The 288,358-nt window shown below is 48.5% G+C and overlaps 2 protein-coding genes and 1 pseudogene across 4 annotated transcripts; 1 reads left to right on the forward strand and 2 right to left on the reverse strand.

Moving 5' to 3' along the window:
* The first annotated feature begins 10,457 nt into the window (after positions 1–10,457).
* Prdm11 (PR/SET domain 11) lies at positions 10,458–87,076 on the forward strand. 3 transcript variants are annotated; one of them, XM_021156411.3, is made up of 8 exons: positions 10,458–10,944; positions 41,965–42,089; positions 42,448–42,551; positions 42,977–43,239; positions 61,640–61,707; positions 74,333–74,520; positions 79,415–80,026; positions 81,078–87,076. In XM_021156411.3, exons 1-8 carry the CDS (start codon positions 10,756–10,758, stop codon positions 83,240–83,242), a joined length of 3,714 nt encoding a protein of 1,237 aa, XP_021012070.2. In that variant the 5' UTR covers positions 10,458–10,755; the 3' UTR covers positions 83,243–87,076. The 3 variants fall into 3 exon arrangements, with proteins under 3 accessions (XP_021012070.2, XP_029330222.1, XP_085690762.1); XM_029474362.2 differs by lacking the exon at positions 79,415–80,026; XM_085834636.1 differs by lacking the exons at positions 74,333–74,520; positions 79,415–80,026; positions 81,078–87,076 and adding exons at positions 65,403–65,824; positions 68,266–69,181.
* Positions 87,077–98,574: 11,498 nt separating this feature from the next.
* Positions 98,575–139,953, reverse strand: Syt13 (synaptotagmin 13). The gene is made up of 6 exons (XM_021156263.3): positions 139,689–139,953; positions 113,320–113,545; positions 111,127–111,261; positions 108,119–108,420; positions 103,200–103,329; positions 98,575–101,267 (listed from the first exon to the last, which is right to left on the reverse strand). The coding sequence occupies exons 1-6, from the start codon at positions 139,869–139,871 to the stop codon at positions 100,963–100,965; spliced, it is 1,281 nt and encodes a 426-aa protein (XP_021011922.1). The 5' UTR covers positions 139,872–139,953; the 3' UTR covers positions 98,575–100,962.
* Positions 139,954–206,759: 66,806 nt separating this feature from the next.
* Positions 206,760–207,624, reverse strand: LOC110289889 (protein SET-like; annotated as a pseudogene).
* Positions 207,625–288,358: the final 80,734 nt, after the last annotated feature.

Consider the following 288,358-nt stretch of genomic DNA (forward strand, 5'->3'; position numbering starts at 1 on the left):
TCAGACTTCCTGCATCTACCTCCTGTATACTGTGACTACAAGTGAGTACCACCATGGCAGGACCTTTGGTGTGTGTGTGTGTTTATATGTGTCTCTGTGTGTGTATGTATGTATGTATATATGTATATATGTGTCTATGTATGTATGTATGTATGTATGTATGTATGTATTGTTTGTGTGTATATATGTATATGTGTGTATGTATGTATGTGTGTGCGTGTGTCCTTGTTTGTATGTAAAGGTACATGTTTATGTTGAGACCAGAGGCCAAGTGCCTTGCTACACTTTTTTTTTTTTTTTTAAGAAAGACAGGGTTTCCTCACAGAACCTGGTGCTTACCAGTTTGGCTGAACTCCAGGGATCCATCTATCTCTGTCCCCACCCCTGTCACAGAAGTGCTGGGATGTGAACAGATGCAAACTTCAGCACCTGGCTTGTGTGTGTGTGTGCTTGCGCGTGTGCGCTCGCCCGTGTGTGCACTCATGCTGGGAATCTGACCAGGTCCTTCCTCATTCACACTGTGGCAAACACTTTACCTAACATGCTATCTTCCCAGTCCCTTAAGTGGTCTTATTTCAAGATTCTTTCCTGAGACCAAGGTCTTGCTTGAAGCCAAATCTGTCTTCAAATCAGTGATGTTCTTGTCTCGGCCTCACAAGTGCTGGGATCACAGACAACCTTCCATCTCACACAGTGACTTATAACATGTTCAGATTATTATGGGATTACTCATACATAACCCTGCTGGAAGTTCAGATGTTCCTGCACAGGGCACCACACTCCAATGAAGGAATTGGGGCTCCTCAGTCTATCACTGAGGGAGGAAGTATAAAAGATAAAACCAGAGGGCTTGTAGTTAAAAGAAAACTAGAAACCTCACGAGGTGAAGAATTAGTCAAAGGAGACTAGGAACCAACTGATAGAAATATAAATGTTAAAGCTGGAACAGTTTAGCAATAAAATCAACAGGGTGCTATTGGATTAAAATGAAAGTATAAAACAGAGATCCCCAATCCACACTGATCAATTAGTTTGTGATGAGTTAGGAACTGGAGCGAAGGATGGGGAGGGTCTCACAGAACAATCCCAGCTCACTGATTAGTTGGAGAACTATGCCCCACTTGTTGGTGTGGAGTGTGCACAGGGTGGAGGATGATGGTGTTACCATAAGGAACCTGGTAGATCCTTCCCATCAGGTGTCTAGGTCTGCCTTAAGCTATATTGACAAGATAGATTCCTGGTGCAATGTGATGGAAATGGAACTTGGTCTCCTCCTCCTTCCATTCCACAGTCCATGACCGCGATCAGATCGGTGAATGTGGAATATTGAATTTATTGCTGTGTAGCCAAGGCTATCCTCAAATGCCTAAGCCTTGCAAGTGCTGGGGTTAGGAGGTATTTGCTATCTCAATTTATGATAGGACAGGATTAACCAGTGGCATCTGTCCATTGTCATACTGAATAACTCAGAAGGGCTATCAGAAGGGCTTGTTGTTCCATGACACAGATATAAAACAGGCTAGATTGGCAGCTAGCATAGACCGTATTAGCACACTAGCTAAAGAACGTTTCAAAGGACTGGAATTCTGTGGACTATGCTCCCTCACAGCAGTGGAATGAAATGGGGAAGTTTATGGAAAAGGCACACCAAGATCTCCAATGCTTGCAAATTAACCAGCATATTGCTATATAGCTCATGGGTTCAAGAAGAAACCATGCCAAAGACACTGGGAAATACTTGGAATGAGAAGATAGGGAGAATCATGAGATGTGTATAAGGGTAAAATAAAATCGGAACGTTGGAGTCATTAGAAGAACAAGCCATCAGCTATGCGTATTGTCTAATATTGTGAGATCCCTGCCACTGACATCAGCCAGTCATACTCCAGGGCTCTGCTAGGGCCTTTCTGCATGCCGTCTAGTTTAATCTGCAACAGTTTAAGTTAAATGAACACATCCATTGAAAATTTAACTTGCCAGCCGGGCAGTGGTGGTGCATGCCTTTAATCCCAGCACTTGGGAGGCAGAGGCAGGCAGATTTCTAAGTTCGAGGCCAGCCTGGTCTACAGAGTGAATTCCAGGACAGACAGGGCTACACAGAGAAACCCTGTTTCAAAAAAAAAAAAGAAAAGAAAAAAGAAAGAAAAAGAAAAAGAACGAAAGAAGGAAAGAGAGAAAGAAAGAAAGAAAGAAAGAAAGAAAGAAAGAAAGAAAGAAAGAAAGGAAGGAAGGAAGAAAGGAAGTAATGGAAGGAAGGAAGGAAAAAAGAAAGGAGGAAAAAAGAAAATTTGACTTGCCACATGAAAGGAAGTTAAAGTGAGACAGTGTGGAGGGATGGCTCAGTGGTTAAGAGCACTGGCTGCCCTTCCAGAGGTCCTGAGTTCTATTCCCAGCAATCACATGGTGGCTCACAACCATCTTTAATAGGATCTAATGCCCTCTTCTGGCATGTGAATGTATATGCTAAATAAATAAATAAATAAATAAATAAATAAATAAATAAATAAAGTGACAGTGTGGTAGAGATGCAAAATGCAATCTGTATTTTAAATTAAAACAGTCCTGCACAGAGATGACAGAGTTAACCAGTTTTATCCAGTTGGCATACATTCTGAAGAATTACAGAAGGGCTATCTGCTTGTCTTTCCATAGTACGTATATAAAACAGACTAGATTGTTTCAGGGTCAGATAGCTGTGCTGGGAATTTTCAGTGCTAATCTTGCATAAATTCTTTCAGAAAATAGAGAAAGAGGAAATAACTCCAAAGTCGTTCTGCAAGGCCAGCTACTCCTTGTGACAAAATATGACATTTCATTATTATATTTTTATAGGAAAGGAAAATTATAGACACATCTGTCTCATAAATATAAATAGAAAAGTTGTATGTAAAATATTTACAAATCAAACTAAAAAAAGGTTAACATGCCTAAATGTCATTGATGTTAAAATGTGTATGTGTGTGCAAGTGTGTGTGTGTGTGTGTGTGTGTGAGAGAGAGAGAGAGAGAGAGAGAGAGAGAGAGAGAGAGAGAGAGCTTATCTGCATGTACACTATGTACTTGCAGGTGTGTCCAAGGCCATGGGAGGGCATCAGTTACAAGTGACAGAGCTGCCCCATGTGTGTGCTGGGAACCTGACCCAGGTCCTTGGCAAGCACCACTAACCTCTGAGCATCTGTTCAGCCCCATCAATTTTTCCCTAAGGATTGTTTTTAACAATCTTTCAATGTAACTTACCACATTAACCTAATAGGGGAGAAAAAAACAAAAAACAAAATCAACTCGAGACACAGAAACATCGTGAGACAAAAATTCAGCACTTTTTCATAGCATACAGGAACAGAAAGGAGCATCCCCATCTAGTCTCAAGTATCTAGACAAACCCTTAGAGAACTTTGTATTTTAATGTTCCAATAGCAAATGTGCTCCCCCTCCCCTGTCTCTGGAGTTAAGAAATGCAAAGCTACTGTCAGTGTTTCTGTTGCAGCACTGTGCTGAAGACTATAGTCAGTGCACTAGAGAAGAAAAGGCATATGATTTGAGAGAAAAGCATAAATGCACTATCATTTCACACATGGTGAATGATGATGAAGGCCGGAAATCCTAAGGGATTCAACGACAAACTGTTAGAATTAAAAAAGGCAAACCTTTAGGTGTTGTTTTAAAAGGGTGATAATGTGTTGTTTAAACATGGTGACTTCCAAGTCAATTGTGTTTCTATAAACAAGTAAAATAAATTGGAAGGCCTTTCATCTGCAGTTGAACTGTTAAAATCGAATGCTGAATGCTTACGAATAAGTGGTATACATCCTGGATACTACGAGTAGCAGCTGGGTAGAAGTAAAAGTAAAGATTACATGTGTCTCAACTGGAGGACTTGATACTTTGTGACCAAACCAAAGATCTAATTCTATATGCACAGAAATTCAGAGAAGCCAGGCTGCCAAGCCTCACCAGATAGTAACCCTAAATTTAAAGCTACAGTGAGGAGGTAGCTTTCCTGCAGCTTTGGCTAGGAGAATGGGGTCTTAGTGTTACTTTTGCTGGGATAAAACATGAGGACCAAAAGCAACTTGGGGAGGAAGGAGTTTATTTAATCTTACATGTTCCAGGTCATCAACCCAGGGAAGTCAGGGCAGGAACCTGGAGGCAGGAACTGATACAGAGACTGTGGAGGAACCACGTGAAGGAACTTACTAGCTTATTCTACTATTGGTTTGCTCAGCCTATTTCCTTTTATCATTCAGAATCACCAGGTCGGGGGTAGCACCACCCACAGAGAGCTGATTCTTCTATATCAGCTATCAATTAAGAAAATGTACTACAGGCTTGCCTACAGGCCAACCACAAGGAGGCATTTCCTCAATGGAAAGTCCCTCTTCCCAAATGACTCTAGCTTGTGTCAGGTTGACATAAAACTAGCCAGCACAAACAGAGTAGGATAGACTCCAAATAGACTCACACGTGTAGAGCTGGTTGATATGTATGTGTGGGGTACATATATGAAGTGGGCTGATAATCTGGGAGGGGAATGGCAGGCATGTGTATGGAGGACAATGTTCAGGAGTTGGTTCTCCATTCCTACCTTGTTTTAAGATGAGCGTATTATGGTGTGGCCCTGGCTGGGTTGGACACAGCGATCCTCTGTTTGGATTGAAGGTGTGCACTACCAACACATCTAGTTTCAGCCTTCTTCCTGATGATGCAGGATCTCTGCTTTCTCTGTTGCTGTGTTGCTGCAGGCTGGCTGGCCTGCGAGCTTCAGGCTGATTCTCCTGCCTCTGATTTCCCTCTAGTCATGGGAGTGCTAGGGTTCCATGGGCTCCACGAATCAATAGGCATTTTCACACGCTGAGCCATCTCCCTTGATTGATTTTTGGCAAAATAAAATTAGTGAGGAGAGGATAGCCTTTAAATGCATGTTACCAAACTCATTTTTTTATGGGATCAACAAATATCAAATATTCTAGAAAGTTGTTTACAACTTTCAAAAATGAAATTAACCATATATCCACCCATCACTAAGTAACCCGAATCCTGAGCTACAATAGGAGAAAGCTAATATACACACATCCATCAAAACCCTTGTGCCCAGTGCTTATGGTGTCTGTTTAAAGGAGCCAGGAGTTAGGTACAACCCAAGAGTCTACAAGCAGGAAAAGGAATCACCATATATTCATACAATGGTGTGTTCATACAAATATTATACAGCAACAAGAGGAACATGCCTGCTATTCTCAGTATGGTGGCTGAATTCCACACATATGCAATGAGCAGAAGAAGCAAACCTGGAAGTTTATGGACTGTATGATTTCCCTATATGAAGTTCAAGATTGGCTGTAGCAAAGGCTGCCTCTGGGGTATCAGCTGTATAAAATGCAAGTCTTGAGCCTGCAACTGCTTTGTCGCACAATTCAGTGTTGACTGCATAGTGATGTTCAGGATTTGAGAGTGAGACTTTACAGTTGCAGTTACTAAAGCCCAAATTCCTGATAAGCATGAACAGAAGGAGGATACCTGTTGGTTCGCAGTTTGAGGGGATCCAGTTACTGTGGATGGGAGGGTTGGAAGCAGAGGGCTCAGGTCCTGGTTGTGGCTGCGGGAATGTGAAACTGCTCATTCACATCTCAGTAGATCAGGAAGCGAAAGGAGCATCCTGCCTAGTTGCCACCTCCCTTGTCCTATTTTTATTCAATCCAGGATCCCACAGGGTTTTTGGGTCCCATTCATTAATCCTCTCTGGAAACCCAAAGGTGTGCTCCCTGGATGACCCTAAGTATTTCTTGACCCGATCAAGGTCACAAAGTTTACCATTCCATTGGTACAAATGGTGTGCTCACTAAGCAAGTTGGTGGCAGTAACAGGAGTATGTGTGTGCTCAGACAGCATTACAGATCAATGGAAAGTTCTGGAGAGAAACTTAAGGAAAATCTTAAAAAGGTGGTATGGTTTGAATATGCTTGGCCTAGGAAGTGGCACTATTTGGAGGTGTGGCCCTGTTGGAGTAGGTGTGCCACTGTGGGCATGAGCTTTAAGACCTTCATCCTAGCTTCCTAGAAATCAGTTTTCCACTAGCATCCTTCAGATGAAGATGTAGAACTCTCAGCTCTGCCTGCACCATGCCTGCCTGGACACTGGCATGCTCCCACCTTGATGATAATGGACTGAACCTCTGAACCGATAAGCCAGCCCCAATTAAATGTTGTCCTTTACGAGACTTGCCTTGGTCATGGCGTCTGTTCACAGCAGTAAAACCCTAACTAAGACACAAGGCATTGATGATTTCCCTAGTAATTTCATTCCTAGAAAATTTTCCCTCAGAGCAAATGAGGATATTACCATGCCATTATTTGTAACGGCAGAAATTGGCAACACCCAAACACATCACAATAGGCTGTGCACAGTGCAGCCATTTAAAATCATCTTAGAGCTAAAAAAGTGCTTGTAAAAAAAAAAAAAGAGTTGTAAAAAGGGCTTGAAAAGATGTTCATGGTGTGTTGTGAGACAAAAGGGTGTGTTGAAAATGATCCATACATACTACACTGTTTGTCTGCAACCTTTAGAACATTTTTACAGCAAGTCCCAGGAGGCAGAAGGAAGTGACTCTCCAATTACGGGGTCGGAAGAGGGATCAGATGCTGCCCAGTTATCCAGCCTGCTTCAGTAGCTTTACCGGGAGCATAGCACAGTTCTTTTGAGCTATCACCAGGCCGGGCTGAGGGGCAGAACGAGAACTGTGAGCAGAATAAATCCTTTCTCTATTAAGGTACTTTTGCCAGAGTAATTCAGTACAGCAACAGGAAAAGATACAGGACAGAAATTGGTACCGGGAACTGGGGCCGTTGCTGGATAAGCCTGCTCATGCGTTTCTTAGACCACTGGAACTGTTCTGTGGCTGAAACTTACAGAAGAATCGGAACTTTGGAACCTTGGGCTAGAAAAGCTCTTGAATACTGGACACAGAGATTAATGGGCAATTCTGTTGGGAGCTGGGAAGACAAGAAATGTGGACTGTGGGGGCCAGCTCAAAGGGTTTCTGACAAGACCTCTGTCAGGAACCAGTAAGAGGACATTTGTGTGATGTTTTGTCCACATAATCTGGCTTCATTCTGACCCAGCCCTCCAGCTCCCAGAACCTGAATGAAGTTGAATTTAAAGGTACCAGACTAACTTGTTTAGCAGAACTTCAAGCCAGGAGAGGGGTTCAGCGGCTTCTGCTCTTCACACAGATCTCACTGGGGAGGCTGGGCTTGGACCCCACTGCCACCTTCCTCATCTTTGCCACTTGCTCCCATACTGTGTCCTCCTCCCTGCCACAGTGTCTTCACAGGGGATGTGTGCCCTGCAGAGACTCTGCCGTTCTTCTCTTGGCAAGACTGATGTATCCACCTAGCACATCCCCCATGCCCCAAAGTGTCACTTCCTCAGAGAGCTTGTCCCCGGTCTAAAGATAGTCGGCAGTGCTTGGGCCCCCCCACCCCCATCTCCCACCTGAACCCTGTTGCCTCTCCTTGCTTGTCACACAATAGAAATCCATTGACCATGGCTCCTCCAGAGGGAAGGGGCTGTCTTTTGCATTGCTCAGTGGAATGGATTCTTAAGGGACACTTGGGGTGTTGAGTTGGGGATGTGGTTTGTGCTCCTGGGGACCTAGCAGGAGTCAGGCGAGTTGCCTGTCAGTAGCTTACAGAAGAGCAAGAGGACCTGACCCCTTTGATCTTAGCCTTTGCCGGCAGCTGTGTGAGCAATCCCTTGGTCTTAAGCCAGTCCCTCTTTCCTTCCAAGAGAGATCCCTCAGCTGTTGGGCAAGTGGGCAAGAGTGGAACCGTGCTGGCCAGGAAGACGGCCCATGGGATCCGGGTCACTTCAGCAACTCTTCCAAAAGCAGAGTCATCGGAAAGATTTATGTCTTGCCATTAACAAAGGGAGACATTTTTTTAATGAAAGGCAGAGAAGACAAGGCTTGGCCAGTAGGATTAGATGTGGGGAAACAGAAATGAGAAGGAAGCAACTGCCAATGCTGTTGGGAATGAATTTGGAATTTGGCTCTGAGCTTCCTGGCAGCCCGAGTAAAAAGGGAAGCCTGATCGGTTACAGAGTTCCTCTCATTAGCAAGGAAGACGCCTGCTGGTTCCTCAGGGGAGATGTAATTTGTTCCAGTTTTAGATTTTCCAGGCAATAAATCCTGAGTCAAATTTCTCCCTTGAGGATGTGAGAGATATCATCAATTGATGGGATAAATAATATGCTTGTCTTATAGTAAGTATCAAAAAGACTCTCCAGGGACCTGGGGGCACCCATCATACAGCTCACTGGGTGACAGTTTTGTTTGGGTATCCTTATTTTTAAAATTTACTAGTATTTATTCATTTATTTATTTATTTATTTATTTATTTATTTATTTATTTATTTATCTATTTATAAGACAGGGTCTCTCTCTGTAGCACTGGCTTTCCTGGATGGATATCTAACTATTCATGGATCTCACATGGAGTTTTCCTCCTGAAGATCTCACATGGAGTTTTCCTCCTGAAGAGCTAAGACTATTCATAAGTCACAACTCGATGACTTCGTGGGGACAGTTTTGCAAGGAGAGGCAAGAGAGGAACCTGGCTTCCTTTCACAACACACTGGTAAACTCTGTGTGTGCAGTATTTGTAGAAGAAAGCAGCGGAAATCCTTAGTTGCTTTGTGGGAAAGGGCAGCTAACTGGAAGTGGCAGAGAAGACATTGTCTGATGGAGGGAGGCAGGCCGGCTTGGGTCTCCCCATGCCCCTAACTAGCTGTGTGACTTCTGGCATGTTGAACATCTCTGAGCATGTTGCCTCTTGGTAAAAAAAAAGCGATACTTGCTTTGGAAGACTGGAAGGGAAACAGGTTAGTGGCAAAGCACAGGATGTGTGTGCGTGGATGCCATGCACCTACTGACTTTAGCTCCCATCCTGAGGTCCTCAGGGAATTCCAGGGAGCACCCTCCCACCCACATTTCTGGGGTTCCGGCCCAACTTAGCCAGAGGCAAGCTTGAGACACACACTGACCTTGCCTTGGCCACATGTCTCTAGGGGGGTCCCACGAGCCCTGCCAAATGGTTCAGACCGGAGAAAACTAGTCTCCAAGGCCTGCTCATCCTTCGGGCCATGGCCATACCCTTCTTTTCCTGTGCCTCTTTGTGGTCTGTCTCAGGTTCTTCGTCCCATCCACTCTCTGCAGCAGGCACTAGTCACTGCAGGCCCTGTGCCAACCCCTGGGCACTTGGGTCTTCACTGCTTGCCTTCCTAGCATGTGGTCCTGTGGATTCCTGGCCCACCTCTGATATTGTTTCATGTATGGTCTCTTCCCCTCATAGGGGACAAGTGGCCAATTCCTCAGCCTCTCTTCGTGAGCCTGCCCTCTCCCAGGTGTTAGTTAGAACCTGAGGTAGTCCTACAGACTTCTGACTAGGCTGGAGCCACAATGGGATACACAGATCCAGGTCTTCGTCCATATCCCACACACGACCCGGTGCTTCAGAAAGCTACAGTTGTGGACACACAGCAAGCACCTAGCCGTTTCCATAGCATTACTGCTGCTTCTGGGCTCTTTACATACACCCTCGGGGCTCACCCTAGAGCTGGCAGCTGGACCTTTACAGCTTTGCAAGAAGAGGAAACAGGGTCATAGCTACAGACACTCAAGGTCATACTGCAAGTGACAGACAAGGGAGCCGAAGAAGCGTTTATGTTACCAAGGTCAAGAGAAATAAGAGAAGTTGCCTCCTGTCCCAGCCCCCATCGGGTCTCCTAAGCAAAGCATCCTCAGGAGTACTTGACCTTGGAAAGCCCTCTGGGATCGCCCTGGTGGAAGCTCCTTTCCCTGGGTAATCGGCTCCCCTGAGGTGACACCTTCTTGGGACTATCTGGACCTTCCTGGACTACCTGGCACTGGGCAGGCCTTCCAAGATCTCTTACTCAGGTAGAATCCTTTTTGGCAACTTCCAGCCTAAGGTGAGGCCCTCCTTCGTCCAGGGAACCCACCCTGCAGCAGCATCCCCTTGGGGTCATTACAAAGAAGGGCTTGCTTGGGGTAGGGTTGTTCTGGTTCCCGCTGACCACTCACACTTCCTTTAAACACCCCAGCCTCACTACATCCCTTCAATATCTTTCTTGCTGGGTGCCATTTTGCAGATGGATACAATGAGGCACCAGGCAAGTTAAGTTAGGACACAGTCCATCCCAGCTTTGTATTCTGATTTGGTACTGTACTTTGATCTGAACAGCAAGACTCACCCTTTAAGCCCCGCGTAAATAGTTAATTTTTCTCACAGGCCCCAGGACCCTTTTCCCTTGGTGTTCTATGGGACGCATGTTACCCAACTTCAGTTGATACTTCCAAACTGCTGAGCACCCAAAGGGTTAAAGGGGCCCGGAAGAGGACCCTGTAAGGGTTAAAATTATAAACGCATTTATTGCCCTCTGACTATTTATTGGGTTGTAGACCGACAGCGTCGAAGCTGGGCAGAGCCAGGAGGCACCCTCGGATGGGCTTGCGCAAACGCTACAACTTTCCAGCACGACCCCCCGAAAGTATCCCAGGCGCAAAGTTGGCGCAGCCCGCTCCTCCTCCGCAGCGTCGCCCTCCCCGTGGGGCGCGCGGCGGGGACGCGCGAGCTCCCGCGCGGGGCCGGCTCGGGGGACGCGGGGCTCAGCGAGGCCCGGCTCCGGCCCCCTGAATTGGGGGGTCCGCGTCTGCCCCAAACGCCGCTTTCTTCCGTTTTCCATGTCATTTCCTGTACTAATAAGATGGTGGTCAAAGCAGGGGAGGAGAGCAGCAGCGAGTCGCCGCCGCGCTGCCGCTGGCGCTGAAACTTTGCCCGGCCGGGGACCCCGCGCGCGGCCGCCCCGTCCCGCCGCGTCCCGCCGCCCCGGCCCCGGCCCGGCTCGCCGCCCCGCGTGGGAGCCCGCGAAGGTGAGTGGGCCCGGTGGCCACCGTGGCCATGAACGTGAACATGGCTTCGGAAGACGCTGGGCGGCTCGCCAACCGGCGCGGGGGCCGCGGCGAAGAGCGCGCGGGGACACTGGGGAGCGGGGGCGCAGGCGGGCGACGGGGCACGGGCCGGAGCACCGGAAGCGGGGCGGGTCTCAAGGTGGCCCGGGCCCGCAGGTCGTCGCCACCGCCCGACGCGGGCCTCGGGCGGCCCAGCCTCCGCCTCCTTCCTCCGCGCACTCGCCCGCCTTGTTCCACTGTAGCCTTTTCCTCGGCTCCGCCGCGCGCTGACGGACGCGGCCGCCGGCCAATGGGAGCGGCTGCTCGGGCCCGGCGTTCGCAAAGAGAACGCGTAGACAGGGGGCAGGGCGGGGCGAGGGCGGGATGCAGCCGCTGGCCTAGTTGCAGGGACCGGGTCGTCGGTGATTCGGGGCCGGGCTGGGGGGCTTAGGGACCGCATGCCTCTCTGTGACCTGCCGCGGGCCTGGGGCGGCAGAGGGAGGGCGTGCCTTTTATCTATTTTAAGTCTTGGTTGTGGCACGGACTCTTCGGGAATTCGCCCCTGAGTGTCGTCTCCACCCCCCACCTCCTCATTCCCGGTCCCCAAGGTACTATGTAATGCAGAAACTGCAGAAACTTGGTGGCCAATGACCTTCCTCTGTCAAGGCCAGCGTGCCCTAGGCAAGTCGCTGCAGGGACTACCGAGCAGCCTTGGGCTAATACGGCAAAAAGTTGCTGGTGTCTTGAGCCCATCTGAGTAGGAGCTCAGACCCTTAGAATCAGTTGGTGACCTAGAGGAGGAAAGTCTGTCTTTTGTTGTTGTTGTTGTTGTTTTTTGTTTTTTGTTTTGTTTTTTTTTTTTTTTGACCATGGCTTCCTGTGGAGGACAGCCGTGGTCTGTGATTAAGAGTGATCAGAAAGAAGCACGCCCAGTCCTTTGTGCGTGGGGACTGCGAGCAGTGAAGGGAACCTTCTTTTCATCTTGGGAACCCTAGAAACTTTGGGAGTTTTGTCTATCTGAAGCAGAATAGTTTTCCATGAAGTGTGATTCCCGTGGCGCCCCTGTCTCCCGAAGAGGAAGGCAGGGACTTTCCTAGGTCTTGGTTGATGGTGTAGGGTGTATGGGTCAGAAGTTCCATATCCCCCTCATCCCTGGGGAGCAGAGTATGGTCTCTGCTGGGAACCTTCTGGGCACATGGCCCAGACCCCCTGGTTTATTTAGTTTCTTTGAAAGGACATCTTCAGGATCCTTCCCACGGGGCTTTGGATTTTGCAGGGCTGTAGTTGATCTCTTCAAGGGGGTTCTCCTTCCCTGCAGTGTGTTCAGTACAACCTGTGTGGGAGTCAGCTGGGAGAGCATTGAGATAGGATCAATTAAGTACCTGGCTCAGGGTCAGGCTCCTGGTTTCAGAATCTAGAGCTTTGATCCTGGGCGATGCTCTGTGATCCATCTTGGGTATCATAATTGCCAGACCCCAGCCTGCCCCACCCAGCCCCTAACTGACAGTGCCCCTAAGGAGCAGGTGCTCTCAGGGTATGGTACCTTCTGAGTATCCGTCTCAAGAATGAGGAGCACTTGTCCCAGGAGCCCTTAATCTTTCATCACGGCCATCACCCCCAGCCTGGAGCTTTCTGGTCCAAATGTTTCTTAGGTTGGTTCTCCGAGGTGTCTGATGAGAGTCCTTCATCTGGCTTACTCTTCACCTAGATTCAATGTGGGGTTATCAGAAAGCCTGAAAGAGACAAAGACTATTGGAGGAGGAGTTGGGGGGTTGGAGTTATGCTGCCTTTGTGGTCTCTCACTTGGCCTTCCTCCATAAGCTTCCTCCAGGGTTGATCTCAGTGTGTCTCTGCCTGCCTCATCTAGTCAGTCCACCCATCTCCAAGCCCAGGGAGCTCTCTTTAGTGAATCCAACCCATCCTGGCTTCCTAATTTCTCCCCACTAGCACATTGGGGAACAGTACTGCCTGTTTCCAGGACAACTGCTAGGGTCTGAGATAAGGCACCTGCTCTTGCCCTGGTCCCCGTGGTACAATTGGGGTCACCTCAGTCTCCCTAGTTCCTGCTCCCGCTCCCGCTCCAGTCTGCCTGGTGCACTTCTGATAAAGGATCAAATTGTTGCTAACTGTAAAGCCTATAACATGACTCTCCCTTTTCTTCAGCCTCATCTCCTGCCCTTCCCACCTCTCTGTTGCCCAGCCCAGCCCAGCCTGCCCTGGCCAGCCTCTCTTGGATCCTGACCTAGGATTTATGAATGAATGAAAGACAGTGAGGAGCAGAGTGGTGTGGAAATGTCTGCTGGCCTTTATTTTTTTGTTTTTGTTTTTGTTTTTAGATTTATTATGTGAGCACACAATCACTCAACACTGGAAGAGGGCATGGGATCCCATGACAGATGGTTGTGAGCCACCATGTGGTTGCTAGAAATTGAACTCAGGACCTCTGGAAGAGCAGTCAGTGCTCTTAACCATTGAGCCATCTCTGCAGCCCCCATGTCTGGTGGTCTTTATTGCCCTCCTAAAAATATTTCCAGCAACTCCAGGTACACCACAGGGTTGCCTTCAGTCCCCTTATTCTAGGTCAAGGCCATGTGACTAGCTAGTGAGTCTGGGACCCACAGACATGTGTTGCTTGTGGCTCAGAGCAGTTAGCTGTCAATGCAAGACTCTCCTAAGATCTCCTTCTTGGTGGTGTGGCATCTGATAGCAGGATTGGAACTGCTTCTGTATCATTCCATGAGCAGTGTACCTTGGTGGTCCACCATAAACGTGCAGTACAACTGAGAGATAGACCTTTGTTGTTTGAAACCACTGAGACCCAGGTTGGCTTATTCTTACAGGGTAGCTTATGTCACCTCCTCCAGGAAGCCTTTCTGGGTTAGGCTAAACTTGGGTTACAGGTGTTTCTGGTCTCATCCTTGTCTCCTTGGATTCCTGTTGTTACTTGGTGATGATCTTTCATCGTCACCAGACCATGGGTCCTGTTTCAGGTAAGAGGCTTGTGTCTGAGAGCTGCTGGGTGAATGGCCTCTGTGAGTACTTGGCCCTGAATGAGGACAGGCAGTGTGCCCCGAGCCTCCCTGAGCTGCAGTCCCAGCAGGAAGGTTTCAGGTGCAGCAGTAAGTCACTGGTCGAGGGCAGATGCTAAGCTCTTGGTCCTTGCAGGTGTCTGGACCCAGCGGTGCTGAGCTCCAGAGAACTATGATAGGCAATTCCAGGAGAGATAGAGGATGAGATGGGAGGCCCCGAGATCTCTGTTGACATAAGGGGTGATTCAGTGCAAGGGTGAGAAAGGATGATGGTGATATCAGCTAGTGTCCCCGAGGGCTTACACCTGTTGGGCACTAAGCAGCTCTGTCCTGTATAAGTCAGTTTCTCAAGACTGTGTAACACCTGAGGCCATTTACTGTCTGAGGCAAGGGCATTCATTTAGTAACAGTTTTGGAATCTGAAGGTCCAAACAGCATGGCTCCAGCTCCAGGGAGATGCCTTGGAGTGTTTCATTGTGCTGGATAGCACCGTGGAGGGAGATGTGACAGGGGAGATCACATGGTAAGACAGTCTGGAAGAAGTCTCATTAAAGATACACACACACACACACACACACACACACACACACACACGGAGACAGGGGAAGGGGGAGGCATCATTGTGGAGAAGGGACCTGTGGCCAGCCTTGGAGAGGCAGTGGCTGGTGAGTGTGTGGGGGTGTGAGAGGGTGGAAAGGGTATATCACAGAGCAAGCTCTATGAAAGTGTTGTGTGGGGTGAGTGACCCTTCTGGACACCCCTCTAATATAGACTTTTGAGCAGAGGAGTGCCTGGCCCAGGAGTACCTGGGAGTGGGGCTTGAGGGAATGAAGCTGGCTGGTAACCTCCACCTCTGGCTGGAGCCTGCAAGTCCTTGGAGGCCCCAGAGCCTCATGTTCTCAGAGTGGGGCCAGGGAGGGAGGGGCTTCTCGGCAGCTGGCCCAGAGGCCATGGCGAAAAACAAGCCTTGAAGAAAGAAAAAAAAAAAGCCAGAAGAAAGAAAAAAAATGTGTGTTGTTATTTTTAAAAAGCCTATTTCCTATTGCAGATTTGTAACTGCTGATACCAAGGGGGCTGATGTTCACATACACAGTGTACCTACACTAGTGATATCCCTCAGCCCAGCACCCCAAAAAAGGATTGCAGAAGGGGAAGTCTGGGCCTGGGTGTCATCCTGCCCTTTGTTCCTACCTGAAGCTTATGTATTCTTGCCGTGCCAGGCTTGGGGCCACCCAGCTCTTGTCTTACACAGCTCACAGACCCACGCTCAGCTAGGTACCAGGAAAGGTGGTCGTAGGGTTACAGTTGATGGGGAAGGGGAGAGCTGTCGATTCCACTCAAGGAGCAGTCTCCTCAGTGGAGGACACCTTCAGGATGGGCTTTGAAGGATGGGCTGGATGCAGAGGAAGAGAGAGAAAGAAGAGAGGCATCTGAGTGGGTCAGGGCTGGCGGGCAGCCTTGGAAAGATGGTCTGTGGTTGGTGAGGGTTGGTGCAGGAGGGTGGGATGGATATCAGAGCACAGTGTCCTGGTCCTGCCCTCGGGCATGGGCTCCCTAGAGTACTGCTCCCAGTTGGCTCTGGACTGGCTCCGTCTTCAGCAGCAGGGCTGCCAAAACTACTGCCTTCTGGAACACTTTCCTGTTTAGAATCGCAGCCTGCACGACTCCCTGTCTCAGCTTCCTGCTTTCTCTCTTTATGACAGATCTTACGCCTTCCTTACATGTTTTGTTTTTCTCTCCCTCGCTGTTCTTAGCCCTGTATCTGGCACTTGGTTCACCCCTGTGAACAGTGTAGGGTTTTACGTGATTGTGGCCTGGAAGCTGTATGAAGTTGTGAACGAATGGGGAGCGTTCACCATTCACAGCCTGCTTTCTCTGCACGGTCCCCTTGTCTGTGTTTCCCTGGCCTAGGGTTTGAGGCTCAGCAAGGGGGAGGGGCTTCACTGTTGGTAAACTGTGCAGCTGGGACTTGAAGCTGGGTCACCTGGCTCCTGCCTTACCCTGATCCCCAGTTGCCAGCTAGGCTGGAATAGTTGTGCTGGCCAAGAAGGAGTTTGCGCACTGGTGGGCTACAGGGAGCCCCCGAGAGATTTTATGAGACACAGTGACCAGATCCTTGGTCAAGAGTGCACAGGCTGCACAGAAGTGGTTGCAGAAGTAATAGGGAACGAGGGGGAAGCCAGCAGAAGAGATGATTGCAGGTTGGAGTGGACAGGTAAAGGCTCAGCTCCGGTGGGCAGAGAATCCTAGTGTTCGTTGTTTGGTTTGGGAGGACTTGGGTCTGGGGCCCGGCAGGGAGTGGGAAGTTGGGAAGAGACCAGGTTGGTGGGGTTGGCACTGTGCCCTGCAGAGGACCTGTGCCACCTTCCTCTGTGCACCAGGGAAGCGTGTCCTGGGCATGGACACAATCTTGCATTCCTTACCAAGGACAACGTACCGGAAAAGAGATGGGCAGAGGCCACCCCTCGGGCACTCATTCCACACACTGGATGCTGCTTGAGGCCTGTCTGGCTCCAGTGTCCTTCTCTGGCCACAGAGATAAGGGTGTCAGTCCCGCCTCATATTCTGTGAAAAAAAAAAGTCCCTCTATATTGTTGGTACCAAATTGAAGACACTGCTCCCCAGGAGGGGTCGGCTGCTGGAAGGAACATGTTAAGTACCATGGTCCTTGACACATCCATTTATGGAACCTGGGCTCAGAGAGGTTGATTGACCAGCTGTAGGGCACACAGCTTAGACTCTTCCCAGTCATCCCGTGAAAGCTACATCACAAAGGAGAGCTACTTTATGTCTTATCTAATAATTCCCAGCAGGCGTCTTTGGTGCTTTAAAACGGATTTGATAGGTACGGTCTTGGCACAGATGTTGTCAGGACCTTTTTCCACCTTGGGAACCTCAGAGTCAGAACATGGAGTCACATTTGGCTAGACCCAGAGTCTCAGATGAAGTGATGATGGAGGAGGGGAGCAGACATGGGCAGCTGGCATTCTGCATCCTGGCATCAGCTTCAGAGTAGAGTGGCAGTGGAGGGCTGGGTTCTGTCTCTCACTGAGACACCTGAACCTCTGGAGCTCTCTGTGGCCTGTGGAACTTTCTCTCCCCTCTGACACAGAAGGAAACCCAGCATTCTCTTCCAGGTTCTGCCTTTTCCCAAAACATTTATCCAAAGTCCCAAGGCAGGCTGGCTACCCCACACAACACCCCATTGTGCCATTGAAGAAACTAATGTCTTAGTCAGGGGTTCTATTCCTGCACAAAACATCATGACCAGGAAGCAAGTTGGGGAGGAAAGGGTTTATTCAGCTGACACTTCCACATTGCTGTTCATCACCAAGGAAGTCAGGACTGGAACTCAAGCAGGTCAGGAAGCAGGAGCTGATGCAGAGTCCATGGAGGGATGTTACTTACTGGCTTGCTTCCTCTGGCTTGCTCAGCTTGTTTTCTTATAGAACCCAAGACTGCCAGCCCAGGAATGGCACCACCCACAAGGGGCCCTCCCCCCTTGATCACTAATTGAGAAAATGCCTTACAGCTGGATCTCATGGAAGCATTTTCTCAAGGGAGGCTCCTTTCTCTGTGATAACTCCAGCCTGTGTGTCAAGTTGACACACAAAACCACCCAGTACACTGAGGCTCAGAGAGCAGAACAGACCTTATAGGAATCATTTGCTTTCAAGAGGCCAGACTCCAAATCCAGCCTTCCTCTGTGCCCAAGGTCCTCTCTCCTGGATGTATTTGTAGTAACCAGTGTCCATACTCAGGAAAGGGTTGTCAGCACAGGAGAGCAGGCCACGGGTGGTATGTGGTGTGACTTAACCTTGAGCTGAGCTGGTGTGGTCATATCTGAGAAGGTAGATGTGGAGCCACCCACCCTCACCCCACACACAATCCCAGAGCTCCCAGACTGTTATCTCCCGCTTTCTAGAACATTCCTAGAGGGAAAGGATGAGGGCTAAGAAAGGGTCCCACTGCCAGCTTCCCTCGGTGATGGAGTGGCTGGCTTGGGGTACAAAAGAGGCTGAGTAGACCCTCAGTTCCACAGGGAGGAGGCCTGTTATGAGAGAGTTTGTCATACGGCAGCGCATGGGACCCAGCATTGTCATGGTCTGCGGTAGGGTGTGACCTGGAGGGTGGGGAGCTATTGATGTGACCTGGCTCAGACCTCACAACCCCAGCAGAGTCAGGGTGACTGGTCTTGTATGTGTCCCTGTGTATCTTTGTGCCTGTAAAGCCCCTGTGCAGACTAGCAGGGTTCCAGGAAGCAAGTCAGAGAAGCCAGGGAGGTTGGTGTTTGCCAAGGATTCAGTGTCCCAGCCAGAAGGTGTGATGAAGAGCGAGAAGCCCCTTACTCAGGAAAGGGAAGAGACTTGTGACTTAGTGCATGAGAGAACAGGACTAATCCCTCCCAAGAAATACTGAGCCCCAGTACCAGCCATGCCTGCAGGAGGCGCATGCGTGTGCACAGCCCTGCCAGCCTCAGATGCCCCACTGTGCCGATGTTATTGGATCTGGTTTGTAAAGGTGAAATGGAAGCCCAAAGAAGAAGTGACCCAGAGTCACACAGATAGGAAAGGCTAAGCCGAGATCACCCACTCTGGGTCACTGCTAGTGGTGGCTGGGTTGAGGATCTTTGTACGGGGTGACTGGTGGCTTTCCCGTTTCACCCCTGAGTGCAGGGTAGTGAAGCGAAAACATAGACCATGAAGAACCGTAGCCCAGGCCAGTCTGGGGCATGGAGGACTCTTGGCACAGTGCAGCTGCGTTGTGGGGTGGTTGGACCTATCTACCTAACACTTTGCCATTACATAGTTGACCAGTATTTCCCTGGGGTCTGGGAATTCAAGCACACTGCTGGATGGCTCTCCTTGGAAGGCAAGGGTGACAGCAGCCTGGCCCATGCCACGCAGGGAATGCTGGGTGGACCTCTACCCTAGGTGAGCAGCTGTGAGTTACTGTTCTGCTACAGATCCATCAAGGGAGTGAATGTCACAGGATTTGGAGAACAAACTCAAGAAACTCTTACTGCACCGGGAGGTCCCCCTGCCATTTTCACTGTAGTTTGCAAACGCATCCAAGGGCCACTGTTTGGAAGCTGAAACAAGGTGGTTGAGGTTTTGTTGTTGTTTTGGGGTTTTTTTGTTTGTTTTTTTTTTGTTTTGTTTTGTTTTTGTTTTTAATCACAGGTAGTTTGAGCCTTTCTGGCTCCCATCCTGACTATAAGTGAAGGCAGGGAGTGTGAAGATTGGCGTTGGCAATGGGGAAGAGAGTGCAGGTTCACTTCCTAGAGGTAGGGGAGCAGCTGAGCAACCCTCAGGAAAAGCAGAAGTGTGTCTGTAGAGGGGAGGGAAGGGCATTTGGGCACTGAGAACAGGTATGTGTAGGTAAGCATTGGGAAGGCCCGAGAGCCATTGAATGACAAGAGGTCTTGGCATTTGAGAGAGGGGAGGAGATGACCCTAGAGACTGGAAGAACTTGCGTGGAGCTACTGAGGAGGTCTTGGATCATTCCTTAGTAGGGGTGAGATGCAGTGAGCTTTTATTTTAGGTTGAGAACTTCTGTCCCTGCAGCAGGAGGCTTGGAAAGGTTAGAGGAGGGACAAGACCACCCTGGGGTGCAGTCCTTGTTTTTCTCTTGTCTGGGAGGCTGTCCTTGCACTCAGTGGAGTGAGTAGCCAGGGAGGAGCTATCTGCCCACTCTATGGGGCAGTCCTGGGGTAGTGAGCCAGCAAGGCCCCTAGGGTGGGGCCACAGCCCTTCTAGGCTGATCTGGTCCTGAGCTTGTGGTTGCTGGCTGTGGGTGAAGCTTCATCCCCCCACCTCTAACACTATAGCTGCAGGGCCTGACCTGGAGAGCAGCCAGTAGAGTGGCCAGGTTCTTTGCGGCCTGGTGGGGCTCATGCACGGAGGAGGGATGCTGGGGCTTGTTGTAGAGATTGGGGTTACCCCAGTTTGTGGCCTACCATCTGGAGAGCTGGGGTCAGAAGGGACAGTGGCCTGCAGTTGTTTCCCATGTTGATTTCCTGATGGCCAGGTCTGAGGCCAGCATTTCTGCCACACCTGGAAGCTAGGCCCAGCCTGTGCCACTTCAAGGGAGCATAGCTTTGTGTGACAAGGTTACTCCTTCAGCTTTCTCCCAGGCTCTTTTCTGAGCTTGAGGGACCCACCTTGCCCTTGGTTTCTGGGAAGAACCCAAGGTGTGCCTGGGCCTGCATGTGGCCACAAGCCCAAGGAGGGGGGCTGCCCAGGAGGGAGTCGTGAGAGCACCCCTCCCACTAGCACCAGCCTCTCCCTTCTCCTTGGGGCCCCGTTAAGGGTGCCCCTGGCTCACTCTCTCTGTTAGACTCCCAGACCAGCTGGGTCCTGCAGCAGCCGCAGGCTGGGCAGCTGCTGTTCAGGGGAGTCTGTGCTCCTGCAGAATGGGGTGGGGCAGGGCAGGCCTTCTTCACCTGACCCAGCTTGGGCTTCAGGCCAACCAGCCTGGAGTCACTGAGGTGCCTTGGTTTCGACGTGGCTCTGGTCGCACTGGAAGAGTGGCGCTCTGTGTGTGTGTGTGTGTGTGAGGGGGTGGGGGAGCAGATCCTAGGTCGGTGGTCTCAGGTTTCCCCCTGCTGCCTGCCCACCCTGAAGCTGGCAGCTTCCCTGGTTAATGTCATGCAGGACTGTCTCATGTCCTGTTTCTCAAAGGACATCCAAAGCCTGCTTGGCAGGGTCCCCCAATGTAATCCTCTTAGGTTGCACCCAGGAGTCAGGGCTCAGTCAGGGGCTTGGTTTGCCTCAGGCACCATTTAGTATCCCCCAATAGCAACTCCCCGCTCCTCTCTTGTCTGTGCTTTGATTGCTTTGACACAGGGTCCAACCATGTAGTCCTGGTTGCTCTGAAACTCTCTAGGGTGGTCATCAGGGTGGTCTCAAGTTTACAAGGATCTGCCTACCTCTGTCTAGAAAGAAAGGTACATGCCACCACACCCAGCAATTCTAACTGTCTTGGAGCCCAGTCGTTGCCCGTTTATTTTCTTGGTGCCTTGGGTCTCCCTATAGTGTGGCCGTGACAGCTTGTGTTACTGGAACCACTGTTTTTCACAGAGGGGTGAGCTGATCTTAACTTATTCATAGCCAGCCTGGGAGTTGCACCACTGACCCAGTTGGCAGATGGACTAACTGAGGCTCCCAAGAGTTCAGTGAAGATGGTAGGGTCTTGTGTGGGTACTTGAGGGCAGAGCTGAGGCTCAGGTCTACTCCTCCTGGCTCTTCTGTCCACACTGGAGTTGGCTTGAAGTAGTGATCTCATCAGTATTTGACTATTACAGGTCCTGACCTGGGGTTTAGCTGGGTTCGGTCTGTTTGGGGTTAGGGTTCACTGGACAGTTAGGACCCTTGCCTGGGTACAGTGTCACCATCAAGTACTTAGCCCATGAACACTTTCTATGTTTGTCTGCTTTCCCCTCTCTCCTTTTGGAACTTCACCTTTGAATCATTCCTCTCAGATGCACCTTCTATCCTGGAGCACCCCGGAAGCTGGGCAGGAGCTAGGCAGCCTCTGGTAAGGAGGCTGAGGTCACTGTGGAAGCCGGGGCGGGGGGTGTAGGGAAGGGTGGGCCGCTCTCAGTAGCCAGGTTGTTCACCTGACTGCCTAAGCCATTTCTTAAGTCACAATGGGACCGCCATTACCCAACCTCCCCCTCCCCAGGGTCTAATCGTGTGCACAGTGCTTTCAAAGGACTCCACATGTGGGTAGATAATGCCTTGGGTCCCTGCTTCCCTAACCAGGCTCGGCAGGGACACCCAATCCACCTGTCCATGGGGCATTAGACTTCTCTCTGATGCTCCCAGCCTTGTTGTAGGTGATTGTATTGCTGTGGGGTGAGGTGGATCACCATTTCCCAAGGCAGATCTTTGTGTCTTTTAAATTTTGTTGTGCTGAGTTTTAACCCTATAAAGGTCGTACAACTATATATTTGCTGTAAAAGTGGAATGTTGACAAATAAGGCGTTCCTTAGCAGACGGGGCATTCCTGACTCTTCCACAAGGCTAGCATCACAGTAGCCGTGGTCCTGCACAGTTCTTTCTGGATTCAGTCTCGGAGTGTGTAGGACACAGACAGCGAGAGTTGCCTATAGTATTGACTATTGGGTACATTAACTTTCAACATTCTACCTAGAAAAATCTGGCTTTTCTGTAGGGTGTGCGTGTGCGTGTGCGCGTGCGCGTGCGCGTGTGCGTGTGCGTGTGCTGGGTGTGTGTATGCATGTGCTGGTGCATTTATAGACCAGAGGTCAGTACTGGATATTTTCCTCGGTCACTTTCCACGTTGTGACACGTGGCTGCCAGGGTCTCTCTCTCTCACACCTAACCTGGAGCTCTCTGATTTGGCTGGGCTGACTGGCTAGCAAGCCCAGGACACTCTCTGTCTCCGCGGATTTCAAGAACTCACTGGTGCACCTTACTTATTTTTACATCCCTAGGGTTTGGACTCTGGTCCTTATGCACAGCGAGCACTTTCCCAACTGGGCCGTCTTCCTGCTCTCCCCCACCAGCCCCCCTCTCTACTATGTAGCCCAGGCTGGCTTCCAGCTCGTTGATCTTCCTGCCTCAGTGTTCTGAATACTGAGATTATGGGCTTGAGCCATCAGAGCCAGTCTGGCTCTGTCTTCACATGGAGACCTACCATCTTTCTAAAGACACTAATACATAGTACTTGGAAGCCATTGTTATTTAGCCATTCCCCTACTGATAGACATGGAGGTTAGCTATAATTTTATTCCAGAGCTTCCTTGGGTCTCTCTGGAGTTGCTCTTGTTGGGTTATGGGAACCTGCTGTGCTTTAAAAATGTATTATCCGATATTTAAAATGTGTCCGTTAAGAGTTGGTGAAGAACCAAACACTTCCCATGGACGCCAGTTATCCCAGGCTCACTTCTTTTGAGCTGGATGGAAAATCTGCATCCTTGACCTCCGTGTCTCCTCTCCTTCAGTCTCCTCTGCTGTCCTTGTTCTAGTGGGAGCCACAGGGAGGCATGGTGGTGGTGGTGGTGGTGGTGGTGGTGGTGGGTGTCCAGAAGATCAGCAGCCTCTGGAATCAGAATGCCCAGGCTGAAATCCTGACCCAGTTCCTCCAAGAGCCACCATTTCTAGAACTGTGGCTTGGCCATATCCACTGTGAACCAGAAATAACAGCACTCGCGTCATTGAACAGCCTTGAGTGCAGAGGGCTGGCCAGGCAAAGGGTAGGCAGCCAGCAGTGTCCCTGTAGTGGGGTCCCGCCTCTGCCTTCGTTCACCATCGCCTCACTGGGCGCAGAGCCCACGTCCCTGGTGAGCAGCCTGGGTTGGCTCTCGCCTTTGTGACGCCTCCATTCCCCGGTCAGTGGGTGTCCCAGAGGACACTGCTGCCTGGGAATGCAACGGGTGATCAGATTTCTACCCTGCTTGGCCCTGAAGGTTCTGGACTGGGGCCTGCAGAGAGGGAAAGTGGCTGTCCTGGTCATTTGCTCTGAGGAGGTGGCCAGGAGCATAGCACCTAATGTAACCCCACACCGTGGACACATTTATTGGTCTTCAATGGGGCCGTTGTGGCTGTGGATTTGATCTCTGTTGGCCTGAGTGGTGGGCAAGAGAAGAAAGCAGCGTGGGGCCAGACTTGCCCCCTGGGAGCTGGGTGTCTTAGCACCATGTTGGCCCAGGCAAGGGTTTGCCTCAGCCTTTGGAGTACAGCATTCTCCTGGTTCCGTGTTGAGAGAATGGCTTCTGACTCTTCCTTACAGCCCTGGCAAGCAGCAGAGTCTGCCCTGCCTGACCAGCTTGCCTTGTGAAACAGGTGCCCCGGTTGTGGCTGTTGCCCAGGAGGAGAGAAACCAAGGTTACAGATTCCTAAATGACAGTCTCAAAGCCACCCACATGGTTGACCACTGGCAGGGCTGGGAGTGGTAGCCAGGCCATCTGGCTGTCTATTCACTCCTTTCTTACAAGGCCACCCAATGTGATCATTTTGGCAGAGGGTGGCCAGCCGGGCGGCCTGCTTAGCCTTGCCTCTCTGGGCAGTGGCGTGTGGTCAGCGAGTGAAGACAGCTGGGATTACATTTTAAAAGCAGAGGAGTGTGTGGCTGGCCCCAGCCCAGCCCTCCCCAGAACCAAGCTATACACCCTCCTGGTGGTTGAAATGGCCAGCTGAAGAGTCGCTGCTCCAAGGTCCTCTGCCCTGTTAGAGGGAGGACACTGGGGACTCCCAGGGAAGCACAGAACAGCAATCACTGGGCCAGTTTTCAACGGGGAAAAGTAAGTCTCTGAAAGACTAGTGGGCTAGAGGGTGCTGGTGGGTAGTAGGGCATCTGCCTGCCCCCTCTGTTCTAGCTGCTGGCTCCTGCTGGTCTGCTGTCACCTCATTCTGAAGGTACTGACCTGGCCCTGCTCAGGGTGAAGGTTGTGAGCATAGTGTCAGAGGGATTTGTACAAGGGTTTCACACATTGCTCGTGTACTGAGTGCTTACCTATGGCTAGATGATGTTCAGTGCCTTGTGATGAGCCAGCTACTCCTCAGAATAACCCATGATGGCCGCTGTTGTTAGTTCCCATGTGTAGCTGGGAAAACCTCACCGTATAGTCCAGACTGGCCGCAGATTCACAGGGCTTCTCTTGCCTCAGCCTCCCAAGTGCTGGAGTTACAGGTGAACTTGGCTAGCCCCATCCCAGTCTTCTAGCACAGGCTGTATGAGCAAGGGAGCCATCAGACTGTGGAATAAGGGCTTTTCTGGGAGGCAGTGGTGACTGGGGGGGTCTTGCGGGAGTTACTTGGACTCTTTGCACGCCAGTTTTGATGGGAAGAGGCCCAGCAGTGCAGTTTGAAAGCGCTGTACCCAGGGCCCCAGCCACAGCAGCTGTGCTCACTCTGGGAGACCTGCAGCAGGGCTGATTGGAGCTACATCCTAGGGAGGAGGGGATGCTTCTCCCACCTGGCCACACCCACACCCACACACCCCCACCCCCCACCCCCACACACAGCTGCCAGCCCCTGGAGTGGAAGTACATTCTCTCTGCAAGGGCGGCTGTGGGTGTTACTGGTGCTCTGGGACCAGAGGGACTGAGGGCAGATAGTGTGCCCACCTTCATACAGGACACTTGTGTTGCCATTGAACTCTTTCAGCCTACAGTGCATGCCCCCCTGACTCCCCCCCCCCCCGCACTCCCCTCCCCGCCCCAAGCCTCCACTGAGCGTATCTCTAACACAGCTCAGGAAGGTCTGGTAACTTACCTGACTCACTCGCCTTCAGATGAACCCCTCCTTCAGTGGCTCCTGTGTTCCTCATGGGTCCCACAAATAGAAACAGCTGCCTAGATGAGAGCTATACCCAGGGTCTCTACTGGGTCTGGTCAGTCCTATGAGTGACACAGCCACATAGGCCCCTCAGCTATGTTAACTCTGCACAAATAGCCCAATAGCAGGATCTCTACAATGGTATTCACACTTGCTCTGTGGCCTTTTGTAAGCCCCACTCCCTGGGTTAGTAAGGGACCTCCCCCCCCCCCCCCCGCCGCCAATGGATAGAACATGGAGGGCTTGCTGTTCAGAGCCTGAGACTGGAAAACACATAGTAGGTATGAGGGCCACCAGTGTCCCCTTGTCACACTCACCTGAGGGCTGGAGATCAAGCATGGGCAAGCATACCACCTCGTGGAAAGCAGGGGGCTGGGTTCAGATCCTGCTTAGTTGCGTCCCTGTAGTTGCCCAAGTATCCTCTCGGAGCTGACTCTCCCTCACCTGTGAACTCTGAGGGCAGCAGGATGCGCAGCTCACTGGAACCCAGGCATGTCTGCTTGCTGGAGGTCTGCTGCCAGAGAGGGGACAAGGAGGGACTTAGGAAAACTCTAGAGCCTGTGCCAACAGCCCAGGAAGCGGAGGCCAGAAATAGAAGAGCCCGGAGACAGGGGCTCCAGATGGCCAGGCTGCCCTCTGCCAACCCCAGAGGCCAACCCAAGCCCATGTACAGTCCTCCCTCCAGGGGCTGGTCACAGCATAAATTACTCCTTGGCAGGGCAGACTAATTTTACCTTCTTGGTTTTCATGGTTCATTTCCCATTCGGGGACCTGTGAGAGAAATGGAAAGGACTCTGCTAGTTGGGTGCTAGCATGCCGTGTCCGTGTGGGGTGCCCCTGGGCTGTCATGATTTGGTATAAATGGTGCAGTGGATCCCAGGACTGGAATCCATCAGGTTTTTTTGTTTCTTTGTTTGTTTGACCATAGCTTATGTTGGCTTCTGTGGTAGAGTAAGGAGGTTGATAGGAAGGTGTTTGTCACTTGCTGGTCCAGTGCTGTGAGTTTTTGGATGCGCCCCCCCCCCAATCCCACCCCTGCATTGTAGTCACAGAAAGCCAGAGCAGGCAGGTAATGAAGCCCAGTTGCCTCATTGTACAGACTGGGAGAGTGGGGCTCAGCGCCTAAGTGGAAGAGGTCCCAGGCTCACAGAAGCCCAGCCCGACTTATCTCATTTTATAAAGGGACAATGGGAGGCTTCTCTAGTTCTGATCACAGCAGGGCATCTCCCTCTGCCCCTTGCCTTCCCCGATTCTACTTGAGCTGCTCCTTGCAGGGACCTGGCTGCCTGTGCTCTCATTTCCGGCCTCCTGTACCTCTGGGAGCGCAAGATGTCATCCACTTGAGCTCAGAGTCTGTGGGGGTTCAGGGTAGGGAGCAGTTCAGAGGAAGTCGAGCTGGCAGCTGGATACATCCCAGGTCATCACCTGGGACATGTCCTCAGTCTGCCACACAGGTCACCAGCTCGGAGGCCACCACAGGAAACACAGAAGCTGGCTGCCTGGCTGCCTGCCTTCGGAGCTGGGGAGGCCGGCTCATCTGAGCAGGGCTCCCACTTGCGTCCAGCACACCGCCACTGTGTGGAGCCACCTGCACAGTGTGACCAGCCTGTCTGACTGTAGAGAGCAGACTGCCCAGGCTTTCCTGAGGGTTCTTCTGTTTCTTTAAAGCTGGCAGAAAGAAAAGTTGAGATAGCAACAACTGCCAGTGTGCCACCTACATATACTTCCTTCCTTCCTGTTGCCTCAGGGTGGAGCAGGTTCGACAGTGATTATCTTGTGGGATCCTCTCAGGAAGGCCTGTCCTGGACAGAATCCCTTCCTCTCTCAGTTGCAGTTCATCACCTGTCCTACAGGCATGCCACCTGGGAATAGTAGCAAGAGGGTAGGCTTTGAGCTGGTAAGATTGCATATGGCTGCTTGTGCAGCTTTGGTCAAGCCACTTAACCTTTCAGAACTTCTGTCCGAAAAGCGAAGGAAAACTGTTTGCAAGGTCGTGGACTTTATGGAATCACCACCTGCCAGACACTCAGCCGTCATGCAAAAATGGAATGCATGTGGCTGAGCTCGAGGTCCAAGAGGATCCTGAGAGCTTCAGGCGGCATTGGCTCCAGGGGCTCGCACAGTGTCTTCAGGACACTCTCCAGCCTTCTCTGCTTTCTTCTGTACTGGCTCTCCTCACAGGCAGCCACTGCGGTGGGGTTGTGGGTGGGGGTGAGGCACAAGCCTGGCAGCAGGCACAGCTGTTCTGCATCCTTTTCTCTTCGCGGTGGTCTCCTGGGACACTCCACCTCTTCATCCATTGGTTGGGTTTCCTACCTGTCCACCCTGAGGCAATAGGAAGGAAGGAAGGTGCACTAATCACTGAGGATTGCTGATCCAGGCTCTGACTGGTTGGTCTTCACAGTCACACACACCTAACTGTCCCCAAGACACCAGACAGTCGGTGCCAGAAAAAATAAGGGTCGTTAAGGCGTGCCCACAGGCATAGCTGCTGACCCATGAGGACAGGAACCCTGTTCTCTGAATTCCCAGCAGGTAGGACAGTGCTGGCATTCAGAACTGCAGGAGGACAGGTCACAAGGGAGGGAATGGGTGCCTTCCACTGGGTTTAGAAGTCACCCCACTCTGCCAGGGCATTGACACATTAGAGCGTCCCCCCTCCCACCTCCTTCCTGGAGGCCTGTGAGGAAGGTCACCTTCCTGGCAGTGTCACTGCTCTGCAGAGCCTCTTCCTTCTGAGCTTGTCAGTTCCACCAGCGCAGTCCCACAACCCCAGTCTGTCCCACAGGTGTGGCAAGCAGACATTACGAGTGGTAGTGCCCATGCCACCATACATGCGAAGGCTTATTAGCCAACGTCATCCCCCTTGGTCTCCTTCATCTGTAAGCTTCAGTACCTCCCCATGCCACTTGTCCTTTTGAAGCAGAGCTCCTGCCCTGTCACCCATAGGAAGGGAACAGTGAGGAGTGAGATCATGTGTACACTAGGTGCTTGCGAAAGGGCAGGGCCCGTCTGCATCACTCCAAGCCAGGATCTCTGCCAACTCATGGGTCTGTACGTGAGCCCTTCCACCTTCGTGGAAAAACTGCTTACTCTGGTGTTTATACATGACTACCTCACACACACACACACACACACACACACACACACACACACACACGAGTCATAGAAGAATACCAGGATCATAGTGTCTGTACTGGAGTACAAAGGATCAGAACAACTTTATTGTCAGCAGCTCAGCGCACAGTAGACTCCCCCTGCATGGCAGATAACTGCATAGGCAGGACAGGTAGATCACCCTGCCCTCAAATCACAGGGGAGAATGTGATGAGCATACAGTGGGTCGCTGCGTAGGGGAAGAGCCCAGGGTTGAGGGCTCAGCACCTTCCATGGCAAACAGAGAAGCCAATGTCTGTCTTCCGGAAGCCATCAGGTACATGCTCAAAGTCCCCTTGACCTACTTTATTACTGTGTGACCCACGGCAGAAATGGTTTGAGGGCCAGAGAACAGGAAGCCCTTACGGCCAGAGATGCTCTGTGGAGATGTTGCAAGGATGCCCAGAACTCAGGCGGGTAGCCCTGCCCCATCTTGAGCTTGCACTTGGACAGTCCCCTAAACCAGGCATGTTAGACAGACTATGGGTCAGGAAGTCAGGGGTGGAGCCTAGGGTTCTGTTTAACCAGCGAGCTCACCTCTCACCTCACCTCACCAGCTGCCCAGAGCCGCTCAGTACATGCGAGTACATCTGAGTACCAGAGCCATTCTGTGTGTGCTACCAATGGCATCTAGTATTTGAAAATGGATTTCTTTGTCTATGTGTGTGTACGCGTGTGTGTGGGTGCACACGTGCCATGGTGTATGTGTGGAGGTCAGAAGATAACTTGAGTCAGTCCACTCCTTCCACTATGTTATGCCTGGGGATTGAGCTCAAGTCATCAGGCTTGGCAAGAAGGACCTGAAGGACTTTTAACTCATTGAGCTCTGAGTACATTTCACACAGCAACCTTACCAAGTAGATGCTGCCCATGTTCACAGGCCCAGAGACTGGCCTCCCCAGTCGCACTACAATGGAGTGCTCTTCTCATCAGCCATTCTGTTTCAGGTCTTGTTGTCACCATGGAGGAGGCCATGCATCCCAGAGCCTGTCATGTGTCCACTTTGCACCAAGCCCTGTTCTGGCTGCAGGGGACACAGCAAGGGACAGAATAGATGAACATCTTCACTTCCTAGAGTCTACATTCTAGTTGGAGAGAGACCGGGGCCGATCTTATAAATAAATACCGTGCACGTTGGTTGGATAATGGCATGGTCGGCAGAAAGTGCAGCAGGCAGGAGAGAAAGAGCAAGGGGTACTAGTTAATGTAGAATGCCCAGAGATTTGACATCAGTTGAAGCCTGGAGGGAGGGGCAAGCCATGCACATCTGCTGGACAGAGGACTCCTTACAGAGGAAATAGCCACCGCAAAGTCATGTGGGAGGGAGGGCAGGCTCCTGGGGCTATGCTAGGGGTAGTGGGAGAAAGAACCATGAGTGACAAGGTCGCAGGAAATGGGGATGGTGTCCTGTATAATCTGCTCTGCATGAGATGGTCACTGTGCAGGGTTTGAAGCAAGGGGCCCCATGGTGATAAATTCGCCTTGACTGTGGGTGCCCAGTAGGGCGCCACTCTGGGGAGGCTACTATGTGCGAGTAGCTGAGATCAGGAAGAGTCACTGGGGAGGAGTAGCTTCCTTCTTTAGTACAGCTGCCTGATGTGTTGATGTTACAGAGCTCCCAAACCCTAGGGAAGCTCGGAGAGAAGGAGAGAAATGGTGGGATTGAAGGCCACATGTAACTTTTACCTGGTTTCATGGTGTGAGATCAGATCACACTATGTAGCAGGAGCTGCCCTTGAGTTCGAGATCTGGGGTAAAGGTGTGAGGTATCACATCCAGGTTCTGTGCATCCTGAAGAGGCCCCGGTACCAGGTCCCTCTCTGTAGAGTGCCCAGTGCAAACTCCCAACCCAGAAAGCATGCATCTGAGTTGGTTTCCAAGGCCCAGATGGAGAGCTGGAGCCATCAGGAACAAGCCTAGCTGGAAGGGGCCCCATACCTGCAGTGGGGCAGGGCAAAGCAAGGGTGGGTGACAGCTGCTCAGAGCGGTGACCCTGTCTGTAGAGGCTTGAATGAGAGAGAGAGAGAGAGAGAGAGAGAGAGAGAGAGAGAGAGAGAGAAGCTTCCAGGCAGTGAAGAGGTGGGCTGGCTTTCCTATCTGCTGACCAGCACTCCAGCTTTGCCCATCGAATTCCCCCCTTCCAGTGTGTCCAGTACCAAACAGTTCTCAGATTCTCCAGCCTCAGCTGCCCACACTGGCTTCCCAGGCTCAGCACAGACTCCAGAGGACTAGGGCTCAGTCTCCTTCAGACTATTTTTTTCAGATCCTAAGTGTCTATGCTTCAGACTGCTGTAGATCAAGGCTCCGAGCCTTCCTCAGTCTCTCTCCATCATCCCCTGGGTTGATTTACAGAATGAAGGAAATGGTGTTTCTCACCATTCCTGGCTTATAGAAAAGGCCCAAGCCAGACATTGCCAGGTGGAAGAGCTGCATAAGGAATGGTGTGTGCATGCATGTGTGTGTGTGCGTGTGTGTGATACGTAACACATGCATCTGTGCTCTGGGATGCACATGTGAAGACTGGGGGTTGATGTCCACCTCCATTTCTGTCCACCTTCTTTTTGAGACAGGGTTTCTTGTTGAACCTGCAGCTCACTGTTTCAGCAGACTGGATAGCCTGCAAGTCCCTAAGCTCTGTCTGTCCCCTCCCCCACAGGACCCCATACTCGGATTGGATGTGGTGCTGGGAACTGAACTCAGTCTCTGTGCTAGCCCAGCACTTTACTCACTGAGCACTTCCCCAATCCCACATTTAAAAAAAAATGTTTAGTTTAGTTTAGTTTTCTGGCTCTGGTCATTGGATCCAGTGCCCTGTGCATACCAGGCAAGCACTCTGCCTCAGAATCATACCCCAGCCATGTGAAGTAGGGCTTAATCTCCAGCCCCTGTTCCCCAGTTTCAGAGCTCAGTGGGTGAGGCTGAAAGCTCTAGCACTGGCCCCACCCTGAAGCTCTCTGGAGTCCACAGAAGTAAACTCAGGTGCTGGCCAAAGGGCTTCTGAGGAATAGCAAGAGATATTCCCTTTAGAGAGTGTGCCAGAAACCAAGGACAAGGTCAAATATGTTTCTTATTGTATCCATGTCCTTCCGCTCTGTTGGCTGGCTTCATGGATGTGCCCTGCAAAGCCTTCTGCAGAGCTTGGCTGCCTTGGCTGCCTTGACTGCCTTGGCTGCAGGCTTTCTCACTGAAGTCACAAAATAAACACCTTTCACTCACTTTGACTGCCCCAAAGTGGGTCAGCTGTCAGCTGCAGAAGAGAGAAATCGTGTGTAATGATATTCCTTAAACACCAGGTTCTTGCTGGTCGTGATGGTGCACGCCTTAAATCCCAGCACTTTGGAAGCAGAGGCTGCCAGATCTCTGTGAGTTCGAGGCCAGCCTGGTATACAGAATGAGTTTTAGGACAGCCAGGACTACACAGAAAAACTCTTCCTTGAAAACCAAAGCCAAACCAGAGAGCTGGCTGGAGAGATGGCTCAGGGATTAAGAGCACTGGCTGCTCTTCCAGAGGACCCAGGTTCAATTCCCAGCACCCACATGACAGCTCACAACTCCAGCTCCAGGGGACCCAGTACCTTCACTCACGAATGCAGGCAAAACACCAATTCACATAAAATAAAAAGTAAAAACAATCATAAAAAAGAAAAGAAAACAAAGAAAAAAAGGCCAGGCTTCATGTCCAGTCGCCGGTGAGACCATTTAGGTGTACCATTGATTGACACGGGTGGCTCCTGCTTCTGGGGCTGAGAGTGGCCCTGCTGGTGCTGAAGGGAGCTGTGACACCTGAGTCTGTCAAACACAGTGGGATGCAAGTCCACAAAAATAGTGCCACTCTGAAACAGGTTCTCCAGGGCTTGTTCTGACCTCTGCCTCTCTGAGTCCTACCAACAGAAGAGAACATGTGGTATATTTCAGAAGCCCTCCCTGTGGGAGTATCTTAGGAGGAGCACAGTTTGACAGGCCCAAACAGCTGGGTTCCACAGCAGGAAGCCCTGAGCTGACTGGAGTTCAGTTCCACAGTTGCCTATGGTGTTTCCTGCCTTTGGGTCCCCTGATTTAGGTCTTGCCTTTGCATGCTAGTTCATACAAGTATACACACACACACACACACACACACACACACACACACACACACACACGCCTTACAGAAGCATGACAAGAGATACTTCCACAAATATACCCATGGAACCAGCACCCAGGCCGAGAAATCAAACCTGATTTTAGCACCCTAGGACTGTTTTCTACCTATTCCATTTGGCTCCAAGAATAACTCTGAACTTGACCCCTACTTCACTTCCTCTCGTAGATGTGACTACATACCTGATAGAAACAATTTGAGGGAAGAAGGCTGTATTTTGGCTCGTGGTCCAGGGGATATAGACCATCGTGGTGAGAAGGGGTGGTGGCTGGAACTCTACCTGTGATAGATGGGGTGAGGCTTATCACCTCTCAGTGACAGGCCGTGCTGCAGAGAGACCTTAGTGGGAACCGGTAAGCCCTGACTTTAGGTTCTCCTCTACCTGCTGGAACCCAGTGCAAAAGGTTCCCACACCTTCCCCAAACAGTGTCAGCAGCGGGGACTAACTTCTCAAATCCTGAGCCTGGGAGGGAACTGGGCTAGGAAACAGTTTCACACTACAGCCTGTCCTGGGTTTGTTTCCTTGCTTTATATCAATCAAACCCCACAGGGGTAACCATGTGGGGGTTCAGCCATGGTGTTCATACAGTTGTGGTTGGAATACTCCCCTTCCCGTGTTGCGTTCTATCCATTGATTGGTTTTATTTTAAAGTATGAAGCTGGATACATTGGTATATGCTTGTCATCTCGGCTCAGGAGGCTGAGGCAGGAGGATCAAGAATTCAAAGCTAGACTCGGCTCTATAGGCAGGCTGTGTCTCCAAAACAATCAAAACCAGGAAGTTTGCTGAGCCACGCGTACTTCAGGCAGAGGCAGGGCAGAGTGAGTGTGCATGGTCCTTTACGGCCTTTGCTTAGGATGCTGACCGCTCGCCAGCCTGTTGATCTGATTGGCTCATTGCCTGAGTGTGGTGTGAAGGGAGGGAATGCATGCAGCAGGCAGGCAAGTCTTTCAGAACAGGACCATAAGACAAGCCCAGGGATGCTCCATGGTGAACATACCAGGCTGCCTTGCTCCATCGCGTATGTGCCCAGTGCCCCCTTTGTACTCAGTTTCTAACCTGGATCTCTCCCTTTGCCACCCTGGGGTTCGATCTAAGAGTCTGTTGACAGATGGGAAGAATTCCTTTAAAGCAGCTGTTTTCAGCCTGTGGATTGCAATCCCTTCGTGGATCAAAGGACCCTTTCACAGGGGCTGCTTAAGATCATCCTACGTGTCAAACATTTACGTTACGACTGCAGTTATGAAGCAACAATGGAAACAGTTTTATGGTTGGGGGTGACCACCACGTGAGTAACTGTATTAAAGTGTGCAGTGTTAGGAAGGCTGAGAAGCACTGCTTTAAGTGCTTAATTCTCTGAGCCCCTCTCTCTTTTCCCCCCTTTCCCCTTCCTCCCCTCCCCATTTTCCCTTCCCTCCTCCCCCTCTTCTTCCTCCCACCTCTCATGCTGAGGTCAAACCTCACATGGTTTACCCAGATCCTCCAATGGGATTACTTTGTGTCTCTTTGTGCCACACCTGGGCTCACTCCACACTGTATAGCAGTTTTAGACTCACCACAAAACAGTTCCATGTCCCCGCTCCTCACCCGCCACAAGAGCATGTGTGTTGTTTCACTTGGTGACCTTACAGCGAGAACATTGTCAAAGTCTACGGGCATGGGAGTCCCTCTTGGTATTGGCGTTCTCTGAATCCAAACAAATGGGTGACTGGGTGCTGATATGTGTCTGCTGTCAGAGTGTCTGTCACTTCCTGAGCAGTCTAGTGCTCTGCTGCTTCCCCCCCCCCCCATTACTGTCCCCACAGGTGTCCTTCCTCAGAATGTCACACAGTGGCAGCTGTGCAATACACACATTTCCTCAGTGACTGTACCCACTCTCTTTTCATGTGTGGAGCACGTGTTGTGTGTTGAGAGTCGCCCAGCAGATTGTGAACTGCCATCCAGCCTTCCAGCCCATGCTCTGTGCCAGCTTCTCTCTGGTTTGGAAGTTTAAAGCCCTTCTGTGTCTTGGTGAGCATAAATCCCAATGTAGGGGACAGCTCTGCAAATCCGGGTTTCCTTGAGCCATCGCCCGTACGATTGCTTCCGATTGCTTCCTTACAGCGGGTTCCTAGGGGGAGATCTCTCATGCTGGCCCTTGGATTGCGGACTCACCCTGTAGAAACACTCTCCCACGAATGTCACACTCCAGCCCCTAACATTTGAGTAAAAACTTCTCGCTCTGGGCGGTCCTCAGAGGCTTGAGGAGTTTAAGGTTTTGTGTGTTTACTAATGGAGACGTACACTGGAAAGGGCTGCCTAGGACTAAGAAAGATCCCGATCTGGGGTCGAGTTCAAGCCGCGAAAGGACGAGAACTCTGATGATGAGTGATGTCTGCCATGCGTGTCACATCGGAGACGACTATAGGTGCTCATCATCTCTGACACCACCACTGCCTGGCTCCAACCTCCCTTTAATGTGTATACTTTTCCTTTCTGTGATCTTACTAAGTTTCCATGACTGGCCTTGCACTTGCGACTCTCCTGTCAACCTCCCAAGCAGCTGGGCTTGGTTTATGATACTTTTAAATGACACTAACATTTAGCTAACATTAGAACTACTCTCAATAAGCCGGGCGGTGGTGGCGCACGCCTTTAATCCCAGCACTTGGGAGGCAGAGGCAGGCGGATTTCTGAGTTTGAGGCTAGCCTGGTCTACAAAGTGAGTACCAGGACAGCCAGGGCTACACAGAGAAACCCTGTCATGAAAAAAAAAATGTAAGATCTACTGTTAATAAAGTAATTACTAGAGACTAAACATTGTGTGTGCAAACCTGACCTGCGGAGCAGAAATGTGCAGATACTCAGTCCCTCTAAACAAATGGGAAACCAAGATGACAAGTGGTCATTTGTCTGGGTGTGGCCATGCTGGTATTGGTGACAGAATGTATACTGGTATAAGACTTCCATAAAATTAACTGGTTTGTAGTGGCTCACACCTTTAATCCCAGTACAGAGGAGGCAGAGGCAGATGTGAGTTCAAGGCCAGCCTGATTTACATAGTGAATTTCAGGACAGTCAGGACTATGTAGAAGGATCTTGTCTCTAAAAGGGCGTGGGGTCCCATGAATTCTGTAACATGTTTTAATAGATTTATCTCACGGTGATGCACTCTAGTAATCTTGGCTCGTGAGGAAGACAGGAGGATTATGAATTAACCAGACTCTTATCTTAGTGAGTCCTGGAACTCACTATGTAGACTAGGCTGGTCTAGAACTCAGTTCTACTTCTGCCTCCCCAGTGCTGGGATTAAAGGTGGGCTCCACCGCACCTGGCTCAGACTCTTTTTTAAAAGTAGGTAAATAGTTTTTTGGGTTTTTTAAAATGCCTTTTGCATGCCCTAGGAGCAGCTACCTGCATTTGCAGGTGTATCTTACAGGTAAATTCAAGGAATATTATTGATCATTCTCCCCATAGATAGTGCTTGCTGGGCACATAAGCTCAGCTATTCAGGAGCTGGAGAGATGGCTCGGGCGTTAAGAGCATTTGCTGCTCTTACAGAGTATCCAAGTGTGGTTCTTAGGACCCACACTGAGTGACCCACAGCTACCTGTAACTCCAGTTCCAGGGGATTTGATGTTCTCTTCTGGCCTCCATGAACACACACATTTGCCACATACCTTGGTATGTGTGTGTGTACACATCTATACATACATGTGCACACATATACAAATAAAATATAATTTTGAATTCAGCTATTCCTTCTAATACTTCCCAAATGTCCCGACTCCCGCTTCCGTGGTCTGTTGATTAACACCATTAATTGATAGGGTACAGATTAGGAGGTTGAATCAGGAGGATTGCCACAAGTTTGAGACTATATAGCAAAACCCTGTCTTAAAAGAAAATGACTTTTCAAGAAGGGGAAACTGAGGCTTAGAACATAGGTAGAAAATGTCTCAATTTATGGCACAAACAAGACCAAGCGCCCAAGATCCCCAGCCCAGGTGTACACCTGACCTTGAGTCCTTTAGATATTCAAGGGGACAGGCAGGGTGGATACCAAACAGAACTGCAAACTCTCAGGGGGCCAAACTTAAGGAAGCCAAGTGGGCACAGCCTCCTGATGCCCCAGTAACCTGGCTGCCAGGCAATCTGGGGTCCTGGCTCTCTGCCAAGGGTGAAAATGAGCTGCAGGCCTCTGGCCACTCTCTGCCCCTCCTCTTGGGTTTGCATCTCATTGCTGGAGGTTCCACCAGGCTTAATCTCTGTGAGTGCAGACTCGGAGGAGCCAGGCTGGAGGGATCAGTGCCAGCAGCTTGGAGAGCTTCATGAGGCTGCCCTCTGCTTGGGCAAGGAGAACAGAAGAAGTGGCTTTTAGAGCCTCACCTGGCCCGTGCCTTCCCCTGATATGGAGTCTGGTGAGGTTCACCAGCCCCAAGCAGTAGTTCACTTAGTCACATCATCTGACGCATGTCCCTGTAAGCCTTCCATTGAGACAGGGTCTATTTCAGAGTAAAGGTGCCTGTGACCCACTTCAGGCTTCAAACGCACAGCACTCAGACAAGTGAGGCTTGGCCATGGCCTCCAGGCAGCTGGGCTTTTCTGAGAATGGAGAGGCCTGAGTAGATGTCAGGGACAGTGAGAGCAGGGGCACCCTTTTTGTTTTGTTTTCTGGGAAGCTCAAAATGGTTGGCTGTCCCATCACTAACCATCTAACAACAGGTTATTATGATCCGTTGGGTGCCACATGGAAGAGCATAGACGACGTAGGGCGGGCTCGTCATCTCTGACACTCTGTTTCTGAAGCGTCCGACTTTGTACAAGTTGATTAACTATTCCTCGTCTGAAAACCCAAATCCAATGTATGTCAAAATCTGACGTGTTCAACAGATAATCAAGTTTTGGAGCTTTGGGATTTGGTAAAGAGTATGCCAGCATCCGAGTGTCAGGACACTGCCAGGTCTGAAACACTTTTGGTGGGACATCTCAGATAAAAGTCATGTTACCTGAGTGTGATTCTGTAAGAAAACATGAAGAACCACATGCAAAATACACATGTGAAAGCCACAGGCCTCTCTACTCAGAGGTGGAGGTGCTGTCTGGTGACTGTTTGTTTTGGATTGTCTATGTGTCTCTTCTAGTCCCTAGCCATGTGTCTCTTTCCCTCCCCATCAGGTGCCCTTGTCTCTGGGCAGCCAATGAAATACAGCCCTTGTAAAGCTCTGGTACTCAGCAATCCAAGTCCTCCCCTCAGTCTGTATCCCAATTCTCCCATAGGATGCTCTGGCAGCTATGATCATTTCTGACTTCCCATGAAGACTCCTTAAGGCTTAGCACACAGCCTTCTGATGTGGCTGCTGATGCTGTCATCTAAAATGTTCATACCCCAGACCTTGAACAAAGCAGTCTGGAGAGATGGCACAGAGGCTCACGCTGCCCTGTCATGGGACTCACATTCACTCCCCAGCATCCACACCAGGTGACTCACAAACACCTACAATTCCAGCTGCAAGGGATCTTACAAACTCTCTCATCTCCATGGGCACCTCCACTGACATGTACAGACAGACAGACCTAAATCAATAAAAAGCTTTAAACACTATTCTAGATTTATTTATTCTTATCTGATGTGTATGAGTGTTTTGCATGCATGTATGTCTGCACACCACATGCACGCCTGGTGCCCACAGAGGCCAGAAGAGGATGTTGGATTCTCTGGATCTGGAGTTACAGATGGTTGTGAGCTGCCTGCCAAGTGCCAGGGATCAAAACTGGGTTGTTTGGGAGAGCAACAAAACTGCTCAGCTATCTCTTCAGCCCCTATTAAAAAACATGTAAAAAGAAAAGAAAAGAAAAATCTCATGATGTCTTAAGTGAGGTTACGGTTTTGTGTTAGCCATCCTTGCCTGCACGTGAGCATGTGAACCAAGGACGTACTGTAAGAATCGGGCTCCCAGCTCTGTGATCTGAGCCTGTCACTGCTCTAGCCTCTCAACGTCAGCCTTGTCGTCCTTCTTGACACCCACCTTGCCCTGCCATATGGGGAAGGAGAGTCAACCCTAACCCACAAGGCTTCTCCTTCTGGAGTCTTCTGTGCAGCTGAGTGTCTGCGGGGCCAGTGGGGCACAGAGGACACAGTGCATTTTGACCTGGCCCATTTGATCATCAATTCAGTGGGCAGATGCAAGTTCTGCCGGGGTGGGATGGGCCTGAGACCAGGGTGAGACACAGCAGATGCTCAGAGTGCAGAACTGAAGGACGTCCACTCCTATGCCTCACAGACTCCCTGGGAATGGAGGTCCCTTCAATTTCATGCTCCAGTCCTTGTATGCTTTCCCAGCCTCCAAGCATTTCCTGGCGTCCGTTACAGGTGCTGGGACACCAGTGGTAAGCCAGAGAGCCTGGGAAAGCCATTTGTCCTGCCTTCTGGGAGTTTACAGTTGCAAGCTAGCTAAAGGCCGTTATACATTGTGGGGGGTGGGGTCCCAGGCATTGTGGCTGGTGGAGTAGACAGGGTCCAGAGAAGGGGAACACTACAAAATGGCCCCAAGCTGTGTGGTCCCAGAAAGCCAGAGTTTGTCAGTGATTGACTAAAAAAGAGAAACCCAGCAACCTAGTGGAGAGCATTCTAAGCTGCACTTGTTGGTGCTACCTGGCTGTGTTCCTGATTAGCTGTCTTTTTTCTTCGTTTCTTAATTTTATTCATTTTACCTTATCTATCTATCTATCTATCTATCTATCTATCTATCTATCTATCTATCTATCTATTTTTGGGTCAGAGTCTCACTATGTAATTCTGGCTGTCCTGCAACTTGCTATGTACACCAGACTGGCTTCAAACTCACAGAGATCTGCCTGCCTCTGCCTCCTGAACTCTGGGGTTAAAGGTGTGCACCACGATAAGCAGCTCCTGATCAGCTTTCTATCCTGGGGCTGTAGCCTCTTCCACATTTATCTCTGTCCCTGCCACCCACCACATCTGATGGAATCTGTCATTGGACACATTTCATTGGAAGGAGAGTGGACTCCTACAAACTGTGCTCTGAGCTCCACACATTCATGACCCCTCTCCACATTAGATAGACTTACTGAGAGAAATGAAAAAGTAGGGAAGTCAGACAACCTTTGTAAGACTCTGGGGAGCCTTAGCTTACTGGGGACCCCCCTGAGTGAACCATGTGGAGCCAGGATCGATGCAAAAAGCAAGAGGAATTTATTGTTCCAGTGCACTGGGGTCATCCCAGACACAAAGGAGGGGCAGCGACTCCTAGCACCAGTTCTGCTGGTTTTTATATGGTTTCCAGGGGCAGAACAGAGCATCACCAACTAGGCACAATATGATTGGCGGAACAGTGCATCCTTTAAACTGATTGGTTTTTAGGGAATAGGTGACAAGGACTTCCCTTGTCTGAAGGTGAGCAATGGTCAGTCCTGCCGAATGTGTCCCCCACCCGCAGTTCCTGCCCTGTGTGGTCTGAGAAATGCTAGTAGCCTCTCCCTTCTGGAAGGGCGGAGTGTTTCCCCTACCTTCCCCAAATTCCTGAGCTGACCTTTTCACCTTCATTATCAAGCTTGCCAACCACGGCCAAGTACCACAGACTGGCCACATGGCTTTACTTCCCAAGTTCTGAAGGTTAAGAGGTCAAAGGCCAAGGTGTACCCAGCCAGATAAGGGCTGTCTACATTGCAGATGGGACTTTTCTACTGTATCCTCACAGGCAGAGAGCCCTGTGTCACCTTTCTTTATGAGGTTACCTGACCCTGAACACCTGTCCAGTCTTTGCCTCCTCTCCAAATAGTGTCATTAGGACTTAGGACTTAAATGTAGGGGAGCGACAAAGGGTTCGGGCTCCTAACACCTGCTCCATGCCTGCTCAGCTTGTCATTGAGACTTGAACTCTCAGAGTGCAGGGTGTTCCTAGACACAGTTGTGGGACTCCTGCCCTTGCAACTGCATCCCAGTCAGCTTGCATGACCTTGGGTCAGTCCCTTCTCAGTCTTCAGCCCTTCACACACCCTTTCTCCGCGGGTGGCTAGGGAGCCATCGCCAAGGCCAGGAGGTGGAGCAAAACGCGGCGCTCGCACCCGGGGCGGTGCAGGTGGCGCAGGGCGCGGGCTGCGGTGGCCGAGGTGGGTGTCGGCGGCGACGCTGCGGAGGCGGCTGCGGGCCGCGCGCGACGGTCCGCGCGTGAACCCAGGGCTGTCCCCTCGGCGCCCACCCCCTCAGCCCCCGCCGCTCGTGTCCTGCGAGCCCCGCGCCCCTCCCGGCCGCCAGCCAACTGCGTGCCCCCGGGGCCGGCAAGAAGCCACATGCCCCCGCAAGGAATGCCGGGCTGCCGGGCGGGCGGGGGGCGGGCCGGGCCGCGGCGCCCCGCCGCGAAGGTGGGTGACGGCCGGGGCGCCGCCCCCTTGCACACTTTCCCCGCGGGCCACACACGCGGTCGAACAGCGGCCGCGGGGCTGGGGGCAGGGCTCCCTGTCCCCTGCGGTCCCCTGTGCGCGCCCCCCGCGTCCCGGCTCGCAGGAGGGGCAGGCCGTGCCGCTCCCCCACCCCTCCCGCCGCCGCGGGCTTTGGGGCCCCCGGTGGGGAGCAGGGGGCTGGTGAGCCGAGGAGCAGGGGTGTGGCCAGCGGGGGCCCCGGGGAGTGAGTCACACACACACTCTGCTTGCCCAGTCCCGGGGCCCAGCACGGTCCCAAGGCCGAGCTACTGCACAGCCCTCTGAAGAAGAGTGTCCCGGGGTCTGGCATGAGGACCGTGGGGAGGGGCTGCAGCCAGGTTCTGTGGTCAGGGCGGTAAGCATGCTCTGGGAACACTCCCCCCTGGAGAGAGAGGTGGGCTTGGAGTCAGGGCAGGGCTAGCCCTGGCTGGCACACAACCAGCTCCCCAGCCCCGCCTGTACCTGCTGTGAGCTGCCCAAGGGGCCTGGCTTCTTCCTCCTGGCAGCCCCTCGCTTGGGGCCTCACAGCCAGCCATGCAGAGCTCATTTCAGCCTTCCACTCCCTCGGGCCCAGTTGGATTTGTGGAGTCCCCTTCCTGCCCACTTTGGCAGTTTGTCAGGTTCTTGGGGGTTCCTTGTGTCCTTTGGACGTAGTGTCCGGGCTGTGCTTCTCAGGCCTGCCTCCTGGCCTGAGCTGCCCCTGGGCCTTGACCCCATGAGGCTGGTGGCTCCAGTCGTCCCCAGGACCAGCCCAGGATAGAAATGGCATTTCCTCTTGGCCAGGCTACAGCTGTTTTTGTTGTCTGAGTTCTCAAGGCTTCCTCTGGGGATGGCAGGGAGGGTAACCAGACTCCTAGGGACCCCTGCTCTCTCTCCCAGCCACTCACCCCTCTTCCCCTGTCTCTTTCATCTTCTTCCTGTGCTGGTCCCGCCTCCCTTGCCTGTCCCCAGGACAGAATGACTGAGAACATGAAGGAGTGCTTGGCCCACACCAAGGCGGCTGTAGGGGACATGGTGACAGTAGTGAAGACAGAGGTCTGCTCACCACTCCGGGACCAGGAGTATGGCCAGCCCTGGTGAGGCCCCTGGGTGGTGACTTGAGGAGGGGAGGTGGGTGGCCATGCTGGGTTGGTTGGGGACCCAGGGGATGTTCTTACTCGATGCCAGCCTTCCTTGTTGGACAGTTCTGGGGTCAGAGGTGAGCAGGCACTAGACGGATGGGGGCAGAGTTTCCCAGAGCCCAACTCTCAGGAATTCCCGCGCTCCACTGCTCCTACAGTGAACAGTCAGCCTGTTGGAGTTCTTTGCCCATCTGCAACTCTCTGCCTCCTGGACAGGTGTCCAGTCTGTCTTCCTCTTGGGTTGTCTCTGATGGCTTCATTGCTTTCTTTCTTTTTTTTTTCTTCTTTTTTTGTGGGCCCTTGCCCGGAGCAGCTCTCGGAGACTGGACCCATCTTCCATGGAAGTTGAACCCAAGAAACTGAAGGGAAAGCGTGACCTCATTGTGACCAAAAGCTTCCAACAAGTGGACTTCTGGTGTAAGTAGAGCTGAGGCTCTCTGGGTGGCTCCTCCCTTCACCCAATATCCCATCTGCCCCTGGGTCATTGTGCCAGAGTCGCAGTGAGAGGCATCCACCTGGGGCACACCAGGGCTCAGCAGCCTGTCTTGCGTCTTAGAATCCACAGATGACCCCAAACCCAATTTTTTTTTCAAACTTGAGACAGAAGCCTTGACATTATAGCATGTCCTTCAGTCCTCCGGGGAGAAAGTATCATGGTTTATTGCTTCTGATGGACCTGGGACTGCAGCTGGCTGGGCAGATCTAGGGTTGGTAGGCTTGAGCCACATGTACGGTAATTTCTACTGATCCTGAGTGGCTCCCTGTTGTTTCCCCAGCCAGTAAGGCGGTGGTTCTTATATTCCACCTCTACTGAACTTTCCCTCTTCTTCACATTCCTCCAGTCTGTGAGTCCTGCCAAGAGTACTTCGTGGATGAATGCCCAAACCACGGTCCCCCCGTGTTTGTGTCTGACACGCCAGTGCCTGTGGGCATCCCAGATCGGGCAGCCCTCACCATTCCGCAGGGCATGGAGGTGGTAAAGGAGGCTGGCGGGGAGAGCGACGTGCGGTGTATAAACGAGGTCATCCCCAAGGGCCACATCTTTGGCCCCTATGAGGGGCAGATCTCCACCCAGGACAAGTCAGCTGGCTTCTTCTCATGGCTGGTGAGTGTCCCCTGTACCATTCATTCCCTGGGAGAGGTCGACATGGGACTCGGAGGGAAACAGGCAGGTGATAATTTATGCGTGCACAAGTGCTTTTCTGTGGCTACCTATGGACATGTGGATGACGGGTCTTGCTACCGTCTTGTCCAGCCATGTGGCTTTTGTCCTTTGGTGTCCAAAAACCATGCTGAAGGGACCCCACCTCAGCAGCAAGCAGGTGAGTCATCACCAGGTAATACTTAAGGCTGATTTTCCCATATGTCCTCCTGTGTGGGTGTGTATGCATGTGCCCGTCTATTCAGTAGTATTTACAAAGACCTCAGCCAACCCGTCTTCTAAAATGGAAGACCTATAGCTCGGGGCTGCAGGGTCATAGATCATGATGTTCTGCTCAGAAAATGGGCAGACAAAGGACTGGAAGGAAGGCCTTCCAAGACAAGCATGGTTCCCATTGTTGAGAGTGAGCAGCGCACAGGCATGTAGATGTGATTGTTGCCACCAGAGGAGGAGCACAACATACTTTGGGACATTGTGTTTGTGGTACCTGGAGCCTGCATTGGGAATGTCAGCCAGCTTTACTGTCTATAGTTTAATGGCCTTGAGTGTATCACTTTCTTCTCTGGGCCTGTTTCGAGATACAGGCTAATAAGAGCTGCGGTGAAGATGACTCCAGGTGACCTGGCACCGTTCTTGGGAATGTGATTTCTCAGTCACTAAAGCATTTATCATTGCTTGATGTTACTGCTGTTGGCTTGGTTGAAAGCTGGGTTCCTTCAGAATAAGAATTGGAGAATGAGGTGCGGCTGGTCTTGGGAGGGGATAGACCCTCATTCCATGTAGACAGGAGAGATGGGGAAGAAGTCGGCCGTGGTAGCAATGGAGATCAGCAGAGGGGATGGCGGGGACTGTGCGTGATTAATTTCCCAAGCCTGAGGACTCAGGGAAGCTGGTGATGTGGCCAAGCAGAAATGTGGCTGAGTCAGGCTGTGGCACAGAAAGTCTTGATCTCGGGGAGGAGGTTGGGGAGAAGGTTCATGTCAGGTGAGCATGGTGATGGCTTGAATTGAAGTCTGGAGGTGGGTGACTCTGAGAGATTCAGGAGGGAGAGCCCTGAGGCTGGTGGGACAGCTAGGGTGCCAAAGTGAGGAGTAGGGGCTTTCGAAAACACAAGGAGGGAGTCCTAAGACTGCTCACGGAGGAGAGGTGGACAGTGGGTGGGGCAGTGGAGTAGTAAAGGAAAGCAGCAGGACCATTTATACCACGTGTATGCCTCTCCCTGAGCATCTCCTTGGTGCCAGGCCGGGGGGTGGGGTGGGGCAGGCCAGATCAGGTGTAAATCCTACCTTCAAGGGCAGGAGATGGAGCTAACCAAAGAATAATGAAAATGCACATAAAACCACGGGCAGGGGTTAATGAGATAGGAAGCTAGGAGGAAGTGAAAAGCCAGGGGAATCCATGCGAACAGAGGACAGAAGAGGCCGCCAGATGCTGAGCTGGGGTTGAAGGAAGAATATGGTCCTCTGTATTAGTTAGGGTTCTCCACAATAACTGAATCCATCCATCCATCTGTCTGTCTGTCTATCTATCTATCTATCTATCTATCTATCTATCTATCTATCTATCTATCTACCTACCTACCTACCTATCTATCTATGATTTATTAGAACGACCTACAGAATGTGGTCCAGCTAATTCAACAGTGGCTGTGTGTGAATGGAAGGAAGGTTCCATGAATCAAGCAGTTGTTCAGTCCGTGAAGCTGGATGCCTCAGCTGGTCTTCAGGATACACCAGAATCTTGAAGTAGCAGGCTCCAACGCCAGTGAAGGAATGAACTTGCTAGCAAGGCGAGGGCAAGCAGGCAAAGAACAAAGATCTCCCTACTCCCATATCCTTCTATAGGCTTCTGGCCCCAGATTAGAGGTGTGACTTCCCACCTCAAAGATCCAGATTAGAAGTGGATCCCCACATCAAATTAAGCAAAAAACCAAAAAAACAAAAACAAAAAACCCTTTGCAGGAGTTCCCCTCAGTTCTTGGGTTTTACTTAATTCCAGATGCAGTCAAGTTGACAATTAAGAATAGCCATCACATCACCAAAGCACACATTGGTGAGGGGGTATCAGATCAGTAGACCTGCTTGAGCAGAGGCCCTGTGGCAGGAAGGGGCATACAGCATATGTGAACAGCAAACGTGGGGCTGGAGAAGGCCTGGAGGTGGGGACCGGGAGGGGTCTTCTGCAGACTTTATTCTGTGAAGGATGCTGGGAAGTTTCCAGGTAATTGTTTCAAGTAATGATGAATGACCAGATAACTTTGGTTTCTTTATTTATTTGTTTGGCTGTGTGTATATGTGTTCAGGGTGGTGATGTGTGTGTGTGTGTGTTTATGTGTGTGCCTAATTATTCTCTCCCTTATGTTTGAGACAGGGTCTCTCTCTAAACCTGGAGTTCACCAATTCAGCTAGACTGGTTGACCAATAAACCTCCAGGGATCCTCGTACCTCCCCAGCACTGGGATAGTATGTGCATGCCACGGCATTGGGTTTTTACCTGTGATGTGGGGATCAGCTCAGTTCTTCACAATTACACAGCAAACACTGTCCACTGAGCCATGTCCCCAGCCCCACATTAATGTTTTGAAAGGACAACATTGGCTGCAGCCTGCAGAGCTGACTGGGGCAGAGATGTGGCACTGGTTAGGAAGCCGGTAGTCAATGTAATTCCAAACCTTCAATGGAGGTGGCGTGGGTGGAGACAGGGACAGAGAGACAGAGACTGAAGGATCGACTTGAGGACGAGATGGGGGATGAAGGCCATTCAGGATGGCATGGCTTTAGTAAGGGACCCAAGTATCAAGGCCAGCTTAGGTCCTCCCTGCCTCCCACCAAGCACTTCTGAAATGAGGATTGCTGGATGGAGAGAAGGTTGAGAGTGACTGGGATTCTGGTGTTGGCCTTGCTGAATGGCGATGTCAGCAGACAGGTGGATGTACCATGCTGGCCCATGCAGCGGGAGTGTAGAGATGTGACTTATGTTCATAGGTGGCCAGTGGAAGTGGATGGGGCCTAGCCTCAATGTCAAGGGACTTCAAAAGTTAACAGTCCAGAAGGAAGCATGGGAGAGAGGTGCACTGGGGGAAAGCAGGCCAGGAGAGTGATCTGCCCACATAGCAAGAAGAGAGGTGTACAAAGGCTGTAGCCTCTCATGCTAATGGAAAGCCAAGGGTGACAGAGCTCAGAAGTGTCTATTGATATTGTGGCCACAAAAGCATTGTGACATTAGAGGAATGGTAGATCCAATCTGGGATCTTGGAGTCAGTATGGTCTTTGGCCATACTGACAGCTCAGGATGGGGGCATGCTACTGGTACCTAAAGACAGAGGCTGGGGGCCAGAGCTTAGTGGTTTGTACTGCCTAGGACTGCAGCCTACAACAAAGGCTTATCAGTAGCCCCTTGCAGGAGAGTACAGGAGCTGGGCACCTGATTAGCATAGAGGTGGCCTGTAGAACAACTTCTCAGAATTTGGCTAGAGCTCAGAAGTGAAAAAGAGAGATAAGAGAGGTGGATGGTGATTAGAGGGTAAGGGGAGCTGGTACTAGCAAGAAAGCATTCTTAGGGCCAGCAGGAAGAGGCTTTGGAAAGAAAGAGGAGGATGAGGTGAGAACACCATCCATACGTGCCTCTGTAGCACCTCTGTCTGGAAGGTTCTGCAGAAGCCACTGAGTATGGAAAGGGGCGGCTCAGCACATTTGCCATCACCTAAGGGACAGCCCAGGGTAGGTGGGTGTGGTAGACTAATTAATTGCTCTTTGAAGATTAATAGTGTTCATTGCCAAGTTGACAAGATCTGGAGTCACCTAGGAAACAAGCTTCCAGGAGATTGTTGAGCCTGTGGGGAGAATTGTCTTGATAGGTTGATGGATGTGGGAAGACCCATGGGTGGTGGCATTCCCTAGACAGGGATACTGGACTGTATACAGTGGAGTGAGGTGAGCATAGGCGCTCATCCCTCTTCCTTCTGGATTGCAGGTGTAATGCAACCAGCTACCTAGTGCTCCTGCCCATGTGGCTTTCCTGTCATGATAGACACTGGGGCTATGAGCCAAATCACCCTTTCTTCTTCTTCTTTTTTTTAAAATTTTTTTAAAGAACATTTTATTTTATTTATACGTGTACACTGTCGCCTGTCTTCAGACACCCCAGAAAAGGGCATCGGATGGAAGTGTTAGGTCTCAAAGCTCTCAGTCTCTACTTGTTTCAGAGTCCTCCTGGCTGGCATACTTCCCATCCCATCCCCCACCCCTAAACTCCCCAGCTCAAGGGCTGAGCTGAGTCTCCTTCCCCAGCTTCTCTTCCCCATAGAACTCGGCCATTTTAGCTAAGTGATCCTTTTGGTCTTTTGGTCTCTGGGCTCAATCCTGGCCTCTTGGCTTCTGGTGCCTCTCTCTTCCTCTCTGGCTCTCTTCCCCATCCTTTCTCATGGTCGGCTTCGGTCTGCACCCTTCCGGATGCCCCTGCCTGTGCTCTCCCTTGTATGTATAATAAAGCCCTCAGCCCCTTAGGAGCACCCTGTCCTCTCTGGTCTTCTCATCCAGGAGGCAGGCATGCTGGCTCCCTAGTGACGTGACAAGACAGCTTCTTGATTGGAAGAGGTCTGACCTGCAGAATTGTAAAAGAATACATTGGCTTTGTTTAGAAAGAGAGAGAGAGAGAGGGAGAGAGAGAGAGAGAGAGAGAGAGAGAGAGAGAGAGAGAGAGTTAGTTCAGCAGTAGGAGACTTAGACTAACAGAGGAGGCTTGTGGGTCAGGGCTATCTGCTACAATGTGGAAGGTGACAGAGGGAGGCAGCTAGGCCACATAGTGGGCCTGTGACCTTCAGAATATCAAGTAGTGAGCAATACTAGAGGCCTGAAGAGAGTGGGTGGTCAGAAAGACTCAAGGTAGCAAGAAGCTTCTCTCTCTCTCTCTCTCTCTCTCTCTCTGTCGTTTCTCTCTCCCCGTCCCTCCCTCCTTCCCTCCCTCCCTCTCTCTTCCCTCCCTCTCCCTCCCTCTTTCTCTTCCTTCTTCCTGCTCTCTCCCTCTCTCTTTCAGTGTGTGTGTATATGTTTGCGTATCTATGTATGTGTGTGTCTGCGTGTGTATATATGTGTGTATGTTTATGTATTTGTATGTATGTGTGTGTCTGTGTTTGTATATCTATATGTATGTGTGTGTTTGTGAGTAAGTATCTGTGTGTGTGTTCCCACATATGTCAGGGATGGCTGTATAGACCTCACTGGCAATCCCAGGGAGCAGCTTGGCCTACTCAGATGACAAATGAGAAAGGAAAGAAAAGACCTGGATCATGATGCTGATTTGGGGCCAGAATCTGGAAACCCTGCATCATAAATAAAGCACACTCATTGGTCAAATCCCATTCCCAAGCTTTCCTGGTTACTATCTTTTCCTCATCCTTTTTTTTTCCTGGTTTCAGAAGCCCTGGCCCCATCCAAGAAGACATGTTTGACGTTACAGAGATGGCTCTGTCACTAAATGCTTGCCGTATAGGCATGAGGACCTGAGTTTTAGACCTAGAACTCATGTCGAAAAGCATCTGTGGTAGCTAGCTAGCTCTTACAGCCCCAGCAGCGGGGAGCTAGAGGCCTTCAAATCCCTGGATCTCCCTGGCCAGCAACTCTAGCCAAATGAGTGAGCTCTGTGCCAGGGAGAAACCCTGTTTCAAAAGAAAACAGTGGCCGGACAGTGGTGGTGCTTGCCTTTAATCCCAGCACTTGGGAGGCAGAGGCAGGTGGATTTCTGAGTTCAAGGCCAGCCTGGTCTACAGAGTGAGTTCTAGGACAGCCAGGGCTACACAGAGAAACTCTGTCTCAAAAACAAAAAAGAAAAAAGAGAAAAGGAAAGGAAAGGAAAGGAAAGGAAAGGAAAGGAAAGGAAAGGAAAGGAAAGGAAAGGAAAGGAAAGGAAAGGAAAGGAAAGGAGTGAAGTCGTCTTAGGGAAAGACACCGTTGTTCACCTCTCTAGCTTTGAAAACCACACATACACACACATACAGCTTTTGTGCACAACAGTTCAATGATATGTGCACATGGCTCTCCAGATGTAATGGGGCCTGATCAGAGTAAACACAACCCTTAGTGTTTATTGAGCCACGTAACACCTGGCCACAGTGTTGCTCCGCAGATTCTACCATGTTCCTCCTGTAACCCTGTGTGCTGCCATTCTGCTGGGAGTGGTGAGGAGGGGAGAAATGGGCCATTGCATAGAAAATTAAGCAGCTAGGTGGAGCTACACTAGGCTTTAGGCCTGTTGCCATCTGGCTGCAGAACTTGCCTCCTCTCACCTCTTGGCCCTCCTCACCTCCCTTCCTTCTGTACCTTTCCTTCCTGCTTCCCTGACTGGATCTTTCCTCCTCCTTTCTCACCAGCATCAATTCTTTATCTGATTCTATTTAAGCTGGAGGAGAGCTGGCCCTACTGTGTGCTGACTGGTAGGGCCTGGGTTCACAGGGACAGAAGGCCTGGCTTCCCCAGCATGAGCTGTGTGCTCAGTTCTGGCTGCTTAGACAAGATACGCCCCTTTCTCTGCTCTCTCAGCCCAATGGAATTTATCATGCTGTAAATCATGGATCAAAGTCTCCCAGCCCCCCTACCCCCCACCTCCCCACCAGATGCTGCGGGCTAGGGCTGCACCGCAGGCACAAGGTGCTTAGAGCCACTGTGTAACCCTGTGGTTAGGAAAAGAGGCAGGAGTAAGGAGCTAGAAAAGGTTTCTATATTAAGTTTTTCATGCAGTCCATGTTTTGTTCCAGAGAAGATTTAGGGCAGCCTAGCAAGGTGTGTAAAACAGACCTCAGTGGGGTATTACAACTGAGAGAGAAGAAAGAAAAGCAAGCCTAGAGTCTCACGATGTTGCCAAGAGTTGGCAGCCTAGGTCTGCTGTCTCAGGGGCTTCAGGAAAGCACAGAACCTCAGGCTTGTCCATTGAGTAAGGACATTAGAGAGATTGGGATGTGTGTATGGGTGTATACAGGTGAACAAGTGCTTTGCATGCGATTGTGTATGTGTGAGTGTCTTGTGTGCACTTTTGTGTGTGCCTGTGGAGGCCAGAGATTGACTTTGGGTGTCTTCCTTGGTCTTTCTCCACCTTATGTTCTGAAACAGTGTTTTCTCTTCTTGAGGCCAGAGGTCACCGATGGGCTGGAATGGCTCATCACTGTGCCCTAGGACCCTCCTTCTGGTTCCATCACCATGCTCAGCTCTTCTGCGGGTTCTGTGGGTCCTGGAGACTCAAACCAAGGTCCGCAGCCTCGTGTGACCATCTGAGTCCCCTTGTCCTGAACAAGTGCTTTTGTGTGTGTGTGTGCTTTTTATTTAATTTCTACTAATTCTTAACTACGAAAGCTTCAAAGAGCCTGGTGTGGTGGTGCATACCTATACTCTGAACACACAGGAGGCTAAGGGAAGAGAGTCGCCAGAGTCCAAAGCCTGAGTTACATATTGCAATCCTGTCTGACAAAAACCCCAACCCAAACCTCCAACCACACCAAAAATCTTGTTCTTAGGATCACCCATTGCTACATCTTATATCATTTATGCTTGTATTTATAGTGGTGTGTGTGTGTGTGTGTGTGTGTGTGTGTGTATGTGTGTGTGTGTACAGCCCAAACCTTTCATGAAGTACTTTATGGGGTTGGAGAGATGATTTGGCATTTAGGAGCATTTGCTGTTCTTCCAGAAGACCCCAATTCAGTTCCCAGCACCCGAGTCTAACAGCAGCTCACAGCTGTCCATCACTCCATCTCCCTGAGTTCCAGGGCCTTCTTCTGGCCTCCTCAGACAACCTCATATGCATGGCCTATACACATGTTAAAATCAGTCTTTATTTTTTACATTAGAAGCCGAGAAGCACTCAGTTTCTAGCCCAGCTCCTGCACGCTGCCCACTGTGGTGCAGCCCCAGATGACCGGGGATCAGTGAGTGCAAAGGGTGTTCCAATAAAATTTTATTTAGGGTCTAAAAATCTGGATTGTATGTGATTTCAAACAAAATTTGAATTTCATATAAATGTAGAAAAACCATAGAAGTAAAGTTATGTGAAGAAAAACATTAAAAAAAAAAACATTTAAAGGTTCAAGAGCCATTCTTAGTTCACAGGGATATGTGAAATGGGGTGGGGGCATGCTGGATGTGCCATCAGTGGTTGGCTGGCCTGGCCTATGCCACTCTGGGTTATTACCCCAGGCATGTCTCTTGTGTTCATTGCTGTCATCAATGTCTCTTGTAGGAGAGTAATGCCCTTACGAAGGTCTCCCCTGGAGACATTCAGGGCTTCTGAGCCTCCTCTTTTTCCTTCCTGATAGTGATGCTTACTAGAGCGTGCAGGCCAATAGAATGTGCACAGGATGCTGCACCATTTCCACTGATCTCATTCCTCACTTCTCCCAGCTCTGATCATGCACTTTCCCAACAGCAGTGCCGAGTCTTTCTCATTATGGGGTATTGGGAGGAGAAGACGGCGGTAAAAATGAATTCACCAATAAAGAGACTAGAGTGAGTCCGCCATGCACAGTTGAGACCAACAAAATCATTTGAACATGACACACGGTAGCTTCACAGGTAGTGTTTCGGGTGAAGTTGTTAGAGTTTCCGGGGGTGCGTGCATGCATGTGTGTGTGTGTAATGTGCATGTGTATTTGAGCACATATGTGTGCATGCCTATGGAGCCCCGAAGCAGACAGTCAGTGTCTTCTTCATTTGCTCCCACTACATTTATCGAGGCAGGCCTTTTGCTGATTCTGTAGCCAGCTTTTGCCTGGATTTCCCTGGCTCGCCTTCCAGAGTACTGCCATGCCTGCCCAGCTTTCACAGAGTCTGGGGACATGAACTCCACCTGTGCAGCAAGCACTTTATCCACCAAGCCCCAGTAATCTCTTTATTTTCCCTGTGTTTGTCCCTGGCTTTGATTACTGTTACGACCACAGGGAGCTTTGCCAGAAGGAAGATTTTATTTACTTAGACAGTGTGTATCTGTCACTGTCTGGTGACAAGTAGTGATAACTGATATTGCATAGTCAACTCTTGTGTGACACTACCAATCGCTATTTTCTGTAATGGGCCAGATGAGAAACTATCCCATTTTGTGGATCACAGTGTCTCTCGCAAGGACAGATGTCCTTGCGATGGTGCTAAACCCAGAATGTACTCAGGTCACCTCCTCTCCCCAGCATCCCAGCTTTGTGCGTGACACAGTGCTCTGTGCAGGATCAGTTGTCCCATGTGACTGCAGAGGTGCCAGGATGTGACTCGGTGCTGTTGGAAACCCTTCTAAAGCACGGTATGGTACTTGGCATCCTCATCCGTTGTTTGCTTTTTCCCCTGGCCATTTCAGCTTGCACTGGGGTCACCTGCAGGGCAGGCAGATCCTTCTAGGTTTGCTCAAGGCTCTTCCTGCTCCAAGCCATCCGTGTCAGTCCCACCTCCGACACTTCCGAAGGTCTACTGTAGGACCTGATGATGCCCTTTGCTTCCCTGGGAGAGCCTACTCCTCACTCTGAGGAAGGGGTAGGTGGTTAGTACTGATACTGGGTCCGTGGGATCAGGTGCCCCGCCCAGGCAGAACCATAGGACCCTCAAGGGGGAGCACTGTCTGACATGGCCACAGGGCTCTGGACAGTTCGGATCCTGGTTCTTCAACTGGCTGGAAGTACGGCTTTGAGTTTGTCATCTGTTCTTTCAGTGGTCTAGCTTTGACGTGTGACACAAGCACACAGCCTCTGGAAGGCACCCAGGGAGCTAGAAGTATTGATGTTCAGTGAGCCTGGTGCCTGTGGTGACGGGCAGGTGACAGGCTGCTTTGATTGTCCTTGGCTTAACTTCATGTGGCTTCAGGAAGAGATAGAGAAGATGAAGTATGTAAGATTGGATACAAGGTCTGGGTTTGTGTGAACAGGCCTCATTTAACACATCTCCAGGGCCACACAGACACACATATGCAATATTTTATATGTGTGTGTGTGTTTATGGCAATGAATACACAGAAGGAAAGAAAATCCACTCCATAGCAGTTCAACAGTTCTAGGAAGAATCAGAAATCACCCAGCGCTAAGAGGCGGAGACAGACAGTCTGGCAGTTGCCGAGGGCCGAGTTACTGGGAAGCAAAGCACCAAATGTCTCTCATGTAAGACTGTAGAGCTCAGGGCCTGGAACAGTGTTGTGTCAGAGCTGCCAAGGGCAGTGTGGATAATTCATGGAGTCACAGGAACAATGACCTAAGGCAGAGGTAGGTTGGGCATGGGTTGGGCTGATGTATCAAGGTGTGTACTTCTTCCCAGACTCATCTAGGGTAGACTGTTACAAGTGAACTCCAGTGGGTGTGACAGACCCCTGGAAGTTGACTTTACAAACAAAAATTTTATCAGCAGAAGTCTTAGAACAGTAAAAGGAAGTCCTCATGGCTTCATTGGAACGATGGTAATAGACTAAACCTCTGAAACTGTAAGCAAGCCCCAATTAAATGGTTTTTTCATAAGATTTGTCTTGGTCATGGTATCTCTTTGCAGCAATAGAACAGAGACTAAGATGGTAGTTGGTACCGAGGCCTAGGGTATCAGTGTGACAGGCACAACCATACGGTTTGCTGGAGGATATAGAAGACTTTGGGCCTTTGGGCTAGGAGAGCGTTTGGATGCTTTACGTGGGGCTTACTGGACCACTGTGAGGGCCTAGATCAAGAAGTTTTATAGGGAAAGCATATTACCAAGTGTCCTAGAAACCTTTCCTGTAAGATGTTGGCAAAGATTGTAGCTGCTGTTATCATTGTCCTAAAAATCCGCCTAAGGTTAAGTTGAAGAGTTTTGGATTAATGGCACTGGCAGAGGAGATTGCAAGTCTTCACTGTGTGTGTGAGTTGTTAGTAATCACTCTGGCAGACCCACAAGGAGAAGGAGCAAACTGGACAACCAGAAATCCAAAATATGCAGTTTGAGCAGAGAGGGAGCAGCAGGAAATGTGATGCTGGAGCCAGGATCTGTGCTGGGGGGAGCAATGTGTAAAACAAAACCCGATGCTAAAAGTAATAAAGGGCTTGGTGACCTGAGGATAGGACCCCATCCAGCCAAGGTCCTAACGGATGAGAAGGAACCAATGGCAAGCGTCAGCAGTGAAGGGAAGCATCCACAACAGAGCTGATACACTGCCATTCTGAGAGGGGCCAAGTGCTTGCCCCAGCAAGCAGCAGAGCTTGGCAAGCTTTGGCCACATAGTTCTGGCTTTAGAGTTCAGGATACAAGAAAGGGGTTGTAGAATCTCCTTTCATGACTACGGAAAGTTGCCAAGGCCAGGCATATGTGAGGGGTATCCCTACATGGAGGCCTAGAGAGACCATTGTGTGTAGCTGTGAAGGTGAAGCCTGGATTTGCCTTGGAGATCCCCAAGGTATTGGTTATGTCAGAGTCCTGGGAGACTTGCAGAGGAGAGCTGCTAACCTCTTAGGTTAGGACCCAGCCTAAGAGAAATGTGCTGCTGTGGACAAAGCTGAAGGGATTTAGAGATCTGAAGACCATTTTGACCTCAGCCAAGGAGATGCAGAATTTGGAGTTCATCCTGCTGAGCTGTGGTCCTGTGTTGGCCCAGCATTCCCCTGAGCTGCTTCCTTGGCTCCCTTTTGCAATGGTAATGTATGTTATATGCCATTGTATGCTGGAAGTAGGTGATCTGCTTTTGATTTTGATTTTACAGGGGGTTATAGTTAAGAGATTGCATGAATCTCAGAAAAGACTTTGTACTTTTAAAGAGTGTTAAGACTGTGATAGACTATGGGAATTTTTGAAGTTGGACTGAGTGCATTTTTGTATTAAGCTATGGCTATAAACCTATGGGGGCCCAGGGAGTGGAATGTGGTGGTGTGAATAAGAATGGCCCCAGGCTCAGACATTTGAATGCATAGTCACCAGGAAGTGGCACCATTTGAAAGGACAGGAGAGATTAGGAAGTGTGGCTTGTTGGAGAAAGGGGGTGGGCTTTGAGGTTTCAAAAGCCCTGCCAAGCCCAGCATGGCTCTCTCTGTCTGCCTATGGATTAGGATGTAGCTCTCAGCTACAGCATCCACACTTGTCAGCATGCCACCATGCCTCCCACCTTGATGATGATGGGTTAAACCTCTGAAGCCATCAGCCCTCAGTTAAATGCTTTCTTTCACAAGAGTTGCCTAGATCATGGTGTCTCTTCAAAGCAGTAGAACAGGGACTAAGATTTCTAAGTCTTCACCATTTTGTCCCTAAAGCTTGTCACTCTAGCTGCTCCTCTGATGGCACGTACTGAACAAGCTTGAATAAAGAAAATCCTGGGGCTGGAGAGATGGCTCAGTGGTTAAGAGCACTGACTGCTCTTCCAGAGGATCAATTCCCAGCAACCACATGGTGGCTCACAACCATCTGTAATGGGATCCGATGCCCTCTTCTGGTGTGTATGAAGACAGCAACAGTGTAGTCATATAAATAAAATAAATCTTTAAAAAGAAAGAAAGAAAATCCTGAATGGCAGTAAAGCTAATCCAGGAACATCCCCCAGGAAACCTTTAGGCCTGAGCCAGCCACCATTAGAGACCACAGAGGCTTTGGGTAGCTTCCATGTCCTTCCCAGCGCAGTTAGATCCCTCTGCTCCACTGAAGCTCTAAGAGACCGAAAGGTAATTAGTGCCACTCTGTGTTGACTCGCATACACGTCTCAACCTAGAATTAACAACAGGAATTTTCCTCAATGGCAGTCATAGTCATGATGCTAATACTCACCATTAGCCTTTTGCTGTGCTCAAGGCTGCAAGGCTGCAAGGTGGTGTTACAGAGACAACTTGCTGGAGGCCACACATGCATGTCCTAAACTGTGGGAGGTATAACATAGGTGTGCAGTGTTGGTATGAGGACGGAACTCCCGGGTATACTAGGGCATCTGTCACCTGGGAACTTGTGGAGGAGGGGGCCTGAGCTGCAACACATATGACCTGAATATCTTAATCATGTGTACTTGTGTGCGCATTTGAATTATTCATTTACTTTATGTATATGAGTATACTGTAGCTGTCTTCATACAGAAGAGGGCAGTGGATCCCTTACAGATTTTGTGATTGCTGGGAATTGAACTCAAGATCTTAGGAAGAATAATCAGAACTCTTAACCACTGAGCCATCTCTCCAGCCCTCTTATCTTTGTTTTGAAACAAGGTTTCTCACTGGCCTGGGTGTGCAGATTGGCTAGACTGGCTGGCCAGCAAGCCCCAGAGATCCTCTGTCCATCTCCACAGCATTAGGATTACAAGGTTATATCACGATGTCCAGCTCTTTTATTTGGGTTCTGAGGATGGAACTTGAATGGGAGAGAAAGAAAAAAAAGAAAGAAGGAAGGAAGGAAGGAAGGAGGAAAGGGTGTGTGCGCCTGGGAATGGTAGAGGAGAAAATGTAGATAAAAGGGAGAGCAGAGGCAGGGACATCCAGGAGAGTCCAGAGTGGATATCGCCAGACTGAGCTGGGCCATGAGGGGAGAAGAAGAGGAGAGCCAGGTACAGCAGCCAGGAGATCCAAAAGAGGGGAGGTAAACTAAAATGGCTGGATTATACAAGGAAGGACAACCCAGCCCACGAGCTGGAGAACTCATGGGAGAGGATGGGGTATGCCAGCCATACCCTGTACCAGGTAGGGACTGAGGGATGCTGGGAGAGCCCGACTGCCAGGTTAGCATGGATATGTTAAGCAGGCACCCCAGCAGCTTGTCCAAGGGTTGGAGACTAGCAGAACTCAGGTCTTCAGGCTTGAACAGCAAACATGATCCCAATGAGGTCATCTTCCCAGCACCCCGTGACTGAGAAGTTTAAAGCACAAATGCAGATCGGGCTCATAAAGATAAGTGAGGAGCTCCCCACTTCTCTCTCCTCCTCTAGCAATAAAGCGGAGCTGAATGTTGGCAGAGTGCAGGCTGGGTCCCCATAGCTCTATGCTGGTAATAGTGGAGCATACATGCTGGATTGTGGAGTGTCAATGCTCTTGACACACCTGGCTCACAGCTCCTTTGCCCGTAGCTGTGACAGAATACGTGAGCCAGTCAAGGTAAGACCTGGGCTCACAGTTCCAGTGGTTTCAATCCCTGACTCTGACTGCTTTGCTTTGGGGCCTGCTTGCTGTGAGGCAGTACATTATGCCAGGGAGAACCAGGAAGCAAGTTGCTACACCATGTGGCCCCTAGAAAGAGGCTGGCCTTCCATAAGCACCTTGAAGGCCATGTCTTTGTGACCCAAGACCTCCCACTAGGCCCTACCTCATAAAGGTTCCATCACTTTCCAATTACACTGAGCTGAGGGCCAAGTTACTAACTCAGGATCTTTGGGGGACAATCCAGGTCTAAGATACACAGATGTAATGCATGCACGCTGCACAGCCATTGCCAGCAGGTGGTCACACACCCGTGCTAATAGGACCGGAGAATCTGCGTGGCACTCCGCAGTGTGGTAAGGCAGTGAGGAGTCCAAAGTTCTGAGGGTTTTGGTTTGGGTTTTGGTTTTATGTTTGCTTGTTTGTTTGGTTTTTGGTTTTGTCTTCTTCTTCTTCTTCTTCTTCTTCTTCTTCTTCTTCTTCTTCTTCTTCTTCTTCTTCTTCTTCTTCTCTCTTCTTCTTCTTCTTCTTCTTCTTCTTCTTCTTCTTCTTCTTCTTCTTCTTCTTCTTCTTCTTCTTCTTCTTCTTCTTCTTCTTCTTCTTCTTCTTCTTCTTTTCAAGACAGGGTTTCTCTGTATAACAGCCGTGGCTGTCCTAGAACTCCCTCTGTAGACCAGGCTAGCTTTGATCTCACAGTTTGCTTCTGCCTCCAGAGCGCCATCATGCCTGGCTCTTGAGTGGTACCTTTTAAAAATGTGAGCTGTGTTGCCTTGTAAGGTATAAGAGGGTTGTGTCCCACAGCTGGTTGAGGGAAGCCTATCAAGTTAATCATTGGCCCCAGTTGGTACAGGCTGGCCTGGTGTATCCACTCATTCCTTCTTTACTAACATGTCAACACTGTCACGTTGTGGGTGGGCTTTTGCCCTTGCTTTTCACTTAGAAGGCTCTTTGTTCCATCACCCTCCAATCAACCAGGATTCTACCATGTATCTACACTAAGAAAGGCAGTGGGGGTGCTACCGGGGATGGCAGAGCCCTATGTCTTGTCTCCACTCCTTAGACCTGGTGAGGGAGCCTCTCGAGACTCAGAGCTAACCGACATACCATCAACAGAAATGTTCTTTATCACTATGGTCTGGAGAGAAATAATGGGGTGTCATGAGAGTAATACTGAGAGAGTCCAGGGCTGTGGCAGCAGAGAACTAGCTCAAACCAGGAGCTGCACAGGTGGCCTAGTCTCAGTCCCACAGATTAGAAGGGAACAGGTCCCCACAGCTCGTCAAGGAAACGTTTATAGCAGGATGCGTGGTCCTTGGAGGCCACTTCAGTGAGCATTCGTTACTACTGCATGTCTGTAACTAAATTCCCAGTAGAAAAGAGGAAAGGAAGAAATGCTGATTTTAGCTCAGGGTTTCAGAGGGATTTCAGAGCATCGTAGCAAGGAAGTGCTGCAGAGTGAATGGTCTTGAAAACTCACATCTAAAGCACAGGGAGGGGCAGGAACCAGAGTCTGCCACCTGGGCCCCTAAAGTCTTCAAATATAGTGGTACCAGCAGGGGACCAACCACACTGTCAAAGCACAAGCCTGCAGGGAACATTTAAGACTAGACTGTAACATTTTCTAGATTTCTGCAGAAAATCTAGTTTTGCATATTGTTCTTAGGAGAGAAAAATGTATGTCTCAAAAATGGGATGGGGGAATCTTCCGGCTCCAGGATGTGCTGAGGATGTCCTGTCAGGGAAAAAGATGGAGGCTGACAGGGTCTTTATTTGGAATTTGTAATGTTTATTTATTTGGAGTGTGTGTGTGTGTTGGTTAGAGGACAGCTTTCAGGAACTGGTTCTTTCCTATCTGCATTTGTGATCTGGGGATTAAACTCAGTTTGTCAGGCCCAAGTCCTAGTGCCTATACCCACTGAGTCATCTTCCTGTCTCAACTAGCAATTTTTTTGGAGTAAAGGGAAAGATCTGAGCTGGAAATGACTGGTGTGCATTTTGTCAGCTCTTGCTGTCAGCTACGTTATCCTCTTATCATTTCTGCGTATTTGAAATGCTTCATGAGTGTGATTCACTTGAGCTTATGGAAAGGAGGTTCTAGGTGTGGTCCCAAGCTGGGCTGACTGCTGCCCCCCAGAGCAGGCAACGGTGATGGAGGAACACAGAGGCTGGATTATACTGACTTTTTTCTTTACTATGACAAATGCCTGACATAAATGCTAAACAAAGGAAAGGATATTTTGGCTAATGGTCTAGAAGGTTCCAGTCCCATTGTCTTTGGTTCCATTAATGCCGGGCCTGTGGTGAGGCAGAACATGGCAGTAGGAGCCTGTGGAGGAGGGTGTTCACCTCACAGTGGACAAGCAGGCAGAGAGCAAGGAAAGGGCTCTTCACAGCACTCTCCAGTAGAATTCAAAACGGAATTTCATGTTGTTCTTGGGAGAGGAAAACGTATGTTTCAAAAGTGGGGTGTTCTAGAATAAACATTGTCATCTGAAAAAGCATGTGCTCAACACAGACACAGGAGCCTGATGTGCACAGTTCCTGTTCAGACCATAACAGGCCAGAGTCAGTCTGACAGGTGGGCAGGGCTCAGGTGTGCAAACCTGACCAGAAATGAATTTCATCAAAAGCTCAATGGACAAAACCTTGAGATCACATGAGTCACATGGTCTGATGACAATTGACAACAGTTTGTTCTGCCGTTGTCCCTTTCTTTCTTTGTGGAGTGCAGGAGCCCTTAAAAGGCATTTCTGATATAGATTTTAAGCTATATCAGAGAATGGTGGAATGCTAGCGCCAGTGTCAAGGGGCTCGTGATTGCTCTGCTCCAACAAGTCCTCAGGGAACCAGCCTCGGATCTAAAAAGTTTCCACAATCAAGAAGTGTGTGTTGTATGCAATTTATACCTCAACTAAGCTGTGGAAACAAAGAGGAAGGATCATGTCACTGTGAAACCCAAAGAGACAAATGAAAAGGAGACAGATCTTCAAAAAGAGTCAGTAACACTGAAAGTGAAAAATATCAACTGAATGAAAGATATTCGTTACAAAGGAAGCAAAGCCTTGGGCACAGTGGTGAGTGCCTGCAGTTATGCACCCAGGAGGATGTGTGGGAGGATTGAAAGTTCAAGGCCAGCCTAGGTACAGAGTGAAGGGCTGCCTCAAAAATTTTACAAACCGAAACAAAAACAAAACATCAGAAAAGCAAGAGAAGTAAGAAAGGGAAAAACCCCGATGGATGGAAGAGACTGGAGCAGGCAGAGAAAGCCCTGGTGACCTGAAAGAGAGCAGAGAAATGTTCCCTGACACGGCTCCAAACGACAGAGGAAACTATGGAGAGGCAGCTAAAAGGCATGGGGGTTGAATGAGCCATTCTGTTTACTTAATAGAAATTCAACCGCAGGAGAGTGGCGTGAAGGAGAGGTTGTGCTGAAAAACACAAAAGCTGGGGATTTCCAGGAAGTAAAATGTGGACGTGTGGAGTGAAGAGAACTTTATAATCTTTGCTTCACAAGCAATGATGTCAAGTACACAAATGGAAAGGCTATACACTAATCACCTACAAAAGATCCATAGTAGACTAACAGTAGGCTGCTTATAACTTGGGTCAGGAAAGAACTAGAGACACCATTAGATAAGCTGACACCCGTGCTCTCTGGTGCGTATTCCTTTCTGAGTGTCTTTCTCTTCCTGCTTTAGACTTCAAGCTTAAAATCTACATCAGAAATAAGGGCTCCTGCACTCCACAAAGAAAGTAAGGGACAACCTAGAATTCCATGGATCTCGATACTCAAAATGATAGTAGAGTATAGACATTTGGACACAACCCCACCCCAAGCCCCAAGGGTCCTGAGCATTTGAGATTTCAGCAGAGGATGAACCCTTTCAGATCACGAGTGCCTGGGCCCCAGCGGCAATCTTCACCTCCTACACATGCAGCAGAGAGAGAGGCTGCCGTCAGCTTTTGTCCCAACAGCCTGGCACCTGTATGGAGTGGCGACCCTGGATTCCGATTCAGTTAGCACGGATGAGAGTGGTGTCCCCTCTCAGGTTGTCTCCAGGGTCTCTAAGACAATGGGAATGGGTGGAGAGGAGACAGCGAAGATTAGACAGCAGCTGAGGTTGTGGTGGGGGCCGTGTAGGAGGACAGAGGGAAGAGGTGAGACGGGAGGATGGAACTGGCTCCTGGGCCTCATGTAAGGAGCCCAGGCATGTGTGAGCCCCTTCTCTAATGGCCACTTCAGACAGTCTCTCTGTTTTCCAGATTGTGGACAAGAACAACCGCTACAAGTCTATAGATGGGTCGGATGAGACCAAAGCCAACTGGATGAGGTGAGTCCCATCCCTTCCAGCTCCAGTGAGCCTCACCAGCCTCTGGGTTGGGCCCAGGGAGTATCTTGGGCCTCCAGGATCTCAGAGCTCTCCAGGCTGCTCCAGAACTGCAGCTGACAGGGTTTGAAAGAAGTGTTCTGTTCCCCAGGCTTCCATCGGAGGCTCTAAAGAGCCTGTGGCCAGACCAGCAGACTGCAGGGATCGGGCTGCATGCCATGACTCCCAGTAGAACTCCTGCAAAGAGGAAAATGTCCCCAACCTAGGTTGGACCACTAACGTTTATCCCAGGACAGATTCTTGTTATCTGGATGACATCATTCCAGGGAAGACCCAGAAGTCATCCTATGGTTTTATGGGAATGAAGGCTTCTGACATCTCCAGTTACCTTCCCTACGGGGCTCACATTAAACTTGACTGCTGACCAGCATGGGTTTACCCTGGCCAAGGCTGTGGCCTAGGACTGTGTGTCAGAAGCATCCTTAAAGTCTAGCCAGAGAGAGCAGAGAATTGAACAAGAGTCACTTCCCAGGTGGCCACAATGAGTTGGCATCCATGCTCAGAGCTGGCCTGTGTGGTATGTATGTGTGGGTCCTACCAGTGGGTGTGTATTAGAAAAAAGTCAGTCTGACTCCAGTACCACTTGGTGGCCTACATCTGGGATCCAGGGGCAACGATGGAACATTTAGATTTGTTTAGAGGAAAGGAAGGCCTTTGAGGACCAGAGAACCAGCTACATCGTGAATCGAGGCCCGATCATGTATAGTTCTGTTCATCTCAGATAGCAGATGGGTGACCTTTGGGAACCAATGGGTAGGTGAGAGATGGGGGCAGCAAGGGATGCCCCAGGAAGTCTGAGCACATGAAGAGGAGCTGGTTGGAAGTGGAAAGTCATGAGGAGGTCCCCTGTGTCCTTCTCTGTGGCCTCACTGACACCTGTATGACCTCAGGGCTGCGGCTGGTTTGCAGGGCAGTTGGGCTCATCCTCTTGTTGAGCGCGGCTGTTTCCACTGCCACAGGCAGGTGCAAAATCAGCTCCCACATGTGGCCTCCTCCTTTACAAGATGGTCTGCCATCCTAAAAGTGGCACCAGAAGTTGTACTTGACGCTCCTAGCTGCCGTCTTCTCTCTCTGCCCTGAGGTCCAGGTCAGCTTGGCAGTGTCTCATCCCTTATGCTGGCCATCTCGTCAACTCAGTTACATTGGAACATTTGAGAGTAGACCAGGTCGGCCCAGCCCTCCTCTGCTCTCTGCACCTCTACAGGCACGCCTGCTACTGCATAAGTGCCAGAGAGGCACAGACATGTGCTGTGTGGGGGTCCAGATGGAATAAGGAGGAGCCTTTGATATGTGCCTTCTGAGGGTCCAGGACTTTGTTGAGGACAGCTGGAGCAAGTGGGCATGAGCCTTGCAGAAAGACTGCTGACGGACAGCACAGCCCTGGGCTGGGCCTTCGCATGTGTCACCACAGTCAGATCCAGGCCAGCTGAAAGAGTGAACCTGATGTATCCTGTGACACTGTTACTTGCAGAGCTCCAGAAGCTATGGCTTAGAGAGCTGGCCTGTCCCATGTGTCCTCCCATTTCTGAGCTTTTGTTTGGTTGGGCAAAGGGTTTTCCCGCTGCCCCCTAGAAGACAGTGCCTCATCTCAACCATCTTGGCCATTGTTTAGCACAGCAGGGCTGCTGGTGTAACTTGGCTGGGTATGGGTCCGGAGCATCACGATTCTGCAAGTTCTTGATGGTGACTTCAATGTGGCCGCTCAGGCTGACAGCCGTTGTGCTGGTGGTCATGCCCCAGTGACAAACTGAGACCCAGAGCAGGGCAAAATCTTGCTCACATTCATGTCACCTGTGGCAAAATGAGGCCTAGGGTCCTATGTCTCTAGCTAGACCTGCAAGGCACAGTTCTTTCTGATAATATACAAGGGACCAAGCAGAGCGTGGCTCCTTATGACTGTGGGTGGGTTCTGTGGGTGGGAGTCTGCTGCTTCCTCCACCTTCATTAATATAACTCTGTCCTGCTACCCCTAGCCTGTCCTGACCCCAGGTGACTCTGGGTGGTCTTGGCTGATATGTCCTGAGTTAAGAAGGTTCCAGGAGCTGGTGATTGTGTTTGTGTGTGGCTTTGCTTTCGGGAGCTCTTGCTAATTTACAGACTCTTAGTTGTGCTGTCACCCCAGGGCTTTGGGGGTAATGTTGTAGATCGACATCTTTATGAAATTACTGGTGGACCCAGTAAAGAGTAGGTACAAAGGTATTCATGTCTTGAGTGTTAACCTGTGCAAGCTCTGTGTTAGGTGCTCTGCATGCAGTAAGTCTCAACCTGGGACACTTGGGACGCATGGGCCTTTGGCAGTGCTTTCCGACATTCTAGGTGAGCACAGCTTCATGCTTGGGTACTCCAGGTTTTGCAGGGGGACAAGGTAAGTGTATTATTGAACACTCCACACTGTACAGTAATCTCTTCTCCTAACCCAGATCTGAATTGCCATGGCATAATTAGGGCCCTATAGGCTTCACCCTAGTTTTACAGAGGCCCTGTGGTCCCCAGGGATAGTCTTAAGTCTGTCTGAGCTCAAGACCTTTGTCCTGAGCTGGGTATCGAAGCCGAGAGCTTTCCTTTGTCTGATTACACTCGCTTGACTGAAAGGACTCAGAAGTAGGGGTGGAGGAACCGAGTGCTGCTGGGGCTTCTGTGATTCTGGAAGCATCCAGAGGTATGGGTTGGGATCCGAGTTAGCCTCAACACCCTGGTTCCTCCTGGGTGGAACTCTTGTTTCAAAACTATAGCAAAAGGCAGGTAGAACCAGAATGCTCTTTGAATTCTAAAGCCAGAGCAAGGTCAGGTTGAAGAACCTCAGCAGAATCAAAGTTATCCTGGTGTCCTTCCTAGGGTAACACGTCTCTTGGTGGATGCTCACGGGTGCCTCGCATCTTAACTAGAATATCACAGCAGCCACGCCATGAGGAAGGAGCCTGTGGTGGTGCCCCTGAGGGAGAAGAGCTTGTTCTTCTCTGAACATACATGTTCAGAAGTAGGGACTTGAGAGACACTGGAAGATGGGAGGCAAGTCACAGGTGACAGAATAAGCTTTCTGTGGTTGCAACATGATGGACACCAGCAACCAGTGCCACAGCCACTGCAGTCCACTGTAGGCTGTGTTTTAAACTCACTTGATGTGTGTGGTGTGTGTGTGTGTGTGTGTGCAGATGCCCAGAGAGGCTAAAGAGGGGCAACAGATCCATTGGAGTTTGCATGAAGGGCATTTGTGAATTACCTGATGTGATTTCTGAGATCCAAATTCTAACCCCAGCAGAGAGTTGTAGTAAATGTCCTTAACCCCTGAGCTGCTTCTCCAGTCCCTTAAGTGGCTAAAGCTCGTGTACATAGATGGAACCCTCGGAAACTGGTCTGGACGGGGAGAACGAGGCAGCAAAGGCTGAGTGAACTTGAACTTCCTGGTGCTCAAGGCTGATGAGAGGTAGGGCAGCCTACCCTGCAGTCACTGGGCTCCTACTACCTCCTTCCTGCCTTCCCTCTGAGGAGGAGGCATCACTGTAGGAGGGTATGGTGGGGCCTTGGTGGCCTCAGATGTCCCCTGGCTTCCCAGATGGGGCCAGTGATTAGGAAGGAGGAGGACCATCCTCACTAACAGTCATTTACCCAATTATGCTTTGTGGGATATTCAACCCAAGGACCGTGCTGCCCCTGGCCGAGCGTAAGAGGAAGCCTAAATTCTCCAAGGAGGAGCTGGACATTCTGGTCACAGAGGTGACCCGTCACGAAGCCGTTCTCTTTGGGAGAGAGACCATGCGGCTGTCCCATGCCGACAGGGACAAGATTTGGGAAGGCATAGCTCGGAAAATCACCTCCGTCAGCCAGGTTCCCCGCTCCATCAAGGACATTAAGCACAGGTGGGATGACATGAAGCGCAGGACCAAGGACAAGCTGGCTTTCATGCGGCAGTCACTGTCGGGCCCAGGGATCGGGGACCACACCCACCCCATCATGCTCGCTGCCCACGAGAGAGCCATCGAGGCAGCACTGCTCACCGCCAGGGCCGGTCACGGCTTCCCCAGGGCAGAGCTGGACGGAACCGACAGCCCGTCTACCAGCTGTGAGTATCGCTGCCCGAGTGTGGGGCTTGCTTCCTCGTGTGCACTTCTTCCCGTGCTAGCTCTCAGCCCCGCCTGTCTCCCTGACTCTCTCCATGGCCCCATCTCGCTCCTGTCTTGCCTCCACCTCTTGCTCATCCACTGTGTGCCAGAAGCCTGCTTGGGAGCAGGAAGGACAGGGCTGCATCTAAAACCTTCCCAGACACTTGTTGGACTAAACAAGCCCCAGGTGGATCCATCCTGTGGCCTAAAGGTTACATGCACATAGCTATGAAGGTGGCCAAACCCAAACCATAACCTTGTTTAAAGCAGTACAAGTGTTTTGTTGGCTTGTTTGGTACCTGGAGCAGAAACTGTGGTTGACCTTGTGTTACAGTGTCAAAAGGTTAGACGTGCCTTCTTGGATTAGATTATCGCACCTTAGAGGAAGGATAAGGGCTCTCCCAGTCCAGGACATCCCAGATTTCCAGCTTTGAACTTATGTGATCTCCAGGCCTCCCACACCGGGTCTGCTGCTCTGCAGTCTGTGCTGGGTCTGTGACACACATGAATGGAGGGCTGCAGCTGTGGAGAAGGCCGGAGGCTGGCTGAGGAAGATGTTTGAAGGGTGAGGAAGAGTTAGCCAGGCCTGGTGCGAGGCGCCGAGGAGGGGAGGGGAAGGCGAGCAGGCTGGGAACAGCATGTACGAGGCCCACATCAGGAAGGCGCTTGGCACGTTCCAGGAACTGCAGAAGCCAGGGAAGCCCCATCCTAGCCAGCCGGCAGGGGGAGGGGCACCACCACAGCAGCCAAGTGGCAGGGCTGGGCCGGGGAGAGACCTTTCTCTGTGACTGTCTGCTTTGTCCTCTTCTCTCCCGTCTTCTGAGCTTGATCCACTTCTCTTTGGCTCCTGCTTCTTGGTGCTCACCTGGGACTGGCTGGTCTCCTCCACCCCAACCCCCAACCCTCCCATCCCCCCCACCCCCACCCCTGCTTTCTTGCTTCCTGGGACTTTTAGCGGTTCTAGCTGTTCTGGCTGTGTTCACCAGGAGGGGGAGCCATCGGAGTCCATCCCTGAAGAACTACCACCCTCCCTCCCACTTCTTCACACACCCATACCCTTCCTCATCTGCTGTCCTCAGTGGAGTCCTGTGAGCAGGGCAGGAGAACCCCCAAGGAGGCTGTGGGGCCGAGCATTCAGCCAGCGGGAGAGTGGCTCACCAAGTCCGACTTCCTCCCTGGCCCTTTGCCGTGGGGCTCTGCTTATTTCCTGTTTGGCTGAGGTCTCTGACAGGTGGCCACTCACAAAGTCAGCCTCGGGAGTAGATTCTAGAGTGGTCACGATGAGGGTCACTTCCTTGTTAACCAGATGAGGCAAACAGTCTTCCAGAAAGTGGAGGTGGCCCTGAGACATCAGAACCAGACTTGGGCCTGGACCTGCCAGGGTTTGCTAAAGGGGCGGGCAGCATCTGGAAAAGCCTATTTCCTGAATCCTGCCCTGTTCAGCCCTCCGTCTCCTAGAGATCAAAGATGATGAGATTAGCAGAGGTAACATGGACTTCGGGAGCTCCCAAATCTACTAACTAATCACAAGCTTAGCCTGGCTGGGACCGCAGTGGCCTCAGGGCTTGGGGAAAGGGTAATGGCCGCACTGAGTGCTCCTTCCTACCCTTTCTGGCATCCCAAGAGGACGGCTGCCACTTATGGAGTATGCTCAGGAAGCAGTAGCCTCCACTGCGCCAGCATCAGGAGACTCACAGATCAGTGTGGTCAGATCAAGCACTCACGGGTGTGCCATGATGTGCCAGACCTCATAGCCCACCTCGGGGGACAACAAGGCTGGTGGCTCGCCCCACATAATCCTGAGTCCTGCATCAGCCCTTCCCTCTCATCTCCAGCCATTTGTCATCTCCCTGGGGTGGTTTGTTAGGATTCCAGCAAGGCCTCAAGGTGGCCCCAAGCAACTTTGAAAATTCCCTCCCTTGTGGAGACCAGTGCTCACAAGAGAGCAGCTTAGAACCTCTCACAGGAATGGGTAGCGCTCTCAGCTCTGCAATACACCATAGGGTCTGGGAGCCCCACTAAGAGCCCAGCCGGGGCCCCGGGGATTCAGCAGAGCAGTCATTATTGTTTCTTTTAAGGTAGTGAAATGTAATGGCACCATTCATGGTCATGAGCCCTTAGACTGGCATGGCTGCCACTGGAGCTGGGGTCTCCTTTGCTGGACTCCTTTCCTGGAATGTAGCTGTCTCTGTGGGAAGAAGGGAACCAGCTCCCGCTCACCCTTCTACCGATGCTGGACCTACACGCCCCAGGGACTTAGAAGCTGGCATTTCTCTGTGTGTGGTGCCAATGTAGGCTGAGGGGTGGCCAACAGGGACTTTTCAAAGCTGTGACCTGTGACCTGGGCTGCCCCCTCCACCCTTTTGTAATCACCTGTCCTTCTCTCCTTGTCTGATCCAAGATGATGGAGACGAGGAAGCTCCCGGGCCCTCACGGCAGCCTCTCCGGATGCCCCTGCCGTGTCCTCCAGAGGAAGAGGCCCCCCTGGCCAGGCCCACGCTGCTCTATTCATCTTCCTCAGACCCATCCAAGATGTTGGACCCTAAGCCAGAGGTCCTGCACCATCCCTCACTCCAGGCCCTCAGGACCCCAGAACCACATCCCAGCTCGCCTACCATGGGCCTGGACTGGCATCTCCTACATGCCCATGCCCATCAGACTGAAATGTTCCAGAAGTTCTGCCAGGAGCTGATGACTGTACACCGAGACATGGCCGGCAGCATGCATGTCATCAGCCAGGCCATGGCTGAGCTGAACAGCCGTGTTGGTCAGATGTGTGAGACGCTTATGGAGATCCGAGATGCAGTTCAGGCATCTCAGCGTGGGCCAGAAAGGGCAGCCCCCATGGACCACACTTTCCAGTCTCAGGCACCCCTGCTGGGCCCTACACCAGCACCCCCAGAACCAGCCCCAACACGGACTACCAGGTCTCAGAAGAGAAAGCACAATTTCTAACCTGGCGGGTTTGCATAAGGAAAAGCAATGCCGGTGGTGTCTGTCCTTGAGCTGGGGGAGTCTCTTGTGTCCAGAAACAAGACTGATGACCCTGGGGCACAGTCGTCTCTTCACCTGGTGCAGTCCAGTCTCCTGTGCTTTCACCGAGCGGGTGTACAGGCACACCACCCCCTTATCTCAGGAAGATACTCAAGACACAAGAAAAGCTTCCTGCTTGAATGCTTGCTTGGCCTAGAAGGCTGCTCTCCTCGTGGCCTGTATCCTGTATCCTATGGAGCAGGCCTCGCTGGGGCAGGGGGCAGCATCCAACAGAATCTTGCTTCCAACTCAGGGCTGCTGCAGAGCTGACCTCCCAGGTCCTGATTCTGCCCTTTCTCAGGTGGTGTGGGGCTGTGGGTGGGTGGGGCTGGCTCAGCTGGGTGGGTGGGGCCTGGCCATGGCCCTGTGCTTGCCCTGCGTTGCTCGGCTGCTGTGCTTGCCTTTGGGAGGGGTTGGGGGGGGGGAGAAGAATGGGACGTGCTGGTGAGAGGAAAGAGATGATCTTGCATTCTTAGCATACTATAAACTTTTCCCCAAGCCTGCACATGGCAGGCCATCTTAGGAAGCCAAGTCAGTCTTTACAATCACTGATTACTGGTCATTCCAGTCATTGTCATGCATCTCAGGGTTCAGAAATGACACAGCCATGATAGTGGGGACCTGGCCTGCTTTCTTCAAGAGGCCAGATCTGGAGTACTAATAATAGATGGGGATCCTGCTCCTCACCCAAGCTCTGCCTCAGCTTCTACAGTTAGAAGAGGGAACAAAACCAGCGTGGAGATGAGTATGCCAGCCTGTGATGGCCTTGAGTCTCACAGCCAATGAAGGGGAGGTTCCGGGCCCTGGCCTCAGAAGCCAGCAGGCAGACTGTCCACTCACTGGCTCCTAATAAGGCCAGAAACCAATGAGACTGTGTCCGGTCCAGCTCCCAGCATGCCTTGCCTCTGCTTGCTTGGGCTGTATACTCACCTAGCCATACATACTTGTAGCTTTGTGTTTTGTTTAGGGGGCCCAGTCAGAGAGCTGGGATCTTTGAGTTAGGGAGGAGAAAAGAAGCCAAAGGCTTCACTCTGACCTAGGTGCAGCTTTGACCTCGATCCCGACCCCAGCAGACCTTTTACACCCTCCCCTTTCTCCCTAAGAAACTGAGTGGACCTGGAAGCCTACTGGACCCAGGCTGTTGCTAGAGCTGTTTATAAACACACACCATGCTTCGTCCTACATGAGATGATGGACGGATGGCACCTGCTGTGCCCCTGGGCCCTGGGCTCCATTGCCTCAATCTGTGGTTCTTTGGTGGTTCCTGCCCCATCCATCAGACTGCATATTGTCTTGTCCAGTAATAGCCTGGTGCCTGGAATTGCCCCGCCCGTCCATGCTGGAACCCAAGATGGCCTTCTCAAATATTTTTGTTAAGATGGCAATAAAATGAATCAGATGTCACACTTTGAACACAGCCAGGCTCCAGGATCTTTTTTTGGTGTGTATTCTCTTTCTTCCTATCCCAGGGAACCCCCACGAGCCTCCAGATCAGGGATTAGATGCCTAATGGAAAGTGTATGGAGAAGAGGTCCCTGTGGACCTTGCATATCCTGGATTCCATAAACTTCCTATGGGCGTGTTCAACCCCATGCTTGGCCCTCCAAACGAAAGGCAGTGACTTGTAGGCCAAAGGCAGCTGAACATCCATGGATGTCAACTTTTAATTTTTCCTGCACATCAAAAGTAAATTTAACCTTATGTTCCCCCAAAGTATTGCAGTTTCCAGGGAAGGAAATAGTTTCTGGCTGGAGACTTGAGAGGCTCCTGGCTGTCCATTAGGGGTTATCCTGGGATACTCCTCAGTAGTGGCTACATCTCCACTGACCTCAGTAGCTGCCTGTGAAAGGCAAGGCCCTGCCTGCCAAGACTCCTTGGAAGAACCAGAGTTCTTCCTCTTGGATTCACTGGAGTGTGCACCACCACAGAGCTGTCTTCTGACCCGTCAGCCTGGCTAACCTCCTGTCATGGAGAGAGCTTCCGTGAGAGGAATCCCCAAATGGTAGCCTATAATGTACTTTCTGAATAGTTCTTAGCTACCTTTGGCTTTGGAATCCAGATCATTCTCTTACTTTCCTGACCAAAATGCATAACCATGGAAATTAAGATTGCAGTTGGCAGGAGATACAGAGATGCAGCTGGCCTGGGTCTCCTCTGATACCCAAGATCTGTGAGACTGGTTGGCCTCTATTTCTGGTGTTGGGGAAGAAGAGGCCACATTAAAGGCTGTATACCAGAATCAAGGTCAGAGTCCAGGGACAGTGGTCAGTTTGAGATGGAAATGTTTTCCATTTTGGTGTCTTGGTGGCAGTGGGGACCAGGAAGCCAGAATATATTCAACATAATCAATAGGAAGAGGAAGTGAATGGGGAGCCTGTCCCAGCTCTTCCCAAAAGGAACCCTTGAAAGGAAGCCCATAGCATATGTGGGCAACTGCCTGGATGTCAGAGACCTAACCCGGTGACATCACAGAGCCCAGCTCTTCTTGTCCAGTCTTCCCATTTCTGTCTTCCTGGGCAACTTCCTTTCTGGTGGAAAGCTGCGTTGGCCAAGACAGGCTTGTGTCAGTCCCATTAAACAAAGTGGACGACTCCCTGAGCCATTTTCTTTCTTGAGTCGGAACCCATAGTCATTTCCTGACCCAGCTAGAAAATATGGTGCACTTGATAAGACCCAGTGGGTGAGGCCTGAGAATTGTCTCCCAGTGCTTATCTCTCCAGTACCCATGGCTAGTGAGGAGACAGGACTCAAAACAATGTGTTATCTTCTGGGAAGATTCAGTCCAGGACCCCTGCCCTTTCCACCACTGTCAGTCACCTTCTAGTTATTTCTAGGATGCCTGACTCTGAACTGCCACACTTGAACTCAGTCTCTACAGGACAGCCTGGACCCGGGCGTTTCCCACTCTGCTCTGTTTTCCCAACAAGGGAGTGTGAGCTAGGAACTCAGACCCCCTGGTCGACAACTGATCTTGACCACAAGGAGAAGACAGTTCCTGGAAACCCAGGGGTCCTTGGCCATGTGACACAGGACAGTATTTTGTAAGAATGAGCACAGCAGAATTCCAAGAGTGTGCCAAGCCACTGAGTGTCGCCGCTGTAAAGGGAGGGGACCTCATTAGAGGTGATGGGTCCTGAGTCTTAGCTGGATGCAGTAAACTTTCTCTTGAAAGTTCTGTCACATAAACATGTTAAGTCCTGGGACTCGGTGGCTGTGATTCACCCACAGTTGCCATCTGTATCTCATTTCAAAAGCCAAGTTTTAAAACAACCAAATGCAAGATGCTCAACACATTTTGGTCTGATGCTGGAAATACTTTGTGATCTGTATCAAGACTAAGTGAGAGTGCTCTCTCCAAATGCTTGCTCTTGTTAGGTAGAACCACATTGCAGGGGGAGGGGGACGAAGGGAAATGCCTGCAAACCGTTTGAAATGGTTAGACCCACTCCAGACATTGCTGTTTTGAATCAACAAACCGTGATAGTGACTTGTTCCCCATGTACCTTTTCCTCTGGTGTTTAGTATTGGATGGCTGGCCAGAAACTGAAAGGGAGAAGGTACTCTTGGGGGTTCTGTGAACCAGTGGTTTCCCCAGAGAACACAAGAATGGGATTTCTGCCTTCCAGATGTGTCTGGAACAGAAAACCTTGGAGCTACATTCATTCTGGGTCCTCCTGACCATTACACTGGATGGTTTGGGACATCAGTCCTAGACTCTTGTTAAATTGGAAACTTGGAGCTGAGGCTGGTCCTGTGGGTGGAGCAATAAGGCTGAGCATGGTTGCTGCGGTCTTGGGGTCTGCCTTTTGTCCTTGCTGACTATATTGTGGCTGGGTGCTTGGAGAGCCTCATGAGATTTTCACAGCTCATGGGGTTAGGGGGCTCTCAGATGCTCATATAAGATACCAGTGGGGATGCAAGCATGCTGAGGCTAAGGCCTTGGGCAAGACGTCTGACCCAGGGCTGTGAGCACCATTGATCTTGTCCAGATTGGAGGAGCTTGGTGTTTGTTCTCCCACTGCTTGGGTCTTCATCCCTCAGCCTATGATATCCTCTGTCGCCAGAATTGATTGTTAACTGGGCTCCAGGGGATGTGTTTCTAAGGTGCCAGCCTCCTCTGGGGTAGTCAAGCTGATTCTGCAGGACCTGTCCAGATAAGAGCAGATGGGATGGGAGGTCTGCAGGCACTGGTCTAGCGGTCTCCAGTGTAAGTTCTTGGAGCTGCCAGCCCCCCATTGTCACCTTGCAAAGAATCTGACATCTGTGTGAATGTTTTCTCTTTGCCTCTTGAGTGAGAGAAGCAGCACAAACATTATTGAGGAAACCTGGAAGGTACGATTCCAGAGACGATCCACCCAAAGTAATGGCCGTCCTGGTTAAAACACGGGTGTGTTGACTTCAAGCTGTTCTGCTGGGAGACACATTGTTAGAGCACAGTACACTTGGCTTTGGCTCCAACCTGTCTCACTCTGCATCACAGCAGCACTGTTTTGGAGTTGGGTAAGGTGATTCCAGGATGTTGGAAGTGTCATTTGAAGGAAACTGCACCGGTGAGGAGGTGTGGATTCATTGGTGTCTTGGGCATTGCTGAGTCCGTGCGTTCCGGGCCCACATGGAAACTGTGAGTTGTAGCTCAGGGAATGATAGGCCACAAATTTGCATCATTAGCTGTGCCTTTGGACAAGTTTCTCAGCCTCTCCATGCCTTTCTGTTGTTGCCGATCTTCTGTTGTCTCTCCTTTATCTATTCCCCCCTTTTCCTTATTGGACCAACTGTAAGGATACTGCTCTAACACTGAGCTATCATCGGTCACTCTTAGAGGATCGGTTATTTCTGCTAAGCCTAGCAAAATATGGAAACAGCCCAAAGCTTCCCCCTGCCCTAACTGCTATCCAAGGCCTGAGGTTAAAGGTCAGTGAAAGTGGAGCTGGAGTTTAAGAGCCTGCTCTTTCATAGGGCCCAGGTTTGAGTCCCAGCACTCACATGGTAGTTCACAACCATCTGTAACTTCACTTTCAGGAGATCTAATGGCCTCTTCTGGCCTCTGGGAGGGCTCTATCATATGGTACACAGACATAAATGCAGGCAAAACACCCCTACACACAAAATATTAAAATAAGTTTTTTTTTTAAGGTCAATAAAGAGGAGAAGGGATAGCCACCTGCTATTGAGTTTGGTGTTGACTGTGACTCTCAAGGTTGGCAGGGCAGATATAATTTCCAATCTCAGATTAAACAGGTCCCTAGGGTCCAGAGAATGTGTTAACATGATACAGAATAGAGATGTGAGTTAGGAGGATCGGCTCTAGAGTTGGCTGTCTCTGGATGAGACAGCAGCTCTTCTTATGTGCCCACATACTTTAAGCTCTTGTGCCCTGCACCTAAGGCACTCAACCAGGTGTGGCCTATGGTTCTCACCTGTCCCCTCCCCACCAGGTACGTGGTCATTTCCCGGGAGGAGAGGGAGCAGAACCTCCTGGCATTCCAGCACAGCGAGCGCATCTACTTCCGGGCATGCCGAGACATCCGGCCAGGAGAGCGGCTGCGGGTCTGGTACAGCGAGGACTACATGAAGCGCCTGCATAGCATGTCTCAGGAAACCATCCACCGCAACCTAGCCCGGGGTAAGTATGTTCATGGGAAGGAGCGAGTGTGCCCTCAGGGCCAGGAACATGCCCATAATGCTAAGTCCACAAGTCTAGGTCAGTACTGATTGTGAAGGGACTCGCCCACAAAACTAGGGTCACGCCTACAGGACCAAGACCACGCCCACGGGGCTAAGGCCATGTCAAGCAGCAAAGGTTACACCCACTGTGAACCACAAAAGCCCAGAAAGCACCTCTGGGAACCTTCCAAGCAAACCAATGAGGAATGCAGTATCAAGCAGTGCAAAGAGCCAGGACAGGCAAGACCTCAGCAAAGTAAGCCAGTGGCCACCCTGAGGGAATTCTCTTCTCTAGTAGGCAGTCCTGAGAGATCAGCAAATCCCAGCCAAATAAATCAGTTGAATAACACCAATCTTGTTACCCCAACACTAACTGATGAAAAGACACTTCTCACTCAGTACCTCAATAGATAACTTCCTGTGTGCTAGCTGGGTTGCCTTCACTTTGCCATGGGATCAAGGTAATGAGAACTAACCTGCCAAGATGTTCTGAGATTCCGTGGAGCAATGTACTTACCACTGTTGATGCAATCTCTACCTCAACTGTCACTAAGTCCTTGGTTGTAAAATTCTAGTCCAGTGATTTTTGTGACTCCAGCTCCACCATTGTACAATTGTCCAAACTGAGCTTCACAGAAATGTAGTGACTTACCCAGAGTCACATGACTAATGAGGACAGAGCTAGCTTTCCAACTTGAGGCATCTGAAGTGAGGATCTAAGTTTTATCCAGACAAAGCCAGCCTTGGTATTGTTGATCTTGTTCCTGGCAGCCAAAATGATACGCAGCATGAAGGAATGGTTTCTACCAGAGGAAAGCTAGTGGACAGGAGAAGGTGGGCTCAGGCTGGGAGAACATAGTGGGTTGGCTGTCCATCCACGTGCCACTGGAATGGCTCATTTAAAAGGAACTTGGCTTACTCCCTGCCTCTGGCTCTCCAGCTGTAGATGCCATCCTCAGCCTGGCCAGGGTACACAGGTCCTTTTTTCCAAGAGAGTCTTTGCACAGAAGCTGTACATTCACACACCCAGAGTCAATTTGGTCCTCGGAGGCAGAGCCACGCCCAACATCTTCTACACAATCATCTTAACTAACCTCTTCACTGGATAGCCTTGTTTAGAAGATGAGTGAAGGAGATGGGAGCAGGTGACTCACTGAGGTGAAGATGATTTGGAAGACAGAGCAGAACAGGTCTTGGGGTGCCCAGAAGCTGTCTGGCTTCGTCAAAAGCATCTGTCAGTTGCCAGAGAGCTGAGAGACCTGTGGATAAGCCTATCTCCTGACTCCTTTGGAGCTGAGCTTGGGCCATGCTGGTTTCATTGGGATGGCATGCTTCTGGGATAAAGGGTGGCTACTGTTTGGCCTCTTCCTGAAATTCCAGAAGGGTTCCTGTGGGCCTCGGAACCTCCAGAAGTGTTTGGTGAACCTCAGTTGCATCAATAAAAGCAGAAGTGAACGAAAGCAGCCAGGGGGTTTCCAGAAGAATCACATTACCCAAAGAAAAGAAAACCAAGAAGGGTCACAGCTGCTGTGGCACCGATTCATCTCTTGCCCACCATCTTGGATTCTTCTGGAATACGTCTTCCTGTCTTCCCCAAAGCACCTCAACCTGAATCGTCCTCAAGAAGACCTGAGACCCAGGGACAGCTCAGAGAGAGGAGAGAGCTTGGGGAAATGAAGGCTCACAGGAAGCTTGAGAAGAGAGAGAGCGAGCCTTGGAAGATACAGGATTAAGGTATCTATCTGCCCGTGACCAGGCTGGATCGTAGGCTTCAGGAAGAAACCAGCAACCACAGTGGACCCAGCAGGAGCTGTGATGAAAGTGGTCCTTGAGAGTGACCGTGGGACTTGGCAGCTGATGCTAGATGTTAGGTACAGAGTTCTAGACCTTTAAATGTGTCTTGGATGACCTATCAGCCCTGCTTAGAAAGGTCCCCATTGCCCAGTCACTTAAGGAATTACAGCTATATTAGCTTTGTGTGTGTATGTGTGTGTCTGTGTGTATAGGTGTGTGTACATGTGTTTGTGTGTGTGCATATGTATGTGTATGTGTTCATATACAGGTGCATGCATGTATGAATCAGCCTCAAGTGTCATTCCTCAGTAATCGCTTTGCTTTTGAGACAACTCTCACTGACCTGGAACTTGCCAAATGTGCTAGGCTGGCTGGTCAGCGCACCTCAGGGATCTACCTGTCCCACTGTACCAGCACTGGGATTGCAAGTGCCTGCCACAACACAGAGCTTTTTTTTTTTTTTTAATGTGAATTCTGGAGATTGAAACTTAAGTCCTCATACTTGCAAAGCAAACGTCTTATCTGCTGAGCTATCTGCCAGTCCTCCCTGCCCCCTTTGTGAGACACAGTCTCATCTATCTCGGGTTGGCCTTGAATTCCATATGAAGCTGAGGCTGGCTTTGAACTCCAGAGCCTCCCGTCTCTACCTCCCAAGCACTGGGGCCATTGATGGGCACCACAGCATCTTGCTTTTAGAGAGCGGAGCATCTTCATGGTCAGAGGCTGCTTAGCCAGATCATACTTATTGTCGTTTTTTATGGAAGAGTGTTGTGTGGCGCCCAGAGCTCCTGGAGAGGATATCCTTTATTCCTTTGTGGTTATCTTTGAAGGATAGGAGTCGACACACTTAGGTGATCTGTGTGATTCGTGTGGGGATTATAAATTTTTTCTTTAATTTCTATCCATGAATGTCGTGGAGGATTTGGAATAGAAGTCATGGTGACCTTTATTAAAGATTGTCTGTGTGTTGTGTCTGGCCAGCAGATCACAGCCTGGGTTCTAGCCTGGAAAGGCATTTTGGAGACCTGGAAGAGAAGAGGGGCTAGGCGGCGAGAGAAGGGAATGAAGCTAAGACAAGATTCTGATCAAAGCTCAATTTTACTATTTCCAGACACTCAGTTATAAAGGAAGGGGGAGGGAACCCGATTTCCTGCCAAACAATCTCGGGGTCCAGTAGCAGGACGAACACGTGTGTGCCTCCAAGCAACAAAGGCAGGGTCCAGCAGTAGGCGTGGCAGGACGAATGAGCAGGAAGCTCCACCCTTGAGCAAGCAGGTTCAAGCAGATGGGGGAAGGGAGACCACATCTGTGGACCAGGGATTTTACATGGAAGCCACGAGTTCAGAAGGCTTTCCTGCTCAGCCTAGAAAACATGGGTGACTTTATCTTCCATTACAGAGACAATGAGAGTCTTATGTGACATAACACCCAGCATCTTCAACGGTCTGATGTCTGGGGAGCCCAAGACGAGGCGATAGGGCACCCTTGATTTTCAGAGATTCAGTTTGGCGAGCACCCCACCTGCCCTGTGACACAAATACCTTACATTACATTTTTAAAATTGAATTTGATTTATGTAGTGTATGTAATGGGTGTTTTGTCTTCATATATGCCTGTGTACTGCATGTATGCCTGCTGCCCTTTGAGGTATCTTCTGGGTACCCTGGGACTAGAGTCTGTCACAGAGGGTCGTGAGCTGTCATGTGGGTGCTGGGAACTGAACGCAGGTCTTTTGGAAGAGCATCCAGTGCTTCCAATCTCTGAGGTGTCTCTCCAGCTCACAAAAGGCATTTTTAAAGGGCTCCATCTCACCCCCGAGCTTTCTGCGGTTCTGCTGGCACAGATACAGGGGCTTCTGGAAGCCGCCCGAGTGCCAGGAGTCCGGAATGAGGTTGTTGCTTAAGCAGCGCCTGTGAGGACAGAATAGGGACTTGAGTGGCTTAAACCCTGCTGTGCTGTTTTCTGTGGGCGCCTAGAGACATGAGGGAAGCAGCTGGGGGAGGCCAAGCATGGAGCCTCCTGACCTTCACCCAGGGCCTATCGAATCCTTCCACAGAAGCCTGGACACTGAACAGAGGCTCAAGGTTGCAGCACCAGGACCCTGACCCTGCCCAATTCAGGAGGCCTTTGAGATTGCCCAACCCCACAGGTTCTGCTGGCAGAACCTTCTGAAGGCTGGGAAACAACCCTCCTCAGCATGTCTCCCTCTGGGCATCCCAGCACGTCTGTAGCAGTCTGTGCTGGCCTCGCTAAAGGATCTAAAATAGCTTACTATTGGTGATCTCACCAACATTTCAAGGTAATTAAAAATGAAGGAAAGAGAGGCATCTTTTGTCAGGTGGGGAAATGGCTGTATCTGAGAATACTTTGGGTCTCACAACTACCTTGCCCTAATCTTGAGGGAGGCTGATACTTTGGTATGTTTAGGAATCTTTCCCAAGGCACGCCCTCGCTTCTTTTTTCAACCTTAGCCATGACTGAGAACCACAAGACTTTGAACCATCTTTCTTTGTGTATTTCTTATCTTTAGACTGCTGGGAGAATGGAGAGGCAGCAGCTGTAGGGTGGCTGTTTCCCTTGGCTCTCCAGGCCCATGAGCATGGAGGAAGGCAGGGCCTGTGCTTCCCCGTGCTTTCTACTGAGGCCCTGCAACCACTGCGTAGTCTCTAGGTCTGAAGGACAGCTTGTCCCATGGCGGGCAGACAGACACTCAGCTCTGAAAGCTGTTATATTAGTCAAATGGAATGAGATGTTGTCTCCTGGGGTTACAGTATGGCAAGCCCTATCCCCATAGGATGATGACTCCTTTTCAGTCTCTGCTTGAGACATATACCAACTCACAAGTGTAGCATTTATCCATGTGAGGCCTTTCTGTAAAGGTCCTGTGACTCGAGCCCACCATCCGTTCTTCTCTCCATTTGGGTCTCACCTGACCCAGATGGTCAGATCCAGGGGGAACGTGTCAGGCAATCCCCTCGCAGAAGGCCCGCTCTGTTCCCTGTCAATTTCTCTGTTTGGGGCTTTTCCCCACATCTTCACACCCTGGTTTTCCTTCCTAGGAGAGAAGAGGTTGCAGAGAGAGAAGGCTGAGCAAGCCCTGGATAACCCAGAAGACCTAAGGGGTTCCACTCAGTTCCCTGTGTTGAAGCAGGGCAGAAGTCCTTACAAGCGCAGCTTTGATGAGGGAGACATACACCCTCAGGCAAAGAAGAAGAAAATAGACCTCATCTTCAAGGATGTGTTAGAGGCCTCACTGGAGTCTGGTAACGTGGAAGCCCGCCAGCTGGCCCTGAGCACCTCCCTGGTCATCCAGAAAGTCCCTAAGTACCAGGACGATGACTATGGTAGAGCTGCCCTGACGCAAGGCATCTGCAGGACCCCGGGGGAAGGGGACTGGAAGGTCCCTCAAAGGGTGGCCAAAGAGCTGGGCCCACTGGAGGATGAAGAGGAGGAGCCTACATCATTCAAGGCTGACAGCCCTGCAGAGGCCTCTCTGGCATCTGACCCCCACGAGCTGCCTACCACCTCCTTTTGTCCTAACTGCATTCGCCTGAAAAAGAAAGTGCGGGAATTGCAGGCGGAGCTAGACATGCTTAAGTCTGGAAAGCTGCCTGAGCCCTCCCTTCTGCCACCGCAGGTGCTTGAGCTCCCAGAGTTCTCAGATCCTGCAGGTAAGTTCCCCAGGATGAGGTTGCTGTTAAAGGGAAGAGTGTGCAGTGCCACGCGTGCGCACTGTGTGGAGGGCGGCCCAGAGCGCTCTGTCGCAGCCACCTGCCAGGAGACCAGAGGAATGCGACTCAGCAGAGGCAGCCCACTCTTGGGGTGGGAGCCCAGTCCCTCAGGTGACAGAGGCAGGCTGGCTTGAAGATCGGGGGAGGGGGGGCATTGCATGTGCCAACCTGTATATCCTCCTTGTCAATAAAATATGTCCCATTCGCAGGAGGGCTGTGTGCTGTGTTCTTGACCTGGTGTTTTCTCTTGGGGGCGGGGCCCACTGTTGTCTCCCCTGACCCAACTTCTCTCTTCCCCCAGTCTCTGCTGGGAGCTTTTACAGCTCCCCAAACTCAGGCCAGGAGCACAGCCTCATCCACTTCTTCCAGACTCTGTCCCACCCACATGGTGCTCGGTTCCCAGCCTGGAGTTCTAGAAGGATGAGTAACCAGAGAACCTGGGGCCGACAGCTGTGTGACTGTCCTTTTTTGCTGGCTGCCTGGATCTCTTCAAGTTGTTGGACCAAGGAAGAACTGGGGTTCCATTCTGTGCAGATCTGCAGCTAAGCCGGGCTGTTTCCCTCAGGTTTCCCTTCTCAGCCGCCCTCAGAATGGGGTGGGGCGGACGTAAAAACCACATTTTGCCTCAATATCCAGGCTGCCCACATGCTCACCCTGACCATAGCGGTGGGCATTCCAGGGCCAGGTCCTCCAGTGTAACCTGAATGTGTGACATCAAACATTCTGCCTCTTCTAAAACATTCCACCCCAGAAGCACCCACAAGTCAAAGCTGAGCTCAGGTGCAGGCAGCGTGGAGCATAATGAGTAGCGTCCAAGAACACCATGGGCAACTCATGGGGAGGGAACCTCACTGTGGAGAGTAGAGTTACCCTTGACTCAACTCCAGGCTGGGCTTCCATCTCTGTGGGGCCCGCTCTCACTCAGAGGCCCTTGCTGAGTCTGTGCTGTCAACAGCCCACGCGAACTTCTCCTTCCCCTCTTATTTTACAGCCTCAGAGAGTATGGTCTCCGGCCCCGCCATCATGGAGGACGATGACCAGGAAGTGGATTCTGCAGATGAATCTGTCTCCAACGACGTGATGACGGCAACTGATGAACCCTCCAAGATGTCCTCTGCCGCTGGACGCCGCATCCGGCGCTTCAAGCAGGAGTGGCTGAAAAAGTTCTGGTTCCTACGGTACTCCCCGACCCTGAATGAGATGTGGTGTCACGTGTGCCGCCAGTACACAGTTCAGTCCTCACGCACTTCCGCTTTCATCATCGGCTCCAAGCAGTTTAAGATCCACACCATCAAGCTGCACAGCCAGAGCAACCTGCACAAGAAATGCCTGCAGCTGTACAAACTGCGCATGCACCCGGAGAAGACCGAGGAGATGTGCCGCAACATGACCCTGCTCTTCAACACCGCCTACCACCTGGCGCTGGAGGGGAGGCCCTACCTCGACTTCCGGCCCCTGGCAGAGCTGCTGCGGAAGTGCGAGCTCAAGGTGGTGGACCAGTATATGAATGAGGGGGATTGCCAGATCCTTATCCATCACATCGCCCGGGCACTGAGAGAAGACCTGGTGGAGCGCATCCGTCAGTCGCCCTGCCTCAGCATCATCCTGGATGGGCAGAGTGACGACCTTCTGGCAGACACAGTGGCCGTCTATGTGCAGTATACCAGCAGTGATGGACCCCCAGCCACAGAATTCCTATCCCTGCAGGAGCTAGGCTTCTCCAGCACAGAAAGCTATCTCCAGGCGCTCGACCGGGCCTTTGCTGCTCTGGGCATCCGCTTACAGGACGAGAAGCCAACTGTGGGCCTGGGAGTGGATGGGGCCAACATCACCGCCAGCTTGCGCGCCAGCATGTTCATGACCATCCGCAAGACGCTTCCGTGGCTGCTGTGCTTGCCCTTCATGGTGCACCGGCCCCACCTGGAGATCCTGGATGCCATCAGTGGGAAGGAGCTGCCCTGCCTAGAGGAGCTGGAGAACAACCTGAAACAGCTCCTCAGTTTCTACCGCTACTCACCACGCCTCATGTGTGAGCTGCGCTCCACGGCCTCCACCCTGTGCGAGGAGACCGAATTCCTGGGGGACATCCGTGCTGTGAGGTGGATCATTGGTGAGCAGAATGTCTTGAATGCCCTTATCAAGGACTACCTGGAAGTGGTGGCTCACCTGAAGGATGTCAGCAGCCAGACACAGCGGGCTGATGCCTCAGCCATAGCCCTGGCCCTGCTGCAGTTCCTCATGGACTACCAATCCATGAAGCTCATCTACTTCCTCCTGGACGTGATCGCAGTGCTGTCACGCCTGGCCTACATCTTCCAGGGCGAGTACCTCCTGGTGTCGCAGGTGGATGACAAGATCGAGGAGGCAATCCAGGAGATCAGCCGGCTTGCGGACTCCCCGGGGGAGTACCTGCAGGAATTCGAGGAGAATTTCCGAGAGAGTTTCAATGGGATCGCCGTGAAGAACCTCAGGGTGGCAGAGGCCAAGTTCCAGTCCATCAGAGAGAAGATCTGCCAGAAGACACAGGTCATTCTGGCTCAGAGGTTCGACTCCCGAAGCCGGGTCTTTGTGAAGGCCTGCCAGGTGTTCGATTTAGCGGCCTGGCCCAGGAACAGCGAGGAGCTCCTGAGCTTTGGCAAGGAGGACATGGTTCAGATCTTCGACCACCTGGAAGCCATTCCTGCCTTCTCCCGGGATGTGTGCCGCGAAGGGACGGACCCCCGGGGGAGCCTGCTGATGGAGTGGAGAGACCTCAAGGCTGATTACTACACCAAAAATGGCTTCAAAGACCTCCTCAGCCACATCTGCAAGTACAAGCAGAGGTTTCCGCTCTTGAACAAGATCATTCAGGTCCTTAAAGTTCTCCCCACCTCCACAGCCTGCTGCGAGAAAGGCCGGAGCGCCCTCCAGCGGGTCCGCAAAAACCACCGCTCCCGCCTGACCCTGGAGCAGCTCAGCGACCTGTTGACAATTGCTGTGAACGGACCGCCCATCGCCAACTTTGATGCCAAGCGAGCCCTGGACAGCTGGTTTGAGGAGAAGTCTGGCAATAGCTACACACTATCAGCAGAGGTCCTCAGTAGGATGTCTGCCTTGGAGCAGAAGCCCATGCTGCACGTTGTGGACCATGGCTCTGAGTTCTACCCCGACATGTAGGGGCCCGAGCTCCAGAGGCCACAAAGCCGGTGAATATTTTTTTAATCTATACTCATAAGCTTTGATATATTATATAAATATATATTATATTATATATATACATATATATATATATATAAACCTACACTGAAATTTTTTTAAAGACTAAGTTAATTATGTCCACCAGAAGCCACTGGCAGCTTTCAGAAAGGAGCAGTGTTGGCAACTGACTCTTGTCTCCGCACTTGGCAGCTGCAGCCTCCACGGCAACTCATCCTCACTTACGCGAGCGTGTTCTGGGGCCACACGTGTTCCCACCAAACAGTCAAAGCGGCATAAGCTAAATGATTCTCTTGTCACTTTTAGGTGGCTTGTTCTGTTTCTGTTCTCATGTATTGGTAGAGGGCTGGTTGTTGGGTGCCTGCCTTCTCCTTCTTTGGTATGGTTTTGTGGCCAGGGCGGGGGGCGGGACTTTGTGGTCTCCTCATTGGCATTCTGGTCCAGATACACTACATCTGGGTTTCCATGGGGGTGAATTGGATTTCTGCACTGGACTATCTGGTCTTTCTCCCCTCACCTGACTTCAGTTTAGGAGATCTTTCTTTGTTCTTTTTCTGATTGATTCCTTTCCTTGTCTCACAGTCAAATGGTCAAATGCATCAACCGCTGGGAGCCGGCTGTGCTCCCCCCGCCCGCCCCACTCCCATGTCGCCGCTCCCCTGTGTCACCTCTGCCAACCCTAGGTTGTCAGTTCCCTTCTTCAGGCCTCTGGAGTTTAAAGATATGAGCTGTTACACTGAACGTAACTTTTTTTTCACATATGAGCTTGAAACTTGGGAGCAGAGGGAGGGGTAAGCCTATGCCTCCCCCTTTCCAGCCGCTGGAGGATAAAGCGTATACTTCCATTCATATCTTGGGCTGTTGGGGAGACAATGAGCCACGAGATCTAAACTCCCAACAGGACCACGATTCTTTTGGCTAAAACAGGTAAAATGAAAAGTGTATATTCAACTTTCACATGGTTTTCGTCTTTATAATTATGGGATGTGTTGCGGGATTTGTGTTTCTTTTCATAACCAAGGAGCAGCTGTTTTGTAGTTCAAGGGCAGAGCAATCAACGCAAGTCATGCCCTGGGCTACCCAGAACTCAGAGAGTGCCTAGAGAGGTTGTTCCTTTTGCAAAAGGCTGATAATGTGTTCCTCAGCCTTGCAGGAAGGTCACAGGACACCAGGCAGTGCTTCTCTGCCTGTGAACTCTTCCTATTTTGAGTAGAGTTGAGATGTCCTACAGAAAAGGAGAAAACAGGAAATGAGGCGGGATTCTCAAGGTACAAGCGTGTATACATACCTACACACACACACACACACACACACACACTTTGCAACTACATATAAGCTTTAGAAATGCCTCTCGCCTCCCCCCATAGCGGGGAAGAGAGTGGTTTAAACTAGAGGAGTCTGACCAATGTTCATTTATCTACCAGTATACCTCGCAAAGAGTTTTCAGAAATGTGCATGAGCTGTTTAAAAACTTCTCTCTAGTTTCCACATCTGATCTGTGCAGTCTGTGCAGATCCCAGAATGTGGATACAGGGTTGTCTTGGGGAAGGGAGGAAGGTCTGAAGGACCTGCCCATGGTCAGTTCTGCAGAGGACTGTCCCTCTCCTTCAGTGGAGTATTGGGGATTCAACCACAAGGAAAGGCCCCCGTACCCTCAACCTCCCTGGCGGGGCCTGCAGCTATGGTAGCTTCCTTCCTTCTGGGTCTGTCTCACCTCTGAGGCCTAACAGAAATGTCATTAACACTGAACACGTTGCTACCCTTTCCTGGTTCTGCAGTCTGTCCGTCCTCCCTCAGAGCCTCCCTTTGCCTCCATGGTCTTGGTGCTAAGATAAATTTAGAATCATTGCTGCTAGCCAATAGCTTTTCATGATATAAATATTATATATATATATTATATATTATTTTTGAAATGTTTTTGTTTTCAACAGTGATGTAGCATGTTAAAACAAGAAACAAAACTGAACAAACGAAAATCTGGGTCTTTCCAACTGTCCCACTGCCAGGTCTCTTAATGCTGCCTTCTTCAACAAGTTGATACACCCCGCCTGGTGACTTTCACCCCTCATCTCACTCTGGTCCCCATCTTAACCCCTCACCCTCTGAGCAGGGAGAGTTAGCAGGAACTAGGTAGGAAAACTCAAAGCCCCTTGCAGAGGCCTGGGAACCCCCCAGCCTCAGCCCCCTTGCCCACACTGAGTTTGTGTCTCTCTTCAACTGCCCCTCCTACCCTGGCCCAAGCCTAGCTGGAGCCACACGGGCTGCTGTTGCGAAGCACAAGGTCTCCACTTGCCTCGCTCCTGCCCCGGGACCTCATCTCCTCACAGACACAGACTTTGGTCTGGGACAATTTTATTGAAAATTGAATAGGCCGAGGTGGGTTCAGAGTAGGGATGGGTGGCAAGGCTGGTCTCTCACGGGCAGCCTGCAGGCATGAACCGTGGCCGGGGCCCTTCCTTCTTGCCAACAGTTGCCTTACATCTGTCCTTCCCAGTGCATGGGGCTCCCTCACCCAGGAAGGGACCTCTCCCAGATGGCCCTAAGCCAGACATGTAAAACCAGGACTGACCGTTCCCTCCCAAGGAGCTATAGCTGAGTGAACTCAGGTCCTCATCCATAGAGACAGGTTCTGCCAGACCAAGCCAGTGTTACCTGAGTCTCCTCAAGATACCCGGGATCAGTGGATCTGTTTTGAGGCCTAGAAAAATGAGCTGTTCTGGCAGTATCATGTGGCTTCAGAGTCACCCATTCCTTGGTCCTCTGTGTCCTCAACCCCACCTCTGTCCTCTGCTGCAATGGCCTCTGCCTCAGAGCCACTGAGAAGCTGAGCTCTACTGGTGTCTTCTGCTTGGTCTCTGAAACTCTGGGTGCTGGTGACTGGATGCAGCCAAGCAGGGCTGTGACAGATGCACTATGGGCCACTTTGCCTTGGGATAATGAATGACTAAGGGACACTGAGGTTGAACCCCTTGTAGTCAGCTTGGATGTTCCCTGGAAGGGTCAGGGCTTCTGCCCAGTGAGTTCCATTTGTGATGCCCTGTGATTTCAGGCCTGTTCTTATACTCCTCTTGGAGAAGGGCTTGGGTCAGCCCACCCTTCGTGTCTGGCCTGAGAACCCCATATCTTGACTGGGTTAACAGACTGTGGGAAAGTAGGACTTAGAGTGTATATGCAGTCATTTCTGATGGAACAGGGACTGTAATTCAGCCTCTGGAGTAGAACTGGTAGTCACGGGCATAAAATGAAATGTATCTGTGGGGCTGAGACTTATTCTCTCTGGGCTGGTAGTGGCTTTCATTGGTTCATGTTGGTGAGAGTAAGAAGTGAGGCAGTGTTGAAGACTGAGGCTTGTGGCCATTGTGCCAAATGGGTACCTTGATGAACTACAGGGTTACAGTGTGCCCCCTCCCCCCCCCCCAGCAAAGGAAAACAATGACCACTGAGACGGGTAGAGCACTCAGCTGCATGGGCAGCTCCTGCCCAGTTAGAATCCCTCCAGAGACATCAGAGTGTGGGCATCAGAGGTGCCAGAGCTATTGTTTCATAATGTCTGCTTGTGGCATCTCCAGCTGCCTCACCCCGTCCTCACTGGGGAAGGAGAGTACACTCAGCTCCGGGACTCTGTGTAGTCAAAGTTCTGCCAGGAGCCCTGAATCTAAGGTCCCAGAGCTTCTGCCCTCTGCTCTGGCTGTGTGTTCCCAGCCTGAGTTGTTTTGCTGAGGTTTCTGTTTGGCTTGTTCAAGCCAGATCTTTGATTTTGAGCAAGGACCTTGGAGTGACTTCAAGCACCTTTTAAATGCCTTTCATTTGTGTGGAGGGGGAGGGGATGGGGGAAGGTGTGGAGAGGGTGGGTGTGGCCGTAGAGAGGAAGAAATGGACTTAAGATGTTACCCAGCCTGAGCTGGTGGTCCGTTGCTGCCCACCTGGAGCCAGGTGATGGGGGCCAGGAGACGCAGGATGGGTTGAAGTCTTCTAGAACACTCCTTTGCTTTTTCATTTCTGCCCCCTTGGAAGGCATCCCAACCTGTTTTTAGTAGATAGTCTGGGTTAAATTCTAACCCGGATTTGTGCTTTTTTTTTTCTTTTTGTGATCCATGCACCCCATTTGGCTGCAGGCCCCAGGTTCACTGGAGCTCATGTGTGCCCTGGATATCCTCTAAGAAGCCCAGCCAGACTGGGCATGCAACGGAAACAGGGAGAGCAGGGCCTCTGGAGTGAGGAAAGGAGGGCAGAGCTGACAGTCAGGGTGGGATCACCCCTTTACACACTGCCCTGGATTCCAGCCTGACGGTTCCTCCCTTCTTAGAGGGGGTGGGGAATGTGTGCCGGGTGTGCATGGTCCTCCTACTCGGAGGAATGCTCTTTTCTACTCCTCTGTTAGTCAGGGTCACTTTAAGAGTCTTTGAGGTAATCTTTGCATGTTAGTGAGAGGGAGGACAGTGCTCTTTGGAGAGAAAAATAGTCTGGCCCTCCTCTCCCATCTAGCACTCTCTCCCCTCCCCCCATCCCTTCAAATGGTTTCACCCTAGAAATACCTATGCAATGCAGTCTCCCCAGGAGGCTGTGCATGGAGGCAGGGGTATGTGCAGTGTATCATACTGATGCTAAGGCATATCAATTGTATATAGGGACATATACAGTACGTATACATGCAGAGTAAGAGAGTAAATCACGTCTATATATCTATAAATAATATCCTATATATTTATACATTTTTATGTTTTAAATAGATATAAAAAAATAGTCTATAGAGCTGGAAGGGTGGCGGGGAAGCCTGGTGCTGGGTTGGGCTTGGGGGGAGGAGACAGGGCTCTGGAGAGGAGGTGGGGATAATGTGCATCAGAATGGGTTGCTAGCCATTGAGATGGGGGCATCTTTCTTGGGGTGTTGGAGAGGAGGGTGGCTGAGCCCGGGCTCTCTCTCCATGCACTTTCTCTCCTTTCCTGCCAGCAAAGGCTGAGGTTGGAAGGAGATAGCCCCGAGCTGCAACTGCAGTACCCTACCTCCCAGCACCACCAGCCTGCACTTAGCTACTCACTGCTGCTTAGCAGTAGGGGGTTGGACTTGGTCCCTGACCTCCAGTGGAGGGACCTCTTGCACAAACTCCCCAATACCCGCCCCTATCAGGAGTGAGCAGCATTGATGGCAACGGGAAAGGGGCACCTGGGACAAACCGTGGTCCAGAACGATGTCAGTCCCATTTCCCAATGCCTCTGCCTACCCCCTGGAGGCCAAGCCTCCCCTGCCTACCCCCTGGAGGCCAAGCCTCTGACACACAGTCCTGGCCTCCTTCACCCATTCAACCACTGTCTCTAGAGCACTGGGAGCTGGGGAGGACAGCGTGCACTTCAGGTAGCCCTTGATGCCTTTCCCCATCCAAAGGCCCCACCTGGTGGAAGAGATATATCTGCACACTGACATTTTCAATGGCAACTCAAGTTCAGGAGCAGGGCCTTGGCCCACCTGACTCTGCACAGCTGCAGCAGCTGCTAGCTGTACTCAGGACAATGTTGTCCCCTCTTCCCAAACCAACCAAGCAGCCCAACCACCTCCGCTGTGTCAGCAGGTTTAGGTTTAGTTCACAAACACTGTTCTCATTCTGTGACCAGATACCCAAACCCACTCTTTCTAGGGAGGGTATCTTCTTCAGCTTGTCCCCAGGCAACACCTCCCCCCTCAAGCTGGGTAGGGATGTCTGTGGTCCCTGGGAATCCAGTCAGCTGTCAGCATGACAGCGGGCTTGTGCAGCCCAGATGGGAGTCAGAAGCCTCTTGCTCCCAGCATCCTCTATTCCCTTCTCTCTCCTGGAAGTAGACAGGGTCTGATGGCAGATGCCCTCCCTGCTCTCGAGGAGCAGCCTGCCTTCGGGCTCCTCAGACACACTCATTTCCCATACAGAGCCTTCGCAGGTCTCTCCCTGCTTCTCCTCACCATCCTACCAACGGACCTCAGTCTCCAGCAGACCAGTCCTGTACCACAGTTGAGACCAGGTCTGCTCTGCCAATGCCCGTCTCCCTGAGCCACAGCTAGCTGCCAACTGGGCTGAACACCTCCTAGTGCCTGGCTCAGTGGAGTTCAGGACAAATAGCCCAAGCCTTCCTCCCACTACAATGGGTCAGAGCTTGGCCAGGGGATAGGTATTCCCAGTAGCAATCCCACAATGCACTGTACCTCAGAGAGAGAGAGAGAGCATGCCACAGGGCATCTAGTGGACCAGTCTCCATGCAGAGGAGGCAGCGGCTCACAATACTGCTCACGAGAAGACAAAGGCCAGGCTGTCCTAGGGCATCCCTCAGTCTACCCTTTGGCCTCTCTGGAAGAACCAGTAATCTCTTTCAGCCCTGGTCTCTCTCCTCCTCTCCACCCCCAAGCTGCTGAACCATTTTTCATGTCAATCACAAAGAAAAAAAAAGTGGGGGTGGGGGGAACTCCTAGGAGCCTATTACCACATACATATTAATATGTTAATACTTTCTTTATTAAAAACAATTCTCAATGTTATTATTTGGCAGACTGTGCTTTCTAGTACCTGTGTGTTGGGGCTAGAACACTGGATACAAATAGAGCTATGCTGGTTTATAATCTGTATGCAGCGTCTTTCCTTTTGTCACATTATCCTTGTAATGTAAGAAGATTATTAATAAAAGCATTTAAATTGCCACCCCAAGCTTGGCTCCTTGCTTCTGTGACAGGCCTCCGTAAGTCATGCATACCCTGTCAAAGGGCTCAGGTGTGGGGTTGGAAGGATCATAGGTCCTCTTTAGCTGGTCTCTGCCTTCTCCCACTATGGCCTCATTTCCCACTGCAGTCCAATTCTGGCAGGAAGCCCCTGAGCATGTCAGGTGGGCCAAAGAAGATATGACTGAAACCATGTTAAACACCTGCCCCCATGACACTGGTCCTGCAAGAATCGCTGTGGGGAAGCATCCAGGGCCTCTGCAGAGCAAATGGCTCCAGCTCTCTTGCTTACCTTATCTCCATGAGCAGGCCTGATCCCCACTTAGAAAAGTCTTAGAACTTTGTTGATAGCATTAGGGACAGAGGGTGACAAGCAAGATTTTTCCACATTTTTTTGAGGAAGGTATTTGACAGGAATATAGGCAGTATTGCCAATGTAGTCAAATCCCTCTAAGTGCAGGTTTATCCTCTTGAGATGCTGAGGCCTCTGCTCTCAGTCCCTATGCCCCTAACTTCCTCATAGTGCTCCTCCCTCTTCCTGTCTCCTTACTTCTGCCTTCTTATCATTAGACATCTTTCGTTCAGCCAAGAAGCATCATCACCTTGACACTGGCCACCAAGCAGCTGTTGTGTGATACTATCTATGGAGAAGTGTGAACAAAAGTCTTCTCAATCCAGATATAGAACCAATAGCAGACCAAAGTAAGGGTACTATCAAAGTCCAACTTGGTGAGTCAATGAGCTTATTGGGGGTTACTTGGAGAAATATGAGTGAGAGCTTTCTTACAACAATATGGATAACTCAAAGGCTGCTACATTACCAAAAGCACATCCCAAGGTGAGTAGTCTCATGAAAACTGGAACCCTGGCCATCTCTTGGTAGCTTGCATCAACTCAACAGGTAGGACAGCCTGCTCTTACTAATAATATAACATTGGAGAGGGAGGAGCTTTAGAACTCTGATTAAGTTTCAGGGACTTCCTGAGACTTATGAGTTGTTTATTTCCAGAGTCTTAAGAAGCCTCTCTTTAGAACCTCTCAAGTCCTAATGAGACTGTATTCAGGATCAGAGGAAATTGCTACACAGTACTCTACCTCTTCCTCCAGCTCTTTCTGCTCTCCTTCCATTGTGTTCTCTGAGCTTTTGAGTGGTGACTTAGCCTTGGGCTAATCTGCCACAACAGCCTCTAGTTCTCAGGCCCTTCATAACCTGGTGGTTATGAATCTTTGCAGCCTACCATCACTTGCAAAGTAAACAACTTTTTATGACCAATTACAGTCAACGGTGCTTTATGGCTGGGCCTGAGCACAAATGCTTAAGAGAGAAGTTTGACAGAGCCATATCACATCCATGTAACAAAAAACAACAGCAGTTGCCCTATAGGGACTTCTGTAGCCACAGGGGTTTGTTTGTTTGTTTGTTTGTTTGTTTTTGAGACAGGGTTTCTCTGTGTAGCCCTGGCTGTCCTGGAACTCTCTCTGTAAACCAAGCTGGCCTCAAACTCAGAGATCTGTCTGCCTCTGCCTCCTGAGTGCTGGGATTAAAGATCTGTACCACTATCACCTGCTCAGTCACAGGTTTTTGCCCTAGATTGCAGAATCAGACATGAATTCCTTCTTGTAGGGTGGGTCTTAAATCCAATCAGAAAGTTGTCAGTTGAACCCTAAACAGTGCATGCCACTATTGTTCCTATAGTCACATCTTTCGTAACATTATGATAGTGTAGCTGCAAAGTCCACAGCCAAGTAAGACTGTTGGTGACAACTGTCCCCTGGCAGACTATAGTGTACCTTCCAACATTATAAGAACAAGCCAGAAAGGAGTGAATATTCAGTTCAGTCCCAGCCTTATTTCTCTATGTCTCATCATCATGCATTGTCTTTATCCGTAGGGTCACATTACCCAGTTCTGGTATGCAGCTAACAACAGTGACAGTGATATCACTGAGGCCCCGCTATGGCCTCCTTGGCCAATGATTTCCCATGCTGAGCTTTCTACTCAATGATCCTTCAACTTCTGTGAGTGCTCCTTCCCACTAGATGACATGTATGTGTCTTTGTTAAAATCAACAATTGCCTCTACAGCTCTTTTATAAATCTATGAGACACTCAAGGTTTGGCATTAGCAACAAAGACTTTTTACAGAGAGTTGCAGGATCTCTAAAAGCCCACCACCATCTATCCTAGAAAAAAAAAATTCTAGTTGGCTTTGGTCAGCTAAACCAAACTAATGGGATGATTGAAAAATAAAAGTTTGCAAAGCCCAATATAGTCTAAGAAGATTTCATGACTTTTTATCAATTCTTTAGTCAGAAAGAATTGGGTACAGTGACATTGCCCCATTTAGCCTTCCATGGTTTATAAATATTCCCGTTGATCCATCTGCTTCCTCATCCTAGCATGATGCTACTGTCATGATGACTCTGCATCCCCCAATCCCTAGGGGGGATAAGGTGGACCCCATTCATTGAGGAGACATCATTCCATAGCAAACAGAGGAAGATGGCTGCCCTTGGATTTCCTTCCAAAACACTCCAGTCATAGATAAATTCAGCCTTGTTGCTATCCTGTTGAACATCTAATTACCATGTATCTACCACTACATTAGGGAGGCATAACATTCCATTCCCCATGGGGGAAGGGTCCCCATATTGAGGACTTCCCTCACAGGCATTCTACCTTCACATTCACTGCCTCAGTTGTATGTCTCAGCATCTACTGCAGGAACCACGAAGTCACCACCATTGCCCCCAGCTCTCCAGCTAATCTTTGGAGCTTGCATCATATAAGTCTACCCTAGCATAGATGGCAACTTCTGAAAACTGGAACTCCATAACTTTCTGCACAACTTGCAGAGTCCAGCCAACTCCCACTGTTTATGTACACTTGAGTGAAAGGGGCCCTGTGAATCTAGTCAGTTTCAGGGACTTCATGAAACTTGTGAATTGTCTAAAAGAGACTCTCCCTAGGGTGGGAAGTTTCAATTAGGAGGATATTATTGCACAATGCCCCCATATCTAACCCAGATTTGCAGAAGTTTCTGAAACATAATTTTGTCATCAGGAAGCAAGGGAGGGAAAGACCCTCCCTACACACACACACACACACACACACACACACACACACACACACACACACCTGCCCTTGCATATAAAGTTGTCCCCACAGAGTGACTCTTAGAGAATGTAGTAAGCTCTCTCCATTCTCTTCTCTCTTCCCCACAACTTTCCAAGGTCCAAAGGACAAGTTGCAGTCAGTCCAGAGGGAAGATTCAGGACCCTGGCTAGTGTCCTGAGTTCTTCAGGGCTTCCATTGTTTCTGTGACAGCTTCAAGAATAGTCTTTTTGGAGCAGATATAACCATGCTGCTCACTTAGCTAGTCACATATGTTTCCCAGTGGAAATAGTCCCCATGTGCTCCAGCCCCTGCCTGTCTCCATAGCTCATCTTGTACTTAGTGGTCACACTGTCCTCCAACCCCTGCTAAGATTTTGTTTGTTTCCCTGTGTTCTTATTTATTTCTATTTTTATCTATCTGATAAACTTAGTTGATACCTTGAGCCCTGTGCCTGAGACAGTTGTTTCCAGTATGGCAGCAGGTTGTGGCAAATGCCAGTTATGGCCACTTTATACAATTCATTCTCTCTCTCTCTCTCTCTCTCTCTCTCTCTCTCTCTCTCTCTCTCTCTCTCTCTCTCTCTCCTCCCCCTCTCTCTGTGGTGTTCCCTTTCCTAAGCAATGCCCATGAGGAAAAGTAGAGGCGGTTCACTCTGTGGTGGGTAGTGCCTGTTACCAAGTAGGCAGGAAATGGCGTATGCTAACAGGATGGAGAGCTGTTAGCAGCTCCTCAGAGGAGCCCAGTGCCAGCTTGAGTTCTGGGGTCCTCCTCATTGCCTATCTGTGTTGGTTTCCTCGTGCAATCAGAATAATCATGAACTTGACTTCTGGTGACATCTGGTCTTGACCCAGTCCCTTCCCTGCAAAGTGAGAAGTCAGAAAGTTTGCCTATGCTCCTTTTTCTTGCCCTTGGACAGAATCCCAGCCAAGCCACCAAGCATCTCTTAGCCACCCTGGGGAAGATCTTCCCAGATCTTTGTAAGTTAGCCTTGTCTGGTCTCTGTAGTTCCAGATAACACTTGGGGACTATAACCTATACTTCTAAGTGGCCTTCAAGTAGGGATGCATGACTACTGGATATATCCTAAGAGCCTTGACTTTATGGAGAGACAATACCATATTAGAATTCTCCAGTCTCTTAGAAGCATGTTTTTAATCCCAGCACTCGGGAAGCAGAGGCAGGTGGATTTCTGAGTTTGAGGCCAGCCTGGTCTACAAAGTGAGTTCCAGGACAGGAAGTGCTACACAGAGAAACCCTGTCTCGAAAAACCAAAAAAAAAAATAATAATAATAATAATAATAAGAAGAAGAACAAGAACAAGAAGAACAAGAAGAACAAGAACAAGAAGAAGAACAAGAACAAGAAGAAGAACAAGAACAAGAAGAAGAACAAGAACAAGAAGAACAAGAACAAGAAGAACAAGAAGAACAAGAAGAAGAACAAGAACAACAAGAAGAAGAACAAGAACAACAAGAAGAACAAGAACGAGAAGAACAAGAATAAGAAGCACACAACCTTGGACAAACGATGAATCCCAGTCTACATCTTCAGTTGCTCAGCACAGAGCTGAGGTCTGTTGGGAATGGTTATCTTTCTATTTCCGTTGTATCCTCTTTGATCAGGATGAAATGGATGCCAGGAAGTATTGGGGTTCTCATCTCCTAGAATTACTGGCAATGCCCGACACTTGGATAGTCTATACCTTATCCTGAGTGGGAACCACCATCTCCTCCTCAGAGAGAGCATTGGTGTGCTGGAGTCAGCTCACCAACAACAAGATGCCCCAACGCCAAGTTCTCAGCGTAAAGGAGGTCTATTTCTCCCAGATGGACAGAGAATAGGGAAAAAGAGACAAAGACAGGAGATAGAGGATGAGGAAGAAGAGGAAGGGAATAGGGGAGAAAGGGAAGAGATATTTGTCCAGAGGGGGTCAAAGGACTGCCTCTGGATAGAAAGGAGATAGACAGGGCTCATAGGGGAGTAGAGTTTATAAAGGTAAAAGGGGAACCCCCATGTTAGGATGAGGTGTTTATTTTATTTTATTTTATTTTATTTTATTTTATTTTATGTATATGAGTACACTGTAGCTATCTTCAGACACACAGGTAGCGGGCATTGGATCCCATTGCAGATGGTTGTGAGCCACCGTGTGGTTGCTAGGAATTGAACTCAGGACCTCTGGAAGAGCAGCCAGTGCTCTTAACTGCTGAGCCATCTCTCCAGCCTGAGGTGTTTAATTTTAATTGGGCATGTTAATTAGGTGAGCCAACAAGGGTTTTTGATTGCTGGACTTCAGTACTTTGATAGTTAGACATTGTAGTTGGCCTCAGGAGGGAGAAATGGCCAAATATTGGAATAGACCTTGGTGGGTAACTTTAGGAATATAATCTAAAGATTTTTAGCAAGGTAGGGGGAATGGGGAGAGGGCAAGGCGGGCCAAGCCATGTTTACCACACCCTGGCTGGCTAGAGTTGCTTCAACTGGGGTTCTTTTCTCAGCTCACATCTGTTTATCTCACCTGAACCACCAAGCAAGAGGGGCTAAAGAGAAATTGGATTTATTACTTTGGGCTGGAAAAGCAGGTTCTCCTTGTTTGTCCCTGGATGGCATCCAAGTTTCTGAAGTAGGACTTTTGCCACCCACATTTGCCAACAAGCTGTCTCAAAATCTCTGGAAAGAGCATCAGGAAATTGGAGACATCTCTGACAAACGACAATGCCCAGCCAAAGACCACACTCCTTGGGAGCTAAGCTCTCATCACAGTGGTCACCACTAGACTAGTTGCCATGATAACATCTGTTTCCAGTAGAGGAATTTTAATCCAGCAACATGGGTGCCCTGGCAAGAGATCGTATCCAAAGACCTTCTAGGTCTATGTGATCTGACTGGAATGCAGACAGGATCTGGATCACAGTGTGATCTGGCTGGAATACAGACACACCGTTAGTATACATCTTTGATCCCTAACAATAAAGGTAAGTTTGTTTTGTAGGAAAGCAGCCATGTTTGAAAATGACATCTAATTGAGAGGCAGACAAAGTGACGAATCAGAGAAAGATCTGACAGAATGAGTCAGGGATAGGATGCACCCAACTCTCATGAGGACAGACAGGAAAGTGAAGCTACCTAAAAGCAGGGCAGTTGAGAATAGAGGGCAGTCCTGTTGAGTTTTGTTCAAGTCTGTTCAGTTCATGGAGTTTAGAGGCAGGTTTCCTAAGCAGAACAATTCAGCGAGAAGCTGAGAGAAGCCAGTTTGAATCAGCCAGCTTGGAGAGGCGTTTTGAGCCAGAACATCTGAGTTGAACCAGCAAACCAGAGCTCAGAAAGAACTAGAAAGGGTGAACTTATTCAACAGTAAGCCTCCTAGATGACAATTACATCTGGTGAATATAAGTTACTTACACAGTTCCCCAGTATCAGGGACCATTTGTGCTGACTCACCTGCAAGGGGAGTTCAGGGGTGGGGGTGGGGAGGAACATTCTTCAGCACGAAGTTAGCATCCAACCTCTCCATCTCTTGATTATATTCCTGGCAGATGTATGCTCTGGAGAGAGATGAATGTGCTCCAAAGGGGATCTCCCAAATGGTGGCATCCAACTAGCTCTAAAATGTAAGAACTCTTGGGTGCAAAAATACAAGTGCCCAGCAGCAGTCAGACACAGATGAGACCCAGTTCTCTCAGAGCCTCAGGTGCCATGCTCAGGGGAGCATCAGTAGCCTTCAGAGGAACTGTAGCAGATGCCAAAGCTTTATCCAGTGCTGGGCAGAGAGAGCACGTTTCCTTTTATTTCTACAGGAGACAGTAAACTAAAGATCTGTGAGAACCAAATTGTTACCAGGCTGTGCTGGCTAGTTTTATGCCAATGTGGCACAGCTAAAAGGCATCTATCTGAGAGGAGGAAACCTCAGTTGAGAACAACGACTCCATGAGATCAGTCTGCAAGGCTGGCCTGTAGGGCATTTTCTCTCTTAGTGATTGATGGGAGATGGCCAGGCCATCGTGAGAGGTGCCACCCCTGACACTAGCCCTTCTTTCTATGAGAAAGCAGGGTGAGCAAGCCATGGGGACCAAGCCAGTAAGTAGTACCCCTCCATGGCCTTCTCATCAGCTCCTGCCTCCAGGTTCCTGCCCTGTTTGAGTTCCTGCCTTAGCTTCCCTCAATGGACTGTGATGTGTGCGATATGTAAGCCAAATATAAACCCTTTCTCCCTAAGTTGCTTTCGGTCATGTTGTTTCATCATAGCCATGGCCCTAACTAAGACACAGAACTACAAAAAGGTTAAAGCTGGAAGGAGCTTGCAGGTCATTTAGTCCAAAATAATTGTATAGATATGGGCACTTAGGTGCAGAGGCAGTTACCTAGCGTGGAGATCTAATAGTGGCCAGGGACAGTTACCACATAGTGTTACATGGTCGTGGCTCTGACTCAGCTCCAGGCTGAGGTGAGCATGATTTGTTGTTGAGGTCACTTCACTGGAAAGCCCTTGATTCAGTAACCCCCACCCTTTCTCTTTTATAGATAGCCATAAGCAAACATTAGTTTGGGGCTCCAGTGAGCTGTCTTCAGTTAGTTACCTGTGAATTATAGTGAATACTATTTGGCTGTGTAGAATAAAGTCCACTTAGCCCATCTTATTACAGAAATACAAATGCCCCCAGTTGCCATTAAGATGTAATAATGGGAATAGGAAGTATAAAAGTGAGGACTCATTGTGAAAATATCATATGACTGATCTCTTTCCTGGTTAAGAACCTTCCAATTTGAGCAGTCATGATGACACATCTCTGTAATCACAGCACTCGGGGAGAAGAAGTGGGCAAATAGCTGTGATTTTAAGGCCGGTCTGGTCTACAAAGAGTTTTCCAGGACAGCCAGGAATAAATATATAGAAAGACCCTGTCTCAGAAATAAGATAAAGTGGACCCTTCAAATAAAAATCAAATATCCTTTTCTTACTCTCAAGACACCTCCTTCAGAGGTCAGAGCTGAGATGGGTCACCTGGGTGGCTTAGGGTGGCAGAATTCCAGGAGGCCATTGCCTCTGTCTGTCCTCTGTTTCCTCGATCCTCCACTGATGGGGTGCTGGGGGGGGTCTTGAAGAGTCTCAAGAACACACTGGATATTCCTTACCAGGAATGAAGTCAAAGCTCCAACACACACACACACACACACTCCCCCACAAACACTCACACACCTACACCCACAAACATATCCCACACACAGACACACACACAGACACACACACACTTCTTTCTATTTGTCCTAGCAGCTCCACTCACTTTTAGACATTTCTCCCAAGAGACGATGCATGTACATGGGAAACAACAGCAGAGAGAGAGAGAGAGAGAGAGAGAGAGAGAGAGAGAGAGAGAGAGAGAGAGAGAGAGAGAGAGATTTAAATGTACATCAATAGAATGGGCTGTGGCAGATCCATACAGTGGAATATTATACAGTTGTGAAAGAGAAGTTAATTAGAGCCACATGTCTGCATGAAGCTTAAATTTTTAATGTTGAACAAAAAGAGTGTGATGCAATTTAAGAATTGAAGTAAAACTTGGAAACACACAAATACTCACTAGTGCTCAGGGACCAAATGATCATTTAGTAAAAATATAAAGGAAGGCTTAGAATAACAAATCAGAATAATGTAAGATCCTGGTCTTCTCAGTATAGGGCACAAGAAGGAAATTCAACTGTGGTCGTCAAGGTTTATTGAAGTTGGCAGAGGTTCATGGGTGCTTGATACACGAGATTTTTTTTTCTGAACTTTATACATCTAAAATATTAATGAAAAGGAACAAAGAGAAACACTGGGCTGCCAACCCCATTGGAAAACAATTTATTTACCACTGTAAGATTTTGTGCTCCAAAGTGTAACCAGACATGTGACCACGATGTCTCATGCGACTTTTTGTGCTTTTATGTGGGATGGCATCACGAACACGCAGCATCTAACAACAGGAAACAGCAAGGGCAGAAGCACTGCACAGGACGAACTTTCTCCTCCAAAGACTCCTCCCACCTCAGTTCAGGCCAGACACTGCCCCTTCCCCGGGGCCCCTTTACATCTGAGAGCTGCCGGCCTGAACAGCAGTCCCGGACTCCTCTTATCTGATGTTTCGCCCCCCAGAGCCTTCTCTAATAAGAATGGGCAGACACATGCACGGTCCTGGTGGACAAACACTCAACAAATAGATGCCTAGCTGTCTTTGGGAGAGGATTCACAGAGGACTGGGGTGAACTCCTAACCTCCCAGCAGTAGCCCAGCCTGGAATGGCCTCTCACTTTATTTCCACCTCTTTCCAGAAATCACTCCCTGGCAAAGACATAGATAGGTTCCTTCCCAAGCTGATGCGGAGGTGACTTACAGGCATGGCTGGAAACAGATTAAGCTGACGTCAAAGGTGACTGAAAGTTTTTGGTTCACCAATCTAACATCTCGGAGCAATTTACAGAGGCGGTTATGGAGAAGAAGCACAGCCAACGGAGGAGCCAGGAAGTGCCACCAAGTGACCAGTAACAATTGATGCCCACTAAGATGCCTCTTGCTTACCTCCTGAAGCTGGACTGGCAAGCTCCCATGACATTGGTGCTGTGCTATAGGTGGCCACACTGAGGCGCTGTGGAGCAAGGAAGTACTGACAACTCGAATTCTGGCTCACAAGTATCTACCCCTGCAGCTAGCTACTTATTTGATTCCTAGTGGGGCATCTATTGGAAATATCAACAGGGGCAATCAAACCTAGCTTTTTGTTATTTCCAAGTTAAAGGGGCATGTCCCCCAAACTGGAGGGAGGCATGTTATCAAGAGACCACGTTTCCTCTTTAAAGTTCATCTACCTCCTCGTTTACATAGCCAGATGGAACAAGCCAAGCTCAGAGCTACTTCGTCCTGAAGTACGGGCATACTGAGAAGGACAGGTCTGTCACACGGAGTCAGCGGGTGTGTGTGTGTGTGTGTGTGTGTGTGTGTGTGTGACATGACAGCTGTCCTCAGAATGCCACAGACACTCCAGAGGAGTGGCAACCTAGGCTTGCCAGGGGACGGGCACTCTACGTGTGATAAAAAAACAAACACTACCCACTCCAACCCCTTAAATAAAACAGTCAAAACACACAATGTAGCTCGAGAGTGGAATACGAACAGCAGAAACATAAAAAAGGAGAAATAAAGTAAGCAGAGAGTTCCTGCCTTCACACTGTCCTGGTGCTGGGCCCCCGGAGATCACGTGGAAAGGCTGCCTGGATAGGGGAGAAGGGATCTTATCAAGCGCAGCCCCTCCTACTCTGCTCCAGAACCCCTGTGCTAGCTAAGGACAGAAGCCTTGTGTATTCCACCCGGAACATCAGTGTGGCATGCCCCCCCCCCCCCAGTGGCCCAGAGACCTGCTGGCCAGCCAGTGATTCTCAACCTTCCTAGTGCTGTGACCCTATAAGAAAGTTTCTTGTGTTTTGGTGATCTCCAACCACAGCATTGTTCTCACTGCTACTTTGTAACTGTAATTTTGCTACTGTTATGAATCATAATGTAAATATTTTTTGGAGATAGAGGGTCGTGATACACAGGTTAAGAACCGCTGCTTCAGATCAATGTGAGCAGGGGCTGCCTACTGAGGGTACCTGGCACACATCTTTTTCCACAACACAGATGAGTATGATGCTGTCTTCTGAGTGCCAATCCCACGCACTGTCCTGGCGCCACCGCTCACTTTTCAGTATTGGGAATACAGTAAGAGAGGGATGAGGTCTTGGCCTCAGCCAACACGTCTGCATCTGTCTTTGGGTATAGGCATGTGGACAGAGCACGAGGGATGACTGACAGCTGAGCCTGGAAGATGACTGTGTCCAAGAAAGATGGTCAGTGGCCGGTGGCAGGCGGCTGACTACAGGTGCAGTTGGTGCCACATGGCGATCTGCCGGCGTGGGTTTTTTAGCATCTCCTCCCAGTGGCTGCGCTCAGAGCCCGAGGCATGCAGGCCTAGGCTGCAGTGGCCCAGCTCGCAGCTCGGCCCCTCCTCGCCCTGGCCCAGCACCTCCAGCTCCACACTGGATGCCCGCAGCAAGTCATCCGGTAGCTCAAACATGATCATCTCGTTCCACACGGGGTTGATCTTGTGCTTGGCCCGTTTTGTCTGTTTCTTCTTCAGCTTCTGAGCCTGGTGTTTCAAGGTCACCTTGACAGACACATCTAGGGAGGGGTACAGAGAAAAGAAAGTTGTAGGGGAGCAAGTGAGCTGCTAGGATCTGGAATACTACTCCTTCTTGGGGTTCCCTACACCTCCACTGGACCGTGCATTCTCTCAACGGTATTAAGTATCTACCAGATGTCAGGAACCGGTCTAGAGATAGGAAAACAGACAAAGGTGCGTGTCTAGAACTTGCATTAGAATGTGGAAGACTGGCCATACAGGATGAATACCTATCTCTGTAAGGTTTAGAACCATAAACATTTCAGATTTGGGGTGTTTTACAGACTAAGGGATATTTGCATATATTATGCAAATTGGAATTGGGTCTCAAGTGTAAGCATAACATTCATTTAATAAATCTTTTGCCTTGAACCTCGGACTTTACACATATTAAGCAAGCATTCTAGCCCTGAGCCAAATCTCCAGCCTTCTTTTCTCTTTTCCTTTGGTGACAGGGTTATACCAAGTCACTACAGTTGGTCACAAACTTCCTCTGCAGCCCAGGTAACCCTGGTCTTGGGGTCTTCCTGCCTTCACAGAAGCTGGGATTCCAGGCCTGTACCCCTATGCTTTCGTGTGCCTCTTACACACCCAGCCTAAAGATACTTTTATACAACATAAAACCAAGTGTTCATGGAGTAGAGTTCTCCGCTAGTGGTCAGGAGATTCCAGAAGTTGGCATTTATTAGATTTTCACGTTAGAGATTACATTAGCCTGTCACAGAACATATGAGGTCAGTGGGTGGCTCAGACCTGAGCATGTCAGATGGCCTCTGGGGAACCACTTTGACCATAGCCCTTTCTAAGTGACTTGACAAACCAAGTCAGGGGCAAGGGCTTAAATGTCCTCTAGTTTGCTATCAAATCAGACCAGACAAAAGCTCTCTCCACCTTTAGCTTCTCCATTGTCCAGTCAAGCCTATGTGTTTACTGTTAAGATGGTCCTGGCTTGGCTGAGTTTTGTTCATACGTCTCTTTCCTAAGTTTTACTTGAGGACCTGGATTTACTATAGAGTGGGTGAAGGCAGGCTCGCTGGCCTCAGGTCCCCAGGAAATTCACAAGTCAGCAGGCAAGCTTCCACAGTTTAGGACCGTTTGTTTTCATTAGTCAAGGTTGCCCAAGCTAATGTGAGAATAATTGTTACTTTGTATTTATTGCTATCGTTATCGCCCCTGGGTGGTTAGTTTGTTATTTCTACAGAGATATTTCAGACACAAAGTGCTCTTCTGTAATGGTCCTGATGGGAGCTATTAAAAAAAAAAGACAGAATTGACTAGAAGGGATGAAGCCAGGCATCAGCCTCTGACCTGTGGCTCAGGACTATAGCAACACCAGCCCTCCTGATTTCATTTACCCAAGACCTGTTAGCAATGCACAGGTGAACCCGTATTTTTTAACTTTAATACATAAAGATGATTTCTGTATTATTGATATCTTGCAATGAGCAGTCCGTTCCCTGTGTAGGTAGGTCCCAGCCTATCCTTGCTGCTTTTCTGCTTTTCTAGGAGATCCTACTCCGTCCTCACAACTAGGGACCTGTGTCCAGGTATCAGAAGGCACCCATAGCCTTTTATGAATAGGTTTATTTGGGCATCTATATCACAGATTTCTTAAACCCCAGCCTTTACCTTCATAGCCACACATCACCTGCTGTGAGCCAAGTTCAGCAGGTATGTATGGGAGGGGGCATTTGGCCAAGGCTTGGAATGGAGAAGAGAGGGGAAGGGTCTGAAATCACTAGCAGAGAGGTGAGAGAACTTAAAGGCATGAGTGCGTCCATCAGAACTAGCAACAGACGCTGAGGGTGAGTTCACTATGGGACTCCTATTACATCCCGGTTCACCCATCTCCATTTTACACCAGGACCACTGCCTTCTGCTTGTATCCCAGAGCTGGGATATCCCGCCTGTCTCCTTGCACCCTCACTTACCCTTTCCCAGAAGCTCCTTGGATTGGTTGGAGTGGAGGTTCTTAGCTTTAATCAGCACCACCAGGAGGCGATTGGCTGCTGGGAGGTAGCTGATTGACAGAAGGACCTCCCCGGCCCCTGCAGATGGCTCCTGAACACAGAAAGGTAGAGATTGCATTTGTGCTTGCCTTCTGATCCATCAATTGAAGCCAAGGCTAGAGTCACACTGCCCTCATACCCCATTGACATCCCAGGGTTCACTCACCAAAGGGTCGTTTATTTACCACTGTACAAGGCAGCAGGGCCCAGAGGAGGAGGCTGACGTGTATGCCAACAGGAGAACGTGGTCTACCATATGTCATCACTCTATGTGTATTTATTTGAAACAGGTTCTCACTATGTAGCCCTAGCTGGCCCAGAACTCATTATGTAGATCAGGCTGGCCTCAAATGTAAAAGATTCACCTGCCTCTGCCTCTTAGGTGCTGAGATTAGGCATGAGCCGCCATGCCCTGGCACACATTCTCTCTCTAAATTCAACTTATAAGCAGAAAATAGTCCCCTCTCATGCTACATTGAGGGCAGAAAGCAGGGGGACTCTCTCCTTTTGCACCCTTTGCCTAGACTCAGGACATACCTTGGTAGATGTCTAGGGTCCTAGGGAACCCAGTTTGAGAGTCATATCATGGACCCACCAGGAGCCTGGGGGGAGTAGGGTTATTGCTTTTCTCCCCTTGCTTTTCTTTATTTTAAATTATCTGTATTTGTGTGCTGGGGTGTGCATGTGTGAATGCAGGTGCCCTCAGAGACCAGGTGACATCAGATCCCTTGAAACTGGGCTTACAGGTATCTGTGAGTCACCAAACATGTATGCTGGCACATGGGTCCTCTTTCGGAGTGGTTGGAGCTCTCTATCACTGAGCCGTTTCTTTAGGCCCAAGTTGTCCATGTCTTTGTTTGAAGAGACAACTCAGGCTTTGCAGGCTAGTATCACCAATGAAGTGGCATGTCCTAATGCTTAAAAGGGACTGGATTTACCAACAGGAACCAGCAACATCAGCACAAGGCTGGGCACCAAGAACAGCTGAGTGGCATGTCATAGTCAGAATAGGCTTGAGACACTCTGTCTCTGTCCACCCCCAGTGACCCCAAGCCCCACCCCCAGTGCCCTCAAGCCCCACCTCCAGCACCCCAAGCCCCAACCCCAGTGCCCCCAAGCTCCACCCCCGTGTACTGATTTACAGTGCCCCCCATTAACTTCCTGCAGGAGTGTGAACTGTTGCCAAGTCTTTTGAATGAAGCCCTCCCTGACCTGTGGCACAGCTTTTAGGCCCCAGATTTTGTCCTTTTTTGCTGCTCAGTGAGAGGACGTAGGGAGCCCATCCCCTACCCAAACACTGAGGTCACTGGTGAGTGGTCACAGAGCCCTTTACTTCCTTCAGTCAAACTGGCAAGAGCCCAGCTGTGGATAGTGGAGCCCTGCTGTGTGCTCTGAGCACACCCTCTGCCTCAGAGCATGCCTGTCATCCAGGACAAATGTCTCTACCATGACCCCAAAGGCTCATTCTTCCCAGGGGATCCTTTGGAAACTATCCTATGCCCTTGAGGGAGAATCCAGGTCTCTACCCTAATTGCTTCTCTTCTGCTCCTCTAATTTTTCTCCTCTTCTGTTTCTAATCTTAAGAATTGAGGAACCTGCAGGCCATTACCTCATGTTGGGAACTGAACCCCCAAAGCAGTAGCAATACCCCTATAGAGAAGTGAGATAACCTCACCCACACCTTTGTGCCCACAATTGTCCTGCCTCTGCCATCTCAGGGCTACTTCAGGACAGGAAGGCAGACAGCTTTCTTAAGCAGTCGGGAAACAAGTTTTCCTGCTCTGCCTCCAATCCTGTCCCTGCTAATTGGACCCTTGAGGCAGCTTGTGGTCTATCCCGGTCTGTTGAGATGCCCAGAGGCAGGCTTTGGCCTTGAGATTTCAGTAGAAGTTTAATTAGATATAGATGGCTAGTCACATGACAAATTGATCTGGGAGTGTTGGGGACTCTTGGTGTGACAAGAGTGCAGACAGCCATGGTCTATTAAACACGAACACTCTGCTCCACCCAATTGTGTTGCCTGTCCCCCCCCCCAGACTGCAGGTTCATTCCACATCCCTGGCACTAGGCATGCACTGGATACAAAATACATGTTTGCCAGAAAATTTTCAGACATCTCTCTTAATCTTGGCCGTGACCTTGGGAAGGGCACTGAAGTTCTCATTCTCCTTGGGAGAACCAGGTGGGAGCTACCTCCCGGGTCAGTAGCTATGACACAGCAAATCTGAAGCTATGACACAGCAAATCTGAGACTCCCGTGGAGTCTGCTCTAAGTCCCAGTCAATGCTCCAGCTTCCTAGGTGAATGTCCTCTTGTTCTCATGTCACAGTGGAGGCAGTGACGTCTGGGGACAGGTGACAAACACATAGCCCGGGAGCAGCAGAGCCGTCAAGGTCACCTATCAGAGTGACACAGCTGTCCTGGGCCGCTGTTACAGATGACCAGGCCTGAGCCCTCTGCCCTCCACCCCTCAGCAGGTCTGCACTCTTGACGAATGTGAGAGTGAAAACCAGGCCCAGCCATGTGGATGTCACCACACAAGAGAACTGCAGCCACACCTGGCTCTAGTCTCAAAGCACCACAAAGGAAAAGCAAGGAGGCTTTCCCCCCCTCCCTCTTCCTGTCTCACACTACCGCCTTTTCTCTTAGATGCTCAGTGAATCACTCCAGGCTGCCCTCAGAGTGGGGTGCTCTGTTGTCCCCAATGACGCACATGACACTTATGGCTAAATGTCTTCCGGCAGGAATTGGGGCACTGCTGCTGCTTCTGTTAACCCATTCAAGCCCAAAAAGGAACAGAACAAAACAAAACAAAAACATCTGGTTTACAGAGACTGCAGACTCTCTTACCAGCTTTAAATCAGCCCTCAGTCTGCATCTGGGTGGGATTCCTGACCTGGCCAGAAGCTGAATGGCTCCTACACACCACTACCCGGAGGGAAAGAGATGCTCCTGGCTAGCTCTGGAGTAGTGACAGCTGCAGCAAGTGATGACAGTAAGATGGATGAGCCTGAGGACAGGGCTCCAGCTGCAGCTGTGGCTTACTGCCTGGGACACAGCAGGGGTTGGGCGAGGTGCTTAGGAATGAGCGATTATTGTCTTCCAGGGGATAGACAGAAACAGGCAAGATACTCAGGATTCTGTCTCAGTGAGGTGGATTTCAGTCCTTCTGAGGTCATTCCAAAAACACCCAAGCCTGGTAGGGGGACCTTCTAAGCTCCAGAGAAAATAAGCTTATTAGTTTAAGAAGCCCACATGTCTTCTCTCCCACCAGGGACCCCGTGTGTGACTCCACATGCCCCATAGTCATCAGAAAGTGAGCTTTGAGACATCAGGTCTCAAAGGGTGGCTGTGGTTTTTCCTCTCAATTTTCCAAGCAGAGAAAAGACAGAGAAACAGGGCCCAGGAGAAACGATGAGCCAAAGAGAAGCAGGTGAGGAGAGGAATCCGCTCTGCCTCCTATAGTCCAGGCTTGAATAGGAAAGACACCTGTCCATCACCTCCTCTGGCAAGTGCAGGGCAGTTTGAAAAAGCACTCAGGATGAGAAAGGACATGCCGTCAAGTGCCCTGCTGGTCTGCTGATGCTGTGTGGATTTCTAATCAGGTCAGCCTCAGTTTCCCTATGTGTGCAGATAGGGTGGTAACAGTGTTGCCCTTACCTGTCTGGTTTGGGAAGTGATGATGATGATGATAATGGTGGTGGTGGTGGTGGTGGTGGTGACAACCATGACTACTACTACTACTGCTGCTGCTATTACTACTATTCAGATAGATGACTTCCTAAGCCCTTAGATGGGGCACACAGAAATAGTGTCCCAATGGGCAGATTGGCAACTTGCTTTATCCAGAAAGGTATCTTTCAAGCTGGTCCAGACTGGTCCAGCCTGTGACCCATGGGTTGTAGGAAGCCTCGTGACATAAGGATCTCTATAAATACCACCCAATGCAAAACCATAAACTCACGTAAAGCATTTTGAGATTGTTTTGTGATATTTATATACATATACACTGTTCTTGATGGTAAATCATGACAGGCGAATGACAACATCATGTCCCAGTGTCAAAAGGTTGGACACATCTTAGTGATGGAGAACAGCAAACTGACAGACGAGCTATCAGAAGTTCCCTGAAGGTTGCTCAGTGGCAGGCTCGTGGATTGATTCTGACTGACACACCATCCCTGACCTGCCTTGACGCCATATTGTCCTGGCTGGTAGGGGACATGGCTTGATTCCCCAAGGAGCCCAAGGTCTCAGCAGCCTCCACAGTGAACACTATCCCAGACCAGCATCTGGGCAGACCACTGAGGGTACTCTGCTCTTCACAGAGCCCAGACAGCTCATTCAGTATTAGTACCCCTGCCTAACAGACTTTCTAGAACATTCCATCAGAGCACATACAGGCTCTTCTTAGATATCCCAGGATCTAAATCCTGTCTCAGATCAGCTGTCAGCAGCTATCTGTATCAGTTTGCCCCCAGGTCTGCATGCTCTGAGATCAGAGGGGCTCTGTGCTTCCTTCCTCTGCTCACCTCTGCAGGGCTAGCTGGAGAGGAACATAAGAATCAAAGCTGTATTTAGATGAGGGAGACTCTGTCATAGCATGGAAGCTGATGCCACCCTCACCATGATGCTGCCCCTGGTGGCGGGTCTGTCCTCAAACAGGTGCCAGGAACCCCAAGTTCTGGGCTATGAATCTGCTACCTGCGGCCTCTGACCGGGAGCCCAAGCTGCCTTTTCTCTGAGCTGAGACTGTCTCTAGAGTCTTATTTCATCATCTCAACCTTCTCCTCTGAAGCTCTACCAGCCAGCTCTAGGCCTCTGGTCTGAAAGCTCCCTACCTTTGCTGTGGTCTTCAGCTCACCCCACTGTGCTGCCCCCAGGGGTACAGATGCTCCATCCAGGCCCAGGCGGAGTTCTCCAATCACACTATGGCGGGAGAAGCGGTCACAGGTGCGCAGGGTGAGTGTCAGGGTAGCTGTGGGGAGCTCTTCCTCAGCCAGGGGCAGGGCCAGGCCCTCCTCCCAGGTTGTGTGCAGCTGTCGCTTCTTCAGAGCTGTCTGTGCCTCCACAGAGCCGGTCTTGACAGCCACGCTGCCTTGGATGTAACAGTCACAGCCTCCTTCATGGTCACTGGTGACAGCTGCAGGCAGGAACAAAATAAGACAGACCTGGGACTTCCTGGGCTTTGGGGGGATAGGTCTCCAGATGGGGCTATAGAACACAGGTGACCTTGGGTGTCTGCAGGGCCACGGGATTGGCACAGCATTCCATCACTATGTAACAGTCTTGTAGGGAAGAAGCATTTCAAAATGGGACATCATGGAACTGGGAGGGAAGGGTTCCTTGGATAATAAGGATAAGAGGAGGCACTTTCCAGGTTTCTTCTGACCTCAAGATTCAGAGACGTCCCCATCGGTGCCAAGGTCTCTGACGAGCTTTGGTTAGGATAGCTACCAACGCTGTGTGTGACTCATGGATTTCTGTATTTTAAATATTTACCACACAGCCACTTGTGATCTGAGTCACCCGGCTGCTGCCTCATGAATGTTGCTTCCGACTCTCGACCTTGATGGTTTGGATGCATCCCACTGTGGATTGTGTTAGTCAGTTTTCTGACACGGTAACAAACACCTTAGAGTACCAGCTTAGAGAGTAAAAAGGTTTACTTGGATTCATAGTTTCAGAAATGCTAGCTAGCCCATGGGACCAGCAGTTACATTGCTTTGTGAGGCAGCATGTCATGGTGGAATCACATGACCCAGCAGAACAATTACATCATAGCCAGGGAACAAATGAGTGTGAGAGAAACAGGTCAGTGGATTGGGGAGCAAGTGTTAGCTGCATGCACTTCTGGGGACAGTTAGGATCTAAGCTATAGCATTTGGCCACTCTGATGGGCTTCAGTCTTTGACCTCTTTAAAGGGACCTGGGTCTCCCACTCAGTGCCCTGCTCTGTGTCACTAATGTGTCATTGTGTCCATCCCTGCTGACCAGTGTGTTTCTAAAGTGGCATGGCGTGGATGTGTCCTGCAGACCCTCCTAAGACTCTGATGATAATCCCTTCACTGTGGGAGCTGATATGAGAGATAGAGGGAGAGAGAGAGGAGAGGAGAGGAGAGGAGAGAGAGAGAGAGAGAGAGGAGAGAGAGATTGAATGAGCCCATTCTCCATCAGTGAGGCCTGAGGACCTGGTGCCCCAACAGACAACAGCTTTCTTTTGAGCTTCAAGTGGTTGTTTGTTCCTGGCTCCATCACTCATTATCAGAGTAACCTGGAGCCCTGGGAGGAGAGGCTAGAACTGTTTCCTAATCTATAAAATTGTAGTTACCTGGGGACCAAAGGTGTACATGGAAGTGCTTAAACATCTTAAGCAATAGTACAAAGGGAAAAATTCTCACTCAGATAAGGAAACTAGGGGCTGTGGGGGGAAGCTCAGGGGTGGGGCACTTACTCAGCAGGCTTGAAGCCCTGGTTTCCATCTCCAAGGTCAAGTTCAATACAAGACTGATGTGGTACAAGTGACAGTTAGCTTTGTCAACTTGACAAGATCTAGAATCATCTAGAGGACCAACCTATGGGCGTGCTCATGAATGAGCTTTTAGATCCCAAAGACCCACCAATGGTGCCTTCTGAGATCCTAAGCTGAAAACGTAGCTGAGCCTCAGAGTTCATCACTCATTGTGGTCAGCTGCCTCAATCCCCGGCAGCCATGGTACACAATGGACGTGCATTCTCCAACTGTGGGCCAGAATGAATCCTTTCCCTTTAAATTGCCTTTGTCAGGATATTTTATCAAAGCAGCTAGATAAGTCACGAATGAGGGTTTGGACCTTCACATGTCCTGCAAAGGCAGTAGTAGGCTGGAGGCTTGGCCCTGGCTGACGGTGCTCTAGGGAGGTGGGACCAGGGGAAGGAAACCAGTCACTGGGCATATTCTTGAAGAGCATCATGGAACTCTGGCCACCCCCTGCTTCCTTGTCACTGTAAGGTGAGTGGCTTTGCTCTTTGCCATGGTGTTCCGCTCATCACAGACCCAAGGTCAACAGGGCCAACTGTAGACTAAGGGAAACTTCTGGACCTGTGGGCCAGAACCAATCTTCCCTCCTCAGGTATTTTGCCACAGTGATGGAAAGTTGGCTAACACAGAAACAGAAGACATTAAGAAGAGAAACAGCACAACTGACACACCACTGTCTCCAGCTCGGGTTTCTTCGTAGTAAGTCTGAACTTTGTTGATGGCGGGGAGTACTGTCAGAGGAGTACTCCCCAGAATATCCTATCAGACAGATTACCCGAATCCAGGATAAGTTCTCAGAAATGTTTCTGACCTTTGAAAGACTGTCTTTGTCTGGCACAGAGCCCTGTTCAATGTCAAAGGCATAGCTGGCAAAGGCCACTAGCTGCTTGTCCATCACTTATCTTCCATCCTGGTAGGCAGCCTGCCAGGTCACCTTTCCTAAAATGCCCTGCAACAAAGTGTGGCCAAGTGAGAAGGCTCCAACCAATGGATATGAGAAGAAGTGACTCACGCTTCATCCATTAAGGCTATTATGGAATGGCTGTGACCTCTTCTAATTCTCATCTTATCAGCTAGAAGCACCTAGCAGGAGGCCTGAGAAGTGTAGAGAACTACAGGTGGAAGGGACTGGTCCTTGAGTTACCATGCGGAAGAAAGATGTCTGTCGGCTAGGAATTCCTGGTGTGCACGGCTATAGGAGGGAGGGGGGAAGAATCTCTGTGTCTGAGCACTGTGCATGAGAGACTGCCAGAGCGCTAACCCTTGCTCTCTCCAGCTGCAGACCCTTCCATCCCACCTGCAGGGCCTGCCAATCACACAAAGCAGTACCTTCCAGGCTTGTCACAAATAACTCAGCCTTCTTCTGGTCATAGTCCAGGCGGAAGTGGAGTTTGGGGGCCTGGTTCCAGCTGGCAGCCTTCTCTGGGTTCCAGGTCTCCATGACACAGACATCCTCAACTACACCTGGGAGACAGACAGGGTGACCATGGCTATCATGCTGAGGTTCTGATCATAATATGCTATCGTTGCCACCCAAGCCCAAAATGGTCCCTAAAGGGGGCTATGGAGTTGCACCTTAAGGGACCGTTATGGTTCAGTGGTCAATATGTAGTTCTGATATTGCCCTTAAGTTGCCACATAGTAGTTGTGTGTTTTTTATAGATGATGCTCTCAGCTCTGGGCTGGTCTATAGTGTGCTTTCCACAAGGAAAGCTGTCACATGGTCACATGGTTCTGGTAGGGGGTAGAATTATGGGCAAATCTCACAGAAAAGAACAGGTGGAGACAACAGCAAAACCGAGCCCAGAGTTGATGCCACTGGCAAGGATGGTGGCTTTGATTTTGATTTTATGTCCATTCAATATTTGCTGAGTGAACAGAGAACCTTATCTTTAATCAAGAAGCTCCTAAAACCACCCATAAAACCACCAATGTTGCTGGTTTCACCCCTCTCTCGAGCTGGAGCCTAATGTGTGAAAGATTCTCGTGAGTCAAGCCTGAAAGGAGAATTAAGAAGCCACAGTGGATACCGCAGATGACACTTAACGCAACCAGAACTGAGCTGCTGATCCTCAGAATGAATCAGAGGGCAGGACTCCAGGGGACCATTAATGTCCCCAAGGACTCGTTATTAGACTCTTGCTACAAAGTGTCCTCTAAGGAGAAGATTGACTGTGGTGAGATCAAGACACGTATATGCTCAGGATGCTCTTGGCTCCCAGAGCCATCCTGAGGATGCTGCAGTGGACTGGGTAACAAGTGGCTTAGTGGTACCTAGAGGTCTTGGAGCTCAAGCAGCCTCAGACTGAGGATGCAATCCCCATCCATCGGGCATCGCCTCCCCCTGGCTGGGCTTCTGCCCAGGAGCAGCATCTGCAAAGCTCCCTCTGCAGCTGTGTTATCCTTGAGTGAGGGGAAGAGTGGAGCTGGGGGTGGGGGTGGGGGAGTCAAAACACTCAGTGCATCATGGGATGCTGGCTGAATTGGCCAATGCTGGTAGCTGTCTATGGGTCAGAACCAGGATGCTGATCTTTGCAATGGGAAGGAACTGAAGACAAGGAGTCTCTGTGTACTGGATTTTCTGGAGCCATGGCGAGTTCCATCCTGGATCCATCCAAGCATTGAGTAATCCAGGGCTCCTGAGAGAGGCTCTGGCAGTGGGGATCGTCCCCATGAGTACTCACACCCATCAATCTTCCCTGAATTAATTCTATGTGAAATGTGGGCAGGGAAGCCTGACTGCTGACAGCCAAGAGGACTGGCCCACTTGCAGCACAGATCTAAGTGGTTTCTGAAAAGCCAGGCCAGGGAGCACTGCTGAACCCTGAATTAGTCCACTTGTCCACTGGCCAACAGGAATACACATGAACCCAGCTCACTGTCAAAGCTGCTGCTTCCTCACTGCCACATGCAGCAAACCTGGACCACAGGACTGGCTACCTTCTTACTCTTAGGATTGTCTCTCTTAAAAGCTTCTGTATTCCTGTGAGTTAAGGCCTGCATCTCAGCTCCCCTGCTATGGCCCTGGCTGCACCATGCTGCCCACCTGTGGGTACTGCCTTCCGAAGCCTGGTGCTCATAGGAAGTATAGGGACCATGACAATAGCCATATGTTTCCATGCTTTGTACTAAGCCCTGGTTCAAGCATTTATTTTAGTCATTATTGATATACATTTAACAGTGACTTTCACAGGTAGGTGATAATATGGTTCCACTCCATCGATGAGGAAGAAGTCCCAGAGAGGCTTAGTAGTATATCTATGCCACACAGCAAGCATATAAAAAGGCAGAGAATTAAACACAACAGAAGTCTGTTTTTAACCTTGATTTTTTTTATCCCTTATGTAATTGCACAGTACGATCTGAAACAGACTCTTCGTTTCTCACAGGAAAGCTGGATGCCAAACATCGGAGCCTACCACACCGGGGCTCTAGACAGTTTCAGGGGGTCACACACTATCCGAAGATACAGGCAAGACCCTCCCTGACCTCGTGCTGCCCACCAGGCGCAGGGAACCCTACCGTTCTGAGGAAGGATGAACAGTTCCTCTGTGACCTGCCTCTTGAGGCGACTATCACTCTGGGCCTGGGGGCTGGCAGGTGCAGCAGACTCCTCTGTGGTCCCCAAGGTGTAGTCTGCGTAGTTGATGACTTCTGGGGCCGTCACGGCTGGCCGGGGACCATAGATGTCCGGGAACTTAAGGAGAGGTCGGGGCTGGACAGGCTCCGTGGACTTTTTAACGTTGAACTACGGACGGGAATAGAACTGGTTAGTGGGTGCGAACAGAAGGAGGTGGTAGGAACCATGTTCACCCCAAGAAGGAGAAGTGGGCCTGACTTCCTGAAGGAGGGAAGGTGGGAGCTCTGCTTCCAGTCTGCCCCAAGAACATAGCCTGGGAAGGGAAAATGTCACTTCTAACCACATTTAAGAGTAAATGTGTAAATGGAGTGGGTCATAATCCACTATTCACCCTCCCCTCAACCATATCTGGGTAAGGTCATATTTCTATGCAACCCCTTTAAGGACTTCCTCTCTGTCTCTCTGTCAGTCTGTCTCTTGTCTATCTGTCTGCCTGTCTGTCTGTCTGTCTCTTATTCTCTGCTCTTTCTGTCCCTTTCCAATGGCTGAGCTGGGCCAGTGGTTCCCCACCACATCTACCACAAAACCCAGACTCCTGTAACAGCCTGCCTTGCCTGACCCACTGGCCTCTGGCACTTCCCAAATCTGTCCACCTCCTTTCTAAGGCCCCAAAGGCCATCTCTGACCCACCCATCACCCATCTGGACTATTCCAACCTCTCCTCACCACAACTGGTCTTTGGCTCACAGTACCGACCTCCCCCAGTAATGTTTTAGCTGTTGGTGGTCTGACCCATGAGCACAGCAGTTAGGTCTAGCCCCACTCCTGACCCTAGCACCAGAACTGGGCCACTTTGGCTGGGTCATTTTGCCTCTCTGGGCTGTTGGCTTAAATGACACCTCTGAGCTGTTGTTTCAGGTTGCAAAGACAGGTGACACTGTCCTTTGGGGAGATGTCCCAAACAGCAGAAGGGAAGAACTAGCCCATCTAACTGTTTAGGAGATAGGGCGTCAGCAAAGGTCAAGGGCAGGACTGCATGTGATCCACAGGCAATTAGAGAGTCTGGAAGTCAGGTTTGACTTTGACCTTGAAGGAGGGAGGTGTACAGAAGGCAGAAGGACCATGTCCCTGACACGTAGTCGTCCAGAGCCATGTCCTGCATCTCACCTAAGTGTGGGTTAAATCTGTTTTACTATTTCACAGTGGGGACAATGAGACTCAGGAACACTTGGGGCCATACTGAGCCCCTAGAGACTCTGATGTGTCTTCATACCACTTATCGGTTGGCATCGGCTGTCATTTGGCCATTGCTAGTGGACCAAATGGCAATTGCAGCACCTGGTTCTGCCTCAGGTGCTCTACCTTGTTCCTCAGCCCCAAGGAGTTCCTAGATACTGCTGGGTCTCAGCCACCCTTGACTCAGAGTCAGCTTGCCTGACACATATTGGGACCAGAAGTGAGGCTGTTTGAGTAGCCTTGGGAGCACGCCCTTGTCTACATTTGATTTTATTCCACCTTAATTGTTTGATAGAAGGACTGGATTTGGCTCTTGGGTTTGAGTCTTGGTTGGCTGAACTTGTGGTTTTGGTGGGGGGGCGGGGACACATCACTGGCTCCTGGAATGAATGGAGTTCTCCATGGGGCCCTCCCCAGAGCCAGGGAGTGCTTTCCTGCCTATCTTGAAGCAGAAAGACCCATCCTGACTCCCTTCCCTCTGCTTCCCCGCACACTGTCACCTGGTTGTCTGGGGCCATCTTCACCCCCCAGGCTGTGATTGCTCACTCTATCCATGGCATTACGTTGGTAGGTTTTCCTGTTCATTCCTAGAGAAGCCAGCCCAGATGCTATGTTTGTTAGGCATGGTCTCCAGACAGAATGTGTCCCCACTAGGCAGAAACCACATGCCCCTGTCTTGTGACTGCAAGATGAGTCAGAGTTAGGACAAAGCCAACACCATGCACTGCGGGTAGAGGGACACAGAGTCTGTCTCTCTGATATTAATATCATTTGGCCACCAGGTCCATCCACCCTTGGACCTTGAATGCTCACAAGTGATGATGTTTTTACTGTTGGAGCTCTGCCTTGTAACCCAAAGCATGCCAAATGGATGCCCAGCACCGCAGACAGGGTTCATCAGCCTCTGTCCACTCAGCCTTGGGCAGGACTTCGTACCCCTGCAATCTTCTGTATGCCCAGTCTATGGCTTCCATCCTTGGTATCGATCCTTATCCTGAGGGCAAACAGCGGTGGCCTTTTGCAAGAATGATTAATGGTCCAAGCTCTGGGAGCAGAGCTGCGGTCAGTAACTCACATCCTCAAGGCACAAAAGCACCAGCCACACATCTTGTTCCTCATTTCAGAACCCTGTTTCGGGGTCATTGAGTTGGTTCACTGCGTAAGGATGTTTCTGCCAAGTCTGACAACCTGAGTTCAATACTCAGAACCTACATGATGGGAAGAAGGAACTGACTCCTGTGGGCAGTCCTCTGACCATACATACACCCTGGACAACATGTGTGCTTCCTACCTACCTACCTACATACCTACATAAATGTGAAAAAATTTCATCTTTTCATTGCATGTCAAATAACTGAAACCTCACTGCTCAAGTCATAGAAAAGAGGCTGAGGGCAGAGAGAGCTTGGGAGAGGGGTTTGGGGGAATAACAATGTCTGGGAGAAAGAGGATGTTAAGGGGCAGGCCCTGCAGGCACACTTGTACCCAAGTGGAGGTGGAGAAGTGACCAGGACTTCTGGTCTCCCTGTCCCTGTAGCCCAGGACAGGGATCTGAGACAGTAGGTACCAATGCATCAGGAAAGGTGTTCAGAGGGACTACAATCAGGAATGTCTGTCTATCGGAGCCAAACAAACAGAAGAGACATGTGTTCAGAACAGAACCCCCAGAGGATCCCCTTGGCATCCCAGCCTCACCTGAATCCTAGACTATTAGCCTCGGATTCCCTGCACCACGACCAACTCTGCAGATACAAGGTTCAGTCTGGGGAGGAGGGGGAGGGGGGCGAGTGTACGACAGTGCCTGAGACATGCCTGGTCACATCCAGCCTGCCTCCTGCTGCAGGACTGAATCAGCCAGTCAAAACCAACCAGGGAGTGCAGAGCACTAAAAGCCCATGGGGGAAAGTCAGAGTTAAAAAATCCAAACTACTCTACCCAAAAGCAGGCAAAGGACTTCTGTGGTCATTCAGGAAACACAATTACCACCTAAGCAAGATACGCTGGGTAGTTTCTCTGTGCTTGGCACAAGCTGGGTCATCTGGGCAGAGGGAACTTCAAATAGAAACTGCCTTCATAAGACTGGTCTGTAGGCAAGTGTAAGGAAATTTTCTTGATTAATGATAGATGTGGGAGTGGCCAGACCACTGTGGGTGGTCCCACCCCTGAGCAGGTGGTTCTGGGCTATATAAGAAAGCAAGATGAGCAAGCCATGGGAGCAAGCCAGTAAGCAGTGTTCCTCCATGGTCTCTGCTTCAGTTCCTGCCTCCAGGTTCCTGCCTGAGGAACAGAGAGACAGAGGAGAAAAAAAGAAAGAAATTGGCAGTACAGGCATTGAAATGCTATTCATCCTTAAAAGAGGAGTCCTGACACGCTACCATGTGCACAAACTTAGAGGACATCACTGCAACTGGAAGATGCTGGCTACAGGACAAACCTGAGAGACTTTGGGTAGTCAGACACCATAGGTAGGATGCACAAGAGTGGTAGCGAGGCATAGTGGGGAGGGAGGGAGGTACTGTTGAAAAGGGACAGAGTTACAGCCTTACAGAATCCACATATTGTGGTAGTGACCCAGCATTGTGAGCTTATTTAACAGCCACACTAAGCAGATTTCATGCCATGTGTATTTAGTACAACAAACCATAGTGAGCCTGATGTGTTGGTCAGGCATGAGGGTTCGCTATGTGCCTGTAATCACAGCAGTTGGGAGGCAGAGCTGGGAAGAGTGGCATGAGTTTGAGGTCAGCTTGGTCTACAATAATGAGTTACAGGCCAAGCAGGCAGGGCTATGTATGAGAAACTCTGTTTCAAAAACCCCAATACATGCACACATGCACACAATATAATACACATGTACATACATATATACATATACATACATACATACACATACATTTATAAACACACATGCATATGCATACATATATATACACACAACACACAGGTGTGTTACATGCATGTATGTATACACATACATGTACATACATATAACACACATATATGCATACATATATAAGCACACATACATAGACATACCTATATACACATATAAAACATACATATTCATATATATACATATACAAACACATATACATATATATACACAAACATATACACATATATAACACATACATACATATATACATACATACACACATAAATTAAAGGTGGCATAGTGATTCACACCTGTAACTCTAGCACTCAGGAGGTAGAGGCAGGAGGATCACAAGTTGAAAGCCAACCAGGCCTATATAGTAAGATCCTTCTGCAAATAACATCTATAAAAAATAATTTATTTTATTTTATTTTATTTTATTTTATTTTATTTTGGAAAAAGCTTGTGAAAAGCCAATAGCTCTGGGGAGAACTTTCTTCTGTGCAGGGAGCCTAACTGAATTTCAGTTTTTCCTTTTCTTTGTTTTCCCCGTTGCGTCTTAAGAACTTGGGGGATGAAGGTGGCTCCTGCAGCCCCAGCAGTCACTTTGGGGCTAAGTGGAGGCTGCTGCTCGCCTTGTGCCCTTCCTCCCAGCCTCACCCCACCTTCCTGGCTCAGGCTTCCTTGGGCTCTGTCTACATCAGCTCTTGCAGGCTGACAGATGGCTTGGGGGCAGGGCGGGAGGACCTGGACTTCATCTAATGAGCAAATATTGATGGAGCCTCACCTCAGGCCATGTCTCACCTGAGCGTGAAGGCTCCAGGAGGGAAGAGACAGATGCCCTCCCAAGGTCTATGTTGGGAAAGCAGAAGTTAATTACAGAGCTAGCGGTCTGTGAAGACTCAGCTGACCTGAGGTTTTCTTTGACCCTGGTTATTAATTTGATGTTTTGTGCTGGGACATCCTTCTTAGAGTAACGGATGTTTCAGGGAGCTGGAGAGATGGCTTAGTCAGGAAAGGGTTAGTACGCAAGCATGAGAACCTGCGTTCAGATTCCCAGTGCCCACATAAATAGCAGGGTATGATGGCACACACTGGTGACCCTGGCATCCAGGGGGTGGAGACACAGATTCTCTGGGCTCAGTAGCTAGACGGTTTATTTACATCAGTGGGCTCCAAACTCAGAGAAGCCTTGACTGAAAAATAAGAAGGGAGGCACCCAAGGTTGATCTCTGGCCTCCACATTCACATGTACACAGTTTTACACACACACACACACACACACATACACACACACACACGCATGCGCGTGCACGCGTGAATACACAAAAGTGCACACATATAATCACCATCTCCCCAGGGGAAGACTACCTTCCACAGGCTAAGTTTGCAGTTCAGATTGGCCTGACTTTCTCTGGAACCTAATTTTGCCATGGAAGACTGTGTGCTCTGTAACAAACAGCTTCCTCTGCACCACGGAGAACAGTGGGGGTTTCCTTTCAATCTAGGCTTAACTCTAGAATTTTATCCTGATGTCCTCTACTGCCCCACACAGCCTTCCGTCCAAAGGTGGGGGATGGGGAGCAGGCATATTGGAGGAGCTAGCTGGCAGACATCATTCACAGAGAGAGCCAGACAACCCAGATTCCAGGCCTGGGCCTCAGGTGGACTCTGCATGTCTAAGAAGCCTCCTGTGGTGCTACTGGTGTGAATAGTACCTGCATCATTCTTGGGCCCATCCCAGGTTGACAGAGGTCCCAGAGACACAGGTATGGTAGATCAGCTTGGCTGCTCAAGGGCGAGTCCACAGGGTCCCAGTAAAAAAAAGGTGTGTATTCCAAACTGCTGAGCTGAGCTTCATTTTAAAGAAACAGCTGGTCTTCCGGTCCTGGCGCCAAGCAGCGTTTCCATGGCAACCCTGCAGCCTGCACCACCTCCTCTCCTGTGTATTCCAAGCCTGTGTCCCAAATCCCCTTCTCGGGACTCACCTCTTCCTACTCTGTTTTCCCTTGGAGGTTATTTTTAAACCCAAAAAGGCTAGTTTTGAGGACTGGGGATGTGGCTCAGTAGGTAGAGTTTTGTCTAACATTTACGAGGCCCTGGGTTCAACCCTCAACACTCCATAAACCAGAGATGGCACACACCTGTGATCCTAACACTTGGGAGGTGGAGATAGGAGGATAAGGAGTTCAAGGCTATCCTTGGCTATATAGTATGTCTAAGGGCAGTCTATACTCTACTGAGACCTTGTCTAGAAAGACTGACAGACATACAGATGATAAATGGCAGATAGACAGACAGTTTGCACCAGATCTAGCCTGCTAGCTAGTACCCAGCACAACAGACTGGAATCTGGGTTGGAGTGGGGTAGGCAGTCCTCTGTCAGTGGTTCTCGGTGTTAGTGGCAAGCGTGTGACACACCTAGAGAAGGCAAACCCTCTCTCTGCACTCAGTCACCATTTGGCCATCCACTCAGCATTGACTTCATCTCTGGGGACCAAGGAGCAGTAGTAACAATATCTCTAAGTCAATGTCCTCATGGGGAGGGCAACCCCAGGAGACACCAATCTAGATACTAGTAGTCCCAAAGACAATTGATTAGAAAGGAGTATAAACCAGGAGGTGGTGGCACATGCCTTTAATCCCAGCAGTTGGGAGGCAGAGGCAGAGGCAGAGGCAGAGGCAGAGGCAGAGGCAGAGGCAGAGGCAGAGGCAGAGGCAGAGGCAGAGGCAGAGGCAGAGGCAGAGGCAGAGGCAGAGGCAGAGGCAGAGGCAGAGGCAGAGGCAGAGGCAGAGGCAGAGGCAGAGGCAGAGGCAGAGGCAGAGGCAGAGGCAGAGGCAGAGGCAGAGGCAGAGGCAGAGGCAGAGGCAGAGGCAGAGGCAGAGGCAGAGGCAGAGGCAGAGGCAGAGGCAGAGGCAGAGGCAGAGGCAGAGGCAGAGGCAGAGGCAGAGGCAGAGGCAGGCGGATTTCTGAGTTCGAGGCTATTAAGATCATGGCAGGTAGTAACCCAGTGAGGAAGAAAGGAAATAATGTCCAAAGTGTCAAGAGATAAATTTAAGCTGGACTCTGATATACATACGTACATACATACATACACATATACACATATACATACACACACACACACACGTGGTGCAGAGGAAGCTGTTTGTTACAGAGCACACAGTCTTCCATGGCAAAATTAGGTTCCAGAGAAAGTCAGGCCAATCTGAACTGCAAACTTAGCCTATGGAAGGTAGTCTTCCCCTGGGGAGATGGTGATTATATGTGTGCACTTTTGTGTATTCACGCGTGCACGTGCATGCACGTGTGTGTGTGTGTGTGTGTGTGTGTGTGTGTGTGTGTGTGTGTGTGTGATAAAATTGTATGGCTCACGCCTTTGATCCCTCAGGAGGCAGAGGCAGGTGGATCTCTATGAATTTGAAGCCAGGGCTACAAAGTGAATTCCAGGACAGCCAGGGCTGTTATACTAAGAAACCCTGTCTCAAAAAGACAATAATTAAAGAAACAAGCAAACATGAATGAATAAACAAACAAACAAACAAACAAATAATTCTGTGTATCAATAGGTGTCATTCATAGGTCTATATATTGCACCAGAAGGATGTGTTTAAAGCTTACTACCTCATGAGGAAAGTGCCTATATTCTGCCTGCTTTTCAGAAGAGGAAACAGGCACAGAGGAGTAAGTCTGAAGTCATGTGATTAATGAGATACCAAGTTAGGGTTTGGACCCAGGCATGTGACTATTGAGTCTGTAGGCTAGCCTGTGCTTCTTTGCTGGCAGTGGACTTCCCAAGGCGGTGGGAAGATGTAAGGAAAGATGTGGGAAGAGGCTTGAGGAGAGAACTTCCATCTCTGTGTTTCTAGGCAGGACCTTCACTCATTCATCTGGTCAGACATCATTCACCATCAAGGGCATGTTCTGTGAACGAAGCCATGGCAGCCTCTGGTCTTTACCCTCACACATGGTCTGCACGCATGCGGAGGGGAGAGAGGTGGGTGGGTCTATTAAGTCAAGCCAGCTAGCTGAAGGAGATCACTGTCCCCAGTGGACGCTGACCTCCTACAGGCTAAATTTGTAGTCAGAATGGCCTTGCTCCTCTTGGAACTTCATTTGGCCAGAGAAGACTATGTGCTTTGTAACAGCATCTTCTGCCCACCCCTGTTCCCCCCATCCCCCACCCTCCACCCCCCAGGTCAGTGGCTAAGCAATTCGAAAGCAGATTTTTTTTTCCAGTCTGAGGAAGATCTCTGCTTCTCTCATTAAACTCAGGCTTGCAGCCTTACCCACCCCATGTCTGTCTGTGTCCTCCCTACACTGCCCATACAAACTCCCGAGCTTTCTAAATCTCTGTAAAGGAAATTATGTGAGATCTATACATAGTTACAGATGTTATAAGGGAAACTGCTATGCTGAGCCCAATAAAAACCCAGCTAGAACGGGTGGCTGGAATCGCACAGATTGTGTGGCTAGAATCACACAGCATCCAGAGAAGGCAGTGTAGAGAGGGGAGCCATGTAAGAAGATGCTCAGAGACCCTGACTTTGGACTGGACACCCCAAAGCATAAGTGGCAGCTTGACAGGCAGAGACATTAGAGAGGAGCATTCTAGGACAAAGCAGTGGCTGAACGTTTTCATCCAGAGAGCAATGAGTCTGTAGGTGATTGACGGTAAGGCACCAGAGGATGAGGTGGGCTAGACCCAGCCATTCAGAGAAGAGATAGAACCGAGCATGGACTTGCCACTCTTCAGAGGATCTGGGCTCACTTCTCAGCACCCACATGGTGGCACCATTAGTAACTCTAGTTCCAGGAGATCCAACACCCTCTTCTGACCTCCACAAACTGCATGAAAGTGGTAGACAGGTGAAACACTCACATATAAAAATTAAATAAAATTTAAAAACCAAGTAAAAATCAAATCAGCATAACTCTTTTCTCTACCAGGAGAAAATCGGGTATCATAATAACTGAAGCTTGTTCAAGGCCTCAAAGTGGGTGGGCAGCTCAGACAGGATGAGAACCCAAAGCCAGTTCTGCTCAGAACATGTGTGGCTCCCAGGTCTGGATATCTACGGAAACAGTTGAGGATGGATGCTCCCAAGGCTTCTTGACTTTCCCTTTGGTGTTGCCTACCTGGACACCGTGTCCTGTGGGCCTCCTTCTCCAGACCAGTTAGGTGTCTGTTGGTTTTGAATGAATGGTCTGGATGTTTGAACATTGCCCACTTTACTATATTCCTGTTCAAATCTGAGTTTGACATTCTTTGTCTGCTTCAGTGACTTTCGACCCCAGAGCTGTCTCTCCATCAGCCTTTGACCTCCAAAGTTTCCGTGTGAGCCCCTCTCTCAGCACTGGTCCCTTCATCTGCAGGAGCCGAAAGTCTCTCTGTTAAATAGACTAAGGGCCAGGAGCTCAGCTCAGCCTGTCAGTGGCTTCTGTAAGACAGCAGTATACGGGCTTCATACAGCCTATGATCCAGTTTAACCCCTTAGACACTTTTACTTCCATTTCTTATCTGTGGTGGCCATGCTTGCTTGGTGTGTGTGTGTGTGTGTGTGTGTGTGTGTGGTCACTCAAATACCCATGTGTGTGCAGGCATGTGGAGGTCAGAGGACATACCTTAGTTGTTTCTTAGGTGACACGTCTACTTAGCTCTTCTGAGACAGAGTCTCTCACTGGCCTAGGACTCTCCAAGTAGCCCGGGCTGGCCAGCAAGCCTGTGTCTGGCTCTTCACCACTCATTGGGTTACAAGTATAACCTTGCCTGGCTTTTATTACATGGGCCCTGCTCACTTTTCTAGACACGGAATCTAGACTCTTTCTCCAGAGCAGCCAGAGAGATTGTTGATTCTATGATCCTTGCATAATTGATGAAGCCATGGGCCAGGACAACAGTTTCACCCCTGTCATGATGCCAACTTATTGAAAATCATAAGCTACTGGAACAGGACTGTGTTTACCCGTGAAATAAGGAGTGCACTCAAGATTACCCTTCTAACAACGCCTGCTGTTCACATCCGCATCCCAGAAGCTTTTCTCCATGTTAGAGGAGGAAGTACATTTGCTGAGCCTGGCAAGCATATAAATCATCCATCAAGGGTGACACAGGGTGGAAAAAGTGCAGAGAGGTGCAGGTCTCCGGGAACAGCTGTGCTCTGTGCTCAGTCATGTGGAAGGCGCAGCAGTCTCTACCTTGGAGATGTGAGTACAGCAGGGGAGGTAGTGTGCTAGGGAACAGGTGTGCATTCTCCTTAGATGTGGGGCTTAAGCCTAGATTCTCCTCGTTGGGTTAGGATCTGATAAGTCACCCCACATCCATTTCCTGTGTACTCACTCTGCAGCAAACATGATGTTCTACTCCCAGAGAGTTTACTGAGGGGTGGGATGAGAGACTCCATACTCAGGAGCAAGGAAGTGCTTATGCCCCAACTCCTGAGACTGAACTCATGGCAGACACAGCTAATCCACCAAACTCCTGAGACTAAACTCATGGCAGACATAGCTAATCCATCAGAGGGTTCGTTCTTGCTCAGCTCAGGCATCCTCGTGCTGTATCAATGGGTAAGGACTGATATACAAGATGAAAGGTATTGGCTACCCTGGGTACATCTGTATAGAAAGGTGAGCAGCAGCCTTTCATTTTGGGCAGTTCTGAGGACGGAACCCACACAGCCTCATGTGTGTGACCAAACCCATTACAACTGAGCTACTCCCCCAGCCTGCTGAATATGGCCTTTTAAAACTAAGGGTTATTTTTATTTACGTGCATATGTCTGTGTGAGTGTGTGCCACTCACAGGTGCCTGGGAAGGCTAGAAGAGAGTGTTGGAGCATCTGGATCTGCAGCCATAGGCAGTTAGTGTGAGCCACCTGATGAAAGCGGTGGGAGCTGAACTCAGGTCGTCTGGAAGGCCAGCAAGTGTTCCTGTCTCTCCAGTTCCCTGAGTGTGGTCTTAAAAGGTCCAGTGTTTGGGGCTGTGCGCTACCGAAGGCCCAAAGAACAGCTCCTCGCCATCGGTGTGATCAGAGGAGGAGGGCTTCAGCCTAGAACTTGAGGCTGATGAATGGTGAAAGAGACAAAGGCATCTCAAGTAAGATGACAGTAATCTGGATCCAGAGGGGCACACACCCTTGGCATGGTGAAGTCACCAAGGTGAGACTGGAAAAGAATGTGAGGCCAGGCCATCAAGGGCCTTGAACAAAAGACTTGGAATTCTATTTTAACAGCAAGAGCTCTGGAGAGTCTGCGAGGGGAGAATGGCCTCAACAAAATGGTTTCAGGTAACTCACAGCAGCAGTGCATGCAAAGACAGTGACAGACAGACAGACGTGAGAGGCGGGAGGAGAAAGAGAGATGGAGTGGTGGGAGATGTCCAGGAGGGAGGAATCAGGGACACCAAGAACCAAGACGAGAAAAGGAGCATCGGATAAGACGTCTCCAAGAACAATGGACTGCTTAGGGCAGAACCCGGTTTGAGGGGGAGGGGTGTGTGTAAGAGAGCTGAACCCAGGAGGAATTTTGTTTTCTTCTTCTACTTCCAGGTTTTGTTTGTAAGCTTTCCAGAGGGAACTATAATGGAAGGTGCTGCATAACTACCTACAGCAGGGCTTGGAGGACAGACTGGTTCCTTCCTTGACCCTCCTATCTAGTCAAGAAGAGGCGTTCCCTTTAAAGGGCAGATACTGGGTAAGCAAGGAGTTGAAGATAGCCAAGGATATTGACATGTTGGCAGCTATATTTCTTCATGGTCTGAATGCCCCTTTGGGGTCACAGTTAGGTTGTTGCCACTAGATCAGAAATTAGAGTGCTCACCCAATTTCCAGATATGTGCTAATGAATGGTGTGTGTGTGTGCTGTTAAAGATTCTGGCTTCATAATATACATCACTTACATTGTGGTTTTGACTTCTGTACCCTTGTGAGTTTTTTTTTTTTTTTTAATAGGATCATGGGAAGAAATGACCTAAAAGAGAGATCTGGTCTACCATGATTTGGGAGTGAAATGGCTTGCTTACCCTAGCCCATGAATGTGTTGCCTACCAGATCCATAGTTATAGAAGTTTCTTTCAAATGCACAACGCAGAACCCACAGGGCAGCTTGTTCCCTTCAAGGCAGCCCTTTGCAGTTTATCTTTGGAGTATCTGCTTTGCTTAGCTTTGCTAAAACAACAATAACAAACACAAGCCAACAAGTAGAGAAAACTCTTCAGTTTACACAGTCTGTCTCTCTTACTTAATCCTCTCCCTTGAGAAAATACAGCGAGATGTCTGCCTCCAACCACAGCAGAGCCAGGTCGAACATCTCCCTTCAAGCTGCCATTTTGACAGAGTTGTTCTTCCTTCTAAACCAGAAACAAAACTCTTGCATCTCTCGCCCCACATCCTGCAACAGGTCTGCCAAACGTACAAGAATATGATTGGACCACAGGAGGTCAGTAATATCAGAACAGCTGGCTTCCGGTTACTATAAACTCGGAGTGTTTCTCCTCAGGTCCTTACAAGCTGCCTGAAATGAGAACCACCCTAAAGTGCCCTGCTCCCAGGTGTTGGTTGGCAACAGGTATTAAAGTCCATGAGATTCACAGATCCTACTGCCTGGATGCTGGATAAAATGGAAAATGAAAGCCAGTGCTATAGGTTGAGACCTTGTGTGACTAGAAGCAGCTTCCCTGTTGGGCCCTAGTCGGTACCTTCTCTTGACTGTCTGCTCCCTTTTCTCCTGGCTAACTCTCAGGGTCTGTGATGGTGGCTAACACTGACTGAGCACCCATTGTTAGATTTGGGCTGGAACACGGGATACATTTGCACTGGATGTCAGGATGCTGGGGGGAGGGGGGGCTGGATGGGGGACCTTTCATTAAACATTTACACTAGTGGAGGGTCAAGGCCTAAGCATGAAACATGAATGGTGGATATCTCAGGCCCAGCAGGATCATTGGGGCTCAGAGTAGGGAAGGTCACAAGCCCCAGGGCAGTTGGATGACTGACATTCCCCTGGAATGTTTTGCTGAACCCTTCAGTCATGGATACAGCAAGCCACCTTCAGCAACCTGGCAGGGAGAAATCAAGGGGAGGTCTCCCTCAGGGTCCTCTTGGGCTATCACACAGTGTTCTAGCAGTTTAGCTGACAGGAAGGAGTCTCTAGGGCCAGAGCATAAAAGGTCAGGAAATCAGGGTCACTCAGGGAAAAGGTGGGGGTAGGTTAAGATTGGAGATGGGCCAGGAGGGCTCAGAGAGAGAGGCCTTGGAGGAACAAGGGGCAGTTTCCATCCCAGCACTTACTGCATTCTGGGCACCATGCTTTGTGTGTTTTGGCTCACAGTTTGAAGGTGCAGTGTGTTCTGGTAGGAAAGGTATGGCTGCAGGCCCTTGAGGAGGTTGGTTCTATGGTTGGTTATATTGTATCCGCAGTCTGAAAGCAGGGAGATAAATTCTTGTGCTTTGCTAGTCTTCTCCATTTTAATTTGTCTGAGACACCCCCCCACCCGAATGGTCTCACCTATGGCCAAGATGGGTCTTGTCACCTCAATTAACCTAATTTTGATCATTCCCACAGGCCGGCCCTGGGGACTTGCTTCCTTAGTGATTCTAGGTTCTGTAAGGTTGACAATTTACCACAGCATGCTACCTAATCTCATGATGATTCAGTAATGAGGAAACAGCAGGTAACCAAGGCAGGTGCGGAAGGCGTAGGTCTCTGGCTGGTGTCAAAGCAGAGAGAAGGTGGATCCACTCAGATGCCTCATGCCTTCACTCACTCAAAGACTATATAGCAAAATCACTCTGAAAAGGGCCTTTGAAGGCAGCTTAATTATTTATACTATTTATTAGCCTAATTACCATTCCGTTTACTGTTGCAATTAGCGCAGCCTCCCAAGGCGGCCTGTCTGAGTCCCCCAGGCAGGGTTTCTCCTGGCTTAGTCAACCTCAGCCACAGCCTCTGTGCTCCTGAGGAGGCTGTGGCCCTATGGCGCCTCCCCCAGGGACAACCTGCAGTGCTGTTTGGATCCCTGGCAGGAGCCTCAGCCCATGATTCCAGACTTCAAGGCCCAGGTATAGGCAGACACAGGGAGTCACTGTGAGACTCTCCCAGAGCATTGGCAGCTACACAGACAAGGATTCTGGAACTTTCCTAAAACGAAGGAAGAGTCAAGAAACCCTACCGGGCAGGACTGGCAGGCATTTGCTTCCTCTGATGTTGGCAGCTCCTTTGTATGGACTGCAAATATCTCAGTTGTGCCCCCACGTCCCCCACTAAGGCCCTACTTGCCTTATAGGGATCTGAAGGATGCTTTTTCCATTCAGAGTCTGGTGAGCATGACCCTCTCAGGGCACCCTGAGACACAGTGACCTCCACCCCCAGCTTCCTCTCATGGCCCCTGCAGGGTGAGCTCTCCTGCCTCTGGTCCACAGAGCCCCTGTCTGGCTTCACAGCCAGGCTTCCCTACTGGGTTCTGTAATCTATTGTTCCAAGAGTGTTTGCTGTGGAAAGCAAAGATCCCCTGGTCCCTATCCTGATGCCAACATGGCAAAACTCTGGCCTTGAGTCAGTCACTCCCCACACTCTCTTGCTCTTCTTGTCGGTAAGTGTTTTGTACAAAGGCCCCATCGTGTGCTGCTTTGAGCATCTGCTATTCCTACAGTAGGAGATGAGGTCTTCAAAGGACACACTTGCACAGCTACCAGAAAGCCTGCAGGTCAGGCTGGGTTTTGTCTTGAAATAACACCACTGGTGAGCCTCTGTCTGTCAGCGCGTCCTTCCTTTCAGACGAAGGAAGGTGTACTGGAAATGGAAGCCAGGCTGCTGAAAGGCTCTGAGGGAAGGGAAGGTATGAAACCAGGAAAGGCAGGGCCACCAAACGTGAAGGGAGGCAGCCTGGCCTGGGCCTGCCTCCATCAGAGCCTCTGCTGTCCCCTCCATCAGAGCCTCTGCTGTCCCCTCCATCAGAGCCTCTGCTGTCCCCTCCAGTGCTCTCCCCACTCTGAATCCTCTCCGGAACATTCCTCTTTAAAAATTTTAGTCATCACTATTTTGGATTCTTTGAGCCTGGGCCTCATGTAGCCCAGGCAAGTCTTGAACTTGCTATGTACTCAGGGATGACCTTGAACTCTTGACTCTCCTGCCTCTACCTCCCTGTGTTACAAGCATGCACCACCATGCCTTACTTTTTATGTTATGTTAGTTGAACTCCATTATAGCATTTTCATGCATATGTCTCACTCTTGTACCTCACCCTTCCAAATAGCTTCTCCCCACTCTCATCCACGTTTCTGTCCCCTCTTCCCTCCAGTACTTCCTCTGCTTTTATAGGTATAGGCGAATCTACTTGGTGTAGGAGAGAAGACAGTTTGTCAGTTGTGTCATCTTCCAGTTGTGTTGTCTTCTTTTTCCTCCTTTTGTGACATGCTGGGGACTGAATCAAGGCTATGCTAGGCAAGTGTTTCATCACTAAGCCACATTCCAGTCTGAAGGTATGTCTTTCTTCCCATCCTGATCCCCTTCTTTGGTTCTCCTGTTCTTTAGAAATCTTCCTCCCACATCATATTCCACCTTCCACTTTCCTGTTATACATATATGCATAGCACACACAAACATAGATGTATGAATACACATATAAACATATGTGCACAAACACACATATATGCATGCAAACACACACTTGCACACACACAAACACATGTGAACACAGTCACACATATGGACATGCATACATATATGCATACATTCACGAAAACACACAACCACACCCACACAGACACATACAAGGACACATGCATGCACAAGTGCTCTCATGTATGAACCTGCATATACACATGTGCACAGGCATGCACACACACACACCCCTCTCTCCTGCTTGCCACTACCCCTCCATGATACCCCAGCAGCATAGCCACCTTAAGCAGTTAGGACCCTTTGTCAGGCACAGTATGAACTTCTCAGGTCCTCACAGGTGAAGACTTAGGTGTGTGTGTAGATACACTTGCACTTGTGTGTATGTACACATGGAGAACAGAGGTAGATACCTGGTCCTATGACTCCCTGGTGCTGGGATCATAAGCACTCACCACTATGCCAGGCTTTTAGACTGGTGCCACTGATTTGAAGAGATCTCCATGCTTGCACAGTCAGCACTTGGCAGATTGAGACAGCTCCCTGTGCCCATGGGTGAAGTTTTTACTTTGTCCTAAGCTAACCAAGTGAACCAAGGCCTAAAGGGAGGGAAAACCAATCGGGAGTGAGATTGCCCACATGCCACGCCTCTCACGGGTCCCGCTGTACCACAAGGCAAGTGCAGAGATTGCTCAAAGCCCGCAGCACCCCTGCAACCCCGTGCCTATGCTGTGAGCATGCTGTGGCTGCAGGCAGCTTGCTTACCCACTCCCCAGCCAGCCCCCGTGCAGCCTCCAATCCATTTACCCTCTCAGCCTTCCTCCAAGCCCTGTGCCAGTTTCTAAGAAAGCTAAGCACACCCTGGCTTTAATGAGCGGAAGTGAGGGCAAAGGAGATCAATGCAATCTATCAACCTGCCCTGGGTCTTTGCCAGGTGGACTCAATCACACAGAATTCCCTCAGGGCCCTTCCCTGCTTTTGTTCATTCATACTCCTGTGTAAATGCCCCTCATGGCACGGTCCCAACTTGTTCCCATAGAGCAAGCTTCAGGAGGCAAGCGACACTCTTGTCATTATAATGGAAAAACTCATAAAGCTTTCTTCGTCACCCTAAAACCTCAACCGACCTCTCGAAATATCTTGTAATCACCCTTCAATGCAGTGCGAACATCGTCTAAGCCTTTCCTTTACTGTAGTGTAAAGGCATGAAAGCCTTTCAGCCAAGGAGTTAGCACTTAGTGAAAGTTCCGATGGGAAGGCTTGGGTACAGGCCACACAGCAGCTCCACTGGGGACATTGTCAGAGCTCCTCCTGGCACTGCTCAGGCCTGTCAGCCTCAAGACCTATGGGCATTATATACAAACTGGAGTTGAGCTGAGAGGACCCTCGAGTGTCTGGGCGAAGCACCAGGGTCCTCAGCTCTCAACCCAAGCTAAAGGTTGGTGGGGTGGGAGCTAAGGACGAGGGCCAAGACAGCTTGCAACTGATTTAAGTACAGAATGGCAGGTACAGACTTCTCAATTGTCACGCCCACTGCTTCTGGGACACAAGTGTCTTTCAGATGCACGCAGACGTACCTGGGTTCACTTCAAAGAACTTCCAGTGTACTTAGAAACGTAAATCAGGATAAATGCACAAGAATCATTTTAAAATGTTTCCAGGAAGGGCTTAGGAGATTCTGAAGTGAGATGCGTGTGTGTTTTAGTTTCATCTCCTGCTGCTGTGACCAAACCTGACAAGAAGGAACTTATAGGAAGGAGAGCCAATTCTGGCTCACAGTTTTAGGGGATACCAGGCCATCATGGTGGGAGAGGCAGGAAGCCAGAGGGTGAGGCAGTTGATCAGATTGCTTCTGCAATCGGGAAACAGATCAGACAGGTTGTGGAGCCAGGCTGTAAAACCCCAAGGCCCAACCCTAGTGGCCCACTTCCCTTGGCAAGACTCCACTTCCTCAGCCTTCCAAAACATCGCCACCTGCTGGAGGCCAGAGGTTAGAACACAGCAAGTCTAGGTGGGGTGGGGGCGGGGCATAGCTTACATCCAAAGCACAACTTCACACAGTTTCAAGGGGGCTATCTCAAAGGAAAGAGGAAGAAGAAGAAGGGAGGGAGGGAGGGAGGGAGGGAGGGAGAGAGGGAGGGAGGGATGGAAAGGAGGAAATCAGAATGTCAAAAGAGTTTCAGAATTTGGCTTCTTGAATATTGTTGGGAGAATAGAAAATGGCAGAGTATCTATGGAAGGCAGTTTGGCTGATCCTCCAGAAGTTACATGCAGAATTTCCATATGATCTGGAATTCAACTCCCACATGTATTATGTCCTGAAGGAACACAAACCAACAGGCTGTGATGTCCAGGGAGGAGGACTAGGGAAAGGAAAGCAGGCGGGGTGTGTGAACAATGGGACAGACCTTAGCAATGCTCTGAGTGGTGGGACTAGAGAGCTGGTGCAGCAGGTACCAACATCTGCTGTTTTGCAGATGACCAAAGCAGGGTTCATACACTGCTTCCCACAGCAGACAGCTCACAGCCATCTGTAACTTCCCATCCAGGCACTCGGACAGCCTCCTGTATCCTCATCCAAGTGTACCTGCACACATATGCTCAGATGCACACACACACACACACACACAAAACTAAAAATAAAACAAAGCTTTGCAAAAAGAGTCATTATGCTAACTGTAAGACACCAGACACAGAAGGTCACTTGCTAAATGGTTCTATTTATATGAAATGTCCACGGAGACAGGCAGCAGGTATGTGTTTACCAGAGCCTGGGGAGGAAGGACAAGAGGCTTTCACTCAGCAGTGCAGGTTTTCTGCCAAGGTTATGAATTATTCTGGAGCTAGGTAGAGTGGTAGTTGGTTAACAACTCGAATGTACTAAATGGCACTGATTCATGATTCATGCACTTTAAAGTGGTCGGGTTTTGTGTGGATTTTACCTTAATACAAAAACCCATGGGAACTAAATAGAAGCCATACTAAGTCCACAGAGGCATTAGAACATATGGAGCATGCGTGAGGATGGCCTGACCAGGGACTGCAATGGGATGCTTGCCTCAGCTTCACTGACCCTCCAGCTTGACCTCATGCTCTTCACTTCACACACGCTGGCCTTTCTGTTGACTCTGGTCCTGCCCACAGCACTGAATGCTTTATGAGGATAGAGAATGGGTCACTGTGTCACGGAGGAGGGAGCAGTCACTACTGTGTACCCATCCCCGAGTACAGAGCCTGGCACACAGTATGTGCTCAATAAATGTCATTACAGGGGTAAGGAAAGGAATAGAGGGCCGGGTGTGGTGACATAAAACTTTAATCCCAGCACTTGAGGGGCAAGGCAGGAGGATCTCCAAGTTCCAGGCTAGCTTGGTCTACATAGCGAGTTTCAGTCTAGCCTGGGCTACATAGTTAGAACAGTGAGACGCTGCTTGAAATGCTCAACTTAAAGAATAAGAGGGAAGGAGGGGAAGGGGGAGGAGGGGAAGGGAGGAAAGGGGAAGGAGGAAGAAGAGGAGGAAAAGTGAGTATAAACACAGTGAAGGGGAGAGAGGGCGGGAGGGAGGAATGCTTCTGTTTTCTTCTCCCCTCTGCTGACATGCTAGTTTCTACAGTTTGGTTATGAGGTATTTTGTGTGCTCAAATGTGTTGGTTCTGATGGCCATACAAAGAAATCCTTAGTTATTAAAATTCAACTCTACTGGGACTGGAGAGCTAGATCCGTGGGTAAGAGCACTTGTTGCTCTTGCAGAGGACTTGGGTTTGGTTTCCACCACCCACATGGTGGCTCACAACTGCTTGTACCAGTTCCAAGTAATCCAAGCAATGCCCTCTTCTGACTTTTGCAGAAACTTCTGTGCATGCATGCACATAGTGCTCATGTACACACACACACACACACACACACACACACACACACACACACACACACACAAGAACACTTGCTTCTGTGAAGCTATTTTCTTCATCTTCAGACCAGGTATCCCCAGAGCTAGCAAGAAATAGTCTGTGTAGGTTGTGAACACAGAGGCACTAAGGTCGGGGTGGGGTTTGAACTGATGCCCTTTAGTAGAGGAATGTGCAGAGATCCTGTACTCAGGGTAGGCAAGAGAGAGCCTCGGCCTCAGTATCCCCATAATGTGGCAGGTACCCAGGAAAGAGCTCGTGTCTGTTTATTCTGATTGTTTCTGGATCTTGACTCAGGTGTCCTCTTGCCCTTTTGAGTTCTCTTGCTGGTCTCTTCTTTCCCTTCTCTCTTTGCCTTAACCACTGCTTGCTGCTTTGGCTCTTTCCCCTACTGAGTCCTTCTCCTGCATTCTTAGTTGCGGATTATATGGTCAGCATCTAAAACCCTGGGCAGGGTGCAACAGTGTTTTCTGTATGGGATCTACTAGGAAATAACTCACAAACCTGACTCTTGGCTAATTTTCCTGTTGCTGTGATAACACGCCTAATAGACAAGGGGAAAGGCTGTCCTTTGGCTCAAGGGAGAGCAGGGAGATCAAGGCAGCAGGAGCTTGGAGTAGCTGTTCACATCACAATGGTAACAGGAAAGCAGAGGGCAGTGAAGGCACACTGCTCTTCAGCTCCCTTTCACCATGGATTTAGTGCTGGATTTCATCCAGGGGATGGTGCCACCCACAGTGGACAGGTCTTCCCACCTTGGTTAACATAATCAAAATAATCCCCAGGTATGCCCAGAAGCCTGTCTCCTGAGTGATTCTAAGTTCTGTTAAGTTAATAATTAACACCAACCATTACACTAACTAATCTATAAGCCATACCAAAAAGAGAAACTGGGGGAGGAACCAGGAATGTGATGGGCCAGGACCTGCCATTGGGAAGGGACTGGTAGGTCCAAGTACAGAGATACCCTATGTGATTGCTTTGAAGGGCTTAGCACTTCCTGCGGCCGTGTGCTCATTTCCCTGAAATAATATATGCTAATCTCGTGATGAAAAATTCATACTGTCTTTGTTGTTGCTAAGCAACCAGCCCAAACATGTTTACTGTGTAAAATCTCTCAGGAGGGCCCTGGGCTGTACCCAGTGCCTGGAGCCGACAGATGTACGACGCAGAGAAAACCCCAAGCATCAGGGGATATTTTGGAAACTTACCTGCAAAGATGCAGACTCCTGTTCACCTGTCTGGGGAAACAGTGCCCTGAGCAAAGCTTTTTCTTATTAAGCTCTAGCTAAGTGATCAAATATTTGGTTCTAGAGCCAGACTTCATGTCCCAGCTCTGCGCATGAATGTTACGCTCTCACATTTCTCACCGGTAAAGTGCAATTGTCTGGTACATAGAAAGAACTTATGTAGATGGCAGTGCCAGACCTGATATTTGCTACTCTGTGGAAATGGGTCTTTTATTGTTGTTTCATACAGACAGATGAGTTACTAGTCAGGGGATTTACTACAGAAAGCTGGCAGTTGAATCCTTTAAAGAGGTGAGAACTGGGCTGGGGTGGTCTTAATAGTAACGTGTACTTAACATGTAGGAAGGGTTGGGTTCAAGCCTCCCCTGCCCCCACCAACAACTATCAACAACAATAACAAATGAGAAAAAGGCTGAGAACCTATGGAGGTCAGCTCTTAGAGCAGCCAGAGTCCAACTAGTTCCAGAAGTGGGGTTAGCAATTCACAGGACCTCCAATAAGAGTCATCAAAAAGGATGTCCAGAGAGTGGCCTCTCAGACTTGGAGAAAGATGTACTTTGGATTGTGGCTGGCATTGTCCCTCCTCAGGATTTCCCATAATTCCCTGAGTGTCACCTCTCATGGAGCACCATTACACGCTCTGTAGCAATTGCTGGCTGCACCTTCTGTCTCCTCAGCAGCAGTATGTCTGCCTTTTACCGTATACTGTGCTTCAGATGCACTCATTAACCTTTAATGGATGACATGATTAATGTGTGGTACCACTGCTGTGCTTGGCCCGTCTCACTCATGGGTGTAATGAAAACAAGCAGCCTAGAGATGCTGCTCTGAGGCCATAGGAAGGAGGACAATTAGGGGTATCCTAGGGCCCCATTGATGGCATTGTAGCCCCAGTCCCTAGAGCAAGACTTTTATGTTGCAGGTGGAGAAACAGTGCAAATGGGTAGCATCAAGAGGCAGCTTGTGAGAGACCATGTACAGGAGGATCTCAGGCCTAAAAGCCCATTCATTAGAGTACTGGCCTAGCCTACATAATGTTCACAAATACTATGTCACGATGAGATGGCTTAATCGGAACCATGTTGGTACATAACTTCTTACAGGAAAACACACAAACAATAAGGCTAGGTACATTTTAAAGAAAATAAACCAAGTACCCAGCACTTACATCAAGAGGCAGAGCAGAGATCAAAGTCCAGAGGCTACCCATGCTCTATGCAGCCTGTCCCTTACTGGCCTTGCAGGGTGTCACCGTGCATGTCTCAAGCCTGGCTTCAGGTTTTCTGTAAATGGGTGCTTGCCTGTATGACCTACTTTGTGGTTTGTTGCCCCAAGTCCATATTGTATATAAAACCTTTCATTCAATATACACATCCAGGCGGATCACATGCCCTGCTTCCTAGCAGACATTGTCAGGGACATGGGAAAAGTGAAGGACATACTTTGGACTTTGGAGGAAAGGACTTGACTATGCATATATTATTTGACACAAATCCAGCATTTATTCATCCCATGAAAACTTGGAACTCAGCTTCTGTTGTCAGCCATCATGTTTCAGCTCTGATGGATGGAAAGAGCTGAGTGAGCTGGGCGCTGGTATGGATGGGTTGGGTGTGGAAGTGGGGAGCAGGGGTGTGGGTGGGAGAGCTGTGTGTGACAGTGGGGAGCAGGGGTGTGGGTGGGAGAGTTGGGTATGGCAGTGGGGAGCAGGGATGTGGGTGGGAGAGTTGGGTGAGTACAGATAAAGGCCAAGCAAGTTCACTAAAGTCTCTGGCTACATGTTGCCTTTGAGAGGACAGACAATATCAGGTCTCCTGGGAACCTAAAAGTTATTTGAAAAGATCCACTTATGGCACTTATGGTCACAGTCAAGCAAATGTCACATAGGGGTATTAGGACCCTAAAATGAAAGCCTCTTGACTTCAGGATGATCAAGGGGGAGAACAGCCTCTCTGCTCACCCAGGAATGCCAAAAGGGACAGTGGGAACCTGAAACCTGGGAAGAGGAAATTCCAGAGAATGAAGACAGGGAGTCTGAAGGCGGCTTTCACATAAATTCTGAGACAGTTGTGAAGGAGAGGACACAGCCCTCAGAGCACCTCCCTGAGGGGCCACCTCACTGACTATTTCTTCTTCAAATCACAGGTCAGCTGTAACCCGGACTTCCTGGTGTTCCCAGTGATTCCAGCAACCCAGGAATGTCCTGTGTAAGAGACTGAATTGTCTGCATCTTCCCCAAAGGCTGGACACAGTGAGGGGGAGCAAGAGCACTGTGACCTGTGACCTGAGACAGCAGGGCATGGTCTGCAGAGACGATGCTGCAGAGAGTTCCCACCCTCTGCTACCTGGCCCTCAGCAGGAGCTCCTGATCACCTGTGCTGTGCCCTGACCTCTTCCCTCCAGGGTGCTTACAAATCTCAAGGTAAAACATATTGGCTGTAAAGGAATAGTCAATAGCATATGTCCAGGAAAAGCTACATGCGTGGTCCTTTATTAATGTAGTAAATCACAGGGCAGAGCAGGGACTTTAATAAAGGCCATAACTTAAAATGGGAGGGGAGGGGGATAAACAACTACGGGAAGCTTCAGCCAGCGCTGCAGCATGGTTCCGATGAGCTACGATTTTCTGCAACAAAGTTGCAGAGATCAGGAACACGCCCCTGCTTTCTTGTTTATAGCCCCACTTGTAGAAAATGCCAAGTTTCAGTTGGAGTTACTGGTGATAAAACCATGATCATTTCTCCCCCACTCAAGACCCTGACCCCCATAAACTCCATCTGCAGACTCCTGGCAGATTTTGAACCCCTGGGAAGACCTCCAGGCTCTTTTTTTCAGTACAAACTTCAATTTTGTTTATCCATTTGGGGCATAAATCAGATTAGCAGCCTGCCCTATGACACCAAAGACATTTCCCAGCAACACAGCCAATGAAATGTGGAAGCACCAGGCAGGGATGCTGCACCCTACAAACACCCCAGACCTGAGGGGGACACAACAGCTGCAAGCTGCTGGAGCCAGAAACTTAGAATCACCTCCCTCCTCCAGTACTGAGTCCTCTCTCTGAGCATCATCTTCAGTGAGCCCTGCTGACTGTCCTCAGTCACCTCCCACCCTGCGCCTGCCTTCTTGGCTTCTTTGAAATCAAGTGTGCTTGCTGTCTTTGTTGTTACTTTATCTGGGTCAGTGGCTGAATCAGAGCACAGTGGCCACCAAGACACCTTGAGCTCTCAGGCCATCGTTTTCACACCTATTGAGCCTCTGTTGCCAAGTTCCCTGGCACCATGGAACGAGGAGAAGAAATGTAGATGGGTGAGCATTACTTATCAACAGATATTCATGGGTGGACATCACTGGGCCTCCGTAGAACTGGCCCTGGGCTGCAGAGCCACAGCCCCTGCACCCATATCCCTTGGAACAGAAGGCTGGGCGCCTTTGTTTGCCAGTGGTTTCTTATTTGCACAAATGCCATTTTCTAGGTAGGAATGAGTGTAATGCAGGTGGATGATATGAATGGCAGCCAACGTTGGGAGCTCTGTAAAGGGCATTTGAAGGGATGATATAGGACAACGGTCATAAGGGTGGTTGTTTCACGGGCTAGTAAGTAAAATCCTCCCTCGTATGGTAACAGGAAGAGATCGAAAGGCTGAGAGGCCATCTGTATGGAAAATGAGTGGGGAGGAAGAAGAAGAGAAGGAGGAGGAGGAGGGAGAGGGAGGGGGAGGGGGAGGGGGAGAGGGAGAGGGAAAAGAAGAAAAAAGTAAATACTGAAGAAAGAGTCACAGGGGTGAGCCTTCCTGGAGAAACAGGCACCTGACAGACAGAGGGGGAGGGGGCTGGCTGAAGGGGCTACTAGTTAGGAATCTTAAATCAGACTAGCTCAGGGACAGTGAGGCTCAAAACCAAACCAAACCAAACCAAACCAAACCAAACCAAACCAAACCAAACCAAACCAAAACAAACCAAACCAAACCAAACCAAACCAAACCAAAACAAAACAAAACAACACAAAACAAAAACCTCTAACTGTGTGGCCTTGGGCAAGTCACTTGCCCTCTCTTGAATTTGTGTTTCCTAATTTGTAAGTTGAACTATTCCCCTCTACCTTTGTTGGTCTGTTACGAGCAAGAATATATGTAAAAGTCTTACCAGTGAGGCCGTGTGGGGGTGACTAAGCCATGGCTGGCTTGCTGCCACTTATTCTAATGAGGTGTTTGGGGGGTTTAAGTTGCAAAGAAATAGCCTGGCTTGCACGTCTTTGGCAGATAATCAACATTGTGTGGGCTACTGGGGGTCAGTAGGACAGTCAGAAAGGAGCTGGAGGCAGTTCACACTAACTGCTCCCCAGTCAGGGGCAAGGCTGAGGGCCACGGCTGAAAGGCAGCAGGATGCCATCTGTCCCTCAGGTATCTCATACACACCAGATGGGAGGGCAGAGAACCACACCCTCACCACGGGAGGGGGGGAGCCCACTCCCCACTCGCAGACTGACCTCCCACCACTCAGCAGCTCCTGTTTACCATTGACAATGTCACTTGCCTGGGATTCTAAGTGCCTCAAGGACAGCAGCCATCTCCCTTTTACTCTCTCTGCTGTGACCAATGACACAGGCTCCACTCTGGGACCCGGGGCGGGGGTGTCTTCTGAATAATTAATTTACCAGGAAAAGAAGAACTGGCTCAGAGCAAAGATGCTCCCAGAAGACCAAAACCAGGGAATCTGTAAGTTCCTGGGACGTCCCTGATGCACACCTGACCTATGGCCAGCCTTCCTCTGTCCAAGGAGCACTGACCTCCACCTAAGAAGCTTTCTGGAGTCACAGATCATGGAGAAGGCCCTTCTCCCAGATCTCCCTGCTTCCATTCCTGCCTGGGATGCACAGTCCATTTCCAGCTCAAGTGGGGCCACAGATGCAGGGGGATAAAAGCCCTCTGAATCTCCGGAGACCCACGGGGAAGCTGAGGCTCAGCTGCTAGGAGTGGGGGGTCTTGCAGGCTCCTCCTCACTGGCTCCCTCTAGAGCCCCCCCCCTCCTCCACCGCGCGCTCCTGCTGTCCAGCTGGGAGGAGGCGTCACCTCCTCCTTTCTGGTTATTTTTCAGAAAATTTGTTTCTCCTACAGTCTCCCTCTTTCCTCTGGAAGACCCCACTACCCTTGTCCCCTATTTCTGCAGACGTCCCCCGAAGGGTATTCTAACCCTGCAGCTCCCCCATCCTTCCAAAGGCTCACCACCTCTCCTCCCTGCACACTGTCCCCCAACCTCATTCCTTTCCCAGCCCTCTGAAGCCTTCATTCCCCCCTCCCTCCCATTCTCCTTCATGTCCTTCCCCCATTCCTCGGGGCCACTGCGACCCCTGCTGCAGGTCTGCAGTCCCTTCCCAGCCTGGCAAAACATAGGGTGGCCCGGCCATCCCACCTAGCCTTCACTCACCTGTTGGGCCGCCTGGAGCACACCGGGCCTCGCCTTCTCTGGGTCTGGCTCACGGTCCCGCGGCAGCAACCCCTTCTTGGGGTGCATGTGTCGGCACAAGCAAGTGACCCCGCACAGCGCAAGGATGCTGGTGGCAGTGCCCAGCGTGGCGCCCAGCGCGATCACAGGTACCGACAGCACCATGGTGCCTGCTTCCCGCGGCTCGCCCACCTCCCGCCGGCCTCCTGCACCTCGCGCTCCTGCCTGGCTCCAGCCGCTCTCTAGACTCCGAGGGCGGGGACGCAGCCAGCTGGGAGGAAGGATGGCTGTAAGGACGTCAGAGGCGGAGGCTGACCCAGAGGCGCGTCAACCGCTACCCCCTCCTCGCCACCATGTGACCCGCCCCCTATTGCCAGGAGGGCAGGAGCAGGTAGGTGATAGCCTCAGGTTTGTGTGTTCTATGTACACAAGCACACACATGTATACACACGCACACACACACACACACACACACACATTGGTAGGTGATAGTCTCAGGGTTGTGTGGGGTCATTCCTAGTGTTCTCTCTCTCTCTCTCTCTTCCTCTCTCTCAGGTGATAATCTTGGGGTTCTTTGGAGCAATTCGTAGATCTCTGTGTACACACATGTATGCACACAGAGACACGCAGATGCACACACGTACATGTATGGAGACACACACACACATTGGCATGTGATAACCTCAGGGTTGATTCCTAGTGCTTTATGTATAGACACACACACATATGCACACATTCACAAAGACACACGCAAGTGGGTAATTTTAGTGTTGTCTGGAGACATTCTTAATGCTCTGTGCACATGTGTGTACACACACAGGCAGCTGGACCTAGGAAGGACTGGAGCTTACTAAGGTCACAGGGTCAATCAACCAGGGCTTCAACCCAGACCCGGAACTCACCTCATCAGGTTAGTAACCCTTTGCTTGCCACGGCACCCTTCCCCCTCCCCCAGAGCTGGTAAAAAGGCTGTAAAGTGGATGCCCTGAGCCTTGCAAACACTCACACAGGACTAGAGCTGTCTCATTTTCTAGGCTCACAGTGACTTCCCACTAAGGACAAAGACAGAGACTGGGAGAAGGAGTGTGGGGGGAACAAGGAGAGAGATGGGGGAGCCTGGGGTATGGCAGGGGCTGGCTGATGCAGTGTGGCTTCTGGCGTGGGGGTCCTATGTTCTGGTGGGTTGTATTTACAGCTCACATTGATTACCTGATCTGATCAGAAGAGACCTTACCTCCTACATAGCTGAGGACACAAGGACACTAAAAACCTTGCCAGCCTCCTGAGGCCACACTCAGTGTTTGCTGATTCCAAGTCCTGTCTTCCAGGGGCCAATGACAGCAGAGGTTGCTGCTAGGGCACGAGGCTCACAACAAGGACAGCGTGTATGCTTGTGAGGAAGGGAAAATGAGAACTTGTCTAGAAAGGTGACTGTCTTAGCTCTAGGAAACTGAGCTGTTTGGTGTTTTTCGTTATGAGGAAGGTTTCCTCCACTGAGGACTAGATGTTGTTTGTGGGCGCTCGGGGTGCTGGGCACTTCTGAGAAGGGGCTCGGCAGGATTTAACCCTAGGCTTCCAGGCAGCTGATGATTCCAGCAGCTCTTGTCTGTCTCCCCTCAGGTGTGATCATTGCCTGGGTCCCCCTTCTCCTCCCACTAATTTATCACTTACCCACCGCACAGAGCCCCACCCAGGACTCCGTGCCTTAGAACGGTTGTTTTTCTACACAGCATGGTTCTGTAGGTTGTCTGGGCTCAGCTAGGTGGTTTCTGCTCAGAAGTCTTCTGGGACTGCAGTTATCCAGGGGTCCAGCTGGTTTGGGCTGTGCAATGGAGCACTCAATGGCAGCAGCTGGTGCTGGGCCACCACAGGAAACACTCTGAAACCTCAGCAGGCACCCTTGGTTCTCCTCTGCATGGCGTCTCTCTGTGGCCCAAGCATCTCCCAGCATGGCAGCCAGCTTCGAAGAAGAAAGCCCCGACTGCCAGTTCTCCTAAGGGATGGGTACAGGAGAAAAATCATTTCTTTGCTCAAAGTAATATGCTTGTTTTTCTAATTCTTTCAACATCTACCAGAATGGATGTTTCTGAAGCCTGCATTGGACCCTGACTGTCACAGACATAAACTCTCAAAGGTTCTCCGTGGATGGACCCCAGGAGAAACTCAGATGCAAACACTGCCACAAGGTTGGTCCTGCTTCTCTTCAGTCATCCCTAGTAGGCTGGAGATTCATTCATTTATTCAAAAATTAGAGGCTGCATGTTACTCATGACTGCACACAGCAGGCACTCAATAATTGTTAAGTAACCCACGTGATCATCTCCCTAGGGGTTCTGGCAGCTTGCAGGGAGTTCCATTTTCAAGATCACCTCCATTTTATTACATTGACTTTCCCACACTTATTACTTGTGTGCTTGCTCTACATTACACCAGGAATAATTTCCTATTAAGCTCCATTTGTTTACAACTATGAACTGTACTTCTTGAACACCCACCTCACCCCCATCTCCTGTGTTCTATTTAGCAGCCTCTCTCATCAGAACCTCCCTGGGAGGTTCTTTTGGCTCCCGAGCTTGGCATTGCTAAACATGCTGGAGAGACGAGAGGCTTAATTAAGGCAGCTGGCTGCAGGTCTCCCAGGCCTGAGCTGCTCCCCTGGGAGACTCTTAATGCCACCAGTCAGAATAGAATCTACTGAAGGTATGGATGGAAAGAGGAGGAAGAGCACTTAATACCAGAAAATGTCTGATGGACATCAGACACCTGCCATGTGGTCCATTGTTGCTATGGTTACTGGGATGCTAGCAGCTGCAGTGGCCCCCAGCCTAGGTTTACTTCTCATGTCTTTAGGTTTACTTCTCATGTCTTTCATATGCAATGAACCTATTAGAGAGCCAAGAGTGGAGCCCAAGACAGATGAACCCCAGGGGTTGTCAGGATGCTGGGATGCCTTTGCTATCTAACCAGACAGGCCTCACACACACCATCAAAGGGATAACTTACACTTCCTGTGACTGATATCTGAGAAATGGTCTTTAATGAAAAGGCATGGCTGGGTTTCTTTGACAAATGAAATCATGTGGTCTGATAAAAGTGGTTGACAGAGTCATCCTGGAAGAATGGATGAGACAGTGAAGAGGCTGGTGGATAATTGGGAATATTCTGACTGCCAGGCTTCCAAGGTCAGACAAGAGCAAGATGGGGGGGGTATCTTAAGCAGAAGAAGGCTCTCTACGGGCTGCTCCCCAACCTCTGGATGAAATGTTATCTTGTTTATTATTGTTATCTTGATTATTGTTATCTTGATTATTATTATGCGTGGATGTTTAAATAGTCACTCTAGTCTAATAGGGAAGAGTCACTCCCAGTCTCTAAGATCCTGGAGAAAAAAAAAATTTCAAATACACCATGGGGTAGCTTCTGAGAATTCTTCAAGCCACAATCTCATCATAGGATGCAATTACAAAGACCAGAACACATAGATCAGCCAACCTCCCTGGTGCCCTGTATGCAGTTAAGGGAAGCCATGACTGGAGGCTACACAGAGGCTGCATCCAGCATCATTGTTTCACAGTAGTAATTTCTAAAATTATTATAAGGAATGCATTAGAAAATGTTTATAATAGTAAGTGCAATAAATACATGAACCAGTGATAGTGGCTCGTTGCTGTGGCCAAGTATTGTCATGAACGCAACTCTATGCCCTGTGATTTTCTATAACCCATGGTATAGTATGTCTGTTCTCTCAAGGCTCTCTAAGGGCTGTCCTTAGACAAGTGTTCTAAGACAGGAGCATGGTCATAGACAAGTGAGGACTGCATCACAGCCATACCAGGTCAGCAACATTCTCATCTTATGGAGCCAAGATCAAATATGCTGCCTCTCATTGACCACACTCTCCCTGTAATAAAACACACGACAGAGTAAAGAGTCAAATATGCGTGACCATGGCCTAGGGACATGGATTCAGGTTGCCCTCAAAATGTGGTAACTATTTCATGATTTAAAAAAAAATGGTAACAGAACAAAATAGTCAAGTCACTTAGACTTTTCCTCAGTGAAACCAGCAGCTTTGTAGGTTTTAGCAAAGCAGGTGTGGTGGTTTGAATGAGAAATGGCTTCCATGGGCTCACCTATTTGAACATTTAGTCCCCAAGGTAGGGTCTTATTGGAAGAAATATTTCACTGAGACTGGCTTTGAGGTTTATAGCCTTGCTCCACGTCCTGTTCTGATCCTTCTGCTTCCGATGTGCGGATGAAATGTGACTGTCCAGCTTCCGGCTCTGCCACACTATGCCTTCCCTGGAGTTACGGACTCTAACCCTCTAAAACCCGTAAGCCAAAATAAAGGCTTACTTAGTTGCTTTTGATCATGGTATTTTATCCCAGCAACAGAAAAGTAACCCAGACCACACTCTTTGGCACGGGCTCCGGACGCCATCTGATGGTGTGCTCAGCTTTCGAGCTGCTAGAAGCTAGTGGATTGTTGGTACATCCCAAAGGATTTATACCAGATAGTCCCAGGATGTCAGGTCAGACCCAGTAGTGGGCCACACACATGACTATTAGGAAAGATAATTGCCTCTGGGCCCGAAACAGCTTAAAAGTCCTAGTTAGTCAATCTGCAGTGCAGACAGCGTAATGCTGGCGCAACAGCTTGGTTTGATTTGGTTTGGTTTGGTTTGAATTTTGTTTTTTGTTTTCTGGGAACTTTGGTCCACAGAGCCCCCAGCTGACCAAGCGTCTCATTTGCATGTAGAGGCCAAATATTGTGTGTGTGTGTGTGTGTGTGTGTGTGTGTGTGTGTGTGTGTGTATTCTGTGGCACTAGAAAGGCTTGTTTCTAGTCTCTGCTAAATCTGAAGCTAGAGTGCCAGCAGGAAGGTGATCCCAGAGACAGGGAGAGGGGGAGGGGAAGAGGGAGAAATAGTGGGAAAAGCCACTAAGGAAGAAATCCCTGGACCACATCAAATTGTAACAGCCATTATGACTCAGATCTGGTCTTTCCTCCTTTCTTCCTTCCCCTCCCATCCTGTCCATCCTCCACTCCTCCCCTCCATCCTCCCCTTCTCCGTAACTGACATAATGCTTACATGTGATGTATACTAGTATTATACCCACAGAAAAAAACAATCAAGAGCACAGTATGGTCTGAAGATATAAAGGGATGAGGGAAACAGGCTTTTTAAACAACCAAAAGCCATATTTTAAACTAGATTAATCACACGTTTCTCTCTGCATCTACAGCTCCTTGTACTAAAAAAAACAAAATAACACAGTTATTTAATGTTTAGAGTACTCAAAATAACTTATTATCTTTTAATTTTAGTTTTTCTAAAGTTTAAAGTTTGATGGTAGAGTTATAACTTTACGAGAAGTGCTAGTTTTAGTTTTAGGAAAGACTAGTCTTCAATACCTAAACCATTGTAATTCCTCTTTGTGACTAACAATTTCATTTATTCTATTATTTTGGTTACATCAGATTCATTTCGGGGAAGTGAATAGAAACTCATGATAGAGAAGAATTCAGATGACAGCATAGTATATTATCACTTTCAATTTCTTTTTAGCAAAATATATTTTCAACCTCTCTCTCTCTCTCTCTCTCTCTCTCTCTCTTTCTCTCTCTGGTGGTTCCTTGAAATTTTCCCTTATAAACTTTAGAAATATTTTCCTAAAATGATTATAGTCCCATAAAAGTCAAGGAAAGCTATATTTAAAAAACAGAAAACATGGACATCAAATATTCAATATCTGACAGTTATAAATACAACATGAAACATGGCACATTTCTGTGTTATCTTAGCACAGATAACCCTTTTACCATTGAAGTCTTGGTATAATGGGCATTTAGAAACCACCTTTGCTCAAAGCAATGACTTCTCATTCAGGTCAGAATGCAACCAAAACACAGGTTTAAAGTTGGATATTTCTGTCTCCACCCAGTTTACCATTTCCTTTACATTTGGGTCATCAGTTTAATAATTTAATGGGTATCTATTTACATTAGTTTATTCCTCTTCAAGGCTGAAGGCTCAGAGATTAATTATTGTTGCAAGTGTGCTGTGGAAGAGGGGATTTAAATAATATTTAAGATGTAATATAAGACACTAGTATCATTTGTAAATATGACATTTTTTTAAAAAAATCTGTAAGCTTGAAGTAGGCAAGTATAGGCTAGCAGTTTAGTTTTATAATGACCTTTAAGATAAATTAGATCTAAATTTTCAGAGTTGTATTTAACTTAGGCTTGAGAAAATAAGGACCTTGAAAACACTGTTTTTCAAAAATGGTTAGAAGTCAAAATTATACTCAAAATGCTTACATTCACATGCATGCATGCACATACACAAACATACATGCATACATGTTCATGCATGCATGTATACTTATGAATGCACACACACACACACACACACACACACACACACACACACACACACACACAATCTTAAATTACACATGCCAAGAACAGTAATTCTAGTGCACAATAAATTAAAAACGTAAGCTGCAGTGTCCACAGATTTTGTTGCTCAGTCATCAGTTTATTTTAAAGGTAGAATCTTGCCTCACAATGTCTTAGACACAAAAGTGACCCATAAAAATGATCATGCAAACAGTGATCATTAACACACATGATATGACATCAGTAAATCAGAGTGTCTTGGGAAGATGGAAAGTTTCAGTGCTTTGAGATGAAACAAAGGCTGAATGAGAGCCACAGGGAGGTTTGTCAAGCTGACTCCTGGGAGTAACTGAAGCTGTCTCTGGCTACTTTGTGGACTCTTCTTTCTCCACTCCTTTCTCCCACCCTTTCAACCCCCTAACCCTAGACAGGAGAGAAGAAAGGATAGAGAGGAAAGGGGGCAACATTATCCTTAAACCACTTCCTGTGGCTTAGAGGAGTTGAGTTCCTTGGGGCAAGTTTGATCTTCACATTCAGGATATCTAATTTCTTCTTGTTTCTTCTCTGTGCGTGACTATTTAACAAACCACAACCAACAGCAAACAAGCCACAAGCAACACCCCACCCCACCTCTAGGAGCCCTGCCATTCATATACCCTCTGAAAAGTTCCCAGAAATCTCCATGTCACACAATCACAGAAACTACCTGCTCCTGGCAAAAATCACACCCCTGCTAGAGTATGAGGCAAATCACAGTCACCTGCTGCGGACAGTCTGAAGCAGCCCCATATTCCACACCTGGGATTAGAATGAAAACATATTCTTATAACATTTCTCTCTCTCTCTCTCTCTCTCTCTCTCTCTCTCTCTCTCTCTCTCTCTGTCTGTGTGTGTGTGTGTGTTTTAAGAAATCAAACTCCCAAAACGTTCACTACAAGTAACCATCCCTATTCCACAGCCGCACAGCAGGGTTGGAGGCAGGAGGTGTTTCACAGCTGCAAAGCTTGTCCTAGAATAGACTGCTAGCTAGCATCTTCTGCTGAAGACAAAGAGGAAGAGGTCTGGTCAGGGAAGGCAAAGTGAGAGGAAGGAATTGAAAATTACATTTCTCAGAATTTAGCTCTGGCACAGCCTCTAGAATTTTCATATTAATTTCCTTTTCATCTTTAACATCTCTTATTAACTTAAATGTAGTTCCCAAGGCACCCTGGGAGCTTTCACGATCCATCTCTGAATCCTACCCCAGTGAAGAAGCCCAGTAGATCTCAAAGGACAATGACAGTTCAAGCGAGCTGCTTATTTCTATGATCCCAACCTGTAGCAGGTCCACTCCTGAAGCAAAGCTGCCCGGGTGGGTGACTGGTCACACACATCAACACATGACTGAGCCAAACAGAGGCTAGAGGAACCTCCCCACTAAGTCCAGCCAAGTGCCACCCGCAGAACTCAGAGTTCCATTAAGTAATAAGCTGTTCAGTTTTGGAGTATATGTTACATACCAAGTGCTAACTGACATAAACAAAGAGATGACTGATACCCTATTATTCTTGGGTTCATGTTAAGACAGGCAACACACACACACACACCCTTTTTTAAAATTTTGTATCTTTTATTTTACTTTTTGTATGTCTGTTTGCCACTTGTGTGCCTGGTCCCTGTAGAGGCCAGAAGAGGGCATCAGAACCCCTGGAATGAGGCAGCTGTGAGAAACTGCTGGGATGCAGGGCACCAAACCTGGGTCCTCTGCAAGAGTAGCCAGTGCTAGTAACCACTGAGCCACCTCTCCAGCCCCCGATACTCTGTATTGTTAAGTAACTCAGAGCAGAGTCTTTAAGTTGCATGATTAATGCCTTTGGTTATTTTTCTTACTGACCAGGGGAAGCCTTACAAACAAATGCACAAGATCTTTTGGATCCCAGCATTGTGGAAGTGGACAGTATCACTTCCCAGAACTGGCCTCCACTGGTCCGGCTTTCTAGCTTAGTCCCAGCTCCACATGGCTATGGCCCCACCCGATGGCTCAGTCTGTTCTATGATGCTCATAGCCCACAGCCCACACTCTAATTGACCTCACCTTTCTCCCCTCACCCCTGTCTCTCACCTACCTAGGGATAGCTGATTTCATATCCAGACCTTTTAATATCTGTTGATATCGTTATCAAAACACATGTTTTACTTGTACAACCACTCTGAAAGTCAATCTGGCAGTTTCTCAGAAAATTGGAAATATTTCTACCTGAAGACCAGATATACCACTCATGGGCATATACCCAAAAGATACCCCACCATACCACAGGGATACATGCTCCACTATGTTCATAGAGGCTTCCTTTGTAATAGCCAAAAACTGTTAACAACCCAGATGTCCTTTAACCAAAGAACAGATACAGACAGTGTGGTACATTTACACAATGAAATACTCAGCTATTAAAAAACAAGGACAGCATGAAATTTTCAGGCAAATGGATGGAACTAGCAAATATCATCCTGAGTGAGGTAACCCAGACCCAAAAAAGGACATGCATGGTTTGCACTCACTGATAAGTGGATACTAGCTTTTAAGTACAGGATACTGAAATAACAAGGAAGGCCAAAGCAAGGATGCCTGAATTTCACCCAGAAGGGAAAATTAAACAGTCATTGGAGGCAGATGGAGGTGGGGAACTGAGCGGGGAGAGGATTATCTCTAGGACCCAGAGACCTGGGATGGGGGAGACTGCCAGGAGTCTGTGGGGGTAGCTCTAGCTGAGACTCCTAGCAGTGGGGGATATGGAAACTGAAGTAGCCACCTCCTATAGCCAGGCAGGACCCCAAGTGTAGGGATGAGGACACCAAACTACCCACAAAACCTTGGACGCAAAATCCTGCTTACAAGACATGCAGGGACAAAGATGGAACAGAGACTGAGGGAATGGCCAACTGACGACTGGCCTAATTTGAGGCCCATCCTATGGGCAAGAAGCAATCCCTGACACTCACTGTTAATGATACTCTGTTATGCTTGCAGAGAGGAGTCTAGAATAACTGTCCTCAGAGAGGTTCCACCCGGCAGCCGACTGAACAAATGCAAAGACCTACAGCCAAACATCAGAAGGAGCTCCGGGAGTCTTGTGGAAGAGTGGGGGAAAGGATGGAGGGACCCAGAGGGGACAGGAACTCCATGGAAAGATCAACAGAGTCAACTCACCTGGACATTTGGGGGCTCCCAGAGACTGAACTACCAACCAAAAAGCATACCTGAGCTGGACCCAGGCTCCCCCTCCCACATATATAGCAGATATACAGCTTGGTCTTCATGTGGGTTCCCCAACAACTAGAGCAGGGGCTGTCCCTAAATCTGTTAGACAACAGGGTCTGTGGATCGAGTTCCCACAACTGGCTGCCTTGTCTGGCCTCAGTGAGAGGATGAGCCTAGTCCTGCCGTGACTCGATGTGCCAGGGTGGGGTGATACCCAAGGGGTCCTCCCCTTCTCACAGGAGAAGGGGAAGGGGGACTGAGTGAGGAGGGACTGGGAGGAGGGGGACCATGATTAGGATGTAAAGAGAATGAATAAAATAGTTAATGAAAAAAAAAACCAACACAACATAACCCCACATGTTTTAATTAATTGAGAAGTCAACCAACGAACGAGAAGTCTGGAGCATTTGTTTTATGGAACCCAAGATGGGTGCTTTGCCCAGATCCATTGGGTCATTGGTGCCTTTAGAGTTGCTAATGAAATAGGGTGAGTTATTCATAAAAGTCGGAGAGATACTCCAACAGGTAAAAGCCCTCACTGATCTTCCGGAGGATCTGAGTTCTGTTTCCCAGCACCCATACCAAGTGGTTTACAATTGCCTGTAACTCCAGATCTGAGAGGATCCAATACCTGAGCTGGACCTAGGCTCCCCCTCACACAGATAGCTGTATATCTGCTATATATGTGGGAGGGGGAGCCTAGCTCCAGCTCAGGTATACCTCTTTGGGCAACTGTACTCATGTGCAAAAATAATAGTAACAACAACAACAACAGGCTGGTGAACATTCCAGCATTCTAGGCCTCTGCCCTCAGACTCCAGGCAAATCTGCTTGTTCTCCCTTTACTGTAGAACAGGGGACAGACCAGGAATCACAAAGGAGGCTCCGTGGGTGTGCTCCGGAGGTGAGGCTGACAGTCATTAAGTGCTTCCTACCTGTCAAGCACACTCCGAGCTATCTGTCGGTACTAATCCATTACGTAAAATCTGAGGCGAATGGCAGCTCTTGCTAGAGGGGGTGGGGGCAAAACAATGCAACTGTGATTCAGATTAAAATAAAAGCTTAGGGTGTGGGTGTCATTGTGACTGATTTTTGAAGTGCGATGCACACAATGCATAGGTCCTAAGCATGTCACAGCAGGATCCTATAGTGTGGGCACCCCTGTTTGCCAGATCAGAGATCAGTATTCTCTCCCCAGGGGTTCTTCAGGTTCTGTGTCAAAGATGCCCCTATTTTAGAAATAGTTTTAGACAGAAGTTGTTTCTTGAATGAGGAAATGCTTCCCCCTAGAGGCCATCATAGGAATTGTTCCCTCTCTGCATCTGCTGCAAGCCTAGTCTCCTCTAAGCAGTCTTCAAGGACCTGATACATCTGAAATCACCATCTCTCTGCTTCATCCTCCCCATCTCTTGCCCCATCACCTCCTGGTCCTCTTTCCTGTATTCTTTTTTCAAGCGTTTGAACTTACACTATTTAATCTTCCACAGCGCACTGCTTATCTGTCTTGTTTATCTTGCTGAGTCTTTTCTGGGAATAAGGCCTTAGGAAGGCAGGGAAAAACGGGTCTGTGCTGTTCATTGGTGTGTTCTCAGCCCCGAACAGAGCCAGGCATACTACATCCTTCTAAAATGACACCAACTGGCACTGACAGCCCCTGTGCCAGCCCTGTCCAGGATGGCTGATTCCCTGACGGACTCTGCACAGACTTTTGTAGGTTTCTCTACTGCTTCCCACTTGTGGAGGGGGCCACGGATCTCCCTGGTTTGTGTCTGTTCAGCAGTCAGGCAGGCTGACGTTAGCGTTGTGCTTTTGTCTAGAAGGAAGTGGCCCCAGTGAACCTGAGTCCCACAGGGAAAGCAGCTGGGAAGCCTTGGATAAAACACCGTCCTGAATGCTAAGCTCAGTGTCTGAAAATTGTGAGGTGACTACGCAGTGGACACGGAGGTTCAGCCTAAAGTGCATCACGTGTTGCGCACTGGTTTTGGAATGATTTCTGTCCTTTAAAACAGCATTGTAGAATGTGAATCAGGTGCTTTCAGGGTGCAGGAGGGAGTCCAGTCACAGTGACGGGTGGAGTAGAAAACAAAGGACAGGCTGATTTGGTGGAGGAGAGTGAGGGCAGACTCGCTCGGGCTAGCCTCGTCACCTCCCACCCACCTCTCCAAAGCACCAATGCCTCGGCTCTCTGAAGTATGTATGAGACCCCTGATGGTAGTTTGTGCCCTCATTTTACAGGGGCGGGGGTAGGGAGGCATTTTACAGATGGGGACATGGGGTATACGGGGTTGGGGGAGGGTTTACTGCAGCAGCCAGCTAGCCTCTCCCAGGGGAAATGCTCTCAGAGCTTTGTCAGCATTCCTGGTCTCCGGACTCCACATTATGCTGATAAAATGTCCTCCTGAGAGGTTCCAATTATGTAGAATCCAATGGCCTCCTGGGAATCTTGTTTCAGCAGCTGGGGGAGGGGCGGGGGGAGCGTGTGTGTGTGTGTGTGTGTGTGTGTGTGTGGGTTCTCCACGCTGGCAGCTGCTGTCCAAGTGCTTTCTGATGGCTTCCTCAGAATCATGTGACTGCCACCAACCATGTGATTCAGCCTATGATCCAGTCCTGAGAACCCTGTGCCACCCTGGCTTGGGACCCCTCCTCTAAGATGTGGTGACAGGAATCAGATTCGTGTACAGGCAGAATTCATACTGACCCATCTTCTCAGACATTTATCCCCTTGCCAATCTACACAGTCATGTTCGCTACACACTCATTTAGCAGGGACTTACGACAGTTTGGGAACAAACCAGACAGTGGAGACGGCTTAAGGAGTAAAGTATTTGCTTCACAAACGTGAGGACCTGAGTTCAAATCCCTAGGACTTATGTAAAAATCGGGCACCAAGGTGCACGTCTGCAACCGCAGGACCACAGGGCAGAGACAGATGAAACCCCGAAGCTCACTGGTCAGCCAGCCTAGCCAATCAACTGTTGTGATTATAAAAAGATAAAGAAGTATTAAGATATGTTCTATGGGGGTGTGGTGTATCTATGTATCTATCTGTAAATATAGCTATATATCTATGAACGTATCATCTATCTACCTGCCTACTTACCTGCCTACCTATCCACTATGTATCAATGTTTATAATAAGTATGTATGTGTGTATGTGCATGTATTATCTATCTATCTATCTATCTATCTATCTATCTATCTATCTATCTATCTATCTATCTATCACCTATCCTGTTGTCCCTGTCTTTTGAGAGCGAGCCCTAAGTGCTACAGTGGTACACATTACTTACTAAGTGGTGAGCTTATCTCATGACCAAGGGCAAGGACAGGCTTTTTCTTAGAAAACTCTTTAGTGCCGGGTTGCAGGGCAAGTCCACCTCAGCAGTTACTGCGGCCCCAACAAACAGAACCTACCAGATTCTGCACTGACCTTCAGATGTGTGCTCTCCCTTGCCAAGGTCCCTGGCTTCTCTTATGAAGGGGGTGATGATTCCTGTCTGCCTAAAGAACTGTCCAAGTGAGTTGGTGAAGGCCATTACTCTTGGGGAACCAACTGCAGCCTTCTGTGATACTTACACAATTAACGTTGTGGTGGTCCATCCTTTTGTTTGACCTATTTAGAAGGTAGCTTTCTTTCCTTTTCCTCTCCCTCCCTCTCCTTCCCCCTCTCTCTGAGAAAAACTATCACTAAGCCTTTGTTTCTTTGGAAAACAAAACTAAGGGAAGTGCCCAGAGCTGCCCAGTGTCCCCTGCTCCCCTGCTGCAGGACAAGGCTTGGCAGAGTTTTGGCTTTTCTGGGACTGTAGAATTGGGCGGCTTTCTTACTCCATGTTTGTTTAGTGCTTTGCACCCATGAAGGGCCATGAGATTTCCAACTGAGCTTAATTGTTATTGATGTTTAGTGGGCCATAAAACCCCAATTTCCTGGCTGCACCCCCTTCCCCAGCTATAAATGACCCATTTGCAGCAGCCTATAAACAGGTGGGTCCCAGTTCTATTCCCAAAGCCTGGAGGGTTTTCAAACGTCAAAGTCAAAGTCTCTCCCCATTCTTTGCCTCATTGGTTCCTCTGGCCGGCCCCATCCCACTGCTTCCTGAACTAGCTTCTCCACTGAACAGGGACCACAGCAGCAGCGCTGTGTCCCAGAAATGGTTGAGAGTCCATGCTGGAAGCCTGTGGCTCAGGGGCCTGATCCCTCCCCCCACAACAGAGTTCCAGGGGCCCCGTATGAGAACAAGGGGACAATAAGAGCCACAGGCAGGAATAAAGTCCCCTCCACTGACCAGGCCTGGCCGAGGCTGCACTGTCACCCACACTTCCTGTCTGTACTCACGCCCCTTACACCCATGGCCTCCATGGTAGTCAGTCCTGTCTCAACCTTTCCCAAAAGGTAGGACACTAGCAGCCACTTTAACAGAGGCTGGTCTAGGGACTCCTTGTGCTTCAACTGTCCCAGCAATCAGCACCCCAAGGGGAGTGAGCATGTCTAATCCTCCCTGTCCCTCCATAAACCCAACTAGGTGCTGATCCAGGTGCTCCATGCCTGACCCTCTCTTCTCTGCTTTCCAGAGTCTCACTATGAAGCCCAGGTGGGTCTCAAACTCTCAATCCTCCTGCCTCAGCCTCCTGAGTGTTGGCACCCACACACCTTGCTGTTTCATGTCTTCCCGAGGAGATAAGATAGAAAGGTCAGGCAAGGAAGAGCCAAGCCAGAGAGAGCCCAGTGGATTGGAGCACAGCCAATGGTGGCTTGAGTCCTCTTCATTTCCTGTACTATATATGCCTCTGGGGACACAATAAAGAGAAAGTCTGACAGGAAGTCAGGAATGACTCTAGTCAAGCCTCATTGTTCTTTCTTTCTCTTACCCCTTTTTATTTTTTTTATTAAGGGTTATTTATTTATTTGTGCTGTGGTGTATGTGTAGAAATCAGAAGACAATTTTTGGGAGCTGGCTCTCTCTTTATACCATATGAGCTCCATGGATTGAACCCGGGTTGTCAGGTTTGGGGACAAGCTCCTGCCCACATTGAGCTATTCACTGGCCCTTAGACAGTCATGGTCAGAGCTACTCACTGGCACTTAGACAGTCATGGTCAGAGGCTCAGTTCCCTTCCCGTTAAGGAAGGTATGGAGTTTCTAGTGTTTTCTGTGTCCAAGATACTAACAAAGAATCCACAGTGACAAGCACTGGGCTTTATTGATTCACATTTTGGGCTGATAATGGTTATAAGGTCATGAGAGCCCTGCTGTCTGGCTGTGGTAGATACCAGATATTTGTCTACAGCTGGCAGATGGAGATCTTGCTCACATTGCTGTCCACACCTTGCAGAGCACCTTCATTCTTTGGGAGTGTTTGAATATGCTTGGCCCAGGGAGTGGCACTATTAGGAGGCATGACCTTGTTGGAGTAGGGGTGGTCTTGTTGGAAGAAGTGTGTCACTGTGGGGGTGGGCAATGAGACCTTCCTCTTAACCACATGAGAGCCAGTCTTTTAGAGATCTTCATTCAGATGAAGATGTAGAACTCTCAGCTCCTCCTGAACCATGCCTTGATGATAATGGATTCAACCTCTGAACCTGTAAGCCAGCCCCAACTAAATGTTGTCCTTATAAGAGTTGCCTTATTCATGGTGTCTCTTCACAGCAATGCAAACCCTAAGATAGAAGTTGGTACCAAGAACTGGGGTATTGCTGTGATAGACCTGACCATGCTTTTGTTTGGAGGAATGTGGATTTGGGGACTTTGGAAAGCAGTGGAATGCTTTGAGTGGAGCTTAATGGACCAACCAAGTAGAAATAGGGAAGACATTGGTGCTGAGGGTGATTTGAATTGTGCAGACCTGGCCCAAGATGTTTCAGTGGAGAAGAATTTTAGTATGTGGCCTAAAGACTGTTCTTGTGATATTTTGGGGAAGAATATGGCTGCTTTTTGTCATTGACCTAAGAATCTGCTCCTGGCTTCCTTTGGCTGATGATACAGAACTCTCAGCTCCTTCTCCAGCTCCATGCCTACTTGGACACTGCCTTCCTGCTATGATGATAACGGACTACATCTGTAAGCCAGCCCCAATAAAATGCTGTCCCTTGTAAGAGTTGCCTTGGTCATGGTGTCTCTTCATAGCAATGAAATCCTAACTAAGACAGGGAAGCTCCATCCAGGAAAAGGTAGATCTGTGACTTCCACAGAAACAGACTTCAGGATGTTCCCAAGTTGTTGACTTTACCCAGACCCAGGATTGAGGACTTTCCTTTTCTTCCCATGTCCCCATAACTTCCCGTCCTTCTATTCCACCTCAGTGGAGGTAACTGGACACCATAGGAGTGGGGGAGGGTGCTGGGTGTAGTTATTATGCAGAGCTTCTTACCTGGGACAGCAGGAGTGAGCACATCTGTGTTTATCTTGCAGGCCTTCAATCCCTGTCACTAGTGTCCTTTGGCACCTTAGACACCCAGTGACAGCCACCTTCCCCACCTGATGGCCCTTCCTCATCAGTCTCAGTGATGACAACATTTCACAGGGGCACACCAGGAACTTCACATCTGAATGCGAAGGGTAACAGAGGTCCAAACAGAGCAATGGGACCTCTGATGTCACTGTATCCACAGAAGAGCTGCCTGCAGTGGTCTTTCTGGAGACGGGGGAGGAGACTAGCTGTACTCACCTCCATAGGATCAGGAGGATGTGGGGAGGCCATGTTGTTCCACCCAAGCCCAGCAGCTGTCCAATGGGACTCATTCCACTTTGTGGGCAGTGAGTTCGACTCTGCCTTAAGAAACAAGGGACAGAGAGCCATCCCAAGGCAGTTTAACCAAACCAGGGAGCTGTTGGCTTCACCATCCAGCCAACAAAAGACGCAGGCAGGGTTAGTTTGAGGGCCTCTTAGGTCCGAGAACTCAATTGTGACTGAAGTCTTTTCTTTCCTCCTCCCTACATTTCTGCTTACCTCCGGGGCCCATGCTGAACCGTGTGGTTTCAAAGAAAAAGAAAAGCCTGTTGTCTCTTTGACAACAGTGTCTAGTTGGCTCAGCTTGTATGAAGACAGCAATGAGCTATGCTGAGTCCCTAGGGCTGAGATAGCATAGCTGAGTTCTACATAGAGACCAAGGGAGCCAGAATGTTCACAGAAGAGGAAGAGGTTCCTGCCAATACTGAGCCCCACAGAAGAGGTCCCAAGATCTGAGCCGGAGCTCAGGGTCTGTTCCAGTGTGGGCAGCCGCTTCACACCACAGGTGTCATCTCCACTGACTTCATTTCCAAAGTCAGACACAGGAGTGTGGGGCAAGTGGACCATGCCACCAGACAGAACTGGTAAGGTTCAGCAGGTTCAGACCCTAGGGGATCTCAGATTCAAGAACAGCAGGAGTAGAGCCAGCTCCCTGCCAAACTACTTGATCTGGAACATGTAACCATGACACCCCACTGAGAGGACCATGGTAATCAGTCGCAAAACATAAAAACTTAGAATTCTCCATGCTAATGAGGTACCTAGGTAGGCCCTGAGTGTTTAGCCAATGAGCTTCCCTTCCTGGGCATTCCTTTCCAAAAAAGGTATTTAATCCCTGGTTTACCCTGAGTAAGGTGTATACATTCACATTTGCCATCAAATAAAATAGTTTGGTCAAGCAAGGACCTTCTCTTCATCAAGAGTTGGGGGGTGGGGTGTGTAGCTTTGTTATAAAGAGCCTCAGTCTCCTGGACAAGGCCTTCTCTCTTCCAGTCCCTCTCTACACTTTGAACCAAACCCGATTCTGAACTCTGCCTTCTCCTTCCTGCCTGGCACTTAAATGCCCCGAGAGGACCCTCAGACCCCTGTTCCCAACTCCCAAGGGATGCTAAGGAGACTAAGGAGTCACGACAACCATCGCAGAGCCTGCTGCTTCCTACCCAAGAAAGCAAGAACTGAGAAGCACTACAGACTGTGTTGTGCCTCCCCGAACAGCTTGCCAGACATGCAGCTTAGCCTAGGAGCTCTGAAGCAAGCAAGCCATTTCCCCCCTTCCTAATCTCTGGTTCCATTCTGGCATGTGATTCAGCTTTGGTAGGCTGAGATGGCTACTGGATAATTTCCTACTACAGATAAGCAGGCCGTTGTGTCAGAAACCATTCTTTCCCATGTCAACAAGGACACATAGTTAGTACCTTTGAAGTGGCCTGTGGACATCTGGAGAAGCAGCTATATGCCTGCATGTCACACCTCTCTCTGACTCTATCTCCTGGTATCTCGCCCTGTCATCCCTATAGCCTTGTCCCAACAAGACAGTGAGCTTCTCTACTCAGGCAGTTTGCTTCCCATAAGTACTTGCTTCTTGACTATTCATTGCATAGCCTGGAATTCACACTGCAGCTCAGGCTGCCCTTGAGTCCGTGGCAATCCTCCTGCTTTAGCATCTAGAATGCTAAGATGGAGTCACCGTGAGTCACCGTGCTAGCTCTTTCAAAAAGTTTAAAAGTTTGTATTTCTCATTTAGGCCAATCCTTCACCCAGAGCCCTGCTGTTCCTGTGTTTGGTGGGAGGTGGAGATCTGAGCATATTTTTCTACCAGGAACACCAATTGTCAACCCATCATGGATTGGCCGCCGAACTCTTCCATACTGGTTTGCAATGCTCCCTCTGGCAGTGAGGCGCCTCGTGTGGGGATGTGGTCCTCTTCTGGTTCTGGACTCTGCTCTGTCTTGTTAGCTCGCGTGTCCACCCCTGCTCAGCAGCACACAGTCTTCATCACATTGGCTTTAAATCAAGTCTTTCTGCAGCCAAGACGAGAGCTGCTAATTCAGTCCAATTGTCAAATTTGATGAGAAATCTTTTGAAGACTTTAGTTGGAATTAAATTAAATTTATAAATGGATTTGAGAGAAAGAGGCATAGTTAGGAGTTCAGATTTTTTCCATCTATGAACACAACCTATCTCTCCATTACTGGGGACTTCGATGCCTTGCAGTGAAACTTTACTCTCTGCTACATCAAAATCCTCTGACATCTTTTGTTAGATTTAGCCTTGGCTTATTTACTTTTATTGCTGTATTTAAATGAAATATCACAGCTTTTTTTTTTATGCCCAGCCCAGGTGCTTTGATATAGACATGTATGTTGTCTTTGTTTACTGTTCTTTTGTGAAGCAGCCTAGCCCGGTTCTCTTAGGTCTGATAATTTGTTTGCAATGGAGGTGATTTAGTTTCTTTCTGTTCGGCTCCCCTCCCCATTACTGCATGGCTGGGACTCACTAGTCCACCTTAAGTGAAAATATAGCAGATATGTTCTAGTATACCTTAAGTGAAAATATAGCAGATATTTTCCAGTCCACCATAGGTGAAAATACAGCAGATATTTTCCAGTCCACCTTAAGTGAAAATAAGGCAGATATTTTCTCTTAATGTAATTTCTTCTAAGGAGAAGGCTTAGTCTTTCCGTTCCTTTCTCTTTCTTTCATTTTTAGATTTTAATTTTCTTTAAGTGGCATGCTTTAGATTTTTTTCCTTTCAGTTTCCGTCCTTGCCTTTGATTCTCTTCAAGAAGAAAACGTTTTAGGAACATTGAAAGCATGGTGGGTGACCACTGTGCACCTCCTCCCTGGCATTATTAATATTTCTTCTTTAATTTGTTCTAGATTTATTTGTTTTTATTGTATGTGTACGAGTGCTTTGTCTGCATGTATACACGCATGTGCACTGTTTGTGTGCCTAGTGCCCTCAGAGGTCGGAGGAGGATGTTGGATCCCCTGGAACTGTAGTTACAGATGGTCGTGAGCCACCATGTGGGGCCTAGGAATGAATCCCATTTTCTCTGTAACTGCTGAGCCACCCCTCCAGACTGTTTGTTGATCGTTAACACTGTGCCTCGTGCTCCCATGTCTCTTTAACTACACACAGTTCCCTTCACAAAACACTGAAGAAAGCTGAAAGAGACAAGTACCTACAACCTTCATCCTGAAGCTGCTGAGACAAGCACTTCCTCCCACACAGCCTCCTCCTCATAACCTAAGAACACTGATGTTAATTCAGTAACTCCTAATGAACAATCCATATACACCATCAGCTGCCAGTCAGCCTGGAAATGTAGTGCATAGCTTTAAAAAAAACACCAAAAAACAAAAAAATCTGGAATCCAATCACCTATGCTCACTGTGTTTGGCTAGTGTGTCTCTTGGGTGTAGAGAGGCCACCCCATCTCTCATGGCTCTTGACTAAATGAGCTCTGTGTTGTGAACTTCATCAGTGCCGTTCTGTGCAGCAGGAGCTCCTCTGGTCTTGCTGTAGTATAATGTTCCATAGCATGCGACTCCATCACAATTATCTCCCTGACCCGACATGAGCAATGGTGGCTCTCAAGCATTTTGTCCCTAATTATTTGAGCCAGTAATAGCAGCCTTGTATGTGTCTCCTGGGAAACGTATGCTCACGGCTTGGAAAGGTGTCACCAGGTCCCTGGTTAAATGTGTGCTCGGCTTTAGTAGACAGGAAGTTTTTCAGTAGTTTTACACTAATTCTCTTAGTAGCAATGGGTTAATGCTCTGTTTGCTCCAGTGTGGATGGCTTAGCTTGAGAGATTCTGGATTTATTGAATTGTCTTTATAATTGGAGGCCAGGTAGTCAAACAATGACCATCTTTGGTTCAACAGTGGAGGTGTAGAGAACTCAATAACTGCTCAGTTCAAGAAACTGGAAGCCTTAGAGCCAGGGTTTCTATTGTTGTGATGAAACACCAAGACCATGATCAATTTGGAGAGGTAAGGGTTTATTTCACTTACTCTTCTATTATCACAGTCCATCACTGAAGGCAGTGAGGACAGGAACTCAAACAGGGCAGGGGCCTGGAGGCAGGAGCTGACACAGAGGCCATGGAAGAGTGCTGCTTACCGGCTTGCTCCAGATGGCTTACTCAGTTGGCTTTCTTGTAGCACCTAGGACCAACTACCCAAGGATGGTATCACCCGCAATGGGCTGGGCTCTCCCACTTCAATCATTGTATTGTATTGTTCTCTAGAAGAAGAGAACTGATCACACACACACACACACACACACACACACACACACACAAATACACATTGTGGGCCTGTGTTCCACCCCGACCCTGGGGTGTGGGTGGGGCTGCAGGGCTGGGGAGGGGCAGAGAGTGGAGGCTCCCTGACATCCAGTCACTGCTGGGGTGCTGCACAGAGAAGACAGGAATAAAGGATGGGGGTCTATGGACCCAAGACAAGACTGGACCGGGCTCTCTCAAACTCTTGGACATCTAGGTGCTGCTGAGTTGCAGGCAGTTGGGAGCAGAGTCAGGGGCTTGAGGTCTGAGGGGGAAAGGAATGGGAGCTGCAGCTTAGCGCATCGGTGATTGTCCTAAGCTTGGCTGTGGTTGTCTAGAAGTGCAAAGAGGCTTTCTACAGGCTGAGGCTCTGTAGGCAAAGCCCTTCTTCATGCTCCCCATGGCAGTTTCAATAGAAGAGACAGTCCATGTGTATCCATACTGTTTATTGACTGTTCATCGTGGAAAACGGATGCATACCAACTCCTCAGGGTGGACCGGAGATGAAACACCTTTTGGAGAGAGAAATGTTCAGGAAGGGAAGATTATTGACTAAACCCTCAGGGCCTCTGGATACCTCATTAGCATGGAGAACTATGTGACTGACATGGGAAGTGTGGTCTTGTGTTCTGGGCCAGGAATCTCGTAGCGAGCAGGGAGGCGCCTACCATCTCAGGTGAGTCCCAGGGGCCAGGGACTCTGAACCTGCTCAGCCTACCAAGTTTCTTGGCACAGTCCACTGTCCAACAACACACTCGGGATTTTATTAGAGTGGCTTACAGTCTGTGGTCCAGCTAGTCCAAAAATGGCTGTCTTACCAACAGAAGGTCCAAGAATCCAAAACGTATTCAGTCCATGAGGCTGGATGTCTCAGCTCGTTTTTATCATATCTGAGAATCCCAAAGAAATAGACTGTAACACTAGTGAAGGTATGGCCTTCCCAGTAATTGTGAGGTCAGGCAGACAAAGAGCAAGTGCTTCCTTCTTCCATGTTCTTTGAGTGGGGCCATATCATTTTCTGAATCAAGTTGACTCTTCTCAAATGACCAGCTCTGGTTGTTAAGATAAACTGAGCCAGCACACATGAGGAAGCACACTGATGGAGTGCCAGTCTGAGGATGAAAGCCTGGGATTTCCTGGAGTTACTGGGATAAGCTTGTGTTGAAAGGCTGAAGAACCTGGAGTGGGGTGGCCCTGGACAGTTATAGTGGTAATAGGTGCATGCACTCAAGAAAACTGGAGCCTCTATGAGCTGGCTGACTGCCTCCTTCCTTTATTCTTTCTAATAGATGGTGCTGCCCACATTCAGGGCAGGTCTGCTACCCCAGTTACCGTATCTTGCCTTAGTTTTCTCTGGAAATGCCCTGCTGGACACACGTAGATGTGTTAATCCAATCGAGTCAACAGTGATGATTATCCATCACTCTAAGAGTTCAGTATCCTTCCACATGCCCAAGGCTTAGGTTGGGGAAAACGTACATCTTGTTAATTTTATATTGTCAACTTGACTTGAAGTCATCTGGGAAGTGGGAACCTCAACTGAAAAACTGCCTCTTCAGACTGGCTTGTGGCACATCTGTGAGGGAATGTTTTGATATGGAAGGTTCAGGCCACAGTGGGCAGCACCATCCCCAAGCAAGTAGGCTTGGGCTGTATAAGAAAGCCAGCTGAGCATGGGCAGAGAGTGAGCCAATTAAGCAGTGTTGCCTCAGGGTTTATGCGGCAGGTCCTGCTTGAGTTCCTGCCCCAACTTCCCTCAGTGATAAACTATGGCCTGCAAGTGTAAGCTGAAATAAGTGTTTTGTCCTCCTAAGTTGTTTTTGGTTGCAATGTTTATCATAGCAACAGAAAGCAAGCTAAGACAACCTTATTAAGCCATATTACTGTGCTGTTATTATTGCCTAACTTGTAAGCAGTTGATAGTCTATTTATCATTAACGACTAGCTTGATTCCACAGCTGTGTAAGGATGGGCTCTGAATGCTTCTAATATTTTACATTATTTTGAAGTTTCTTTAAATAGCCCAGCAATATGGTATTTGAGTAAATATTCTATGTGCACTTGGAAAATGTGCGGAATTTTTCACTGTGATTGAAAAGAGAAGTGTGTGTGTGTGTGTGTGTGTGTGTGTGTGTGTGTGTGTGTGTTGGTCTTCAAACCAGCTCCTGGCAGAAAGCTCCTAAAACCCTTAGAAGTTCTCAAGCAGTAGAAATACTAAGTAGAATCTTTAGTCCTGACATTGGCTCGCTGACCTAGTTCCAGGCACAGAGCTCAGAGTCTCTTGGAATTCCCTTGGTACTAAAAGTCATGTTTGTTCTAAAAAGGTGGACCTTGTTGGAAAAGGGGTGGGCTTTGGTGTTTCCAAAGATGCAAACCATTCTCTCTCTCTCTCTCTCTCTCTCTCTCTCTCTCTCTCTCTCTCTCTCTCTCTCTCTCTGCTTCCTACTTGTAGATCATATGAGAGCACCCTGCTGTTCCTGCTGCCAGCCTTTGCCTTGGTCATACTGTCTTGTCACTGCAATAGAAAACTAACCAAGACACCCCTTGTGGCTCTCCACATAGCTGCTCACTGTATTCAGTACCGGCTCCCCCTCCTTAATAAGCCAGTGCATGTGTTCCCTGATTTGGTGAGCCAGTCTAGCTAACTAATAAAATCCTAAAAGAGGATTGTGGGAGACTCCAGTTTATAGTCAGGCTGGGAAGAAGTTGAGATGATTTATTCTTGGTTACTCAGGTTTGAGGTAGGGGCCAGGTTTCTGCAACCATTTGTGAGCTATGACTCAAAGTCCAGGTAGAGAGTATGGAATTAAACAGCCATCCTGTTAGTGACTACTGGAGAAACCTTTGGTATTTGAGGAAGTGTTTGGTGTCTAGAATGTTCTTCTTGTATTGACTGTGAAAGCAGAAGAAAAGCCATTTTATGTTTGTTTGTTTGTTTGTTTTTTCTGTGCCATGTATAGTAACTGTCAGCTGTGTATACATACTTACATATATACATCTATTAAGGCTGCCTGGACTGGGAGTGGGTCCCTGGCCAATGTGGGTAACTCTGAGAGATCCAGTTTCTAAATAAAAAGTAAAAAGAGGGCTGGTTTCAGTGGCAGGTCACTTTCCTCTCGTGGTCGGGGCTCTGGGTCTGTCTTTAATGTTACAGATCTTCAAGAGCAAGGGGACTTCTGATGACACATATGGACTTGACCTGGGAGCTAAGGTGCTAGACTGTCAATGGCTCCCCAAAATCAACCTGAGACGCGGTTGCCCCTGGGCTCTTACCTCACCTCAGTGAGGAGTAAAGACAAAGACAAAGGAGCAGAGAGCACAGGTAACACTGGTTTACTAAGCAAAATTAAGGGAAAATGAGAAATTATGGGGAAAACAGGAGAAACGCCCAGGAGTGGGAGGAGCGCGAGCGGGATCGGGCGTGGGCGCGGGCGCGGGAGTGCGCACAGCCTGGAATTTTAGGGTCTTTTTATGGGACTTATGGCAGAAACTGGACATAATCTGAGGTAACTTTTTAAAAGATTGGTTATCTGCCAATACTGAGAGCTGAAGCAACAGGGGTCACGCGTGTTCTGTGCAGGTTCGATGCATGCCCTCCTGACCCAGCTGAGGAGGGAGCCACAGGCTGCTGTGTGCCGCTCACCTAGCTAACAGTGGTGGCATGTTTAAACCCCACTCTGCTCGTGCCTGATTCACTCCGTGAGCTGCTGACCTTGGCGGGTCCACTGGCTGCTGGCCCTGGCTGGAGTCACTGGTCGGTTCAGTTGGGGGGGTCTTTGTTCTTATGGTTAAGTGGCCAGCTAGTGGTTCTACTATAAACCTTCCCCCTTTAAAGCCTGTGGAGAATGAATTCCTGCCTTGTTAGCAATACAAGAAAAAAAATAGTAATAACATGTATAGCACATACATTTGAATAATATGTATATAGTTTTGTGTTTTGGTTTTTTTTTTTTTTTTTTTTTTTTTTTTTGAGACAAAGTCTCAGGTAGCCTGAGCTAGTCTTAGAGTTGGTAGGTAGCTTTACAGAAGGAGCAAACAATTGCAAGGTCAGTAGACTGAGCTGCTGAGAGCAGATTCTTGGACCTGCAAATAGTGCAAAGAGCTGGCTCCAGGGTCACAACTTTGGTGAGGAGCCCCTGGCTTCGGGGTGAGCCTTTCAGTTATGGAAAGCTGCTTTTGTGAATCCTCCCTGCTCCTGTAAGTAACCCCCCAACAGATTTCTGTTAGCAACCCCAGTAAAAACTCACCCGCTCACCTGCTCACCAGGTTGGACTTCGGCACAATCATTGCATTGGTCTGTTATAGATTCCTTTTCTGGAGTGACTGTGTGCGTGTGCATGTGTCCCCGGAGAAAAGCCTGTCTCATTGCAGTGTGTGGTGCTTGAACACATGTATACAGGGGTGGGGCAAAATGCCAGGGGTCCTGATCTGCTACTTCCTCACATCCTTCTGAGGCAGGGTCCCTCTAAACATGAAGCTTTTTGTGTGGGAACTCAGGACCTCAGGCTTGGGCAGCAAGCACGTTACCTCCTGAGCCATTCCTCCAGTCTCAGGATGGTGTCCAGGCACAGCCTTGACCTACAGCAGGGCTGGAGCGCCACTTTCCACCATTTATGGTACCAATCGTTTGGAGGCATGATCTTAAAAGGGCTGACCTCAATCTTGTGGCAATCCTCCAGTCTCATACTCCAGGATGCTGGATTACAGGCATTTACCCATCGCCACTGAACTCTCTCTAGTGTCATTTTCTAGGACAGAAAATTTTAGTATTGATGGAATCGACCTTCCTGCATTTTCCTGTGGCATCTGTGCGCTTACACCTTACCTAAGAAAGACTGTAGTGGTTCAGACATAAAATGTCCCCCGTAGTCTCATGTGCTTAAGTCTCCCGTCAGCATTGCTATTTCTGGAGGTGTGGAACTCTGCGATACAGGGTCTAGCCAGGTCACCTGTGTTAGCTGGGGATTGATAAAAAAGAAGGAGGCTGGCCTGTCTGAAAGCAGAACTGTTCTTCAGGCAGAACATCTGGAGGACACAGTCTCTCTGCAGGAGCAGAGACTGTGTGTGAGCACGTGGTGCAGGGAGCTTGAGGTTTTATAGGGTGGGAAGGGGGTCTGGGGTATGGAGGATGCCACCTGATGTCAGTTCCCTGAAGTGGCAACCCCCCCCCCCCGGTTGTTATGTTGGCCTTCTTATGAGAAGCTTCCGGTATTCTAATAGCCCATGGGTGTTATTAGTCGGTCAAGTCAACTGTCTAGAGTTTCTCTGTCCACCTGAGGGGTATTGAAGGTTACACCCCAGCCCTGCTTCTGGCCCGCCTTTGATCTGCCCGGATATGACAAACTGCACTGACAGTTCTTCCTGTTCTAGACAAACTGTCAGGGAACTAACTGTGCCTTCCCAACAGTTACGGACCCTGCTCCTGGAAACCATGAGCCAAAGCAGACCTTCTTCCCTGAACTTGTCACAGCAATGAGAAAAGAAACTAATATGGGGTCTTTCATTCTTCGGCATTGTATTTGATTTTTTTTTTCAAAAAAAGCATTGGCAACTCCATTAAATCTTTAACCCATCTGGACAGTATTAGTGTACTGTGCATTTATATGGAAAGCCTTGAACTGTGTCCAGGCTAGGAGCAGAGCAATATTCAGTAACAACCTCTCAGCACCAAGAGTCCAGCTGTCACCCTCCCCTGAGCTACAGTGTCACACCTCATACACCGGTCTGTTTGAGGATGGTCCTCTAGGCCTGCGGTGTGCTTCTGTTTTGGCCTCTAAAGCAGGTTTATTTGGATCATGGTACCTCGGCATCTAAGCGTGAACACTTGCTCAGGCGAAGGCCTCCTCGCTGAGGCTTCTCAGCCATTTTTCTGGCCCTTCTTGAATATTTATCCTTTCATCTGAAATTTAAGGTTGTCCCTCCTCTAACAAAGGAAGCTACATCCATATGCAATTTGTTTTGTTCACTTAGGATCATCTCTCTTTCCACCCTCTTCTTCGTTCTTGTGCCCCAGGGTGTGGGGGTTGGATTATAGAGTTAGGATGCTGTGTATGTGCAGTGTCAGACCCTTGGTACCGCAGTTCATGCAATTCCCACTTTATGCGGAGGAAAAGGAAATTAATTTCTCCTGAGACCACTGTGCAAGAGCAGCCAGGGCTCTGAGCCCTTGTCTTTATGAGCCGTGCCACAGAGTGATGCGGACACTAGTCTGGTGTACTTCTTTCCGATGATATTGGATCCCTTCTTGGTCTGGAATGTTCTTGTTTGAGTGCCAGGGTCAGTAAGTAAGTGGTGGAAAGGATAAAACACCAGCTTTAACACCTGTTGGGATGTAGATTTCATCTCAAAGCCTGGATCAGCTGTGTCCTGGGGTCTGGCATCCATAAATTCTTTCATTTGTCCAGCAGCTGAATGTGGGGTGCCCTGGGCATGTGAGTGCTGGTCCCTCACACCACATTGGGAGCCTTCAGAGATCAAAACAGAGCCGGGCTTTGCCCCTCTCCTCCCACCCTTGAACTGATAACATATTTGAAGAGTGTCTGCTCAGGGCTGGAGCACAGATGAAAACATCGGACCCCTCCCTTGTCTCTGGGTCCTGATAAGATGGAGTGTCCAAGGTCTAACAGGTACAGATCCACTGTAGCCAAGAGGGAGTGCAGTCAACAGCATGGGAGGCTAAAGTCATGGGATGAGGGAGGACCGCTTCATTTCTCTCAGCTGGATACAAAAGTCCCATTAAGAACACACCCAGCTGAGGCGAGCTCTCTGGAACTGCCCTGGCAGTAAAACAGGATCTTGTTTAACAATGCTCTTGTGGGGATGTAAGACCTGATGATGCTCTGGTGAGCTGGGAAGAAAAAAGGCAGCCTCCTTCTCCATCCCTCTGATTGCCTGAGAAGAGGACATTGTTCTGAGGTAGGCACCCAGGAAGGAGGCCAGGCATGGCAGTTTGCTCTTGCAGGTGCCAACAGGGCGAGGCTCCCTCTGTCTGCCGGCCTGCTTCCTCTAGCTGCCCCACAACCCATGTGTTTGGTGAGTTTGTCTCTCATCTGAGATGGCATCTCTCCTTTCAGACTCCCATTTTCCCCTCATTGGGATGAGTTGAAAGCTTGACTGGTATAAACAATCATTTCATTTATTATTTCTCAAAGCCATCTATCAAAGATTATCTATCTCAGGGCTGGAGAGATGGTTCAGCAGGTAAGACTGTCTGCTCTTTCAGAGGATCCTGGTTCAGTTCCAGCACCCATGTGAGTTGGTTCATCGCCCATGACTCTGAATCTAAGGGAGCCAGTGTCTCTGGCCTCTGTGGACATGCACACACAAACACCCAATTTAAAACATTACATTACTCAAGATCTTAATCAGTTTACCACCCAAACCAACGGAACAAAAATGGAGGACTGTTTCCGTGATCACAAAGATCATTTCCCAAGCACTCAGGATGAGGCCGAGGCAGGAAAAAGTCCAGTTCAAGGCCCGCCTTGACTGCAGAATGAGTTAAGGTCAGCCTGGATAACTTAGTGGAGGTGTACACTGTGATACCAACACCTGCTCAGCATGTGTGAGACCTTGAACTTGGTCCTCAATGAGAGCAACAGAACACAAGAACAGTACTCACCAGGAAGGGCATGTTCAAAGTCACTTAAGAGCCAATGGAAAAACAGAGCACTGAAATTGAAATTGCACTTTCTTCTTGACTTGGGGTTCTTTTTTCATCTAGGTGAGCATATATCTCTTCTATTTGTTTGTTTGCTTATTTATTTATGTGTGTGTGTGTGTGTATACATATGTAGAAGTCAGAGGGGCAGAAGTTCTTTTTTTTTTTTTAAAGATTTATTTTATGTAAGTACACTGTAGCTGTCTTCAGACACACCACAAGAGGGCATCAGATCTCATTATGGATGGTTGTGAGCCATCATGTGGTTGCTGGGATTTGAACTCATGACCTTCAAAAGAGCGGTCGGCACCCTTAACCACTAAGCCATCTCTCTAGCCCCAGAAGTTCTTTCTTTCCATTCCAAGGTGGGTGCAAGAGCTCAGACTCAGTCAGCATGTTTGCCTAATGAACCATCTCTCCAGCCTGTAGTTTCCCGTAGATAACCTTAGAGCAGTCAAAGCTGGCCCCAGAGGAGCAGAGCCTCAGAAGCTGGCCAAGTATTGGCTCCTGACCTTGGGAAGGCCTGGGGCTTTCCTGTTCTGTCAGTCTTGCTCCCAGTGGGGGACACTGGTGAAGAGTGAGTATCACAGGATCACAGAGTGACTCAGCTCTCTCTGCCAGTCTGGACACCATGAAACAACCGTGCCTTAGACTCCTCAATACAAACACTGCAGCTCTATCTTAACGGAAAAAAGAACCAGTTTATTCTGGAGCTGTTTTGAGTGACCTGGCCTCAGGAGCATTGATTTAGTTTATCTCAAATTCCATGTTTCAATATGGAAGCAGTTTCACTGAGTTTTATAGTTTTACAGAACAGAAAATGTCTTAACTCAAGGCAAGGGAACATCAGAAAGGCGGGTACAGGGAGATTGGCGGTGTGTGTGTGTGTGTGTGTGTGTGTGTGTGTGTGTGTGTAGCTTTCTTATAGGTTCTGGTTGCTGTCAGGCGGCTTCTTTGCTTATGGATTGGTAGACACTAGTTGCCTGCTCAGTTAATAGTCTACAAGTTTTTGTTGTTTTTGTTTTGCTTTGTGAATTTATTGCCACAGGTGTTACTTTTGATAAGAAACGAGCCAATTCGAGCCGGATTAGATTATATTAAAGAAGAGTTTGTTGGGAGGCTGCTCTTGGACAGGTGAATTCACTGACTCCAAGGAAGGAGACCAGGGAAGTCGCCATGGGAAGAGTGAGATGAGAAGGGGAAGAGAGAGAAGAGAAAGGAGGAAGAGAGGGAGTGGGAGAGGGGGGAGGGGGAGGGGAAGTGGGAGGGGAGAGGGGGGGGAAGAAGACCAAAATGATGGATTATATAGGAAAGAGCCTCTGGGAGAAGGGCAGCCCAGCCTCTGGGCTGGAAAATTCAGGATTGGGTGCAGAGTATGCCAAGTAGGGACTGAGGGATGCTGGGAGAACCTGGAGGTCAGATCTGCTTTGATGTGTAAAATGTGCCCCTCAGTCCTTTCTCCTGGGTTCCAAGCCTAACAAGTTTCTACACCAGGTTTGAGAAATGTCAAGGAATGGCTGTTCAAGCCCAAGATAAGCTAATTAATCATTGGACAGACACCCTTCCAATCTCTACAGTACGGAAATTCTGATCTGCCAATCAGTGTGCAGAGTCAGATTCCTTTCAGGAAAAAAGGAATTTCCCAACAATTCCCAACAAATTCCCAAAGGAATTTGTTCACAGTCTCCCCAGCCTCCCACGGACTCCTTATCTTCCTTCAATGTCTTCATCAGCCTCCTGACTCAGCTCATCTGCCTCAACCTCCCTCAGTCCTCTCCTCTCCCTTTCCCTCTTCCTTCCCTCTTTCTCCCTCACTCTTTTCAGCCTCCCTCATTCTCCCTTAGTCTCCTTAGCCTCTCTTGACTTCCTCATCCTCTGTCATCCCCTCTATCACTCTTGGCCTCTTCATCCTCCCTCATCCCCTCCATCACTCTTGGCCTCTCAGCCTTCTCAATCTCACTTGGTCCCCCTTGGCCTACTCAGGCTCTCTCTGCCTCCATAGCCTCTGTTTCTCACAGCCTCCTCTGCTCCCTCATCCTTCTTTGGCTTCCCTGAGCCTCCTCAGCTCTTTCAGTCCCCCTCAGTCCATTTGGACTTTCTTAGCCTTCTTACACTCATCCCTCAGCTCAGTCTATTCTCTTTTCTATTCTGCCTCCGGCCAGATATCTGTGCCCTGCTCATTGTACATACCCAGCTCATCCAGAAAAACTGCCTAGCCTTTGAAATCTGATGCTAACATCATGGCTGAGGCCAAGCTGGCTTTGACTTGAGGTCCAGCAAGATGCCTCTGGGAGCCGGCACCTCCTCTTCCCAGGTGAGCTCCCTTACAGGTTGTTTCCAGCACCTTCCACCAGTAGCCAGCCTGAGCCTGCTTTTGATGGAGCAAGTCAAGGCTTTACTGGAGCTTCTGGTTTCTGTACAAAACTTGTTTGAGGCAGAGCAAAAATGTGGCACATCTTGAAGCCGGAACAAGTTTTGTCAAGCTGGGAAATGCAGCCCAACAGGTCAGGGCGCCCACCGTGGGGACCTGTGGAGAAAGGGTGACCAATCTTCCTACCTGGTTCTTGTTCTGGATCTCAGGTGCAGCCTCTGGATCTGTGGCATCTGCTTATGGCTATGCCCCTGGCCTAGTGCTACCCAGGTAATGGGCTCGTATTGATGTTACAGTGAGCTGAATGGTGGCTGCCATTGGTTTTGGACCTGGGACAAGGGACTGAGGTGAATATTTTACATATGAAAGCAGACCAGATCTCCAAGTTCTCCCAGCATTGGCAGTCCATACCCTGTCCCTAACCCCAAAACTTTACAGCCCAGGGCCTGGGCTGCCCTTCCCTCAGAGGTTCTTCCCTGTATAATCCAGACATTTTGGAGACTCAACAGACACAGACTGAAAATTATAAATAAATAAATAAATAACAAAAAAGAAAAGAAAGAAGGAAAGAAAGAAAAGATTTGGGCTTGTAGCGAACCAAGCATGCAGCAGCTTTTATTCTGTCATTATTAAACATTACAATAAGGATCATAGCAAATCAGAGATGTTTTCAAGTATGCAGGAGGCAGGGTGTTTGGGGGTCACATGCAGCTCTTTATATAAGGAGCTTGTGTGTCTCAGATTTTCGTATCTGAGGGCTCCTGGGAACACACCCACCCCAGATCATGAGAGACAGTGGTCTTTGTGCTGTAGTTAAGCATTTTACATACAGATTACATTGGGTTATCTAGTGGTGGACCCTGTGACAAGTAAAAAAAAAAAAGCCATGTACAAAAGCCATAGAAGAGGCAAGTGGTCCTGGAAGATGGAGAGGGAGGAGCCAGCAGTGACTGGAGATGGAGGGGGAGGAGCCAGCAGTGACTGGAGATGGAGAGGGAGGAGCCTGCAGTGGCTGGAGATGGAGGGAGAGCAACCTGCAGTGAGTGGAGATGGAGTGGGAGGAGCCTGCAGTGACTGGAATTTCTGTACAGGATCTACCTGCTGCCAAGAGGCAAGAAAGGAACTCTGCCAAGCTCCCAGTGAGAAGTGACCCTCACACAGGATCTTGGGCTTTTAGTCTTAGCTCTGCCCTTGTTGGGATAGTAAGGACAAGCTGACAGACTCAAATTCAAGTCCCCATTAGGGCCTTTCAGGACCCGATAGCCTTGGCTAAATCGTTTTAACCTCCAGGGCTTTAAGTAGTAATAGGCGTGAACAAACTCAGGTTCATGGTGAGGATGCTGAGAGATCATGTCCCTGGTCAGACGTATAAGACCGCGTTCCAGGCACCGCAGTTATCCTACCTCTGGATCCTTAAGCATCTTTCTCGGTCTCGATCTAGCCCCTCACACTCCTCCTTTTGGAGTTCTTGTCCGAGCTGCTGGAAAGCCTAGATACCTTTCATCCTTTGGCCTGGCTGGGGTGGGGGTAGGGGGTGGGGAAATCGCTAGTGCTCAAGCTTCTTCCTGCCCTCTCCTCTCCGCAGCCCTCCCCACAGTTGCTTCCCATTGTTCCTGCACTTTACCAGACTGCAAGCTCTGTTGGGGGCAACCACATCCGAGCTGGAATTGGCTTAACGAATATCTAATTAACATTTGTTGATTTCATGGTTCCCTATAACTGGCTCTAGGGAAGAAACCTGATCCTGTGGTATTCTGGTTTTGTTTTGTTTTATTAGAAAAATAAGGATGTTAGAAATAAGGGGCGTTCTTCCTCTCAAACTTAAAACCTGTTCAGCAAACCTAAGAATCAGCGAGTCGAGACTTTGCTCATGTAGCCTCTTGCTGCCCCCTGGTGGGCAAGATGATAAATGGCACCTCATCATTTTCCCTTGTCTGTTCTGTACTCTGTTAAGAACACACAAAAAGCCACCCACTGAAGCACAATAAAGCCAAAGAAAGGACAATATTCAGCAGTCAAAAGACCATGCTTTCTTTCCCATGACATGCTGAGGGTCACAGAGTAGTTCCACATATCAGGAATAGTGATGGAGAGGCTGAGGCCATCACCTTAAAACTCCTTGGGTGAATCTGGTCTTAGGGCGGCTGTGCACAGCCTGTGTTCTTATCTGTGAATTGGGCATAGAAGCATCCACCTCACAGATGTTTCAAGACTAAATGTGGCAAGGCACCTGGCCTGTGGGAAATCCTTAGCAAAGGTCGGTACCCTTCTGGGCTTTCAATACATTTTGTATGAAGAGGCAGCAGCCACAGACATGGGGTACTTAGTACTCAGGTCTAGTTTCTGTTGTCATAAAGTACCCTTAAAAAGCCACTTAAAGGAGAAGAGGTAGATTTTTAGCTCACAATTCCAAGTTGTAGACCATAATACCAGGGAAGTCAAGGCAGGAACTTGAGTAGCTAGTCATCTTCACAGTCAAGAGCAGAGAGTGATGCATGTCTGCCTGCCCATGTTCAGCTCCTTCTTATGCTTATAAAACTTAGGGGCCCCCTGCCTAGGGAATGGTGCCACCCACAGTAAGCTGGATCTATCCCATACCAATTCCTGTAATCAAGACAATCCCTCCCAGATGTTAGCATTTCCTCTAGGCTCTGCCCCACAGTTACCTAGCAACAGCCAGGTATATAAGCTTGGAGCCAGGCATACAAGGGCTGTTCAGGCGTCTTTCTCTCTCCATCTTCTTCCCCTCTCTCTCTACCTATTCTCTCTCTTTCTCCCTATGTGTCCCTGGCTGGCCTCTTCTCTTCTTTCTCTCTCCTCTCTTTTTCAGTCCTTCCCTGTCCCCCATTCTGTCTCAACCCCCTTTCCCCAGGTCCCATATAAACTCCCTTTTATATTAAGCCTGTCCTGTGTCTGACTCTTCAGAGGGGACACTTTAGCATGGGCCCGCCCAGGCACTTCATTTCACCACACCACTGTATGTTTTATAAAACACAACAACACACAAAAACACTTATGCACGTACACACATGCACAGGCACGCGCGCGTGCACACACACACACACACACACACACACACACACACACCAGCCTAATCCTTCACTAAGACTCTCTTCCCAGATAATTCTGCATTGTGTTAGGTTGAAAAACTAGCACTATAGCACAGAGAAACAAGGAAATGAACCTGGGAGCTCTGGAGTCCCTCTGTATCTGAATGCTTGGCTACAGAATCGAATGCTGTTGTACAGATGGCTCCATTCACACCTTTCCACCTCTCTTCTAAACGTCTTCCTGCAGCACAGACATGGGAACGCTGGGGTCAGGTGCCTCCTCCTCCTTCCTGGCAGCTGGCTGTGCTATGATATAGTTTCCATCAATCCCCATTCACGGTGCTTTCTGAGAGACATCGAGGCAGACATTCAGTCCCGTTATGGTTTGGGTTGGAAAGGCCCACCCCCCCCCCCAGGCTCACGGGCTTAAACTCTTGGTCCCTAGCTGCTCTGGGAGGTTATGGAACTTTTGGGACATGGTGTCTGCCTGGAGGACAGAGGCCATAAATGTGAGCCTTTGAATCTGGCCCAGAGCTCCCTGTTCCCCGTGTCAACAAAATGTGAACATGTCCCAGCTTTTACAGTTATCATGCCTTCCCTAGCCATGATGAACTTCTCTAATCGCAAGCTGTTTCCGCCAGGTAGTCGGTCGCAGCAGTAAGAAAATGGATCAGAAGCAGGGGACTTCCAAGAGAAAAGTCCTTTAGGGACCTGGGACAGGTGAAGACCAAGCTAGACTCAGCTGCCCAAAGCTATCTTGGGTCTGCTTGTTTCCTTGGTCCTCCCAGAATCCATAAGTTAAACCCCACCAGGTCCCCTTCAGTGTGAGCTTGCTGGTGGACCCTCTGCTGTGTGCAGCCAAGGGCCTCGGGATGCACCAGCTGTACTATATTAGACTGGAAGATGACCCATGAGTGTTCTTTATTTTATAGGAGCAGTTATTCTGTGTTGGTTGATAATTCTATGAAAGGAGTGTTGTGTCTTCTCATGGTCAGTGTGGAGAGGTTTTTAAAGTCCATCAATTCCCCTCCACGGGGACGTGTTCAGGTGGCATGTCCTCTCCTGGGACACATAAAATCTAATTGCAGTAAACTCCAATTTCTAGGGTGGCCGAAGCTCAGTCCATGAAGGCTTCTTCCCCTTTTCTTGGCATCAGTGATGTAGGGGTACACTACTTCACCTCTAGTCTCATCTGCAAGGCAGCCAAGGATGATGAGGCTGCCTGACCCGTGCCTTAATCCATGGCATCTAATTCTTCTGCACCTGCCTCACCCTCTCCACTGTCTCTTCACATCGTCTCCCCATGATGCTATGCCCCATAGGTTTCTCCAGTCTCTTGGCTCTTAGAGTCTCTCCCTGGGGTCCTGGCAACGCACATACCTCAGGACCTGAGTTCTAGTCCCACCTCTCTGACCTGCTTGCTCTCACTCACATCTGAGGTTAAAACTCACATATCCCTTTGAAAGGGGACATTGTTCCTTTGCTTTCAAGTGTTGTTTTGCTTACTTGTTTTTGTTTGTTTGTTTGGTTTGGTTTCCCCCTTGCCCCCTGTGAATTTTTGTGTAGCTCACCAAAAAAGCCAAAAAGGGAAGACCTACTTTCTTAAACTGTATGGAAGAATGTCTTACAGAATGTGTGGGGGTACTTACAGACAAACATTCTCTGGGGTAGGAAACATAAAAGTAGGATGGACAGACAGACATTTGCATGCAGGTGAACAAGTGCACAATAACCACATTGCAAGCCCATTTTTAAAAAGGCAACTGTCCTATGGCTTTGTGAAAGCCAGAGAGGGGGCATGGGACAGAGCGGCTGCCTAATGGGAAAGTGGCCTGTTATGCAGCCTCACAGGGCACAGGCTACCACCCGAGTCCAGGGTATTCTGACCTGTTCAAGTCTAGCAAGATGGGAGGCTCACACGCACTCTAACGACCTGCAGTGAGCTTACTGTGGCCGCAGAGATAACAGCAGCCTTCGAGGTACAAGGAGTTTTCCCCAGGGTGGATGGAGTCTCTTCTGTCTGTTCCCACTTACAGTGCCACTAAGGAGTCCCAGAAAGCCAGCTTGCTTGTTGACACACCAGAATTAGGATTTTCGGTACAAAGGCTGTTTCCAGAAAAGACTACCAGCAGAAACAGAACTGGATGGGTCCATGGGCCCTTGGAGAACAGTCTGTGGTGCTGTGGCATTGTATAAGATATGCAGGAAGGCTGGCATGCACTTGAGCCTGAGTCTACAGACCATGCAATGTGCTTTACCATAGGCAAGAATAAGAAGGAAGGTCAATAGGCTTGTTGAACGGTGACCGGAGAGTGGGCAGCTCTGACCTAAATAATCATCAGGCTGTATTCGGTTGGACCCTGTTTGAAGGCACAGAAACCATGAGTTTTGTCATTAAAGGTTGGAAGGTTTAAGTAGAGAAGTGATTTGCATTCTAAGACTATTGTGATCTCTGTGGGGGAGTGATTGATTGTAACAGTGTTGCAAGGGCAGGACAGCAGGGAGCAAAATGAGTGCTGGAGGCCACATGAGCCACAAGGGCAGCCCAGGCTCTGAGGATGGAGCAGGCCATGAATACGTTCTTCCAGATACATCCTCAGAGCTGCTGGTTGCAGGATGCAGAGCAAGAGCAGAACTTAAGAGATGCTCACGCGATCCCTTGGGCATTCCCTAGGAAGACTGCTCTGCTTCATAGGAAGAGATGCTAGGACAAGTATTTCCCACACTAGAGGGAGGAGTGTGTGTGTGTGTGTGTGTTGACTGAAGCTGTTAGCGTCATCTCTCATCCTATAGAACACTGCAGTAGGACCTAAAAGGTTGAGCAGTGACACTTACTGCCAGTCAAATTGGCACAGGCTCACCCATGGCAGCACCTTAGCGACATCCGTGCTCATGCAGCTTGCAGCCTGCTGTGCACCCTCCACATGCTCTGTTCTTTAAGGAGTGTGAGTCTCAGAATGACTGTAAGGTAAGGTACTCCTTGAGCCCTCAGTTTACAGAAATGGTGAGGTGTGGGAGCAGAGGCAAGGTCCTACCACATCTAGGCTTAGCAACGCCTGCTCTAGAATGGCCAGGGTGTGCGGGGCCCTGGTTTGTTTTCCTGTCTCTGACTCCAGATGTGGAGATCCTGAGCAAAGGCTTTGTCGTACAGCAAACAACAATTCACAATGATACTTTGCATCGATACTTGCGAACCCAGCTAACAGGACTCTTCTGAAGATGAGACACAATGGGTCTCCAGCAGATGCTGATGGCAACGATCACCAGCACCAGGCAGGAGGCAGGCCGTTTGTCCATCTCTTTCCTTCTCTTGTTACCCTGTGGCTGCTCTAGTGAAGCTGGGCAAGGGAAAACTTGAACATCCTTTCATGGATCCTTCCTCTTACTGGAAAGGAGGAGAGAAGAAAGAAGCGCAAATGTTAACAGGGTGTAAAATCCAAACAGAAAGGCTCAGAGGCAGGGACAACAGTGACCTGGAGATTGCAAACGGCAAATGATGTGGGGCCCAGGGGATGGCAGCCTTGGCTGGATGAGGACGCTGTCAAGAGGAGAAAAGGGAAGAATGGAAAGAAGATCAACCCTGGACACAGACGAGAAGAGGCTGAGTTCTGTGGAATGCAGGCCTGTGCACCTCGTTAGGAGGGAAGGCCTGTTCATTTGCTTCTTTGCTGTTGAAATTTTTTAAGGACAGAGATATGTTTGATTAACTTCAAGCAGAGGGAAGATGTGGTCCTTCTGTGGAAGGAATATGGAGGAAGGAAGAGGGAAGGAGACACCTAAGCAAGATAGCTGCATCCCTGCCCAGTGTGTCCCTGCCTGCCCAGTGTGTCCCTGCCTGCCCAGTGTGTCCCAGCCATGTTCTCTTCACTCACTGGGACTAGAGCAATACCATCTGGAATCAACATCAAGCCATCCTGAAGCAACGATACAAAAGGAAAAAGACTGGCTGGCTGGGCCCGAATTAGACACACGACTCAGACTCAGCCATGCCAGAAAGGAGTTTGATCAGCTGCTGCCAACCATGGAAATTGCTTTTCTGGGAAAGACAGACTTGTTAAGAAGTGAATAGGGGCCAAGCCTTAAATCAGGGGTCCGCAAGCTTAGCTGTAAAGGGCAGCTAGTAAATACTTAGGCTCTCCACTCGGAGGCTCTGGGTGGCTCTGCTGACATCCTGGGCAATTAGCTAGACAGTCTCTACAAGACTAATTGTGTTTGTGTTCCAGTGCAAATTTATTTAGAGACAATAAGATGTGAATTTCTCTGTGAAAAGGGAACAAGACCTAGGGTGGAAGACACATACTATTAAGGACAAGGATCCAATGTACACAGATATTAATAATTCAGCGCGCACAAGAGACCTAGTATGGGGACATAACTTTTAATCTCAGCATTAAAGGAAAAGGCAGGCAGATCTGATTTCAAGGCTACCCTGGTCTACATAGAGCAATGGTTCTCAGCCCTCCTAATGCTGTCACCCTTTAATACCCTCATGTTGTGGTTACCACCCCCCCAACCATGCAATTATTTCTTTGCTACTTCATACCTGTAATTTTGCTACTGCTATGAATCATAATGCAAATATCTGATATTCAGGATACCTGATATGTGACGCCCTATGAAAAGATCATTTGACCCCCCCACTCCAAGGGGTTGTGACCCACAGGTTGAGAACCACTGACATAGCGTTCTAGGCCAACCATGGCTGCATGGTGAGACCCTGTCTCAAGAACAAAACAAAACAACAAAACCCCCAAACAAAACGAAGCTTCATGGAATTACTGAAGTGGAAAAAGACAAGCAGGGGCTTGAATGCAGACTATTCTATGAGCAAAGGCCTTGTGAGAAGACTGCCCCCCCCTGTGTCATTCCAGCTCTGTCATATTTGGGGACAGAGGGCTTCAGAGGCAGTAGAAAGATCAGTGGTTGCCTGGAGGAAGTGAGAGCTAGAGAGATGGATGGGTGTCTTCAGGGCAGTGAATCTATTCTAGGCAATACTTTAATGGGGCAACAGATCATTACACACGTGTCAAAACTTAGAGCATATGCTGTCCAATGGTGAGTCCCACAGTGAGCTCTAGACCGGTTAATAGCAGCGAGTCAGCATTGGCTCACATACTGTGACCAGTGCACATCACTAATGTGAGGTGATGAAGCTAGGAGCAGGGCAGGTGGAAAGTAGGGGAGGGGGCTAGGGGGGAGGGGGCCAAGGGGAGAGGGGGGGATCTGGAAATTCTCTGTAATTTCTGCTCAATTTTTTGGTAAACTTGTGCCCCTAAAGTCTGTGGTGGCTCACATCTGGGGTCATAGTGCTCACGAGGCCAACACAAAAGGGTTGCTGTAAGTTCAAGACCAGTTTGGGCAAAAAGTGACACTCAAAAGACAAAAACGAAAACAAAACCAGAAAAACAAACAGAAGAGGAGCTGGAGAGATGGCTCCGTGGTTAAGAGCCCTGGCTGCTCTTGGTGAGAACCGGGGTTCAATTCCCAGCACTCCACAGTGGCTCATAACCATCTATAACTCCAGTCCCAGGGGATCGGATAATGTCCCGGCCTCCACGGGCAGCAGCCCACATGATGCACAGACACACACGTGGGCAAACACCCATACACATAAAAAAAAAATCAAAACGAAACTGAAAGCAAAAACTGCATAAGTGGTTCTGTGGCGGAGGGATGTGATTTACAACAGGGTCTAAACCTGAAGCGAAGTTTAACGTTTAAAGATAAAAATCTATAATCTGAAGTACTTTTTTTTTCTTTACCTTAATTTTCTTTTGCAAATTAAGTTGTTAGGTTAGGGCTGGAGCTACTGGAGCTACTTCCTCGGCAGCAGTCAATCCCCCTTTCCCCTCCACAGCCACCTTATAAGAAATGGCAAGCCCCATGCTACAACTCTCATGCTACGACTTCTCATCCATGCCCCACCCCCTGTGTGCCCAAGAGAGCTTACCAAGCTCTTGGGGGCTCCAGGTGGCAGGCACCACCACCTTTGATGGACACACATCCAACAAAGAGAGAGGCTTTGTCACTCTGTCTGTCCCAGGTGACTGCTGAATCCTGTAGGGAAAGGGGCCGGGCTTAGCCTCCTGAGTGTCCCCTGCCATGCAACTTCCTGTGGTATCAGCAACTTACAGAGAAACCTTCTCCCCGGGGGACAAGCGACCTATAACTGAATAGTTTTAGGAGGCCTGTGGTTTAGATTCAGGGAGAAAGAACACTGAAGGTTGCAAACACTGTGGTCCAAGTAAGCACTGTCCATGCATTCTTCACAGCCTTGTTTGCGATGCCTTTAGGGAAATGTGCATACTCTCTGCAGGCGACTTTGATGATATTGGTTGTGCTGATGTTTCCTGACTCTCAGCCATCAGGAAAGACAATCTAGAGCCAAGGTGGCGGGTTTCTTTCTGTTCTCTTGTGTACTGAATCTTCCATTCCTATCCTCACTCATTAAGGCAGACACTCAAGCTGCCTGGCATTAAAAAGGTCTCATTAAAGGTCCATTAAAGTGGGACCTTTGTATGGGGTAGTGGTCATGGGGTCAGTAAGATGGCCATCATTGGGGCAGAGAAAGGCAAGGCCATACGCAGGAGCAGTTCAGACTCTCTTCCTGTTGCATCTATTGACAGGTCATGCAGGCCATGCCAAAGACAAAGGCTGGGAGGCGGTTATCCTTCCACATGGAGGGAGAGTGTGTGGGGGGGACTTGCTGGCTGATACCTCTGCTGCTGGGCCCTTGCTAGACCACCAGCCACAGGAGCTGAGGCTCCCAGGGTTTATGTGACCCTGACAAGTATGTGAGGGATAGCAGTCAACATCACTTGAAGTCTTCTTTGGGATCCTTCATCCCACACAAGGAAAAAGTTGAGCCGTTCCCCTCACAAGGACAGAATATCTTTGTACACCTTTGAATCACCCAGGCCACCACTCTGTAGTCTTCCTGCAGAGAAGAAAGGGTTCAGAGAATGGGTTGTCCTCATAGCGGCATCAGATCTAGATGCAAGAGACCTGTGTTGACTGCAATCATCTTTGTCCATCTTCCTGATATGTGGACACTTCTTCCTCCTGGAATAGCCTTGGGAAATGCCACAGGAAGCTGTGTGAGGAGAAGGAGGGAGCCAGCTGAGGTCACTCCAAGTCCTTGGAGGAGCAGCAACTGAACCAAGCATGGAAAGACACACAGTAAGAGATGGGAGGGGTACAAGCCAGGAAAGGACAGTTTATACTAAGGAGGGGCAGCCAGACTGTCCAACCCTTCCAGGAACTGATGTAGCCTTTGGAATAGCACAGCCTCATGATTAGGCATAAGGCCCTACTGTAGGGTCTAGCTCTGTTAGATTTTAGCTTATGGCCTTGGGCAAATGAAATGACCTATCTGTGTTTGCATCTCCCATTGAAAATGGAATCTTAGGGCATTAACTTCACTCCGGTGTCAGGAAGGGTCTGTCCAGCACTTGTAGCCATGGTTGACACATATATATCTCCCTTATTATAATCTAGATGGAAAGATGAGTGGTATTCTAGTTCTCTTCTGTTACTATGAACATTCTGTTCAAAAGCAATTTGGGGAAAGAATGGGCTTATTTGTCTTACACTTCTAGGTCACAATCCATCACTGGGAGAACTCAGGCAAGAAACTTAGAGTCAGGAACTGGAGACAGAAACCATAGAGGGATGCCACTTCCTCTCTCTCTCTCTCTCTCTCTCTCTCTCTCTCTCTCTCTCTCTCTCTCTTATTTTCTCTGTCTCTCATTTTCTCCCTCTCCCTCCTGCCCTCTGTCTGTCTCTGGCTCATATTACATTGGTTTTCTTATATAGCTTAGGCCCACCACCTAGATGATGTCACCTCTAGTGGCATGGGCCCTCCCACATCAGACGTGAATCAAGACATTCATTCACAGATATGGCCCCAGGCCAGTGTGACCTAGGCAAGCCTCACTGAGACTAGAAGCTGTGCCCAGTTGTCACGTGACACTTGTAGGAAGGGTGGATTTACAGGAGAGGCAGTGCGTGTCCAGATTATGGATTCTGAGTCCATCTGCAGAACAGCAAGAGGAGCTGCTCTTTGGTGATAGGGCCAATGCTCCCATTTGGTGGTCATGGACATTGATAGCATCCATGTCCCTGAGGCTCTGAGCCACTAGGGTTTAGGACCACGCCTTCATCTTGGGTCATGGTTTCAGCCCATTTCCCCCAAAGGCCAGGTATGGGAAGCCAGAACTCGATGCTAAGGTAGTAAGAGATAAACAACCCTAGAGTATTTGCACCAAAGTGAGGAGGCTGATCCCGTAGTTCACACTGGGCAAACAGAAACCATGGCTTTCTGAAGTTAGGCACACAGGCAGGGCAAAGAGGGTCCAAAGTGAGGAGGCCAAAGGGTCTGAGCCAGACCCAAGCAGGCACGTGAAGCTAGCTCAGGCATGGGAGAGTTCACCAGATGTCTGATAAAAGACACTCTAAATTATCTCTATTAAAATTGCTTTCAGAATGTTTTAATCTCAAAAGTAATACTTCATCTCTGAAGAAATATTAGAATATTCAGAAAAGCAAAGAAATGTGAGGGAAATTTAACAATTCACTCCCCATATGTGTCTTTTTAGATGTGGTGGTCTGGTAGCATCCTGCTGCCGGCCAGGGTCATCTTCAAAACATTGGACATTGCTGTCAACTGGGAGCCCCTCCCTGGCCTGCACTTCCTTAGGGCTGTTCACAAGTTTGGAAGATAACAGAAGAATCCGAGTACTGGAGAAAAAAAAAAAAGACTTGTTTATAAGGGACCCTGCTTTCCTAGAAGCATTCCCGGACTCACATTCCAGGGTAGTGACCTCACATGTCATAGTGGCCCTGGTGGCAACTCCATCTACAAGGAGATATTTGATGGTGAGAACTTCATCCAGGGGCAGACGGGTCCTGGCATCTTGACCATAGAAAATGCTGGACCAAACACACATGTTTCCTAGATTTTTATCCACACTGCCAAGCCCTGGAGGTTGGATCACAAGCTTGTGGTCTTTGGGTCCCAGAGCCACAAAACCAGCAAGAAGACGATAGTTGCCGCCTGCGGACAACTTGGGCACATTTGACTGGTGCACATCTTAACCACCAGACCAGAGCAGCCGCAGCTCAGGAGCCTGGCCCTCACTATGCTTGAAATCCCTGCCACCCTCCTGTTCTCCCTGCCAGACTTTGTGTTTTTTTTTCTGTACTTTCTTAGCTTTTGACTTAACAAGTCAAAACTAAACAATATGGCTGGGGAGATGGCTCTGTGGGACAGGGCTTGCTGCACAAGTCTGAGGTCGGATTCCAGGGACTCAGGTAGACCAGATGCAGTAGACTGGGTCTGTAATCACAGAGACCCTACACTGTAGGACCTACAAGGGGGTGTGGGGTAGAGGGAGGGGGAATCCCCGAAGATGGACAGCCTGGTGTAAGCAGCAACAAACTAGAGATCCCATCTCAAAAGAAACTTGTCTCAGCCGGGCAGAGGTGGCGCATGCCTTTAATCCCAACACTTGGGAGGCAGAGGCAGGCTGATTTCTGAGTTTGAGGCCAGCCTGGTCTACAGAGTGAGTTCCAGGACAGCCAGGGCTACACAGAGAAAACCTGTCTCGAAAAAACAAAAAACAAAACAAAACAAAAAACAAAAAAAAAAAGAAAAGAAAAAAGAAACTTGTCTCAAAGAAAGCAGAAGGCAGAACTATAGTGAAGGTTTTCATCTAACCTCTGACCTCCACAATGCCCCTCTGCATTGACGCCTGCACTCAACATGCATGAACACACATACATTTCACACATACTATGAAAGAAAAACTAAACTGAAGCTATGTTCCTACTATCTAGAGATACTCTTTACACTAAATACCTCCCACCTTTACCCCTAGAACTGCAATGTGTCTATTTATACACACACTTTTGAAAATTGAATCATGTACCACACACCACTGTTACCTTTTTCTTCACTTTGCATTATATCATTAATATACTTTCCTTTCAATCATTAATGTTTGTATACATTTCATCAAATGGACATACCAGGAATAATTTTCATCAGTTCCTCTTCTTGGCTATTTAGGCTACTTTCTAGTTCTCATTATCCTGAGTGAATATTCCATTGTATTTACCCACACCCCCATTGGCCTACGGGGTTATACATCTAAAGACAGAAGTGCCTGATAAACAAGATGCTAACATTTTAATAATGAATGAAACCCCAGAGAAGGGACATGCTGATCTGCCTACAAACCAAAGTCTTGTCCGTTATTAAACACACACAGTTGTGATTTGAGCATGCTCAGTCCTGACTCTTCTAAGCAAGCTGTCTGAGGGTTTGCTCTGAATTCTGCTAGGTCTCTAAGACTCGGTGAATTGGTCCTATGAGAGAGAGAAAGGAGAAAGATGGAAAGGTGGCACCTCAGGGGAGGAAGCCATTAAATAACCACCTAGGCCACCATACAGCACTTAAGCTGAAGTACAGGTGTTAACACTCCAGTTACAAGCATGACTAGTCCAACATAAATTAAGTCTGAAACTTCACCCTGTGGAGCCAGGCCAGGAAAGGTCATGCAGCTGACAGACCTGCCCACCTGCTGGTTAAAACTGAAGACCCCGCAGAAGGTAATCTTTGTTCTATGGAAACCCCCAACCCCCAAGAATCTCCTAGAGCTCCTTCTAGGGGAGTCACACTGCCTTCAATCGTTGATGCGAACATCTTAGGGAACTTGCTTCACAGGCATGTGGGTGAATACAGAGGAGCCCCCAGCTGCCATTCAAATCCACCCCACGCTTTGATTTTTTTTTTTTTTGACCTATTTGTTTAAAATCTTTGAACCAAAGGGGCTCGCTTCATTTTGACACGACGGGATCATTGCTGGAAAACAGAGGAAGGTTTTAGTTGAGCCCTACAATGGTTTCTGCATTAAGCCTCACAAATGAAAGGCAGATTTAACTGGCTTTACTCAACCTTGACATCAAAGAAAGGAGAGGGAAGGGGAAATACACATTAAAACACACAAAATCATCTTTCCACAAAGCCTGACATTTATGAACATAACTCAGAGAAAAACCTTAGAATTAATCTGGGGATTACAGTAATTTGAACACAGAATGGAGAACGGAGAGACAAAGTGAAATGTATTGACATCTGAAGTCTGTTTTCATTGAAGAATAAACAGCCTCAAAGAACACAGTTCTCTTAGCTATTGGCCGTGTATTTTCTCCCCATGGGCTCTGTGTAATTTTCATCACATACAATATATTAAAAATCTGCTTTAGGATTTACCTGCACAAAAATTGCAAAAGAAGAAAACGCTATAAGATTCTACGACAGTCTCAAAGCGGAATTGCAGATGTGCGCATCAGGCAACAGACACAAAGGAGGAAGGGGGGGGGAAGGGGAGTGGTTCTGCCGGCCTATCTCTCTCCAAGGACTTGATGTTAATTTCAATTCACTGGCAAGCAGCTTTGTAAAGGATTATTCAGGAAAACAAATAACCAGGCCGTTTGATAAGAAGGTAGTTGGGGAATTATTTCCCCGGAATTTTCATTAGAAGGCGGGCAAGTGAGTTTCTGATTCATAGCAGCCTCAGCTTCTCCTCTGGAAACTGGAAAGGGCAGCAAGCCCACCTCAGTGTGAACAGTGTAACGTGGAGAGCAAGTGGTCTCCTAGGCAGGGCACACAAGGACACTCAAAGAGTAGCTGCTTTTGAGCCCTTTGTGGTGGCTCCTACCTACCCTCCCAACAGTAGGGAGCCTGGAGGAGCCTGAGTTGGGCTAGCCTGGCCTGCAGAGTGAATTCAAGGCAAGCTCAGGCTACATTTTTATTGACATGGTTCATGGCAAAAATGATTTTTAAACTACCTGTAATAATACCGCTAAGAGGTATAATATACTTTTCTAAAATGTGTCCTTTTTCTTTAGTTCTTCCGCATCTACAGTGTAATCAAGTAATAAGCTATGCTGGGTTCTTCACATGGCAGAACTCAATCAAGGGCAGCCTCTTTCTCTGAGCGCTTGCCACACATCAAGAGCTTTATAGTAATAAAAGAGTCCTTACATCACCCAACAGGCAGGTGCTGTCACCTAGCTTCATTTGCCATTGATGGAACTGAGATCATTAGGAGTTAAACAGTTTTTCAAATGGCTGGAAGCAGTAGGTGAGAGGAGCTAAGAATGAACTGTGGACTGGTTGGGAGACTTGGGATGGGTGGTTTGATATCAAGAGAGAGAGAGAGAGAGAGAGAGAGAGAGAGAGAGAGAGAGAGAGAGAGAGAGAGAGAGAGAGAGAGACTGTGCAGAACTGTGGAGGCTGGGAAATGCAGACTTGCAGGATAGCTGGCTGCGTAGCCGGCTGAATCCAATAGCCGTTGATGCCAGTCTTGAGCACAGTGGCTGACGAGATGCTGGGTTCCTGTCAACTGATCCCGATCCGGATGATGTTTGCTCATAGTTTACTCCATTCAGAGTCTACTGATTCAAATGCCAATCATAAATGAAAAGGATAACTTCATAGCAATACAGTGTTCAAGCAACTGAACACTCTAGCTTTCTTGGTTGTCATATGGAGTGAACCACCATGGGGGGCGGCCAGCGATACTGCTTAGGTTGCCTGGTTGGGGAAGAATTAAATGGAATACTGAGTGTCTAGCACTTGGAATACCTTCAGCACTCTATATATTTAGTGCTTGGGGAAAGATCCAGCTGAGGTTGAACACTCTGTAAGAGCTATGCACTCTTACTAAGCCCACGTCATGTGTCAGCTTCTAATGTAGTCACCAAATAGAGCAGCAACTATGCATTTGTACATGACTAGGGTGACTAGGATATAAACATAAATATAAACGCTAAAGCAGCCGAGAGTTTTAAATACTGAAAGGATCCAGGTACCAGATATATGTCTGGCTGAATACAAGAGACCACCACAGTTATTTCACTGTTACTTTTCAGTTGTCTTAAATGTGGATCCCCAGGGAATTGTAAATGACACATGTAGCTGCATCCAATTTCACTGTGCAGTGCTGCTCCAAATGTGACCACAGCTCTGCATAGAAGAGGCTAAGCAGGGAAACACAGTCTGCCTGTGCCTTGGTTTTAGGAGGATACATGGATGCTACACCAACCATGAGAACATGGCAGCAGCACCAGCCACAGGAAGAGTGTGCACCCTGAATTTCAATAAGATAAGATCTTAGGATTATTTATGTATTTATTGTTTTTGGTGGTGGTGGTGGTATGTGTGTGTGTGTTTGCATGTGTATGCCCAAGTATATATATGTGTGCAGCTGCATGGAAGTGTTGTGCTCTCAGAGGCCAGAAGAGGACATCTTTTAGAGTTGGAATTATAGGTGGCTGTGAGCCACTCAATATGGGTTCTTTGTAAGAGCAGCAAATGCTCTTAACCACCAAGCCTGAAGATGAGGTCTTTTGTTTATCAGGGACACTGTTAAGAGAGGGGAAAGGCATAGAGCAGAGGTGATGGTTAGTTTTGTCAACTTCACACAAACTATAGTCACTTGGGGAGAGTGAACTTAATTGAGGGGTTTTCTTCATCAGAATGGCCTGTAATCAAGACTGTGGGCCTTTTTCTTCATTAGTATTGATGCTAGAGGGTACATCCCATGGATACGGTGGTGCCACCCTTGGGTAGATTGTCCTGGGTGGTCTAAGAGAGCAGGCTGAGTAAGCCAAGGGGAGCAAGCCAATAAGCAGCATTCCTCTATGGTCTTTGCTTTAGTTCCTGCCTCCAGGCTCCTGCCCTGACTTTCCCAGATGGTGCAGAGAGTAGGTGGAAATAAACTACTGCTTTGGTCATGGTATTTATCACAGCAACAGAAAGCAACTTAGTACAACAAATTTAGAAAAGATAATCACATCTGCCCAGGATCTTCTAGCTTTCATAATCTCTGGTGAGAAGTCTATTATAATTCCGATAGATCTGCCTTTATATATTACTTGACCTTTTTCCATTACTGCTTTTAATATTCTTTCTTTGTTTAGTGCATTTGGTGTTTTGATTATTATATGACAGGAGGAATTTCTTTTCTGGTCCAGTCTATTTGGAGTTCTGTAGGCTTCTTGTATGTTCATGGGCATCTCTTTCTTTAGGTAAGGGAAGTTTTCTTATATAATCTTGTTGAAGATATTTACGGGCCCTTTGAGTTGGGAATCTTTGCTCTCTTCAATACCTATTATCCTTAGGTTTGTTTTTTTCATTGTGTCCTGGATTTCCTGGATGTTTTGGGCTAGGAGCTTTTTGCTTTTTGCTTTTTCTTTGACTGTTGTGTCAATGTTTTCTATGGTATCTTCTGCCCATGAGATTCTCTCGTCTATCTCTTGTATTCTGTTGGTGATGCTTGCATCTATGACTCCTGATCTCTTTCCTAGGTTTTCTATCTCCAGAGTTGTCTCCCTCTGTGATTTCTTCATTGTTTCTATTTCCATTTTTAGGTGGTGTTGCACCCACAATCAAGAAGCAGAGAGCAATGAATGCGTGCTTCATGGCCAGCTCCCTTTCCTTACACAGTCCAGGATTCCCCACTTAGTAAATTAAGATGGGTCTTTCCACATCAACTAATGGCATGGAGCTAATCTCTCACAGCCGTTCCCAGAGGCTCATCTCCCAGGGAATTCTCAGTCCTGTCCATTGACAATTGACACTGACCACCACAGATGGATATGCTAATCACCCATCTCATCATTAGCTGGATCAGCATGATATTGTGTCCTGTCTAAAATATAGCAATAATTTATTTTAAAATGCAAACATGGAAACTGTGAACTATAATTCTAGAAAAGATGATGTCAAATAGCCAAAAAGCATGAAAAGAATATAATGCATGAACTTTTATAATGACTGCAAGTCCCAAAGGCAGATGAGATAGAGAGGACTGTCATTCTCAATGGTTTTGGGAAAGGTCTTTGGCGTAAGCACACAAGGATGTATTTCCTTCATCGACAGTCCTAAAGCGTTCTCTGTTTCTCTCCTCCCTACTAACAACAATGGGGAATTTAACTTTAAAGCTCTTCTTTCAAAATGGGTAAAATAATGAGGAAGAGGGCCTTGGGTTCTGCCACACCAGGAGTGAAGGGGCATTGACTGAGCCATAGGGAAACAACAGGATCAAAACATGGTAAGCTTCAAAAACCGACAACTACAGCCACTGACCTTTTGTAAGCAAACCTGTGAGTTCCTTGCCAGCTGCAGGGTGGTCTTTTGGAAGCAGAGGGCCCCTGTAGGGGTGTTTGTGAAAACAGACTGGAATTAGCCATGAGTTGCTTTCACACTAAGACATGAAACAATTTTCCTTGGGGAAAAAAAAAAAAGTGGGTCTGTAACAAATGCGCCTGAAGACTAGATCATGGGAAAATGGGAATTTGCAAAGCTTTGCTTGGGCCTTTGATATCCTGGTCTGCCCTAAATCTAAGAGATAAGAGCTATTCTAGTCTGTTTTTGAAGTGTCTCTGTAAATCTCTGCATGTGTGAAGCTCTGCTTCTAATTAGGGAAACTCAGAGGTGACTGTGGATAGCATAAAACAGGAAACCCTGGATCTGCTTGCTTTCTTTCTCCCTCCAAGCCTAGCTGCTGTTCCCTCTTTGCCTAACCCCGGGTCCTGATGATTTGATCCCTCTTTCCCCCATAAATTGTGTGTGTGTGTGTGTATGCTTATGTGTGTTTATGTATATATATATGTGTGTGTGTATGTGCATATGAGTGTACACATATGTGTGTATCTATGTATATATGTGTGTGTATGTATGTTTATATGTGTATGTGTGAGTATATATATATGTGTGTGTATGCATGTGTGTATATGTGTATACATGTGTGTAGGTGTGTTTATGTGTGTGCATGTATGTGCAGAGGCCAGAGGCCAACCTCAAGTGGCATTCCTGAGGAACTTTGTGTTTTGGACAGTCTCCCATTTCTTGGGGCTCACTGATTAAATTAAACTGGCGGGCCAGTGAGCCCCAAGGATTCTCCTGTCTCTGCCTCACCAGGGCTGGTATTACCAGTGTGTTACCATACTTGGCATCTTTATGGGGTTTGGAGGGTCAATTACAGATTTTTATGCTTGTACATAGGAACTTCCCAAGCTGAGTCATCTCCCAGCCCTTCCAATGTTTAATAGCTATGTTATGCTTATGACTTACTTCAAATTCACTCTTAAGTGCCTGTGAGACCTGAGTCCTTTAGTTCTTCTAAAGTTTAATTTATGTGTATGTATCTGTGTGATTTTATGTGTGCCACATATGTGCAGGTTCCCTTGGAAAATGGAAGGTCACCTGGCTTTGTGCTAGGAACCAAATCCAAGCCCTCTTCAGAAGCAGTGAGTACTCTTGACAGCCAAGCTCTCCCAGCCATCCTCCAAGGAGCCTCCTGAGTCATTTTTATTTAGTTAGTTTTAAGTTTTAGAACCTCTTTTTCTCTTTGTTTCTTTTGTCTCTTTGTTTCTTCCTTTCTCTCTCTCTCTCTCTCTCTCTCTCTCTCTCTCTCTCTCTCTCTCTCTCTCCCTCCCTCCCTCCCTCCCTCCCTCCCTCCCTCCCTCCCTCCCTCCCTCCCTTCTTTCTTTCTTTCTTTCTTTCTTTCTTTCTTTCTTTCTTTCTTTCTCTCTCTCTCTCTCTCTCTCTCTCTCTCTCTCTCTCTCTCTCTTTCTTTCTTTCTCTCTTTCTCTCTTTCTTTCTCTCTTTCTTTCCTTCTTCCCATGAAAGCCATTCTCACTCTAGTGTTATGGGCCTTTGCTTTTGTTTCTTGCTCAAGAATCTTTAGGGACAGGTGCCCCATGGCTCTGCTTCCAAGCACATTACTGTCTTCCCCTGATCTCTGTGTTCATCTTTCTTCCGGACCATGTGGCTTGAGAGTGTAGCTCGAGATCAAGATTCACTGACTTTCCCCATCATGTTTTTCTCCTTTCTCAAAGTTCTATTGCTACTCTAGCTTCTTTGTCTTGTTGTAAACATTGCAGAATAGTCTTACTCGTGTCTACAAAAATACTTCTGGGATTTGGCTAAGCAGCTTATTAATATGTACAATGTAGGTACGTATCTATCTCAAGAAATGTCACCTTGGCTGAACTTTTCTGGGCCATCTTCATTCTCTGTTCAGACTTTCTTTGATTTCTTCTAGCAATATTCTGTAGCTTCCAACATATGATTCCCAGATTTATCCGATTTCTACCTGAGCATTTTGTGTGTCAGGCTCACACATTCAGTCCGTGTTTCTTCTGCCTAAGTTTCTTGAGATCTTTCAGTGCATATAACTATGTGAAAACAGATACAATGGTTTTTGTTTTATTTTTGTTTGTTTGTTTTGATCAGCGTGGCTTTTTATTTCCCTTCCTTATTTTACTGCTTTGTACAAAGTTCTAAAATCATGTTGAATAGGAATGATGAGAAGGGACATCCTGCATGTGCTCTGACCTTAGGGAGAAACAGTCACTCTTACTTCATCATGCGTATTATTAGAGTCTGGAGAAGAGTCGGGTAAGCATCAATCATGAGGGAGAGTTCGGAAGTCAGTACTGAGATGACACGCTGGTATCTTGTAAGTGTCTGTAACCCAAGCCTCAGGGGACTCGGAGCAGGAAAATGAGATAATATGAAAACTGACTGTTTTATCCATCTCCCAAGGGGATTTCCCAGGTCCTGTCACTTGGTGGTTGGTGCTAGTGAGGACTCTGCCTCTGGTGATGCTCCTTTCCTCATCTCTGGCGCCTCACTGCCCGCCTGCACCAACCATTGCCAGTGTTTATAGTGTACCAGAAGGACCCAGGGAAGGCCTGTTCAAAAGCAGATTCCAGAGCCTTGGTCTGCAGGTGGATCCCGGACTCTTTTTTTTTTTTTTTTTTTTTTGGTTTTTCGAGACAGGGTTTTTCTGTATAGCCCTGGCTGTCCTGGAACTCACTTTGTAGACCAGGCTGGCCTCGAACTCAGAAATCTGCCTGCCTCTGCCTCCCAAGTGCTGGGATTAAAGGCGTGCGCCACCACGCCTGGCTGGATCCCGGACTCTTAGCTTCTCAGTCTTCTGTAAGATAGGTGTCAGCATCAGAACTCCCTGGGATGTGGAAACTTAGCACTATGGCATGAATAAAGGTTCCATACTGATAGCAATTTACTAGATTCTCATGAAAAGAAAATATTGTAAAAGTGGGACGAGTAAGGTAATAAATAACAGGATGTGGGAAATAGAGAGGGGTTTTGGTATCGGGACCGACAGTCAAGGTGGTTATCACACTGTGCAATTTCACCTACTCTCTCTTGACCTCTAAGTACAGAAGGCCACTCTACCCATCTCATGTTTCCCCAGATTTCAGGCATTTTATATTACTGACAAGCCATTACATGGAGGCACACACGACTTTGCCTGTCTTTCTTCCTGCACCAGGGAAGAAAGTCTTAATGAGGAATTATTTAGAACAGGTTCCCCTGTGGGCACGCCTTGTGGGTGGGGTTGCCTTGATTGTTAATTGAAGTGGAAAAGACTCAACCCATTGTGAGTGGCACCATTCCCTAGGCAATGGGAACTGAGAGTAGAAAGCTGGCCAAGTGGAGGTAAGGATGTGTTTGTTCCCTTTTTACTATTGACTGTGGATATGATGTGACAAGCTACTTGAGCTCCTGCCTTGACTTACCTGAGGGAATGGGCTGTTAAGTCAATAAACACTTCCTCCCCTTTGTATCAGGGCATTTTGTAGCAACAGAAATGAACCTTTCCTTAGAAAAGCAGCCTTTTCTGGAGGCTCTTTGCCATCATCTATCAGGAGGTAAATGTGGTATCTTATCAAGGTAACCTTAAAGTAGTTAATAACTCCAGGACTTGTAAAATACAGTTTTTTCAGCAATCAGTTTTAAAATGCTCTTTTCCCATAGTGACCTTCTGAGGCTGTCCTGTTAAACTTGTGAATTTCAACTAGAAAAGAGCAAGCCCACAATTTTCCAATTAAAACAAGCTCTATTGTGGGGGTGTACCAGGAACCAGTCAGATGGCTGCCTCTGCTAGCCTCTTGAAGTCTCTTATAGGAGAGATGGGATGTTCACAGGGGCAAGAGATTGTAGGTTATACATTGTTAGGAAAATACAGTGTAAGGGGAGGAAGGAGGGTAAGGCGCTCCGCCATGGGCATGGGGCTGCAAGCAGTTTACACCAGTTCTATGAAACAGAAGCTTATTCTCACTTACAAACAGAAACCTTAATTTGCAAGAACTCAACATAGGACAACAGAGACTTCTTAACTGTCTTAACTGCAAATAGAACCCTTAACCTACAAGATGTATGGTTCCTGGTTTGGTCTCACCAGTCCCTTCATTCTGCATCTGCCACAGACTGGTCTCAGTTGGTCCCTCAACCCGAGGGAGAATTCAGGGTCCGGGTTTTCAGGTGGACAAGGAGTCAGTGGGATGACAAATAGACATGGACACCAGAGAGAGTGCTGTATCTGAATGTAATGTCTCCAAGAGAGTATCAGACTTATATTACAGAAGAAAATAAGAAAGGAGGAAGATGGTGACACATCAGCCAAGGTACATTGAGGTTACCTGATACTTAATGACTCTTTACACAAAACAGAGAAAATGCATACATAAAAACTGACATAAACTAGGCAGTGTTACAACTGAGATAAGATCAGCCCTATCTAAAATCAGCTATTCACAGGAGCCAGGTGAAACGGCTAATACGCCCAGGTGCAATTCTAGTCTATTTTTAACCCACCACCAGGGGTCCCTTAGTAAATACCAAATTATGCTATTTCTCTGGGCCTAGTGGAAAACATGCACCAGGGTAGTTCCATTCCACTAACCTTTTCAAGAATAATATTACAGTTCCTCCTTAAACCACAACATTCCTTCTTCCTAGACTATTGTAAATTCCTGCATATGGGAGTAAATTGGCTGCTCTTTTAAGTATCCATAGGGAATCTCCATTTGTCAGAGGAACTCACCAACTTTCTTCTAATATGTAATGTAGTCTGCCATACCTGACTGTAATGAGGATTCTAAGGATACATTGTTGAACTAGCCCTGAGATTTCTAGCTCCTATCCAGCAAACTGCAATACCTAATTTCTTACTATCAACACTGGAGGCATTTCATCTGAATGAGTAACATTCTTAGGAAATTCCAAGCCGAGGGTCAGCTCAAGGACTGCCTAGGACATCAGGACATTGGTGAAAGGCCAGGAAGCAAAGTTCAATCTAACTTATCTATTTGTCAAATCATTCTTTGGAGGCACCTATAATAAAACAATACTGAAAGAAAGCACACAGAACCATTCACTGACTAACGCAAGGACAAGTTTGGAGCATTCATGCTACGGGATGCTAAGGCTCCAGGAGACTAGTTTCCATGACACTTTTTGCCTCAGGACTGCGTCCAAGCTTTTGGGCTTGTCACACAGTTTCCACTGGAGTGGGTGTGGCATGCATCCATTCTACCAACCCCACTTTCTTTTTTTTTTTTAAAAAAAAAATCATCCTTTAAAAACAAAACAAAACAAAAGGCAATTTAGCCATCAGTTGATTAACATCCTCAACTCTTTGTGTATCAGGGTCTCATGTAGAACAAGATAACCTCCCCTATAACAATGCCTTGGATTCTTGCTCCTCTTGCCTCCATTTCCCACAGACTGAGACTGCAGGTGAGAGACACCATCTTGCTTTGTGTGGTACTTGGAATTGAACTCATGGCTTTGTGCATAGTGTGCAAGCACTCTACCAATAGCCACTCTAGCCACAACCCTAGATCCTCTCTACTCTTAAAACAAAACCCAACACAGCTGTGCATCTCATCCACATAGCTTCTATCAAAAAGGAGCATGTGCTCACAGGAGCTGCAGTTGCTTTGTGCGCCTCCTGTTTTCTGACTCTTAGTGGCACTGCCCTCTCATGTGCTTCCTTTAATTTTGTGGGCTTCTCCTTCCTCTTCCTCTTCCTCTCCCTTCTCATCTTCTTCTCCTTCCTCCTCACAATGGTTTCCAAGAGTAAAATCCATGGGAAATGTTGCTGGTAAGGCACCGTATTGAGTGACTGAGGAGAAAGCAAAATCAGAAGGAATCTAGGACATCATCAATGGAAACTCGTCAGCTCATTGCTGACTACTCAGGTATGTTCCATTTCGCCATAGCTTCACTCCTGCAAAGCAAAGTGACAGAAGCCATTAAAGCAGGGGCTCTCAGCCTTCCTAATGCTGCGACACTTTAACACCATTCCTCAGGCTGTGGTGATTCCCAACCATAAAATTATCTTTATAACTGTAATTTTGCAACTGTTATGAATCGTAACATGAACATCTGTGTTTTCCAGTGGTCTTAGGTGACCCTGTGAAAGTGTCATCCCCCCCACCCCCACCCCTGCCCCAGGGGTCACGACCCACAGGTTGAGAACTGCTGCAGTAAAGGCTCTGCCCCATTGAAGACAGTAAAGCTCACAAAAATTTGGGAAGGGTCTATATCAGATATGGAGAAACTTCTAGAGAACTGGATTGAAGAGAAGACCCACTGACCCACAGGTCCCTCCCCCTTCTCTCTTTGGCCAATGAAAACAGTTGAAGTGAAAAGTATGTCTGCAGCATTGCAGGAGAAACCGACCCCAATGAAGACACTAAACTCAGGGCTGCAGGGACGAGAGTCAGTCGTTGTTATCCACTACACTTGTGGGACTGGGGGTGTGTGTAAGTGGCAGTGTAGAGAACACTCGTTGTTACTGGTAAAATGATTACAGAGAACTAATAACAACTCCCAGCCACAATCCCCAGGCAGCCCAGGCCTCTACGAGCTCATCCATCCCTGTTGACAATACTCATGAAATTGCCCAAGGGCACACACAGTTCTTAGCACTGTCTCTGTTGTTAGCCCCACAGGATTTTAATTTAAGAAGACATTAGCATCTTCTTTCTACTACAACTCTCATTCTTTCACAGACAATTTCCTGGAAGACTCTGTATGCTCATTTGTGCCCATTTTCTCACCCTCCCTCTCCTTCCCCTCTCCCGGGGCAGCTCTTCTCCCTAGTTCCAGTGAGCAGACTCTGGCTGATGTGTGCATGACATTCCTGGTCTTCTCAGCACAGTGGCCCAGGTGTCCTACTCCTTGGAGCTTTCTTGCCTTGCTCCTACTATACCATTTCTTCCTATGGCTGCCAGCTCTTCCTCTCCTTTTAGCATTATCTATTTTTTAATCTTGCGTGGATGAGTTTTGCCTGCACACATGTCTGTGCACACTGTGTATGCCTGGTGGCTGCAGAAGTCAGAATCCCTGATGCACATGGTTGGTCATTGTCATCTGGGTACTTGCTGCACACTAAACCCTCTGAAAAGATGAAGAGCTTGTAATCATGGAGCCTTCTCTCCAGCTCTTTTCTTCCTCTCCTTTTAAGAGTGGGAGCTCTTGATGCTCAGTCCTAGGCCTATTTCTGAAAGAGCGCTTTCCCCCTTACTCCACTCCATCTTTGTGCTTTAATTTAAAACAGACTTCTAGCTCAGGCCTCTCAATAAAAATGCCAAGGCATCCCGTTGGCCTGCTGAGTCTCCCTACCTGCTGGTCCTTCAGGCTGAATGTCTCTAAAATCCAGACTGTTTCATTTGTGTCCTTTTGTGTCCTATAGCACCCCAGTGTTCACATAGCTATCTACCTATTGCAATTGCTCCTGCTCATTCCACAAGTCAATCTACCACAACCCCCTTCTCAGCCATTTCTTCACCTCTTCCTCTCATATTTTCCAGTGCGGCCCTAATTTGAGTAGCTCCCAGGGGGATCAAAGCACGCCATGTTGAAGATTCTGTAAGTCCTAGTGTCTGAACTTCATAATTACAGAAAATTAGACGGTTGAGACCAGAACCAAATTATCCTGGGCTGTTTTTCATCCCTTGAAAAGACATTCACTGACCATTCCTGTCTGATCTAACATTCCTATGACTACCAAAACCCATACTCTTAACCAGTCCAAAAGCTAAGAAAGGCATCAGCACCTAAAACCTTTAGGAGAAATGTCCCAGCTTTACTGACTTATGGCTCTCTTTGTTTTGTAACTAACACAACATCAGGTGGCCACTTCCATAATGAAGCATGTCTTTGGGGGCAGCCTGACTCCATTCATGTTCCTGGGCCACTCACACTCATATTTGGTTCAAGAATGGTGAGGGCTATGTTTCTCCTTGACATGGCCAAAGCCAGACAAGTCTCCTTTAGGTGCTTCATGTTGGCTGTACTCCATGCTCAGCCTTCCTAGTGCTCCCTGCTGGGAACTGTCTGCTCCATTGCTTATCCTGCAGTTTCCACTGCCAGGAAACTTAATGGTTGGTCCATCTTACTCCCTGATTTCTGGGTCAGAGCACATAGTGGGGCTACAGTAAACACTGTGTCCAGGAAGAGGAGGGTGATTGATGGTAGTGGGAAGGAGTGGGTCAGCCCATTCTCTTTGCTACAGTGCAGAGCCTGAAGGTTGAGACCTTACCCAGCATTCACAACATGGTGGCTACCTGACCCAGGGTGGCTTTTAGGTCTCACATAGAATTTCTCTCACTTTTTGGCTTGCTTTAGCACCCTCTAGAAATGAAGAGCTGACATTAGCATTTTGTCTGGGCACACTGGAGATCTCTGCCTCCTTCATCTTCTTTACCTTGTCTGAGGGGCTGGTGGTGAGGCAGCCTAGAGAGAAACAGCGAGGAAGGAGTCCAGAGGAAGGTTCCCTGAGCTCAGGTTGAGAACTCTGCCAGCCACAGGTGCAGCAGGGATATAGAGACAGTCAATACTGTGGCTGGCCATCATGGTCACCCAGGGCCTTGATATCTGCAGAACTGCTCTCTTCTCTGTTTAGATTTAGTTGAGCCAGACCCAGCCACTTTGTTATCTGGCAAACTTCCTGTATCTGGATCTATATCCATGAAGAATGTCATTACTGGATAATGCCCATTGTATCACACACCTTCTTGCTCTTTCATCAGAATGGCAGTGCAAATCCAAGTACAAACAGCACTGTTAATGGCTGAGAGGTCTATAGAGGCCAGAGACTTTGGTATTTATCTTTAAAATAAAAACCTTAAAACTTCATTGAAAGAACTTGAGGGTGCTTGACATAGACCTCGTGGGAAATGAAAGCTGTGCCTTAGTGGATAAGAAAGACCATTAACCAGAAACGAAGGGGATGGCTCAGTGGTTAGAATACTCGCTACACTAGCGTGAGGACCAAAGTTCAGATCCCTAAAAACCTGCATAAATGCCAGGCGGAGGCAGTGGCCAGCTGTAATCACAGCCTTAGAAGGCAGAGGCAAGGTGTTGCAGTTAACAAAGCTGAAAGGAGCTGGAGATCTGACGAGCACTTTGACATCAGACGTGGAGATAGAGAGTTCTGAGTTTACCCTGCTGGTTTTAGGTCTGGTGTTGGTCCAGTAGTTTTTCAGTTTGCCTCCTTTCCTCTGTGAAGTATGTAATCTGCTTTTTGATTTTGACTTTACAGGGAGTTACAGAGAAGTTATTGTCATTATCTTAGAAGAGGCTTTAAGTGTTGGAATTAAAGCGTTGAGACTATGGTAGTCTCAACTACTAAGTATGGGAACTTTTGAAGTTAGACTGAGTGCATTTTTTTTTCATTATGATACAGCTACAAGCCTATGGGGGCTAGGGAGTGGAATGTGGTATTTTGTATAAGCATAGGCTCATATATTTGAATGGTCCGTCATCAGGGAGTGGCGCTACTTGAGAGGGATTAGGAGGTGTGGTCTGCTAGAGCAGGTGTTGCTTTGTTGAGGAAAGTGTGTCACTAGGGGTTGGCTTTGAGGTTTCAAAGCCCAAGCCAGACTAAGGCTCTTCAGACCTCCAACTCCTTTCAGCTTTGTTGACTGCAACACCTTGCCTCTGCCTTCTAAGGATGAGACTACAGCATCCCACCACCTCCACCTCTTCCTGCTGCTTGCAGATCTGGATTTAGAGCCCTCAGCTCCTTCTCCAGAACCAGGTCTGCCTGCATGCTGCCATGCTCCCCCCCCCCCATGATGATAATGGACTAAACCTCTGAAACTGTAATCAAGTCCCAATTCAATGTGTTCCTTTTTATAAGAATTGCTGTGGTCACGATGTCTTTTCACAGCAATAGGACAGTGACTAAGACACAAGGGATCCCAGAGCAATCTGCCTGGTAACACTAGTTGTATGAGCGAGCTCTGGGTTTGACTGAGGTTGAGAAACCCTGCTTCAGTGAATCAGGCAGAAGAATAATTCCTGATACCCATTGTGGGCCTCCAGGTGCATGCGTATTCAAGTAAGTGGATTCATACATGTGCAAAGCAAAGCATGCAAGGATGCACATGTACCAAAGGAGCATCCTTACAGACCCAACCAACAGAACATCAGTGCCTTCTACCTTAGCATTGGACTAAGCAGCAACAGTCAGCCCCTGCAGAAAAGATCTCTAGGTGTTGCATGAAGAAACACACACAGTGACAGTATCCCAGCAAAGCAGCTTCTTTTTGTACAAAGCGTAGATCAACCACAACCCAAAAGCCAGGTAACCAGGCACAGCGGGGCCGGCAGGGAGGCCATTCAGCTTTCAGTCTAAGTGACGGTGTCTAATCCCATTGGCAGAAGCTTGATCTCACAATCCGATGAGATTGGCTAATTTGTGATTGGAGAGAGCAGGAAGAGTGCTATAGAGTCCAGCCCTGGGATTGCCAACGGTCACATAGAAAGAAGAGTTTCACAGGATTGGGTGGTTTGTAACATTGGCCCTTGACACCTTTAATAGAAAAAAAAGCTTCCTCATACTATATTTTATATAGTATGTTGTATATAGCCTGTGTTAGCATTCTGTCTAAGCTCCTCCCCACAGTTACCTGGCAACAGCCAGGAAGGCCTGACCCACTATAAAAGGGGCTCCTTGCCCCCTCCTCATTCTCTTCCTCCTCTTCCTGCTCTCTTGCTCTTTCTCTGCTTCCCTTCCCCTCTCTCTCCCTACCCCACTCCCATCCACATGCTCATCACTGGCCTCTCCTCTCCTCTCCTCTCCTCTCCTCTCCTCTCCTCTCCTCTCCTCTCCTCTCCTCTCCTCTCCTCTCCTCTCCTCTCCTCTTCTTGTCTGTCTCTACTACCCTCTTAACTCCCCTCCCCATGCCCTGAATAAACTCTATTCTATACTATACCATTGTGTGGCTGGTCCCTCCCTGAGAGGGAAGGGATGCCTTCCCCTACACCTCCATAGAACATACCCCCCTCTTTCTCTTTTTATAAACACAACAGCCTGTTTGTTTGTTTTTGAGGTGGAGTAGGGGGATCAAGGGCTAGAAGTCTCCAGAGAACTGAGGAGTTTGTGGAATCTTCTCACTTGATTGCCATTCTCATTGTTAGTGTGTCAGCAAGCACGTGAGGACATCTCCCAGATGTGCCAATTACCAGCAGAGGACGCTGTGATTTGACCACTGAAAGTCAAGAGAAACAGACTCAAACCGTTGCTCCCCCTGAAAGAATAAGGTATTCCGTTTGATAACACAGGCATAGCTTTGTGATAATAATGCGCTTTAGAAATTAGTCTGTGGTTTTAAGTAATTAGCATATAAATTTTAGTTATCAATTGGTTCATAACAAACAGACTCGCTAGGTGCCCTACTCAGTCATTTATCTAAATGAAAAGTTCTGTTAAATTGTATTTGTGGGCATTGATCAAAACTAATAGGAAAAAGAGATTAAGATGAAAATCATGGGATTAAAATTTTAATTAGCTTGCCCCTGAACAGTTGACTCACTGACTGGAAACACACGGCTCCCCCTGCATGCTTGTGAGCAGGAGTGTCTCACCAAGACTGAGATTGTGAGCGGTCGCCCTTCCACCTAAGGGGGAATGAAAGGAGAAGGTAGCACCTGGGATCACATGGTCTCTCACCACTCAAGCTTCCTGAGTTCAGGGCTGAGGATCTCCCTGCTCTGGCCTCAAACCTCCTCATACCCAGGGGTTCTGAGGTCAACTCACCCCCATCCCCATATTATACAACAGTGATCGTCAGGCAAAACCTCAGGAGTGATCTTAATTTCTTCTTTATCTCATCCCCTAGGCCACAGCCATCAAATCCTGCCAGCGTCCCCACCAAAGCATGTTATGAGTCCACCTGCTGTTTCAGTGACTTCCCTCCTGGGCCAGGGCCAGCACATCACCTGCTCATCACCCTGCCCTCCTGCAGGTCAGCACTCTCTTTGTATGTTTTGTCTTGTTTTTTGCTTTGTTTGTTTGGTTTGTGTAATTGTGTGTTTGTTTTTCCTGGGTGCTGGGAATACAGTAGAGCCACCTTGCATGATCTGGGTGGTGGGGACACAGCACTGGTCTTCATGCTTGTGTGGTAACTGTTTTTATCCATGGAGTCATCTCCCCATAACCTGATGGCATGCTCTTTGATATCCAATAGACAACGGATGGCGCTGCAGAGGGACCTTACTCAGACTCATCCTCACTCTAGGGTGGACTTGAGGACTGGGACGTTCCCTTGGTGTTCAGGAAAGAGAGAGTCAGAGACGGTAAACTTATCTTTCTATAAATCTTCCTTAGCCTGATGTTGAGTCAACTTCCTGCCTTCTACACACCATTGACCTCGACCTTTGTCGTCTACTCCCTTGTGACTACCCTTGGAATTTCTTCCAATTGAAATGCAGACTCAAGTCCCCGCCAGGGTTCCATGTTTCTTCTAGTCTGTGACAGTTCTCAGAATTTCCATGATTTCTATAATCTTGGCTTTGAGGCTGGCCAGTCATTTGGGGACTGTTCCTCAGCCTGAGTGGCTATGATCTTATCTCTTGGTCTGGGTCTTTGGACAGCCACACCCTTTGATGTTCCAGGATGAATTGTGTAACATCAATATGGCCCCCCTGGTTCTGTTCTGCATGCACTGGCACAGGTATGAAAGTCAAAAGTCAGTCTCCTTTGACCATATGGGTCCCAGCAATTAAACCCAGGTCATCAGGCTTGACAGCAAGTGCCTTTACCCAATAAGCCATCTTGCTAGCTCGAGGATTCTATTTTTATTGGTATTTATTTGAGGGCGGATGGTGTGAGAGTCCTTCGGTTCTCCTGGAATGCAGATTTTCCTTTGGCACAAGCTGGGGTGAAGGTGGGGGCGGGGCAGGGACTTGTTCACACTGTGCAGCCCAAGTGCAGAGAGCTGGAACAGATGTGTGTCAGTAATGGCTGGGGAAGCTTTGTTCTGTTTGCTTTGTGACAGAGTTTGCTGTGTAGCCTGATACCTGTGAGCCTGTCCTGCTGGTTTAGCTGGGGCCACCTCCTTTTTTTGTTGTTGAGTTTGGTTTTACTTCTTTTATTTTTTTTCTTTTTGTTTGTTTTTGCTTTTCCCTTCATTCTCTCCTTCATCTTCTCTTCTCTTCTCTTCTCTTCTCTTCTCTTCTCTTCTCTTCTCTTCTCTTCTCTTCTCTTCTCTTCTCTTCTCTTCTCTTCTCTCCTCTCCTCTCCTCTCCTCTCCTCTCCTCTCCTCTCCTCTCCTCTCCTCTCCTCTCCTCTCCTCTCCTCTCCTCTCTTCTCTTCTCTTCTCTTCTCGCCCCTCCCCTCCCCTCCCCTCCCCTCCCCTCCCCTCCCTCCCTCCCTCCCTCCCTCCCTCCCTCCCTCCCTCTCTCTCTCTCTCTCTCTCTCTCTCTCTCTCTCTCTCTCTGAGACAGGGTTTCTCTGTGTAGTCCTACCTGACTATCCTGAAACTAGTTCTGTAGATCAGGCTAGCTCAGAAGTCAGGGGTTTTCCTGCTTCTGCCTCTTGTGCACCACCACACCCTGCTGGGGCTACCTCTTGATGCATATAAAGGAAAACGGGATGTGACATGCTTTGTCCTGAGCGTGTGTATGTGGACTACACAGAGTACTTTCATCTGAGTTATCAGCAGATGTTTAATACAAAACGTCATCACTTTTGATGCTCTATCTGCTCTATTATTTCATGCTCAGGACACCTTAAATTGTTTTGTGGGGGAGGAGGTTGTTTGAGTTTTTGAGACAGGAGCTTGCTGTGTAGCTCAGGCTGGTCTGGAACTTGTAGCAATGCTCCTGCCTCAGCTTCCTCAGTGCTGGTGATACAGATGTAAATCACTGTGCCCAGTGCTAATACCTACTGTAGGTATTATTAGTCATTTAAACAACCAAGATACAAGTTACTGCAAGGCAAGTGGCAGTCTTGGGCTTGACTCCAGACACACTGTGTGCTACTTCCACGCTACCAACCTGTTCTCCTACTGTGTGCCAAGCAAGACTGTATGCTAGATGGCCTGGAAAAGAACCTCTGTTCATTCACAAGTGTCACCCTCTTTCTTAGTGGCAGTTCCTGTACCTTGAGGACCTCTGAGCCAGGGTACCCTGCCAGGTTGCTGTGGCTACAGACAGGGATTGACTTTAGCTGGCCATCTGCTCTGCTGGTTGCCAGATGCTGTGGCTCTCAGCCACTGCATGGGCATCTCTGCTATCTCCATCAAACGTCTCCAGTGAGGCTCAACAGCTCACTCTAGCCCAGAACTGGGTGGACTCAAAGCCTGCAACAGAAGCATGGCTTTCTAAGTCTCCCTCCCTCCTGTGTGATGATGTCTCTGAAATCCCTTTGTGCTTAGAAGGACTGGTAGCATTGTTGTGAGCAGTTCATTAGTACCATGTGCTTGTTCCTTAAACCAAACATGCTGTGTAAGGCTCTTAGTTAACACTAACAAGAGGGACTTAGAAAGCCTCGGAATTGTCTGTGGCACATATGCTATGACCATGTAAACGGGCTGTCCTGAGTGAGGCAGCACGCACAGCGAGCGCACCAGGGTTCTTTGGACTTGAGGTTCCAGCTCCTTCAGAGGCCTGATGTGACTGCTAAGATCCTGGCTGCCCTGTCTCAGCGTGTTTGCTGAACTGTCTCCAGGAGACACAACAGATAGGGGCCATCGGCCTTCTGCCTCTTCTCCTCTGACAGTTCTCTCTCTGGCCATGCTTCTTTCTGTTCTTCATGGTTGGAAGTGGCAGAAGCACGGAGGTATAGCTATACCAATGGCTAGAATAGATGGGGAAAGCAGTTATCGGCCCGATGGGACAGAATATAGGCTGTCTGCCTTATTAAAATTACTCTACTTGGGACTGGTAAGATGGCTCAGAGGGGAAAGGCACTTGCTGAGAAGCCTGCTGACAAGCTCTGGGTTGCCTCTCTGCTCCCACCCTGGAAGGGAGCTGAGGTGCCTGCACACCAATTTCTGTAATGGAAAGTTGCTCACAGTAGTGAGCCTGGGAAGAAAGCTTTGGCCAGGCTTCTGGTGATGGTAGCAAGCAGGGAACACTGAGGTGCTAGTGTTGGCATTTAGTCTAGGCTCCTCCCCACAGTTACCTGGCAACAACCAGGTGTGCCTGACTCACTATAAAAAGGGGCTGCTTGCCCCCCTCCTCTCTTTCTTGCTCCTCTTGCTCTCCTGCCCTTTCTCCTTACCCACTTCCCCCATTCCCTCCTCCCTCTCTCCACGTGCTCATGACCAACCTCTATTCCTCTATTCCTCTCTCTCTCTCTCTCTCTCTCTCTCTCTCTCTCTCTCTCTCTCTCTCTCTCTCTCTCTCTCTCCTTCCCCATGTCCAGAATAAACTCTATTCTATACTGAACAGTCGTATGGCTGGTCCCTCAGGGGAAGGGATGCCTCAGCGTGGGCCCACAGATGCACCCCCTTTCCCCACACTTCACCAAACCCATTCCTTTACTCTTTATTTTATTATTATTATTATTATTATTATTATTTTATAAAACACAGCAGCCGGGCCTTCAGGGCAGGCCTGGGAACTGACAGCTTCCACCTTTAGGCAAAACCAAACACTGTCCCACACTCCCTGACCACGACCACGCTCCCTGACCATGCTTCCTCCTACGAGTGACCTCCAAAGCTTCTTTCATGTGTTCACCTGCTCTGGTTGTAAATTCATTTCACTGGCAAATTCAGTAAATTCCACCTTCAAAGCATCAGCATTTCTGTTCTTTGTTTGAAGCAGGGATTCCTGTGCTGCCGAGGCTGGCCTCGAACTCCACATGCTTGTCCTGCCTCAAGTGGCAGGTTTCCAGGCATGCACAATGCAGGGGTGGGGCAAGCTATGTCCTGATTCCTGCTGTTTCTCATCCCTCCCACCCCAGCATCGTCTCTCACTGATCTTAGTGCCTCTTCCTAGCCCCAGCTCCCCGTTATACCCTTTCCCTGCAGATGGTGAACGCAGCCATCTCCACAAACCTAAATCAGAACATTTTATTCCTCAACTCAAGAGAAGGTATGTAGAGGTGTCTTGTCACTCTTTGGTTAAATCTGAGAACCCTGCTATGCATTAAAAGGTTCTCTGCTGCCACCTGTCCTCTCTGACCTCAGTGACCTCTGCCCTTTCCTCTGCTGGCAGAATTGGTTTCCTGGACACACTACTGACCCAGGGCCTTTGCTGTTCTTCCAACCAGCCCTTGAGATATTAACACTACTCAGTTCACTCATTCAGTTTTCTGTTCAATTTTCACTTTCTTAAGAAAGAATTCTTAGTACTAGGTCTAAAAACAGAGCATGCTCTTCCTTTGGATGTTATTTTTTCTTCCATAACAAAGACCTGAATGGTCTGTTTTTGTTTGTCTGGTGTTTGTTTGTTTGGGGCCTGCTTCTTGCACTGGAATACAAGTGCCACCAATGAGAAAATCCTGTCTTTTTTTTTTTTTTTTCTTAAAAATCTTTGTTCCTTTATTGGAGCAAGATTCCTGATGTATACAGTGATGTATTTACTAAACAGAGAGGACTCTGTGTGCAGAAATTACACACTATCCATCCAGACAGATTTTGGTTACACTTTGCCTATTGATGGAGTAGTTCCATTTATAAAGTTTTATACATCAGAAAGCTTTGAATTTGACCAGGCTGTCCATTAATCATCTCTGAAAAAGTGGCATTGAATTTTAGGTTTATTTTACAGCATTAAAAAGCTTATGTATCAGGTAGCTTCCCCAAACATCCTCTGCCCAATGGCGCTGAGCAGACAGCTCTTCATCCGCCTGGTTCAGTCTCACATCTGAGAGCTTCTACTACATACCTGTGACAGACACTACCAACCACCTCCCTGACTGCTGACCCTGACAGGTCACACTGCCAACGAGGACACAAGAGCGGCTGTCCCTCATAGATGGCACAGAGCAACAGGTCAGTAACGGTGGGAGCAGGTAGGTGCTGCCGTGAGGTCCGGGTAAAGGACCATTTTAAAAAGAAAATGCCAAATTGAGATAAAAATCAAGGGTACAAGTCCACAGCAGCAAGCTGTGCCCACAACTCAGTACGGAGACGTTAAGACATGATTCAAATCCCTTTCTCAATCTGCACAGCCCTGAGGTCATCCTGCAAAATGCGTATCAAAAAATACGAAGTTGGGGAGACAAAGTTTGACGTGATGTCATTAGGCAGTCAAACTTGGAAGGTCTGTTGAGCATCTGTTCTGACAGAAAAGCATCAGGTCCTTTGTGTACACACTGATTTTATTGTAACAAAGCAACTTGTACACTTCAACATTTAAAATGAGCATCTTTTTCCTTCCAGTAAAAACCAAAAAAAAAAAAAAAAAAAAAAAGAAAAAAGAAAAAAGAAAGAAAGAAAAAGAAAAAAAAAAAAAGAAAAAAATTAAAGTTACAACACAATGTCAACTCCAAATAAAACCGTACAGGTTCTGCTGATTCTCCCATTGAGTGTCAGGGCTCAAGTCATCATCAGGAGAGAATTTTATTTTAAGTGTCACCTTAAATTGCAAGGATGTCTGTTAAACCACACAATTAAACATGCCAAAGGAGAAGCCATGTTGTCAGATGCCCACCTACCCCAGACACCTCAAACCCACCCTTGCTCACCATCTATACCCCCCTTTTTTTCTTATATTTTTTTCTTTTTATTAAACAAGAGAAAGTAGACAGATACATGTTGGTAAATGCTAACTGTCTGTATTCACATAGAGACACAGTGTAATCTCTGAGCCCAATATACAGAGAAAAGAAGAAAAGCTAGAATTCTGTAAACTACTACACAGGGGCCTAGCGCCCTCCAGCAGAGCCAAGGGAACTAGAGAGCTTTTCTTTTTTTCCCACAGAGCATGGTGGTGTGGAATCCACAAATGTAGACAAGAAAGGATAAAAAATGAATTTAGAACAGAAATGGAGATTCTTTTCCTGTTGTATTTTGCTCCAGATATTTTCCCCCAAATTAATTGAGAACCATGATGTTGAGACCTCAAAACAGGGCGACTGAGCACAGAGGGACAGGGAGGAAAGGACTGCAACTTGCTCCCAGGGACTGGAGAAAATTACAAAATAACAAGAAAATAAAAAAGAAGGTTGGAATCCGTCAGTCTTCCTCGCCTTCGTCCTCCTCTCCTTCCTCCCCTTCATCCTCATCGTCATCTTCTTCACCTTCATCCTCATCTCCTTCTTCATCAGTATCTTCCAACCCCTCCTCCTCATCGTCGTCGTCATCATCATCATCTTCTGCCTCTCCTTCTTCATCATCCATGTCGGGAACCAGATAGTACTGCAAGGGATTTGGACAAATGTCATCTTTGATGACCTCTCCTAACTCGTCAGCACCTGCGTCAGAATGGTCAGTAAACCAGGTAAAGAAGCTCTCTGGCTCTTCGTGCTGCCTCTTCCTGCTGGCCTTATTCTGCGTTTGACTTGAGCGTTTTGTCAAATCCTTTCCAGATTTCCATTTGATTTCGGTGGACTTTGAAGACGGGTCACCACTCTCATTCAGATGAAATTCTTTGGAGAGAACTTTATTTTCAAAGTAAGGATTTTCATCAAAATAAAAATCTATTCTGTAACCTGATTTAATTTATTCAAATTCTGTCACTTCAACTCTGGTCAAATAATGCAGAGCCTCCTCGTCCTCCTCCCCAAGTAGTGCAAACACTTGTGGATGGTTGACAAATGTTGTTACCCAAAAATTTGGTGATCAATTCTGACCTCTTCTGAAAAAATGGTTGGCGGAGTTTGTTATATTTTTGTTCTACTTTCAAATTTTCCTCACTGGCTTGTTCATTAAGTCTGTCTATTTCATTTTGTACTTCATCAATATGTTCAATTGCTTCTTGCTGTTCCTTTTCTCCCTTCAGCAGGCCGGGAGAGGCCGACTTGTCCTCCAGCTTCGGGGCAGCAGCCGGTCTGGGTTTCTTGGGCTGAGGCAGGATCGCAGATTGCCACTTCGGGGCCATGGCGCGAGGGAGGTGACCGGGAGACAGAGCCCAGAGCCCTGATGTTCACAGCAGGAAGAAACTCACAGGAACTCGAAAATCCTGTCTTGAATCCTGGTGTCACCCCAAGCTCCTGGAAGAGGGTGACATGCAGGAGGTGGGCATTGATCGGACGGAGTTATCACTGGCCCCAGAGAGTGTATCCATCACCTAAGACCTTTCAGGGCAGATGGGAAATCTCAGACCTCAGCTGATACACACCGGGCAGCAGCTCCTCTCTGAGCTGACGCTGTTAAAGGTCCCAGAGGGATCGAAGACTCCAGGGTGTAGGAGGGGGTTCCCATGTGCTCTTCCTTAACATCAGGGCAGAGAGTAGCCTCTTCGTTTTCCTGTCAGTTTGTCTTTCTGAGAACAATAGAAGGAAAATTGGGGCAATCGATGTCCCACATGTAGTATACAATGACAGGGACAAAGGAGTCTTTTTTTTTTTTTTTTTTAATAAACTAGAAGACAAAGTTGATCATTTTGCCTGCTGCCTGGAGCACAGTAAGTACACAGTGAATATTGAATGTTTGGACAATGTCTTCTCTTTGAGTCGATGAAGCTTCGGTGTGTGCTTACTACACTGTAGGCACCGTGTAAAACGGCTCACACATTAAAGACACCAAGAAAGGAGGGGATGGTCTCCATCTCTGCCAATCAACTCAGAAAACCCTTGTTAGAGTAGAAAGGACTTCTGATCCAGAGAATAGAAACTCTGGCCTGGTTGGAGATCTAACATTCCAATTGGGCCAAGTTAATCACCTGGCCAAGGGACCACCCCTAGGAAGATGGACTCCCCTTAGGTTATGCTAAAGAGATAAGAGTATAACTGGCCCTTCCACTATGTCTCCTTCCCAGAATCCATGATCCTACAGGAGCTGACAAGGCAGTCAGGTAGGGTGTAATCCGGATTAGAAAAGCAGAACTTCTCTTTTTCTCTCTTCTCTTTAAGCACACTTTCCTTAACAGACCAGATTTCCCTGATCCTCCACCATCCTGTTCTGTCTACAGCCTCCTGCCCTGTGGCTGTGTGTGGGGGCCAAGTGTCTGACCTCTGCGGCAGCTCACAGGGCATGGCTCTCCACCTGCAGTTCTCACTTCCACTCTCCACACAGATTTATAGCTCACCTGCCCTGGGAGGCTTTTCCTTTAAACTCTAATAAAATTGTCCTTGAGCTTCCATTTAAGCCCATTCTTAAGTTCTCTTATTAATGGGTCCAAGAACCCCACTTTCCCAGAATCCCTCATCCCTACCCACCCCCCTCCCATACTGTGGCTCTGAAAAGAAAGGAATCAATTCCCTCTTTGGACCTGGTCTATTTTAAACTACTCTAAAATCAATGCAGGCTTGTTTTAAGAAAAAAAAATCTTAAATTACAAAAAAGCAAAAGAGAAGAAGAAAAATAGCCCTGTGATTTTTTACCACCCAGAGATTCTCACTGTTAGCATGCTGGGATACGGTATGGCCTCCCTGTGTTTTCTTTGTGTTTTCATGGAGTCTTGACACGGAATTCTCCCTCTCTCTTTAAAACTTAGTACGGTAATATAAGCACCTCTGCGTGCTGTTCACAGCTCAGTGAACACCTTTTTTTAATAGCCGTGTGCCATCTCATCTCATCTCCCTGTTGTAGCCCCGTTAACTCCTTTTCTATTTTTTAAGATCGTAAGGAACACGGCACTCAGCTTCCTCCTGCCCCCCATCTTCCTGCTGCTGCTGGGACTTGAGGAGTCCCCACCACGCGATAACTAGTTCTAAGGGATATGGACTCTTAATGCGTTTTGCGAGATTTCATTTTGATTTCTAAAACTGCTTGAATGTGTCTTCCACAAAAGAGCTCCAGCAAAGCAGATTGCTTGGAAGAATTTACTTCCCGTGTTGAGGCGTACAGACCTGCAGTGTTTTAGCACCCAGTTTAAATGAGCAGATTACAGCCCGTCTCCTCTTCCAGCCTCTTCTCTTGCTAATAAAATGCAGCAACAGCGCTGTAAAAAAATCTTTCTTTGGTAAACAACGACTTTTCCTGTTCTCAGGGTTGTCTTTGTAAAGTCTTTCTGGCAGATGCTGGGTTTATGCTGAGAACTGTGCGTTGTATTTTTGCACGCCTGTTTAGGGTGTCTTAAGGGTTTAGTTCTGCTCTATGGATTGTTTTTCTTTCATTCTCAGCCTAGGGAGGACTCCAGTTCAAATCCCTGGTACATACATGGAGAGCTGGGCGTGTCTGAAGCCCCCACTGCAGGGCAACGACAGGTGGATTGTGACAATCTATTGACCCAGAAAAGTGAACTTCAAGGTGATAAGGCAGAGTGATCCAGAAAGACACTTAAGATAGTGTTCTGGTCTCCATGTGCATACATACAGACATGTATGCCTGTATATTCATGTGCAGGTAACATACACACACACACACTCTCTCTCAGATTCCCCACATGAATACATACAAATAATTTAAAAATTTTTTAAAGGGGGTCTACACTTTGCAGCAATAGGACCTCTACCGACCAACCTGTGTTTGTCTTGTCCTGGACTGTGACCACCTTGCAGGGCTCACCCTTGAGAGCAGCGCGTGAGTAAGGTGTTCTTCCTTGCAGGGTTCACCCTTGAGAGCAGCGCGTGAGTAAGGTGTTCTTTGTAAGACTGGCCAGCCTGGTGAGGGCCTGGCTAAAGATGGACAGTTTGTAAATTAAGGAACCCATGCAATAGCAGGTCAGGAAAGGGACTGGACTGCCAACGTCTGGAAAAGCCGAGGGATACGTGATGACTTGGAAGAGAATCCTCTCATTCTGTCTTATGGCCAGCATGCATGGGACAGTGTTAGAAAGGATGCCAGCGTCTCTTATGTGTCATGAAAAGAAGTCCATTCTGAAGAGTGAGCTGTAAAGAAACACAGACGGTTTGATCCCATGTTTGCTACAGAGGTTAGAGAACTCTGGTGTTTTTTTTAATTATACAGATGAATATATTATACATTTATTGGGAAATATATAGAATATATGTTCATATCATATAAAATTATATATTATGTTATGTGTTATATATTATATTCTATGTTCTATATTATACATTATATATTATAGTATGTTATATATTATGTATTATATTATATGTTATATGCTATAGGTGATATATGTTATATGTTATAGGTTATATCACATATCACATATCATACATCATATATCATATATCATGGACCTGGGAGGAGAACAAGGACATGTTTACCTCTCAAAACTCAGCTGAACAAACAGGCTACAACAACCTCAAATTCTTCTTGCAAGCTGAGCAAAGGAAGAAGGCTGCAAAACGAGGGGGGGGGAGTCAGAAGGAGTGAGGACAAGGAGGTGGTTGTCAGGGAGGGCCTGTGCAGGGTGAGTTCATCTCCTGTGGAGCCTGAGGCATGGAGGTCAGGCTCCATGAACATGGCTGCCTAAGCTGCACACATTCCCCAACTACTCCTCCCACTCCAAGCTGTTGGAGACTCTTGTGTTGACCTGATACCATCCTGGCAGGAATGAAGACTACAGACAAAATGCCCCCCACCCCCTGGGAGCTGGGAGAAGGGAAAGTCGAAGCCTGGTGTCTCCAGGGAAGAGATTTCACACAATGGCTCTGAGAAGCTGCTGGACAGACAGGAATCCAGAGATGAGAAAGGCAGGACCACACCTTGAGTAGGGCTGCTTGACCCACTTACCGCTTCCTCCTATTTAAACCTGAACCTCGTGTGGGGCCCCAGAGATGGAGTTGGAGGAGCAGCAGAACTCCGTGTTCCTCTGTCCAGTGCTCTCACGTTTAATGATTTTCCTCTTTTCTGCTTTTCACTATTGCTTTCCTGTTCAATTGTCCTCTTAAGAACTAGTGACTGAGCCTGGGTGAAGCCTCTGACCCTAACAATTCTGAGGACAGAATTCTGGGGACTGACCTGGAAGTCCCTTGGAAGGTCTTTGGGGAGGAGAGAGAGGACGACCATGAGAAAGGCTCTGGATGTAAAAGACTGGCTGGGCTTCAGTACCCACATACTCTGGGCACACAGGCCTTGGGCCTTGAACTCCAGACAGTGCCCAGGGCTTCCATTAACCTTCCCCTGGGAGAGAATGCTGAGATGCAGGTCTCTGAGGAGGGAAGGCTCTGGAGCTGCCCCATATCAAAATGCTTTGCTTTACGGTCCGTTTGTGAATTAGGGGGTGTTTATGGGGAGGGGGTGATTTAGACCAAGGGGAGTCTGCTGCTAATAGAAGGCATAATTGAATCTCAAAGTCTATTAGAGACTGTTGTCCTACACCTTGTGCGATGACATTTTGCTACCTCGCTGACCTGACTCTTGTGTTTGCCTTTGTATTGGGATAACTCTCTTCCTTTATTCCTCTCTTTTCTTCATTGTGCTTTAAATATTAAATTTCCCTCCCTCCCTATAGCCGAGTCAAAAAAAGGCTTTAAGGTAGGCAAAATACCAAAGAGGGGCATCCAGAGATGGTAGCACTGTGTGTCTCTGACCCAGAGCCTCTAGGCTCTTTGTTTCCTGTGAGACCTCCAGCAACAAGTGTCCTGTTTCTGTATTTAGGTAGGGGTGGCACTGTATATTTCTTTGTATGCGTGTGTGTTTTGTATGTGGGCCACGTATGCATATGTGTTTGTTGGTTATGGGTGCATGCATGCAGGGGTTTGCAAGTGTGCATGTTTGTGTGTTTGCGAGACAGGGTCTTGCACCAAGTCTAGAGCTCACTAACATGACTAGACTACCTGGCCAACAAGTCCCAGAGGTCCTCATGCTTGTACGGCAAGCGCTTTGATGACTGAGCCATCTCCTGGCCTAAGTCCCATCCATTTCTTAGTCATTTTGCCCCAACCATTACTGTTAAGACTTTTGATCCCTCATCAGACATGCTGGTCCTGGGGGTTCATTTCCAGAGTGCCTGCTCCTCAGAGGACACTCTTGGCAGTGACTCTAGTAATCTCCAAACACAAAGAAGGGACTGAAGTGCATCAAAAGCCACCCTACTGCCTCTAGAGAGGGCAGCCCAGTGCCACTCCATGAGGGACCGCCCCCTCTAAGCCCCAAGAGTAAGAACAGCCCTTTCTCTTCCCAGAGTCTGAGATCTGGCCCTTGGCCTGGTGGGAGCAGCCTTGCTCTGTGGTCCAGTTCACTGGTGACCTCTGTCCAGGCACTACTGAAACCAGCTGGGGGCCTGGCCCACGCCTACTGCCCAGCCCGCCAGAATGAAGGCCTCTTCTTTCGAGCAAATAGTTTGCACATTGACATCTAGAAAATGAAAGCATTTGTAGTGGCGGGGTGCCCAGCTTCTCCCTGTGGTCTCTGGAAAAGATTTTGTGAGAGAGAATGGTGCGAGGTCTTTCCATCTGATCCTCCCTCCAGGCCGGCAGCACAGGGCTGTGGGGAGCCTGTCTTCTTTCCCTGGCACCCCACAGTTTGCTATTGTCCCATTGGTCTCCTCTTTGAGTTGAACAAGGCGGGCAGACAGGCCAAGGGATATATTTCAACTGCCCTTGGCTGTGTTTATAATCACAGACATGAAAGGGGAGGAAGGAGATTGAGTTTATAGGATGGGTTCTTTGTGTAAGCTCATTTATCTCTCTCGAGCAGCAGTGGGCTGAGTGAGTTTCCTTTTTGTTTCCAATTCGGGAAACTGAAATATGAATCTATGCTGATGAGAGAAGAAAGGAATTGAAAGAGGCATAAATCTTATCTTCCGAGCCCTCCTTCGGCTTCTGTGAAGAAGGGGCTCTAGTCTGGTAATTAACTGCTTTGTGGCTGAAGAATAGCATCCAGCCACATTGGATAAAAGGCTGGAGGGAGGCGCGGGGCTAACCATGAGCAGTGTCCCCCAGCCTGACATGTCACCTAGATCCCAGCTCTCAGAGTCAGCCTGGGAGGTGTTTTGTCCCTTTCTGTACCACGTACAGAGGGCATCGCTCAGCCGGTCGTTGCACAGAGGTATCCTGGACGCCTCTTGGACTTATTGCCAACTATATTCCAATCCTTGCCCAGGACCTACTAGGTGCTTAGGGAGATCTGATGGGTAGTGACTGCCACCTGGTAGCACTCATGCAAGTTCTTGTTTCTCTATCATCCCTGTGGTAGAATTGTAAGAGTGTAGATAAGCCACTTGTCACCGTGCCTTGCACATGGCAGGGGAATCAATCCATGGAGCTGTTGACCACACTGTAGAATATAAGTTCCTGGAGCACACAGACTTGTGATAATCTTCAGTGTTCACAAGGCTTACAGTGAACACCCTGCACCTCAGCTCACACACATCTGTCCTGGGGGCCACCCCTCCTATATTAGCACCAGAGGAGTGACTGCCTACCTCCTGTCCTTCCCATTGGGTGTCACTTCAGTTCCCTGTATCTGAGCCCCCGAGCTCTGTCTCCCCACTGAGCACAGGCAGATCCCCTGAACAGCTGTGCATGCCTCTGTCTCCTTGGAGCAGAAACCTCTCAGGCCCACTGAGGGCCCAGTGAATCACACACCCTCAATACAGACAGCTGTCTAGCAGGTACCCCTTTAATACCTACTAAGGGTGTGACAGAGCCATGTAGCAAAGTCACCACCTCCCTTGCTCACATCCCTGTTCCATACACAGAGCCTGAGGTCCAGAGGGCCTCTGGTGTTGGAAGAAGCCCCAGGGTTAGTTAGGTTTAAACTGAATCTCAAAATCAGGCCTTCTAGCTTAGAGTCGGGGCTGCTTACACCAGACACATGGGCTATGTCACGCGGAGGATGATAAGTAGGTACTAATTGGACGATCAGAAGTTCAGGACCCATGTGGTCCATGGAAGCAGAGCCTGAGAGTCCGCTGAGGGAGAAGGCACAGGGCAGGGCTACAATGGGTAGCGTTGAGGGCAGTAGCCATGGAGGCAAGGGTTAGGGATTGAGATTTGGAGATATGATGGTCGTCAAAACCTGTGAGGCAGTTGGAAATGAGACTGAACACTGTCCATGCAATACATGGTGGAAACACAGTGGAGAACTCTGATGGGAGGGGGAGGGGAGACGTAGCCTGTGACTTGGGTCTGATGAACCAGAGGGGCTAGGCTTGTTGCTACTGATACAGGGTGTGTGGGATGGAGGAAGCAGCCAGGCAACCTAAGCTGTGGGTAGTCAGGGGCATGCTGGAGCACAAATGAGCCTGGAAAAGCAGGGGATCCTCCATGTAAGTAAGCCCCAACTCAGAGTCCCATGATGCAGGACAGTGATCTCAGCTACTTAGATGGTGGAGGCAGAGGGATAACCATCAAGGCCTGCCTGGACTGCAGAGCGAGACCTTGTCTCAAAACAAAAGACCAAGGGGTGAATCTCAGTTCTGTCTTCAGTACCTCAAACATAAACGACCAAGCAATGACTCTCCAACTGTGTCTGGTCTCAGCACACCTGACTGGGCCAAGGTTCCCCTACGTGTAGCTGCTGTAGTTGATGTGAGTTGTTGCTGGGTTATCAGGACATTTGGACTGTGAGGATTAACCAAAACAGGGAAGCACCAAATATAGAAGCTGGCACATAGTAGGTGTGCAACAAAATATACAGGGTCCAGTTGGGAGTGGTGGCTCACACCTTTTGTCCCAGCACTTAGGAGGCAGAACAGGTGGATATCTGGTAGGTGGATGCCAGCCTGGTCTGCATAGGGAGTTCCAGGACAGCCAGTGCTGCACAGAGACTCTGGTGTGTGTGTGTGTGTGTGTGTGTGTGTGTGTGTCTGTGTGTCTGTGTCTGTGTCTGTGTCTGTGTCTGTGTCTGTGTCTGTGTCTGTCTGTGTCTGTCTGTGTCTGTCTCTGTGTGTTTAAGACACAGTGTCCAGTTGGGGAAATGACTCAGACAGTATATTGCCTCACAGGCATAAGGAATTGACTTTAATCCCTAGGACCCATGTTAAAAGGCAGACATGGAGGTTGGAGAGATGATAATTCAGCAATTAAGAGCACTTACTGCTCTTCCAGAGGACCAGAATTCTATTCCCAGTAACCACACACATGGCAGCTAACAACATCTGTAACTCCAGTTCCAGGGCATCTAACGCCCTCTTCTGGATTCTGGCAAAACACATAAAATAAAAATAAAGCTTAAAAAAACAAAACAAAACAAAAAAACAAGCCAAGGATGATAGCATACATTTGGCATCCCAGTATTGGGGAAGCGAAGAAGGGTAGATCCCCAGGGCTGGCAGGGCGACCGGTCCAGCCTAATGTGCAAGCACAGATCCCAGATCCCAAGGAGACAGCCTGGTGGAGAAAACAACCACACAGCAACCAAACACGGACTAACAGGGTAAAGTGCTTGTCCTGCAAGCCTTGTACCCTGAGCTCCGCCTCTGAGACCCATGCAAGGAAGAGAGAGAACAGACTCCACTCTTTTCTTCTTACTTCCACATGCACATTACATGTGTGTGCACACACATACACACATATGATAACACACTGAAACAAAGTGGGCATCCCTCGAGAAACAACATTCAAGCTTGTCCTATGACACTCACATGCAATAGGAGTCACAGGAACACACACACACACAGAGAGAGAGAGAGAGAGAGAGAGAGAGAGAGAGAGAGAGAGAGACAGACAGACAGACAGACAGACAGAGACAGAGACAGAGACAGAGACAGACAGACAGACACACACACACTCCCTACACCTCCCTGTGAGATTTTCACTGCCACCCAGGAGTGCAGGAGGGCTAGTCCAGAACTATTTTCGGACCCCTTTATCACCCTTAAGCTCTTTCCACCGTGCACACAGTGAGGGCTGGACTCTAGGTCTGACAGCATTGCTAACATTGCTAAACATCCCGTGTTTATCAGGTAGAAACAGGTACAGAAAGCTGCTGCTGGCTCTTCAGTGGCCAGCCTGGATAGATGGGGAATCAGCCTTGCAGTCTGAGCACTGCTGGTGAGGATCACAGGGTGCCCTCTCCTCTGGGTATAGAGGAGAGCCAGGCCCTCTTTCTACATGGGCTGGGTGGTGCAGTCAGAAGCCCGTGCCTCCCATGGGGCCGCAGCTGCTGGGGGACCCTACAGGCACCTGTTGCCACACAGTAACGCTGGGGCAGAGTCAGTTCCTCGGCCTCTCGGGATGGCCAATCAGCAGAGTTCATGTTTGACATCACCCTGCATGCTGTTCTTCAGTGAATGGCTGTCAAAGTCTCATTCACTTGAATGGTGCTGAGTTAAAGGTTCCCCAGCTTCAGCACAGGGGCTGTGAGTCAGAGCTATGTGATAAGGACCCAGAAATCCCCATGCCTGTGGTCTTTCTAGATGTTCTATGCAGGATCCCAGGAAATAACACCCTGAGAACTCCTGTCTGCTCTGCAGGTTCTCTGATGGGAGAGTCAGTAAGGAAGTGAGGAGGACTGTGGCATCCATACAACTCTCCTCGGGACATACACCCTTGGCCATGTTTTTCAATTCTGTCTCAGAAACAGATACTTGTAGCTGTGTTTCCTTAGAAATAGCTGTAACTCCTGACCTAGAACAGAAAGAGTAAGTTTCTACCTATCCCACATTTACCTGTCCATCCATTCATCTATCCATTTATCTATCATCCATCTGCTCATCCATCCACCTGTCACTCATCAACCCATCTCTCCACCCATCCATCTTATATCTACTCACCCACCATCCATCCATTAATTACCCATAACTCATCTATCCATCCACCTGTTTATAAATTTATATATTTATAAACACGTACTTACCATGTACCCATCTATCCACCTCTCCAGCCCTATCAGCTCATCCATGAACCATTCACTATTATCCATCTGTCTATCCACCCAAGGATGTACTCACTGGCTCTGGTTTGGGTTTCTGAGATACCATGATGATGATGATAATAATGATGATGATGAAGAAGAGGAGGAAGGAGAAGAAGAAGAAGAAGAAGAAGAAGAAGAGGAGGAGGAAGGAGAAGAAGAAGAAGAAGAAGAAGAAGAAGAAGAAGAAGAAGAAGAAGAAGAAGAAGAAGAAGAAGAAGAAGAAGAAGAAGAAGAAGAAGAAGATCTGACTCCAGGCTAGAGTTCCCTGTCTAGTTGAATCATCATAGCATATCCAGTAACAAATGTCTCAAAGGCACACTGGTAGGACGGGGTCAGAGAAACAAGGCAGAGATGTGTGAGTGGGTTGTGAAGGGTGAAGAGGAATTTTCCATATGGAAAGGGTGTGAGTGTGTAGAAAGATAGATGAGCCCTGTGTATAGAACCTTTCCCACTCACAGTGCAGGCAGAGGCCTCTCCTCCCAGGGTAGTAGCTCTGACGCTCGTCTGCTGCCGCCGCCGTCATCTCCTTACAGCTGTGTGCAACCATAGCTTCATGTGTGCACTGCAGGTTAATAGCTGCTGCCTCTGCTACAGGCTAATAGCTGCTGCCTCTGGCATAGTGAGACTATTGTGATTAGCCAGGCAAACTGAGAAATGTGGCTACTTCAGGAGCTTGGGTTCAGATCCAAGCTCTGCCTCCAGCTTCCTCTAACTGTGGTCAGGTCTTTGAGCCTCAGTTTCCCCATGTTTAGAGTAAAGAGCTGGCTTTCAGTTCTGCTGGTTTCCTGCCTTGCTTGGTGTGAAGCTCCCACATTCTGACCAGCAACACCGTTGCTTTCCTTTGTTTGTGCACACAGCAGCACGGCATTGGCAGATGTGGCCTATTTACCTGGAGCGCCCAGCACCAGTGTAGGATCTGCAGCCCAGAAGTGGAGTTCGAGAGAGAAACTGCAGAGCAGAAGCACGACTGAAGATGGCGCTGTGGATCCAATAGCTGAGCTACTGAGGGTGGGGTGTTGGGATGAAGGGATGTAGGAGTTGAGGTGTGTGTGTGTGTGTGTGTGTGTGTGTGTGTGTGTGTGTGTGAGAGAGAGAGAGAGAGAGAGAGGGGGGGGGGGGAGAGAGAGAGAGAGAGAGAGAGAGAGAGAGAGAGAGAGAGAGAATCCTAGTCCTTCCCAGTGAACTAACTCACACTCCAGCAGAATTAGATGATTTACTATAAAGCCAGGTCGGTCCTTTTGCATTTCCCAACTTTTCAGCTCCATCCTGCTTTCTCAAAGCTATTTCCTTCTGGGGCCTCCCAGGAGGAAAAGAGGAAGATCTCAAGGATGGGATCTAGATGTGGGAGAGAAGGGAGGGGGAGAGAGAGGGAGGGGAGGGGAGGGAGAGGAGGAGAGAAAAGAGAGGAAGTGGGGTGGGGGAGAAGATAGGTCAGAACGGAGAAGATAGAGGAGGGGGGAGGAGAGCCTGTTGCACACGAAGTTTGGAGGGGTTCCTGCACCCTCAGTTCTCAGAAGTTTGTTTTCCCTTGCTGTCTGCAGGCCGAGCCCCAAGGCTGGAACAACAGAGGCAACTGTAGCCACACCACTGGGCTCTCTCCACCTGTGGTGACTCACTTGGTATTTCCATAGCCCAGCCCAGCACACTGAGGCTGGGGTTTGGTTTTTGGCTGAGCCACCTGGTCAAGAATCCAAGGGGAGAGAATGATGGGGAGGGAAGTGGGATGGTGAGGGGAGAAAAATGCTAACATTTATTAAAGGCTTCCTGGGCACCCACCAGCTCTCCTGCAGTCTGGGGTGTTACTGTGCTCTGGGTTGGTTGAACCTGACCTCTCCATCCAGGATCAGAAGCAAACCTGGCCACACGAATCGGGCACTAGGGAAGCGTCTCCCACACATATACACACCTGTGTGTGGAGGTGTGCAGGTGAGGCAGGCTGGACACCTACAAGTGATCGTCTCCACACCTTCCAATTTTTGTTTGAGACAGGGTCTCTCATTTGGCCAGGGACTTCACCACATAGGCCAGACTAGCTGGCCAGAGAACTTCCAAAGATCCTCTTGTCTCTGCCTCTCATGTCAATGCTGGGGTTACAGGCATGTGCCATGGCACACAACTGTTTTTACGTGGATTCTGGGGACACAAGCTCAGCTCCTCACACTTGTGAGGCAAATGCTTTGTTAGCTGAGCCATCTTCCTAGCCCTTCTGAGAGGTTCTTATCTTTAATAAGTTATATATATCTATATATATATATAACTTATTAAAGATATATTATATATATATATATATATATATATATATATATATATATATATATATATATATATATATTCTGTAGCCCAGGCTGGCCTGGAACTCATGAGGATCCTCCTTCTCTCTGCCTCTCAACTCCTGCAATTCCAGCCCTGAGCCACCACATTTATCTGAAACGTCATTCTAGAACTCTGAGCACCAGCGTGGAACACTCACCTACGCAGAAGAACAAGGGCCTGTCTCGCTCGGTTGACTTTAATGAACATGTCCATTCTCTGAGTGGCCCTGGGTCACTAGTGAGTCCCTGTAGGACACATCACTGATTTGTATACTTTGAGCCACGTTGGTTAGGGAAGTGAGGAGAGAGCCCAACATGTCCACAAGGAACTCCTAGTGGCCAGTCACAGAGATTACTGCTGATACCACTTTAAAAAGGAGGAAACTGAGACCCCCAGAGGTCAGGCCTTAGCAGAGAGTCATCTCTGAGCCCGAGTATTTTAAGCACTGAACCTTTGCTACATGTAAACTGATGGGGAAACTGCAGACTCCATTTATTTATTTATTTATTTATTTATTTATTTATTTATTTATTTATTTATTTATTCATTCATTCATTCATTCATTTACTTATGTCTGTCTGTCTGTCTTTTAAAGCATTTTGCCTTTTCAAAGGCCACACTTCTAGAATTCTCTGCTCGGGGACAAAGTGGGATCTAAGATTTGGTTTGTATATTACAACTCCAACCCCCAACTGTCTTAGACGAAAGCAGTCACATCAAGATCCGAAAAGCTCAGAGCTGAATAGCTAATGGTCATGACATGGCTGTCATGATTCTCCATGATTTCTTCTGAAGTCATGGAGGAACCCCCATGAAACTGAGAGAACCTCTCACTGGTGACTCTGAAGCCACTCTCCGTGTCCGATGGTCCTCCTGTTCCATCCATTTTCCTTCTTTGTAGGTGACTTACCAGACATTCCAGCTCCTAAAGGTCATTGCTGGTGTGCAGGCTCCTCCGTGTGGCTGAAGAACAGGGGCTCTTTCAGGCCTCCTGCAGGAAGCATTCAGGGTAGGGTCAGGGAGGTGTAGGCTTTGGGCTCAGACATGTGTGGACTCTTGGTCTGTCTCTGCCCCCTGACTGGTCCTGTGATCCAGGCTCCCTCACTGACCTGCACTTGACATCTGAGCCTGCAGATACTGCTGTAGGGATCACGGTATCCAGATTTAATAGGTACAGTGCTGCCCTAGGCAAGGCTTCTCAGAAGCTCACGAGGGCTACGGGAGAAGAACTCCCAGAGCTAGAAGGACATTGGTCACCTGTTTTTTGTTTGTTTGTTTGTTTGTTTGTTTTTGACCTGAGTCATGGATGCGCTGTTTCTTTAGAGATTGGAGGATCCAGGACAGAAGAGAGTTGTGCATCACGAGTCCTCCTCCAAGGTGTGCTTGCTTGGACTGGTAGTCCAAGCAGGCCTGAGGCACACACTGGTTAAAACAGGCAAAAGGAGGCTCTGAGTATGGGCTGCATTTCCCGCTTTCTACATCTGCAAGGAAGTTCACTAGTACCCTTGAATCTTGTCTGGAAGGTGGGGTGGCACTGATACTTCCCTTCTTCTTCTTCTTCTTCTTCTTCTTCTTCTTCTTCTTCTTCTTCTTCTTCTTCTTCTTCTTCTTCTTCTTCTTCTTTTTTTAAGATTTATTTATTTATTTATTATATGTAAGTATACTGTAGCTGTCTTCAGACACACTCCAGAAGAGGGCATCAGATCTCATTACAGATGAGCCACCATGTGGTTGCTAGGATTTGAACTCAGGACCTTTGGAAGAGCAGTCAGTGCTCTTAACCACTGAGCCATCTCTCCAGCCCTGATGCTTCCCTTCTTAAGCTGTAGCCTGTGGTCAACAGACATGCAGGTGACACTTGGAGGCCCTTGGTTCCGTGCCTAGCAACCAGGAGGTGCTCAAAATCTGGTAAGGTCATGCGTACTAGGAGTCCTCCTTCTTTCTCTCCTCCTTCCCTTGGTCTCCCTCTAAATCCTCTTTTCTGTCTCCCTTCTTCTTCCCCTTCCCCTCTCCTTCCTCCCTCCCCCTTCCCTTGCCTCCTCCCCAGCTCTCTTTGTGAATACTCTGGCCTAGAACCCACTGTTCAGCTTGGATAGAAGACAGGTTTGTTCGAGCCAGGATGGCTTAAAAACATTTTATCTTAAATGCTCTCTGTCTGATTCACAATGATTTGGGGGCTGTGGCTTCGGGGTCTCTGTTCTCTTTAGCTTTGTCCAGGTCTCTAGAGCCCTGTGCCCTGGGTCCCACAGGTTGGAGCATGCTCTTGCAGCCAGCTGTTGCATCCCACCCAAAGCTTGCTGATTGCTAGCTTTCAGGCTTGGCATCATTCCACATCTCCCAAGAATGTTCTGTGGTACTTGGTGATGCCTCCTCGGGGTGCCTGGTGTTTCTGAAACCGGCTTTAGAGCAGAAGGAAGGGGCCTTGTCCTAATGACGGCTTGTGGCCTCTGAATTTCCTTTTTGCCTGGCAGGTTTCCGCACTCAGCTGCTTGCCACGCACTTCCTCTATTCATGGCTCAGTCTGTCTCCCTGTGCACTGGTGGGGCCTCTCCAGAGAGATGGAGCCAGTGCATTCTGTACCTATAGAAAAGGGTTTATTTTCAGGAGGTGACTCACAGCGTCCTGGAGCTGCCAGGCCTCACATCTGCAGGGTAGGCTGGCAGCCTGCAGACCTAGGGCACAGCTGTGGTACAGTTCAAGTCCAGAGGCTGCCAGCTGCAGATCTCCCACCTGCTCAGCCTGTCCTTTGTTCTGTGGCAGCCGTTGGTGGACTAAATGAAGCCTACCTATGTCAGGAGGGCAACCTGCTTTCTTCAAAGCCTGCTGATTTGAGTGTTAATTTCACCCCAAAACATCCTTACAAAAAAACCCCACAGTGGTTCATACCTGCAATTCCATCATTAGAGGCTGAAGCAAGAGGACGGACGACAGAGAGCATGAAGCCAGCTGGGGCTGCATAGTGAGACTACTTAGAAAAACAAAAAATCCAAAAACATCCCTATTAGAAATATCTAGAATAGTGTTTGATAGCATACGTGAATACCGTGGCTTGTCCAAATGGACACAAACTGTCTGTCATACCATTTATAGCAAACATGCCAGGTCACAGGGACACTGCTCTATAGCTGTGTTCCAGGCCAGCCTGGATCAAGACTTCTCTCTCACTTCCTTAAATCAGGAAGCAGAAAGGCAGGTGACAGGGGGTGGGATGTGGGCTTTGCTTTGTAGGTCAAGACTTTTTGGCCTCTGACAGTGTGGGACAGACCTAGGACAGACAGTGAGGGCTAAGAGCCTAAAGCTGAGAGGTTGGGTTTCAAAGATGAGAGGCTAGGGACTAAGAGTCCAGTACTGCAGGTTGAGGGGCTGAGGGGCTGAAGGACTGGGGGGCTGGTGCAGCAGGGCTGTGGCTGAGGGACTTAGGGGCCGAGGGTCTGTGACTGTGGCTGTGGCCGTGGCCGTGGCTGTGGCTGTGGCTGAGGGGCCGAGGAGCTAGGGGCTGATGGGCTGACAGACTAATGGATTGAGAAATGAAGGTCTGAAGGCCAAGGGATTGACAGCGGGACTTTGAAACTTGTCGCTAATGGGTTCTATGTGAGAGTGAGGCAGAGAATGCTGTCCAGGGTCTTGAAAATCTATCTATCACACACACCAGAATAATTTCGAAATTCAGATTTCCAGACCCTACTCTCAGAAGTTTCCAATTTGGAAAAAAATCAATGCATCTGTGGTTTCAGGAAGCAAGGAATGTATTGCTATAGAAAAATCTAGAAAGATAGTGGCACTGTCTCTGAGCATCATAAGGTGGGGTGGGGGGAGGTGGAGCACCTGGTATAATCAATGCACATGCTGAGTCACCTTTCACCAGCCTCAGCTGAATGCCTCTTGGGACAGAGGCCCTGCTCCCTTAGAGACAGCCCCTTGTGTTTTTAAAAAGGGATGTGCCCCACCCCACCCCAGCCTCACCCCTCAGAGCTCTGAGATGAGGAGTCTGTGTAATTGCTCAGCCACAGGAGATCTCTGGAGGAGCTGGGGATAGGTTTTCATTTCCTGCTCTGTCTTCTCTGGGTTAAATCTTCCCAGCCCCAACATGAGACAATGTGTCCCTCTGGGTGAGGTCCCTCTGGGTCCTCACAGTGGAAGTGCTTGTGCTTCTGCAAGGCCCGGCAAAGGGGTCCTTCTGTCTGTCCGTGCAGACATTCCACCCTCATTAATTCAGCTGAAGGGCGTGCAGCCTTTCATTGTAGCCTGGCCATTCTGGAAACAGGGTCCCTAGGACAACCCCGCAGCCAGGAATCTCATCCTCCTCTGTCCTGCCTTAGGCCCCACCGAGTGTGTGTGTGAGTGTGTGCGGGTGTGAGTGTGTGTGTGAGTGTGTGCGAGTGTGTGCTATGCTCTATATGTGTGGGGCATCAGAGGACAAGCTCAGATGCTAGGCCTTTCCTCTACCTTTGTTGACACGGGAAGTCTTCTTTGCACCTGTGGATGATGCTCCTGTCCAGTGTCCACCTCCCACTGCACTGCAGGATCCCTGTGTTTACAAACGCCTGCCATTGCATCAGGCTTTTGTATAGGTTTTTGGGATTCAGACTCAAGTCCTCAGCTGAATGCAAGGTAAATGCTGTAGTCACTAGCCAATCTCCCAAGTTCTACTTGAATCATTCTCATAGCACAGTACTAGGGATTGAACTGGAGGCCATATGTATACCAGGCAAGCCTGACAGCTCTATGTTAGGAAAACTGACTCCAGGGTATCTTTCAGCAATGAAGAAATCCTGCAGGTTAGTGCTGTTATGGACCAGCCACTTTTGAGGCCGGATTCTGCCATAGCCAACCTGAAAGGACCCAGAGACTCCTAGCAAGGCAGAGTTGCATTCAAATCTCACCTCTGCCCATGGTTCTTGGGGCAGCTGACCTTCAGGCTTTCATCCACCCATAGCATCCTGTCTCAGGGCTGTGCTGAGTCTCTGTTTCAAATGTCACAGCATGCATTGCCTTATAACTGCTGTGACCAAACACCTGATAGAAACAGTGTTAAGGAAGGAAAGATTTATGCTGCTTTCTAGTGTCGCAAAATTCATCCCATGGTTGTCTGGCCCATGAATTTGAATGGAGCATCCTGGTGGCGGGAATGTACAGTGGAGTGGGACTCTTCACTCCTGGAAACAGAGGAGGAATAACAGAGGAAGAGACCAGTGCAGGTAATGTCCTAAGGGCAGAGCCCAGGAATTATTCTCTCTCGTTAGGACTCACTTCATGAAGTTCCTACCACCCCCAAAATAGCATCAGCACCCAGCAATGACATACTCAACACAGGAGCCTGTGGGGACAACCCATATTCCAGCCCTTGCAATAGCTATGTAGCAGGTACACTTTAAGACTGAGTCTTTGTCTCCTCTGGAGGGAAACTGGAACACTGCTCCCTCCTTCTCTCCCATCCGATCCCCCCAAGCCCAGCCCCTAATGTTGAAGAGCTATCTTCAGCAAATGAGCTGAAGATGCCCTGGCCAAATCTCAGGGCTCTGGGAGAGCGTGTTATCACGGGTATATGACTTGTGACAGGCTCTTTCCTGTAACCATGGGTCCTCACCTCTGCTCTGACAGGGTCAGATCAGGAGACTCTGCTTCTCTCTTTCTCATAGGGACCTCCACTTTGTCCCTGAAGGGATGTTGGCAGGTTTGAAACCATCTTCCAAGCTCCCTGAAGTGAGGCTGGGATGTCCTCCCTCTCCCCTCAGCTCTGCTCTCCAAGCAGGACGCATGTCATCTGTGCCTCAGTCACCCAGGGATGCCTCACATGGTACAATGTGGAGGAGCAGAGAGAAGGGAGAGGAGGAGCAGCAGGGAGGATGGTGGTAGGCCAGGGCCACAGTGGCTGCTCTGAATGAATGAAGTCAACAAAGCTTGAGAATGTGACAGCGAGATGAAGGTGGAGGCCAGGAGAGCCACTGGGAATCTGCTGTGGAGGCCTGGGATGGAGGCCAAACGAGGCAAGTGAAGGCAGTGCCCTGCTCCTCTTGGCAATGTGGTAGTGCGGCAACCAGACAGGTGTGGCTCCTCCACTGCCAGGATCAACTATCCACCCAACATTCACTCACAAACGATGTCTGTTGAGCACCTGTGTTGGGTCCCGCTGCAGCAGGGAGCACTCTAAGAGAGGGATCAAGGGCCTGTGCCCTAGGGCTGCTGTGAACTGGGGCCTTAGCACAACAGTAGCCCATGCCCTCCCAGTCTAGAGAGGGAGATCAGTGAGTGGGTGGCAGTAGAGGCTCCTGGGAGACACCTGGCTTTCTCTGGCGACACCTGTGTCTCCTTGGTGGCCCCTTGCTTGAATTGTCTCAGTCATCCTCTGCCTCCATCAGCGGTCACATGGTTCCTCTAGTCTCTGTCTCTCTGTCTGTCTGTCTCTCTCAGTCTCTCTGTCTGTCCCTCTCTGTCTCACTGTCTCTCTCTGTCTCACTGTCCCTCTCTGTCTCACTGTCTCTCTCTGTCTCACTGTCCCTCTCTGTCTCACTGTCTATCTTCTTGTATATGTTCTATATGTTGTATAGTGTGGGTACATATGCATGTGTGTAGGGGTCAGAGGTCAGAGGTCAGCTTTGGGTGTCATTCCCCAGTAGCTTGAAGTTTTGAGACAGAGTCTCTCAGTGAACCTGGAACTCAGCATGCAGGCTTAGAGGACCAGGAAATCTCAGGGACACCTGCTGACATTTGGAAGAAAAAAAAAAAAAAAAGACACACACACACACAAAAACAACCAAGCCAGCTACAGTCAGCATCTTCCTGGAGCCTTGTTCATGTTCAGACCTGGGCTTGTTTTTCTTGAGCTGCAGTTAAGAAAAAAAGTCATCATAGCATTAAACTCAGTATTTACCAAGCAGCAAATAAGTAGGAAATTATAACCTTTTAAAATAAATCTGTTTCTAATTGTAGACACACCCAGTTTACTTTTGCAGCCTAGCAGGATTTCCTGGGCAAACAGGGTATGCAGACACTGTTTTAAACTGACCACCCTGATCTTTTGGGGCGTTCACCTCCAAGATGCCCGTGCTCAGCAGACAGTGGTCAGCATGCTGTGTGTCACGGACAAGCTGTGGGGAACCTCAACCTCAGGGTTTCCTTTTAGTTCTAGACGCCCAATCCCTTGATTACCCTCAACCTCAAAGCCACAACCCCCCCGCCAACTGTCTGGCCCACCCTGCACCGGTCTCCCTTGCAGAAGAGTCAGCAATTTCAGAACAAGCAGAATGCAGCTGTTCTTGGGGAGGAGTCAGCGTGGAAGTCCGTAGTCTCCGAGTGTGGAAGGTCTCAACCAAACCCACGATGAAGAAAGAGAAATAAACTCGAGTAAAGTTTGTAATGTGCCAACAGGGTCCCTGGCATGTGGGAAGTGTTGATAAATGGTACCTTTGTTAACATCTACCAGGTAGGTCCTGTTCGGGCCCATTCTGTCAGCAAGTGTTTATTGAGCACCTATAATGTATGCAATGTGTCACTGTACTGGCTGGTTTTAGGTCAACTTGACACAAGCTAGCATCATTAGAGAGGAGAGAGCCTACCCTGAGGAAATGCTTCCATAGATCAGGCTGTAGGCAGGTCTGTAAGGTATTTTGTTCATTAAGGATTGATAGCGGAGGGCTCATGCCCAAGTGGTACCATCCCTGGGCTGGTGGTCCTCGGTTCTGTAAGAAAGCAAACTGAAGAGGTTATGAGGAGCAAGCCAGTAAGCAGCGCTCCTCCAAGGCCTCTGTATCAGCTCCTGCCTCCAGGCTCCTGCTCTGTTTTGAGTTCCTGTCCTGGCTTTTTAATGATGAACCGTGATGTAGCAGCTTCAGCTGAGTACAGCGTTCCCCTCCCAAGGTGCTTTGGTCATGGTGTTTCATTGTAGCAATAGTGACCCTCACTAAGACAGCCTCGTTGCCACTCTCCTGCTCACTACTTCACCTCCTGCAAGACTTTGATCAAATGCAGTCTTAACACCGAGGCCTTCAAGGCCAGGCATGTAACACTGTAGCCAGCATTCTTCCCTGACATGCACGAAGCCCTGGGCTCAACCCTTAGTAATAGATAATGCAGGTACGGTGCAGGTACATTCAGTGCATCTGAAATCCAAGCACTTGTGAGATGGAGGCAGAAAGGTCAGAAGTTAAAGGACTTCCTCAGGTACATAACAAGTTCAAGACCAGCCTAGGATACACAAGACCCTGTCTTAAGAAATAAAAACAAATAAATAAGGAGACAAATAAAATGAAAGAGACAAGGCTCTGGATTTCACTCCGAAGTGAAGCTAGAGGAAGATATCCTTGGATTAGGGATCGGTGGCTGCAGAAGGCATTCAAGGTGCTGGCTCCTCCTCTCCTACCTGAGGCAGGGCCAGGATCTGTGACAGTCAGGAGCCTGGAGCAGGCTGGCCTCCTTTTCCCTGCCATCAGCCTCCCCTCCTGCAGTAACCCAACCTGAACCCCTTGCAGTGGTCCCCTGAGGTTCCCATCTCCCTTCACCCCAACCTTTCCCCCTCCCCCCAGCCTGGCTCCTATCTCTGTTCACTTTAGCACTAACAGGCTTTGCACATCTCTGGGATGAATGGGTGAAATGATGCCAACCCCAAAAGCCTAGACAGAGAAGCCTCTCCTGGGAAATGGAGGGCTGGCAGCTTCCATCTCCCACAGGGGCAGAGGATATTAGTGGATTCACTGGCCTGCAGGTGGCTCAGACCCATCCAGGACAGGTTGATCTAGGAAGCTAGAAAGTCAAAGAGAGAGGTAGCCATGGCAACCTTTCCTGAGGCATCAGGGCCCAGGCAGGCTCCAGATGAACTTCTGCTGCTTTTGAAGATTGCTCTGGGGTCCGGCCACGAACCCTCTGAGCCCTCTGGAGTCTGTGCATAATGTTCTTACCAGACATAAAGGGTGGGAGGGGAGGTGGTACCTCTACACACTCTGAGAGCTGACATCCTGTCTATAAACCTCCAGGTGCCTCTTCTGCGAGTGATGGAAATGTGCCAGTTGCCACATGGCCCATGTTTGCTCTCTCTCTCTCTCTCTCTCTCTCTCTCTCTCTCTCTCTGTGTGTGTGTGTGTGTGTGCACACGCGCACACACGCGTGGGCATGTGGCTGTCAGAGGATACCCTTGGGTATCCATCGTCACCTTCCACCATGCTTGAACAGGCTCTCTTTTGCTGTTTGCTGCTGAGCACTCTTGACTAACTAACCCACGAACTCCTGAGGATCCCCTGTGGTCTTCTCCCATCCCACTGTGGGGTCCTGGGATTGCATGTCTTTACAGGGGTTCTGGGAATTGGAACTCTACTCCTCACATTGACACAGCAAGTGCTTTAGGAGTAGCACTGAGCATCTTTCGTTTCCTCTTCCCCTGCTGATAATTTGATATGGAGCCTCATTGCATGACCAGGTTGGCCTCAGACTGGCTCCATACTCACACGATCCTCCTACCTACCTCAGTATTAGGAGTGCTGGGATTATAGGCACAAACCATTGTGACCAGCTTTAACCACACATACTTTGTGTGTTTTCTTTTATTTTTAAAACATTTTATAAGTTTTTTTTGAGAATTTCATTCATGAAACTATTATTACACATTATTATTTATTCATTATTATGATCACATTCACCCTCCTCTTCTCCCTCCAACCTCTGAATCTTTCAGCCCTCAATGCCCACCTTCCAACTTCAGGTCCTCTTTTTATGTTGCTTAACGTCCTACCATGTCCAATTAGAGCTGGCGGTGTGGGCGTGGCTGCAGGGTCACCGGAGCATGGGCAACCTACCCGTCACACTGCCAAAGAAAAATTATTATCCCTCCCCCAGCAGCCATCAACTGCCAATAGCTGCTCAAGGGGGGGGGGCTCTTGAGCCCCTCCCTGACCATTCTGGAACTTGTGCGGGTAACCCCAACTGCTGTGAGTTTAAGCGTGCAACAGCCATGTCCTATCCAGAGGACAGCAAATCACAACATTCTTCCCCACCAATGGGCTCTTCTGCCTCTTCTTCAGCGACATTCTCTGAGCCTTAGAGTGGGGGTCAATACAGCTGTTCTATTTAGGGCTAAGTCCTCAGTCACTTATCCTCGACACTTTGACTGATGATGAGTGTCCACATTAAGCATGCTCACTTCATGTATATTGAACAGTTATGAAAAAGAATCCATGGCCTCTACCAGAATGTTGCAGGGCTCATGGTGCAGGAGACATTAAAGGCCCAATTTCTCAAGTTTGAGTCCTACCTATGAGGCTCCCCTGTCCCCAGCCATTGAGCCTCTGGGGGCCTCTGTAACTCCTATTAATCAGGCAGGTGTAGAAGCTCAGGATACCCCACGTATGGGTAAATCATGCACCTCTCCTCTCTCTGCTGTGCCCACTTCCTCTGTTCTCTGGGACATGGCACAGCTAAAATAATACACTGTTCTCTGTAGAACTCAATCGTCTGTTTTACTGCCAAGCCAGTTCTGTTCGAATTTTCAGGCACCAATTAGAGCCAGCTTGCTTAGACCAGTTAAAGTGTACAGGTGTGGTAGTGTTGCCATCAACAGGCTGGTATTATCACAGTGGATATTTTCATGAAATATTTAGAGTCTAGGAACTTTAACAGTTCAGTGGCAACCTTCCCTCATCAGGAGAGCAAGAGCCAGCCAGGGAGAGGACAGAGTGGCAGAGGCCAGCAGGGCACAGAAGAGGAGGTGGGTCTGAGAAGCCCACAAGGAGGATGGGGAGACAATATCTTCCCAAAGCTCTTGGGAATGAACAGAATATGTCAGCTGTTGAATGAGATGAGTTAGGTGGTGGGTGTTCTGCAAGGGGCCTTTGTGGGTTCAGAAGATGGGAATTTTAGACAAGACTGTCATATATTTGCTGTGAGAGACCGAGTGGATATGTTGATTGGCCCATTTTGGTACTTGGTCCTCATGCATTTAAGGATGAAGATAGCCATCACCGTATCCACCTCCCAGGGAACAGAAATGACAGAGGAAGTGGAAAGGGTTTTGGGAAGGGCTCAACATTTGCTAAAAGGAAGGTTCTCACAAATGGGGCCTGGTCCCCAAAGCTGAGCACACAGTCTAGAGGGAGGGTCAGCCTTTCCTGTGACCTCAGCACCTGGCACTGCTTGGCCCCCCCATAACACTGGTCTTATGTTTGCTGTTTACTGTTCTTGATGGGCTGGAGCAGGTTCAGGTTGGAAGTAATGTGGGAAGACAGCACTTAGGGTCAAAGGCACAGGAAATCCAGAAAGTACAGCAGACAGTTTCCAGCATGGAGCAGCCACAGCCCAGATGAGTAAACTCTCCACTCTGGCTTTATCCAGCTCTGACGTGAGCTTCCCCAAACCAGACTTGTCAGGCTCATACAAAGGATGAGTCAATATACTGCCTCCCTGTGACACAGAAAGGCCTCTGTCCTGAAGGGTACCCTCCATGAGGCACATTCCCCTGGAGGGTGCCCTATAGTCACTCTTGATAGCTTTGTGGGACATGCAGAAATGAGTCTAGGTCTTCACAGCTCCCTCTGCCTCTGCCCTTCTCACACTGACTCTGGTCTGGTCCTGATCTGGCCACTGGGACAGCATCCAGCCAGATGTGAATAGAGCTTGAGAAAGCACGTGGGGATTTCCCTGTCCCCCTTGCTCCTCTGCTTTTGTCTGGCTACCTTGCCAGAACTTCAGAGCCTGCAGAGAAGAGTAAAGGCATCCTTAACAGTCTACAGCCAAGATCAGGTGAGTCAGACACCACCCTCTCCAACACACACACACACACACACACACACACACACCACCACCACCACCACCACCACCACCACTACCACTACCACCATAGGGAACCACTTGGAGGCTGATGGAGAATCATTTGTTACACAGCAGTAGCTGACTGATGCAGTGTTTATGTTCACCTTAAAATCTCCCTGAATGGCACATTCTCAGTGAAGAGAAAACAAAACCTCTGCTATCCTTTCCTAGTGGATACCAGGGCTATCCGCATAACTTTCAGGTAGTCACTTGCCTCAATGTTCCCATTTGCAAAACGTAGCTGTTGTACCACAGGGCTGTAGTGAGTTAGAAATGGCAGTGGTTATAAAGTACACAGGAGAAAGGGCCCCTGTGACACAGTGTGCAGCTATTTATTTATGGCAGCTGATGGTTGGTCAGACCCTGCCTCAAAGCCTCTGTTGATGGCCCTCAGCTTACATGGTAGCAGGCAAGGCCCATGGCAGGGACACAAACTGAACAGAGAGGCTGTCAGTGGTGCAGACTTCATGTATGTGGGGATTTGGGGAGCAAATCAAGACTTCCAGCTCCACAGCAACAAGCTCTTGCCCCCCAAGATACCTGGCTGAGCTCCCCAACACGCCCATGTCCACACTCTCATCTAAGAGGCTTACAGGGAGTCTGAGAAGGGGTTAGGGCTGACCCTCACAGGCCCATTTTACAGATGATGACTCTGAGGCTCAGAGAGGGACTCTGACCTGCAGGAGTGAGATCATCAGATCTCAGGCTGCCAACCCTCTCCTTCAGAACCCTCTCCTCCTACCCAGCTGGCCAGATGTGAGCAGGTCAGTCCTGCTTTTATAAACCTATTCATTCTGTTGCTCCCCAGCTCTCGTCTGCAGGTCAACTCGATGAACTCTGAACTTTAACCTTCTCAGAAGCCACTGGTAGTTCGCATAGGAGGCTGGAAAGATACTGTGGCTTAAAGAGGGTCAAAAAACCCACAACTTCCCAAGCAACTGGGGCTGGGAGATAATTTGCTGGGGAAGTGCTTTCTGTGACTACCCAAGGACCTGAGTTTGGATCCCGGGCACCCATGGACACATCCAGGTGTGGCAGCATGATTGTGGCATGGATCCCAGAACATGGAAGGCAAACACAGGTGGATCTACTGGCTGTGTAGCAGATTCTACCTGGCCAGCTCCAGGCCAGTGAGAGACTCTGTCCGAGAAAACAAGCTGGCCATCAATGAAGGAAGAATCAACACTGTCTTTTTAGCCTCCACACGTACACACACACACACACACACACACACACACACACACACACACTCCAAAACCGAAACCATGGTGCATTATTATTAAAGACCATCCTGGAAAAGAGCTGCTCTGCTGTCTTCCTCCGCAGCAGGCAGATATAATAGATGTTATAATAATGGAAGATTCTGCCTCCCGTCTGTCCCTTTGCTGTCCCCTCGTAGGTCCCTGTCCTGTAGCAGCAGCACGTTCACTCATGGTGTGTGTTTTGGTTCTCTCAGGCAGTCATGGAAAACACGATTACTGCAAAGACCAGATTGGTTTTTTTTCTTGCTCTGTGGTCTGAGAAACTACAAACTGGCTTGCTCAAGCCTCAGTCTCTAGGCTCCCAGTCTGAGGGTGGGGGAGGGTACAGATGTCCCCAAGGGGCCCAGGGTGCAGAGGAGCTCAGCCAGAGAGGAGCTTTTCCTGACTGCAGTCTGCAATAGGTCCCAGTTTTTATTTCTGGGATGTCTCGTCCCAGCGTCATGGGAACCTTGAGGGAAGGTAGCCAATTTCCAGACCCTTGCCTTTTCCTCCCACAATGTTTGTGTGAGGGGTGGGGACAGTGTCGGTCAGGGAGGAGGGAAGAGGGAAAGTGTGGTGCCGGGAAAAGCATTTAAGACTCAGAGACTCACAGACGGATGGGATTAAAGTCTCAGGTTCCACACTGAATGTTTGCTTTGGGTCTTGACCCTCACTTACACATCTGTCATCTCCCTGGTCCTCATAACCGCCCTGAGACAGTGGAATTGCCATCATGGCTCCAACTCTGAAGCTGAGGAAACAAGCTCAGGATGAGAGACAAGGCTCTTCATCCCACCTCTGTGTCCTACTGTGGATCCGACACGGACTATTGTGTGGCTGCTCTGAGGCCCATTACATCACAGAGTCAGTCCACAGTGCTCGTGGACTCTGATGATGCAAGAACAGATACATGATTAGGCAGATGCTGCTGGGGTGGGGTGGGGTACAGCTGTGTCATGCCAGGGCAACTTGGACTGGATGGGCGCTCCTGCCATAACTTACCCCTAAGGGTTCCCTCTGCCTCCTCTCCTCCACATTTAACCTCTTCCTGCTGACAGGAAAGAGCCTGGGGGGGCTGAGGAGACACCGGGGGTGAGGGAATAGCATATCATGACCCCGATGCTCAAGTCCTAAGTCTGCAGAAGAATGGTCTGAAGGGAGATGGTGCCTTGGGTTTCCCTCATGCAGCAGAGGCCCAGGCTGGTAGGCAGGAGAGGAAGACTGGGAAGCCAGCTTTGTTCTCTTGTAAACCTTGTCAATGGTAATGGTAGGATGGGCCTGGTTTCAAGAGGGGAAAACGGGACAGTGGAGCTAGAGTACTGCTGGAGTCCCCCCTCCCACCCAATTCTGTCCTGCACCAGCTTTAGGTGGCTCCTGCTGGCTGTCTTGGGGCACGGCAGGATGCTAAAACTCACCACCCAGTGCGAAAGTCTCAGACCCTCACCTCAGACCCAGCCTCCCAGCCTCCCTGCCAGGAATATGTGCTGTTTATGTATCCCACCCTTCCACCCACCAAGGGCAAAATATTTGGTGTTTGGAAATGGTCTGTTTGCTTTTCTGCTTCCTGAGGCCAGCAGAGCTTAAAGAGGTCCATGCAGATGTGAGCTTCAGCAACCAGGCCCTGAGTCTGAGCACTGAGCCTCCCTGGCTGGAGTCCACAGCTCCCGGGCGCCAGAGAGCTCAACCTGTGGTGTCAGGGAAATCAAGTCAGACCCTAGACCCTAGACCCTGAGCCATGGGATGAATTCGCTTCTCTTGGCAGCATGAGGGATCTGGGGATCCCAGACAGGATTCCTGTCCTTATGGTCAGGGACAGTGATTGTAGCAGATACCTCCTGTCACAAGAGCAGAGAAGGGACTGCTTGGGGAGCTGGGCTCCCCTGCATGGTGTCTCTGCAGGCCACTGTTAGTTGAGGGATGTGCAAATTTAGCCATCAGATATTTTTAGAGGAATTCCAGGTGGCAGGGACTCTATTAGGTGTGGGGTGCCTGATGGGAACCTGCATCTGCCTGCCCCTTGAGCTTCTACTTGGTAGAGAGAAAAAGAACACAGGCACCATGCTGCTTGCTTGCAGACTGAGACAAACATCTCAGCCAGCTCCCTTTGTTTATGGGAGAGAACATCAACAGAGGGAAAGGACTGACCCAGGTTCTCACTGACATGAGAACAGAGGGAAAGGACTGACCCAGGTTCTCACTGACATGAGAACAGAGGGAAAGGACTGACCCAGGTTCTCACTGACATGAGAACAGAGGGAAAGGACTGACCCAGGTTCTCACTGACATGAGAACAGAGGGAAAGGACTGACCCAGGTTCTCACTGACATGAGAACAGAGGGAAAGGACTGACCCAGGTTCTCACTGACAGTGCCTGCACTCACTACTTGCCCTTGTTAGTGGGGCTCCATTGCCAAAGGGAGTCAACATGTGTGGGGACACGTTTGTGTCAGGCAGAAGTAGTGGGTGCTCATAGGGTGCTGTCAGTCCCGGGGTGGGGGATGTCTTTCCCCATAAGCCTGGAAGAGGCTGCTGGCCTTGGCACAGGCAAAGGGGCCCCAGTAGGTCCTGAAGGCATTGAAGATCAGAGCGGGTATAAATTGTCTTTGGGGACTCTTTATTGGGAGGTAGAGGCAGATGTTGGGAGTCACTTAACTGGGCTGTCGCTGAGCCTGGGCCTCTCTGTGTCCATTTCCAAGGAAGTGACCACAGGAGCCTGTCTGTAGCAGTTGTAAGAGGCCTTTAACAGGATTTTCCCTAGAACTACATTTTCATTACCCACAGTTCCTGTGGTTGTGTTCCTCTAGTTAAATCATATGTTTTGCAAAAGAAAAGTTAAAAAAAAAAAAAGCTAAAACCCTTTCCATCACCATTGTAAATCCTAAGTGTCTTTATTAAGAGTAGATGGCTTCCCGGCTCCCTGGAATCTGTGGATGTGTGGGAAAACTTTAAGTAATTAAGTGACCAGGGAGTCCAGGTCTTCCCTGAGGGGCTGTCCTCCATGTTTTGTCCAGCCCTTTTCTGATGGCTTCCACCTCCCGGGGAGGCAGGAGCATGTGTCAGGAGGCTGAGGGAGAGAGGGACCAAAAGGAAAAACAGATGTTTCTATGATGGGGTGGGTTACTGCCCACACCCCAGCTGGGCTCTGGAGTCCTTGGCCAGGTTACCTCACAGTGAGTTCCCACGGCCCATCATGCATGCCTGTGAGCTCCCAAGAGCATGCACTGGGGGCTCGTAGTCGGTCAGTCCATTGCAGAAGGACATTGGCAAATCTAAAGGGGAGGGGGATTGGTATAGGCTCAGAGTGAATACAAAACAGAAAGTGATAGAGATCTGGGGAGAGAGCCTAGGCTCCGAGGAAGGGGAAAAGAGACAGTTGAGCATTTATGAGCAAACTGGTAGCTCTCAAGACCCAGATTTAAAGTGAGCACAGAGAGGCTTAGCGGCTTGACCAAAGCTACACAGCAGATCTGAAGCAGATTCTTCACACCTGTGGGTGGGGCTCATTTAGTTCTGGGGAAGATATATTGAGCTTTCCTGGGGATCATGTCAGGCCATATCTACCACAGCTTATTGCTCAGGGGATGGCAAAAGAGACGGGCACATGTGTAAGAGCAGCAATGGAGACTTTTCCTGTTGTTATTCTCATTCTCTATGGGATTTGAGATACCAGAAAAGTTGTCGTGCCAAGGTGAAAGAAAAGATTATGGGAGGGACAGCCACAGGAGAATGGCCTTTTTGTGTGGGGATAAGGAAGTGGCTGGAAGGGACCTATGGAGACCTTCCTACATTTGAGCTTGATATTGGGAGAAAGGTAGGCAATTATAAGGTGTTAACTCAGAAAGGCAATCCAGGGGCAGGAATGTCCATGCAAAGACCACAGGTGGGGAAGAACATGGCTGCTGCAGTGCTCAACAGGAAACCACAGATGTGAGACGAGGCCTTGGGATGCCAGCAGAGGTGAGCTGGGGAGGGCTCAAGGCCTGGGTGTGGAGGTAGACACAGATCACAGGGAATGGAAGTATGAAGGCAAGATGGGTGTTTTAGAAACTCCCCTTCCAGTGCACTAGGGCTGGTGGAGGTAGGAGGCCACAGGAAGTTTTGCTGTGCCTGTGATGGGGGTGGGGGGAGAAAACACAAGATCTGACCCAGTACCCTGACCTCAGGGGCAGAGGACAGAGGTAAGGTCTGATGGGGACATTTCCCAGGACATGGCTTTTTAAGCCTCGTGGCTGAGAGGAGAGAGGAAGGCAGGTCCTGACTGCCTCTGAGTTCCAACTTGAGGAGCAGCCAGATGGCAAGAAGTGCTCCCTCAAGGACACCTAGGCCTTATAGGTCTAGAAGCCCTAACTGATGGCACAGTCCACCTTTGCTGATCCGAGCATCTTTAATTAAAAGCAAAGAAACAACAGATCCCTGCAGCGGCTCAGTGGAAGAGGGTTCTAGACCCAGTTCCATCTGGATGGGACGTGCAGCCCCAGCTGACTTGCTCCCAACTCTGACTATTTGTGCTACAGTTTCCTTTTCTGGAGATGGAATCTTCCAGAAGCAGAGCTGACGTGAAATTATGAACGACGTGCTTATTTCAGGTGAGCCTTGGAACCATCGTGAGGGGGACTTTCTGTATATTAGGTGTGCTTGGAACATTCTCAATTTACAGTGCCTCCCAATGACCCTGACTCATGAGGGCATCCTAACTGTAAGTAGCACCGCATCCAGACTCATGAAGACCTTGGAGAAATACAGAGAAGGGGATCCTAAAGGTCCACTCCGAGACCAGGGCTGTGCACAAGTGTCCCAGGGGCTTCCACTGAGTCTGTGTGGGGAAAACCCCCAGAAGGGACGACCCCTCCCCCCATCACTACCACTACCAGCATGGAAGTCAGGAATGGAGTTCACTTGGATATCTGGAAGGAAAACTAATTGGCCAGATGGGCCACAAGACTCAGCGGAGAAAGGGTTCTTCTCCAGAGCCACATGGCTGTCTGTCTGCCTGCTTCCTCTCAGAGTAACTTCCTGGGGGTGGGGGTGGGGCACCTGCTGTGTTTCTAGGCTCCACCTGCTGGAAGTTGGTTTTATACTCCATTTAAATAATTAAGCTTTAAAATACCTAAACCAGATCATTATCCTCCCAAGGTTTCACAGTAAGATTACTATCTGAAACAAAGGCAAGCAAATGAGCTGCCTTCTGACATCCCAGACTTTGCTCTTCCCACCAGGCAATGCATTGTGCTTGCAGACAGAGGTCTAGGTAGTGAGAGGTTGTGGCCACAGCTGGGGCAGGAGAGGATGCTGGGGAGTTAGGAATACCAAGGGGATGAGGGTGTTATTGGCATCTGTGCCCTTCCCCAGGGCTTGCTTGGCAGTGTTGGGCCATGCGAATCTCTGTGGCTTTGTAGGACTTGGCACCGCCCTGTGATATGGGTGCCAATCGACAACATGGATCCAGAGAGAATCTTCGAAGCCTTCCACATACCGTTGTCTAGGAAAATTTTAATTGTCCTAGAAGTATAGTCTTCATATTTTGACATATTTTTTTTTGTTTCTAATGGTCAAAGGAAGAAAAAATGGTTTTGTTTTGGGTTTTGTTTTGTTTTTTCTGTTAAAAAAAAATCTGTGTATAGGTGTTTTTCTAGCACATGCATACAGTACCCAAAAAGAGGCAAGAAGAGGGCTTTGGATTCCCTAGGACTGGAGACTGGAGATTTAAAAAAAGCAAAACAACAACAACACAACAACAACAAACCCTCAAATGGCCAGCCATCATGTAAGTGCTGGCAATCGAACCTAGGTTTATCTAGCAGAGCAATGAGTGAGCTTAACCTCTGAGCCATCTATCTCTCCAGCCTGAGATTAGATTGTTTTGTATTTCCTTCGCTGGGAATGCATACAAAGCAGCATGCCTACAGACTTTGAATTGGGTAAAGAATAATGACACGGGGTGGAGGGAGGGCTCACTGAGTATTTACCTTGTGTGCATGAAGACCTGAGCTCCATCCCCAGAACCCACAGTAAAAGCAGGTTGTGGTGGAGATTGGAGATCCCTAAGACTTTCTGGCTAGACCATCTAGCTAGTCAGTCATTTACAGGCCAGTGTCTCAAAAACACGGTGGGTGGCTAACAGCTGAGGACTGAGTAAGATGCCGTAGGGGTCATGTGCATTGGGTGCCCATGGAGGCCAGAAGAGGAGTCCCTAGAACTGAAGTACAGGCTGTGGTGAGCCACCCAGCATGGGTGCTGAAAACTTAACTCTGGTCTTCTGGGAGAGCAAGCAAGAGCCCTTAGGAGCCGAGCCATACTTTCTAGCCCTTGTGTCGATTTCTTTACAGTTCTCCCACGTATCCATCTCTTCCAAAACAAGGCTGCTCAGGCTCATTTGCCTCTGAACCCTCCCCCTGTGGCTTTGCAAGGCAAACACAGCTCCTTCAGGGCTAACAGCCCAGCCTGGGACTTGTTCCATTTCTTGGCTCTCCAGCCTTCCATCATGAGGTTCTATAGCTATATATAACTATATAGCTATATAATTATAGCACCTGGCCTCTGTCGAGTCACACTGTTTTCTGGCTGAGCAAGAGTTCTCTAAGGAAAATAACTCTCACATCACAGGGCTTATCTCAGATCACAAACCCAGTTTTGCCTGATAAACTGAAACAATGAAGCCCTGGGTACCCCCAGTCCAGCTTGCTATCTATCCCTTAAGGCTTAAAAAGTAAAGGCACTACTACTAGTCAACTGTTTCCCTCCAGAATATTGTCACCTACGTGCACAACCCCAGCATGGCACAAGAGCTGGAGAGTGTCCCCTTCCTCGCAATGTTGCTCTGCTTAGGGGTCTTCCTTTTCACCACTGTGGTGTGCCAAGGATCAGCACTGGCACTGTCATCTTGCATGTGTTCAATGACTAGTGAGACTGAGCGCTTTGTCTGTGTTTCTTGGCCCACAGGGCGGTTTCTGAGGTGGGACAAGTCAACCGGTTGCTAGTCTGCCAAGTTGTTGGGTGGTTTTTAAAATTTGTTGATTCATACAGATTTGTTGTTGTTGCTTCTCAAAAGTGTGTTCTAGAAATCAATTGTCCGCAGTGCTATGAATTGCGAATATCCTCTCACACTCTGTGGATACTTTTATTGCATTTTCAAAGCATCCATGGCTCCAGGGAAGTCTGAGAACTCTTCCTTTATATTATATTACAGGCTCATTTAATTTATATTATAGGTTGTGTAAACAGGAGGCTTGTGGGCCAGAAACCTCAAACTTTCATTAAGTGTATTAGAATACATTGCGCCAGAAGTCAAGGGTGTGTCCTATGTGGCTCAGTTGAGAGATTGCTTGCCTGGCATGCAGAGCCTTGGCTTCCATCCCTAACACTGATAGATATGATGGCACACAGCTGTGATCCCATGTCTTGGAAGGCAGAGGCAGGTGGATCAAGGCCATCCTTGGATAAATTCAAGCGAGGCTGGGAAACAGACTCTGTCTCAGAAAAACAGTGTCATGTTCAATGTCAAGATGAATCTTAGCTTCTCTTCAAGTTTCGGACTTCCTGGACCTACAGCCCTTTGGTGTGTTCTTTGTCATATCAGGTACCCAGTGATAAAATATCCCAACAAAAGCATTAAGGAAGAAAGCATTTATTTTAGCTCATAGTTCAAGGTATGGTCCAGCATGCCAGAGAAATCAAGGCAGCAGATGCTTGAAAGCTGGTAATAGCTCATACACAACCAGGAGGGAGAGAGATGAGTACACACTGATTTACAACTCCTTTTATCCATCTATACAGTCCAATGTCCCCCAGCCAAGGGGAAATGGGCTTGGCCACACCAATCCACAGAGTCAAGACACTATGCCACAGGCATGCCCAGAAGCCCATCTCCTGGGTAATTTCACATTGACAGTTAACACTAATATCACACCCAGGGCCCAATGCCACCATGGGCTGTCATGGGGGTTTCCTTCCACACCCTGGTTCCATTGTCCAAAATACCCTCAAGTGTCCAGCCACTCATCACATGCCCCTGAGTTCACTTCCATAATGACTATTGCAAGAGACAAGAAAACCAATGGCTTGTGCTGTTCACTGGAAGAGCTCATTGTAGAACACATGTGCACACACCAACGACCAGGTCTTCAGGGGACGCCAACTTTATAGCTTTTGCATCTTTGTAAGCAAATGCTGGACAGAAACAACATACAAGAAGATTCAGCTTGGCTCACAGTTTCAGGGGCCTCGGTCTTTCGTTGCTTGGCTCCATGCATTTGGGCAGAACATCACAGCAATGGGGACATGTGGGGGAGACATCTCACCTTATGGAGGACAAGCAGAAGAGAGGGAGGAACGGGTCTGCACCCTTCAGAGGCATGCTCTCAGTGACCTACTTCCTCCAGGGAGGTCTCACCTCCTAAAGTTTTCACAACCTCCCAAAAGAGCATTATCCAATGGGACCAAGAATTCAGCACTCCAGACTGGGGAGGGGGTAATTCACATTCCAACCACAATGTCAAGTGAGTGTCTTCAACTTAGCCTATTTCTGACACATCTCTCTAGACCTAATACTGACTTTTTAAAGTTAAAAGCTCAGTCTCACAAGGCTGCCTTCCCCAGATCCAGGTTCCAGTAGCAAGCTCCTGCCTGTGCCCTGTGCTTCTGACCCACTGACTTTGTTTGACGTCATCATGCAACTCTCTTTGAGTTCAATTAATTTGCTAGAGTGGCTCATGGGTAATGGGGACTCACTTCACCTGTGCTTACTGCTATAGTACAGACATGTTTCAAAAGCTATAGATGAAGAAGCTGATGGAAGGGACACACAGGGCACAGTGAAGGAGAAGGGCATGGAGCCCTCATGCACACCCCTTCTTGGCAACTATGTATTGCTCAGTCCTACCTACCAGCCAGGGATGTTTTTATTATAGAAGTTGCCCTATACTGGCAAGACAGGCCACTAATTCCATTTCTAGCCACTACCTTTTCTGGAACAGTCCTAAGCTTCCAAACATGGCTCTGTCCTACCGGTAACCAGAGCATACTAAAGCTATACAGAAACTCACCAAGAGCCACTCCTTAGAGCAAGAGGCTCTTCTGTCATTCAGGGAACTCAAGAGGACTAAAGAGCCCTGTGTCCAGAGCTGGAAGTGGAGACCTAACATCAGAACAAAAGATGCTCCCAGTATTGAAGGTGCATAGGAAATGACAACAGTCTCCGGAGCCCTGTGCTGGGACCAGGAGCCAAAGACCCAATCCATACTTCTCATTGGATTACAATATCTTGATTATGATTGTGTGGTCCTGCAGATGCTCACAGCAGGACCACTATAGACAGCCGATTTCATCTTAGCTTCTGACCTGAAGATCAAGGCCTGGGAGACTTACCTCTTTAAAGAGGACAGAGAGAAAAAGTCCCAGGAAGGACATGCCCTCATCCTCTAGCCGACTCGGTGGTGAACATTATGAAGATGGTTGTGAGCTTTGGACTGTCTTCAGAGTGTGCAGGTCTCCTTGATCTGCCAGGGAAAGAGAGGAGAGCATGGTTACCAGACATATTTGGTTTCCTGTTTAATGCAGGGACAATTTGATTTGCATCTCATTTACATCTATTTGTAGGCTGAATCTTGAAGGGCCAAATTGGGAGATAAAATAAAATCATGCAACCTGCTATAGCTGGTTCATATGGGACATGGAGGGTTTGACAGGCCTTGAAGCTCACTGAGGCTCAGACTGCCTTCTGGTAGGGCTGGTTCTTTCATGCAGTTGGTTTCTTGTACTATGAGCCAGCTGCTGGACTAGGAACTCCATGACAAGGTTGGGCTTTCGGCACTAACTCAAGCCTGTGTAGGGGAGCAGCCGAGTCTTTATTCCTTAAAGTCAGGAAACTTGTCAGATGCTATGAGGCGGAAAACCTTTGTGGTTGGCACTATGGCCTTGGAGCCCAGATCTGGCTTTACCACCTGGGTATTCTTGGGCAGGCGAGTCATTACACATAGAGCTCCAATCTCTCTGTTTACAGAATGAGGACAATAACAGGCTTATGTCTAAAGCTTATGTGAAGATAAACATGTAGCTGTGGGGTCATGCTCTGGTCCCAGTGTACTACCCAAAACAGGAAGCAGAGAGAGCTAGGTATAAGGCCAGCATGATATTCTCATCACTGGTCAACTGACTGTCACCCACAGAAGTGTGCCGTTAGCCAATTCCATAAACTAGCCTGCCTGCTTCCACCCTGACCCAGCAGGAACATTCAGGCAGCTGGGGTCTGGGAGAGCTCAGGTGTCCACATCACGGTGATTACATGTGAGATGGCACAGGGCTAGAGATGTCATCTCTTGCTGTCAATATTTTTTGTCTTCATGTGAGAAATGCTAGGCGCCTCTCAGCACTTTCCAGTATTTTCTTTCTTTCCCATCTGCCTGAGGTCAACAATGAAGATAGAAATTCTCCTGTTTCCACAAATATCTGGAGTGTGCAGGACCCACACTAAGGGCCCTCAGAAATGTGTCCAGCAGAGACCTGTAGCAGTGACTTCGGAATTGTCCTGACAAGCCTAGAAACTAGTCACATCAAGAACTATCTGGGCCTGAGGAGATGGCTTAGTCAAGTAAGGCACTCTCCTCACAAAAAGGAGGGCTTGAGTTCAGTCCTCATCACTGAGGTGACAAAGCTTAGTGTAGTGGCATACACTGGTAATCTATAATCCCAGAGATGGCACGGTGTGAAAGAGAGGCTGGTGGATCCCTGGAGTTCACTGGCCAGTGAGCCGATCTTCCTTGGTGAATTTCCAAGTCAACGAGAGACACTGTGTTTCCAGAATTCCTTCCCCAGGGAGATGTAAACAGCATTTGTCCCTTCCTTATAAGGTCCAGACAGTAAACTGAAGTACCCTTCCACCCAAGTTCACCCAGTGAACCAGTGATCCTTATAGGATCATGGGAAACTCCAAAGCGGCCACCCTGGAAACTTTTCACTCAGCACAGCTCTGCCACAGCCACATAGGTGGAGTCTATTCTGTTGACCTGCCCCAGTTTGTATGCTCCAGCACCTCCTGAGACCAGGAGCCCTATGTGACTAGGGTAGAACTACATATCAATGACTGGGAAGAATGGCTGGAGTCTCAAGTTAGGGTTCAACAACCAGTCCCCATGCCCAGCTTCTGTGAGGGAATGCCAACTGTCAGCAAGCCCTATGGCAATGGGCTCTGCAGACAGACACAGCAGATCTCAGGAAGATGATGTGTTTTCTCCCAGAGGACCACATTCTACAGCACTCTATCTCAAGCAACAAGTGGAAGGCAGTGGAGGAAGAACACCTGAGATTCTTCAATGATCTTCACATACACCTGCACACATGTATGCTTGCCCATGAGCACACACACACATACACACACACACACACACACACACACACACACACACACACACACCTTTCTACCCCTTCCTTCTCTGCCCCCAAATTTAATTCATCCACTCTGGCTGGGTTGGTTTTGATCCTCTGAACACAGCTGACAGGCAGCCCATTCAACATGGAACCCAGCTCTCTTGGGAGAGTGCAGCCAGAGAGCAGGCTCCAGAGGCTGCCTTGCCTAGGCTGGAACTGAACTTCTGGCACTCACTAGCTGTGTGACCTAGAGGGCAACTGACCTTCCCAGGGTTATCGCCCTCTTATAAAATGCCAATGAGCTGCCAGGCATGCCTATGCATGACATGATTGCTTGTCCCCCCCCTCCAGGCCCACATCTGACTTGGAGGGAGACACACCCCCACTTGCTCTTCTTAGGATATGCTGTGTGTGAGCACAGGCTTGACCTGGCTCAAATTTGGCCCCCTCCACTAGGTTGGCCTAGAGCCTCAGCCATCTCCTTGAACCTCAGTCTCAGCAGCCACAGAGGCCAGGGGCGTGAAGCAGCTCTGCCCATTCGTTTCCCCTTTTCTGGGCTTCCTCTGAGCTCTCAGCATCTGCTCTTGACCACAGCCCTCATCTGGAATGTCTCTTTCTGGCATGCCTCTTGCAATGGGACACTTGTGCCTCCTCTCTCTTTGAGGGGTTCCCTCCCCAGGAGATTGATGCTCTCAGGAGGTAGCCTCTGTGCCTGTCTCCTATCTCCTTCCTCAGAGATCTTGGGTCTGCACACAGGGCCCCCAGGGACAACCCAATGGGGTCCCTCAGATGGAGCATGTCTATGTAAAGTTCTCTTCTAACTCTGACTCCAGTGGGTTCACCCAAAGGCACTATGAAGAAGCTGTCACATGATAGATACAACTGTATTCAGCATATACTATTCGGACTTGGGATTCTGACCTTGGTGTGGGTTGACTGAAGCCATCAGCTACTGTGGAACTGATGTGTGTGTGTGTGTATTATTTGCCTTCAAGAAAGTAAAACAATGTTTTCTTTTCATATGCAATATGAAATAGACAATAGCAACAAAGAAAACTATGCAACTGGTCTCAGTTTACTTTACCTTAGGGCAGGAGGGCAAAAATCTGGAGCCATCTGCACTGGGACAGGTGTGAGGAGGGCTATGTGGAGGGGAAGCATGAAGAGGCTTATCAGTACAGCTGCCCCTGACAGCCGCTCTTGGGTCTGTGTTCTAGGCAGCAAGCAGCTCCTCCATCTCTCAGTTGGAGTTGCTGTTAATGAGAATTATTCATTCTTGAACAGCTAATGCTCCTTTGCGGTTGACACATGCAAAAACACGCACCAAAAGGATGCAGAGTTAAAGGTCGCCCTCTGTCCCAGTTCCCCTTCCTGGAGGCATCCAGGCTGCTGTCCTTTGTGTGTTCTTCCAGACACAGCGTGTTTACGCTGGAGGAAAACTATTTATGCTCTGTGTTTGTGTGCTTAAATCCGTGTGTTTCCTTCAGTCGTAAGCAGTGGCGGCAGCCGTGCCTGCCGTGCCTGCCGTGCCTGCCGTGCCTGCCGTTCTGCCCCGTCGTAAGCAGTGGCGGCAGCCGAGTCTGCCGTTCTGCCCCGCGCTTCTTTGCTTTCTGCTGTGGGTTGGAGGTGGGAGCTTACTAACTTGCAGAGCACCATGGTTACCCACGTGTCTGTTATAGAAGAGCTCTTGCTTTATTTAGCCTGTTCTCCCTCCATGGACACACAGGTTCTTCTTTTTTTTTTTTTTTTTTCCAGAGGCAATCTTCTCCAAGTCCGCATCCTCCGTGGCCCACTCCCAGCAAGCAGAGCTCATTTGAAGGGGCAGATGATGTTGTTGCCTGGTAGCCCCTGCAGCTGTCACCCCTGCAGCTCCCCTGATGCACCATCTGCTCCAGCTATGGCTCATTTTCAGGCAAATTGTTACAGGAACCTCCAGGGGTCACCTTTCACAGTCCTCTGCACCCCCAAATCCAGTGCGTCCCTTTGAGTTCTACAAGAGACCCTGGCACATCTGCTGGTCCTCCTTGCCTAATAGCACTTCTTGGGTCAGAGGCTTCACCACGGCTTGGACCACTGCAATAGCTGCCTTTCATGTAATGGAACACCAGACAAGGTCCATTCGGGAAAGAAATCTCAAGTCCCATTCCTGCCCCGTTCCCCTCCCATCGTGCTATGATTCTTGTTACTCTACTCCAGCTTTTATCCCATCGCTTACTGTGTCTTCTCTAGGGCACCATCCACACTCAGATCCCTCCCCCAGTCCTAATTCCTTTTTCAGTGAAGTTCCAAAATTAAACAGCATTTTCCCCAAGAAGGCTGCTGTGACATACCACCTTAAGGAGGTTTTTTCATCTATCATTATACCTTCTCTATGGCTTTAACTCAGTTGCCATAACAAGTAGAGATCTGCTTTTGTGTCTCTGCAAAGGCTACCTTCTCCACAGGAATAGCAGAGTCATCTGGAGGTTTAAGGACATTTGTCGTCCCCTAGCAGTGTCTCTATAGATAAGTCTGGGTCTCAGCCATGGCTATAGGCAGGCAGAGGAGAAAATAAAGCAAAGCAGAAACAGACTTGTTGTCTTAAAGGCGCTGGCTTGGATGAGGCACACACCTTTTCTGCTCAGACAGATCCCATTGTTAGGAATCTCAGGCTGGAAAATATGGTCTCTCTGGGCAGCCATGTCCACACTGATAACTGTACCTTTCTGGGAGGAAGGGATGCATGGAATTCAGTGGGTATGGAGGAATCTTCTGTTGTGGCCTCTAGGAGACCTTGGGGAGAAGCAGGTAACCCAGGGTTTGGGTGGGTGACTCAAGAACCCCAGGTGACCATCATCCAGGCTGAGAACCATTCTGTGCCTGGTTCTCTGCTGCCCTGTACTAAGGGGACAGTCCTTGGGCTCTCAGTCTCTGTTTTCTCTGACCATGCCTGTGGACTGGGCCTTCTCTAAGATCTCTCTCCTCTTTTGTGCCAGGTCGGTGATAATCAGGCCCAGGGTTGAGCACTGGAGCTCAGTTAAGAGCCCCATCAGTAAATAAAAGTCCCAGGGACTCATGGGAGCCGTGCAGACAGACAAACCTTCCACTATGCGAGAAGCACCTTTGAAGACAGATGCAGAGAGATGTCTTTAAGAATAAATCTTTGTCATCTTTGACTGTCACAGGCATCCCCACGTTCCTGCCAATACTGGAGTCACCCAATAGGTGTCACTGTGTGCTCTTGAAAGTAATAAAAGTATGCTTAAAAAAACACAACCCTATCTAAAGTTAACTTGGACAAAGGGGATAAAAATCTCATTTGTATTCAAATGAACGACAGCTAAGATTTATCCAGCACTTTAAGAGTTGAGGTCACAAGCTGGATTCCCAACACTTCAGGATCCTCATGGTCAGGTGGGGAAACTGAGGCTCCGAGACTCTGACTTGGCTGAGGCCACACAGTTAATACACAGCACAAGCAGGATCTAGCCTCATTGTCTCTGCATCTGGAACCTTCCTTTATAACAAAGCCACCAGAGTAAGCTGTACAGGAGTAACTTGTCCACCGTGGTCTCCACAGACAGCATTCTGGGCTTATTTATATCTGTCCCCATTGGGAAGGGAAGCATGGAAGACAAAGGACACTCTACTTGGGGGTCACTCATGTCGGTCTTGTATACCTATGGAGAACAGGAGCCATCCTCACCCTGGAAGGGCAGCTGTCTCTCTCACAAGGGTGGGCAGTGTCCACACTGCTGGTAAGGGCACCACTGCCCACCACTGTCCTCAATGGGAAAAGGCAGTCTCTGCCTCTCCCCCCTGAATACCTTGGCTGCTGTCACCTCCTCTCACTTTCTGGGGATGATCCCACGCCCTCATCCCTGACCCTTTTTCCTCTTCCCACCATCAGCGTCTATCAGCCCCTGGCCTTTCCAGGTGCCAGTAAGGCCAAGAAGAGATCCAGTGTCTGTAGAGTCAAGCCACTGCTGCCCAAAGGACCTGACTTTGCCTTCTTGGTTTCTGGATCATTACCCCAGCCCCAAGACAGCAGGTTCTCTCCCAGCTTCAAAGAATACAGGAGGCAGAGGAAAAGCCAGTGGGTAGGGAAACATAGGAACTTCATTCTCTCTGCCTCCTTGGAAAGCCACATGACTGTTGGCAAAGCATGCTAAAGAGCTGGGAAGATGGTTCAGTCAGTAAAGTGTTCATCTTGTAAGGGTAAGGACTGTGTCCAATCCCAGGAGAGACGACTCAGTGGTTTAGGACGCTCACTGCTCCCAGCACTTATGCAAAGCAGTTCACAACCACAGGTAACTCCAGCTTCAGGGCATCTGCACACACATGGTTTATGCACACATGCACATAACTAAAAATAAAAGTGCTTTTAAAAAAGTGCTAGCCATGGTAGAACACTCTTATAATCCAAGTGTCTAGGAAGGTAGAAACAGATCCCCAGGGCTTACTCTGGCTGTCCAGCCTAGATCACATGGTGAGTCTCAGGCCAGTGACCTGTCCCTCCCCAACTCCCCAAAAAACCTAGGAAATGGAAATGATAACCAAGGTTGTACACACACACACACACACACACACACACACACACACACACGCTTACACACAGACAGAGTGATCATGTAAGCATGTGTGTGTGAGAGAGAGAATGTGTGTGTGTGAGAGAGAGAGAGAATGTGTGTGTGTGTGTGTGTGTGTGTATGTGTGTGTGCTGTGGATAGGGTTGGACCCTCCCTACTCTTGAACTTGCAAGGCAGCCAGGATTTGGAGTCTGAGAAATGCCTTTTCTTGTCTGTTTTCCAGGGTATCACTTTTCTTAGGGCAAAAGATTGCTTCAGCCCCTTCTCCCTTCTTCTCAGGCCTGCCTAGCTCATCACAATAACCAGTCACATAGAGCGAGAACTTTCTCAGCCCAGCCTCACTGCGGTTCCCATGGCAACCACAGTGGCAGGTCAGATAGTCCCTCTCCTTCCACAGCCCTAACCCCAGAGGGACCCGACCTGACTCCCTGAGCATGACAGACAGCTCAGAGGCTTCTCTGGAGCTCAGGAGCTGGAGACTCCATTTGTCACCCTGGCTAGCTCTGTGTGCCCACTCTGAAAAAGTCTCTTAGAGATGTACTATCTCTCATCCCCAGACGAGTAGCAACTCTGCTCCTGGATGAGGTTACCCCACTCAGAGCAGGTCACAGCCCACAGCCCACCGCTGGACTGGAAGGTGGCCAGAACTCTCAGTAAGAACAGAAAGAAAGTCGGGCGTGGTGGCGCACGCCTTTAATCCCAGCACTCGGGAGGCAGAGGCAGGCGGATTTCTGAGTTCGAGGCCAGCCTGGTGTACAAAGTGAGTGCCAGGACAGCCAGGGCTACACAGAGAAACCCTGTCTCGAAAAACCAAAAAAAAAAAAAAGAACAGAAAGAAAACCGTCAAGGGTGGTAGGTCCCTGCCAGACCCAGTATCCAAATCCTAAGGTTGTCAGGGTCAGATGGGCAATGGAATTTAGAGAAGTGGTAGGGGCAGAGGTTGTGGGGTAGTTGATGGGCCCCCTGCTGACTCCTGCCTGTAGCCTGTGAAGGCCAGGTGAGCAGGGCTTTACCTATAAGACCTGAACTCCTGGTCTGCCCTGTACTCAGCCTCCCCCCCCCCCACCTCTTCCCTACTCACAGCAAGCTGCCTGAGCCTGATGTTTCTTCCAGCAAGGATGCATCCAAGAGACTGACTGAGGAGGGGCCTAACATTACCAACCACCTCTGGGGGCTGTGGGGATGCTGAGGGGGTGGCTTGGGCAGCAGCATGGGCTGGGCACTGCCATCTGTTACCTCCCTCCATGGCAGTGCCCAGCAGGCCCCTGACTCAACCTTAGTTGCTCTCAGTCATCTTTGGACCTGAGTCGGTGAGTGGGTGGGTGATGAGCCCTCTCACCCTGGCAGTGGAGCATGAGGAAGAGGGAGGAAGGAGGGAGGGAGGGATGGAGAAACAGAGAGAGACAGAGACAGAGAGAGTATGTTCCTGGGGGCTGTGTAAGAGGGACCAGGCTGCTCTGATATCTCTGAGCTACAGGATCCTTGGCAGTTGCCTCTGTTCCCCCTGAAGGTGGGGATGGGTTGTTCTGTTAGGGAGTGGAGCGCTCAAGTTGAACACCTGACTTGAGCACCTTAGGAGGCTCAGAAGATGTTGGTATGCGCTCCTCTGCACTTGCTAGACACCATGCAGAAGTGGGAGTGGAGAGGGAGTGTCTGGATGCAGGGATGGGGGTTGGGGGGGTGGCAGAGGCTCACCAGCGCTCTGCTTTGCCTGTCCTGTGTCTCTCTTTGACTCTGAATCTGACTCTATCGTCTCCTGTCCCTCAGAGCAGCAGTTTCCATCTCTCAAAAAGGCCAGAGGACAAGGGGGACGTCTACACAGGTAGCGTGATAAAGATCAGTTGAGATACCCTCTGCTCTCCTTCCTACAGAATCCCCATCTGTGGGCCTGACCAGGCTGCACCCTCACAGTCTAATGTCATCTTAACTCAGAGTTACAAGCCAACTTTCCCACCTCTGCAACACTAAAGGCATCTGAGAGAGCATAGCAGGACAGCCAGGCTCTTTCTGTAAAGGTGTAGCCAGCCCTGGTTGGCATGACTGTGTGGACCTCCTAAGTTACAGGTATCACAAGGCTGACACCCTCTAGGGACTGTTGCAGAACCAAGTGAAATGGCTTGTGTGTAGCTGGGGCTGCTGCTGTGCTCATCCTTCATGCTGCAGAGCCTTGGTCCCCCCTTCCTGACCACAGGAGAGTAGCAGGCTGCATCCCCACCCCCCACCTCTGAACACCTGGCTTTTAGCAGAGGGCCTGCCTCCCACTGGTGGTGTGTGTTGGAAAGGCCCTGCCTGACCTCCATCAGAGCACCCTCATGTTCCTTCCCTTGCCCTAGTCACCCCTCTGGTCCTGTTACCAAGCCAGATGGTGACAGGGCTTGCATTGATTTTTCTCACCCACACCGGCCCCCACCGCGGGAAGCCTGTGTCACAGGAAAAAAGAGCCAGATGTGAAAGCGATGGACCCTTCTGATGTGTTCAGCTGGTGGGGATGTTTGATCTCCCGCTTAACAAGCACAGCCATTTTTCTTAAGAGAGCCAAAAGAGAAAGAAGGATGGGGGGGGGGGGATGGAGACAAAGAACTTGAGAGCAATGAGATAAAATGAGGTGGAGAGCAGAGAGCAGGGGAGAGAGAGAGAGAGAGAGAGAGAGAGAGAGAGAGAGAGAGAGAGAGAGAGAGAGAGAGAGATGCTAGGGCCAGAGCAGCTGGAGCAGGATCTCCCTCCAGAGTTACCTAAGCCTACCTCCAGCCCTGCCTCTGCAGCTTAGACATCTTAGCAGCTCTGAGCCATCTCACCCTCCTGATGGAGGTGACAGCTTCTTGCTCAGGGTGACAGGCATCTGCTTAAGATTTGGGGGGAGGGGGAAGGAGGAGGGGAAGGCTATTTCTGCCACAGCAGGGACTTCCCCAGCAGGCTGGCATGAGCTGGCATGGGTTTGGGAGGGCCCATGGTGCTGTGGAGCCAGGACCCCTCCCTCCCTCCCTCTTGGGGTTGAGCAGCCATGAAGCCCTGGCTTTTTCTGTTTCCCCTCCCTTCCCCCTTCCCCTTCCCTCTCCTGCTTTGTCTCCTGGTCTTCCATTGATTTCCTATTTTAGAGCAGTCCCAGCCAGCACCACTACAGACCCAGGCCTCTGAGTCAGAAACCAGCGCTGGTTTTTATTAAAGGCAAAAGAAAAATAATCTGATTTTATGAAAGAAAAACACTGTATGATAAGCCAAGTGAGTGATCCCCGAGACTAAGATAATATGTTAAACCCTGCATGTTCACAGGACAGCCCCTAACTGTTCCCAGTCCCTGGGGAAGAGTGTGAATCTGTAGGAATTGTTCCTTTGCCCCCTCTACCTCCTTCCACCTCCCCCCTCCGACGCCCCCGCTCTTATTTCTAGGTCACTGTGCCCTCCCCCACTAAGAGCTCCCATGCAGGAAATGCTATGGATTCCTTCCCAGTCCTGAGCCTCCATAATTAATGGAATCTCTGGTAGCTGTGGAGGATGCCTGGGAAGGAAGGATGCTGGAGGCAGGCAGGGAGGGGTCTCATCTCTCTATGGCTCTGCTCCTGGCCAAGCCACTAGGAGCCAGGTGGTGATCTGAACCCCCCACCCCCTTCACCCCAGCCCCCAAGGATGCTTCGGCTGAAGGGAAGAGTCCCCCTTTTAGCTACCTGGAGCTGGTGGGGGAAGCCTCTATCTCTGCTGCCCCCTCCCTCTGGACCTGTCTCCTTCTATAATTCTCTTCTCATCTAGTCTATTAGTGCGCTCCTGCAGGCTCTGCCAGGTTCAGCTGCGTCTCTCGCCTCGTTTATATTAGAAGAGAAAGTTCTGGCGTGTTTTCCCCTCACCTGAGGACTGAGCACTTCCCTCTCTGAAGCTGCTCACAGCCTCTGATGAAACCCAAGAAAGATTTAAATGATAATGAAATGTCTCTGCTGCCAGGAGAGGAGCCACCCCAGCAATGCTTCCAGCAGCCTCGGGTAGCCGGGGAGCTTTCCAGCCAAGGGGTGCTGTGCATGGGTGCCTTCCTTGCACTGACTGGCCTGTCTCCTGTATGACCCTGCTTCCTGCTCTGACTGGATTGGTGCAGTTGCCTCCTGACTGATCTCTCCACCTCTTCTGAGTTCAAATCCCATTACTTCTCCCTGGAAGGTTCGGGCATGCAGCCTGAATTGCCCTCACTGGGTCACAAAGGTCCTCCAGCACCTTCTAGGCAGAACAGACAAGAGAGCAAGGCTCTGACCTCCTTTCCTGCAGCCATCCTTTAGTAAAAACAATCGTCTTCCTCGCCTGCTAAGTGACAGTAAACACCATTGCATTTGTAAACTTGTCCAAGAGAGGTGAACCTGTCCCTATGGGGCAAGGCCCATGAGGTATCAGGTGACTTCAAGTCCTCACCTTGTCCATTTTCCACCAAGTGCCCAGGACAATGTCACTTTGAGTTTGCTTACCAGCCTGTGAGGCAGGACTGTGCCAGCTACCTCAGAGCTGCTGTAGAGACTGGAGATGCCCCTAAACTGTGAGCATAATTGCTCAGTAATGCTGGCAACTTGGCTCTGTTTTCTAATCTGGGGAGAGACAGGAAAGATCCATTTGGTTTTATGGAGAACAAAGTGGATGTCAGCCTTGGCTGTTTTATAAACAGTCAGGGGACTTTCAAAAACTACTTTGCTGGGGCTTCACTCCCAGGCCTCTTATGGGAGTGGGGGAAGGTCCAATCTCCCTGACAGAGGAGAACAGGAAGTAAGGTACAAGGGCTAATGATGCAGAAGCCCTCAGGGACCTGCTTGCTTGGAGAGGAGCCTAGGGGAGCTTTGGCAGAAGTTCCGGGTGGGGGTGGGCAGAACCCTGCTTGGGCTGTCAGCCCCTCTCTATTAGGACCTCTGGTCAGGAGGGGTCATTGGGGAAGGCTGGTTGTGACTCTTCCTACTACCTCTGAGCACACCCAGTGGACAAAGCAACCCTTGGTCCTTAGAGGGCAGGAGATGCAGGTCCAATCAGGTTCCTGGACCAGATCCCAGCCAGTGCCATAGTAAGGCCTTCTCAAGGAGGGTGGGAGCTCTCAGGAGAAGCAGTTAATTGAGGTCAGCAAGAAGGAAGTCTGGTTTTCCCACAAGGGAAAACACCTTCAATTTAATTAACTTTCAGGAAGTATGGCTGGCTCTAAGGTGACCACAGCTGGGGTCTCACTCTGTTCTCCAGTGGGAGATTATGGTGGCCCAAGGGAAAGCACCCTCAGGCATTAGGGACAGCATCTTCCAGTTGCATGCCCCACGCTAATGCATTCATTCAGTCATGGAGAATGTGTAAAATGCCAGTATCTGTGCTAGGGGTGAGGGACAGCTAAGGACAACCAAGAGAGAAAGAAAGAGACTCCTTGTCTTTCCTGAGATAAAAATCTCGAGCTCTTCAAATCCAGTCCAAATTCTCTGGACTCTTCAGCCAGCTCTGTTTACTTTTTCTAATGTGTTATCTGGGCATCTCGTACATCTGCCTCGTCTCACCTCGGCCTCCCACTCTTCCTCCTCCACTCTCAGCTCAAGGCCTCATTGCCTTATTTTCTTTGGAAAATAAAGTGAACTGGGGACTGGGGAGCATACAACAGTGTTTGCTTTCCAAGCATGGGGACCTGAATTCCAATTCCCAGAACTTATGTAAAAAGTCAAGTGTAGTCACTGGCACCTGTAACCTCAGTGTGACAGGGGTGGGGAGGCAGGAGGATGGCTGAGGCTTGTGTCTGCAACTTCCCTTTCTACTGCATCATTCCCAGTATACCATGTCATTTCTTCTTTCTAGAAACTGATAGGAAATCTCTGGACCCCACTGTCTTCTCTAGAACTTCCCCTACTTTTTTTTTTTTGGCTCTTTTCTAAACAAACACCTGCAAGCAAATCATCTACCAGGGAGTCCCAGGGCTGTCTCTGAGGCTATCTTCCAGTTCTTTTATCTCTTTTGGTTTCATCCAACTAGTTTTCATCCATCACTCCACAGAACCTGCTCTTGCTAAGGACACTTTTCTGGTAAAGACACAACACTAACGTGTATTTACCCCAGATAAGAAACAGATCAAAGTAGGATACCACCAAAGTATGACTTAGTGAACCTGAGTTTAATGGGGTTACCTCCAGAAGCATGGGCAAATCACAAACAGCATCATCGTTGAAACCTTGTCCTAGTGACACCTCACAAAATCTGGATCCCTAGGACTCCTCAGATGACTCATAGGCAATTTCACAGGTGAGTTTCTTCTAAGCAGCTCAGTTGATCTAAATCTCTTTAGCAGTCCTTATTGCTTAAATAACCTTGGAGAGCCAAGAGTCTTGTGCGTCTAGTTGGATTCAGGGACTTGCTGAGATTTGTGAGTTGTTTACTTCCTGAGTCTTAAGGAACTTCCTTTAACATTTCCTCAGTCTTTACAAGCTTCAGGATAGAACGTTTTAGTGGGAGGAAATCACTACACAGCCAGTGGTCTCAAGGACACCATGAATCATTCCTTGGTGCTTACATAATTTGATCCAGCTGCAGGTTTGGCATATCTGATCCTTACCTTCCTTTGAAATTTCTCTCCAATGGGTCCCCAATGGGTCACACTTCCTGGCTTTCCTCATACCTTGTTGGTCAAATTCTTTAGCTTCCTCTGTTATGGCCCCTCCTCATAAACATTGAGGTGTTCTTTGTAAAAGTCAACCCTTGAACTTATTCTTTATATGAATTCACTCCCACTGTTACTCTGTCTAGTCTGACAGTGTGAAATATTCTATCTGTGCTGACAATTCTCAAGTTTATATAGGCAGCTCAGGCCTTACTCTAAACTCAGTATTGACCCATTTAACTATCACCTCTTTTTTTTTTTTTTTTTTAAGACAGGGTTTCTCTGTGTAGCCCTGGCTATCCTGGAACTCACTCTGTAGACCAGGCTGGCCTCGAACTCAGAGATCCACCTGCCTCTGCCTCTCCAGTGCTGGGATTAAAGGCGTGGGCCACCACTGCTCGGCTCTCACCTCTTCTTAACAGGTGTCTGAAATTCATCAGGCTCGAATTCCATTCCTGGCCTTTTCCCATCATTCAGATTCACTCAGGGTTTTCTTCTGCTTAGTCTACATCTTTGTCCTTCTAGTTGTACAGACCAAGACACTCCCATACCTGGAATCCCTTCTTTTTTCTTCTATCTACAGACACCTGGAAATTTCAACTCCCTCCAGCTATCTTCATCTCCACTGAGGCCAGCACCCAGTCCAAGTTCTATCTTCTGTAGAACTGTTGTATTGCTACCTCTCCGGACCTTGAATGAAAGCTATTCTTTGCATTTTTCGATCTGTTTGTTCAAAATCATCTTAGTGGCCTCCATATTGCTCCAGGTCACAGCAATCTGACTTGAGAGACCCTCGGTGATCCTACACTATTTGGTCTCCTTCCTTATCCTAGTCCCAGTTCTTGGTTCCCTGTGGGCATGAAAGCTCCAGTGCTTTAATGCTCATGGTTCTAGAGGGTGCCTCCAGGGCCTCTGCCCTCATCCTCTGTTCTGAGCAAATATCACCCTCAATCTGTCTGCCCTTGAGCACATTTAGAACCACAGTGGCCAAGCCCTCCTAGTCCATCTTTCCTCAACCTCTGAATCTCTAACACTCTTCAGGAGCTCAGATTCCAGGGGAATGATATCCTCACTTCTCTGAGGAAGCTTATGGACCTCAAGTTGTCAGAGCCAGAGCATCAGAGAGCCACTGATAGCAACACATCTCCCCATCTGTACAATGGATACACGTAAACTGGATATGCTCCTCCTTATATCCCCTATGTCCTTGGTGTCACACAGTTCTTTCTGGCAGTGCAACAACCCTCCCCCCCCCCCCCACACACACACACTCCTGCTGCCTGATGGGAAATCAGACACCATCTGACTACCTGAAACCTTCTCCTTCCTCTGAGACTTATAAGAAGGGACCACCCCAACACCACACTGCCTTGTGGGCTTGAGCTCTCATCAGACCCCTGTCGTGCTGTCTAACTGTGGTGTTGAGGTCTGAACTCTCCTCAGAACCATGCTATACTATTGACTATCTATTTATGGTGTTAACATCTCTTTTCTTTGATCATATTTGGAAGTAGAGTCTTAACAGATGTGATTAAGTTATGGAATTTCACAAATCCATCCTGGAAGTAAGACTTCCAAAATTCAAGGGCTAGAGACTTACAAGAAAAAGTAGAGAAAGATCTGAGACAGTGGCACTCAAGGATCCAGGGTTTCTGTGTAATGGCATGTATAGTCAGTCCCCAGGACTAGAAAAGATAAAGGAAGACCCTCCTTCCAGCCTTTGAGAGAGTGCGGCTGTCATGCCATCTTGGTAATGTTCGATGGATGCTACGTGACAAGTTCTATATAATACCGTGGAGAATGGCATTCAGCCCCTAAACACTGCACAGCTCATACAATCTACTCATGCAGCACTGTACCAGGCACTCTGATGAAAGCCAGGGAAGACAGGCATAGGGTACCTCTATCCTCAGCTCTATGAGGCTGGGCAGAGCCAAGGCCTTAAAGACAAGGTTCAAACCTCAGCCTGAGTGGCCCAGCACTCTGCCTGTTCAAGAGTGGAGATAATAAGGCAGGAGGTAGACAGAAATGTCTACATCTCAGAGTGGCTGGAAGAATTAGATGGTGTGCAATAGGTGCAGATTGGATATTGTCTTCCTCTTCATCCCTTTGTGCCGCTCCCCCATCTTTAAAGCTGGAGAATGGCCAGGATTATCTGCCTTGGAGAACCATTCTTCATAATTTCTTTTATCAAACACCACTTAATGACATGGAAAATATCCATACTGTATTGTGAAGAGGGAGCAGGCACGGTGGCAAAATAGCACATGATTAGAGGAGCTTGTGATAAGTGGGCATGAAAGTACAGCCTATCACCGTGGAGGAATCCTGCTGAAGTGCTCAGAACCCAGAGTCCAAATCCTTCCTTGTTTCAGCCGCTGAGTATGCCTGCAATCGGTGGAAAGGCTACCTGGCAGGAGCCCTGGGAAACCTCTCTCCTGCTGTCATGCCCTCATCATTTCCCACAGTGCCCCAGTCTGGCCAATTCTTCTTTTTATTTCCTCTTGTAAACCTGTATCAGCTTCCCCATAAAAATCATGCCCGTTTCTTGTGAGGTTTATTCCTAGCGCTGTTCAGCTTGTCTTGCTGCCTGGAAAGGAGTCTTTTTACTACAGTTCTAAATTCGTTATTGCTACTGAAGGAGAGCACAATCGATGTTTATATATTGACCTTGTTCTGGACAATGGTCAAGAGCTCTGCCTTCTAGAAGGCTGGAGATTCTACACAGAGATGCAAATGGGTTCAACTGTGTTTCTTCCCAGCCTTTACACATTTATTTATTTTTCCCCTCTCCCTTTACCACATTGGTTGGGATCTCAGGTTCAGTGCTGAGCCAATCAGCACTGGCTGTGTCAGAAGGGGGCTTTGTCTTGGTCCTGGACTCGGTCTAAAGCTTGGCCATTGAGTACAGAATTTAAAATTTGGGGAAACGTTATCAGATTATGAAAATGCATGTATTTTCCCACTTTGAAAAGAGTTTCTGGTTATGCCAGTCAATGCAGAATTATGAATGCTATGCATATAATTTTGGCAACTTGGATGTAATCAGAGGAAATGGACATTTCCCCCCCATTTCCTTGTTAGTAAGGTGATTTATGTGGGTGCTCTTCTGACACTGAGCTAACCCTGCATCCCTGTCAGCACAGGGATGAATGGTTCCCCATCATGATGTAGTTTATATGAATGTCTTGGTAAATTCCATGAGTGAATGTTATATTTAGGATTTTTTTTCTGCTTAAGTTCATGAGTGGGATGGCTATGTAATTTTATTTGCTGGTATTGGGGCTGTACTTAAGGCCTGGTAAGCCAGTGCTCCAAAGGTGAGATGACACTTTCTAAAGCTGCAAGCATTAGTCATGGCAGCCAGACAGTTGTGTCCTTGGCTCTGTTTCTGAAGAGTCAACCGAGCACAGATTGAAAAAAACTTCTGAAAAGAAATTGTGTCTGTATCGAACACATGTAATTTTTTTTTTCCTGACACGATTCCTTAAACAATACGGTTCAATGACTGTTCACATAGCGTTCATGGTGGATTAGACATATTGAGTAATCTAGACAAGGTTTAAGGTACATGGAGTATGGTTGCAGATTATCTGCAACCATGCTCCTGTGTTCACGTGTGACCTTGTGTGCGCATGTGCAAACAAATGCATGTAGAGTCCAGAGGAGCAGGTCAGCTGCTTTCCTCTATAACCTCTGCCTTATTTCCTCGAGAGAGGTTTTCTCAATAAATCTGGAGTTAGAATAATGTCCAGCCAGTGCCAGCAATCCTCCTGTCTCATCTTCCCACAGTGCTAGGTTATGAGGATGCCTGTGGCCTCATATTTTACATACATATGACGGATTTGAGCCCAGGTTCTCATGCTATATAACAAATACTCTTCTCTACTGAGACAGCCCCAAAATATGCCATTTAATGTAAGGGTGTTGATGGCAGAAGTCTTTGGATGGATCCCTATGAACACTTTAAAGACCCTATCCTCTTAACTTATACTCAGTAGGTCTCAAGGCCAAACTGAACTGTGCCTGGCTGGCATCATGCCAGGAATACTGCAACTTAGTGCACATCTGTGATTCTTATAGGATTTTGGTCTTTGGAAATCCCATTTGAGATTCAAGTAGCCTCAGAGTGAGTCTGAACTGATATTAATTTAGAGAAGAACCCATGGCCCGTGATAGGATCACTGAGCAAGGCCTGATGGCTCAAGTAGCGGCATCTTTAGCAATGTTCTTCACAAGTGGATGGAATAGGGTTGCTGGTGCTGGGGACTGACTGTGGTCCCTTTAAACTGATAAGCAGAACATGTGGCTTGTCGAGATGCTCTAATCTAACATCATTAAGGAATACACTTTGAGCTTTAGAAGACATTCTCTTGTCCAGAGTCACTACAGAGATCCACCTTTATCCCCAAGAACAGCCTATATGTACCCCCAAGGAAACTGAGAGCAGAGAGGGAAACTGGATATTGTAATGTTAAAATTGTGCCCCAAACAGAGCCTCCATGACAGGGGGAGGGGCAACGACACAGCCTAGAGATGATCAGGAGCCATCGAGGATTGCTGAGGCCTCTCCTTCACGTGGAACATAGGAAGCTCAAGTTCAGACTCCTGTCTAATTCTGGTGCACAGGGAAAAGCTGAGTCCCAGCTGTGAGACAGGGCTCTGTAGTGATGGCAGGACTGAGTGACCAGCTTGTTGGATCCTGAAGGACCCTCACAGAGTCCTTGATAGTGGACTGTCAAGTACCGCACCAGACACAGATCAAAAAGGGAGTCACACTGAGAACAATGAAACATCTATATGTCTTGGCAAGGTGGATGAGTAGGCTGGGCATCTCTGATGCCTTGGAAGTGGATGGGAGAGGTGATTCATAAACAGCTTCTTGCAAAATACTTGGAACAAAGCATTTTCTCCTCTACCCTTGCCTCCTTACAATGTTTATTCCTCTGCCATTCACTCATCTATCCACCTAGTCACCTATGTATGCATTAACCCACCCACCCTACCTAGCCCCCTATAAAGTCATCTATCCATTTGTGCATTTAATTCACTGTCCACATGCTCATGCATTCATTTGTATATTTATCCATGCATCCAACCATCCACCCACCCTCCCATCCACCTATCCATCATCCATCCACCCACCCATCCATCCATTCACCCACCCAACCCACCCATCCATCCATCCACCGATCCATCCATCCACCCATCCACCCACCCACCCATCCTTCCATCCATCCATCCACCCACCCACCCACCCACCTATCCATCCACCCACCCACCCACCCACCCTTCCATCCATCCATTCACCCACCCACCGATTCATCCATCCACCCACCCACCCACAGATCCATCCATCCACCCATCCATCCCCCTATCCAGTTACTTATGTATGTGTTAACTCTCCCACCTACTTTACCCCCACCAAATGATTATTTATCTGTCCATCTACCTCACTGTATACATATCCGTCTACCCGACTTCTCTGTTTATTACTAGCAATGGTGGCAATAACATGGAACTTAGCAGTTGGTGCTTATTTAGCCCTCCACCACGGTCACTGCTTAAGGTATTTCACAGGTGCAATTTAGTTCTAACAAGTAAAGTATAAGGAAAATTCTGTTATTATGTAGAGAAGAAAGAAACCAGAGGTGCAGAGAGAATCATTTTCCTATAATCCATAGCCTGGAACCATCCCTGCTAGGATTCTGCCAAACACCTAGTCCAGAGCCCACACCACAACCACACTACACAACCGTTCAGGTGTTGACTTGACTTTCTATCTCTCAATTGCAACAGTCTGTGTCAGCAAGGCTGCCCTCCTGCTCTGGCTACCCTCTCCCTTACTCAGCCTACTGCAACCTTCCTAACCATCTACATCCTCCCCTCCTTGATCCTCCACTCCTTTTTTCTTTTTGCTTTCTGTTTGTTTGTTTGGTTTTTGTTTGCTTGCTTGTTTTGAGACAGGGTTTCTCTGTATAGCCCTGGCTGTCCTGGAACTCACTCTGTAGAGCAGACTGGCTTTGGACTCAGAAATCCACCTGCCTCTGCCTCACAAGTGCTGGGATTAAAGGTGTGCGCCACCACTGCTTGGCTGATCTGCCACTCTTGTGTGGTAGTTTGAATAGGTTTGACCTCCATAGATTCATGTATTTCAATGCCTGGCCATAGGGAGTGACACTTTTAGGGGTGTGGCTTTATTAGAGTAGGTGTGGCTTTGTTGGAGGAAGTGCATCACTGAATAGGCAGGTTTTCAGGTTTCCTATGCTCAAGCTCTGCCCAATGTGGAATCAGAACCTTCTCCTGGCTGCCTTGGGATCAAGATGTAGAACTCTCAGCTCCTTCCCCAGCATCACATCTGCCTGCAGGCTGACATGCTTCCCGCCATGATGATAGACTCTGGAACTGTAAGCCAGCCCTAATGAAATGCTTTCCTTTATAAGACTTGCCTAAGTCATGGTGTTTCTTCACAAATAAAAGCCAATGTAAGACACCTCATAAACCTATTTCTATTTCCTCACTACCCTTTTCTGCAGCCTTTGTTGCACATTGGCCCAAGCACCATTATCTAAGCATCTTGTATCCTCGAAATGCATTGAGACAAGTGATGCTTGTCTATAAAGACTCATTCTCAATGGGAGGACTATGGGTGTGCACATGAAGGAGGAAGCAAGGCAGGATACCATAGGTGAAGCAGGTAAGGCTGGGGCCTTGCCTGGGAAGGGTCCCTGAGGATGGGGAGACAAATTGTCAGATCCAGGAAGAAGAGGCAACATTCCCATTAACAGAGGCTCAGTGTCAAGTTCAAGTGGGACAGGGAGCAAGCTGTCCTCTCCTCCCCATCAACTGTACAAGCAGATGCCAGCCAAGCCATATGTAGCCCTCCTTGCCATTTCCCAGCTGAGCTTGGGATAGTTCCAGCCAATCAAGGATGCTGGGCAGGCATCGGAACTGAAAGAGAAGTCCTACTGTAAGGTTCCTTCTAGCCCCTTCACTGCTTGGCCTCTGAGAGCTACCTGCATTTGCTATTCTGTGCACTTTCCGTGGGCTTGCAAGTTCTGATTGAACAAACACTGACAGGGCTATAGTGAACCCAAATAATTGTGTGCCTGTCAATGGAACATGTTAATTGGTGAGTTGTGAAGTCTACAGGACAGGTCACTTGGGAGAAGCCAATTACTCCGTGTACCTGTTTGGAAGGCTTCGACTGCTGGAATCCTAACCTGCATCACAATACTCAGGATTGGTCCACGCTATTGATCTTTCTCCCTCTTCAACTGATGGGTTCGTTAATTGACAATTACTTTTTACACTGTGTTGGGAGAATCGACCACAGAGCCCCAAAGTGTTCAAGTCTCATTTGGGCTGAGCTAAGCTCATACCTGTTTAACCGATAACAAGTCCCATCAGGCCACTTTGGGGGATGGTGCAACAAGGAGACTCCAGGGATGTGGGTGCTAGTGTTGGGGTCAGTATGGAGCCTGCTAGGATTACAAGCGAGGTGGAGCTGGGGCCAGGCATAATGAAGCTGACAAGCACACCTTCTCAAGGGGACAATTCGTAGTGGATTGTATGTACTATCATACCATGTGTGTCAGACACTTGTTTCTGTACCCCCATAAATATTAGTCTACAGCCCAGGCTGGTCTCAAGCTCCCAGTGATCCTCCTGCCTCAGCCTCTTGAGGGCTGAGATTCCAGGTGTTTACCACTATACTCGGTTATCCTCACGAGCATTTACTATCACGGACAGGACCCGGATCTTTGAACATCACATGCATCCTTTAATCCATGAAAGGATGATGCTTTACTACCTACAAACAAAAATAGTTGTTGCTTGTTTGGGGGTGATATTCCACCTACTCCTTGTCCCCAGAATATATGGCATAAAGAAACTAAGGCAGGAGTCAGGCATACAGGCTTGATGGGTGGCTCCCATATCCCCATATACACCGGGTATGAAAGTGGAGCTTGTTCAAAGTTAAAGTCTTTGGCAGCTGACTTGGGTTCAAGACTCCCCTCTGCTGCTCACTGTCTGGACAACCTCTCTAGACTTTATTTAGTCTTCTCACCTGTTGAGTGGAGCTCTGCAGTGTTCCTCTTACACTGGGCTGTACCCACAAGTCAGTAACATGGGCAGAGTGCTCAGTACACACACACCACACGTGCTCAGTGAGTGGAGGGGCAACTGCTGACGTCACCTGTTGCATGTCGGGGTCTCAGGGGTATCTATTGCCTTAGTCCTTGAGCCTTGGTCCACTGCCATTCATCAGCCAAACTCATTAGCATCTTCACACTGACTCTCTACAAGTAAAGGCACAGAGGTAGCAGGGCTGCCCACGAACATCCAGGACGATGTGTTCCCTTGAGGACACCGTGTCTGGATGCCAACAGGAAGTTACTGCTTTAGTCCTGCAGATGTGAAGATTTCCCCGAAGCTTCTGCTGAACAGTGTGCATGGCTATCTCAGTATGTTCCTGGGACCTGCATGCTCTGTCGCATGAGGGGAACACCTTGTCCACCAACGTCTGTGGGCCCCGCCTCTGATGTGAGGTGTACTTGGTACCTGTCTCCTGCCTCATACTCCCACTTGGGTGGTGGTCAACCTGTTGGCCCTACTGACCTATTGCAGGTGGGAGGTGTACTGGCTAGTTTTGTGTCAACTTGACACAGCTGGAGTTACTACAGAGAAAGGAGCTTCAGTTGGGGAAATACCTCCATGAGATCCAACTGTAAGGCATTTTCTCAATTAGTGATCACGGGGGAAAGGCCCCTTGTGGGTGGGACCCTCTCTGGGCTGGTAGTCTTGGTTCTACAAAAGAGCAGGCTGAGCAAGCCAGGGGAAGCAAGCCAGTAAATAACATCCCTCCATGGCTTCTGCATCAGCTCCTGCTTTCTGACCTGCTTGAGTTCCAGTCCTGACTTCCTTGGTGATGAACAGCAGTGTGGAAGTGTCAGCCCAATAAACCCTTTCCTCCCCAACTTGCTTCTTGGTCATGATGTTTGTGCAGGAATAGAAACCCTGACTAAGACAAATTGGTACCAGCATAGTGGGCTATTCCTGTGACAACCTGACCTTGTTTTGGGGAGGACTATGGAAGGACTTTGGAACTTTGGGCTAGAAGATCCATTCGCTGTTAAGAACTCTGTGAGATGTTGTGTAGGAGCTTGGAAGATAATGTTGAGAACAGTGCAGAAAAATGGAGTCATGGCTTGTGAAATTTCAGGGAAAATTAAAGACTTTTTTTCAGGGCCATTGCTATTTTGGAGCTTGATTATTCTGTGGTTCTGGTTATCTGGGGCTGAAGAATCAGCTGTGATTAACAAGATACCAGAACTACTAAAGCAAAATCTTTGCGTTACTGGAACTATTGATGCTGGTTAACTGGAGCTAAGAAATTAGCGGTGATTAAGAAGAGACCAGCAGGGCTGGTGAGATGGCTCAGTGGGTAAGAGCACCCGACTGCTCTTCCGAAGGTCCAGAGTTCAAATCCCAGCAACCACATGGTGGCTCACAACCATCCGCAACGAGACCTGGCGCCCTCTTCTGGAGTGTCTGAAGACAGCTACAGTGTACTTACATATAATAAATAAATCTTTAAAAAAAAAAAAAAAAAAAAGAGACCAGCATCGTTGAGGTTACATCTTCTGGAAAGTGTTTTCTGAAAGCACAAAGAGGCTGTGTTCCAGAGATAGCCAAGGTTGTACTCCTGCTGCAGTGGGACTTGGTAATGTGTAAGGGTCACCCAGGTGGTACTGGTTTTGAAGGCATGAAGGGGTCTCACAGAGCAGCTGAGGCTCGGCACTGTGAGAGGCCATGGAAGGCCATTGGTGAAAGTACAGCCTCAGTTGCAATTGACCGCCCAGGACTGAAGGGGTCATGCAGTGTTTTGGAGATGCCAGTACCAAGAGATGACCACCAAGAGCAGCAGCAGTGGAGTACAGGCATCTGGAGTCTAGAGGACGGCAAATGTGCTACAAAGGGCATGGCTGGAGAAGTGATCCAAGTCCTTGGAGGAGCCCAGAAGATCGTGAGTTGGATCCCAGACATTGGATGATTGGAGATTGATTTTTTGCTTTTGATTGTGACTGTGCCCTGATATTTTCCCTCTTGAAGGAAGAAACTATTTTAGTGAAGCCCACAGTAAGAGACTTTTAATTGTAAAAAGACTTTGGGTTTTAAAAGAGATGGATATTTTAAAGAGATTGAAATTTTAAGAATATGTAAAGACTGGGACGTTTAAAGTTATTTAGACCTTGGGGGTGAATAATAATGTAAGAATTGAGGCTTACTAGTGATGTGTTTGTGTATCAAGTTGACAAGGGGTCAATTGTCCTGGCTAGTTTTGTGTCAATTTGACACAGCTGGAGTTATCACAGAGAAAGGAGCTTCAGTTGGGGAAATGCCTCCATGAGATCCAACTGTAAGGCATTTTCTCAATCAGTGATCAAGGGGGAAAGGCCCCTTGTGGGTGGGACCCTCTCTGGGCTGGTAGTCTTGGTTCTATAAAAGAGCAGGCTGAGCAAGCCAGGGGAAGCAAGCCAGTAAAGAACATCCCTCCATGGCTTTTGCTTCAGCTCCTGCTTTCTGACCTGCTTGAGTTCCATTCCTGACATCCTTTGGTGATTAACAGCAATGTGGAAAATGTAAGCTGAATAAACCCTTTCCTCCCCAACTGCTTCTTGGTCATGATGTTTGTGCAGGAATAGAAACCCTGACTAAGACAGGAGGACTGCCACAGACTTGACTGTGACTTTGTTCTGGCCGGTGGCCACTTAAATCTGAAAGACCTCCGTGGGGATACCTCCACCTGAGTCATGAGATAATGTGCACCCAAAGAATCACGAGAGACCATCTTGATTACCAGGTAGTTTAATGAAGGAGCTCTGGGCCAACACATATCTCACACAGGAGACAGAGGTGTTGACCACGAGGCTCAAAAGTTAGGGGTTTATATAGGAAAGGAGTGGGGGTAGGGGAAGAATTGGCAAACTGTCCGTGCAGATCGAGGTAACAGCAGAGCATCTGGTTAACATTTAACCCATGTCAGAAGGGCAGGAGATAGGGAGGCGCCGGACCAGTCCAGACATTCTTGTATGTCTTTATGGCTAGTTGGTTCCTGGGATGACTTAACAGCAACAGCCTTTGTTCTAGGCCCCAAAAGCCCTCCTAACTAGCAAGCAGCATGAGTCATGGACCTTGAATTTTAATTTTCTTTCAAATCTTGTCAGTGTGAAAGAGAGCATTTCGTGTTTGTGTGTGTGCATGTTCATGAGTGTCTCAGTTAGGGTTTCTATTCTTGCACAAAACATCATGACCAAGAAGCAAGTTGGGGAGGAAAGCGTTTATTCAGCTTACACTTCCTCATTGCTGTTCATCCACCAAAGGAAGTCAGGATGGGAACTCAAGCAGGTCAGGAAGCAGGAGCTGAGGCAGAAACCATGGAGGGATGTTACTTACTGGCTAGCTTCCCCTGGCTTGCTCAGCTTGCTTTTTTATAGAACCAAAGACTACCAACCCTGGGATGGCACCACCCACAATGGGCCCTCCTACCCTTGATCACTAATTGAGAAAATGCCTTACAGCTGGATTTCATGGAGGCATTTCCTCAAGGGAGGCTCCTTTCTCTGTGATAACTCCAGCTTGTGTCAAGTTGACACACAAAACCAGTCAGTATAATGAGTGTGGGTGCACTCGAACAGTGAGTGTGTGCATGGGGAAGCTAGAATCAACCTAGGTCACTATTTCTCAGGTGCCATCCACCTTGGTTTATTGAAACAGGGTCTCACTGGCCTAGAAGCCAACATGGACACTGGGCTAGCTGGCCAGGAGGGCAAAGGGATCCATTTCTCTCCACTTCCCGGCGCTAGGATTGCCGGTGTGAGTTCCCATATCTGATTCTGTTTGTTTGTTTGTTTGTTTGTTTGTTTGTTTGTTTTTAAACAACAACGTGGATTCTGAAAACCAAATTGAGGTGTACAGACTGGGCTGAGTCACTCTTGCCCCCAGATCCTATCACCTATTTTTTAACATCCAAAGCTCATAAGTTCAAATTCAAGAGAGAGGCATTGTTTCCTGCCCAGCTTGGCTTCATCCTTGCTTTTTAGCTCCTTATAGCTTTCATTGTGCCCAGGACAGCACAGTCCCACCTGTGACAGGACAGCACAGAGCCACCTGTGACAGGACAGCACAGAGCCACATGTGACAGCACAGTCCCATCTGTGACAGGACAGCACAGCCTCACTTGTGACAACACTGTCCCACCTGTGACAGAACAGCACAGCCCTACCTGTGACAGGACAGCATAGAGCCACATGTGACAGCACAGCCTCACTTATGACAACACAGTCCCACCTGTGACAGAACAGCACAGCCCTACCTGTGACAGGACAGCACAGAGCCACATGTGACAGCACAGCCCCACCTGTGTCAGGACAGCATAGCCCCACTTGTGACAGGACAGCACAGCCTCACTTGTGACAACTCAGTCCACTTGTGATAGGACAGGACAACCTCACTTGTGACAACACAGTCCCACCTGTGTCAGGGCAGCACAGCCCACCTGTGTCAGGGCAGCACAGCCCCACCTGTGACAGCACAGCCCCCCTGTGACAGGGCTCAGCCTGATGAAGCTCAGATTCGTCTTTGTCTGTTGCCCTCCTTTTCAGCTGTTTTTAAGCTGTTCATCTGGTTCTTCAAGTGAAATCTTATGAGGCAGCCCAATGCATACCTAACAGGAACAAATGCACCCCTAATGTGTAATAAAAGCAAAAAAAATCCCCCATGTGTGACTGTTTGCTGCCTTACCCACACTTCTAACAGTCTAGTCAGCCTTCTAGAAAGCATGGAGTTCTGCTTTGTAGTCAGTGTGGGTGAGAGGAACAGAAGCAGAGAGCTCCTGCCTCTTCCACGAAACCTCTCTCCCGAACCCCTAAAGCCTTGAACACTAGAGGGTGACCATTGATGGTAACGGTTTGTCGCGCTAGCTTGGCACTAGCCAGAGGCCTCCCTGCGCTTAAATGTAGTCATCTATTACAAAGCAGAGCTGAGCTGGAGAGATCGTCAGGCAGTAAAGGACTTGAGTTCGATCCCCAGAACCCATATAAAGCTGGAGGTGGTGGCACACACCCATAATTTGTACTCTGGAGCCAAAGACAAGTGGCTCAGGGGCTCACTGGCGTGTCAGCCTAGCCAGTGGGTGAGGTCTAGGCAGGTGTGCAAAAAGCCAAGTGGACAGTTCCCAAGGTTGACTTCTGACCGCCATGTGCACACACCTCTGCATACCTGTGCACCTACACACATCATGGAAGAGGAGGAAGACTCATGTTAAGCCACCTCATCACAAGGTCAGAAGGGATTAGGAAATGTCCAAGGTCACGAGGGTGGAACCCCATGATGACATTGGTGGTCTTATAAGAAGAGTTGTGCTTGCTCTGCCTGCCCCTGTGTTGCCCTCTTCGGGGCTACACTTCAACAAGAAGTTCCTCATCAGGCGTCAAGTGGATGCTAGTGGCGGGTTTTCAGAGGTCTCTGCCTCCAGAACTCAAGCCAAATAAATTTCTCTTCATTACAAATTACCTGCTCTTAGCTTTTTGTTATAGCAACAGAAAACAAAGGAAGATGGTGGATAAGAATCTGAACCCTGGTGCCCACTTCCAGGTTGGGGTCCCAGCTCTTTTACTGACAATTTGGTGTCAAGCAAGTGGCCTGACCTGTTCTTGCTCCAGTTTCCTCTCTTGTAAGGTGGAGGTGACAGTGAGACCCACCGCATGGGTTGTCTAACACCCTTTCTCTGGAATGTCCTGGTGACAAAAAGCTGTAGCTTCATCCCCAGGTCTCATCCATGGAGGCAGACTCAAGTGGGGGATGGCTGTAGAAGAAAGAGGCCCAGAATGTACCACAGGTGATGCAGGGACTGCTGGAAGGCAAAAATCTAAATCCTATCTTTAATCCCAGCACTTAGAAAGCAGAGGCAGGCAGATCTTTATGAGTCCAGGAAGTCAGCCTGATCTACAGAGTGAGTTCCAGGGCAACCATGGCTATAGAGGAGACCCTGGGTGCGTAGGTGGGTGGGGGTGCGGAGAGAAAGAAAAGCAAGCAAGCAAACAAACATATATTCTAGAAAAATAATGCGAACAGAGAAAAGCAACCACAGTTTTAGAGCCCCAGGCAGAGGACAGAAGGGCAGTCCCAGGGACACTTGGCCAGGCAAAGCCCTGAAGCAAACACAGCATGGGGCCGAGAACACTGGCAGATGCACACATCTGGCAGGTGTGGAGAGATGGGGTATTAAGGAACATGGTGCAGCAAGTGTGTGGTGACAAGTAAACCCACTCACCTGTCTGCATGACTCCACATGCTCCTGTGACAAGCTGCATCATTGCATCATATATATATATATACATATATATATATATATATATATATATATATATATATACATATATATACCTAGGTCTCACCTACTGGATGTGTGAGAAGCCGAGGCCCTCAGTTTGTAATAAGAGCACCTTCGCTTTATGAGAAGAGCTCTGGGGGTCCAAAGGAGCACCAGTGAGGCAGTTTATTTTACAATCCTGCAAAGTCAGGTGTCGCCCATGGGGCTCTGGGTACATGCAAGGGTACAGAGAACTCTATGGCACTAATTAATGCGGTGCAGTCTTCCATGTCATGTAGGTCTGGTCTTTCTCTTTTCTTGTGTTTGCCTTGTTCTCAACAAATCACCATGTGGCTTCTCTCTACCATTTAATTCTGCTCGTTCTTAAGGCTATCCGATGAGAGATCTTGCAGAAAACCTTGGCTGTCACTAATTTTCTGTGCTGACTTCTGGCTTTTGCAGGTGAAGCTTAGCAGAATTTGGGGATGAGGACTATCTAAATGAGCAAGCACCGGCAGCAGGGGTCGAGAGATTGCTGGTCATTTGTAGCTGGGCCTTAGTTAGCTTGGGGGCACCTTTGAAAAAACGAATCATCAGTATTGGGTCCAAAGGAAATTCCAGTTCCTCAAACTCCAAAAGGCAGTCCATATGTCCAGAAATGAGCTCAAGCTGGGCTACAGGAGGATTTCTGTTTATTTCGTAAAAGCCAGCATTCCTCAGGAACTTGTGAAGCTGGTTCCCATCTGCCAAAAGGAATCATTTTCCTTACCTCTGACAGAAGGGACATATGGCTACCTGTGGCGCCTATCAGCATATCAAAGCGCATGCTGGCCTCCAGGCTCCCTCAGCCTGAGCCTCCTGCTCAGAAGTACATTTCAAAGTCCATGCTAGCTTCCTGGGCTTCTCTCCCCAGCTACTCCTCCTTCTTATAATCTAGCTACTCTTGATATTCTCTCTCCCTCTGTTCGGTTCTATTCTTGCTCCCTCACTATCTACACCACTCTCCCCTGCCATGTTCTCTCACAGTCTTTCTCTTCCCTCAAAGACAGCCATGGCTGTGTCCAGTCTGTTGGCCATGTCTGCTTTCTACTCTAGACTCTTTCAGGTGTCTCTGGACACCTCCCCTTCCCTACCTCCCCGACTCTTATTCACAATAAAAAACTTTCCCCTAAATAATGGGTTCATTGTAGTGGTTTCTTTACTGCATCTCTTCCCAGACAATAAGACAATGTTTCTTAGAGATAGTGTGTAGCTCAGTCCCAGGTCCTAGGTCCTAGCTTTATGCCAGTGTCTCCTTGGGGATACTCACTACCTGCTGATTCTGTTTGGCTTCCTGGATCTGCATCTTCATTTGCGTGTCCCCTCCTCCCATCATCTAGACAGGGTCTGTGCCTTTCATTCCAGTATAACCAAGGCCTGCCATGTTCCAGATGCACACCGCCTTTGCCCTGCGAGGGCCATGATTTCAAGCACTGTTCTCAACTCTGGGTGCTGAAAAAAAATCAAGGGGAGAGCTTTTCAAAGACTGTCACCAGATCTTCTGGCACACAGTGTTTTCAAAGTGCCCCAGGAGTGAGGACCACAGTGTCCAAGTGTTCTCTAGAGGGATGATAGAATGAATCTGTAGCCACCAGAAAATGATTTAATAGTGTATTACAGGCTCTGTGTGGTCCAGCTAGCCCAACAATGGCTGTCTCCTGATGGAAAGACCAAGAAGCTGATAGATGGTCAGTTCACAAGACTAGATGTCTCCCGTGGTCTTTGGTATATGTTGGAATCCTGAAGAAGCACTCAGCAGTAGGATAGATGAACTTTCCAGTGGCAAGAAAGGCAAGCAAGCAGGCAAAAAGTAAATATTTCCTTCTTCCATGTCATTTAAATAAGTTTCCACCATAAAGGGTAGCCCAGATTTAAGGTGGGTCTTCCAACCTCAAATGAGCCGATCAAGCAAAATCCCTTACAGATATGTCCAGGGGCTTTCAGTTTTTAGTTAATTCCAGCTGTAATCAAGATTAGTCACTACAGACAGCTTAATGTATGTAGAGTGTGTGTGTGTGTGTGTGTGTGTGTGTGTGTGTGTGTGTGTGTAAGGATGTAGTGTGTGCACGTGTAGTTCAGAGGACAACTTTGGCTGTTGTTCCTCAGGTGCCATCCTCCTTGTGTTTTGAGGCAGGGTTTCCTGCTGGCCTGGAACTTGCCATGTAGGCTGGCTGGCTAGCAAGCCCCAGGGATTCATCTGTTCCAGTGTCCATGACAAGCCCATATCACCACATCCTGTTTGTTTGCTTGTTTGTTTGTTTATGTGGTTGTAGGGATGGGATTCCCAGCATCATGGTTGCAAGGCAAGCACTGTATTGACTGAGCCATCTCCTCAACCTGGAAAACCATACTTTAAATAAGTCTCCTGGAATAACCAGGACACTCACTACTCACACCAGTGTATCTCATCTTCCAACGACCCCTGAGCACAAAGCAATGATTCCTGCCACAAGAGGATGGTGCTTGGAACCTAGGACTGAGTCGTGGGAATGAGGGTGAAGCCCGCTTTGCTGGCCAGGTCAGCTCTGACTCCACAGCCATTATTCCTGTGACCATGCACGCCAAAGCCCCAGTGAGAGTTTTATTGCCATGTTCTATTGTTCAACAGGAGGCTCGGACACTTACAGTCATAATTTGAAATATTAAATTACATGAAGCATTAAGGACCATGTTTTCTGCTAGGAGACAGGTTAAATGCTGCTCTCCATCTTTACTTCTGAGACTGGGGGCTGTTTCTCATTTGCTCTAATTGGCAGTGTTGGGCCAGCCCTCAGTGACCTGGCAAGCCTTTGACAGTGTTTCAGAGGGCTTGCATGGACGCCTCTTTTTCTTCTGTCTTGCACGTTTAATAGATCTCTATTTCTTTGCTTAGCTTTCTCTCTGAGAAGATATTTCAAAAACCACACTATGGGACGCAGAAATAACTACCTCCTCACCAGAAGTTTAACATTTTTTTTAAAGCTGGGATTAACTTGCTAAGATTGATAGCAATACACACACACACACACACACACCCGCATGCATGCACACCTAGATGTGGTCCATTTTGTCCATTCTGTTCTTTGGTGGTCAGGCTTGCTTGTCTGTGAATGTTAGGGCTTCTAAAGAGATGTTTCCAGAACTCAACTTAAGAAAGCATCCATTCTGGACCATCTAGAGACTGCCACACCCGGAGATCCATTCCATAATCAGCATCCAAACGCTGACACCATTGCATACACTAGCAAGATTTTGCTGAAAGGACCCAGATATAGCTGTCTCTTGTGAGACTATGCTGGGGGCTAGCAAACACAGGAGTGGATGTTCACAGTCAGCTATTGGATGGAACACAGGGCCCCCAATGGAGGAGCTAGAGAAAGTACCCAAGGAGCTAAAGGGGTCTGCAACCCTATAGGTGGAACAACAATATGAACTAACCAGTACCCCCCGGAGCTCGTGTCTCTAGCTGTATATGTAGCAGAAGATGGCCTAGTCCGGCCATCATTGGGAAGAGAGGCCCCTTGGTCTTGCAAACTTTATATACCTCAGTACAGGGGAACGCCAGGGCCAAGAAGTGGAAGTGGGGGGGGAGTAGGGGGGGAGAGTATGGGGGTACATTTGGGATAGTATTTGAAATGTAATTGAAGAAAATACCTAATTTTGAAAAATCTAAAAAAGAAAAAAAAAAAGAGAGAGAAAGCATCCATTCCACACACAGGTTTCTAGATGATCATCTAGATAGAACAGCAGGAGAGCCTCGTGCTAGGATGAGGACCAGCTGGGAGTTAGCCCCTCCCCTTGAGGAGAGTTATGAAGTTTGAAGCTGCAGCTCTGGCTTGTTCTGGAAGCATCAGAGGAAATGCTTGCACGTCAGAAGGCTCTGGGATTAAATCCCTGCCATCTCCTGGCCCTGGTGCTTTGGCTTTGGGCAACTCAAGCCTCTTTTTCTAGACTATAAAATGGGGTGAATATTATTGCCTTGGATAGTGAATGAGAGGATGCCTGGCCCTCAGGAAGAGCATAATAAATTATTGATATTAAATACTATAGATTATTTGCCAGGCTTCACTATCAGGGAGAGCTGGGAACCGGGAGGAAACTAGCCAAAGGAACTGTCAGTTTCAGCTTCCAAATCTTTAGCCTGGGTCACTTTAACATCTCTTTGCAACTATCCTCTATCCAGACTAACAGGTGTGGAGCGATGGAGGCTTAGAGAAACAGAGCAACTGTCTTGAAGCCACACAGCTTATAGGTCGAGCCAGTCAAACCCCAGGGCACACACCCACCCCTATTCTGCAGCTTGTGGGAAGCATGGGCTGTCTTCCACCTTTGTCTTAAGGGAGCCTCTCTGTCTCTCGGGATTTCCGTGGCTGGGGTGTGCTCCCAGTGCACCTAGGGTCTCATTCTGATGGAGCTGATTTCCAATTTGAATGCAGGACACAGAATATGTAGGCCAGTCAAGCCACTAGCAATAACATGCAATCTTGGCGGCTCCTAAAGCGCTTGTTTCCCGTGGCAGCTTTAGCATTTTAATTTGATACAAGGAATGTTATTGCTCCACAGTCATTAAATTCCATGTTAGCCTCTTTTAAAATTCCCCTTTTTTGGTAATAAGACAATTTTCTATTTGGAAAGTCACTTGGGGAAAGAAGAGCTGCTCAATAGGTTTTCACTGCCATTGCCGTCGTCACTCATAGCCACACCACCTCTGCCACAGATCTACTGCTCCCTACAAGGGAGTAGGTATGTGTGCATGTGTGTGCATGGGTGAAAGTGTATGTATGAGGGTATATGTGTGAGAGTATTGTATATGTGTATAAGTGTGTGAGAGTGCAAATGTGTGTGTTAATGTATGGGCATCTGTATGTGTGTGTATTGCCCCCCACCCCTGTGTGTGTACATGTGTGTGCACGTGTGTGTGTGTGTGTATGTGTGTGTGTGTGTGTGTGTGTGTAAACAGCTGTCTGACCCTGCAATATGTGACTCCGTTGTAAACGACCCCACTAATAGAAGAGGCCCTGTGCCTCTTCAATCAGTCTTATCCACCGGGGCAGATACAAGGATCCTGTAAGAATCAAAGCGTAGAAAGAAGAGAATTGTCGGGCACAGTAGAGGGAAGATGGAGGACGTGGGTGTGTGCAGTAAGGGAGATTCTGACCTGCTTGGTAGAAGTAAGTAGGGGAGGGAAGGCTCAAACTCCACTTGAGAGCAAGACTCTGTTCAAAGACTGTACAATGCCTGACAGGAGCAGCCATGATGCTTTCAAGATCCACTGGGCACAGATGTAGAAGGCTCAGCTCAAAGAAAGCCCTGTCAAACATTCCAGCCTATTTTCTTCAAGGGAAGGAAATGATTGACAGCGGTCACCCGGAAGGCTGGAGTGAATGCTGTCTGACAAGCCGGTGATCTTTTTGCTGTTCTATGGAGCTAACTTTCCTCAATCCCTCAACATCCTGGACATTGTGTAGGCCGTTATCTTGAGCTCTGTCTCTCAGTGGATAGAAGCATACTTAGGAGAGAGGTCCCGTGTGCTTTGCATCCTCCACCAATAGAATCTATCCTCAGGATTATTACAACTCCTCCTTTGGCCCTTGCTCCGAGCTCTGCTTATCAGTCAGTAGAACTCAACGTAAAGGACACAGGTGCTTTGCTACTTTGCTAGGGAGTTTCTATGTAGCTATGGCTAAAGCTTTGTTCTGATAATTGTCATGTGGAAACCTTCTTTCCCCAAAGTTTTACTGTGCTAAAATGTGTCAGAAGAATCATAAACTCTGAGGTCAGACTCTGGAAGTTTTAACCCAGAAACTGCAAACCTGGTGCTGGCTTGAGTTTCTTCACTATGTGTGGCTGTCCCCATACTGATTGTGAGGCTTGAGGGGGAGGGGGAAACATGACATCCAGGATGGACACACACAGGACAGAACACGGACTTGTAGACTTTCAGTGAAGGTATCCTGAGTCATGCTAGCAGACCCCTGCCCTGTCTCTCATTTTGTCACTCAAGAACTGAAGGTTCCAGAAGGCAGGGACCTGGCCTGGGCATGCAGCCATGATGGACCCAGAACCCACTGGTCTCAGTCCCATCATCCTTAAGGCACCACCACCATGTTAGCCTTGCACTCATCCCAGATGACACCCATAATCCCGTGGCCTTGTTCTGCACCAGGGCACATTTGAACTATCCACATTATCTGAGTCCTTGCATTTGTCACACAGCCACTCTCATGGTCAGAGCAGTCAACAAGTGAAGCAAGTGGGTTCCAAAGCCTCCCCCTCACCACAGTGTTTCCATTTCTGTCTCTAAGACACAAGAGCTGAGTCCTGTTCCCATCCTGACACATTTACACTTACAATTTAAGTCAAAGGGACATAAAAATCCCGGGGCACATCAAAGGTGCCATAAAAACAGAAGGTCCTATGCACAGGGTCCCATGTTAATGGTGTTAATAAGGCACGGGTGGCCTTTCTACCCTCTTTAAAGCAATGAAATTGTATCGGAAAAGAACGGGTCTTTGCACTCTCATGTGTGAGGCATGTATGCGTTACAGACATGTGCACTCAAAACTTTTATTTGAACCCTTTCAGGGATCATACGAATTCAGAGATAAATAAAGTCAGTCTCAGGTCTCATGGCACTAGGGAGGCAGAGTGTCAAAGCATCAATCTCATTCTACAAGGAAGCTATCAGATGGAAGAAGGGCTGGCAGTATATAGGGGACCAGGAAGGCCCAGCCCAGTGTGCTGGTCAAGAGGGCCAGCTCTCATCTAGCTTCTTGGGCTTAAATCTTTAGTCTTCCTTCATTGTTGCGAGACCTCTTGTACATAGACCTTGTTATACCCTCCCCATTTCCAGATTGGGATCACCCAGAGCCAGAAACCAGGCAGACAAATGACACAGAAGTCTAAAACACCAAAGGTTTCTATGACATACCAAAACAAGTCTTCCAGAAAAATAAATAATAAAATACAAAGCTTGCTGTTTTCCTTTCAAGTCATTCATTTCAGAAGTTGGCAGAGCAGAAGCATCTCTCCCAGATCCCAAAGTGCACACACCCTGGGGTGGCTTACCGGGGTCCTGGAAAGAAGAGTCCAGCTTTGTAATTTGAGTGGAATGGCTATTCTCTTCCTGAAGCCTCCAAATGTTAAATGTGATTTGGGGAAAACCCATTCCCATGACTGATTAAAGCAAGCTTTATGCAGAATTGGCCAGCTGGTGTCTTCTCCCAGTCACCGGTCACTAGCTTTTGAGGCTCCTTTTTATGGGAAAGGGTTAGGATTGATGGAAAACAGCTGCCAAGATAATTGGCTTTTATCACCTGGCCAGAGGTGTGGGGGGACTCAGGGCTCAGGACCGCCTGAGGGTTACACAAGTGTGATGGTAGCACCTGCCGAGAAGAGTTCGAGACTCAGAGCGCAAGGCTACCTGTGTGCTAGGTAAGGGCAAGAATACATCACGTGCAAGGGGCATCATCAAGGTGTCTGGGAAGACACATTTGTGTAAAGCAAAATGGCAAGCGTGTATCACAGGCTCAGGAGTTTAGCAAGGCAAAGGAGTGAGCATACACGACAGTCACGAGCTCAGCAAAAGTTGAAAAACATGGTTTTTAGGATACATTAGGCTTAGGAAACAGGAACCTATTCCTGTGAGGTATGGAGACTTAATGGTAATATCTGACAATGTGGCTCCTTAGCAACAATGTGGATCCTTATATGTTGGCTTCACATTGTGTGACCTGGGGCAGTTTGCTTGACTTCTCACTTCCTAAATTTATCTTCTGTCAACTAGAAATTACAATATGTGATCATAAATCTTTGCCCCAAAGGATCACTTGTAAATATTCCTTCAATCAGAACCCTTTGTCAATCTGAAGAAACTTCCAGATCCCTACTGGGAATGAGGTTTCTTAATGCATGCAATAAAAATATCGAGGATTATAAAGTATACTAATTACATTAAAATGGTATCAAAATATTAAGAGCACAAATTTATAATGTAGCAAATATGGGCTTCCTTATTAAGGCATTAAATAATAGGATTAACTGAGGTGGACTAAGAACCATCATTTTAAAGTAGTGTGTGGCATAAATGATATTTTGAAGCGCCATAGAATTTTCTTGTTGTTTGTATTGGTGACACAGAGCTCCATCTCAGTTACCGTCAGTGAACACACAGATGAGACTCTACCCTTCTCTGCCTGATCTGGTCATGAGAAACTGCAGGATAATTCTGCCTGTCAGCAATTGGGGACAGACGAGCAGGGGACAAACAGGAAGGGCTGCCAGTACCAAATAGGACCCCATCCATCAAAGTACAGGGAGAGGTGCAAGAAGTGAGTAACACCCCTGCCATATTGGCATGGGTTTGAAGAGCAACTGACGCCCAGCATGCCAATTTCAGATGTCATACACCTGTGCCCATGCTTGGCTTGAAATGACCCGTGGTGGTCAAGGGTGGGATCTTCCTATATTCCAACTCCAATCCTATCACCTGCTTTATGCATATTCTAGCTTTGTTTCTGTTACTGTGACAACTGCCCTGACAAAGGCAACATGAGAGAGAGAGAGAGAGAGAGAGAGAGAGAGAGAGAGAGAGTACAAAGTTGAGGTTTCCTCCCATCTCCAAGCTCTCAGAGTAATGACTCTGAGATTCAAATTATATTTACAAATAACTTGGCCATAAGATTTGGCTGTTCCCCAGCTAGCTCATAGATTAATCATCCAATTTTTCTATTTTATATTCTGCCATGTGGCTGGTTACCTCTGTTCAGCTCCCATGCTTCTGTTGGCCTCCATGTTCCCTGAGCAAATCTTCCTAAACCTGGCTCTGTCCCAGAATCCTTACTTTCTACCAGAACTCCCACCTTCAATTCCTGCCTCAGCTACAGGCCAATCAGCTTTTACAGGTGAAGCTTCAAACCAAATGTAAGAGACTCCCTCTACATTTCTCCCTTTAGTCTAATAAAAATTTTTTCCTCTTACAATAATAAACTATATATAATAATAATTATGGAAAATATCAAGTAAGAATTACATTTACAAAGTCTAGTCCATATATACTTGACAATTTTGCAGAAAGTATTCTATTATCTATTCTATCTTGGTGAGTTTAAAGTTCTGTACCTAAATCAATCTCTATTATAACTTGCACTCCTAGCCTAAAAATTCCTCTTAAACCTAAAAACATTTTCTTAAATCCTAAACAACTTAAACTTAATGTGAGAGCATCACTGTCTAGTCTTCAATCACCTTAAATACCTGAGAAGGAATAAATATTACCTGAGTGTGCAGGAAGTGCAGGCAAGCAGCTTCCAAAACTGTAGAAATGATAGAGAAATCTGGCTTCCTAGACTGCCCCTCAAAACTGTCTCTATAACATCTTCAGCCTTCTGGCCCAGTTTGTCTGACAGATTTTTTTTTGAGAAGCAGATTTTTGAAGGACTTGCCTACCTTGTTCTTGCAAAGCTTGGCAATCGACTTCTCTGCATCCTGTTTGTCCTTCTTGGACAGCATTCTGTCTGCAGTTGCAGCACTAAGGGTTACCCACCCTCCCACCCCCCCGAGTGGCAGCTTGCCATATTTGAAGCAAACTCCATAAGGAGATTCTTTGATCCTCATCATCTTCTTTGAAGTCGAATGGGGATGCTGCCAGGAGCTGACATGTGTCACTGTGAAAAAGAAAAAAGCCTTAAATTAATAAAAAAAAATTTAAATGCCGTATTCTGTAGGTCTCTGAGGTTTTTGAAGATGTTTACCTATATAAAGTATGTCTGAATAGGCAAATGTTGTTTGCTTTTAGCCGTTTACTATCCATCCAACTAGACTAGTTTATTACAGAAACCTAACATGAACATGAACGCGATTGACTAATTATTAACTTGTATTACTTAATTATCCTAAACAATTTGTAATGGGAGCTCCAAAAGGACCAGAGCTAAATATTGTATTTTTAAATGGCCCAGTACCTTGTAAGAGCATTGAAACATAATATACAGTGTGTTGTAGCAAAAATAACCTTGTATCAATATATAAAAATCCATACCAGTGTATCCAAATATAACCTCAATTTTATATCAATATACAAAGATCCATACCAATTTAAGATTATTGGCTTATAGAATATTCTTTAGTAAAGTGCCTTTATTCCTATCATTCCTTTATTATTCCTATATTCCCCTTATTTCTTTTCAACTATTCCCCTCCTACATAAGAAAGAAATGATAGAGAAAAAAAGAGAGAAATTCCTGAGTCTAACCTCCTATATCTTGTTTTCTCCCCGATCAAGACCATTTAACAACTTGCAACCAATTCTGCTAAGCAAAACCAAACACCCAAAACCCACTGAATGACCAAAAACCTTCCACCCCTCCTTTTGGGAATGGGGAGTCATTTTCCTAAAATTTCTTCATGCTGATATTGGATATAGTTTTTCTTTATGGGAACTCAAGGGAAATTGGAAAAATAGTCAAGTCTTAAGAAATCCAGCCATAACATTTATTGTCCAGTCTCCTGTAAAAATGCAGGCTTAGATGAAGTTCTGGTTGGAATAGTCTTAAAGGCTGGATGAAGTGAGCTAGCTACTTTGAAGTTTTGATGAAACAGCAACTGAGGCAGTCTGAGGGTAGATCAAGCAGGATGCTGGAGTAATGCGATGTCTCAGCATTTCAGCATCTTGGAGGGTGAATCTTGTCAAGGCTGCCTCCATTCCATTGGTATCTGGTCCTTTTGTTCTGTAAACATATAAACTCTCACAAGTAATACACATTTATGTAATAACATTATGGAATGTGCAAGGTGTACATATCAGTTAAAAGTGATTCTTTGCTCTTTGTTTGAACAAAGGAAAGGCATCTGTCTTTCTTGAGCTGCTTTGGACTCTATAGCAAAACTGTAATATAAATCTCCATTCATGCAAAATGAAAGGATGGCATGTATTACTAAGTCATGAGATATCTGTAGCCAACAAGATTTATTGGCTATGTATAGACATTTTAAGTCTCAGCCAGTCTCAGAGCTGCTCCCACATAAAGGAATCAGTGTGTAAATTACCTGCCTTGTTGGTTTTGTTGATTTCTTTATTTGTGTCTGTAGCCAAGATCTTTGGGGGGTTTCCCCTTGACATATCTGATTTTTATCAATTTGGATGGAATGCATAGTGTTTCTTCTCATGTGGAAACATATACAAAACCCCTTCCCCAGTGTAGCCCAGTCCCTGCCTTCCATCCCGAGGGTAATCAGCCTTAAAATAGACAGGATGATTTAATTCAGCAGTCCTTTCTAAAAACCCAGTCTATTTTAGCAGTTATGTTATATCTATCTCATTGATTAAAACATTTTAGGTCAAGAAAGCATTCTTTAAACTATCTTTGTGGGGTTCCCATATCTCCCTTCTATTCTATGAGCATCTCCTCCAAAGTCCTGTGAGATATCTCCATAACTGCCTGACTTGTAGGACTGACTATAAGCCACATTTTCAACATGTTTTATGCCATAATGTCTAAAAAAGTTGTTGTATTCTAATGGATACATATGCCTGAGCATCATCAGTTTCAGTCTGCAAAGGTGTCTAAGATAGCCATCATCTCGGAATCATCCTTTTCAAAATTCAGGGCAGAAGCCCATTGGAATGCTGAGCAGGTATCAGTAATATGATATATCAACACACACACATATCTTAATTCTCCAAACTCTATAAAATGAGACACATAACCTACCATATGACATTGTTCTAAAGTAACATCATTAAATGGAATTTTGATTCTTAACTCAGTCTATTGTATCTCTCTGTGTTGCCATTCTGTAATCCTTTTGTGGATTTTGCTCATTGGGAATTATCCTCTCGGATGTTATTGTAGTTTTCAGATGGGACTCCTCTGAAAGTTCCTTAATCTGATTTAAAGAATCTTCTAGCCTCTGTTCTATGGCCTCTAATCTAGCATCTAATTTCTCAGTCTTTTCTTTCTCCAGCTCTGCATTATTCTGATCTCTCCTAAGAGGATATACAAAACTGTAATTGTTGTTGAAAAATAATTCTTTTTATGTTGATAAGTATAGCAAAATCTTTCCACACTTTTAACATAGACTATATATAATTTAGCTAATACATTGCATTGTCTTCTTGTTCTGCCCCAGCTGCTCTGTTCACAGAGAAAGGGCATTTCTGCCATGTTGTGAGCCATCTACCAGCTACTCTGCCTTTTCAGCTTAGTCCAGCCCCGCTCTACTCAGGCCTTCAGTTGGCAAGTCATCTTGGGCCCACATGCTGTTCTGAGGTGGACCACTGTTTGCTAGTCTGTACCAAGCCTTTCTGTCTGTCAGGCCCCTGCACAGCTGTAGGCTTTTCCCTCAACTGCAGGTCTCATCTTGTCCCATCCAGTCCCAGCTCTGGGCAGTGTGCAATTGCTAGGGAACTGTCATTTCCCCACACAAACTGTGACTTCTGTGCCCGATTCTCTGGTATCTGGAACTTTTGGCTAAAGCCGGAATCTAGCGTCCTAATCTTGGATTATGTGCCTGACAGTGGACACTACCTGTAAAAGTGGAGGGGGGGGGAGGTTTCCTCCCATCTTCAAATTCCCATAACAACAACTCTAAGATTAAAATTATATTCATGAACTTCTTGGCCATAAGCTTTGACTGTTCCCTGGCTAGCTCATATATTAATTATCCTGTTATTGTATTCTAAATTCTGCCACACAGCTGGTTATCTCTGTTCAGCTTTCATGATTCTGTCCTCTATGTTCCTTGGGCAAATCTTCCCATACCTGGCTGGCTCTATTCAAGAACCCTTGCTTCCTACTAGAACTTCCACCTTCTATTTCCTCCCTTATCTACAGGCCAATCAGCTTTATTTGACAAGTGAAGTTTCCAAACAAACATAAGAGATTTTTTCTGGGGGCTGAAGAGATGGCTCAGTAGTTAAGAACACTGACTGCTCTTCCAGAGGACCTGAGTTCAATTCCCAGTAACCACATGGCGGCTCACAACCATCTATAATAGAATATGATTCCCTCTTCTGGTGTGTCTGAAGACAGCTACAGTGTACTCATATAAATAAGTAAATCTTGAGAGAGAATCTTTCTACAGAGACATTATTTGGGATGCAGCCCAGATTCTAATCCATCACTTTAGGAAAGTCAAGACAGAAAGAGATTGTTGTGGGAAATATTAAATAAAAGCACCACCCTGTGCTACTGACAGCTACTCTCTGACCCGGCCTTCCTGCAGGCAACCTTAAAATTACCTCCAGCCCCCAAAACTATCTCCAGCCCCAAAGCCCAGGAACTGGGACAGTGACTCTTCATAACTTCTTCAAGCTGAATACGGGCATTGAGATATCTTTGAAGGAGGGGGAGGGTAGGAAAAATAGTCACTGACTCCAAGTTGAGAGAGCAGTGATACTTGCCTGCTATGAACAGGTATTAATTAATAGATTGGATACATGCTGCCTCCATGGCTAGCCCCAGGCAGTGGTCTTTCCAGCTCTGGTTCAACTGCCTCAGAGCCACTTGTGCCTTCCCAGCCATCCACCCCCTGTGACTAGCTGTCACAAATCACCTTAACCCAGTAAATCAAAACCCTTAAAGCTTATAATTATCAGTCAGTCTTATATAGCAATAAATTCTCAATTCACAAGATGCCCATACAATAATTTCAGAGCCAATTGATAATGATACAAGCTGCCCACCTACAGTAGACAAGTTATCCCAATTATTCTATCCTTTTATGATACTCATAGCTACCTGTGGCTACATAAAGCCACATGGATAAGGTTCATCATCTTCTCTACCCATCTTCTTTCGCCCTCCTCCTCCTTCTCCTCCCTTTCTGTCCCTGTCTCTGAAACTCTTAGCTCTGCTTTCCTTTTCCCTGTCCAATCACAGGCTTCTTTTTGTATTAATATTTAAATTAATTGGGGGGGGAAATTCTGCTACATTTCACCCTTTCTGTCCAAATTTTAAAAAGGGGGGGCAACCTTAAAATAACTACCTCCAGCCCCCAAAACTATCTCCAGCCCCAAAGCCCAGGAACTGGGACAGTGACTCTTCATAACTTCTTCAAGCTGAATACGGGCATTGAGATATCTTTGAAGGAGGGGGAGGGTAGGAAAAATAGTCACTGACTCCAAGTTGAGAGAGCAGTGATACTTGCCTGCTATGAACAGGTATTAATTAATAGATTGGATACATCTATTAATTATCTATATGCATGTATCAGCTGCCCAGTGTGGCTATAGAGAAGGGTGAACTATTATCTGCTTGTTTGTGGTTCATGCAGGTACAGCGTGTGTTAAATGCTCACATGACAGCTTTCTAGCATTTATAGCATCCATTGCTCATTGACCACTTAGCACTTGCACCCAATCACTTGCCAAACTCCTGGAAAATCCCAAAGGACCCAGGAATAGCTTGACCATCAGCACTGCTACATTATGGAACCATTCATCTGCCAGAGCCAGGGCCATGGATCTGAGACTAGGGAAGAACCAGACATCTCCTGTCTGTTCCGTGCCGTCTATGATTTAAAATGACAATGCTATGGACAGCATTAAAGACATTCGAGGGAGTTCTGAGATCAGGTGACTACTGATCCAGGCTCTCAGAGCCAGTGAGACGAGGGGAGGATATGAACTCAAGCCCACTCTGCATCCAGAAGACTCAGCTGCAGGGAGTGTTTCTCTAGGCCCAGAGGGCTGAGTCAGGCTTCCTGCCTGCCAGTTTCATTTTATATGTGTAAGGACAGATGACTCTGGTGGAGGCACACCTTTCCTCTCCATCAGCCTGCAGGGTTCTCATGAATCTAGGACGCAGTGGAACCGTGACAGCCTTGGGACATTAGACTCAGGGCAGCCACTGTGTGCTATTATATGCCATAGCACAGGGGCAGAAGCCAGTCCCCTCTAGGGATTAAAAAAGGGAAGTGCTGAAAGAGCGAAGGGCTCCTGAGTTCTGGGAAAGCAAGCCCAGCAAGTGTCCATACGCTCACAGTCATTCACCAAGCCCATGCAGGCCCCATGCTGTGTGCTGAGCACTGAGCACTGACAGAAGTGAGTGAATAAAGCCCTCTCCCTGTGTGCTAGAACTTCCACTTTTCTAGACACACAGATGTGTAGTAGGTCAGTCAGTTGTCAGCGTGCTCAACGAGGACATGACAGGGAGCAAGGGGAGGTGAAAGGCTGCTCAGTTTTCTTCTGAGTGTGGGCTGAAGCAACCTAGGGAAGACCATAACAGGTTGAGCATTAGAGACTAAGCTGGTGTTCACCAAACAGACAAGAGGGAACAACCAAGGGAGGTGGGGACCGGAACCAAGACTCAGTACCGGCCTTCCTGGACCAGGAAGTTCTAAGCAGGCCCGTGCGCTGTTATATCTCATTTCATCTCAACAGACAGCTGCCTGGGCTGCCTTCTTTTTCCACAATGTATATAAAGGGCCTAAGAGACTTTTCAAGCTCACACAACTGGAGATGCTGAAGATAGGTGCCACTCAGGGCTGCCTCACTACAGACTTTCTGTTTCTCTTCACATGGGACACTGTCATAAAAGTTCCCACCTCTCAGCAAAGCCCCCGAGGAAGAAAAGGGTCTTTGTGTTCGGAGAAGAAAGCTGAAATATGGAGGGTCTGCTACTCCAAAGATGGCAGACCTTGGCACTGGAGAATAGTGTGATATTCACCCATGGAAGGAGGTACAGAGATAAAGTTTGGAGCTGAGACGAAGCTGACACCATTGCATACACCAGCAAGATTTTGCTGAAAGGACCCTGATATAGCTGTCTCTTGTGAGGCTATGCCGAGGCCTGGCAAACACAGAAATGGATGCTCACGGTCAGCTATTGGATAGCACACAGGGCTGAACCAATGGAGGAGCTAGAGAAAGTACCCAAGGAGCTGAAGGGATCTGCAACCCTATAGGGGGAACAACACGATGAACTAACCAGTACCCCCGGAGCTCGTGTCTCTAGCTGCATATGTACCAGAAGATGGCCTAGTTGGCCATCAGTGGGAAGAGAGGCCCCTTGGTCTTGCAAACTTTATATGCCTCAGTACAGGGGAATGCCAGGGCCAAGAAGGGGAGTGGGGAAATGTCTGGGGGACTTTTGGGGTAGCATTTGAAAGGTAAGTGAATAAAATACCTAATAAAAAAATAACAATATCCTTAGAAAGTTCTGTGCTCCTAAGGTGGGATCCACCGATCTCTCTCTTTCCCTGTGCTCTTGGGGTTATGATTGACCAGCTTCTCCTTCCAGGAGTGGAGTTGATTTCCAGTGTCACAGAAGCCCCCAGAATCCTGGGCATAGACATGAACCCTGGCTCTGGTCAAAGGGTTAACTGGAAACAGCCATAGGGAAATACCCCCACCCTGGCACTCACATTCACATTAGACCCTAACATTAGACCCTCTAGTAAGTCACCAGGCTTTAGGAAGGCTGTCACATAGAAGTCACACACACACACACACACACACACACACACACACACACACACACACTCTTCAGAGACAATTGCTGGAGGGCAAAAGTTTGACCTCAAAGTTGCTTCCCTGCCCTGTGATTCTGGAATCATCTTCCACGCTGTGGGCATCCAAATGCTAGACCAGCATCCAGTGCTCCAGTGAGCTTCCATCCCAGGAACAGCTGGGGTCTCCTCTGGAAGCCGGAATCAATGGCCTCTCTTCCTTGGCTGACACATTTGCTTCTCTGTCATGCCACCGTTTTTCCTCCTTCCATCCCTGATGGTGGAAGCAGCTGCCAAGATAAATCGGAGCCTCACTGCCAGAAAACACCAAATGCCTAGTGCTGGTTTCTCTCTGCTGTCTCTGTGGCTCATGCTTAAATGCGATCCAGTACAATCTTTCCACCAGTGACCCAGGGAGGCTCGGAAGGGCAGTCTATCTCTACCTAAGCCCCAGAGACACCACAGCTGCCTGCTATGTGTTATGATAAAGATCTGTTGTTATGGTCCGTGCAGCCCTATTGTGTGCTAGCTGTGTTTTCATGCTTCCCACAGACAAGCAGGATTGAGGATGGAATCACACTTCAGGAGGAGACTCCTGCATGATATGTTAGCAGGTAGCCAGGCTGAACTCTGGACATAGTCACCCAACCTCAGAATTACATGATGGCTCCCATTTAAGAAAAGAATGTTACCACCAGAAATGCAGGCAGAAATGCATCAGCTAGGAGCCAGTAGCCAGAATGGAGTAGCCACTGAAAAACATTTCTCCCCTCTTATGCTGCCCTGCTTTGGCAGAGAGTTTGTGAACAGGCCTCCTGACCCTCCAGCCCTCTTAGAATCAGCTTCTCTCATACAAGCCTATCCTTTTCCAGACCTATATGTCATTGTCACAGCCAACAGCAGAAAGAATTCTGGATATGTATCTCACACCTAGTAAGCCCAAGCAGAAAATTCTGGCTCCCCAGATCTGGGAAGTGCCTCTTAGATCTCTCTTAACCACCATCACCAGGCTCCAGAGCACCAGCTTGTCCCAGATGGAGTCACTCAACAGACAGACCACACTGGGAAGCATCAGGAAAGAGGTGGGCACAGCAATAAAGCATTCGTTATAATTCCTGATGCAATGGTGGGGAGAGTCAGAACGTGGGACTCTGCTTGATTTGTCTATCTGCTTTCACCAATCACTTCTGATAGCCAGCGTTAGATTATTAAGGTGAAGGAGAGACACCATTGGTTAAAGGATCATGAAGACACCAGTCTAGCTAGATGCTCCTAGATGCACAGGTCTCTAGATGCTCCTCCTAGATAGATTTCTGTGCTCACAAGAGACCTGCTCATTATGACCAACCCAAACGGTAGTAGCATCTCCTGGTAAGCAGGGATTCTGATTTGGAGACCTCCTCTTGGTGATTCTGGTGACAAAGTGGCACCTGAGACATGTGCATGGCCCTGATGATACTCCCAGCAGGATCAGATCTCAATTAGCTGATTCAAGGACCACTATGGGTTCAGCTATCCTGGTCTACTGAGGGTAAGAGGTTTCCCCAGGAGTTGAGACTTCCACACTAAAATTTAGACCATTCCCTGGGAAAACCAAGGTTCATCAACAGTGTAGATGTCCACTCAATACTGGGCTTGGATCCTGAATGACCCCCAAAGGCTTAGTCTTGAGGATGGCACTGCTGGGAAGTGGCTAGGTCCCAGTAGGAGGTATTTAGGTCATTGCAAGTATGGCCTGGAAAGGGATGGTAGACCTTGCCTCTTTTGCTTCCCGGCTGATCTGTTGAGTAATTTTGTGCTGACATATTCTTGTGTTGTGATATGTACCCTAAGGCTCAAAGCCATGAAGCCACCCGATCACATACAGAAGCTTCTACAATTGTGAGTCAAAGCAAACCTTTTACCTTCATGCGTTAATAATCTCAGGTGATTTGCTACAGAATCTAAAGGCTATCTACCACAAGGTTCTGAGGAAACTGGGTTCTGATGTTGACAAAAGGTGACCGCTGCAAAGATGGGAAGGGTGAACTTGTCATCAAGATCCCAAGGCAAACAGACCAAAGCAAAAGTGTTTCCCTTGAACCTCCTGGATCTGGTCCTGGATCTGGGCCACCTCCAGAGATGCCACCACATTTAAGGTGGGCTGTCTTGTTTCCATTAACCTAATCAGGAAACTCCATTACAGGTTTGCCCAGAGACTTGTCTGTCTGGTTTCTAGATGCTGTCAAATGGACAACCAAGGCTGACCATCA

The sequence above is a fragment of the Mus caroli genome, unplaced genomic scaffold, assembly GCF_978045245.1.
Source record: "Mus caroli unplaced genomic scaffold, Mus_caroli_1 scaffold_2, whole genome shotgun sequence".
NCBI lineage: Eukaryota > Metazoa > Chordata > Mammalia > Rodentia > Muridae > Mus > Mus caroli.

What these genes read in the sequence shown, in the direction of transcription:
- Prdm11 (XM_021156411.3), top strand. Translation starts at nt 10,756, where the DNA reads ATGTCATTTCCTGTACTAATAAGATGGTGGTCAAAGCAGGGGAGGAGA. An exon ending in CTGGCTTCTTCTCATGGCTG is followed by an intron (nt 43,240 to 61,639) that starts GTGAGTGTCCCC and finishes TCTGTTTTCCAG; the next exon opens with ATTGTGGACAAGAACAACCG. An exon ending in CCACCGCAACCTAGCCCGGG is followed by an intron (nt 74,521 to 79,414) that starts GTAAGTATGTTC and finishes TTTCCTTCCTAG; the next exon opens with GAGAGAAGAGGTTGCAGAGA.
- Syt13 (XM_021156263.3), bottom strand. Translation starts at nt 139,871, where the DNA reads ATGGTGCTGTCGGTACCTGTGATCGCGCTGGGCGCCACGCTGGGCACT. An exon ending in GTTCATCCTTCCTCAGAACG is followed by an intron (nt 111,262 to 113,319) that starts GTAGGGTTCCCT and finishes TCTGTCTCCCAG; the next exon opens with GTGTAGTTGAGGATGTCTGT. An exon ending in CAAGGAGCTTCTGGGAAAGG is followed by an intron (nt 101,268 to 103,199) that starts GTAAGTGAGGGT and finishes ACCCCTCCCTAG; the next exon opens with ATGTGTCTGTCAAGGTGACC.